This window comes from Pseudophryne corroboree, chromosome 7 (assembly GCF_028390025.1).
Source record: "Pseudophryne corroboree isolate aPseCor3 chromosome 7, aPseCor3.hap2, whole genome shotgun sequence".
Lineage (NCBI taxonomy): Eukaryota > Metazoa > Chordata > Amphibia > Anura > Myobatrachidae > Pseudophryne > Pseudophryne corroboree.
This window is the reverse complement of record NC_086450.1, coordinates 415,737,591-416,025,948: the sequence shown is the minus strand read 5'-3', so window position 1 is coordinate 416,025,948 and position 288,358 is coordinate 415,737,591. Positions and strand designations below refer to the sequence as shown.

At 46.1% G+C, this 288,358-nt stretch overlaps 1 protein-coding gene across 4 annotated transcripts; it reads right to left on the bottom strand.

Moving 5' to 3' along the window:
- Window positions 1-85,079: 85,079 nt before the first annotated feature.
- TNRC6A (trinucleotide repeat containing adaptor 6A) lies at window positions 85,080-203,412 on the bottom strand. 4 transcript variants are annotated; one of them, XM_063934751.1, is made up of 25 exons: window positions 203,207-203,412; window positions 202,727-202,780; window positions 189,741-189,831; window positions 175,732-175,753; window positions 168,209-168,526; window positions 141,686-141,733; window positions 127,236-129,749; window positions 121,076-121,243; window positions 120,732-120,895; window positions 120,514-120,597; window positions 120,376-120,427; window positions 119,343-119,476; window positions 117,958-118,089; window positions 114,913-115,041; window positions 113,818-113,955; window positions 113,342-113,491; window positions 106,749-106,947; window positions 106,467-106,598; window positions 104,986-105,144; window positions 103,564-103,704; window positions 103,360-103,467; window positions 102,235-102,456; window positions 90,968-91,038; window positions 90,749-90,888; window positions 85,080-89,799 (listed from the first exon to the last, which is right to left on the bottom strand). In XM_063934751.1, exons 1-25 carry the CDS (start codon window positions 203,209-203,211, stop codon window positions 89,433-89,435), a joined length of 5,742 nt encoding a protein of 1,913 aa, XP_063790821.1. In that variant the 5' UTR covers window positions 203,212-203,412; the 3' UTR covers window positions 85,080-89,432. The 4 variants fall into 4 exon arrangements, with proteins under 4 accessions (XP_063790821.1, XP_063790822.1, XP_063790823.1 ...); XM_063934752.1 differs by lacking the exon at window positions 141,686-141,733; XM_063934753.1 differs by lacking the exon at window positions 202,727-202,780.
- Window positions 203,413-288,358: the final 84,946 nt, after the last annotated feature.

Below are 288,358 nucleotides of genomic sequence, written 5' to 3'. Positions count from 1 at the left end.
TCCACACAGGAAAAGGCAGTCTGGAAGGCAAAGGGATATGGCCAGGAGTCCTCAGGACTCTGGACGGATGGACATGGTAAACCAGTGGCCCCCAGAGCATATCTTCCATGTTTGGCTGAAGCAGCTCACGGGCTGACTCATCTAGGCAAGGAAGGGATGTGCAAGTTGGTAAGAGCATATTGGTGCGCCCCAGGATTCTCCTCTCATGCGAGTAAAAGAGCAATGTCGTGCCTTACCTGTTTGAGAAAGAATATTGGAAAGGCAATACCTACAGAACCATCCCATATCCCACCTGCCGGCGGCCCTTTCCAGGTAATACAGATTGACTTCATTCAATTACCCCCTTGTCGAAATTTGAAATATGTACTTGTTTGTATAGATGTTTTCTCAAATTGGGTCGAAGCATTTCCGGCGGCCACAAATACCGCTATGTTTACTGCTAAGAAAATTGTGCAGGAATTTGTATGTAGATATGGTATCCCTAGAATAATCGAAAGTGATAGGGGTACCCATTTTACAGGTGATGTCTTTCAAGGAATGTGTAAGTTGATGGGAATTGATAGCAAGCTGCACACTCCGTACCGTCCACAGGCGAGTGCGAAGGTCGAAAGAGTGAACAGCACTATTAAAAATAAATTGAGTAAAGTGATGGCAGAGACAGGATTGACATGGCCAGAAGCTTTACCCATTGTATTGTACAGTATCAGAACCACTCCCAGGTCCCCTCTTAATCTGTCCCCTTTTGAAATCTTGTTTGGTCGACAACCGCATGTCATGATTAACCCTCAGGATGATTTGAAATGTAACAATGAAGTGACTGTAAAGTACTTGATTAACATGAGTAAACAGTTAAGGAATCAAAATGATAATCTGAAGTTGGTGATTCCTGATTTACCAGATAGTAATTGTCATGACATTGAACCTGGGGATTATGTAATGATACGGAATTTTCTACGCTCAGGTTGCCTTATTGACAGATGGGAAGGACCATACCAGGTCTTATTGACTAGCACTACAGCATTGAAGGTTGCTGAGAGAGAGACTTGGGTTCATTCGTCCCACTGTAAAAAGGTCGTTGATCCAGAGAAGTCCTGTGATAAGGAACAGACGGTAGAGGTTGTATCACTAGAGTGTCTGTTCCAGGAGGACTGAGGCGGCACCTGAGCATTGAAAATCACAAGACCAAAAGCAGTTGTCGATCCCCTGTTCCCTTTTATTGTTTTTCTCCAATTTCCCATCCCATCTCCCTCAATTATTTTTTCCCCCCTCTCATTTTTCTTCGTCTCCTCCTAAGATGGACTTGCCTCAAGAGACTGTGATCCGGATTTTCCTGTTGACCATGATGTTGACCAGAGCAGTCTGTTCCGGCGAGAGTACCATGGAGGTCGAGAGAGGTTCTGGAATGGGTTCTGATGATAAAGATGGAGGCGTAGTTTTCCGAGAACAACATAATCAACAAGCAAAGGCGAGTATCAGAAAACGATCCGATAGCATTGACCATAGAAGGAATTGTGAAGGATTGTTAGCTGAAGAAAACTGTATCTGTAGGCTCTGTAACAATGTCATTGAGGATGGGTGCATTAAGAAATGCCAATCCAGTTTTAATATCCATATGGACCGGCATCCATTGAGTGACTATCACTCCTTAGTGGGTAATGTGTTAAACAAAACAGATTGTTGGGTATGCTCTCAAGTACCTCAGGGTCATAGCAAATCAGGGCTAGTACCATTTCCTTTAACGATAGGGGAGGTACTTGAGTTAAATGGTGGGAGACCGGTGGACCGGAGGTTTAATATCTCCAGCCCTCCTAGTTTGAAGCTCCACCAATACCATGTGGATAGGTCCCTATTATGTTTCAACATCTCCAATCCCCGAAAACCGGGAAATTGGGAAGTGTCATGGAGTAACCACACCATGACCTTTTCGCATAGAGCAGATAGAATGCCTACAGATACAGAGCTTGTACGCCACATAGCCAGTAGAGGAAAATCTTTCCGGTATAGGTATACCTTAGGAAATAGGATTACTAAAGTTGGAGAGGTATCACCAGGATACTGTGCACATATCGTACAACCTGATACGTGTACTAAGCAGATGGAAGAATTAGGGCTAGGAGATTTCACATGGAAGGTGTGTAATATGGTTATGTCCTACTCCGTCCCATATGTTCTCCCCGATGATGCATATTTCATATGCGGGAGAAAGGCGTACAAGTGGCTTGCCCCAAACTCTGAAGGATTGTGTTATATTGGAAAAGTACTGCCTGAAGTAATGACTGTATCACATGACAAAATGAAAGACATACACCGTGGTGCCCAAGCTCCTTATACTCACACCCATTACGAGCACGTTGTTAAAAGGCACCTGATAGAGAAGACAGAGCATCCGGCCTCTGATCTGATAAGTGAATCCACCGGGATTCAATTCTTAATCGCGTTAGATTTCACCCGCACCGCTAGAGGAGTGCTGAATTATAAATACATATCGGCGCTCGCAAATTTGTTAGATAATATCACTGAAATGTATGATGACACGTTTAGGTATACTGGAAGAGAACTTCAGGCTTACAAAACAGAACTGGTACAGCATAGAATGGTTCTCAATTACCTCACAGCAGTGACAGGCGGATATTGTGTCACACTGGCAACACAATACGGCGTGAAATGTTGCACATATATTACGAATAGCACCGAGGATCCGGTCGAGCTCATAGACCAAAAGATGGACGATATTCTCCAATTGAAGTGGGAATTTCGCAGGAGACACAATCTCACTCTTGCTGCTGTAGGTGATGAGCTGACTGGTTGGGTGTCATGGTTGAACCCGCGAAATTGGTTTTCTGGTTTAGGAGACTGGGCTCAAGGAGTCATAATGGATGTTGGGAAGTTTCTCCTATGTATCTTAGGTGTTGTCATATCGATTGGATTGATATTTAGATGCGGTCAGGCTTTAATGAAGTGCAATCATCGTACTAGGGTAATGAGTTTAAGGAGTGAGGAAACTGTAATTAACCTGGACTTGATTTATGACCCAAATGTAGAAACAATGATGTGATGAAAATGCAATTTCTACGGTCCGTTTCTTTCACCTGTTTTTCTGTTTTTCTCCAAGATAAAAAGACCCCCTTGGACGAGGAAGTTGACAAGACACTATACAGACAACGGATTGACCAAAGAAGAAGTTTTGACCACTTTAGATACGGACATTTGATGAACTTTGCCATGGATCCCCAGTTTCCCTAGAATTCTTAAACTCACGCTAGCCCAACATTTTTGTAAATCTATTGGCATTGACAAAGCTTTTTGCTCGCACCTAATGGGCAAAACAGCGCAAAGAAGACGACTTTCAACTGATACCGAACAAAACCTCAATCGACGACTGTACATTTACCTGACATAGAATACCACCGCATTTACCGTAATTATGTCTTTTCTTCATTTCTACAACCCACAGGTAATGACACACATAGTCGATAGGGAATACAGGCACAGATATCAGCAATCACATATCTCCCCCATTCATGTATCATCAACTAAAATGTGCTTCCCCATTTTGTTACAACCAAAACCGAAAAGAGCTCGGTAAAGTTTGACAGCCCATCCACAGACCCGTACCACGGGATAAGAAGGAATTCAAATGTATACTTCGCAATACCTCGAAGCTTGATTTACAACACGTACGGCACGATGATACATGACCCCCCAAACATGGACTCATACACACATGCTTCTGCTATCTCACTAGGTCATACCCTCTTCCCACCTACTCCTCTCTCCTCCCTTACCCAACCATGGAAATGAATTAACCCCTGACATATATTTTTCTCCTTTTGAAATGTTTTAGAAGGTGGCAGTTATTATTGACTGCCAAAGGGTGGACTGTCAAAGTCAGAAAAATATCTCTACACACACTGCCATATTTGCACCTCATACTGGTCCGCGCTGCGCGTGCGTACGCTCTCCCGTACGTGCACATACTCACAGTCGCGGGCACCCGCAGGCGCACGGTATGCGTATTTACGGTAGAGTTTATGTAATCGTAGCGTGCGACTCATTCGTTACATATTTTCAGTAATAATGTATTTTGTAGATCATGGTCCCTTTGATAGATTCTGAAAGTTTGGTTAATATAGAATGTTCATGAACAGAGAAATCCCTCTTTGTTTGATACGAAGGGTCAGACAGGAGTAATACAGTGGTGTTTAGTATCCATCGGAAGAATATTTAATTAGAAATATTCCGGTGTTGGTTTGAAGCAGATCAATCGCTCGTGCGAATAGTTATGGACAAAAGAAGTTTATGAACATTTACTTTATTTGCACTTTATTACCCATGCGGCGGGAAACCCAGTTTCCCTCCCACCTGAGCTGTTGGAAATAGTCACAGCCCACCTGTATGAATCAACCTATGACCTTTTGTTATAATGCGAAGCCGAATTCCTGTGTCCAATGAACAATGAGATTGTAGGGACCATTGAATTGCATTGTGTGTGGGGCATAAATAGAAAGGCCGATCACATCCAGCTCTTACTCTTCAACGATTATCATTGCTGAAAATCGGGAGCTGGATGTCCAGAGGCGCATGCGATCGTTTCCTTTGTGCGTAAGTTTTTCTCCGTAATCATACTGTTTCTCTCTTGTTATTATGGGCCATATCTCTCTCTCTCTTCTCTTTCTCTCATTCTTCTCTTAAACTTAATTGTATTGTATTTACTGTGTAGTTACCTGGTTAGTTAGTCTATGTTATGTTGTAGTGTATGATTTGTATTTGTATTAATTCTTTTACAAGTATATCATTCAAAATTTATATATGTTAGGCGTTGGACCCTAAGCCCAGGTATCTGTGTGTTTCTTATAGTATTAAGTATTCTCAGAGCGTCGGTGACGCTCAAACAGCTTTTAAGGTAATAAGGTTATACTGTGTTGCATTTACTCTCTAATATTACACTAAGGTTTTACTGCACAATACACTGTTTATGGTTTAGATACAAAGGTTTAATATAGTGAGCGTCAGCTCCGCTGGTGATCTCCTCGTGGTCCCGAGCGTTCGCTACGCTATAGCGAATCATTACTTTAGTTAACAGCCAATAACGTGCCTGCCTGTGATCTCTTGGCCGTGAGTGAACGTGACGCTTGAGCGTCTCGATCACGGCAAAGCGATTGTTACGCAACTAGCGTACCCTTACGGTACTTCATACATAAATAGAGTACATTGTTCTTAGACCTCATAAAGGGTATTATATACGATAAATATTTAGCTTTATCAATATATATATATATATATATATATATAAAGCTCCACAAACGTAGAGGGTGCACTCTCACGGACGCTCAATCTTCACAAAAGATCTCATGTTTTATTGAAGTAAAAGATGTAGCCCAATAGTCATCTGACGTTTCAATTCCAACATGGAATCTTTTTCAAGGAAGGCCATACAGATTACACCATATATAATTACATCAAGTCATATACATCTAGGAAAGAAGAAAACAAAATTGGCTCAGTCTCCCAGGCCCCAAAGTGGTAATAACAACAGGTTTAAAGGTGCAACTAAGGTATGCCATTCCTGCTCACCACAGGTCGGCAAACATAAATAACTACATCATTAAGATTTCCAAACAGACAAAACTCCCATGCAGGCTATGAGAAAGCTTCAAACCACACAGAAACCATGGCAATGCATTATCCTCAGCCAGTGAGTATAACCAACTAAGGACAGTCACCACAATAGTGGGTAAAATATATACAATTTACCTAAATTACACTAATAATAAGTATGCTGCACCTTTAGACCTGTTGTTATTACCACTTTGTGGCCAGAGTGAAACTTAAGCCGGATACACGCGAGACTATATCATGAACAATTTACCATGGATCAGAAAGACAAATTGTTCAAATCATCCAGTGTGTATGCACTATTCGTGCCCCTGCGGCATCGTTTGTTGTATAATCAAATTGGCCATATATGCTGCTCAATCTGGCGTTGTCGTTTACGGCGCCATGCATAGTAATGAAGGATGGAACGTCGGATCATTCCGTCCTTCATTACATTGTTCAGTGTGTATGTGACGGCCGATGTATCGTTACATCGGTGATCGCATTGGCTGGGTGTACACACATGTAATGTGTACCCAGCATAACAGTAAATTTAATAATAATTGAAACGAGCTTTTGACTCCAAAGGGCCTATGGTACTTAATTAAAACAGCATGTTTTTCTCTCTACTGGAAACAAGTTTTATGCGCATTTAAATAGCAGATAGATAGATAGATAGATTATCTGATATTTGGCACTCCTGTTGGATCCATCTACCGTGGTGCCTTCCTTACAAACCATCAGGCCTGGCGACAGGAGAGGACAAAGGGGACACCTGTACAGGGTCCCAAGTTTCAGGGTGGCCCCAAGGATCAGGGACACAAAAAACAGGGCTACAGTGCCAATGTTGCTTTTTAAAGTGTATGCTCCAACTGCTCAATTTAAGTAAAACAAACAATGAACAGGCCCCCAAACCCCTCCACCCTCCTTTTACTCCGTCACTTTGTCCATTCCCTGTGATCCGTGTTGTATTGCCATCATTACGCATGTTGTTGCGCTAGCGCTTCCCTGTCTGTCCCTGCCACTGCCACCGAAGAGCCGGGTAGCCCAGCAGGAAAACGCGTGTGTGTGTGTGTGTGTGTGTGTGTGTGTGTGTGTGTGTGTGTGTGTAAATGTTTATACACTATGTTTTCTAAAGCAACCCTCTGCCGAGTTATGAGGGGTTGCGGGGGGCCCAGAGATATCACTGTTCCGGGGCCCAACATTTCTGTGGCTGACCCTAACCCAGACCTCTAAACTAACCCTAATGCCTTAACCCTAAAGGGCAGACTGGATTGGCCATGTGGTTCTTATCTGTCGTAAAATTGTGTGTTTCTATGTATATGGTGTATTATGGGAGAACTTCTCCCATAATTGAATTGAGCCCTATGAATAGAGGTTGTGTGATCCCTCTGCAGCAGTCACAGAAAGAGGGTAATCTCTGCATCTTGTCACTCAAATTTCTTTTTTTCTTTTTCTTTTTTGCAGACGCTGAGCTGGGAGCTGTAACCCACAGTCCAGCTGTAATAATTACTCTTATACAGAGCCGTAACTAGACATTTTGGTGACCTGTGCCAAAAAGATAATTGGTGCGCCTCCCTCCTCCCCTCCCCAAACAATACCTAAAATAGGTCCAGGGCCTATGCGCTGTGGGCCGAGCACACAGCTCTACAGCAGAGGAGCAATTGACAGGAGCCGCCCAACTGCCCCCTTCCCCCCCTTCCACGTGGAACACTGCGGTCCGTGGGTGGGACACCGGGACAGTCCCAAAAAAACGGAGCCGCCCCACAAAAATCGGGATGGTTGGAGATATATATGTGTGTGTGTGTGTGTGTGTGTGTGTGTGTGTGTGTGTGTACATCTGCACTCTCCTTAATATCAAAAAGCGGTGCTTCCCTTAAAGCTATTCCATATTGGTCCAGTACAAACAGAATTTTGGTAAAAAGGGCACTCAGTTATGAAAAACAATATACTTTTATTGTCACCCAGGTAGGGCACTGTAAAAACGTCTTTTAGAGTGAAAAAAGGCTAATTTACAAAACATTCAGGTTAACATAATTATCCTGTGGCACCATCCATGCCACAGATAAAGCATCAATGACACATCAAATGGAAAGGCATATTGGTCACTTATCAGTCCATCGACCTCGGTCAGTAGATGACCGTTTAAGACCCCAGCATCACGTCACAATCTCTTTCCACTCACGGGAGCCAGCTAAGGTAAGATCACCAGGCACCAGACTTAAATACACCTTCACTAAACACTTATTGCCCACAGCTGCACTGACCCGCCATCCATTTTGGTTGAGGCTAGATCCAAGTGGCCTAAGGGACCTTCTCCGTCAGGGGGAGGAGCCACGACACAAGGGGGAGGAGCTACACCAGCGGTACAGTTGCTCTAGTATCCACGCCACCAACTATTACCTTTAGTAATTAGGTGGCGAGGGTACTTTTCGGGTACCTTGTTCGGCCGTAGCTCCTCACCCTGGTGACGGATCTCCTCCCCTAGGTACATCAGAAGGTCCCTTCTCCCACTCCGATATAGAACCAACCCATCCATTACACTGCGGCGTGCGTTCCACCAAACTGCGCATGAGCACTGTTTCTACCACACTTGCTCTATATCCTGTTGCCTACAGGAAGTGGTGTGCGTTCCACTTAGAGACCAACTGTGGAAGTATGCGGTTCACCCAGTACACGTCACTGCCGATGACGCACAATGACCCCTAAATGTTAGCAATTTATAGCTTTTATTATTTACTGGTCAAATTTCTTTTCTGAAGGTTCCCACTTATTACTATAAGAAAGAACTTATCCCCCCAATGTGTGTATTGTATAAAAACAATGGGCCCTTTGGGGTAACTGTCCTTATTTTAGGCATTTTCCATGTCCTTAATAGTTACAGTAACATATTTCCATAGAGAGATTTTTCTCCCTACACAACCACATCACTGTCTGCAGTTTGTCTCTCTGCTTGTTCATCCACTACCAATGTTTTTTTTAATCTTTTCCTCTTAGTCTACACAGCAGTTGACCTTTGCCAAGTATAGGCAGGTATAGGTAAGTATAGTACCCCTCCCATTACCTATAGCTCCCGGGGAGGGGGGAGGGGGGGGTTAGATTTAGACTGCGGGTGGGGAGAGGTTAGGGTTTAGGCCACGGGTAGAGTGGGTTTGGGTTAGGCACCCCCGGGGGTGGTTAGGCTGCAGGGGAGGGAGGATTAGGTTTAGGCAGCGGAGACGGAGGTTAGGATTAGGCACTTCTGCGGTTAAAGTCAGGCACAAAGGGGGGAGGCTAGTGTTAGGCTGTGGACAGGGAGGGTTAAGGGGGTGGGGAGAGGGGAAAACACCCCTTTACTCACTCCCAGAGTTGACGGAATGGGTGGGGCAAGGGGGCAGATCGACCCCCAAATATGAGAGCACCGGCCAATGTACACAGGAGGTGCTATGTGCGGTCAGTTTAAAAACTGCACATCACAACCTCTGTGCAGCACAGGGACTAGGCAATGGCGCTCCCCCACCCCTAACTCCCAGCAGAGCAGTGCCAAACTGCCGAGAATCGTGGGTGCTTTGGAGGCGTGGCCTAATGCAGAGGAGTGCTGCTGTGTAATCCGGGCAGGTACAATAGTGTCTCTCTCACTCCATCTCCCCTCTCGCTCTCCCTAACACTCTCTTTCCCCCCTCTTTCTCTCTCTTTCTAACACTCTTTCCTCTCTCTCTTTCTCTCTCCCTAACACTCTCGCTCCTCTCTCCCTAACATTCTCATCTCTCTCTCTCTTCCCCCTCTCTCATCCCTAACACTCTCTCCCTAACACTCCCTCTTCCCCTCTCTCCTCTCTCTCCCTAACTCTCTCTCCCTAACATTCTCTCTACTTGACACTGTTTCTCTCTCTACCTGACACTGTCCCTTTCTATCCCTCACTCCCCCTGATACTTAGTCTCTCTCTCTCCCTCTCTCTTCCTACGTCCTCCCCACCATGGTGCTGCCTCCATTTTGTCCCCGTAGTATGGCCTCCTCCTCCTCAGTGGCTCCACCCCCAGGGGGCACCAAATGAGGATCTATCTTGCCCCCCCAGCCCATAGATGTTCTGATGCCCCTGCTCACCCCTGTTGGTCTTTTTTGCAGCGGGATCCCGGCATCAGTATTATGATCACCGGGATCCCATGCGCCGGGATATCATACTGATCCCCCTATTAGTACACCTCTTAATGCCCAGAGGGAAGGGCGATCCTGAGACCATGGTTCCCCAGAGGTTTCCCCCCAAGGGGGTTTTTCCTCTCCTGAGTGCTGAAGGATGACTCTTTGTGAGTCCAGAGGTGTAGCTTTTATGCCATAATCACTCTCATGCCCGTCCCTGCAATGTATAAGAATAAAAATAATCACTAATGCGATCACTTTACTTCTGGGTTTAGACCCCGGCTGCGCTACTTCACATGTCCATTTGTCAGACTGCATATGTGAGAACAGATGGTAATGCAGAGGGATCCCAAGTATCCCTCTCCAGGAAAGAACTGCATAATGTAGCCCACAGGCTACAAAAGCCACTTAGAAATGGCATTAGCTGCCGGGCCAAGCTCAGAAATGCTTTGCATTCTGGAACTTGGTGAGTTTTGCAGTTTACCAACTGCCATAGAATCTTTTGGTGGCTGCCTTTGTGATCACAATAGGAGGAATGCAATAAATAATCATCAATATCCATTGCAGTCCCCAATACATACATTCGGGGCCTATTTAATATTTGTGGGCAGTCTCCAAAACTGACTGTTTTCGGAGATGTCTCACAAATATTATTTGTTAAATATTCTTCATAATAAACTTTTTATATTTTAGCATAAACTAAAAAATGTTTTATGATAGGCTAATAGAATATTTCCTGTACACCACACACAGCGCAAAAATGTTAGATGTTAAAGGGCCGCCCCAAGACTAATTACCCCTGTATAGATGCGTCTCTCCAGACACCACAGATGCAAGTGAAAGAAAATGATAGGAGTAAGATATCACAAGGCGCCACAAATTCAGTATACAATACTACATTAAAAACATACGTCCCTTTTGTAGCTGAAATTCAACTTCATATATCCAGGCTTTCCACCTTATTCATTGGACGGATTTATCCGTAGATATGCAAAATTAGAGGGGAAATACCATCATGTGCAGACAACATACAATTTATTAAAACATCATGCAAGATGTAAACAAATGACAAGTAAAAATTTAACAAATGGCAGCCACAGTAGATCCACAGAATAATTACCAGATGGTCTGAGAACCCGGAAAAGTTCTCAAACAAGCTCTTAAATCACCAGCAACCACCCGGATCTGGAAACTGGGAACAAGGACCTGGGTCTTATTAGGCAGGATCTGCTGGATAGGGCTGGTATGGATAGTCGATAGTCAATAGCCAACGCGTTTCAACTCCCTCCTGGAGTCTTTTTCAAGGCATAATGAGCATGTTAGCACAATGTCCTTTTTAAATATGCTAATAGCCAATCACGATGTCCCTTTCCGCGGGATATCCGAAAGTCCTTACTCTCTGTAGTCATGGCGACCGCTCATAACATCGTCATTTCCGATGAGCCTCCTCGCGGGTCGTAACTTCCGGCGCGTCTGTGCGTCGCATCCTGTAGTCATGATTACAGGATGTTACTGCTAGTATGTCCAGCGCGTCGCGCATCACTTCCGGCTAATCATCACTTCCGCCATGTCCCCCGTACGTGGATGACGAAATTCAAAGTCCCGTACTGAATTATAATTATACCGGAAGTCCATTCCATATAGCGGAAACGAGAGAACATGTGAAAAAGTCCTTATAAGACACTATGTCAATAGTTAAATGCTGTAAAAAATATAAAACAAAAAACACACATTTAAAAACAGAGAATGGTGTTACACTTCACCATTTGATAATAAAAAAACACAATATAAATGACTTTTAAAACATCTTAAGTAAAATGACAATAAAATCTTTATGTATAAAATTTACAGGCAAGACAATCAGGAAAAAAAGGTAAAGACCCCACTGAATTTCTAAATGAACCACTTTAGTTCAAAGTCTTGCAGTAACATCCTGTAGTCATGACTACAGGATGCGACGCACAGACGCGCCGGAAGTGACGACCCGCGAGGAGGCTCATCGGAAATGACGATGTTATGAGCGGTCGCCATGACTACAGAGAGTAAGGACTTTCGGATATCCCGCCGGAAAGGGACATCGTGATTTAATGTAGTATTGTATACTGAATTTGTGGCGCCTTGTGATATCTTACTCCTATCATTTTCTTTCACTTAAAAAATGTTTTATGTATTCATTGACTGAGTCTCCGTTCTTTATTGTATGCTAATTTCAGGGTCTACAAATTATTACTGATATGACTGTTACTCTACTGTTCTGCTGGTGTTCCTGGCCTGCTGTATAGCAGCGAGACATATATATTATATACAGCACTCTTGGGGAGATGTATCAAGCCTTTGAAAGAGATAAAGTGGAGATGTCCAAAGCACCCAATCATCTTCTGTCACTTATCTAGCACAGTACATGAAATGATACCTGTAGTTAGAAGCATAATTTGCTTTAGGCAAATACCCAACTTTATCTCTCTCCAAGGCTTGATACATCTCCTGTAAAATATCATGTCTCTCTTTCACTTATTTAACAAGTTAAATTCATAAATTGACAATGTGTTTTTTTTGTTTTTTTTTGGAAACAGGGTAAGAAATTCCCAGTATAAGATAACGTTAAAAAGGGTTTCCATCTTCCGATAACTTTCTAATGGCTTGTCAATACCCTCCTGGTACATTTACTTTGATTTATCATTCACGTTTCTTCCATGCCAGTCAGGGGTGGATTGAGAACTTAACGTGGCACTGGAAATATATGAAAAGTGGCCTCATGTAGGTTGGAGTAAGTCAGCTATAAGCGGGGCCCAACACAAACTGGGGGTTAGCGAATTGTTAGCATTAGCCACAATGGTAGTAAGCAAGGCCAGTGCAGCATGGTAGGCAGTCACAGCACCAGCAGAAGGATCCTGTCACAGCAGGTGGAGATCACACCAGTGGGTGAGGTATTACACTGGTAGGCAGTCACAGCACCAGCAGAAGGATCCTGTCACAGGAGGTGGAGATCACACCAGTGGGTGAGGTATTACACTGGTAGGCAGTCACAGCACCAGCAGAAGGATCCTGTCACAGGAGGTGGAGATCACACCAGTGGGTGAGGTATTGCACTGGTAGGCAGTCACAGCACCAGCAGAAGGATCCTGTCACAGGAGGTGGAGATCACACCAGTGGGTGAGGTATTACACTGGTAGGCAGTCACAGCACCAGCAGAAGGATCCTGTCACAGGAGGTGGAGATCACACCAGTGGGTGAGGTATTACACTGGTAGGCAGTCACAGCACCAGCAGAAGGATCCTGTCACAGGAGGTGGAGATCACACCAGTGGGTGAGATTGGTATTGCACTGGTAGGCAGTCACAGCACCAGCAGAAGGATCCTGTCACAGTAGGTGGAGATCACACCAGTGGGTGAGGTATTGCACTGGTAGGCAGTCACAGCACCAGCAGAAGGATCCTGTCACAGGAGGTGGAGATCACACCAGTGGGTGAGGTATTACACTGGTAGGCAGTCACAGCACCAGCAGAAGAATCCTGTCACAGAAGGTGGAGGTCACACCAGTGGGTGAAGTATTACACTGGTAGGCAGTCACAGCACCAGCAGGAGGATCCTGTCACAGGAGGTGGAGATCACACCAGTGGGTGAGGTATTGCACTGGTAGGCAGTCACAGCACCAGCAGAAGGATCCTGTCACAGTAGGTGGAGGTCACACCAGTGGGTGAGGTATTGCACTGGTAGGCAGTCACAGCACCAGCAGAAGGATCCTGTCACAGTAGGTGGAGGTCACACCAGTGGGTGAGGTATTGCACTGGTAGGCAGTCACAGCACTAGCAGAAGGATCCTGTCACAGTAGGTGGAGGTCACACCAGTGGGTGAGGTATTGCACTGGAAGGCAGTACACCAGGGTGACAAGTACACACATTAAATGATTACTACTACTTAATCCAACAGCAGGGAATTCCAAAGATTAGCACTGACTTGGTAAAAGATAATTATAAAATAGATCATTTTTACTGGGGTCTCATCCATTGCTAAACACCCACTGGTCTCACATTTTCCCTTGTGGTGTAAAAGAAAAAATAAATCACAATGCCTCTGTCTACCATTCCAGTGAGAGCTATTCAATACGAGGAGCATCCCAGTGACCCACATACAATGCCCAAGGAGCATCCTAGTGACCCCCATACAATGCCCAAGGAGCATCCCAGTGACCCACATACAATGCCCATAGCAACCAACCAGGTTCTAGCTATCATTTTATATATGATAGCTAGAAGCTCATTGGTTGCTATGGACAACAAACTCTTTTAGAAGGTTTTCTACATCTCTTCCTTGGGTATTGCCGCAATGCCCAAAAACAGACCAACATAAAACATATAAAGATCCTGAGGAAGCCTGCTTAGACAGGCGAAACTAGTCGATGACAGCAGAGGCACAAACAATTGTCTGCCGGCAGACACCCGTTTTTTTTCCTGAACCTGTGGCATTAAAGTAAGTCACTTCTGATAAAGAACGTTATATCAGATCAGGTGATGTTTATGTCACAATAAGATTGAACATTGTGTGAAATGGAACCATCTGGCTTGGCCTGATACGGTTTTTCTCTGGATATATAGGAACTATACAGATTTTTTGCAGCAAAATCTCCCTTTCTTTCCTTGAAAGGAAGTAAGAGGATATATGGTGACTGTGGCTGTGGGTTTTGAGTGAAATAATCGCGAAATAAACATACCACCGATTTTTCTTTTTATATATTTTATAAAAAACTTTTATATGTTTTATGTTGGTCTGTTTTTGTGAAAGTATACCGGTATTAGGATTCACCTAAATTAAGATTTTAGAATATAAGTAGGGAAGATCCCTATATGATTTTATGATGTGTATGTAATATTATATGATGAATAAAGAGAATACTCATTCAAGTACTATTATTAGTGTTATTTATATTTTGACTATTCTAGTAGGAAATATACAATTATTCATAAAATTATTCACGTGATAAACCTAAGCGCTGGGAGAAACCCCCCCTTTTTTTCTTCTTCTTTTTTGTCTTTACGGAGAGGATAGTGGAGATCCTCTTTATTCTCCCTAGCAGCTTTTATCTATCAAGTGAAGCAAGCAGACAAGCGCAGTCCTCAAATCTGTTTTTTTCTGTGGTGGTGAAGTAACACCGGCCCGGCTCATGTGAGAAGAGCAACGAGAGCTGACAGGCATGTCACACATATATCTATAATATAATGAGCATGCATGAAACAAATAGAGGCTCAAGTTATATATAGATATATGTATATTCTTTTAATCACTAATAGACACCTTTTAGTAGAGCATTTGTTTGTTTAACCTGTTGAAGCTTGATATTGATTAGGTTCTGAGCAACACTTACACTTCCATGGTTCTTCCCTCTTTCACACAATCTAGTTTTATGGCACCAACTGCCTGTAATTTATCCAAGTGGCGACTATTATACCCCTATTTATATAGATACACTGTTTCATTTAGATTGTTTGCACGTAAAATATTTTATAAATATGGTACGTCATTTTATTTACATGAACGTTGCTTGGTGCTGCGGAAGAGGGGAGAGGGTGTGTTTGGAAAGGGGGGGTGGTTCTCCAGGAATCGATGGTGCATGGGGTGGCAACCCTAGCGGTGTCCCCTCTGCACACACCTAGTTACAGCCCTGGCCCCCGGGGATCTGTACTTGGACCAGTGCTTTTTAATATCTTTATTGGTGACATTGCAAATGGCATTAAAGGGAAAATATGCCTTTTTGCAGATGACACAAAGGTATGCAACAGGGTAGACACACCAGGAGGGGTAAAACAAATGATTGAGGATCTAGGTAGACTAGAGGAATGGTCAAGAGTGTGGCAATTAGTTTAATGCCAAAAAAAATGCAAAATCATGCACTTGGGTCTTAAAAATCCTAATGCTAAATATAGTATTAATGGCACTATACTGGAAACTACCGAGGAGGAAAGGGATCTGGGAGTCACTATTTCAGGTGATGTAAAGGCAGGTAAGCAATGTAACAAAGCAATGAGAAAGGCTAGTCAGATGCTTGGCTGCATTAGGAGAGGAATCAGCAGCAGAAAGATGTAATAATGCCACTGTATAGGTCAGGGGTGGGGAACCTTTTTTCTACCAAGGGCCATTTGGATATTTATAAAATCCTTTGGGGGCCATACAAAAATTATCAACTTAAAAATGAGCCTGCCCCCCAGTAGATATGCCCACAGTAGTTATGCCCCCATTCCGTAGTTATGCCCCCCGTAGATATACCCCCAGTCAGTTGTTATGCCCCATTAGATATGCCCCCAGTCACTTGTTATGCCCCATTATATATGCCACCAGTCAGTTGTTATGCCCCATCAGATATGCCCCCTAGTAGCGATACTTACACTTACACACACACACACACACACACACACACACACACACACACACACACACATTAAAAGAAATAAAAACCACAATACTCACCAGCCCCGCTCCTGCTTCTGGACCGTTGCCCTCTGTCTGGCCGCTCGCTCCCTTGAACTATGGGAGAGAAATCATGACATCTCTCCCATAACGCCGCACAGCAGCACACGCACACTGCCAGAGCCGGAAGCCGGAGCTCAGGAGTGAGCTCCTGCCTCCGGCTGCTACTGAGGGTAAGAAGCCAGGGGTCCACTAGTAACAAAATCTCAGCGGGCGCCCGGCTAGGTGAGCCTGGCCGGGCCGGATCAAGTGGCTTTGTGGGCCTTATACGGCCCTCAGGCCTGAGGTTCCCCACCCCTGGTATAGGTCATTGGTACGGCCTCATCTAGAATACTGTGCATACCTCCCAACTGTCCCGATTTTTGCGGGACAGTCCCATTTTTTGGGGTCTGTCCCGCTGTCCCTCCTGCGGGCCGTAGTGTCCCATGCTGAGGGGGGGGGGGGAGTTGAGAGGCTCCCTATCACTTGCTGTTCTGCTCAGTTCATAGCAGAGCAGCGGTGGATAGACGCTGTGCGCTTCTATTCCAGTGAAGCAGAGGGGCTGGGGGCATGGCCAGCAGCTCACAGAACGCTGGCCATGCCCCCACTGTGATGAAAATTGGAGGCGTGGCCCGCGATTGCGTAATACACGTGATGCCACACCCTCTTTCCAATAGGACACGTCCCTTTTTCTATGCCACGCCAGGAGTCCCTCCTTAGTGTATTGTCAAAGTCGAAAAATATTGTAATACATATGCCTTGTACTAACCCCATGCACATGCCCGCTGCTCGTGCACTCTGTCCTCCGTGAGTGCACATATCCGCAATTTGCGTAGGATCTCTCCGGCGATCATGCGTGTGATATGGGTATTTACGGCGGAGTTTTTGAGCGCGTAGAGGGTTATTAGAACATTACATATTTAACCCAAATAGTGCACATTGCACACATAGCCCCCTGCACCACATCAGAAATAAATAGCTGTTTAAAATGGTAACAGAACAAAGGGATTCACCTTTACAGGATAGGAGGGGACAGAACAAGGTTACAAGGTGGTGTTTGGTATCCAGCTGTAGGGTATTTTAAGGGAAACATTCTGATGTTGGTTTGAGGAAGATCGCATGTTCTTGAGAATAGTTAGATGCAGAAGCAGAATATAGGTTTAAACTTTATTTACTGTATATTATGTATGCGGGGGGAATCCAGAGGAGACCACCCACAAGAGCAGTTGAGAAAGATATAGCCCACCTTTTCAAATCCACCTATGACCTCTTCTGTAATGTAAAGACACATCCCTGTGTCCAATAGACAAAGGGATTACAGTGACCATTGTATTGTATATGGAAGTAGTGTATAAAAAAAGCCTGTTGCTGCCTGGCTGGTCAGAAGACTCTGAACGCTATCTGTATGACCAGCGGAGGACCGGCCGGGTTGCGCTTGCGAACATTCTCAAGTATGTACATTCTCTGTAGCTATTATTCTGTTTAGACTTATCTTGTTAGCCTGTAGTGTATGATTTGTACTGTTTACCTTTTTGAATAATCCACTGTGGCCTTAGAAACCCTGTGGTTCAACTACAAAACTGTGCTGTGTCTTCACTTTCCTGCAAGGGTCTTAGAGTGTATTTATCTGTATAAGGTGTATAGGCATTGATAAGGTGTACGCACTGCGGGTACTTTATACCGTCAGCGCTACTTAAGGTTTAAGGTATAACATTGTTGCAGTACTTTGCTGCTAAGGATTTAAAGTGTAATCATATCATTGCATTATATCATTAACAAGGTTTAAAGGTTATCAATTGTGTGTGCGCACGCTGTGTGTGCTTTGTACCCACAGTGTGGTGTTTGTACGCTGTGTCAAAGTCAGAAAAATATCACGCTACACATTGCCATATTTGCACCTCATGCGTGTCCCCGCTGCGAGTGCATGGGCTCTCCCGTGCGTGCGCATACTCGCTGTTGCGTGCACCCGCAGGCGCACGGTATGCGCATTTACGGTAAAGTTTATGTGCGTCTAGCGGGCGACTCAATCGTTACATATTTTAACCATATAATGTATTTTGAAGATTATGGTCCCTTTGATAGAATCTGAAAGTTTAGTTAATGTAGCATGTTCATAGACAAAGAGATCCCTCTTTGTTTGATACGAAGGGTCAGACAGGGGTTATACAGTGGTGTTTAGTATCCATCGGAAGAGTATTTAATTAGCAATATTCCGGTGTTGGTTTGAAGCGGATTAATCGCTCGTGCGAATAGTTATGGACATAAGAAGTTTATGGACATTTACTATTATTTGCACTTTATTATCCATGCGGCGGGAAACCTAGTTTCCCACCCACCTGAGCAGTTGGAAATAGTCACAGCCCACCTGTATGAATCAACCTATGACCTTTTGTTATAATGCGAAGACGAATTCCTGTGTCCAATGAACAATAAGAATATAGGGACCATTGTACTGTATTGTGTGTAGGGTATAAAAGGACAAGCCGATCTGATCCAGCTCTCTATTCTCTTCAACGGTTCTCATCGCTGATAATCGGGAGCTGGATATCCAGAGGCGCATGCGATTGTTTCCCTTGTGTGTAAGTTTCTCTGCAGCCATATAACCATATTGCCTTTATTGTTATTGTAAGCCACTCTCTCTCTCTCTCTCTCTCTCTCTCTCTCTCTCTCTCTCTCTCTCTCTCTCTCTCCTTCCCCTTTTAAAAGTAATTGTGTTTTTATTGTATTTTATGTGTAGTAACTTGGTTAGGTATTCTATGTTATTTTGGTAGTGTATAACTTGTATTGTATATTCTTTTGATAAGTGAACGTTCATTCTCTCCTTAAAGGTGTTAGAACCTTAGACCGGTATTTGATTGATTATTATATTGATAAAGGGTTCTCAGAGCATCACAGCCGCTCATACAGCTTTTAAGCTAACAAGGTTACACTGCATTACATCTACACATTATCACTGCACAAAGGTTTACATTATAAGTACATTGTTTATGGTATAGTTGTTAAGGTTTAACTCTGTGAGCGTCTGCGCCGCTGGTGATCTCCTCGCGGTCTCAAGCTTCCGCTACGCTGATAGCGTACCATTACGTTAGATGGCAGCCTATAGCGTGCTAGCCTGTACGCTTTTAGCCGTGAGCGAACGTGCCGCACGTGCGTCTCAACCACGGCTAAGCGTTTGTTACGCAACGTGCGTACTCTTACGGTATTCCATACGCCAATAACGTACTGTGTCTCTTAACCTTTTAAAGTGATTTAAAGTACGACATAATAGGCATTGTCAATTGGGGCTCATCCGGGATATCACGTTCTTAATGATGCACTGTACATTACAAACGCGGCTGTAATTGACCGGCTAATGATGGACGCATCGCAAAAATGCTGGAAAAAAAAAAAAAAAACATCCACGTTAATGTATTGTGGTATCAGTAAGACGCTGATAGGAAATTTTAAGGGACAAGGCGTTTCTCATAATATTTAAGATGCTAAAATGTATTTTTATAGTTGCAAAACAAGGTTCAAATGGATCATATCGTGTTTGATTAAGATTAGTTTGTTTATCTGTTTAAGTAGGTTTAAAAGTACATTTAAAAGTTGCTGCATAGCCTTGATATAGTGGTTTTTTTTTAACAAAGGCCTAAGTTACTTTGGGAGCTTGCATGGTGATTTTCTTTATAGCAGGAGAGGCCGCATGGTCTGTCCACCATTTTGTGTGACCCTCATGGAGGTGGAAGGGGGAGGAGCAGCGGCCATTTTGGGAAGGTAATTTTTTTTTTTTTTCCTAAGCGGCTGATTTTCAGTTGACTCAGGAAATAATCAGCCATCCATTGTCAAAACGAAATCATCATTTAATGAGTTTTTTTTTAATTATGCATTTATTTAATCTATATCATAGTCAATCATAAGTAATAGTGATTGGTACTTATATGTAATATCTATATGCGTGTGCTTACATTAATGTATGTTATTAGATTAAATTTAGAATTGCATGTTCATTTGTGTAATTTTCACATCTCACCTTCCTGTTTGCCATTTGCATTGATAACGTGCTAAGAAAGATTTGTTGCTATTGGTAGTTCAAAAGATAAAAAGTAATACATTAAGGGAGTAATTGTAAAAAAAAAAACAAGCACACAGCATAGAAGATACTGTGTGGTGTTTGGTAAGCGTTTATATAGTGAAATATCGCTTACATTTATAGTAAGGCGATACAGAAGCCACAAGACAATAGCACACATTTGTTCAGTTTCCAAAATTTAGTTTAAATACCTTACTTTACTGTAATGCCTCTGGGGAGAGCTATTAGATTACGGGAAATTATTTTTCTGATCAGAAAACTATAGAATGATAGTGGGTTGAAAACGGTATGAGTGTATTGAACTCCTCTTGGTGAAGTCTTGGTGAAAACTTGGTGAAGTAAATCTTGGTGAATCACGGTCTAGGTGAATACGTGATGAGCACGGTCTAGGTGAAAACGTGCGTGCACGGTCTTGGTGAACTAGTGCGACGGAGTGTGATAAAGTTTTCGTGGTATTACGCTCTGGCTGTTTTGGAGCACAGTAGGGAGACTCCAATGATCCTACCATTTATGGGCAACAAGTGTCTATAAGTGGTACGATTGGACCGCACGGTTGTATGTGTGACCAATAGCGCAACGTGATATGAGGTCGTTGCCCTCATACGTGTTGTAGGGAGCACATGCAAGCGTGATTTGTGTAAAGTAAGAAATTTTCGCTGGTAGGGCCTGCAACGATTACGTGGGTCTGCTAAAAAGGGGCGGATTCGTTGTACTCGGAGTAGAAGAAGCTGGTGGAAGAGCTTGGGTAACTTCCACCGTAGACTTCTGTGTTTGGTGCATTTTAGGCTGTGTTAAAAAGGTCCACAATGGAAGCCAAGTGCACAACACAGGGACGTTTAGCAGTCAGAGTTCAGGCTGCAGAGGCTTGCAGACCCCGAGGGTCTGCTCGGTTAGTAATGTGGGGAAGATATGGTCCCCACACTGAGACCTTTTGTGACGAATGGACACGAATGACTGTGGGGGATAAAGCACCATTTCCCGGGATAGGTAGTTTTGACTCAGAGGTACTGCATAATTTAAAGCGAAGGATCTGTCTCATAAAATCCTGGAAGCAACGAATTAGACATTATGATTGTTTACAGTTATGGCAACAGGAAAGTGAAATGCAAAGAAATTTAACTTACATATCTGACCCTCATCTTGGGAAGAGAGACATGGCAATGGAGAGGATTATGGTTGCAGAGAAATGGCACAATGTTGTACGATAAAAATGTACTTAGTAACTGTATTAAGAATGAAAGTAACAAATGTAATAATGTTTATAAAAATGAAAGTGTAAAAATTACAAATGTTAACCTGTGCAAGTCGCACCCCATGTCAAACTTCCCTCAGGACTACAAGCAAGAAAGTGAGCCCAGCACGATGTCGGCACCTTTTCCAGCAGCCATCACACAAGACATCCAGGTGGACGCGACCAAATCGGTAAAGGCAGTAATCAAACCCCCTAACGGAGGGTCAGGTGAGGTCGTGTCCACAGGTACGTACGGTGTTATATATCACGCACAAACAAATGTACCCCATATTGTAAGACCAACACAAGGTGATGTAATTGAATTTAATCCTGTCAGGGTGAACACAATATATTAAAACAAATGTACACTACAGGAAAGTAGCAGTTTAGGTGTTAATAAATGGTTTAAAGGAAGTATTAAGAACGAGTATACAAGCCTCTCTACCTAACTGGAGAAATAACTCAGTAACTGCATTAAAGAACTCCGCTGTTGGGCATGAGCAAAACATCATCAAGCACAGGGAAAACAAAGAAGCCTCAGATCCCTGTGGGTAAGTCAAAGGTGAAAAGGTATTATAATTGCCAGAAGGAAGGTCATTTTGCAAGAGATTGTAGATCAAGAAGTAGACCAAATTCATATAAACTCCCTAGACAAAGATATGAGCAGAGTTATGACACACCAAATTGTAATCAGAGATCACATAGGAAGGAGTTTGGGCCGCACCTGTAACATGCAATCAGGAAAGGTGATCATTAGGACTGATAGTAAGCCTGAGGTTACAGTTAATGAAATGGGAGGTCAGTTCCTTGCAGGCACAAGGACGGCCGGGTAGACGTTGTAATTCATCTGTAAATGTTCTTTTCCCCATCTCTGAAGTTCATCGGCAGGACCCAAATATCACATAGCTATTTGGTCCTTGCAGAAGTCTACCAAACCCCAGTATGACCTGCCAGCATCGATGTATCCTGGCCAGATACAGAGTATAGGTATGGAAATGCTGGTGGGAGAGACTATGCAAGGATACCATTGGACATGTAGATGTGACAGCCTAATGGTGAACGGAAGATCTGACAATGTTTTTTTCTGTTGTTGTTTATTGTTGATATATGTGATGCATATATATATGAACGGTTCTCTCTCTCTCGTTGTTTTTTTTCTCTCTCTCTCTTCTTTCTCATGTTCTCATAACGTTACAGATGGTATGTCACACATTAGTTGGACAAATGGTAATGCAAGATTTATTCTCCTTACAGAAAGAGCGCTGAGCTAGAAGAAATATTGTATCACCAGAATGTTTAGAAGACTGAGAGACAGCACCTTTGAGATGACAGCAGAACAAGATGAACAACAAGACTAGAGAACTAATTATCGTAACAAGTTTTTCTCCCCCTCAAACTGTTTTTCTGTACCCCCATTACAAATTTCTCCTTTTCTCCTCCTGTAAGATGGACTCGCCTCGAGAGACTGTGAGCCGTGTTTTCATGTTGACCCTGATGTTGACCAGAGCAGTCTGTTTCGGTGAGAGTACCAGTGAGGTCGAGAAAGGATCCAGAATGGGTTTCTGATGACTGAGACGGAGGTGTAAATTTCCAATAGCAACACAATCACCAAGCAAAGGCGAGTACCGGAAACGATCTAGCAGCCATGTTATTTGTAAACATTTTGAAGGATTGTTAGCTGAGAAAAGAACTGTATCTGTAGACACTGTGATAGTTGAGGATGGGTGCATCAAGAAATGTCAGTCCAGTTTTAATATCCACATGGACCGGCATCCATTGAGTGACTATCACTCCTTAGTGGGTAAAGTGTTAAATCAGACAGATTGTTGGGTATACTCTCAAGTACCTCAAGGCCACAGCAAGCCAGGACTAGTACCATTTCCTTTAACGATAGGGGAGGTACTTGAGTTAAGTGGTGGGAGACCGGTGGACAAGAGGTTTAATATCTCTAGTCCTCCTAGTTTGAAGCTCCACCAATACCATGTGGATAGGTCCCTAGTATGTTTTAACATTTCCAATCCCCGAAAGCCGGGAAATTGGGAAGTGTCATGGAATAACCAAACCATGACCTTTTCATACAGAGCCGATAGAATGCCAACAGATACAGAACTTATACGCCACATAGCCGGTAGTGGAAAATATTTCCGATATAGGTATACCCTAGGAAGTAGGACCATGAGAGTTGGAGAGGTATCACCAGGATACTGTGCACACATCGTACAAACCGATACGTGTACTAAACAGATGGGAGAATTAGGGTTAGGAAATTTCATATGGAAAATGTGTAATATGGTTATGTCCTACTCCGTCCCATATGTTCTCCCCGATGATGCATATTTCATATGCGGGAGGAAGGCGTATAAGTGGCTTGCCCCAAACTCAGAAGGGTTATGTTATATTGGAAAAGTACTACCTGAGGTAATGACTGTATCGCATACCAAAATGAAAGATATTCACCATGGTGCCCAAGCTCCTTATACTCACACTCATTACGAGCACATCGTTAAACGGCACCTGATAGAGAGAACAGAGCATCCGGCCTCTGACCTGATCAGTGAATCCACCGGGATTCAATTCCTAATCGCGTTAGATATCACTCGTACCGCCAGAGGAGTGATAAATTATAAATATATATCTGCGCTTGCAAATTTATTAGACAACATCACTGAAATGTATGATGACACATTCAGGTATACTGGAAGGGAGCTCCAAGCTTATAAAACAGAACTGGTTCAGCATAGGATGATTCTCAATTATCTCACAGCTGTGACGGGTGGGTATTGTGTCACCCTAGCAACTCAGTATGGAATAAAGTGCTGCACGTATATCACAAACAGCACCGAGGACCCGGTCGAGGTCATAGACCAAAAGATGGACGACATTCTCCAATTAAAATGGGAGTTCCGAAGGAAACACAATCTCACCCTTGCCGCTGTGGGTAATGAGCTGACCAGTTGGGTGTCATGAACCCGCGAAATTGGTTCTCTGGTTTAGGAGAATGGACCCAAGGTATTATCATGGATGTAGGGAAATTCCTTTTGTGTGTTCTGGGTGTCATCATATTAGTCGGTCTGATATTTAGATGCGTTCGGGTTTTAACAAAGTGTAAACGTAGCGCCCGAGTGATGAGTTTAAGGAGTGAAGATACGGTAATAACAACGACTGATGTGATTTATGACCCAACGATAGAGACAATGTTGTGATGAAAATGTGATTCCACGGTCCGTTTCTTTCACCCGTTTCTCCTTTTTTTTTCTCCAAGGTAAAAAGACCCGCTTGGAAGAGGAATTTGACGACCTTGTATGCAGACAACAGATGGACTAAAGAAGAAGTTTGACAACCTTTTACACAGACAACTGATGGACTATGCCATAGACCCCCCATGTCCCTAGTACTTTTAATTTTACGCTAGCCCAACACTTTTTGTAAGTCTATGGACATTGATAAAGCTTTGCTTGCGTTTATTGGCAAAAGCACAAAGAGACTACAGTCAACATGTACATCGAGACAAGACAAGACAAGACAAGACACAAGACAAGACCTCAATCGGCAAATGTATATTAAACTCACATAGTTTATCACTGCATTTACCATAATTGTTCTTTATCTTCATCACTACAACCTTCAGGTAATAACACACATAGTCGATAGGGAATATAGGCACAGATATCAGCATTCACATATTCCCCCATTCATGTATCATCAACTAAAATGTGTTCCCCCATTTTGTTGCAACCAAAAGCCGAAGAGAGCTCGGTAAAGTTTGACAGCCCATCCACAGACCCGTACCACGGGATAAGAAGGAATTCAAATGTATACTTCGCAATACCTCGAAGCTTGATTTAAGACACGTACGGCACGATGATACATGACCCCCCAAACATGGATTCATACACACATGCTTCTGCTATCTCACTAGGTCATACCCGTTTCCTACCTTCTCCTCTCCTCCCATACCCAATCATAGAAATGTATTTACACATGACATATATTTTTCTCTTTTTGAAATGTTTTAGAAAGTGGCAGTTATTGGTGACTGCCAAAGGGTGGACTGTCAAAGTCAGAAAAATATCACGCTACACATTGCCATATTTGCACCTCATGCGTGTCCCCGCTGCGAGTGCATGGGCTCTCCCGTGCGTGCGCATACTCGCTGTTGCGTGCACCCGCAGGCGCACGGTATGCGCATTTACGGTAAAGTTTATGTGCGTCTAGCGGGCGACTCAATCGTTACATATTTTAACCATATAATGTATTTTGAAGATTATGGTCCCTTTGATAGAATCTGAAAGTTTAGTTAATGTAGCATGTTCATAGACAAAGAGATCCCTCTTTGTTTGATACGAAGGGTCAGACAGGGGTTATACAGTGGTGTTTAGTATCCATCAGAAGAGTATTTAATTAGCAATATTCCGGTGTTGGTTTGAAGCGGATTAATCGCTCGTGCGAATAGTTATGGACATAAGAAGTTTATGGACATTTACTATTATTTGCACTTTATTATCCATGCGGCGGGAAACCTAGTTTCCCACCCACCTGAGCAGTTGGAAATAGTCACAGCCCACCTGTATGAATCAACCTATGACCTTTTGTTATAATGCGAAGACGAATTCCTGTGTCCAATGAACAATAAGAATATAGGGACCATTGTACTGTATTGTGTGTAGGGTATAAAAGGACAAGCCGATCTGATCCAGCTCTCTATTCTCTTCAACGGTTCTCATCGCTGATAATCGGGAGCTGGATATCCAGAGGCGCATGCGATTGTTTCCCTTGTGTGTAAGTTTCTCTGCAGCCATATAACCATATTGCCTTTATTGTTATTGTAAGCCACTCTCCCTCTCTCTCTCTCTCCTTCCCCTTTTAAAAGTAATTGTGTTTTTATTGTATTTTATGTGTAGTAACTTGGTTAGGTATTCTATGTTATTTTGGTAGTGTATAACTTGTATTGTATATTCTTTTGATAAGTGAACGTTCATTCTCTCCTTAAAGGCGTTAGAACCTTAGACCGGTATTTGATTGATTATTATATTGATAAAGGGTTCTCAGAGCATCACAGCCGCTCATACAGCTTTTAAGCTAACAAGGTTACACTGCATTATATCTACACATTATCACTGCACAAAGGTTTACATTATAAGTACATTGTTTATGGTATAGTTGTTAAGGTTTAACTCTGTGAGCGTCTGCGCCGCTGGTGATCTCCTCGCGGTCTCAAGCGTCCGCTACGCTGATAGCGTACCATTACGTTAGATGGCAGCCTATAGCGTGCTAGCCTGTACGCTTTTAGCCGTGAGCGAACGTGCCGCACGTGCGTCTCAACCACGGCTAAGCGTTTGTTATGCAACGTGCGTACTCTTACGGTATTTCATACGCCAATAACGTACTGTGTCTCTTAACCTTTTAAAGTGATTTAAAGTACGACATAATAGGCATTGTCAGCTGAGTGCGTACACGGTACGGGACTCTGTGTGCAAATAGCGTACGAAGTACGTAGCGTGAGCTAGCGACCGCAGCAGCTCCATGGTAAAGGTGTGTTTAAAGGTATAGCTTTACGGTCTAAGATAATATCGACATTATCAATTGGGGGCAACGTCCAGTTTTTCCTCATACCCACAGCCTAGCAGCATACAGCAGACTTTATCTATCAGCAAAGGGCGGGAAGGTATCCCACACAAACCTTCTCCTGGTTGGTGGATACACTAGTGCTGATAAGATAAGCGTCTGCTCTGCAAGGTTTGTTGGGATGCTGGTGGAATCCGGAAGGTAAGAACGCAAAGCTATTTTTAAAGTCTGTGAATTTCTGTTTGGCGCAAAATGCGCACACAATACACGCATACACCTATATTTTGTACTCTGCATATCTGATCATATTGTTGCAAAACAAGGTTCAAATGAGTCATATTGTGTTTGATTCAGATTGGATTGCTTATCTGTTAAGAAGGGTAAAAGTACATTTAAAAGTTGCTGAAATAGCCTTGATATAGTGTTTTTTTTTTAACTCAGGCCTAAAATAACTTCAGGGGCTTGCATGGTGTGTGATTTCTTTGTGACAAAGGAAGCCGCATGGTCTGTCCTCCATTTTGTGTAATCCTCATGGATGTGGAAGGGGGAGGAGCAGCGGCCATGTTGGGAAGGTCATTTTTCTAAATGGCTGATTTTCACTGCCAAGAATAATCAGCCCTCCCTGGTCAAAAAGAAATTACCATTTATGAGTTACCAATGCATTTATTTAACCCATGCCATAGTCAATTACAAATAGTTTGCAAATTAACCTGTGTAACTGCTTTTTCCTAACAGTGAAGAAAACCCCCCCCCCCACCTTTACAGGCAACCAATAGCACATGATGTCGATGAAATAATTAATTACCTGCGCTTGTTAAATGAATAAGCTGCTTTCTTAAGAAATGGTTTTATAATAAAAAATTGGAAAGCGCTAAATGGAGAATAAATAGTTAAATAAGAAGAAATAATTGTGTATGAAAAAATAAAATGAATTGTTAACAGAAATATGCGGTACCTGTAAATAAAATTATTTGGTTAGAGAATGTTTACACTCCTTGGAGTGAAGATGTAATGGAGTAGCCAGCACAATGAGTTTGGTTAACCTGGTTCACAGGTGATTGTCCTACCTTTCCCTGCGCTATGATGTTCGTAAGCCGCTGCGGCTCTGATGTCTGTTGCCGTGCGCTATGATGTCCGTAAGCTGCTGCGGCTCTGATGTCTGTTGCCGTGCGGCGGCCGGCGAGGCTGGCGGCTTTGATGTTCCTTGCCGTGCAGCGGCCGGCGGGGCTGGCAGCGTTTTCAAGTCCCGCTGCATCCAGCGGGACTGTGCGCTGCTGTAGTCTCTCTCCTGGCTCCAGGTGCAGCCGTTGTTTGTTGCTCGTGCTGTGGCCGTTTGCAAGGCCGTGCTGAAAGCTTCCTCCTTGTTAAAATAGGGACTCTCCAACGCGTTTCATGCTATAAAAAGCACTTTTTCGAGGAGTAGGAATGAATTTCTACTCCTCGAAAAAGTGCTTTTTATAGCATGAAACGCGTTGGAGAGTCCCTATTTTAACAAGGAGGAAGCTTTCAGCACGGCCTTGCAAATGGCCACAGCACGAGCAACAAACAACGGCTGCACCTGGAGCCAGGAGAGAGACTACAGCAGCGCACAGTCCCGCTGGACGCAGCGGGACTTGAAAACGCTGCCAGCCCCGCCGGCCGCTGCACGGCAAGGAACATCAAAGCCGCCAGCCTCGCCGGCCGCCGCACGGCAACAGACATCAGAGCCGCAGCAGCTTACGGACATCATAGCGCACGGCAACAGACATCAGAGCCGCAGCGGCTTACGAACATCATAGCGCAGGGAAAGGTAGGACAATCACCTGTGAACCAGGTTAACCAAACTCATTGTGCTGGCTACTCCATTACATCTTCACTCAAAGGAGTGTAAACATTCTCTAACCAAATAATTTTATTTACAGGTAACGCATATTTCTGTTAACAATTCATTTTATTTTTTCATACACAATTATTTCTTCTTATTTAACTATTTATTCTCCATTTAGCGTTTTCCAATTTTTTATTATAAAACCAATAGCACATAGCATTCATATGCAAATTAGAAGCACTTAATGGGTAAATGAGTCTCAGGAGACCAGTGAATGGTACATATATATAATATTATAATTATGTGTATATTTATATCAGTGTATGTTCTGCAAGATAGCTATCCAATCTGAATCATACCATTTGAATTATTGAGGATTATTAGATTCATTTTGACCTGTACTGAAAAAAAAAATTGATGATATTTAGTTTAAATATAGAGTCAATATTTAAGAAATAAGTGTAAGACGCACATGCAGCCTGGCCTAGTTGTAAAGGTTTATACAGAAGAAACTGTGTGTGTGTTAAGTAAGTGATTATAGTTCAATATCGCTTACATTTATAGAAGTGTGGGATTTGTAGTACTGCGGACGTACGGCCTTCGTACACGTGTCTCGGGCAGCGCGCGGGACTGCGTACGCAACGTAAAGGCATACACACGTGGCGTGTTCACGCAACGTGCGTAAAAGTACAACTGCTAAATACAAATCACACAATAGCATTGTTTTAGTTTAGGCGCGAGACGGTAGCCACGCGATAATAGCACAAATTGATCAGTTTCCAATATTTAGTTTAAATACCTTTCTTACTGTATCACCTCTGGAATTATTCTGTTTTATCTGAATGAAAGTTAATTTTCTGTACAGAAAAACAAAACCAAAGTGTATATGAGTGAACGAGCGTGAGTGTGCAAACAATAAAGGTTTTGTGGACCCAGGGAATTCGGGATCCCGTAGGAGACCACACCAGGTGAGTGGACACTTGGTGGCGTGAGAGTGGCTTGCTCACGTTAACATTGATTAAGGTATAAAGGAGCAATTAGTATAACAGCAGACCAAGAGGTCAGCAAAGTCAGAAAACCGCTGACAAAGTCAAGCGAAGCTCTGAATACCTCGGCCTAAAAGGTCAGCGAGGTTTTGTGTAGAGAGCGCAGCCCAGGGGGTGTTTTGATTCCCGTACTCCAGACCAGAGGAGATCTAATGGCAGAGGTCTGAGTACTGGGAAGATTTGCTGGTTGTGGGAGCAGGAGAGCCTAGTAACCCCTGGCGCCCTAACTCCGTTGTCTCGCCCGTGTTATCAGAAATCCCCTGCGAGACTATGGTTGCTTGAGCCCATGGCAGCCGCGTTCGAAGGGCGGATTATGTCTGCCCAACCCCGATGCCCCCTCAGGTCTTAATGGGAGACAAAGGGAAATCCGAGACAGGGTGATAACAAGGGGCCCTCTGACTAAGCAACCAGGCCAGGGGTTACAAGCTAACTAACTTAAACCAAGGTATGTGCGGACTAGCCGCCAGGGAAAAGGACAACCAAAGATCCACTGATCCGTTACTCCTATCCAGCACCGCTGGATACCAGAGTGGATCTGTGGGAGCGGAATCCTCCGCAAAAGCTCCAGAACACAAATATACAAAATAATAAACAGTAAGCGGACAAGCCGCAACACACGGCTGCGCCGCGACTCACGAACACCACAGGATGTTAAAGGTGCTCGGTCAGACTCCAGGAATAGATGACAAATATCCGAGTACAGGACCACTGAGGATAGGAACCACCGGATTGAGCAGGACTGGAAACTCTCTGCAACTGACAAAGGCAAACAGGAAGCTATCACCGGCGTCTGTGAGAAGTCCAAAGGGTGCTTATAAGTGTGAGCTCCCCAATCAGGAGCCAGACTGGGTCATCACAATTAATGCCGTGCAGCTTGCATGCTGCACGGCCAGCACACCATGATACAATCAGCACATCATGATACAATTAGAACAGACCCAGCAACGGGGAACGCGGCCCGAACGTGGCGTCCCCGTTGCTAGGGTCAGAGCGGCTCCGTGCGCCCGGCGTCTAGCGTTGCCAGGGAGCCGGTGGCTGTACGCGCACGGCGTCCCTGGTTGCTAGGCGCCGGGCCGCACCGACGAGCGGACCCCGGCGCCTAACAGTACCCCCCCCTTGAGAAGGGGTCAAGGAACCCCTAAAGCCAGGTTTCTGAGGAAATTCTCGAAAAAATGCCCTTTTGAGCCTCGGGGCATGAAGATCCTCATCCAGGACCCAAGACCTTTCCTCTGGCCCATAACCTCTCCAATGTACCAAAAAATAAAGCCGACCCCGGGACAACTTGGAATCGAGAACCTTCTCCACCAAGAACTCCTGCTGACCCTGTACATTTATAGGTGATCTCCCCTGAGATATTTTACGAGGAAATCTACTGGACGAAACATATGGTTTCAGCAATGAGCAATGGAAGGTATTTCCGATCCGTAAAGTTTTTGGTAAACGTAACCGGAAAGCAACTGGATTGACTTTTTTGATAATGTGAAATGGTCCAATAAATTTGGGGCCCAATCTGGCTGAGGTTTGTCGAAGTTTAATGTTGCGAGTCGACAACCACACCTTATCTCCTACTTTAAAAGTGCACGGCCGCCGGAGCCTGTCAGAAAATCTTTTTTCCCGGAATGCCGCTTTTCTGAGAGCCAGGTGCACTTTTCTCCAAATAAGTTTAAGATGAGAGGTCAGGGCCAGTGAGGAGACAGAGGAATGTTGAAAAAATGAATTAGCTCTGGGGTGAAAACCAAAAACTGCAAAAAATGGAGACACATTGGTGGAAGAATGACAGGCATTATTATAAGCAAACTCCGCCAATGGAAGAAACTCCGACCAGTCATTTTGGAGTTTGGCCGAGTACAAACGCAAATATTGTTTTAGAGATTGATTAACTCGCTCAGTCTGCCCATTGGATTGGGGATGATAGCCGGACGTTAAAGATAACTTCATCTTTAATGAAGCACAAAAAGACTTCCAAAATTGTGCAATGAATTGTGGACCCCGATCAGAAACAATATCAGTGGGTAAGCCATGGAGTCTGAAAACATGGCGGAGGAACAAGACTGCCAATCCCTGGGCAGATGGCAATCGGGGAAGAGCAATGAAATGGGCCATTTTGCTAAAACGGTCCACTACCACCCATATGACTCGGCATCCGGCTGACAGAGGGAGGTCCACCACAAAATCCATGGAGATATGCGACCATGGCCTAAGAGGAACATTCAAGGGCATAAGTTGACCGATGGGTAAAGAACGGGGAACTTTATGCTGTGCACAGACCTGACACGAAAAAACAAACTCTTTAATGTCTTTGGAAAGACCAGGCCACCATACTGAGCGGGAGACTAATTCCAAAGTCTTAGCGATTCCCGGATGCCCGGCAACTTTGCTATCATGAAACTCCGTCAAAACAGTTGCTCTCAAAAACTCAGGGACAAAAAGACGACCAGCAGGAGTATTTCCAGGAGCTTGATGTTGAAGCAGCTTTAACTGGGTAAATACATCCTGTGTGAGGCCTGCCCGAATGGTTGAAGACGGCAGTATGGGAGTAACAGGACTGTTGTCTTGAACTGGAAGAAAACTGCGTGACAGGGCATCTGCCTTAGTATTCTTGGAACCTGGCCTGAAGGTGATAATGAATTTGAAACGAGTAAAAAATAAAGCCCAACGAGCCTGCCGGGCATTCAGTCGCTTAGCTGATTCAATGTATTGAAGATTTTTGTGATCAGTCAAAACTGAAATAGAATGAGTCGCTCCTTCAAGCCAATGTCTCCACTCCTCGAAAGCCCATTTAATAGCCAGCAATTCCCGGTTACCAACATCGTAGTTGGATTCTGCAGATGAGAATTTCCTGGACATAAAGGCACAAGGATGTAATTCAAGGGAATCCGGATCCTTCTGAGATAGGATAGCCCCCACTCCAACCTCCGAGGCATCAACCTCAACAATGAAAGGCAATTCTGGGTTGGGATGTCTGAGGACAGGGGCTGAGACAAAGGCTTGTTTCAAGGCCTGAAAAGATAACTCAGCTTCACGTGACCAATTGGTAGGATCTGCTCCCTTCTTAGTTAGTGCCACAATGGGAGCAACTAGGTCAGAGAAAGAGTGAATAAATCTTCTATAGTAGTTCGCAAACCCTAAAAAGCGCTGAATTGCTTTTAAGTTGGTGGGTTGCGCCCAACTAAGGATGGCTTGGAGCTTCTTTGGTTCCATACAGAATCCCCGAGGGGAAATAATGTACCCTAAAAAGGATACCTCCGTAACATGAAATTCACACTTCTCCAGCTTGGCATACAGGTGATTTTCACGTAATTTTTTTAGAACTTGACGCACCTGGGTAACATGTTGTTCTACAGAATCAGAATATATCAAAATATCGTCTAAGTAGACTACAACGAACCTTCCAAGAAATTCACGGAGCACATCGTTAATGAGATCCTGGAAGACTGCCGGAGCGTTAGACAGGCCAAATGGCATGACCAGATACTCATAGTGGCCTGACTGAGTACTGAATGCCGTTTTCCACTCATCCCCTGACTTGATTCTGATGAGGTTATATGCTCCTCTCAGGTCAATCTTAGAAAAAAATCACAGCCGAACGTAGCTGATCAAAGAGGACAGAGATCAGCGGCAGAGGGTAAGTATTCTTTACTGAGATTTTATTCAAAGCTCTAAAATCAATGCAGGGTCTGAGAGAACCATCCTTCTTCTCTACGAAGAAGAAACCTGCACTTAAAGGGGATTTGGATGGCCTGATAAATCCTTTCCCAAGGCTTTCTTTCACATACTCATTCATGGCCACAGTTTCAGGACCAGACAACGCATATAACCTTCCTTTAGGCAACGTGGCACCAGGAATTAGCTCAATGGCACAATCAAAAGGCCTATGGGGAGGCAGAATATCCGCATTGCCCTTGGAAAATACATCAACAAAATCCTGGTATTCCACAGGAATGGGTGCGGGAACGGCGGCAGCTACTCGGATAGGAAGCGTAATACATTCTTTATTACAGATGGTACCCCATTGTAAGATCTCCCCCGACTGCCAATCAATGATGGGATTATGAAAGGCCAGCCAAGGGTGACCCAGAACCACAGGAACTGCTGGACAATGGGTAAGAAAAAACTTAATCTTTTCAGAATGCAGAGCTCCTACCGAAAGTAAAACAGGAGGTGTACAGAGAGAAATAACCCCATTGGACAAGGGACTCCCATCTAAACCATGCATGGAGACACACCTACCCAAGGTTAACTGAGGAATACCTAAGGCCTTGGCCCATGTTAAATCCATAAAGTTCCCTGCAGCTCCACTGTCCACAAAAGCAGAGACCGAGGAACAGAGGCTGCCAAAGGAAACTTTAGCAGGAACTAACAGTGAATTATTTGAGGAGATAAGCTGCAGACCAAAGTGAACCCCCTCACAACTCACTTGGTCGGGTAGTTTCCCGACTTGTTCGGACAACTACGGGCAAAATGTCCCTTACCTCCACAGTATAAACAAAGACCAGAATTTTGCCTCCTGGTTATTTCTTCAGGAGACAATTTGGAGAGACCTATCTGCATAGGCTCCTCCATGTCCACAGGAATGGAAAAAACACAAGGAGTAGATCCGACAGATGCTCCTTTTTCAGCCCTCCGCTCTCTGAGCCGACGATCTATCTTAATAGAGAGCTCCATGAGTTTATCGAGAGTCTCAGGAGCGGGATACTGAAGGAGACTGTCTTTTATAGATTCAGATAAGCCGAGGCGAAACTGACTGCGTAAGGCTGGGTCATTCCATCCACAGTCGTTCGACCAACGGCGAAACTCCGTACAATAAATCTCTGCGGGATTCCTACCCTGTCTGAGAGCACGCAACTGACTCTCAGCGGACGCCTCTCTATCAGGGTCGTCATACAATAGCCCTAAAGATTTTAAAAAGGCGTCTACAGACAATAAGGCCGGATCGTCTGTCTTTAAACCAAAAGCCCAGGTCTGAGGATCCCCCTGAAGCAGAGAAATAATAATTCCAACCCGCTGAGCCTCCGTACCTGAGGAGACTGGTCTTAAACGAAAATAAAGTTTACAAGACTCTTTAAAATTAAAAAACTGTTTTCTATCCCCAGAAAAACGGTCAGGCAGATGCATTTTTGGTTCAGGGATGACCCTCGGGGAAGTCCGTAACAGATCTTCCTGTGACCTCACCCGGAGGGACAGATCCTGAACCATCTGAGTAAGTTCTTGAATCTGACTAACTAGAAGTTGGCCAGGATTTGGCCCAACACCGGTGGGATTCATGAGGCCGACAAAATCTCCCAACTGAATAAGTGAAAAAAAATTAACTCCTTTTAATTTTCTTTTTTTTGTCTGGCCGGTGATAATGTTTTGATTCCCGTACTCCAGACCAGAGGAGATCTAATGGCAGAGGTCTGAGTACTGGGAAGATTTGCTGGTTGTGGGAGCAGGAGAGCCTAGTAACCCCTGGCGCCCTAACTCCGTTGTCTCGCCCGTGTTATCAGAAATCCCCTGCGAGACTATGGTTGCTTGAGCCCATGGCAGCCGCGTTCGAAGGGCGGATTATGTCTGCCCAACCCCGATGCCCCCTCAGGTCTTAATGGGAGACAAAGGGAAATCCGAGACAGGGTGATAACAAGGGGCCCTCTGACTAAGCAACCAGGCCAGGGGTTACAAGCTAACTAACTTAAACCAAGGTATGTGCGGACTAGCCGCCAGGGAAAAGGACAACCAAAGATCCACTGATCCGTTACTCCTATCCAGCACCGCTGGATACCAGAGTGGATCTGTGGGAGCGGAATCCTCCGCAAAAGCTCCAGAACACAAATATACAAAATAATAAACAGTAAGCGGACAAGCCGCAACACACGGCTGCGCCGCGACTCACGAACACCACAGGATGTTAAAGGTGCTCGGTCAGACTCCAGGAATAGATGACAAATATCCGAGTACAGGACCACTGAGGATAGGAACCACCGGATTGAGCAGGACTGGAAACTCTCTGCAACTGACAAAGGCAAACAGGAAGCTATCACCGGCGTCTGTGAGAAGTCCAAAGGGTGCTTATAAGTGTGAGCTCCCCAATCAGGAGCCAGACTGGGTCATCACAATTAATGCCGTGCAGCTTGCATGCTGCACGGCCAGCACACCATGATACAATCAGCACATCATGATACAATTAGAACAGACCCAGCAACGGGGAACGCGGCCCGAACGTGGCGTCCCCGTTGCTAGGGTCAGAGCGGCTCCGTGCGCCCGGCGTCTAGCGTTGCCAGGGAGCCGGCGGCTGTACGCGCACGGCGTCCCTGGTTGCTAGGCGCCGGGCCGCACCGACGAGCGGACCCCGGCGCCTAACAGGGGGTTGACGTAGTACCCATATAGGCCCGTTCAGATACGCTCCGGCTGAGGTTTCGCAGCCTGAAAAACGATTCCATTGGTCGCACGGCGGATAAGTAACAGTTATCTATATGCTGGGCGATTGTACCGTGCGTTCGTGAGTGCAATACTTAGCCCCCCGTGATACCCTTTTACGAAATGTGCATAAAAATCGCGGGACCATTGGCGCTAGGTGTAGTACACGCAACGTGATTTGTGTAACATTTTTTTTGTTTTAAGGGAGTTTCGCTGGTCACTCAGGAAATCTCCAACGACCAATATTTACTGGGAAGGGTAAGTCACTCCCACACACTCTCAGTAAATAGAGGTTACACAGGGCCCTAGGTTGGGTACGACCAGCGCTGACGACAGTGTTTAGGTGTATTGGCCAACGTGGGCGTGAGAGGGTGAGAGCGCTCGGAGAACTTTCACCGTTGCCTTATCACTGAGTATTTTGGTTTTGTTGTAGGAATTTGCTGAGAAGGCAATACCTGCAAAAGATGGGGGCCAGTTGCTCAAGTAAGGGACGATTAACCAAGGTTCAGGTTGATATTCTGCGGCCCAAGGAGTCGGCGAGGTACATAATGTGTGAGAAATATGGCTCACACACAGAGGTTTTATGCAATGAATGGGAACGTATGACTGCGGAAGATAGGGAACCATTCCCTAAGGTAGGCAGTTTTAGTACAGAGGTGTTGCAGAATTTAAGAATTAGGATATGTCTGTTAAAATCCCGAAAAGAAAGGATCAGACACTCAAACTGTTTACATTTATGGCAACGAGAGAGTGATATGCAAAGGGATCTAGCTCACGCAGCTGGTTCCAACCCTGGCAGGAAACTGATTGCAACTGCACCACCACCACCGTATATTACAGGGGAGAAAGTGGCTACAGACAATGACATACTGATATATGCTAAGAGTAAAATTGATAAATGTAGTAATGATAATAAGAATGAACTTAATAAATGTATTAATGCTAACCCGTGCAAGTTGTATCCCATCTTAAACTTCCCTCAGGAATACGAGCAAGAAGATGAACCCAGCATGATATCGGCACTTTCTCCAGCAGCCACCATACAGGATACCCAGGTGGGCACAGCCCAACCGGTAAGAGCAGTAGTAAAGCCCCCTAGCGGAGGGATAAGCGAGGTCGTGTCCACAGGTAAGTACGGTACAGTACATTATGCAGAGACAATTGCACCTCACATTGTAAAAGCAACCCAGAACGATGTAATTGAACTAAATCCTGTCAGGGTGATTGCAGTCCCCAATGGGAAGACTGACGCTCAGGGAATCACTCCCGTCAGGAACATTGCTATGCATTGTCCTTGGTCCCGGACAGAATTGAGGACAATTATGTCTGAATTTCCCGATCCCAGAAAGGATCTAGCCGCATGTCAGAGGTTTATTAGAGAACTAGGTAACGCCACCGAACCCACAAACAAAGATTGTCGGACAGTGCTACGGGCATGTTTGCCCTCCAATATTGACCCTGTGAAATTCATTGCTGATTGTAAATTAGACGCAGAAGTACCTCTCACTGATGAGTACACTCAGGAGAATGTAAAACAGATCAATCTGCAGTTAGGGGTATATTTCCCTACTGTTGTCAAGTGGAATAAAATCTTTTCCATAAGACAAAAAGAAGGTGAAACTGCTTCTGAATATTTCCATCGAGCACTGCAGGAAATGGCTAGATACACTGGGGTCGAGGACATTAAGGAAAATGTACATCATAGAGAGGTAGCTGTGTCCGTATTAATGGACGGCTTGAAAGAAACGTTGAGAACAAGGGTACAAACCACTCAACCTAACTGGAGAGGTATCTCGGTGGCTGCATTAAGAGAGTCCGCTATCGAGCACGATCGGAACATCATTAAGCACAGGGAGTCACAGGGGAATAAGCTGATGACCGTAAGTATCAAAGCCCTGACAACGAAGCCACATCAGCCAAAACCCCAGACCCCTGATGGTAAGTCGTTTGTAGTAAAATGTTATAACTGTCAAAGGGAAGGACATTACGCACGAAACTGTAATTATAAAAGCAACGTATATAGACCCCCTAGACAAGAACACGAGCAAAGTTATGATACACGTAATTGGGATCAGGGATCACATAGGAAAAATTTTGGGCCACACCTGAGTCTGCAGCCAGTGAAGTTGATTGCTAGCCTTGGTAGTAAACCTGAGGTCACAGTTGATGTAGCTGGTAGATCATTCCTTGTAGATGCAGGGGCGGCCAGGTAAACTCTGTGATCTATCTTTAAAGTTTCCTCTTCATCTCTGACGTTCACCGACAGATTTACAGCTCAAACGTCACATATCTACTCGGTCTTTTCAGAGGTCTGCCCAACCCCAGTATATCTCACCAGCATCATTGTGCCTGGCCATGCACAGAGGGTGGAGAGTGGAAATACTGGTGGAGGGAGACTGTGCAGAGATACCGATAGACATGTTGGTGTGACAGCCTGATGGTGAACGCAAATCTGACACATTTTCTTTTTTTATTATTTTCTCTCTCTCTTTTTCATTTTCCACGGATGGTTTATATTCACACAACAGTTAAACACATTGTAATACAGGATTTATGTTCCCTACAGAAAGGTCGCTGACTCGGAAAGAATAGCGTATCACTGGAGTGTCTGTTCCGGGAAGACTGAGAGGCAGCACTGTTGAGACGGCACCTGAGCACAGAGAACTAAAAGACCAGAGGCGGTTGTCGTACCAAATTTCTTTTTCCTTTTTATTATTTTCTCCATCTCCCATTACCCTCCTTTCCCCCCCTTCCTTGCTCCTTTTTCTCTCCCCTTAACAAGATGGACTTACCTCAAGAGACTGCATTCCGGGTTTTCCTGTTGACCCTGTTGTTGACAAGAGCAGTCTGTTTCGGTGAGAGTACCAGAGAGGTCGAGAAAGGATCTGGAATGGGTTCTGATGGCAAGGACGGATTTGTAGAATTCCAAGAGCAACACATCCACCGAGCAAAGGCGAGTATCAGAAAACGATCTGGTAGTCAAGAACCTAGGAGGCACTGTGAAGGGTTATTGGCTGAGGAAAATTGTATTTGTAGAAACTGTGAAAACATAGTTGAGGACGGGTGCATCCAGGGATGTCAGTCCAGCCTTAATATCAACATGGACCGTCATCCATTGAGTGATTATCACTCATTAGTGGGTAAGGTTTTAAACCAAACAGAATGTTGGGTGTGCTCACAAGTACCTCAAGGTCAGAGCAAGTCAGGACTAGTACCGTATCCTTTAACAATAGATGAGGTACTTGAATTAAGGGGTGGGAGACCGGTGGACAAGAAATTTAATATTTCTAAGCCCCCTAGTTTGAAGCTCCACCAATATCATGTGGATAGATCCTTAGTATGTTTCAACATTTCCAATTCCCGAAAGCCGGGAAATTGGGAAGTGACATGGAATAACCAAACCATGGCATTTTCACACAGAGCGTCAAAATACCCGTAGACACTGAACTTATACGCCAAATAGCCGACGGTGGAAGGTATTTTCGGTATAGGTATACTCTAGGAAGTAAGGCCATGCGGGTTGGAGAAGTATCACCAGGGTACTGTGCGCATATCATACAGCCTGATACGTGTCAAAAACAAGAAAATACCTTGGCGCACCAGGGGTTACAGAGAGAGTACCAGAAAGAATAGGTCAGACTGATTGAATCTAAATTTATTTATGTATAAAACATATTAAAACATATTAAAATCATGAAATTCCATTTAGAGAGTTAACATAATTTTTTCTTAGCATAATCTGATAAACACAGTGGTGTAGTAATTCTGTCAATTTACTGCCTTTCACAGATAATCATACATTGGTGTTAGTGTATCAATGCCTATTACTGACATAATTCAATAATCGCCCCAAAGGCGTAAGAATAAGTCCCGAGACCTGCTCATCCCACGTAGTTGACACTCAATGTCCTTTAGAAGAACAGTCTCTATTTGTGTGGACTTTTTTATATATATATATATATATATATATAGCCGTGTGCCGCCTTGTCCCCGCAGTTTAATTTGGTGGCTCACAAACCTTTTAAAACGGTTACGGGTCACTTCACCCTTCTACTGCAGCCGTTTTTAGTGTTCAGGTAATTCCCAGCACTCTCCTATATTGCCCACTATAAATGTATGAGCTGGCGCTTGTTAGGTGATGGTACCTGTAGATTACTGCATTTTGAGTCCTCCGTCCCCTCCTGCAGTAATCTACAGGTACCATCACCTAACAAGCGCCAGCTCATACATTTATAGTGGGCAATATAGGAGAGTGCTGGGAGTTACCTGTACACTAAAAACGGCTGCAGTAGAAGGGTGAAGTGACCCGTAACCATTTTAAAAGGTTTGTGAGCCACCAAATTAAACTGTGGGGACAAGGCGGCACACGGCTATATATATATATATATATAAAAAAGTCCACACAAATAGAGACTGTTCTTCTAAAGGACATTGAGTGTCAACTATGTGGGATGAGCAGGTCTCGGGACTTCTTCTTACGCCTTTGGGGCGATTATTGAATTATGTCAGTAATAGGCATTGATACACTAACACCAATGTATGATTATCTGTGAAAGGCAGTAAATTGACAGAATTACTACACCACTGTGTTTATCAGATTATGCTAAGAAAAAATTATGTTAACTCTCTAAATGGAATTTCATGATTTTAATATGTTTTAATATGTTTTATACATAAATAAATTTAGATTCAATCAGTCTGACCTATTATTTCTGGTACTCTCTCTGTAACCCCTGGTACGCCAAGGTATTTTCTTGTTTTTGACTCCAGTTTATGCTAGTAAGGGCACTAGTTTACCTGTCGGCTGCACCATTTCGGCAAACTATTGCACCTGACCACTATGGTCTCTCTCACTATCCATTCTTCATACTTTTCCAATTTCTCTGTCCTTCACACTATCCCCTTCCCCACTTTTTCCAAACCGACGTTCTCCTAAACAAAAGGGGTTTGCGCAGATAGTATTTGTCCCTATAAATTAGCCTGATACATGTACTGAACAGATGATAGGGATAGGATTTTCACTTGGAAAGTTTGCAATATGATAATGTCATATTCTGTCCCATATGTTCTCCCCGATGATGCTTATTTCATATGTGGGAGGAAGGCTTATAAGTGCCTTGCCCCAAACTCAGAGGGATTGTGTTACATTGGAAGAGTGTTGCCAGAAGTTATGACCATAACCCATAATAAGATGAAAGACGTTCACCGCAATGCTCAAGCTCCTTACACTCATACTCACTATGATCACATCGTTAAGAGACACCTTATAGATAGGACAGAGCACGCAGCCTCTGATTTGATCCACGAATCCACCGGGATTCAATTCCTACTCGCGTTAGATATCACCCGTACCGCCAGAGGAATTATAAATTATAGGTATATTCATGCGCTAGCGAACCTGATAGATAATATCACAGAGATGTATGATGACACCTTCAGGTATACAGGGAGGGAGTTGCAAGCTTACAAAACGGAACTGATCCAGCACAGGATGTTTCTAAATTATATCACAGCGGTGACAGGCGGGTACTATGTCACCTTAGCAACTCAGTATGGTGTGAAGTGCTGCACGTACATCACAAACAGCACTGATGACCCAACCGAGGTCATAGATCAAAAGAAGGACGATATCTTACAGTTGAAGTGGGAGTTTCGGAGGAGACACAACCTTACCCTTACTGCTGTGAGTAATGAACTGACCGGCTGGGTCTCATGGTTGAACCCACGAAATTGGTTCTCAGGTTTAGGAGAATGGGCTCAAAATGTTATCGTGAGTGTAGGAAAGTTCCTCCTTTGCATCCTGGGAGTTGTCATAATGATTGGTTTGATATTTAGGTGTGTTTGAATTTTAACGCGGCGCAAGCGCGGTACCAAAGTGATGAGTTTGAGGAGCGGGGGCATTGTTATAACAACTGATTTAATTTATGACCCATCAATCGAGACAATGTTGTGATAAGACGTGATTCCACGGTCCGTTTCTTTCACCCGTTTCTCCTTTGTTTTCCCTCGAGCAAAAATACATCCATTCGGAAAAGTCTTTTGATGAACAATACATCCATTCGGAAAAGACTTTGATGAACACTACATCCATTCGGAAAAGACTTTGATGAACACTACATCCATCCAGAAAAGACTTTGATTGACACTTTCAGCAAAGATACACCCATCCGGACAAGACTTCAACCAACACCCAAGAACGATTGCACAAATGTTATGTGAATGTATTTGTGATACGTGTCTTCTCTTCATCTCTACAACCTTCAGGTAGTGTCACACATAGTCGATAGGTAATACCCATATATTAGCATTCACATATGTTCCCCCTCCATGTATCATCATCTAAATGTGCACCCCATTTGTTGGAACAAGAAGCCGAAAAGAGCTTGGTAGTGTTTGTTGGCCCACTTACAGACCCTTAATACGGGATAAGAAGGATTTAATGTAAACTTCGCAATACCTCGAAGCTTATCTAGAACATATACGGCACGATGATACATGCCCCTCAGACATGGATTTCATACATACATGCTTTTACTATCCCACTAGGTCATACATTTCCCGCCTACACCTCTCCTCCTACCATCCAATTATTTTATGGATAATGTATTGTATATTTTTATCCAACCATCTGTGGATAATGTATTGTATATTTTTATCCAACCATCTGTAGATATTGTATTGTATATTTTTCTGTTTAATGTTTAGATAGTGGCAGTTGTTGTTGACTGCCAAAGTCGAAAAATATTGTAATACATATGCCTTGTACTAACCCCATGCACATGCCCGCTGCTCGTGCACTCAGTCCTCCGTGAGTGCACATATCCGCAATTTGCGTAGGATCTCTCCGGCGATCATGCGCGTGATATGGGTATTTATGGCAGAGTTTTTGAGCGCGTAGAGGGTTATTAGAACATTACATATTTAACCCAAATAGTGCACATTGCACACATAGCCCCCTGCACCACATCACAAATAAATAGCTGTTTAAAATGGTAACAGAACAAAGGGATTCACCTTTACAGGATAGGAGGGGACAGAACAAGGTTACAAGGTGGTGTTTGGTATCCAGCTGTAGGGTATTTTAAGGGAAACATTCTGGTGTTGGTTTGAGGAAGATCGCATGTTCTTGAGAATAGTTAGATGCAGAAGCAGAATATAGGTTTAAACTTTATTTACTGTATATTATGTATGCGGGGGGAATCCAGAGGAGACCACCCACAAGAGCAGTTGAGAAAGACATAGCCCACCTTTTCAAATCCACCTATGACCTCTTCTGTAATGTAAAGACACATCCCTGTGTCCAATAGACAAAGGGATTACAGTGACCATTGTATTGTATATGGAAGTAGTGTATAAAAAAAAAGCCTGTTGCTGCCTGGCTGGTCAGAAGACTCTGAACGCTATCTGTATGACCAGCGGAGGACCGGCCGGGTTGCGCTTGCGAACATTCTCAAGTATGTACATTCTCTGCAGCCATTATTCTGTTTAGACTTATCTAGTTAGCCTGTAGTGTATGATTTGTACTGTTTACCTTTTTGAATAATCCACTGTGGCCTTAGAAACCCTGTGGTTCAACTACAAAACTGTGCTGTGTCTTCACTTTCCTGCAAGGGTCTTAGAGTGTATTTATCTGTATAAGGTGTATAGGCATTGATAAGGTGTACGCACTGCGGGTACTTTATACCGTCAGCGCTACTTAAGGTTTAAGGTATAACATTGTTGCAGTACTTTGCTGCTAAGGGTTTAAAGTGTAATCATATCATTGCATTATATCATTAACAAGGTTTAAAGGTTATCAATTGTGTGTGCGCACGCTGTGTGTGCTTTGTACCCACAGTGCGGCGTTTGTACGCTGAGTGCGTACACAGTACGGGACTCTGTGCGCAAATAGCGTACGAAGTACGTAGCGTGAGCTAGTGACCGCAGCAGCTCCATGGTAAAGGTGTGTTTAAAGGTATAGCTTTACGGTCTAAGATAATATCGACATTATCAGTATCCAAATGTTGGACGGTATGTACTGTGTTAAATTCTGGAGGCCATATCTTTAGAAGGATATTAATACATTAGAGACTGCACAAAGAAGGGCAACTAACATGGTGCATGGCATACATCACACAACTTATCCAGAAAGACTAAAAAATCTCAAAATGTATAGTTTGGAGCAGAGAAAGGAAAGGGGGGACATGATAGAAACTTTCTATTATATCAATGGTTTTAACAAAGTCCAGGAGGGAAATTCTCCAAATGAAGAGAAGCAATAGGACACAAGGACATGCACTGAGACTGGAGGGAGGGAGGTTCAGGGGAAATTTGAGGAAAAATTACTTCACAGAAAGGGTAGTGGACAAGTGGAATAGCCTCCCATCAGAGGTGGTAGAGGCTAAGACAGTAGAGTAATTTAAACATGCATGGGATAGTCATATGAATATCCTTACAAAGAAATAAGTATCAAATAAGGTTTGAGATAAAAATATGGTAAAAAAAAAAAAAAGGGTCAGATTAGATGGGCCGAGAGGTTCTTATCTGCCATCACAGTCTATGGGCCAGATGCATCATCGCTTGGAAAGTGATAAAATGGAGAGTAAAAAAGTACCAGCCAATCAGCTCCTGACATTTTTCAAACACAGCCTGTGAGATGGCAGTTCGGAGCTGATTGGATGGTACTTTTTCACTCTCCATTTTATCACTTTCTAAGCGATGATGCATCTAGCCCTATGTTTCTATGTTAGGTTTCTATTTTTAAAAGAAAAGTGACTGATTGCGCTATTTCTCCAGGTGCGTATATGAATAAAAACACGTGTTTTTCACTTCTCTGGTGTTTATTTTAGTACAAACGTTATATCTCATACAACAATATAATAAAAAATTAAGTATGCATACTCATTAGGGGCACATTCTAAAAAATTATTTTATAATAATAAAAATGATGATATTTCTCTGTTTTAGACATCCACTGGATGTCTAAAACAGAGAAATATCATCATTTTTATTATTATAAAATAATTTTTTAGAATGTGCCCCTAATGAGTATGCATACTTAATTTTTTATTATATTGTTGTATGAGATATAACGTTTGTACTAAAATAAACACCAGAGAAGTGAAAAACACGTGTTTTTATTCATATACGCACCTGGAGAAATAGCGCAATCAGTCACTTTTCTTTTTTCTTGTGTAGCTTCTTGATCAGTGTTTTGATCAAGTTTTAGCTGTACGTACACAGGTACAGCTGGACAAAGATTGCAGCTCTAAATTTATAAATCTCAAATTAAGAGTAAATAATACAATTAACAAATTAGCGCCTGGATCAGGGTTGTTTTTTCTGGTTCTATTTTTAAAAGCCAAGAAAAAGGGGACAGAACATTAAAAGTTAAAAGAACGGTCACTGAACAGAAGGGTGTCTCCTGAGAATTCATTCCCTGGTAATAAGTTTGTGATCACAAGAGTACACCCCTCCACTGCATGCAGCAATATGAAGTCCAGGGATGAGGGCAATATCTCTTAGGGACACCTTTATTGGAAAGAGCAGAGTCCCTTCTTATGTGACCTATTAGTAGCTATTGTATGGTGTATCAACCTGAACTGCAAAAATACTCCAGTTGATGGGGGAGGGCACTTAATGTGCACACCATGATGCTCATATTGGCACTAATCACACTATGGGTCTCCCTTGTTTGAAAACAGAGTCCCCTCTTTCAATAGCTGAGCCCCCTTAGTAGGTATTCTCTGGTGATCACCAGACAGTAACACCCTATACTACAGAAACACGTTAGGAAATCCAGGTGTTCTGAAACCCAGATCTGCTCCATCCTGGCATCAATAAACACAGGAGGGTTCCCTTACTTAATGCAGTAGGTTGGCTATTTTTTAAAATGCTACATCTTGTTGAACTGCCATATTAATCCATAGGGATGGACTGGCACATCTGGCAAATACCAGAAGGGCAAGCCAGTCCGGCCACATATATATTTATTACCAGTTATTTATATAGCGCACACATATTCCGCAACGCTTTTACAGAGAATATTCACATCAGTCCCTGCCCCAGTGGAGCTTACAATCTATGGGGGTCATTCTGACCAGCTCGCAAGCTGCAGTTTTTTTTGCAGCATAGTGATCGGGTCAGAACTGCATATGCACCAGCACCGCAGTGCGCCAGTGCATGGCCGCACGTCGCTGCGCTACGATCACCTCTGCCTGATTGACAGGCAGAGGCGGTCGATGGGTGGGAGGGGGCGAAATGGCGGCGTTTGGCCGCCGTTTCGTGGGTACGGTCCGGCAGTGCTCCAGTGCATGGCCGCCGTTTTGTGGGCACGGTCCGGCCAACGCAGGCGTGGCCGGACCGTGTGGGGAGTGGCCCACAGCGGCTGTGTGATGTCACACGCAGCCACTGCGGGCCGGGAAGCGATGAGTAGCTCCCGGCCAGCACGCTAAAGCTGTGCTGGTCGGGAGCTACTCATGAAGTGCAAAGGCATCGCCGCTGTGTGATGCCTTTGCACTTATGCAGGGTGGGGGGGGCACTGACATGCAGGACAGGCTAGCCCTGTGCTGGGCGTCCCCCCGCATGTCTCAGTTCATCATCGTAGCTGTGCTAAATTTAGCACAGCTACGATCAACTCGGAATGACCCCCTATATTCCCTATCACATGTACACACAGACACATTCACGCTAGGGTTAATTTTGTAGTGAGCCAATTAACCTACCAGTATATTTTTGGATTGTGGGAGGAAACCGGAGCACCCAGGAGGAAACCCATGCAAGTACGGGGAGAATATACAAACTCCACACAGTTGAGAATCAAACCATGACCTCAGTGCTGTGAAGCAGTAAATGCTAACCATTACACCATCCGTACTGCCCACATAGAGAGTGGGGCTGGCTAAGCAGCGCAGCCTTCCAGCTCTCTGCCCATCCGCCCTACTTCCCACCTGCATCCGGTATAGATACACATGGCTAGGCCCCCCTAACTCATGGCACGCCCCCCTTGTCATGCACCTGCAGTGTGCGCCCATAGTCACATGCCAGGACTAATTCACAGCCAGAGTCTGTTCCTGTTAATCCTACACATTTTATGTTATTCAGTCAAACAGATACAAAAAAAAATAAACATTTTCAAATGCAGATAGTATTATTAAAACATACGTGTAGCATTCGGCCTATTAAAGTTTTGAAAAGGTTGATTAATGTCGAAGAAAGAACAACAAAGTATTTTTTGGTGGTAACCAAAAAAGAAAAATCTCATTTGCTGTTAACTTTCTTGCAGTTTCATTTTGGATATATTGTTTATTACTCCTCACATAGTAAAGAAACAATGCAATTTTCAGTCTTCTGAAGAAAGAACACAATTTGTATAAGTACCGCATTCATAATCGCGGATAATGATGTTGGATTTTGACCAGCCCAAAAAGTGCCAAAAAAAAAAGGCTCAGCAGCTAAGGGGTTACGATAGGCAAAAATACAAAGACAAAAAAGAAATAACTTCTGTGCTAAATTAAACTTTCATTTATTTTATTGTTTTTACCTAGCTATTTTTAGAATAGCATTCAGACCCAGAAGCTCTAACAGTAAATAATTTATAAAGCATATACAAAAGGTGCAGCCAGGGGCTGACCCTTATGGAAGCAGCAGAGAGAGTGAGAGAAATACACTGGGGGTCAGGGAAAGAGATGGTTTAATGGAAAAGGAATAGGAGAAGAATAGGGACGAAAGAGAGGATGTCAGAGAGAAAGGGATGATAGGGGGCATGAGAGAGAGAGAGAGAGAGAGAGAGAGAGAGAGAGAGAGAGAGAGGGGGTGTCAGAGAGAGAATGGGGAGGAAGAAGAGAGAGGGGAAGGGGAGGAGACAGTGTCAGGGAGAGAAAGAGAACATATTGGGGAGAGACCGTTTCAGGGAAAGATAGTGTCAGGGAGAGAGAGAGTATTTGTGGGACAGTGTTAGAGAGTGTCAGGGAGAGAGAGGCAGTGTCAGAGAGGGAGAGAATGTCAGAAAGAGTGTCAAGGAGAGAGAGGGGGACAGTATCAGGGAGGGAGAGAGCGTCAAGGAGAGAGAGGGGGACAGTATCAGGGAGAGAAAAACTTTCAGAGAGAAAGGGAGTGTGTCAGGGAGAGAGAAAGAAAGAGTAGAAAGTTTCAGGGAGGGGGAATGAGCAGGAGATACATTACCTGCTCTGATGACAGCAGAGGTCTCTGATGGTGAAAGGCACTACGCAGAATTAGGCCCTACCCCATAAATACCTACGAATCGCGGCACCGGCAGCCGGAACTTGGAGCTGGCCAGGAAGGGCCCAGCACCTCCCTCTACATCCTCCGCATGGCTGCGGGTGAGGGGGTGCTCTCAGCGGCAGGGCCGGCCTGAGCTTAAAATTTTTTTGTAAGCGAGATTAGACTTTGGTGCCCCTTGATGAGATCAAATTTTAAAAGGGGTGTGGTCTCACAAGAAATGGGTGTGGCCACACAATAGTACCCCCAAGGGTACAGGGAATTAGTGTGTGACTGGGGAGGCAGAGGTGACGGAGATAGTGGGTGACTGAGGAGGCTGGCATGACGGAGATAGTGGGTGACTGGGGTGGCTGGGGAGACAGTGTCAGGAAGCTCTGTCCCAGTGCTTTCCCTCCCCGGCTCCCAGGTGCACACTGACACACGTTACAGGGACACATACACACAGTGTACAGGGACCAGGGGCACACGGACACACACATACACTGTACAGGGAACCAGGGCCGTTTCTAGACAATTTGGCTCCCAGTGCGAGATTTCAAAATGCGCCCTCCTTTATTGCTCTAAAAAAAAAAAAAATGTGTGCCCCCCCCCCCCCCCCCCCCATATAGCCATAAAAAGAAAAAGCATGCGCGCGCCCCCGACAAGGGTGTGTGGCCTGATTAAAATGGGCATGGTCTCATTAAAGTGGGCATGGCCTCATCTGATATCATCACACCCACCACAGGGGGAAAAAAATAAAAATAAAAAAGTACCCTTTTTACACATTACAGCAGGCAAGTGTCCCCATATTACACAGCGCGGCAGGCAGGTATCCCCATTTTACACAGCGCGGCAGGCAGGTGCCCCCATTTTACACAGTGCGGCAGGCAGGTATCCCCATAGGCAGGTGTCCCCATTTTACACAGTGCGGCAGCGGAAGGCAGGTTTCAAGTTGAGGGGAAGGAAGGGGGAGAGAGAGAGAGAGAGAGAATATTTACGTCTTCCCGCTCTTCGGTCCCGCCGCCTCACATCCCTCGCGCCGGCCGCCTCCTCCTTCATGCTTATCTCCTTCTCGCCTCTCCCGAGCGCTCCTGCTCGGGGGGCGGGGCTTCGCGGAATGACGCGTTTGCGTCGTGACGTCACGACGCAACGCGTCATTCCGCGAAACTCCGCCCCCCGAGCAGGAGCGCTCGGGAGCGGCGAGAAGGAGTAACAAAGTGCCGCGGCACTGCAGGGAACCCCCCTCCCCAGGACGAAAAGTACCTCTGGTGTCTTGGAGTGAAGCTGAAGTGCTGGGGCCAGGGACTGCATGGAGGAAGCCTGGAGGCTGTCCCTGCTCTGGCAGCTAAAGGAAAGGCTGTCACTGGTGAGCACAAGCACCCCTCCTCTCCTTACCCACTGGGGAACGTCAGGGCTCTGGTGCACAATCAGATGTGGGTAACTTCCTGGAGGCAGGGACATCCTCTCCCTGCCCCCTGCTACATTCTGCACCAGGCCCCAATGCTGCCGTCTCCACCACAGACTGCCACGCCCCCCAGCTCTCTCTATGCACTGCAGAACGGCCACCGCTACAGACAACCCCAGGTGGCCTGCCATCTCCCGGGAGGACAAGCAGGGTTTGCGGGCATCGGGAAGCTGCACCTGGTTGCCGCACAGCACGTGCCCCGCAGTCAGAAGGGCAGGTGGCCGCATGCCTTCAATGAAGGGAAAGTGTGGCACCACCTCAGAGAGCAGCTCTCAGAGCTGTGGCGGACGAGCGGGTGAGTGAGTGCGGCGTGTCGTTATATCTCGCCGCAATGGAACTCAATTGGCTGGCAACACACGGGGGCGGTGCTGCATTGCAGGTATCGTCCTCCCATTCAGCAAATGCATTCCTGACCGGGAGGACAGTAATTAAACAGTTTAAGCTGGTGGTATAGGCTGGGGGTGTGATCCACTCCATGCTGCCGGCGCCCTCCTCACTGTGGCGCCTAACTCAGCCACGTACCCCGCATAACGGGCGGGATGGCCCTGATCGGTGGCCATTCTCACTGTGGGGGGGGGGGGGGAGCGGTGGCCCTTGCTAATTACTTGGTGCGGCGTACCCTGGAAGCAGCTTGGGCCCAATAGCAGCTGAGCACTCTGTAGTTACGCCACTGGGTGCAGCTGCAGTGCACCAATCGCCTATGGTAGAGCAGCCATCTTTAAAGTACAAATGGTAATAAAATTATAGTATCTCCCAGTGCACAAGTAAAGCTGCCAACGCACAACAATAGATAGCTACACCCTTGCTCAAAGGAAAAACAAACGTTAAAATGAAGAATTGTGCGCTAAACATGCACATAAAAATTAAACACTTCCATTGTATTTCACTTGCTTCAATTGTCTTTGTGTTCCAATGAGAACCTCAAAGATATAAAAAGCATAATAATGGCATATGTCAAATAATATATATTCCATAACATGTTTACACAGAAAAAGAGAAAATGCAGCAGCACACTCTATAGTACCAAGCACTGCTAATCAAAATAATTGTAATAAACTGTGCAATCTAATACCCCTTTTCCACTAGCTCAAAAAACACGGGTAAATGCACGGATGCGCGCATTTACCAGTGTTTTTTGCAAGTGGAAAAGGGTCCCCCCCCCCCCCGCAAAAAAACGGATCAAGTAACTCGTGAATCCTACCTAGGTGAATACCTGGGTAGGACACGGGAATGATCCGGGTAGGGTTGTATTGTAAACGGAAGCCGTGTCGATGCGACACGGCTCCCGTTTACACTGTATGGAAGGGCGGCGCTGGGAGATCATGTGATCTCCCAGCGCCGCCCCTACCACGTCACCAACCAGGCAATATGCCGGGTTGGTGAGTACAGTGGGAAAGGGGGCTGAGCACGGGCCGCAGCCGGGTAGCACCCGTGTCAGGCTCCCGGCTGCGACCCGTGCTCGTAGGTGGAAAAGGGGTATAACAAAGCAATATTAAGGTCCTTAGCATTTTGTTTTAGACAAAAATACGAGCCCAACAACCACGACCAGGTGACATCATCTGGTAGGTTCCTAACACTAAGGTTCAAGACCAGGGCATGAGGCCGCTAAAGCCAGCACAATCCAACCACACCAAGGCATCACACTAGTGAGAAATTAAAGTGTTAGTAGGAGTTACATAGGTGAGAAGTAATAATTAGAATTTTAAAGATGTTGCATTGGTAGAAAAATTCCCCACCCCGCATAATGTGTTTAGACAGTTTTCTAAACCCCTCTTCCTCTTTCAAACAACAGAGTCTTTCTCCAGTGTCAGGTTATGCCCGCACCAGTGTTGCACATTTGATATACAGTATATGACTAAAAAACGAGTTTTATGGTAAGAACTTACCTTTGTTAAAACTTTCTGCGAGGTACACTGGGCTCCACAAGGAATGGACAATATGGGGGGGGGGGGGTGTAGAGTAGGATCTTGATCCGAGGCACCAACAGGCTCAAAGCTTTGACTGTTCCCAGAATGCATAGCGCCGCCTCCTATATCACCCCGCCTCCCTGCACAGGATCTCAGTTTTTAGCTAACCAGTCCAATGCAGTAGCAGGAAAAGAGACGACAACGGTTAGTAGCCACAACACCGCATTCTCACGATAGGAGAAGTGTCAGCGGCTAATGCCATACCAACCAAAAGAAGCTAAGTCAGGGTGGGCGCCTTGTGGAGCCCAGTGTACCTCGCAGAAAGAGTTTTAACAAAGGTAAGTTCTTACCATAAAACTCGTTTTCTGCTGCGGGGTACACTGGGCTCCACAAAGAATGGACAATGGGGATGTCCTAAAGCAGTTCCTTTTGGGAGGGGACGCACTGTAGCGGGCACAAGAACCCGGCGTCCAAAGGAAGCATCCTGGGAAGTGGCAGTATGGAAGGCATAGAACCTTATGAACGTGTTCACAGAGGACCACGTAGCCGCCTTGCACAATTGTTCAAGGCTCGCACCACGTTGGGCAGCCCAAGAAGGTCCAACAGACCGAGTAGAATGGGCCTTAATGTGATCGGGAACAGAGAGACCAGCCTTCACATAAGCATGTGCAATCACCATTCTAATCCATCTGCCCAGAGTTTGCTTGTGAGCAGGCCAGCCCCATTTGTGAAACCCAAACACAACAAAAAGAGAATCAGATTTCCTAATAGGAGCAGTTCTCTTCACATAGATACGGAGAGCCCGTACCACATCCAAAGATCGCTCTTTGGGAGACAGATCAGGAGAAACGAGTGCCGGAACTACAATATCCTGATTAAGGTGGAACGAAGAAACCACCTTAGGTAGATAGCCGGGACAAATCCTAAGAACCGCCCGGTCACGGTGAAATATCAGATATGGGGAACTACAGGACGAGGCACCCAAATCCGACACTCTTCTAGCTGAAGCAATAGCCAGCAGAAACACCACCTTAAGGGAAAGCCTCTTAAGGTCAGCTGAACCAAGAGGTTCAAACGGAGACTCTTGTACCGCCTCCAAAACCACCGACAAGTCCCAAGGAGCCACAGGCGGGACATAGGGAGGTTGGATACGCAACACGCCCTGAGTAAAGGTATGCACATCAGGTAAGGTCGCAATTTTTCTCTGAAACCACACCGACAAGGCAGATATTTGAACCTTGAGGGAGGCCAGACGCAGGGATGTGGTTCGTTTTATCGACAGTATCTAGGTCGACAATGTTTAGGTCGACCACTATAGGTCGACAGTCACTAGGTCGACATGGATGGAAGGTCGACAGGGTTTCTAGATCGACATGTGCTAGGTCGACAGGTCTAAAGGTCGACATGAGGAGTTTTTTTTTTTTTGGTGTTGTTTTCTTCGTAGAGGGACCGGGATCCCAAATTAGTGCACCGCTTCGCTCGCCATGCTTCGGGCATGGTGCCTTCGCTCCGCTACCGCTTAGCTCGGCACACTTTACCGTTCCAATCGTAGTCCACGTGGATCGTTATGTATGAAAAAATCCAAAAAAAAAAAAAAATGTGAAAAAATAAGAATTTACTTACCGATAATTCTATTTCTCGTAGTCCGTAGTGGATGCTGGGAACTCCGTAAGGACCATGGGGAATAGCGGCTCCGCAGGAGACTGGGCACAAAAGTAAAGCTTTAGGACTACCTGGTGTGCACTGGCCCCTCCCCCTATGACCCTCCTCCAAGCCTCAGTTAGGATACTGTGCCCGGACGAGCGTACACAATAAGGAAGGATTTATGAATCCCGGGTAAGACTCATACCAGCCACACCAATCACACCGTACAACCTGTGATCTGAACCCAGTTAACAGCATGATAACAGAGGAGCCTCTGGATAGATGGCTCACAGCAACAATAACCCGATTTAGTTAACAATAACTATGTACAAGTATTGCAGACAATCCGCACTTGGGATGGGCGCCCAGCATCCACTACGGACTACGAGAAATAGAATTATCGGTAAGTAAATTCTTATTTTCTCTAACGTCCTAGTGGATGCTGGGAACTCCGTAAGGACCACGGGGATTATACCAAAGCTCCCAAAACGGGCGGGAGAGTGCGGATGACTCTGCAGCACCGAATGAGAGAACTCCAGGTCCTCCTCAGCCAGGGTATCAAATTTGTAGAATTTTTCAAACGTGTTTGCCCCTGACCAAGTAGCTGCTCGGCAAAGATTGTAAAGCCGAGACCCCTCGGGCAGCCGCCCAAGATGAGCCCACCTTCCTTGTGGAATGGGCTTTTACAGATTTTGGCTGTGGCAGGCCTGCCACAGAATGTGCAAGCTGAATTGTATTACAAATCCAACGAGCAATAGTCTGCTTAGAAAGCAGGAGCACCAAACTTGTTGGGTGCATACAGGATAAACAGCGAGTCAGATTTTCTGACTCCAGCCATCCTGGAAACATATATTTTCAGGGCCCTGACTATGTCCAACAACTTGGAGTCCTCCAAGTCACTAGTAGCCGCAGGTACCACAATAGGTTGGTTCAGATGAAACGCTGAAACCACCTTAGGAAGAAAATGAGGACGAGTCCTCAATTCCGCCCTGCCTGAATGGAAGATCAGATAAGGGCTTTTACAGGATAAAGCCGCCAATTCTGACACGCGCCTGGCCGAGGCCAGGGCCAACAGCATGACCACTTTCCATGTGAGATATTTTAACTCCACAGATTCAAGTAGTTCAAACCATTGTGACTTTAGGAACCCCAAAACTACATTGAGATCCCAAGGTGCCACTGGAGGCACAAAAAGGAGGCTGTATATGCAGTACCCCTTTTACAAACGTCTGAACTTCAGGAACTGAAGCTAGTTCTTTCTGGAAGAAAATTGACAGGGCCGAAATTTGAACCTTAATGGACCCCAATTTTAGGCCCATAGACACTCCTGTTTGCAGGAAATGCAGGAATCGACCCAGTTGAAATTCCTCCATCGGGGCCTTACTGGCCTCGCACCACGCAACATATTTTCGCCAAATGCGGTGATAATGCTTTGCGGTTACATCCTTCCTGGCTTTGATCAGGGTAGGGATGACTTCATCCGGAATGCCTTTTTCCTTCAGGATCCGGCGTTCAACCGCCCTGCCGTCAAACGCAGCCGCGGTAAGTCTTGGAATAGACAGGGTCCTTGATAGAGCAGGTCCCTTCTTAGAGGTAGAGGCCACGGGTCCTCCATGAGCATCTCTTGAAGTTCCGGGTACCAAGTCCTTCTTGGCCAATCCGGAGCCACGAGTATAGTTCTTACTCCCCTCCGTCTTATAATTCTCAGTACTTTTGGTAAGAGAGGAAGAGGAGGGAACACATACACTGACTGGTACACCACGGTGTTACCAGAGCTTCCACAGCTATTGCCTGAGGGTCCCTTGACCTGGCGCAATACCTGTCCAATTTTTTGTTTAGGCGGGACGCCATCATGTCCACCTTTGGTTTTTCCCAACGGTTTACAATCATGTGGAAGACTTCTGCTGAGGAAGTCTGTTTCCCAGTTGTCCACTCCTGGAATGAACACTGCTGACAATGCTATCACATGATTTTTCGCCCAGCGAAAAATCCTTGCAGCTTCTGCCATTGCCCTCCTGCTGCTTGTGCCGCCCTGTCTGTCTACGTGGGCGACTGCCGTGATGTTGTCCGACTGGATCAGCACCGGCTGACCTTGAAGCAGAGGTCTTGCTTGGCTTAGGGCATTGTAAATGGCCCTTAGCTCCAAGATATTTATGTGAAGTGATGTCTCCAGGCTTGACCACAAGCCCTGGAAATTTCTTCCCTGTGTGACTGCTCCCCCGCCTCGCAGGCTGGCATCCGTGGTCACCAGGACCCAGTCCTGAATGCCGAATCTGCGCCCTCTAGAAGATGAGCACTCTGCAACCACCACAGGAGAGACACCCTTGTCTTTGGTGACAGGGTTATCCGCTGATGCACCTGAAGATGCGATCCGAACCATTTTTCCAGCAGGTCCCACTGGAAAGTTCTTGCGTGGAATCTGCCGAATGGAATTGCTTCGTAGGAAGCCACCATTTTTCCCAGGACCCTTGTGCACTGATGCACTGACACTTGGCCTGGTTTTAGGAGGTTTCTGACTAGTTCGGATAACTCCCTGGCTTTCTCCTACTGGAGAAACACCTTTTTCTGGACTGTGTCCAGGATCATCCTTAGGAATAGAAGACGTGTCGTCGGGATCAGCTGCGATTTTGGAATATTAAGAATCCAACCGTGCTGCCGCAACACTACTTGAGATAGTGCTACCCCGACTACCAACTGTTCCCTGGATCTTGCCCTTATCCGGAGATCGTCCAAGTAAGGGATAATTAAAACTCTCTTCCTTCGAAGGAGTATCATCATTTCGGCCATTACTTTGGTAAAGACCCGGGGTGCCGTGGATAAACCAAACGGCAGCGTCTGAAACTGATAGTGACAGTTCTGCACCACAAACCTGAGGTACCCTTGGTGAGAAGGGTAAATTGGGACATGGAGATAAGCATCCTTGATGTCCAGAGACACCATATAATCCCCTTCTTCCAGGTTTGCAATCACCGCTCTGAGTGACTCCATCTTGAATTTGAACCTTTTTATGTAAGTGTTCAAGGATTTCAGATTTAAATTAGGTCTCACCGAGCCGTCTGGCTTCAGTACCACAAACAGCGTGGAATAATACCCCTTTCCCTGTTGTAGGAGGGGTACCTTGATTATCACCTGCTGGGAATACAGCTTGTGAATGGCTTCCCATACCGCCTCCCTGTCGGAGGGAGACGTCGGTAAAGCAGACTTTAGGAAACGGCGAAGGGGAGACGTCTCGAATTCCAATTTGTACCCCTGAGATACCACCTGAAGGATCCAGGGGTCCACCTGTGAGTGAGCCCACTGCACGCTGAAATTTTTGAGACGGGCCCCCACCGTGCCTGAGTCCGCTTGCAAAGCCCCAGCGTCATGCTGAGGACTTTGCAGAAAACGGGAGAGGGCTTCTGTTCCTGGGAACTGGCTGTTTGCTGTAGCCTTTTTCCTCTCCCTCTGCCACGGGGCAGAAATGAGGAGCCTTTTGCCCGCTTGCCCTTATGGGGCCCAAAGGACTTCTTATGTTGAGAGGCTACCTGGGGTAAAAATGTGGATTTCCCAGCCGTTGCCGTGGCCACCAGGTCTGTTAGACCTACCCCAAATAACTCCTTCCTTTTATAAGGCGATACCTCCATATGCCTTTTGGAATCAGCATCACCTGACCACTGTCTTGTCCATAACCCTCTTCTGGCAGAAATGGACAGCGCACTTACTCTTGATGCCAGTCGGCAAATATCCCTCTGTGCATCACGCATATATAGAAATGCATCTTTTAAATGCTCTATAGTCAGTAATATATTGTCCCTATCTAGGGTATCAATATTGTTAGTCAGGGAATCCGACCAAGCCACCCCAGCACTGCACATCCAGGCTTAGGCGATTGCTGGTCGCAGTATCACACCCGTGTGAGTGTATATACATTTTACTGCTTTCTATCAGCAGGTTCCTTAAGGGCGGCCGTATCCGGGGACGGTAGTGCCACCTGTTTAGACAAGCGTGTGAGCGCTTTATTCACCCTAGGGGGTGTTTCCCAACGTGCCCTATCCTCTGGCGGGAAGGGGTATGATGCTAATAACTTTTTAGGAATTAACAGTTTTTATCGGGGGAAACCCACGCATCATCACACACTTCATTTAATTTCTCAGATGCAGGAAAAACTACAGGCAGTTTTTTCTCACCCAACATAATACCCTTTTTAGTGGTACTGGTATTATCAGAAATGTGTAAAAACATTTTCCATAGCCTCAATCATGTAACGTGTGGCCCTACTGGAAGTCACATTCGTCTCTTAATCGTCGACACTGGAGTTAGTATCCGTGTCGGCGTCTGTATCTGCCATCTGCGGTAACGGGCGTTTTAGAGCCCCTGATGGCTTTTGAGACACCTGGACAGGCACAGGCTGAGTCGCCGGCTGTCTCATGTCATCAATCTTTTGTAAAGAGCTGACACTGTCACATATTCCTTCCATAAGCTCATCCACTCAGGTGTCGACTCCCTAGGGGGTGACATCTCTGTTAAAGGCAATTTCTCCGCCTCCACATCATTTTCCTCCTCATACATGTCGACACAACGTACCGACACACAGCACACACACAGGGAATGCTCTGATAGAGGACAGGACCCCACTAGCCCTTTGGGGAGACAGAGGGAGAGTATGCCAGCACACACCAGAGCGCTATATATATATACAGGGATAACCTTATATAAGTGTTTTTCCCCTTATAGCTGCTGTATTGTTATACTGCGCCTAATTAGTGCCCCCCTCTCTTTTTTAACCCCTTTCTGTAGTGTAGTAACTGCAGGGGAGAGCCAGGGAGCTTCCCTCCAACTGAGCTGTGAGAGAAAATGGCGCCAGTGTGCTGAGGAGATAGGCTCCGCCCCCTTCTCGGCGGCCTTTTCTCCCGTTTTTCTGTGGAATCTGACAGGGGTTAAAATTCATCCATATAGCCCTGGGGGCTATATGTGATGTATTTTCGCCAGCCAAGATGTTTTTATTGCTGCTCAGGGCGCCCCCCCCTAGCGCCCTGCACCCTCAGTGACCGGAGTGTGAAGTGTGCTGAGGAGCAATGGCGCACAGCTGCAGTGCTGTGCGCTACCTTGGTGAAGACAGGATGTCTTCTGCCGCCGATTTTCCGGACCTCTTCTTGCTTCTGGCTCTGTAAGGGGGCCGGCGGCGCGGCTCTGGGACCGGACTCCGAGGCTGGGCCTGTGTTCGGTCCCTCTGGAGCTAATGGTGTCCAGTAGCCTAAGAAGCCCAATCCACTCTGCACGCAGGTGAGTTCGCTTCTTCTCCCCTTAGTCCCTCGATGCAGTGAGCCTGTTGCCAGCAGGTCTCACTGAAAATAAAAAACCTAAAACTAAACTTTCACTAAGAGCTCAGGAGAGCCCCTAGTGTGCACCCTTCTCGGTCGGGCACAAAAATCTAACGGAGGCTTGGGGGAGGGTCATAGGGGGAGGGGCCAGTGCACACCAGGTAGTCCTAAAGCTTTACTTTTGTGCCCAGTCTCCTGCGGAGCCGCTATTCCCCATGGTCCTTACGGAGTTCCCAGCATCCACTAGGACGTCAGAGAAACTCATGTCGACCTTTAGACCTGTCGACCTAGCACGTCGACCTAGAAACCCTGTCGACCTTCCATCCATGTCAACCTAGTGACTGTCGACCTATAGTGGTCGACCTAAACATTGTCGACCTAGACACTGTCGATCTTCAGACCGGATCCCCAGACGCAGGCCTAAGTCCAGGCCCTGCTGAAGAAAAGCCAACAACTTGGCTATACTAAACTTGGAAGCGTCATAATCGTTAGATGCGCACCAAACAAAGTAAGAATGCCAGACCCTATAGTAAATCCGAGCCAAAGCCGGTTTCCGGGCCCGCAACATAGTTTGAGTGACCGCCTCAGAAAACCCTTTAGCCCTTAAGACGGAAGCTTCAAGAGCCACGCCGTCAAAGACAGCCGGGCTAGGTCCTGGTAGACACAGGGGCCCTGAACGCGTTTCGCGTTCCTGAGGAAGCTGGATCACTGTTGCCAGCGAAACGCGTTGAGCCTGCCTACCCACCTGGGCATCACTCCACGATACATTGGGACTTTGACATCTTCGGCACCCATTGGACACTGCTCCTATCACTGGGAAATTTATTCCAACTAAGATAAAAGACCGGATCCACAAACACAGCTAGCAATGGACTCTTCCTAAAGCTGATGCCATCATATATCTCCATTGTGGAACTGGTAACTATCTTCTGCTACAGTGAATGCCATCTGGAGACTGTCCTAGCCGCAACAATATATGTCCCAGAGGAGAGTGGATGCAAAAGTGAATATACCCAGGGGGAATTTATAATTTTAAGTTTTATTAAGAATAATAACAGGAATCTACTCCTGGTTTTTTAATGGTTTAATAAATTGTTATTTTATTCAGCAAACCGTCTTTATATAATTCTTACAGCCAGCGCTGGTACTTTGTACTTCTGGATGGAGGCCCACTCGCTGGCATGCATGTCCTGACGACTGAGAAAGTCCGCTTCCCAATTCAGGACTCCCGGAATGAATATTGCCGATATAGCCGGTAGATGGCATTCTGCCCACTGTAGAATCCGTGAGACTTCCTTCATTGCTAGACGGCTTCAAGTGCCGCCTTGATGATTTATGTAAGCCACTGTGGTGGCGTTGTCCGACTGTACTTGAACAGGACGGTTCTGAATTAAATGCTGGGCTAGGTTCAAGGCATTGAAGACCGCCCGCAACTCCAGAATATTGATAGAGAGGAAGGACTCCTCCTTGGTCGACCGCCCCTGAAGGGAGTGTTGCTCCAGCACCACGCCCCAACCTCGTAGACTGGCATCTGTCGTCAACAGGACCCAGACGGATATCCAGAAGGGACGGCCTCTGCACAGTTGTTGGTCCCGGAGCCACCAGAGCAGCGACAGACTGACCTCCGGAGTCAATAAGATCATTTGAGACCTGATCCGGTGAGGCAGGCCGTCCCATTTGGCTAGAATCAGCCTCTGGAGTTGGCGAGAGTGAAATTGAGCGTACTCCACCATGTCGAATGCTGACACCATGAGGCCCAGCACCTTCATCGCCGAATGTATCGACACTTGCGGACGAGATAGGAAGCAACGAATCCTGACCTGAAGTTTCAGGACTTTCTCCTGAGACAAGAACAACCGCTGGTTGTGAGTGTCCAATAGTGCTCCCAGATGCACCATACTCTGAGCAGGGATCAGGGATGACTTCTTCCGGTTGATGAGCCACCCGTGGGCTTGCAGAAACCGGACCGTCACATCTAGATGACGCAGGAGAAGTTCTGGGGAATTTGCCAGGATTAACAAGTCGTCCAAATACAGCAGTATCCTGACCCCTTGACGGCGGAGTACCACCGTCATCACCGCCATGACTTTTGTAAAGACTCGCGGAGCCGTTGTTAAACCAAAAGGTAGACGGGCTCCGCAGGAGACATGGGCACTATAAAGAACTTTAGATGGGTGTACACTGGCTCCTCCCTCTATGCCCCTCTTCCAGACCTCAGTTAGAGAAACTGTGCCCAGAGGAGACGGAGAGTACGAGGAAAGGATTTTTGTTAATCTAAGGGCAAGATTCATACCAGCCCACACCATATAACATGGAATATACGCAACCAGTTAACAGTATGAACAAAACCTTGCAGAAATATGTCCGCACTGGGACAGGCGCCCAGCATCCTCTACGGACTAGGAGAAAAAGATATACCGGTAGGTTTAAAATCTTATTTTCTCTTACGTCCTAGAGGATGTTGGGGGCTCCGTAAGGACCATGGGGATTATACCAAAGCTCCAGACCAGGCGGGAAAGTGCGGATGACTCTGCAGCACCGATTGAGCAAACATGAGGTCCTCCTCAGCCAAGGTATCAAATTTGTAGAATTTAGCAAAAGTATTTGAACCCGACCAAGTCACCGCTCTGCAAAGCTGTAATGCCGAGACGCCGCGGGCAGCTGCCCAAGAAGAGCCCACCTTCAAAGTGGAATGGGCCTTTACCGAATTTGGTAACGGCAATCCAGCCGTAGAATGAGCCTGCTGAATCGTGTTACAGATCCAGCGAGCAATAGTCTGCTTAGAAGCAGGAGCGACAACCTTGTTGGCTGCATACAGCACAAACAGTGCCTCTGTTTTCCTAACCCGAGCCGTCCTGGCTACATATATTTTTAAGGCCCTGAATACATCAAGGGACTTGGAATCCTCAAAGTCCTTCGTAGCCACAGGTACCACAATAGGTTGGTTCATATGAAACGATGAAACCACCTTAGGCAAAAATTGAGGACGAGTCCTTAATTCTGCTCTATCCACATGGAAAATCAGATAGGGGCTTTTGTGAGACAAAGCCGCCAATTCAGACACCCGCCTTGCAGATGCCAAGGTCAACAACATGACCACCTTCCAAGTGAGAAATTTAAATTCAACCGTTTGAAGAGGTTCAAACCAGTGAGATTTTAGGAACTGTAACACCACGTTAAGGTCCCATGGTGCCACTGGAGGCACAAAAGGAGGCTGTATGTGCAGCACTCCCTTTACAAAAGTCTGGACATCTGGGAGAGAAGCCAATTCCTTCTGAAAGAAAATTGATAGGGCCGAAATCTGTACCTTAATGGAGCCTAATTTTAGGCCCATATCCACTCCTGTCTGTAGAAAGTGGAGAAAACGGCCCAGATGGAAAACTTCCGTAGGAGCATTCTTGGCTTCACACCAAGATACATACTTTCTCCAGATACGGTGATAATGTTTCGCCGTCACCTCCTTTCTAGCCTTCATCAGAGTAGGGATGACTTCTTCCGGAATGCCTTTCCCAGCTAGGATTCGGTGTTCAACCGCCATGCCGTCAAACGTAACCGCGGTAAGTCTTGGAACACGCAGGGCCCCTGTTGCAACAGGTCCTCCCTGAGAGGAAGAGGCCACGGATCTTCTGTGAGCATTTCCTGAAGATCGGGATACCAGGCCCTTTGAGGCCAATCTAGAACAATGAGTATTGTCTGCACTCTTTTCCGTCTTATGATTTTCAATATCTTTGAGATGAGTGGAAGAGGAGGGAACACATAGACCGACTGAAACACCCATGGTGTCACCAAGGCGTCCACAGCTACTGCCTGAGGGTCCCTTGACCTGGCACCATACCTCCGAAGCTTCTTGTTGAGGCGTGACGCCATCATGTCTATTTGAGGAAGTCCCCACTGACTTGTTATCTCTGCAAAAACTTCTTGATGAAGTCCCCACTCAGATCGTGTCTGCTGAGGAAGTCTGCTTCCCAGTTGTCCACTCCCGGAATGAAGACTGCTGCCAAAGCGCTTATGTGATTATACGCCCAGCGCAGAATCCTGGTGGCTTCTGCCATTGCCACTCTGCTCCTTGTTCCGCCTTGGCGGTTTACATGAGCAACAGCTGTGACGTTGTCTGATTGAATCAGAACCGGTAGGTCGCGAAGAAGATTCTCCGCTTGACGTAGGCTGTTGTATATGGCCCTCAATTCCAGTACGTTGATGTGTAGACAAGCCTCCTGGCTTGACCATATCCCCTGAAAATTTCTTCCTTGTGTGACTGCTTCCCATCCTCGGAGGCTCGCGTCCGTGGTTACCAGAACCCAGTCTTGAATGCTGAACCTGCGACCCTCTAGAGGGTGAGCACTCTGCAGCCACCCTAGGAGAGGCACCCTGGCCCTGGGGGACAGGCTTATTTTCTGATGAATTTGAAGATGGGACCCGGACCACTTGTCCAGAAGGTCCCACTGAAACGTCCTCGCATGAAACCTGCCGAAGGGGATGGCCTCGTAGGTCGCCACCATATTTCCCAGTACTCGAGTGCATTGATGAACTGACACTCTTTTCGGTTTTAACAGGTCTCTGACCATGTTCTGGAGTTCCTGGGCTTTTTCCATAGGGAGAAAAACCCTCTTTTGTTCCGTGTCCAGAATCATGCCTAAGAACGATAGCCGAGTTGTTGGAACCAACTGTGACTTTGGTAGATTCAGAATCCATCTATGTTGCTGCAGCACTCTCAGGGAGAGCGCCACGCTTTTCAGCAACTGATCTCTCGATCTCGCGTTTATCAGGAGATCGTCCAAGTACGGGATAATTGTGACTCCCTGCCTGTGCAGGAGCACCATCATTTCCGCCATTACCTTGGTGAAAATCCTCGGGGCCATGGAAAGCCCAAACGGCAACGAATGAAACTGGTAATGACAGTCCTGTACAGCGAATCTCAGGTACGCCTGATGAGGGGGATATATGGGGACATGAAGGTATGCGTCCTTTATGTCCAGTGACACCATAAATTCCCCCCCTCCAGGCTGGAGATAACTGCCTGGAGCGATTCCATCTTGAATTTGAACTTTTCCAAGTACAGGTTTAGGGATTTAAATTTAGAATGGGTCTGACCGAGCCATCCGGTTTCGGGACCACAAATAGGGTTGATTAGTACCCCTTCCCCTGTTGAACTAGGGGAACCTCGACAACCACTTGTTGTTGACACAGTTTTTGAATTGCAGCTAAAACTATCTCCCTCTCTGGGGGCGAAGCCGGTAGAGCCGATTTGAAAAACCAACGAGGAGGCATGTCTTCGAAGTCTAGCTTGTAGCCTTGGGATACAATTTCCATTGCCCAAAGATCCACGTCTGACTGAACCCAGACGTGGCTGAAGAGTCGAAGACGTGCCCCCACCGGCGCGGACTCCCTCAGTGGAGCCCCAGCGTCATGCGGTGGATTTAGTAGAAGCCGGGGAGGACTTCTGCTCCTGGGAACTAGCCATAGCAGGCTGCTTTTTCCCTCTTCCCTTACCTCTGGCGAGGACGGAAGAGCCCCGACCTCTTCTGGACTTATGCGACCGAAAGGACTGCATCTGATATTGCGGCGTTTTCTTTTGCTGTGCGGAAACATAAGGTAAAAAAAGTAGATTTACCCGTGGTAGCTGTGGAAACCAGGTCCGCGAGACCTTCCCCAAATAAATCCTCACCTTTGTAAGGCAAAACTTCCATATGCTTCTTTGAGTTGGCATCACCCATCCATTGGCGGGTCCACAGGGCTCGCCTAGCAGAAATCGCCATGGCGTTAGCTCTCGAACCTAGCAGACCAACGTCTCTCTGAGCGTCTCTCATATATAAGACTGCGTCGTTAATGTGACCTAAGGTCAATAAAATGGTATCCCTATCCAGGGTATCAATGTCAGCTGACAAGGTATCCGTCCAAGCCGCAACAGCGCTACAAACCCAAGCCGACGCTATTGCCGGTCTACCTTAAAATCTGTATAAATAGATTTTAAGGTAGTTTCCTGTCTGCGATCAGCAGGATCCTTGAGGGCAGCAGTGTCTGGAGACGGCAGCGCCACCTTTTTGGACAAGCGCGTTAACGCCTTGCCCACCCTGGGTGAGGATTCCCACCGTAACCTGTCCTGCGCAGGGAAAGGATACGCCATAAGAAATCTTTTGGGAATCTGCAGTTTCTTGTCTGGAGTTTCCCAAGCCTTTTCAAATAACGCGTTCAGCTCATGAGATAGGGGAAAGGTTACCTCAGGTTTCTTTTCCTTAAACATGTGTACCCTCTTGTCAGGGACAGAGGGGTCATCAGTGATATGTAAAACATCCTTTATTGCAATAATCATATAATGAATACTTTTGGCCACCCTTGGGTGTAACCTCGCATCATCGTAGTCGACACTGGAATCGGAATCCGTTTCGGTATCAGTGTCTGCTACTTGGGACAGGGGACGTTTCTGAGACCCTGAAGAGCCCTGTGACACAGCCAAAGCCATGGATTGACGCCCTGTTCTATCCCTGGACTCTGCTTTGTCCAACCTCTGATGTAATAAAGACACATTTGCATTTAAAACATTCAGCATATCCATCCAATCAGGTGTCGGCGTTGCCGACGGAGACACCACAATCATCTGCTCCACCTCCTCCTTCCGCTTCAGACATGCCGACACACACGTACCGACACCCCCACACACTCAGGGATATATCCTTTCCCCAATAAGGCCCTTTGGAGAGACAGAGAGAGTATGCCAGCACACACCCAGCACCAACTGACACTGGAAACCAAATTCCCAGACAAAACAGCGCTTTTATATAAATATATAAATATACACTCACTGCGCCAATAAAAAGTGCCCCCCCCCCTTTTTTTGCCCTCTGTCACAGTGTTCAGCAGGGGAGAGTCCGGGGAGCCAGCTTCTCTGCAGTGTGCTGTGGAGAAAATGGCGCTGGTTAGTGCTGGAGGATCAAGCTCCGCCCCCTCAGCGGCGGGCTTCGGTCCCGCTCAAATTTTCTATACTGGCGGGGGATTCTATAATATAGTGCCTCCGCAGCCTCTATATATATATTATTAGCCAGTCCCAAGAGGTTTATAATTGCTGCCCAGGGTGCCCCCCCTGCACCCTTCAGTGCCCGCTGTGTGTGTTGTGTGTGGGAGCAATGGCGCGCAGCGTTACCTCAGAGAAGATCTGAAGTCTTCAGCCGCCTTTGAAGTCTTCTTTCTTCTTATACTCACCCGGCTTCTATCTTTCGGCTCTGTGAGGAGGACGGTGGCGCGGCTCCGGGACGAATGGCGAGGATGAGACCTGCGTTCCGACCCTCTGGAGCTAATGGTGTCCAGTAGCCTAAGAAGCAGAGCCTATCATTTAAGTAGGTCTGCTTCTCTCTCCTCAGTCCCACGATGCAGGGAGCCTGTTGCCAGCAGTGCTCCCTGAAAATAAAAAACCAAAACAAAATTATTTTTCAGAGAAACTCAGGAGAGCTCCCCTGTAGTGAACCCAGTCTCCTCTGGGCACAGGATCTAACTGAGGTCTGGAGGAGGGGCATAGAGGGAGGAGCCAGTGCACACCCATCTAAAGTTCTTTATAGTGCCCATGTCTCCTGCGGAGCCCGTCTATACCCCATGGTCCTTACGGAGTCACCAGCATCCTCTGGGACGTAAAAGAAATTAACTTAATAGCCTCCACAAGATCAGGAACATCAACATGTGAACCACCCTCCCCATCAGCCGTATCTGAGTCAGAACCTGTGGAATCAGTGTAAGTGCCGTCTTCATCCGACGAGGTGTCAGTGACAGCAGTGGATTGTGAGTAGACAAGCGCTCGGTTAGAGGACCCCTTGGACGTAGGCGAGCGACGGTCAGACTTTTTAGTAGTCAAGGACTGGTTCAACTTTTTTTATTTGAGCAGATAAATCGTCCGCCCATGGCGGGTTAGCTGCAGGGACCACAAACGGTTGCACCGGCATTGGGGGTCCCATAGGGGGTGCTAGTTTATGAACTAGCGTATGCAGAAGCGTGGAAAAAGCAGCCCACGGTGGGTCATTATTTGCCCCCGTTGCCACTGTCCCACTAGGGGGCAGAGAGCCCCCAGAGCCCAAAGCTGCTATATTCTCCTCATAGGTATCTGCGGCTTCAGCAACACCAGCAGTGTGTTCAGCCCCAGAACCGTTACCCTCAGAAGCAGACATGATATACCTTGCAGTATCAGGTAACAGTACAATTTGTCAGCAGTACAATACCTCTAGCCCAAACCCCTGTGCAGTGTAGTCAGCACCAGCAGAGATAAAGAAGAGCTAATGGTGACTAAATCACAGAGAAAAATACGTAATACAGTATATCTTTGTGAAAATCCTATATTAGATAAAACCTGACGCACCAAGCCCCCTCAGGTTATAGAATATAGGGATAGCAAGTTGAGTGAAAGACACGAAATGGACACCACTCAGCTATCAAATGCACACACAAGTAGTCACAATCTGTACAATGTAGAGGTTATTTACTAACAATAATACTGCACTGGACTAGCTTACACAGCTATATAACAATAGATATAACAGTACACAGTAAGAACTGGATGTATATCACAGGGTAATTGTACTAGAAAACCCTGACTAAGTGCACTCTTTCTTAACTAACACTGACTAAAAAAGGCAGGTAGAATACTTAAGTGTCTTGTAAAGTCACAGCACTGACAACCAGGCGCCTTTACATAAAAGGATTTGCCCAAGCATTCCCAGGAACAGTGAGCTGAGGGATAATGGCGCCGCAGACACTGCCAGGGAGTGAGGGAGAAACAGATATGCAGCTCCAGGGCGGGAACATTTGCAGAAAATGGCGCCCTGGGACTGGGGGAGGGGCTTCAGGTCCAAGCTCTATCCCCCTGCTGGCAAAACCACCGGGTACTGCGGGCTCTAATAAAACGGTTTATAGAGAAAACCTGACCTGTCCCATGCCCTGGTGATCTAATGGGATCACCTGTACTGCCACAGTGTCCACCGCCAGCGCGCGCGGCCCTCCTCCCAGTGACCGCGCCGGATCGCGATAAAGACCGGGTCCTGCAAGCGGGACCCACTTACCACCTCCCGAAGCGCAGCCACACGATCCCGGAGAGCCCCCGTCGTGTGTGCCTGACAAGAAGAAAACCGGAGCCTTCTGCTGTAGTTACCCGGCGACCAGGGCTGGGGAGTGTACAGCGCCGCTGGGGAGAGCCGGAGCTGCAGCCGTGAATGTCCACTGACATGTAACACTGCTGCTGTCCTTGAAGTCTCCACTTTTTTCCTCAGAAAAAAAGCTCTTCTTAGGGCTGCCTGGAGCAGCCCCTCTGTTAAGTGCCTGCTACTGCAGCACCAACTACAAAACTGGGATCCTGTGCAGGGAGGCGGGGTGATATACTCTACCCCCCCCCCCATTGTCCATTCCTTGTGGAGCCCAGTGTACCCCGCAGCAGAAAGTTTTATAGTGTGAAACCTTTTATTACAAATCACATTAAAAAGCAAAAAACACAATAAATCCTCCACATACAGCAGAAATGGACTCCTACCAGAATGTACATGATATACAGCAATACGATAACGATGGGGACCAAGTCCACTGCATGGAATCGCTTTGACTCTCCAGGTAAGCCACCATAAAGCTGTAGGAGTCTACAGATAAGAAGACCCACTAGGAAAAGCAAAAAGGGGTGGGGGAAGGGGGGGGTGGAGAGAAACCTCCAAGAAATCTAGAATATCATGAAAAGATATCGTAAGCATACCGCTCTAGAACAGGGATGGGGAACCTTCGGCCCTCCAGCTGTTGTTGAACTACACATACCAGCATGCCTTGCTACAGTTTTGCTATTTGGCCATGCTAAAATTGTTGCAGGGCATGCTGGAATGTGTAGTGCAACAACAGCTGGAGGGCCAGAGATACCCCATCCCTGCACTAGAATATCATGGAAGGAGTTTACTTGACAAAGATTTTTAAGCAAGCCAACTATAAGGGAAAAAAAAGTTCTTTCCCTAACAAGAGGGGACTACGGCGGATGGAAAAATGGAGGTAGCGACAGCTACCACATATAAACCTCAGTCAGTGTTTTTCCCTACACGCCTGAAGGGAAAACTACTTTGATATCATCAATGCACAGGTATGGGAGGATTGAAAAGATGTGAGATCAAAAAGAAATCTAATTTGCCCTATAAAGAAAGGTTAGCATTAGTCATCATCAAGTCAGTAGACAAAGGTGGAGGCTTGGTATTGATGGATACCATACCGCCCAACATGGCCCTTTGCAGGGAGGGACAAAATGCTCTGTTCCCGGACTTCTCTTAATGTATGACTGCAGTCATCGGTGTTGAACTAGTTAATTTATGAGAAAGGTGTCTCATCACAGGTGATGGCACTCATACAGTAAGAGGAAAGTTCAGGAACAGAATATTTTGCACCTTCTAGAAAGGGTCATGTTTGGAGGTACAGGATAACCATAATCATCAAAAAGAGGTAACAAGCAAGGTGACAAAGTTACTTACAGAAAGCTGAGGAATCACACAGAAAAAACATGTATGAGAAAAATGGCACTTTCGGTAAAACAATCTAAATTCCTTTTTAATGAAAGACCCATTTTTCCAACTTTATATACATTACCCAAGATCCACAAAGATGCTATAAATCCCCCAGGGCGGCCATTAGTGTAGGGGGTGGACTCTATCATGGCCAACCTTTCAAAATGTATAGATCTTTAGCCTATGACTTTGAAGAATAAAACTCATTTAAAACACTCCAGAGACATTTTAAATAAATTAACAAAATTGAATGGACTAATGACCATTTATTGGTGAATGCTAATGTGAATTTGCTCTACACCACAATAGAACATTCCAGTGAGTTGAAGTAGTTTCTAAATTTAAAATAATCTGGAATGAACATAGAATCAAAGGACTTTTTGACTAATTGCATTTCTTTTATCCTCCAGCTTAACTATTTTCTTTTTAAGATTACATTTTAATACAAAAAGCTGGCATGGCAATGGGCACTATGTTTGCCCCTAGCTACGCTAACATGTGTATGGGTCTTTTGGAAAATAAGAATATGCCAGAACCACCCATATGTGCCCTATTCACAATAACACTTTTTTATTTTTTTATTTGGAAGGGTAACCATGTAATGATGGAGGAGTTCTGTCTCTTTCTGATTGACAATTTTAATACCAAAATAACTTTTGATAGTGGAGAATAGTCATTTTTTTTATACATTATGACTTAGGCTAAGAATAATTAAATCTGCACTAAAACTTATCAAAAATGTATAGACTCTGTCATATATTGCTGCAAATAGCGACCATCATGCTAACTGGCTTAATTCTATATCCGGCTGCCAGTTTAAACCGTAACTGCACTGAATCATGTTTTTGAGAAGCAAGCAGGAGATTTAAAATAAGTGTTTTTGGCAGGTAGATATAAGAAAAATAAAATGTAAAAAAGCTTAGCGACAGCAAATACTATAGAGAAGCAGTTTACACTTGCCAAATAAGAAACCAGTGAAGGATCACAAATTCCAGTCGACCTTTGTAATAGATTACAATCCACAGTATAAAGAATAGGTCAATTATAAGTATTACAAGTATAAACATAGGTCAATTTTCAAAAAAGATCCAATCACTGGGAGCCTTATACAAAAAAAGTACATATTTATATAAAGATCTCCAATCTAAAAACCCAATTGGTAAGAACAGGGTTGTAACTAGGGTGGTGTGGACGCTGCTCAGTACACAGCACATTTGCCCTGTGTGCGCACAGTCCGTATCCACCTTTCTATGTATGCATTCTATACCCGCTGCTGCCCGCTGTAATGTAAAACAGTAGTGGTGAGCCCTGCTGCTCTGCCAGGTGCAATGTTACCAGTACACATTGCAGCGCTGCTTCCCCTTTCAAATTGCCCTCTCCTGTCTCCTGCTTTTGCTGGTCTCCACAAGCTCCAGCAGCAATGTGGTCCCCTCCCTTGTTCCCAGGTAGCTCGGCACCGCCACCTCTTCCCGTCACGCCACGGTATGCAGATAGGGTAACTGGGTTCCATGCCGCCTCTATGAGAGGCAAACAGGGCAGCTCATGTTGCCCTGGCTGACACTGGGCTCCCTTCATCAACTTTTCTGTCATCAGCTGGCTCTGTCTCCTGCCTGTACAAGGAGAGACTGGAGCTCACTGGCACTCAACATGCAGAGAGCAGTGCCTGCCCTGGAACTTACAATCTTGGAGAACCTGTCCCCAGCCAGCCAAAAAAGCAAGCTAATACAGTATGTGGGAATGGCAGTTTAAAATCTCTACTTGAAGCCATTTTGTACAGGGAAATGGGGTAAAAATTCATCCAAGCCGATGTTCAGGGCTAATCAACAATTAACAGAAACATTACCATTCAGTTATTGTTGTACAAGGGGGTCATACCACATACTGACAGCAACCATACTTTCGCCACTCACAGATGTTATTGGATCAATTTCCTCAAAAAAGAAATGAAAAAAATTAGCATGTCTGTCACATTTGGTTCTCTATCTACTTTTAGGACTTAATGTATGTGAAAATCTGAGGTAGTTTTAGCCCAAATTTTAGCAGAAAATAGGATTTTGGTACTTACCAGGTAAATCCTTTTCTTTGAATCCATAGGGGGCACTGGTGTACTCTTGGGATATGGACGGCTTCCGTAGGAAACAGGGCACTGAATATTTAAATTTAGAACACTCCACCCCTCCATATCCCAGAGTACCTTAGTGTTTTTTACTGAGCCGAACAGGAGCTATAGAGAGGTTGACAATGGAGTATTACATATAACATAACAGACAACAATGAAGTTGACACATAACGTTACTGACAACTAAACAGTTGACACCATAACCAGCACTTGATAATTTGAACCAGTCGGTGAGAGTGTGTTACCATAAGATCCCCTGAACTTACCACAAACCAGGTAAAACTGCTCTGGGTGGGAGTCCAGTGCCCCCTATGGATTCAAAGAAAAGGATTTACCTGGTAAGTACCAAAATCCTATTTTCTTTTTCATCCACTAGGGGTCACTGGAGTACTCTTGGGACGTACCAAAGCTTCCCCCGTGGGCGGGAGAGCTGTTTGGCACCTGTAACACTAGGCGGCCAAAGCTAGATGCTGATGCCGCAAACGTATCAAACTTGTAAAAGCGCACAAACGTGTGCACTGAAGACCATGTAGCCGCACGGCAAAGCTGCGTCGTAGAAGCTCCACGACCAGCTGCCCATGAAGTTCCCACAGAACGTGTGGAATGAGCTGTTACTGATGTAGGCGGCTGTAACCTAGCATTAAGGTAAGCCTGACGTATGGTCAGTTTTATCCATCTGGATAAGGTCTGCTTAGACGCTGGCCAACCCATCTTGGCAGCATCATAGAGAACAAACAACGTATCCGTCTTACGAACTGTAGACGTCCGGGATACATAAACGCGTAAAGCGCGTACCACATCCAGAGTTCCAGAATGTGCTGTTAACACAGGAACTACTATTGGTTGATTGATGTGAAAAGATGACACTACCTTTGGTAAGAAAGCGGGATTCGTCCGAAGTTCCGCTCTGTCATCATGAAACACCAAATACGGTGGCTTGCATGACAAGGCACCCAAATCTGAAACACGCCTTGCTGGAGCTAAGGCTAGAAGAAAAATTGTTTTCCAAGTGAGAAACTTTATATCCACTTGCTGTAAGGGTTCAAAATATGAAGACTGTAAGAAATCTAAAACCAGATTCAAGTCCCATGGCGCTGTAGGTGGAATGAATGGAGGCTGTACTCTGAGGACACCTTGCAGAAAAGTGTGTACCGACGGCAATAGAGCCAATCGTCTTTGAAAGTAAATTGACAACGCAGATACCTGCACCTTTAGTGTAGATAAATGCAGTCCTCCATCTAACCTCGTCTGGAGAAATAACAAAAGATGGGATAACTTGAAAGCTGATGTCGGAAACTTCCGAGCTTCACACCAACCTATATAGGCACGCCAAATTCTGTAATAATGAGCTGCCGTAACTGGCTTCATAGCACGTAACATGGTTGCTATAACAGATTCCGGAATGCCCTCTCTTCTCAAGAGGGCGGTCTCAACAGCCACCCCATCAAACGCAGCCGCGCTAAATCGGGGTAAAGGAACGGACCCTGTTGTAACAAGTCCGGACGTAGAGGGAGCGGCCAAGGATCGTCTGCGAGTAGTCCGTGGAGATCAGAGAACCAAGCTCTTCGAGGCCAATGAGGCGCCACTAGTATGACTGTGACGGACTCTCTTTTGAGCCGTTTTAGCACTAGAGGGAGCAGCGGAAACGGTGGAAACAGATACACTAGGCTGTATGGCCACGCGATTGTGAGAGCATCCACCGCCACTGCCTTTGGATCTCTCGTTCTGGACACATACTGGAGTGTTTGGTGATTGTGGCGAGACGCCATCAGGTCCACCTGAGGGTAACCCACCTCTGAACAAACATGTGAAACACCTCTGGATTTAATGCCCATTCTCCTGGATGAAAATCCCGACGGCTGAGATAATCCGCCTCCCAGTTGTCCACTCCCGGAATGAACACTGCCGACAATATCACCTGGTGATATTCTGCCCAATTGAGGATTCGAGCTACTTCCCGCATTGCCATGCGGCTTCTTGTTCCTGCTTGTTTGTTGATGTATGCGACTGCCGTTGCGTTGTCTGACTGCACTTGGACAGTCTGAGAGCGAAGCATGTGTACTGCTTGTCGTAGTGCATTGTAAATTGCGCGGAGTTCCAGGACAATTATAGACCGCAATCTTTCGTGATCCGCCCAGAGACCCTGGAGTTGACAATTTTGAACTACAGCTCCCCAACCTCTGAGACTCGCGTCCGTCGTTAGAATTATCCAATTCCAGCCGCCGAATAGTTTCCCTGCGGTTAAATTGTGTTCCTTGAGCCACTAGAGTAGACACACCCTTGCCCTTGGCGACAACCTCACCCTGTGGTGAATCTGCAGATGCGAGCCCGACCACTGTGCGAGCACATCCAGTTGAAAAGGACGTGAGTGAAATCTTCCGAACTGAAGCGCTTCGAAAGCCGCCACCATTGTTCCTAAGAGGCGAATGCACAAATGTACCGAGACTGTGCGTGGCTTGAGCACTAATTGTACTAGATGGCGAATAATCTGTACTTTCTGTTGTGGTAGGTAAATTCTTTGATTTACCGTATCGAGAATCATACCTAGGAATTGAAGGCGTTGAGACGGAATGAGATGTGATTTTTTGAAGTTGACAATCCAACCGTGGTGAACTAGTACATTGTACGTTAGCAGCGCATGTTGGAGAAGCATCTGTTGAGACAGGGCTTTGATGAGCAGATCGTCTAAATACGGAACTATTGTCACTCCCAGGGATCTGAGATGAGCTATCATCACAGACATCACTTTGGTGAATACCCGAGGCGCTGACGATAGGCCAAACGGTAGAGCCTAAAACTGGTAATGGTTTTGGCGTATTGCAAACCGCAAGAACCTCTGATGAGGCTGCCAAATCGGAATGTGTAAGTACGCATCCTTGAGATCTAGCGCAATCATGAATTCCTTTGGCTCTAAACTTGCAATCACTGAGCGCAGAGATTCCATCTTGAATCTGTAGTAAGTTACGTACCGATTGAGACCCTTTAAGTTCAATATTGGCCTGACTGAGCCATCCGGCTTCGGTACCACAAACAGACTGGAATAATAACCCTGACCCTGTTGGTGTACAGGGACCGGTATCAAAACTGCTGAATCCAGTAGGGACTGAATGGCAATTTGCAGAACCACCCTCTTGTCGTCCGACAGAGGCAGTCCTGTCTTGAAAAACCGCAGTGGCGGAAGACAGTCGAACTCTATTTTGTAACCTCTTAACACTAAATTGCGGATCCACCCATCCGCGGATGTCTGGAACCACGCCAAATGGAACGTCTGAAGGCGTGCTCCCACAATCGGAGAACCGAGATGGGCTGGTAGCCCGTCATGCCACTGGCTTGTCGGTAACCTTAGCGTCCTGACGACTTGTGTTGGTTTGTTGGAAACCACGTCCTAGTCTACCAGGCGTGGCTGTTCCTCTGCCACGTCCGCGAAAGGACTGAGGTCTAAAGCATTTGAATGAAGGTCCAGAGTACCTCCTTCTTGGTACCGGTGGAGGCAATGGTAAGAAAACTGACTTTCCTCCCGTAGCCTCAGAAATCCATGTGTCCAATTCAGGACAAAACAACTTCTTGCCATTGTAAGGTAACGCCTCTATACCTCGTTTCACCTCTGCCTCCGCTTGCCAAGAACGCAGCCAGAGTGCTCGTCGTGCCGTAACTAGAGACGATGAAATACGAGAAGTGAGCTGACAGACGTCAGTAGAAGCTGTACAGAGATACTCAGCAGCCTCACACATTTGATCAGCAAGAAGTATAAGGTATTCGTCATGTAGGGCAGACTTGAGTTCCGTTATCCATACTATGAGCGCCTTAGTGACCCAGATACCAACCAAGCCAGGTCTCAGCAGCACTCCTGCTGCTAAATACATGGACTTTAGCATAGTTTCTATTTTGCGATCTGAAGGGTCTTTAAGCGTAGTAGCCGCTGGCACTGGTATGGTTAATTTCTTTGTAAGCTTCGACACTGACGAATCAACTATTGGTGGATTCTCCCATGTACATGTCACCGAGTCTGGAAGCGGGTAACTAGACTTAAATCTGCGAGGTATAGAAAACCGTTTATCTGGAGTCTGTCGTGTTTCTACTAACATCTTATTAAGAGACTCCGAAACAGGAAAACACATTGGAGTTCTCTGTCGTTTAGTAAATACGACCTGATCATTTGTCAGGGGCTCCTCAGTTTCTGTAAACTTGAGAAACTGACGCACCGCTCTGATGAGATTATCAATGCCTGAGCTGTTAAAATCCTCACTATCTGACTCCACTTCGCCCTCCTCACCCTCATCTTGTGCCGTGAGGTCTGGCATGGAATCGTCAGAATGCAACATAGCAGAAACTGGTAAATCATAAGACATATGAAATTTATCCCGTCTACCCAAAATGGATTTGGACCTTTCGCAAGGCTGAGACGCCTCCGGTAGTTCTGGCGGTCTCACCCTAGACTCAGATCTAGCCGCTTCCCGCTCTTGTCGAGCGGCGGTCAATTCTGATTGCAACCCAGCCAGTACAGTGGCTAGCATTTCCCATGGAGGGTCCGGGGATGAAACTGGCTTTAACACCGGAGCAGAAATTGTATTTGTAACTGAATCCACAAAACATACTGTACATGTGGTAGATCCATCCGGTAACACACTGCTACAGACTTTGGAGTGATGCTTTTTAATTTTTGCTGGTGCCTTACTCATTATGGCGACAGACAATACAATACACAAAAAACAGACACTTGGCCGACTCCGTAAAATAGTACGAAGGTGTCTCTCTCTCTCTATATAATATATATATATATATATATATATATATATGGCCAAGTGCAGTACACGTGGCCAGTACTATGAAATGTGATCCCAAATTCCCACTAACACCCCTGCGCCTCTGGTGGAGTAGAGATGTAGTACTGGAACGTTCTGGAATCACAGCAGGAAGACACAGGAAGCATGGTTAAAATGGCTGCCATGCTTACACTTATAATCACAGTGCAGGTTACAAGCATATAAACTGACATCTATATGAAAATCCTGTGTAATTAACCCTGCAGCCTAGCATACTGCTGTTGCTGCAGGTTATCCCCCCTCCTGCCGCTGATTGCACCCTCTGCTAGCAGTTCTAAATGCCCCCCCCCCCTATATGCTCCGTTGCGGGTGCGGGGCGGGCAGCGAGCAGCGTGTGGGGCCGCCAGCGGGACGCGCTGGGACCGACAGCGGGGAGCGCGTCTTGAAGCACTCTGAGCAGCGGCCGAAGCAGCGGCGGCGGGCGGTCTATAGAGGGATCCCGGCACCATCAGCGTAAAGAAAACAATGTCCCCACACAGCGGGGCGGCAGCGGGAGCTGACCGCCCCGTTCAACATACCGTGACTCCTGCTGCTGTGGTGAGGCTCCGACGGGGCTTCTCTGCAAGTGCCGGCCAGCCTGTGCAGGAGGTCTGTATGGCTGTGAGGGTGCTCATTCAGTGAGGACCGACACGCCACAGCTGCTAGTAGCAGCTTGCACTATCCCTGACCCTGCCTTATGGAAGGGGGAAAGGGATGTGTATGAAAAAAGAAAAATATTCACTAAAAAAAAAAAAATATTCAAAAGAATTGTGGACCAAGTCACAGACCTGTTGATACTTCGAGCACAGAAAAAACACTGAGCTACTCTGGGATATGGAGGGGTGGAGTGTTCTAAATTTAAATATTCAGTGCCCCGTTTCCTACGGAAGCCGTTCATATCCCAAGAGTACTCCAGTGACCCCTAGTGGATGAAAAAGAAATATGGAAAATTCTGAAGGGTTCACAAACTTTCAAGCACCACTGTACCTAAAGAGACAGGGATTCCATGCAGTGGACCTTTTCTGAGGAATACCATCTACTTTCTGGTAGTAGTCCATTTCTGCTGTATGTGGAGGATTCATTGTACTCTTGCTTTTTAATGAGATTTGTAATAATAAGAATTTACTTACCGATAATTCTATTTCTCGGAGTCCGTAGTGGATGCTGGGGTTCCTGAAAGGACCATGGGGAATAGCGGCTCCGCAGGAGACAGGGCACAAAAAGTAAAGCTTTAGGATCAGGTGGTGTGCACTGGCTCCTCCCCCTATGACCCTCCTCCAAGCCTCAGTTAGGTACTGTGCCCGGACGAGCGTACACAATAAGGAAGGATTTATGAATCCCGGGTAAGACTCATACCAGCCACACCAATCACACTGTACAACCTGTGATCTGAACCCAGTTAACAGTATGATAACAGCGGAGCCTCTGAAAGGATGGCTCACAACAATAATAACCCGATTTTTGTAACTATGTACAAGTAATGCAGATAATCCGCACTTGGGATGGGCGCCCAGCATCCACTACGGACTCCGAGAAATAGAATTATCGGTAAGTAAATTCTTATTTTCTCTATCGTCCTAGTGGATGCTGGGGTTCCTGAAAGGACCATGGGGATTATACCAAAGCTCCCAAACGGGCGGGAGAGTGCGGATGACTCTGCAGCACCGAATGAGAGAACTCCAGGTCCTCCTTAGCCAGGGTATCAAATTTGTAGGATTTTACAAACGTGTTTGCCCCTGACTAAATAGCCGCTCGGCAAAGTTGTAAAGCCGAGACCCCTCGGGCAGTCGCCCAAGATGAGCCCACCTTCCTTGTGGAATGGGCATTTACATATTTTGGCTGTGACAGGCCTGCCACAGAATGTGCAAGCTGAATTGTATTACACATCCAACTAGCAAAAGTCTGCTTAAAAGCAAGAGCACCCAGTTTGTTGGGTGCATACAGGATAACAGCAAGTCAGTTTTCCTGACTCCAGCCGTCCTGGAACCTATATTTTCAGGGCCCTGACCACATCTAGCAACTTGGAGTCCTCCAAGTCCCTAGTAGGCGCAAGACACCACAATAAGCTGGTTCAGGTGAAACACTGACACCACCTTAGGGAGAGAACTGGGGACGAGTCCGCAGCTCTGCCCTGTCCGAATGGACAAACAGATATGGGCTTTTTTGAGAAAAAAACCACCAATTTGACACTCGCCTGGTCCAGGCCAGGTCCAAGAGCATGTTCACTTTTCATGCGAGATGCTTCAAATCCACAGATTTGACTGGTTTTAAACCAATGTGTTTTGAGGAATCCCAGAACTACGTTGAGATCCCACAGTGCCACTGGAGGCACAAAAGGGGGTTGTATATGCAATACTCCCTTGACAAACTTCTGGACTTCAGGAACTGAAGCCAATTCTTTCTGGAAGAAAAATCGACAGGGCCGAAATTTGAACCTTAATGGACCCCAATTTGAGGCCCATAGACACTCCTGTTTGCAAGAAATGCAGGAATCGACCGAGTTGAAATTTCTTCGTGGGGCCTTCCTGGCCTCACACCACGCAACATATTTTCGCCACATGTGGTGATAATGTTGTGCGGTCACCTCCTTTCTGGCTTTGACCAGGGTAGGAATGACCTCTTCCTGAATGCCTTTTCCCTTAGGATCCGGCGTTCCACCGCCATGCCGTCAAACGCAGCTGCGGTAAGTCTTGGAACAGACATGGTACTTGCTGAAACAAGTCCCTTCTTAGCGGCAGAGGCCATAAGTCCTCTGTGAGCATCTCTTGAAGTTCCGGGTACCAAGTCCTTCTTGGCCAATCCGGAGCCATGAGTATAGTTCTTACTCCTCTACGTCTTATAATTCTCAGTACCTTAGGTATGAAAAGCAGAGGATGGAACACATACACCGACTGGTACACCCACGGTGTTACCAGAACGTCCACAGCTATTGCCTGAGGGTCTCTTAACCTGGCGCAATACCTGTCCCGTTTTTTGTTCAGACGGGACGCCATCATGTCCACCTTTGGTAATTCCCAACGGTTTACAATTATGTGGAAAACTTCCCCATGAAGTTCCCACTCTGCCGGGTGGAGGTCGTGCCTACTGAGGAAGTCTGCTTCCCAGTTTCCATTCCCGGAATGAAACACTGCTGACAGTGCTATCACATGATTTTCCGCCCAGCGAAAAGTCCTTGCAGTTTTTGCCACTGCCCTCCTGCTTCTTGTGCCGCCCTGTCTATTTACGTGGGTGACTGCCGTGATGTTTTATCCCACTGGATCAATACCGGCTGACCTTGAAGCAGAGGTCTTGCTAAGCTTAGAGCATTATAAATTTACCTTTAGCTATATTTATGTGGAGAAAAATCTCCAGACTTGATCACACTCCCTGGAAATTTTTTCCTTGTGTGACTGCTCCCCAGCCTCTCGGGCTGGCCTCCGTGGTCACCAACATCCAAAACTGAATGCCGAATCTGCGGCCCTCTAGAAGATGAGCACTCTGTAACCACCACAGGAGAGACACCCTTGTCCTTGGATATAGGGTTATCCGCTGATGCATCTGAAGATGCGATCCGGACCATTTGTCCAGCAGATCCCACTGAAAAGTTCTTGCATGAAATCTGCCGACTGGAATTGCTTCGAAGGAAGTCACCATTTTTTTACCATGGCCCTTGTGCAATGATGCACTGATTTTAGGAGGTTCCTGACTAGCTCGGATAACTCCCTGGCTTTCTCTTCCGGGAGAAACACCTTTTTCTGGGCTGTGTCCAGAATCATCCCTAAGCACAGGAGACTTGTTGTCGGGATCAGCTGCGATTTTGGAATATTTAGAATCCACCCCTGCTGTTGTAACAGTATCCGAGATAGTGCTACTCCGACCTCCAACTGTTCCCTGGACTTTGCCCTTATCAGGAGATCGTCCAAGTAAGGGATAATTAAGACGCCTTTTCTTCGAAGAAGAACCATCATTTCGGCCATTACCTTGGTAAAGACCCGGGGTGCCGTAGACAATCCAAACGGCAGCGTCTGAAACTGATAGTGACAGTTCTGTACCACGAACCTGAGGTACCCTTAGTGATAAGGGCAAATTTGGGACATGGCCCGGTTCGTTATCACTGCTCTGAGTGACTCCATCTTGATTTGAACCTTTGTAAGTGTTCAAATTTTTTTAGATTTAGAATAGGTCTCACCTAGCCTTCTGGCTTCAGTACCACAATATAGTGTGGCATAATACCCCTTTTCTTGTTGTAGGAGGGGTAATTTAATTATCACCTGCTGGGAATACAGCTCGTGAATTTTTTCCCATACTGCCTCCTTGTCGGAGGGAGACCTTGGTAAAGCAGACTTCAGGAGCCTGCGCAGGGGAAACGTCTCGACATTCCAAACTGTACCCCTGGGATACTACTTGTAGGATCCAGGGGTCCTGTACGGTCTCAGCGTCATGCTGAGAGCTTGTCAGAAGCGGTGGAACGCTTCTGTTCCTGGGAATGGGCTGCCTGCTGCAGTCTTCTTCCCTTTCCTCTATCCCTGGGCAGATATGACTCTTATAGGGACGAAAGGACTGAAGCTGAAAAGACGGTGTCTTTTTCTGCAGAGATGTGACTTAGGGTAAAAACGGTGGATTTTCCAGCAGTTGCCGTGGCCACCAGGTCCGATGGACCGACCCCAAATAACTCCTCTTCCTTTATACGGCAATACACCTTTGTGCCGTTTGGAATCTGCATCACCTGACCACTGTCGTGTCCATAAACATCTTCTGGCAGATATGGACATCGCACTTACTCTTGATGCCAGAGTGCAAATATCCCTCTGTGCATCTCGCATATATAGAAATACATCCTTTAAATGCTCTATAGTCAATAAAATACTGTCCCTGTCAAGGGTATCAATATTTTTAGTCAGGGAATCCGACCAAGCCACCCCAGCTCTGCACATCCAGGCTGAGGCGATCGCTGGTCGCAGTATAACACCAGTATGTGTGTATATACTTTTTATGATATTTTTCCAGCCTCCTGTCAGCTGGCTCCTTGAGGACGGCCCTATCTATAGACGGTACCGCCACTTGTTCTGATAAGCGTGTGAGCGCCTTATCCACCCTAAGGGGTGTTTCCCAACGCGCCCTAACTTCTGGCGGGAAAGGGTATACCGCCCATATTTTCTATCGGGGGGAACCCACGCATCATCACACACTTCATTTAATTTATCTGATTCAGGAAAAACTACGGTAGTTTTTTCACATCCCACATAATACCCTCTTTTGTGGTACTTGTAGTATCAGAAATATGTAACACCTCCTTCATTGCCCTTAACGTGTGGCCCTAATAAGGAATACGTTTGTTTATTCACCGTCGACACTGGATTCAGTGTCCCTGTCTGTGTCGACCGACTAAAGTAAACGGGCGTTTTAAAACCCCTGACGGTGTTTTTGAGACGTCTGGACCGGTACTAATTGTTTGTCGGCCGTCTCATGTCGTCAACCGACCTTGGCGCGTGTTGACATTATCACGTAATTCCCTAAATAAGCCATCCATTCCGGTGTCGACTCCCTAGAGAGTGACATCACCATTACAGGCAATTGCTCCGCCTCCTCACCAACATCGTCCTCATACATGTCGACACACGTACCGACACACAGCACACACACAGGGAATGCTCTGATAGAGGACAGGACCTACTAGCCCTTTGGAGAGACAGAGGGAGAGTTTGCCAGCACACACCAAAAACGCTATAATTATATAGGGACAACCTTATATAAGTGTTTTCCCTTATAGCATCTTTTTTATATATTTCTAACGCCAAATTAGTGCCCCCCCTCTCTGTTTTAACCCTGTTTCTGTAGTGCAGTGCAGGGGAGAGCCTGGGAGCCTTCCCTCCAGCCTTTCTGTGAGGGAAAATGGCGCTGTGTGCTGAGGAGATAGGCCCCGCCCCTTTTTCGGCGGCCTCGTCTCCCGCTCTTAACGGATTCTGGCAGGGGTTAAATATCTCCATATAGCCCCCGGAGGCTATATGTGAGGTATTTTTAGCCAAAAAAGGTTTTCATTTGCCTCCCAGGGCGCCCCCCTCCCAGCGCCCTGCACCCTAGTGACTGCCGTGTGAAGTGTGCTGAGAGGAAAATGGCGCACAGCTGCAGTGCTGTGCGCTACCTTAAGAAGACTGAGGAGTCTTCTGCCGCCGATTCTGGACCTCTTCTCGTTTCAGCATCTGCAAGGGGGCCGGCGGCGAGGCTCCGGTGACCATCCAGGCTGTACCTGTGATCGTCCCTCTGGAGCTAATGTCCAGTAGCCAAGAAGCCAATCCATCCTGCACGCAGGTGAGTTCACTTCTTCTTCTCCCCTAAGTCCCTCGTTGCAGTGATCCTGTTGCCAGCAGGACTCACTGTAAAATAAAAAACCTAAGCTAAACTTTTCTAAGCAGCTCTTTAGGAGAGCCACCTAGATTGCACCCTTCTCGGCCGGGCACAAAAATCTAACTGAGGCTTGGAGGAGGGTCATAGGGGGAGGAGCCAGTGCACACCACCTGATCCTAAAGCTTTACTTTTTGTGCCCTGTCTCCTGCGGAGCCGCTATTCCCCATGGTCCTTTCAGGAACCCCAGCATCCACTAGGACGATAGAGAAAAAAGGTTTTACATTGTAAAACGCTTATTTCAGATATGCAACACTGATGACAGTATAACCGGACATTGGAGAAAGAGTAGAGGTTTTAGCTCCACCGTTTGTACGCATTTCTACATATGCATAATTTATTCAGCCAGAGACTGTGGGGTAAATTTAATAAGATGGGAGTTCTATTTAAGATGGGATGTTGACCATAACAACCAAATCAAATTCCAGGTATTATCTTCTAGAAGGTGCTAGATAAGTGAGAAGTAAAATCTGATTGGTTGCTATGGGCAACATCCCATGTTAAATAGAACTCCCATCTTAGTAAATTTACCCGTGTTATGGGTACTGGGTGTCTCCGTTGTATCTGATCAATGGTGATGGTGTTTGCTGGCTACTTTGCTTCAAGAAAACAGGCTAAAGACATTATGGGCTAAATTTTATTTACCATTTTTATACTCTTTATATCTTTGCATTCAACTCACCAGAACACAGACAATTTAAGCAAGTGAAATATGAGTGAAGTGTTGTTTCGTTTTTATATACATGTTTAGCACCAATGCACAATTCTTTGCTTTAATATACTGAAAGTGCACCCCATCAATTCACTTGGAGCCAGTGGCAGTTATCAATATTCAAAATGGTTGTCTCCATTGTATGGGAACATGTTCAATGTCATGCTAGGTACAGTTACACATGCCAGATGGAAAGGCCTGTCTGCTCTTTTAAAAATATTTGCCTCATAGCATAGGATCTCCACCATCGATGGTCAATGGCCATGCCTAAAAGGGTGTTCTGTAAGAGTAGTGGCAGAGCAGCTTTAGGGACCAGTTTATTGTGAATGATTAGATGCTTGCTTGGGGGACACCAATCTGCAAATTATGAAAAACACAAACACTAGTAGACACAAACATTCCTGGTGTCGTCCCCCCACCCCCAAGATACATGATATTGGAGGATTTAAATCACATTTTGGGTGATACTGCCTCAAAGGCACAACGTTGTTGCGTACCCACATGCCCCAAGGTCAACATAACCCCCCCCCCCCCAATAAAAAAAGTGGCAGATGATGGAAATGGGAGTCACTGTGCTCATGGCAGTGAATGTGGTATCCGTGGCTCAACAGGAGCCAGACCACCCAGTTCTGTGAACTACCCTTTGTTGAAAAAGGTGTCCATGACCAATGGAGATGAGCTGTGGTACTGACTGGGGGTCCACCCTGGTTCACGGTAAGATGCAAGGGTAGATACCCTCCCCCCTTACTAGGGAGACACAGATGTACTTGACGTTCATCAATCCTTTTGTGATATTCAAGCACACTTATATGCTCTTTAGAAAGAATGACATGGATATCATCCATTGCACGGTGAGTCCCATTCTGGAAGGGTGACCAGGTTTTTGCTCAGGCATACCTGGATGATAGCCATATTCAGTGAGACCTGAGAAAAGCATCTTCTCTCAAATGCATTAATGAGGCAGACCACCAGACTAATGCTACACTGAGATGGCAGAGGCACTGTAACAGAGACACAGGGATGGAGGGAAACATTTTGGACAGAGCAAACTATTAATATGCCTCAGCGCTCAAATCAGAAAGTGGTCTGAGCCTTTCCAGCGAAAGCTGGGAAAATATAAGAAAATTGTGCCACATTTTGCACAACTGCCAAGCCGATGACTTAGAAATCCAAGTAGTATACTAAGCAGAAGATTAAATCCTCAGAATGCAAGCAGACAATGACACAGCACTAATGCTAGTCTATTGTAGCCACCCCTGACTTCTAACTGCTGTTCATTTTTCAAGACTGATGTCATGTGTTGCAGATGGGTAGACATTGAAGCCAGGTTGAAGCAGGTGGGCGGTAGCACCCAATGACATTCCTCTGCCAGAAACTAGTGGACCAGCGGATTGCTTAGGCTAATATCAGAAAGGAGTGTCTTCATCAGGGCACCCAATAAGCTCCAACTGTACAGATGGGAGCCCTTGCCAGTGGCTGTCCATAACCATCTAAGTTGGCTACACAGGTCTGCAGGAGACAACGTATTGTGTTGATCCTGGAGCCCTACAGTCGTGTCACAGACAGAATAGCAGACTTCACACCGACCTCAGCAAGAGGAGCTGGACCCCTACACAGAACCTACTTGGCCAGGCTGTACATCCTCAAGTTGCCAAATCATTCTGAACTGATGAAAGTAACTGCTACCCTCAGGTGGCACATAATGGTTCTGGTAACTAGCCAGTGTGGAAAAGGTAAGAGCTCAACATGAATTAAAACAACCACTCAAAAGCACAGGAGGCAAATTGTAAGAGCAAACATACTTTATTTATTACATAACAAGCTTCATAAAACAAAAATAAAACAGGAAGCATTCAAGCATTTGAACAATACAATAAGATGCTGTAAAAGAAAAACGCTCCATTCAAGTGTTTGGAGGGCAGCTAAACATTGAGATACTTTATACCTTCGCCTGGGAAGTGTCACAAAGCTAGCTTTGGTTTTTTTTTTTTGCTTTTGTTTTTTTGTCACTTGTAATCAGGCCCCACAAAGTGTTAGAGAAACCTGAATACGACTTATCATAAGCCTCCCTACACACATTAGTCCTTTTTTTTTTTCCTTATTAGGGTAGTGGTCCTGCAACACATTGTGTAGTAATACCATGCAGGATACACCCCCCCCTGCCACCTTCAATAGCATCAGGGCCGGGATTCACTACAGTACTGTTTGAAATAAGTTACAGATAAAGTGTTTATTTTATTGAAATACAGAAGGCTGACTTGAAATGACCTTACAAGGAACACAGCACACTCATTGGCAGATCAGACCTCTTTGTCTAGCTACACAATAAAAACACTATGGTGCTGGTAAGCACCGGGAGGGAAAAGCAGGACAAATGTGCTAAATATAAACAAAATAAAATGCTATTTAGTCACTGCTGGGTTGTTCTTTAACTGAGGTATAAAGGCGGTAAAAGCGTACTCAAGTGTTAATATCAAATATCATTTTCCAAGCGGCTGTGTCCTGTATATTTTTCAAGTTACAAGTTTAGTGCAGGATAGTACAGTTAGGAACATATTCTGGCAGAGTCCTTTTAGTGTAACCGTCACTTACAAGATGCGGTGGCGGCAGACATTCTATGGCCGGCCCTTCAATCCAACGAGAACTGAAGGTATCGCCTAAAGCCCCTCATTGGGCTCGATTCAATTCAACGTGAACTGAATCGAGCCCATTGTGAGTCCAGCCCACAAAACAGCTGCCACTACCACATGAAGGAGACAGACCTCTTAAAAGGATTTCCCAGATAGTCTAAGGCTATATTGTTTATATACCAGGAACAAACGCTGAACTGTTTGCCTCATACAACATTACAAATATTACACTTCTCCTCTGATTATTCAACACATTTCACACCATGAAATACAGTCCAAGCATATTTAAGGTTTATATTTTTTCAGACTGCATTAAAACAAACACAAAAAAAGCTTCCAAATTAAGTCACAAGGAGAAAAACTAGTGAAGGCTAAGCAGCGAAAAATACATGGTTTACTAATCTCTTAAACTTCATCAATCAAAAAAAAAAAATTGTAAAATGTACAATCATTTTCTATTTGTAAACAGTTAAAAAGCCACAAGTTGATTTGTATCGGCTGACACAAAGCAATCAGAATCAAGGCAATGAGTAAATGTCAGTGTGCAGAACTTAACGGGGTCACAGGCTTAGCAAATTCATATTTGGGAAACCTCGTTGCACCAGCGTATGTGGGTTTAACCCTGGAATTGATAGAAATATTAATGCACCGTGTGTTAGATTATTTTGCTATGTAATTAAATTATATATAAAAAAAAATTAACTGGCATGGTTATCCCAAATATCAATCTGTAACAGCCCTAGTTTATTGCGCTCCTGCCGTCCCCATCATTAGTGGCTGGATCATGCATGAACCTATCCTAGGAGGAGTTGCAATGTGAACATATGTTTTTGTGATTTAAAAAACAGTGGATCCTATTGTTGGTAGATGCATGACTTAAAGTGCATAAATACAGAGGCGGCAGCCATTGTGCTAGCAGATCCAATGGTCACACGACTAAGACCCATCCATTCACTTCGTAATGGCACAAGTTGAGGGAAAACGGATAGGAAGGCAGTCTCCATAATATAGCTGCTTCCTAATGGTCTGATACAATGGGTTCTCTAATGTTACTGCTTCCTAGTAACTGGATAGGCTGCATTCTCAGTGATGTCACGCATCCTAATAAATGGATAGGCTGCATTCTCAGTGATGTCACCAAACCCTACTTAAATGAACTGATTGGCTGCATTCGTGGATAAAAGTGCAGCCTACAAAACAGCTCCCTCCCGTGTTCAGATATCAAAAGCCCTTATTAAAGACTTGAGGACTTTTCTAACCTGTAGGCATTGATATCATGGAGGGGTCTTATAGCGCACACCTCACAATGAAATCAACAGGAAACTACAGGGTAAAAATAAATGACTGTCATTTTTAACAGAAAAATGAATGTTTAAAAGCTGCACCACCGATAATGAGACCTACCACATATGTTCACCTCACACTCCTCCTGCTGCGGATAAGCCCTGCAATGCATTACTGCTCAATCTGTTCCTTGGCCCCTTGGGGAGGGTAAGTGAGGGGACATAACAGGAGCTGTACCCCTCCTGGAAGGGAAAACAAAATAAAATAGAAACAAAAGGGAGTAGAGGCAGGAGAGTAACTGCTGGTAACCCCTATTGTCCTCCCCCCAGAAGAATGTGCAGTGGAAGGGTTAAAGGTCAGGAATTACACCAATATTTTTTTTTTTTTACCCTTGTTCAGTTTTTGAATTCTTTGACCAAACAAGCAGAATACCATTTATGGCAACAACAACAAAATAATATGTAACTTGTTCCTTTGCAATTAAGTATTTGCAATCATTTACTTCTAAACATAAAAACACTTTTTCTTTCTCTTTTTTTCACTTTGTTGTACAACACACAATAAATCGATCAGCCCAGTACTCTGTTACAATGTGCATAAATGTGCATAGTTACTAAATAATTGGCTTTTTTTTAATAAAAAAAAAAACACACATAAAAAACACAGACATTGCAGTACATTAATAAAACACTGTCACAAAGCGAAGACACAGCCACATAAGAAAGAAAAAAAAAAAAAATCAACTATATCAGCAAATCTCAAGACTACTCACTAAAAAGACAGCATCAAAGCAAAATGTTCTCTTTTCTTGGCTTTAGAAAGCTTTAGAGAGCGGGTGGGGGGATTTTTTTTGGCAGAGAAGAAAAGTCTTTGAGAAATAAGCACTGTTAGTGCGAAAATAAAAACTTGCATTTTTTTTTTCTAGTGATTTTTTTTATTTTTTTATATACTGGGGAGAAGGGAAGTGTTACCTATTCTTATTATTATTCCTGAGAGCCATGGTGTTTCCCCATTTTCATTAAGAACTCAGAATCACACACAAAAATGAAAAAAAGAAAAAAGAAAAAAAAAAAAGGACGCACTCAACCAAACACAGTTTGACTCCCAGAGATAAAAGCATCCTCAGCACATTTTTTTATTTTTATTTTTTTTTACACATTTTTAAACTGATGGAAGAGTAAACATTTATTTTGGAGGGGAAAAAAAAAATCCCTTCCTCCCAAACAACAACCCTCCCATAAAGGAACAAAAATTGTAAACAAGAAGGCCCTAGTAAGGTGCCTCATTAAAAAAAAAAAAAAAAAAAAACGTAAAAAGAAAATGCAAAGCCTCTGAAAGTGCTGCCCCCTACTGGCACATGTAGGGCGTATGTCACAGCTGTGGCCACTATTGTTTGTTTGTTTATTTTCTTTTTATATATATATATTTTTTTTTTTTTTTTTTAATGTATATAATTTTTTATTTTTTATTATTAAAACCATAGAGCGAAATTCTATTAGGCTTTAGTCATGAAAACCTGGTGCAACACTTTTTTCTATTTTTGTTTCTTTATTTTAAAACTAAGTTTTAACCGTCAGTTCACTTTAACCCCTTTCAGCTTTGAAGTAGTCAGTAGACGCATTGCACTGCAAGGGGTTACTGAGCTTCATTCTGAAGCTGGAAGGCCGTTAACACTTTGTAATACCATAATAAGGTAGGTATAATCAAGGCATCTTAGAAATAACAAGCATTAAATCACTTATGTTTTGTTTGTTTTAAGTACACACTAGAGTAAACAGTTACACTTTAGCTGTATCGGGTAATTACGAAAATAACAAAAACAAAATCCAAAACCAAAAACGTGTGACGCACCGTTCAGTGCAACAAGGACAAACAAAAGGGGCTAAGGGGTTACACGCTAGCTCAGACATACAGAGCAGGGTGGGGACATGGAAAATTATAAAACTGGAATTTAAATACAACTAACAGCTCATTTTACGCAGTTATAATATGAATAGCACTAATGTGGAAGTGTAAATATAGACTTTTTTTCTATTTCACATTATATATTGGCCTGCATGATTCAAGTATTTCAAAATGATATGTTTTGGGATAAAAGATTAAAAAAATAAAAATAAAAATAAAAAAAAAGGATAGGGGAGAAGTGTGCAGAAGAGAGTTTTACACAAAAAGTCCAGCCAGGTTCTGACCAGTAACAATCATCAGAGGTCATATGCGACTAGGCTAAATAGGCTCTCCATTTAAGTGATCGACAGAAAGGAAAGCGCCGACAGGTGAAGTACTGTTATAGCCCCGGCTCTCACTGCTTGGGTTCCCCCACAGGCTTGTCGAATAGTTTGGGGTGCCCCAGAGAGAAGTGCCATGTAGATCTCCAGTGCCGGAGCCAGAAGAGCCAGGGCTGTTCCATTGATTGATATCTCCACGGTTAGAGATGCTATGGGGGCTATCCAAGGATCCTAGCCGGTTGTGCCCGGAGCCCAGGGACTGCCAGCCAGGGGAAGGGGTCATTGACTGGCCTTGTGCAAAGAAACGACTTATCTCCTCTTCACTGGCAAACTCGGCAAGGATAGTAGTGTTCCCTAAAACACACCTGTGAAGAGAGACAACACGGTAATGAAGACTAAAACATTTGAAGTAATGTCAAACGGGCACGTACTGAGATTTTCAGCAATTTTTCAGTAATTTTTGTTTATTAAGCTGCATTGTTATTAAAAAGACAAAGCCTGGAATGTTTTGCATTGAATAACACTGATCTTTTAAAGACTGTGAATACCCTATATGCTAGTAACACTGCTGAGTGTGTGTGGTGGGCATTAATATCCTCCTTTATTTATATGGCGACACAAGGGTTCCACAGCGCCTGACAAGGTACATAAACAAATGAACAAGACAGTGACTTCCAGTACAAGACAATGTAGGACAAGTACATGGTATATAAAACATTTCTGCATCAATGGACAGGACGCTGAAATAAGCATCTGGGTGGCCAAAAATGGAGAGCTAGGTGCCATTGTAAGGAGTATGGTGTATGAGATAGTCTAAAAGAAGGAAAAGCATATGAGGGAAGAGGGCCCTGCTCGCGAGAGCTTACATTCTGAAGGGGAGGGATCGACAGACAGGTGGTGACACAGATGGGGTAGAAGTGAGCATGGAACAGAGGCTTAGGATGAGAGAAAGCTGGGTTTGATGAAGAGGTGGGTCTTGAGACCCTGTTTGATGCTTTGTAGAGAGGTGGAAAGTCTGGGGAGAGGCAGAGAGTTCCAGATAGGTAGCAGCATGGGCAAAATCTTGGGAGGCATGAAGACGTGAGGGGGCGTGACCTAGGGTCTACATGGGAAATATTTGTATACCAGCACTGCACCAATGCAGAAAATATTCTTGATATGTTCAGTTGGCAGCAGGCTACAGGAACACATCTGTGGAGATCAATATGGCTCAGTCTCATGTGTCCTGCCTTACAGAACCCGTGAAAGCAATTTGCCACTTAAGACCTAGAGTAATGAAGCAATGCAGACAAAGCCAGAGAGACCACCACTTACATGTGCAGAGACTTTTGTGCCTTTACTACCTCTTCCTTGGAACTGTAACGGACCAGGGCAGTACCATGGGGCAGGTTCAGGTGGAATGTAATCAGAGGCCCATGCTGCATGCACAGAGTACGCAGGGTGGAGCCATCAATCTGGAGACAGATAACGGGGAGGTGAGTACAAGAATCTTACAACACATTATGCTACATAACCATAAGAACCCCCACTCACTTGAGGTGTTAGGTTTTTCAAAACTAGCCAATTCGTTATTCTCCCTGAGCTGTTTTCACTCCAAGTGGAACCTGAAAAACAAAAAACAAAACAAAAACAGAACTGTATTAAAAATGGAACTGACCAGCCAATAGCCATCGGGTGTAAATACCTCCTTTACAATTCAACAGCACAGATACCCATGTATAGAAACAGAGGTGCATATTCCGCACAATGGGCCTTATACAGGGTTTGGAGTAACGGCAAAAACAGGAAAAACCATGTTGCACTGCAGGTAGGGCAGATCTAAAAGGTGCAGAGATTTATAGTAGGGAAGGGCGGAATCCTAGCCAGTGTGAACTAAAGCCGCCCAGTTTCTTTTCATGACATACAAAAGCAGACAGTATTTTCCCTGCACGCAAAGATGCTTTTACACCTAACTCTGAATAAGGCCCACTACCAATGCGAACTAGTATGGCTAGTTACATACACCACACCATCATGTACAAAGGATAAGAAAAGATGTGTCAAAATATTTTCCACTACATAAAATACAGTAATAACCATATTAAGCTGAACTTTCCTTTCTTAGCTATAAAATAGCAATATCGTGCAAAACCTAGAGAGATATTTAATCCTTCCTTAACCCCTTGCCTGGCATGGTCGCATCAGATGTGACCAGTCACAAAGCTCACTGTGCAGCAGCAGGAAGCAAAGCTTCCTGCAATTGCTGCTCTCAGAGGGAACTCCGTTCCCTCTGCTTACTGGTTCCCTCCCCTCCAGTGTCTGCCGTGCTGCCGAACACTGCTGATTGGTCAGCACCCCCCATAACCCCCCCCCACAGCCCCTCATCTTCCTGAAGGGCTCCGGGGGCTGCTGAGAGGGCCACATGCCTAAAATGGGAGGTTGCGATGTCCCAATCATTGATGGTCGAGATGTTTCGATCATCAATGTTTTTCCGGATTTTATTTTATTTTTTTAATTTTTTTTTAAAGAAATTCATTTTGGAAAATGTATTTAACTATACTTTCTATACTTTACCTAAATCAATCTTAAAAAAACTCGACAATTTCAGAGCGTTTTTTGCAGGAAAAATTTGTGTCAGTTAAGTGGTTAAATGTCAATCACTCCTTATGTACTATGAGGCGCAGAAATAGCAATACGTATGAAGTCGGAGGTGTGGAGCCATAAATTTAGCACTATCGATATTAGATAGTGTGGTACACGTTTACATGATCAGAAAGTCAACACTCAGTTTGTTTTTACATTTTCAGAATGTCAGCAGTGCGAGTGTCGACCATGAAAATGTCAACAGCCTTATTTTAGCCTACAACTGACCCTAACTCTAATGGTAGCGTAACCCTATCCGCATGTGCTAGCATTCGCAATGTTGACAGTTCAAATATATCAACATTGTGACTGGAACTTGGTGGTACCATATAAATGAAATCATTTATCTTGCAACCATTGCTCAATATCCTAAAGGTTATGACAACTATTCATCTTTAGACTGCAAGCAGGCAAGAATGAATATTGTCTGCGTCTCTGTACTGAACCCCTTCCACACCTCTTCTCAGCAGTCAAAACCAGGATTTGCCTGAAGGGGTGCGTACAAGCCCTATTAGCTGTATTCAGCTTCCTGTGCACACATAACTGGCTGTCTGCCACTGAATGCTCTGAAAGCACGGGCACGTGTCTTAACAAATAATGCAGAAAATGAACATGTAATCAAAAGGGAGTTGTGGGGAGGACGGTTCTGGAAAGGTTTTCCTATATGTGTGCAGTGTACACTGTACATGATGAGGAATATCTATGCAGTCTGGATTTCTTGCAGGGAAACAAATAAATAAAAACCCAGACTGATAGTTAAAACAGAAAGAAGAATGAAACCGGCAGTAAAGTAGAACACCTGTATGTTAGAAATGAAGGTAAAAGTGGTTACAAAAAATAAATTTGGATTTTTTACTCACAGCAAAATCTTTCTCTGAGTCCATCTGGGGGACGCTGCATACTTACTGCCGGGTTAGAGAGTGCGAGTATGGAGTTTGGCACAAGCTATGAAAAGAACCAACTCCTCCCCCTCTAACCCCTCCCATCAACCCCCTGGTCACAGAATGGAACCCTCAAGTTTAACAAAGCCGAGAGAAAAAAACAGAACCAACAACCAATAAACCAGACAAAAAAGGAAAGGGATCGCAGCGTCCCCCAGATGGACTCAGAGAAAAATCCTAATTTCTCCATCATCCATCTGTGGGACGCTACGCACTTACCACCGGGATATCCCAAAGCAAGCTGAGAGGGGGTATCAGACAGCAGAGCCCATAAGATCCGACACCCAACAGAAACATCCCCCATACCAAATATACGGAGTCTGCAGAATTTTGTGAAGGTATGCACAGACGACCAGGTTGCCGCCCTACACAGCTGCTCAGAGGAATCCATGCGAACCGCCCAGTAGGCTTTAACAGCCCAAGTCGAATGAGCCCTCAGAGGGTCAGGAACTGGAACATCCGAAGACATGTAGGCCTGACGGAAGCTGAAGTGAGCCAACGAGCTAGAGAGTTCTTAGAAATTGCCCAACCTCCCTTTGGTGCGTTGATGAGAACCAATAAAGAATCCGCACGGCGAATAGACTCTGTACGAGATCAGTAAATGTGTAAAGCTCTGACAACATTCAATAAAACCAACTGACTGTCCTCTGAAGATGATAAATCCGGTGTAAAACGCATGAAGTACAACGGGGCAGATGTATTAAACTGGAGAAGGCATAAGGAAGTGATAAACCAGTGATAAGTGCAAGGTGATAAACACACCAGCCAATCAGCTCTAATATGTAAAATAACAGTTAGGAGCTGATTGGCTGGTGCGTTTATCACCTTGCACTTATAACTGGTTTATCACTTCCTTTTGCAGTCTCCAGGTTAATACATCTGCCCCAAAGTCCTGATTTATATGGATGGCCGAAACAACCTTCGGAAGAAAAGAAAGGCTTCGTATGTAGAACAACTCTGTCGTCGTGAAAAACCAACAAGAGTGGCTTGCATGAAAGCGCTGCCAACTCTGACACATGTCGAGTGGACGCAATAGCCAACAGAAACACCACCTTAAGAGTAAGGACTCGTAATGCTACAGAAACAAAAAAAAAAAAAATACTCAAAAAGGAGGATACTGAAGAGCCGTAAGGACCAAATTCAGATCCCAAGGAGGGACAGGAGGAATGTATGGAGGCGGAATCCTCAGGACTTCTTGTAGAAAAGTATGAACCTCCAGGAGAACAGTTAATTTCTTATGAAACAGAATAGTTAAGGCAACCTGACCCTTTAGGGAAGACAGGCGAAGAAGACCTGTCGTCAGCCCATACTGAATGAAAGACAAAAGACATGGTAAGCGGAAAACACCAGCTGGAATCAAATGTCTTCTACACCAGGAGATATATATACACGCCAATCCATGTGACAGATCCTAGAAGTCACGGGTTTCCTAGTCTGAAGCATAGTCTTCACCACAGTCTTCTTGTCGAAAGCGCTGAAGCAGACATGGAATGAGAGGAAGGCGGAAACACGTATATGAGACGAAATGTCCATGGAGCAGTCATGGCATCTATCAGTACTGCCTGGTAATCCTGAGATAGGAATCTGTATCGCGGAAGTTTCTTTTTCAATCGGGACGCCATGAGATCTGTGTATGGTGTGCCCCAAAGAGACACCAGGGATAGAAAGACCACTCTCCTGATTGAAATCCGCTTCCCAGTTCTCCAACCCCAGAATGTGAAACACGGAGATGGCTGGAATCCAATGTTCCGCCCAAGTGAGAATATGGGATACTTCTCTCACGGCTCTCCAGCTGCGAGTTCCGCCTTGCTTGTTGATATAGGCTACTGCTGTTGCATTGAACGACTGAATGCACACTGTGTATCCTCTCAATTCTAGAATATTGATCTAAAGCGAACACTCCCATCTGTCCCAGAAACCTTGGAAATGGTGAGATTGAAAAACAGCTCCCTAGCCCATACAGCTGGTGTCCATTGTGACAATCATTCAGGTCCAAATGTTGAGCAGAGCCCCCCTGGTCAGATTAGGGGCCTTAAGCCACTAGAGTAGAGACTGTCGGGTTTCAACAGACAGGCGAATCAACGGTTTGTCCAGATGTGGTCCCGTTCATGACCAACAACTTAGGATCTGCGACTGAGGAGCTTGAGCATGAAACCGGGAGTAATGTACATCCTCGAAAGCCGCCACTATATTGCCCAAGACCTGCATGCATCGGAGGACTGAGACCAGTAACTACTGCGACAGAGATCTGACCCTGGCTAGTAGATCCTGAATCTTGTCCCGTGGAAGAAAAACCCTCCAACAGTTGTGTCGAAAAGTAGGCCTAGAAATACCATACTTTGAGAGGGAAATGTGGATTTTGGAAAATTCACTATCCACACCAAATTTCTGAAGAGTCTATCGTGATCTGCAACTGTAGTTGAAGGGTCGACTTTGAAGGAGCATTCAGCAACAGGTCATCTAAGTAAGTGGTTATATTCACTCCCTGACATCTCAGCATTGCAATGCGAGACAATAACCTTCGTGAACACCCGAGGGGCCGTTGAAAAGCTGAATGGGAGAGCTTGAAATTGGAAATGCCACGGACACACTGCAAACTTCAGAAGAGGATGACCCCACCAAATGGGAATGTGAAGGTAGGTGTCCTTTATGATGATGGAAGCCAAAAACTCCTGCTTTCATGGCGCAGATGATTCAACAAATTGATTCCATCTTCAATTCTTCCACACAGAGATAAGCATTTCGGGTTGAGAATTGGTCGAAACTAACAGTCTGGTATGTTTACGAGAAAAAGATTGGAGTAAAAGCCCTGACCTTGCCAGTGTTTGGGAACTGCAATGATTACTCCTTGTTCTGAAAAGAGTTTGATGCTTGGAAGAATCCTGATGAAGGGGTGTAGTGAAAAACCAGCTGGGAGCCGGACCGTTGAGGTCTAAAATGTAACTCCGTGAAATGACCCTGCTCACGCAACGGTCCAGGTTGATTGAAGCCAAACGTCCCTGAACCGTACCACCAGGGACTTCTGAGCAAGCGTCAGTAATGATGTCTGTTGGTTTGGTAGCTGGTTTACGGACTCCTTGAATTCCTCTGCCTCGAAAGGCTCCCGTGCTTGGTGGTCTTGAAAACCTGCAAAAGGACTAAAAACTGCCCCTGCCATGTGTCCGAAAGGTGCGAAACCGGGTAGGATTTGGCTTTGGAGCAGCCACCGGAAGAAAGGGGCTCTTACCAAAATGATCTCAAATACCATTGGGTTAAGTGCCAAACCAAAGAGAAATTCTCCTTCGAAAGGGACTGCCGTTAACGTGTATTTGGAATCGGAGTCAGCATTCCAAGAACGAAGTTACAGAGACCTCATTGCCGTAACAGTCAATGCAGAGACTCGTAAGGAGGCATAATTCAGTAAAGCTTCCCCTACACATGTGAGCGCCTCTGAAATCTGTTCCAACAACTGAATAACCTCAGGTGGATCATCGGACTGCATTCCTGTCACCACCTGTGTCAACCATGTGTCCACTGCCTTAAGGACCCAAACACTCGCAAGGATAGGAGGCAGAGATATTCCTGACAAAGCAAACATGGATTTGAGAACTGCATCTGTCTTTCTAACCGTAGGATCCTTTAACATCACTGATTGTACAGAAGGGATAACGGTCGCCTTTGAGAGACGAGAAATTGGAGCATCCACTCTCAGAGGTACTTCCCAAGGTTTTGTATCCTCCTCTGTGAAAGAATATAGATATCTAAATTTCTTGGGAGCTTGAAATTTGGAATCTGGCTTGAGTCAAGCCTAATTTAAGGTATCTAGTTAGTGGGTTGCAGAACTGGACAATTGTCACAGATCTGCTATTCCGGCGCTAATTCTAGAAATCAAAAAATTATGTATATATATATATATATATATAAATATATCAAACTATTTTTTAAAAAAAGGATTAAGAGATATGTGAATAGGCAGCTGAGTAAAAGCAACTTGCTAGGTCGCTTAAGATTATGTAGAACAAACAAAGAAAAAGTATACTCTGCGCCAAAAAACTATATAATACCAGTGTGCAGTCTGTCATGTATAATGATTGACTCAGTACAACTTCAATTATAAATAACCATTTTTATATTTTGGTTTGTTTAAAAGTTAGCAGCATAAGACACATACATATATAAACTTTGTAGCAATATTGCTCTCCAAATAAATAATATAAACAATAAAGAATATATTATATTCTAAAAATAACTTATTGGCTCTGTTTGGTAAAGATTATATTATTAGGCACTGGCGTCCCAGTGTCAGAAAACCTGATAGTAATGAAAAAGTCCCGCAAATAGGATAATGCAGTCTCTCTGTGGATAATATATATTTTAGTTGTAATGGGTAATTATCAATGTGCTGGTTCCTGGATTGTATAGATACAGGGTCCGTTTTAAAGTAAATTGCACGTATAGAGATTGATCAAATGATATTACCGTTCCATTAGCAGAGCAGCTTCACTGATTGGTGATCTTATCAGATGATTGCTCTGGTTGTTTCCATACCACGGGTAATTGACCCCACTGCGGAGGACATAGGCAGACACCCGGTAAAGATGAATAGAAAGTCGGGCCAACTTAAAGCCGCTGCGGACAGCTGTGTGCGGCACCCGCTGACACTCGCCGACTTCTGTGATGTTAAAGGCTGACGAGACGTGATGCAGAACACTGCCGGCTTTGAGCTCCGGACCGCCGCCTCTCGGATAGCAATCTGCGGCTGGCAGTCGGCTGGAGCACCCGGTGCACAACGTGCAGATGACCGCTGTGGCTGTGTGCAGCAGTAGGTCCGTTCCACAAACAGCTGAGACCAAACAGAGACCAATGTGGAGTGGGCGTCAACGCGTTTCGTCTCCTAGGCAACCGGAGACTTCCTCAAGACGAAAAGTCTCCGGTTGCCTAGGAGACTAAACGCGTTGACGCCCACTCCACATTGGTCTCTGTTTGGTCTCAGCTGTTTGTGGAACGGACCTACTGCTGCACACAGCCACAGCGGTCATCTGCACGTTGTGCACCGGGTGCTCCAGCCGACTGCCAGCCGCAGATTGCTATCCGAGAGGCGGCGGTCCGGAGCTCAAAGCCGGCAGTGTTCTGCATCACGTCTCGTCAGCCTTTAACATCACAGAAGCCGGCGAGTGTCAGCGGGTGCCGCACACAGCTGTCCGCAGCGGCTTTAAGTTGGCCCGACTTTCTATTCATCTTTACCGGGTGTCTGCCTATGTCCTCCGCAGTGGGGTCAATTACCCGTGGTATGGAAACAACCAGAGCAATCATCTGATAAGATCACCAATCAGTGAAGCTGCTCTGCTAATGGAACGGTAATATCATTTGATCAATCTCTATACGTGCAATTTACTTTAAAACGGACCCTGTATCTATACAATCCAGGAACCAGCACATTGATAATTACCCATTACAACTAAAATATATATTATCCACAGAGAGACTGCATTATCCTATTTGCGGGACTTTTTCATTACTATCAGGTTTTCTGACACTGGGACGCCAGTGCCTAATAATATAATCTTTACCAAACAGAGCCAATAAGTTATTTTTAGAATATAATATATTGTTTATTGTTTATATTATTTATTTGGAGAGCAATATTGCTACAAAGTTTATATATGTATGTGTTTTATGCTGCTAACTTTTAAACAAACCAAAATATAAAAATGGTTATTTATAATTGAAGTTGTACTGAGTCAATCATTATACATGACAGACTGCACACTGGTATTATATAGTTTTTTGGCGCAGAGTATACTTTTTCTTTGTTTGTTCTACATAATTTAAGGTATCGTCAAAATACGAAAAAGAAGGAAAAACTGAGCCCTGTTTCTTCTGTCGCTTCAACAGAGAGGATGAACTTGTCTCTACCACTGTCTCCTGTAGATTAAGAGTCTGGCATATAGCATCTATCAACAGCCTGACTCCAGAACCTGTAGTCACCTCTTCATCATCCTAGGCAGATGTGCCCTCCCACTATAGGTCTTATTCACCTTCCTCCTGAGAAGAAGCAGCTGTGTCCAGTTCCTTACCAGTAAAGGTTATAGGAGGAGGTGGCCGACGTCTCTTAGTAGTGTTACCAGCAAAAGCCAGTATTTTGTTTAAAGACTGTGCCTAATCTGATTGGCATTTTCCCATATTTTTAGCCCAAGGAGGTTCCTCAGTAGACTCTGCTGAGGCATAGCTTGACTGGGACTGACGTAGATCTGGTATGGTGTCCTCTTCTGACAGTGTGTTAACAAGAGTAACTACAAATAAAGCTGATACAGAAAGAACACTGAACAAGCCCTACTATAGTAACATTAAAATTAAATAGAAGAGGAGACAGAGAGAAGGTCTGATCTAGTCCTGTGGTACTTGCTGTGAGCCCCGCCTGTGAAGTGTTAGGGTGAGCCAGCAAATGAACTCCTTTAAGCGTCCCCCAGTGTGCTGCAATTGGTATAGCATCCGCTCCAGTGATCGCGCTGAGCCGGAAAAAAAAGTGGGTCCCAGGGACCCCTCACTTTTAAAAATTGGGGTCCTACCGGTCCTTTTCTGGGTCCCATTGGAGTGAAGGTTCAAATTAATCTCATTACCGATTCAAACATAAAAACACAGACTTGATTTGGACACTACAAAAGTGTAGCAGGAGGGGGAAGTGACAAAGCTGCTGGGCTGTGTAGCATACAGACACTGCACCAGAGCTGTAACTAGACATTTTGGTGCCCTTGTGGCAGAAAGTGAATTGGTGCTCCCCACCCTACACTGCAAGGAACAGACAATGCGCGCCGAAGGCGCGCCGCAAAAATTTAGGGGCGTGGCCACATAATAGTGCCAATCCACATTACACCGCACAGTAGTGCCGCTTATGCACATTGCACCGGGTACAGCACGTTATACACTTTGCACCGGGTACAGCACTTTATACACTTTGCACCGGGTACAGCACGTTATACACTTTGCACCGGGTACAGCACGTTATACACTTTGCACCGGGTACAGCACGTTATACACTTTGCACCGGGTACAGCACGTTATACACACTGCACCGGGTACAGCACGTTACACACTTTGCGGCGGGTACAGCACGTTACACACTTTGCGGCGGGTACAGCACGTTACACACTTTGCGGCGGGTACAGCACGTTACACACTTTGCGGCGGGTACAGCAAGTTACACACTTTGCGGCGGGTACAGCAAGTTACACACTTTGCACCGGGTACAGCACGTTATACACTTTGCACCGGGTACAGCACGTTATACACTTTGCACCGGGTACAGCACGTTATACACTTTGCACCGGGTACAGCACGTTATACACTTTGCACCGGGTACAGCACGTTATACACTTTGCACCGGGTACAGCACGTTATACACTTTGCACCGGGTACAGCACTTTATACACTTTGCAGCGGGTACAGCACTTTATACACTTTGCAGCGGGTACAGCACTTTATACACTTTGCACCGGGTACAGCACTTTATACACTTTGCAGCGGGTACAGCACTTTATACACTTTGCAGCGGGTACAGCACTTTACACACTTTGCAGCCACCACCTCAGACCCCCCAGACACAGCGATCACGGGTGTCAGTGAGGGAGGGTGGTGTCCACAGTGATTGTGCGGGAAAGGGGGGGGGGGGATTGTGCAGGAAGGGGGTGCCCAGTCATTGCAGGTGTCACTGGAAGGGGTGTCCTGCCTGTGACGAGTACTCACAACACCATATCAATATTAACTTATCCAGGCTGTAGCAATGCCCCCCAGCAGCCGCATCACCCTCCCTCCCTATGTAATGAGCCAGGCGAGGAGCGGACAGAGCAGCAGAGTAGCCGCTGCCCCGCTCACTGTCCCGTCTGCCAGGCTGTGTGGTCAGCGCCTCTCACTCGCTGCGTCAGCCCCGTATCCCGCGGCAGCGCAGACGGGTGAGGACAGGGAGGAGGACGGATCACACACTGACAGCGCATTGCCGTGCAGTGCAGCGCGTCCTCACCTATAAAGTCAAACCTGGAATCCGCCCTGCGGCCGGCACAGAGAGCGCTGCTAAATCCATGAGTCTCAGCCCCAGGATTCGATTGCCGTCACCCGGAGCCCAAGGAGGAGGATTCAAGCTGCAGAGCGGGAAGAGAAGTCAGGACGGAGGCTGCCGCGGTGATTGGATGAGAGGAAACGCTGCCAGCAGTGATTGGTTGAAGAGACGTGTGATGCTGCCTGCAGTGACTGGTAGGGGAGTCACAGCGCGTCCCGCAGGACCCCCTCCTTTTTCAAAACCGAGTCCCCCACTGCCTATAACGCGTAAAATACGCGTTATAGCGCGTTTTTGCGATCACTGCGCTCCACAGCCTGGGAAGCAGCTAACTAAATGGTGCCAGCCCCTTCCAGTGCGCTCCCAACACAAACAGATGTGTGTCACTGTTGATCGGAGAGTGGTAACAAGATGCGCGGAGGAAAGGGTCGCTGTTGTCCATCACACTGCCTCGGCGCTTCCTTAAGCAGTGCGACATTCAGTAAAAGGAGTGTGGCAGTCGCTAAGAGACTGGTCCGCCGCACTCCCCCACCGCCATACACTGAGGTAATAAAAGCGGCAGCAGTTTACAACAAAAGCGCGCCAGTAGCAGATTGAGGGACACGCACTGTGGGAGTACCATAACATAACAACGTGGGTCCAGCCCAACACTATGCATAAGGTTATGGCTGTCCTACCTGACCCCCAACGCCTCCTCAGTGCTGTGTCTGGAAGGAAGAGTCCCAGTGGCCTAGCAGTATGGTGACTCCTCAGAGGCTAGATGGAGTGAGGATCGGACTCACAGGAGTCTATCTAACTAAACCGCTCCCCCTATATGCTTGTCGCCTGTACACAGGGACTAAGCACAGTTTTAAAAAACAAAGTAAAATAAACCTAGCTAAAAGCTGCAGATAAAAGAAAAACTGGGCCTGCACTCCAAGGCACAAAACTAAAACAGAGGATTCCTTCCTGTGACCTGGGGGTTGAGGGGAGGGGTTAGAGGGGGAGGGGTAAGTCCTTTTCATAGCTTGTGCCAAACAGCGTCCCCCAGACGCATAAGAGAGAAAGATATATAAAAAAAGAAAAGCAAAGAATACACATGGGAAGCAATGTTGATGCAAGCTGGAGTTTTACAATACAGTCATATCAAAATTCACCACCAGGAGGCAGCAAAGGGCAATAAATCTGCTTAAGGTCAGAGTGGTATTAAAACCTAGTGTTGTTCTTACCTGGCGTGTATCTGGAGTCGGAAGATCCCCACCCACTACCTAGACGCAGGGAGCTGTTATCCCAGGAGGATAAAGGTGGCTTCTGACCGGTAAGCCCTGGGGGAGGCCTGGACGGAGCACTGATACTTTTAGATGGCAACGGGACTTTCCACAGCTCATGAGCCAGGGAGGTGTTATTGACAGAACCAGCAGACCATGTTGGTTTGGGATCACTGTTTCTAACTGCAAAGAATAAAGTTAATGCTTTAGTGAAAATCGTATAAGTGTGGCCAGCACATCATACACTCACCCATTCAGAAACAAGGTAGAGGTCAGCACTAGACACAATTATCGAGTACCTAGCAAATGATTACAGACCAGGTAAGGTTTTACTTTTGCAGAAGAGTAAAAGAATAAGAGGACAAAAGTAATTAAAAAGAATAGTTCAGGAATATTGTGCATCTTTTATCATATAAATGTCACCCGCAGACAGGAAGAAGCCATTATAAGGGCTAAACTACTGCTCATTAAGAATGCAACCTATGGACTTGCTGGTGATATCATTGGGGTCGATTCAATTCACCGACAGTTGAATAGCGCCGGGAATTAGCTCCCGTCGCTATACAATTCAGCTCAAGTTAAGTCGGCGAAGGCCCGTTCTCCCGGATTTAACAGATTGAATTGTCAGGAGAACAGGCATTCTCCGACTTAACTCCCCGCTGCGATGCTGATTCCCGACAGAATCAGCCTCGCGCCAGCCGCGCGGCAGCACTTTTGTTGGATTTCTTCTCTCATCCCCCGGGGGTGAAAGAAGAATTCCCGACAATTGAGGGTCACTTGTCGCTGTATTCAAATGTCGGTGAATTGAATCGACCCCATTGAGGTGAAAACTGCCAATCCGCTCATTAGAAACCAGTGACAACAATGAGGCACCACTAATGTAGCCAATCTGGCCATGAGAAACTGGTTACATTACTGAGAATCAAAAGTGGCCAATCAGGTGACAAAACTTGTGATGCAGTTACTAGTAAGCTCCAACTCAAAGCCCACAGTCTCCTGAATACTTATGCAGCCACAGGCTGATCAATCACATAGTTTTCCCATCAGATACCCATGTCCCTGGTGCTACGGCTCAAAGCAGTATACCTGAAGTGCTTTGTGCGGTACTGCTGTGGGAGACATTATAGTTGGAGGCACGAATGGATGACCAGGCACTATTTGAAGGCAGCGTGGTGTTCAGAGATGAGGATGACCCTGAGAAATAAGGAGCAGTATTTCAGTGAAGGCCACCAACATAACCTTCTGGAGCTCCCACAGGGAGGATCGGGAAGGGGGGAAACTGGTACTCACCACTGTTTCTGTCCCTGAGGTGGTCCACACCCCGCACAGTATTAATTGACATATTATTGATGACACTGCCAGGAGTAACATATGGGTCAGTTTCTGGGTCAATGTTTGGATATCCTTTCCATGGCTCACCAGGACGAAATTCTGCAACAAAACATTGGAGCTTTTACTATATAATCCAGCAGGGGGGATGGGGAAATGTCCACTACATAAGCAGTATTGCAATTATCCAGCATTAGAACCCTACCCCTCCGTGCCACAGATGTACCGGGAATAACAGGCTAAGTCAGGCCATGTACGCACTGAATGTGGTTAGCACACAAGTATAAAACTGCACTGTGCATGTCAGTGACTGATAGGGATTTAGATGCTCTTGTATTAACAAAGCTAAAATACAGTCACCTTTATTGCAATGATTTCTGTATTCATACCAGTTTCAAATCACCTAACTAGCAATGGAAGCACGTGTTTGTTGGGCCTACTATTCACTGGTCCAATGGGCGATAGCTGTAGCTCAAATCAGAGTTCTCTCATCTTTACCATTACAGTCCAGATTGTTAATTCAAATTGTCTGAGGTACCTGTGCTCAAGCATGGATATCCTTAAAACATGGACTGTAATGGCGGAGTTTGGGAAACTCTGATTCAAAGTTTTCAGCACACAGAGCTACCTAAAAGTGTTCAACCACTAAAATATATTTCATTATACCCAAGGAGCTGAAATCAGGAATATTAATAAAACATAAAATATTCATAATAATTAAAAAAAGAAAAACTCACAACATGCATACCCTCCAAATGTACCTTTTTGGACGGTATACACTACTGTTTATATATGGTCTGTACCAGCCAAAAGGGGCTATGTACCGGTTTTCAGCGTCTCCCATCCCTATTAAATCCTATGGGAGCGCCACTTAGCCACGCCCCCTTTACCCATTACCCCTTCCCTTATTTGTACCGATTTTCAGCTCGGCAGTGTTGGAGGGTATGCAGCATGTAACAATTGTATAATCCTGTCCATAAGCTTTATACAGACAAGGCCCGAGTGACAGGTGTACAATACAAGACTATTACTTCTGCGTAGGGACGGGGCACAGCGCTCACATACACTGCAGTAACACAGTAATGATGCTCCCCCCCCCCCCCCCCCCCCACTAACACAAAAGCGCTGCATTGCTCCTGATGGCTTGAAACTTCACATTTACAATAGAAGGTATTTAGGGGCATATTTATTTATAGATGTGGCCAGCCCCAATAGAAAGGATTTCTTTTTTGCCTAAATGTATTACCGAGTCACCAGACAGACTAGTTAGAAGCCTCAGTCAAAGTCTACAGTGAACATGCCCACTGTGTCACAACACTTGAAGACCGACTTGAGAAAAAGAAAAAAAGGCTTTAAAGCAAGTACATGGGGAAGATTTCTCACCTGGTGGCCAGTTGACACTGCTGGAGCCATTTGGCGATTTGGCACTAGGCCAGCCGTCCCCAATAGATCCCGGAGGGCTGGGTGGAGAGTTACTGCTGTTCATGAAGTCGTAAGAGCCAAATGGAGAGTCTTCAGGCCTAAAGCCACTTGAAATAGCACCTGTGCAAACATTAAGATCCCCCATCAGATTGTAGCAAGATCGGCTCACCATAACCCACATTAGCAGAGACGATTAGATATCTGTATATATAAACCGGGACGTATATACCAATGTAATTGGAATTTTACCTGTTCATTTCCAAAGTGCATGGGTTACAGTCGAACCAGATATTACATTAAAAAATATATATATTAACCTTTAGAAATTAATTTTAGAAACATAATATTAAAAATTATATTGTTTTGCTCCTCCATGAGTATTCTGAGGGTGTGCAAGAGTTAAACTGCGGTGAGAAGCATCGTATCAAATCGATGAATCGTAAAGTTATTGAGTGGGTTGTCAGTGAAACCTATTGGAGGCAGCCCCAATCTTTACACCTGTGCAGCGGTTTGTAGAAAAGTTATCTTTAGTCACTATATTGCACTAATATCTGCAGACTATGACTTTAGAAAATAGGACTGGATAAATACCGGCTGCCAGATTACCAATTTTGTTTGGTTTTTGTTTGCTCTGTTGTTGCTTGCTGGAGAGAAAAGCAACATCCACGACACAACCTGCCTTGAAAAGACCACCACTTGTTTGATAAAGGTAGACTAGCTGCTAGAGACCAATCACTGCTGAGTTTTGTTCCTGCCTGTCACCGAGGTAACCAATTAAGAGCATAGAGGAATAGAGGAGGCAAATAACAGCCAAGTTAGGCTGTCATTTGGGTCTATCTTGCTATGGACACATGGCAGCTAACTCTTGGGAGGAAAACTCAATGAAAGTTATAAAAAAATAAAGTAATGGAAGATAATCTTCCAGCAGCTGCCACTCTCATTGGGTCCTCCCGGTCCTTCTGCTTCCTTGTTGTATCCGCCAGTGCCTGCCGTGGGTCTGATATGTGAATGAAACAGGTCTTACATTCCCTGTGTACAACCAGCGGCTGCAGAAAGGAGCAGCTGCCGTGGAAAAACAAAGATGCAATGATTGATGGCCAGTTACAGAAATTCAAAAATTATTTTCTTTTTTTTTTTTATAAAATTGTGTTGAGTAAGTTTTAAATATATGTTCTTCCTAACTCAATCATAAAAACACAAGAAAAACAAAACGACAATTTCAGGAAAATTGATAAACGTATTAGCCAGTTAATTGGTTCAAGTAATGGGTGACTTTACATCCAACCGTGTGCAGAACGCAACAAATTCATCGGACCTAGTTGCCCACATCCATTATACACAGCCAATCCTACTTGTTCTAAAGAGACTTAACTTTCAACCTGTGACACAAAACAAAACACCACCTCCAACAGGTGTTCTGATATCAGCTGGATGGACATTACCATGTTTACTGGAATTCTGGTCCAGTGAAGTATTAGGAGACATGCTGTCAACTGTAGTCCATTTCCTCAGACGGGATTGTGGTTCCTTCATACCACCGAGTTCCATATTTACATTCAAGTTTGAGTTCAAGCCTAGAAACAAAACAGAAGAACATTTAGCAAAAATCAGGAAAAAATGGCGGAGTACAGAATGAAACATAACACAACAAACACTACAGCAGAAGACAAGTAAGTCCATCATCAATGCAATAGTACAAGCACATAGAAAACAGAATAACCCACCTAATGAAAAGCTGTTGAAAGCATTGATGGGTGAAGGAACTTTTGGAAGTTCTGGGGTTGAATGAGGCATAACATTATCTAGGTAAGACTTCATAGGAGGCTGGTGAAGCATCCCTTGTTGGGAAGGAGGGAGAGATTGCTTCATCAGAAGACTGGGATCGAGCTGGCGGGACTGTTGCTGCATACCGAGGGACCGGGCCTTAAACAGAGTAGAAAGATGCATCAATGACGACATGTAGACAGAATCCAGCCATGATGAAATGTGACACAATCAAAGCAGTTCAGCCATCTCAGTCATGATCCAATGGGGTCTAACTTCAGAGGCAGACACCCATACTAGGTAAAATCCAGACGTCCTGGCCAAATTGCCTATTTAACACATTTCTATCTAAAAATAAGTTGAAATGATCGTTACAAGGAACCTAAGCAGATGTTATTATCAGATCTTTGTAAAATGACTTAATAGAAACCGCTTCCAAATATTATGTATTCACCTTTCTATGCTGTACTGGTGGTACAAGCTGGGCTGCTATACATGAGAAATATTCTGGCAGCATGCACTGCACATCTGAGATGTGCCCCTACCCCACCCCACCCACACACGTACATGCATGTAAAAATGGGATTTTTTTACTCACCGTAAAATCTCTTGCTCGGAATCCATCTGGGGGACGCTGCGTCATGACATCTGGGTTAGAGGTGTGGTTTATGGAGCTTAGGCACAAAAAATGAACTCCACCTCCCTCTAACCCCTCCCACCTCCAACAGAGCCTCAGTCTACATTTAGCTAAGCAGCATGGAGGAATAACTACAGAACAAAGTCAAACAAACCAATCAAGTGGGGGATCGCAGCGTCCCCCAGATGGATTCCAAGGAAGAGATTTTACGGTGAGTAAACAGCGCGAGTCGAATGAGCCCTCAGAGGAGCCGGAACAGGCATATTCGAGGAGACATAAGGCTGACGGATAGCCGACATGACCTAACGGGCAATGGTGTTCCTTGAGGCCGGCCAGCCCCGTTTTAGGTGCATCAACAAGAACCAAAAGACTATCCGTACGACAAATCAACGCAGTGCGAGACAAGTAGATCTTTAAGGCCCAAACAACATCCAACAAGGCCAAGGAATCAGGCAAAGACAAAGAATCCGAATTGAAAGCCGGAAGAATATCCTGGTTGAGATGGAAAGCAGAAACCACCTTTGGCAGAAAAAAATGGTATCGTCCTCAAAACCACGCGGTCAGAGTGACAGGATAGAAGAGGTGCTCTGGAAAATAAGGCAGCCAACTCGGAGAACCGTCTGGCTGAAGCAACTGCCAAGAGAAACACCACCTTTAAAGATAAAAACCTGAAATCCACCAAATCGAGGAGGTTTAAATGGTGGCTTTTGCATAGCTGTAAGGACCAAATTTACATTCCAAGAAGGAACAGGAGGTACATATGGTGGCTGGATACGCAAAACGTCCTGAAGGAATCAACGGACATCCGGAAGGTTAGCAGATTTCTTCTGAAAAATAACTGACAAGGCAGAGAACTGACCTTTGAGAGAGGAAAGTCGGAGACCCTTGGCCAAGCCATCTTGGAGAAAGGCCAAAAGTTACGGTAGACGAAACTGGGAGTCCGAGACCTTCCGGCGCTCGCACCACGGTGTACACATGACAAATCCAGTAATAAATTCGTGAAGTTACTGTCTTCCTTGCCCAAAGCATTGTTTCGACAACAGGAGACAAACCCTTCGACCTTAAGATGGTGGTCTCAAGAGCCATGCCCGTCAAATCTGGATGACGACACGGTCCTTGAAGAGGGAGATCTGGACGGAGTGGAAGGCGGTACGGGGGTGCAGCCATCATGGCCTGAATCTGGGCATACCAGTGTCGCCAAGGCCAATCCGGAACGATCAGTATAACTGGCAGAGCCTCACTCCGGACTCTCTGAAGGTCTCGAGGGATCATAGCCAGAGGCGGGAAACAGGTATCTGAGAAGAAAGCTAGAAGGCGCTGTCATGAAGTCCACGAATACAGCCTGAGGATCCCCTGCGTGAGCCCCGTACGATGGGGAAGCTTTTTGTTGAGAAGAGATGCCATCAATCGATGTCGGGTAGCCCACACCTGAGAGAGAAAACTTCTTGATTGAGCTCCCATTCCCCGTGATGGACCGTATGACAAATGAGGAATTCGGCTTCCCAGTGGTCGACCCCGGGAATGAAGACCGCTTATATCATCGGAACCCAGCGTTCAGACCACAGAAGAATGTGGCTACCTCCCTCATGGATCTCCAAGTGTGGGTCCTGCCTTATTAGTTTATGTAAGTGACGCCCGTCGCATTGCCCGAATGTTTGCGGATGGGATGACCTCAGAGAAGTCCCTGAAACCGCTGTAATGGATCGGAGTTTGAGGATGTTGATTGGAAGGGTTGCTTCTACCCCGGACCACCGACCCTGAAGATGGTGATGACGAAATACAGTGCCCCAACCCTTGAGACTGGCGTCCGTCATCATTACCTGCCAAATCCAGACAGAAAAGGGAGTTCCCTTAGTCAGATGAGGTGTGTGAAGCCACCACTGGAGAGAGTAACAAGTTTGGAGTGACAGGCGAAGAATCTGAGTGTCCAACCGGAGATCCAACGACACAGTAATCTGAGACTGCAAGGTCCGGGCATGGAAGCGGGAAAAGGGGACCACGTCGAAGGCTGCTACCCATCTTCACGAGTAACTGCATGCATCGGAGCACCGACACTCGTGGCAAACGAAGTAGAGTGCGTATTCTGGACTGGAGGTCTGCTATCTTGTCTGGAGGAAGGAACACCCTTTGAACGACAGCGTCTAGGAGTAGGCCCAGAAACACCATCTACTGAGATGGTAGAAGTCTGGACTTGGGAAAGTTGATCAGCCAACTGAGGGATTGGAGTATTTCCAACGTTAGTTCCACATGTGTTCTGAGTAGAGCCTCAGACAGGGCTTTGAGAAGTAAGTCATTGAGGTAAGGAGTGATGCTGATACCCTGCTGAGTATGACGATCACATGAGCCATTATCTTCATAAACACCCTGGAAGCCGTTGAGAGACCGAAAAGAAGGGCCTGGAATTGGTACTGGTAAGTACCCACTGCAAAGCAGGTGATGGTGCCCCTGCCAAATGGGTAAATGTTGGTATGCATCCTTTATGTCGATAGAAGCCAAAATTTGGTTTGCTCACAAGGCCAATATGACATAGCGAACAGACTCCATCTTGAATTTGTCGAGGTGGAGGTACAGGTTCAACAAATTTAAGGTGAGGTTCAGGCGAAATGAGCCGTCCGGCTTGTCCACCAGGAATAGAGTTGAGTAGAACCCGAGACCCCGTTGCTGTTCCGGAACTGGCACATGACTCCTACCTCTGAAAAAGAAGAAACATCCTGAAACAAGGCCTGCGGTCCTGAGGTAGAGGGGTCACAAAAAATCTGTGCGGTACATGTTCCTGAAGTTCCAGAATATAACCCCTGGAAACGACACCACTTACCCAGTGATCCGGTTTGGAATCCAACCAAACGTCCTGGAACAAGAGCAAGGGAGTGCCTACCACCTGGTGCACGATGGCAGGACTGGGATAGTCATGCCGTGGTTTTGTCAACCGGTCTGCGGGTACCTTGGAAACCCTTACCTCGAAAGGTACATCTGCGGGAGAAACGGGAATTACCCCGAGAGGACTGGAAAGAGTTAAAGGATCTCCTGCCCTGAGGCTGAAAGGACTGAAACCTGACAGGTCTCCACTTGGGTTTTCAAAATCGGTAGATAATTCCAGCTTAGGTCCAAACAAGAATTCCCCTTCAAAGGGAAATGCCTCCAAGGTGCGCTTAGATTCCGAATCGGCATTCCAGAAGCATAACCAGAGGGAGCGACGTGCAGCAATGGACAGGGCAGAGATGCATGCCTGCAGGGAAACTGAATCCAATAGAGCAGTAGTAACATATGACAAAGCCTCTGTGACCTGAGAGGTCAGTGTAAGGATCAGAGTAGGGTCGCTAGACTGGACCCCCCGAAACGATCTGAGAAACCCACTCCTTGACGGCCCGAACTACCCATGCACTGGCCAGGAGGGGACGGAGGGATACTCCCCATCAGAGTGAATATGGACTTTAAGACCGCTTCGCTCTTTCGATCCGCTGGATCCTGTAAGCAGGCAGTCTGGACTGTAGGAATCACCGTGGCTTTAGCAAATCCAGTGATGGGTGCGTCTACCTAAGGGGGTGTCTCCCAGAATTTGGTGTCCTCGTCCCTAAAGGGGTATAAAGCCTTGAGCTTCTTGGGGACCTGTACCTTAGTATCGGGTCGTAACCATGCCTCCTTCAACTCCTCTTCAAAATGAGAAAATGGAAGAAAAACTGCCACCTGAGCTTTCTTACGCTTGAATAAAGAAGAGGAAGACGAATCAGGAACAGAGGACTCCTCAATCTGTAACGTCAGACGGATGGCATCAATCAGAAGGTTCACCCCAGAATCTGATGAGGAATCCTCCACCCACACAGAAGATTCTTCCCAATCCGGGTCAACCTCTCCTCCTTCCTGCGAGAAGGCATCATAATCATGATCACCACCCGGAAAAATAACGGAAAGATGCAGGTCTGCACATGGTAGTGGTAGTAGACCCTGAGGAGGATACAAACTTATTCAGAGGTCGCCATACCGGATAAGGACTTATCCATATTTCGTGTCCATAAAGGCTCCTCAGCCGCAGCCAAGGACTCATCAGCACTCTTGGTCTGTAAGGAGGTCAGCTATAGCCTCCGCCATGCTGAGGCATCTCCGACTGCTCCACCGACGCGCCAGGGGCCAGACACCGCGGGCGTCGCATCGCAAGATGAGCAGAGAGTACCCGGGACTGTGCACCCTTTAGGTCATTTCTTGGCACATTATGCACAAGCGAAATAAACAGCTTTGATCTTAGACCCCTTGTTTGGCTTATCTGACATAGTAAAGGCAGCCTAAGCAGCAAGTTAGCAAACAAATTTAACTAAGGGTGTCTATAAACCCAGTAGGAAAATAAACAGAGAAGCTATGTAGCTGTTACGATATTGCAGGTGGGCTAAATACAATGTAGTGTAAAACTCCCACAATAAGATAGGTGTGTGTGGGTGTAGTAGTAGTAGTAATAATAATAATAATAATAATAATAATATCAGTGGGCTAAGTACTGTATCAGTAAAAGTCCCACACTACTTGCTGTGTCTAAGTCCCTGCAGAGGTGACAGGCAGCGTCCTCACCAGCGTGCTGTGGCAGCTCAGGAAAGGGTGAAGTGAGAAACGGCGCCAAGCTGCAAGACCCAGAAAGGTGGAGCTAATAGAACCTTGCTCTGGATGGCTGAACATCACAGACAGCCGCCCGCGGGAGCAGGCGGGGGTCAAAGTTAGGAGGCAGGGAGAGAAGCTCCCAAAATGGCAGAGAGCCGTTGCAGGGGCGGGGCTAAGTGGCAGCCACAGCAGGAGCAGCTGCAGTGAGCGCCAGCCGCAGCGGTACTCAGTAGCAGCCGCAGTGGAATCGGGCGACCAACCCAGACTCCACAAACTCCGGTCACACCAAGCAGTGCCACACGCGCGCCCCCCTTCTCCCCTCACAGTGCAATCTTAACGGCCACAGAAAGAACACACACTGTAAGGTGGCGGGCTGTAGCTGTGATTACCTTTCCCAGCACCTCCTCAAACAACTGTGATCGGGGGGGGGGGGGGGGTACCCAGGGACCACAATGGTTTAGTGACTCCCCAGAGGCAAAATCAGAGTGAGAAGAGAGCTGACAGAAGCTCCTAAACAGTCTAACTCTGTAACAGGGGCTATGCATCATAATAAAAGAAAAAAGAAAGAAATTAAAACTAGCTAAAAACTAAGGAGAAGAAAAAAAAAGGAGAAAAAAAAGAAGTGCGTCTTCCTCCAAGGCACAAAAAAGAAGACTGAGGGGTTAGAGGAGGGAGGAGTTAGTTTTTAGTGTTTTTTGTGCCTAACCTCCATAACCCACATTCCAACACAGAGGTTATGACGCAGCATCCCCCAGATGGATGAGAGAGGAAATAATGTACACACTAGACACTAGAGTAAAATGTACTGGTAGCCAGGATAGTAGACAGTCTAAATTCTCTGGTCTGTCAAAGCATGATCTAGAGGAAGTTGGGGTCAGACTGCTAGTGGGTAGTAGGGATGAGAATGATAGTGGGGGTGATGCGGTCAGGATCCTGGCAGTCGGGATCCACAATACCCCTAAGGTAAGTACTGGCCATAGGCACTAGGATGAGGGTTAGGCTGCTGGGAGTGGGTGTGGTTAGGCTGGGGTAGGTTAGGGTGAGAGAGGGGTGGTTTAGAAAAAATACTTACTGCCTGCGATCCATCAAGATTCTTACAGTCGGGATCCCGTTGACTGTTGGGATCCCACTGAAGGTGTTTCTGACTGTCGGAATCTTGACTGCAGAGATTTATTACCAAACCTCTAGTGGGTAGTAGGGGTGATAGACTGCTTGTAGGTACCAGTAAACATTTAATAGAGTTGACAACTATGAAGTTATCCACAGTAATGACTGACTCGCACGACTTATCGCACAAATTGTGAATCCAGTATTTAATCATGTTAATCATACCTGCTGTTCCTGCTGCTGGCGCCCCCCTGGAGGCATTCCTCCCCTTTGGTTCTGCACCTTCTGCTGCTGCTGCTGCTGTTGTTGTTGTTGCTGCTGCTGTTGCTGCTGCTGTTGTTGTTGTTGTTGCTGCTGCTGCTGGGCCAACAACCGCTGTAAGAGAGGACTTTATTAAAAAAAATACACAGAAGCAAAATTAATTGTAACAGCTCCCTACAGAATGTATATTAAATATACTAAACATGTTTGCATGAAATAAAAAGAAGCGGCCAATTTATGACCCGAGGCAAAATTCAAGGTGGCTTATCTAGTGACTCCTAACCCTTCACCATCAATAGACTTGTACTCACTGGTGAACTTCAATTCCTTTTTTCAAGAAGGTGGACAGTCAACACAAGTCCCATGGCTGCCCATGAGATTAACATGATGCACAGGACCAATAAGCCATTCCTAAGTGTTGCCAGAGCTAGAAGACTTACTTGTAGCTGGGAGATTTGAGAAAGCTGAGAGAGCTGGGAGAGTTGCGAGAGCTGACTCAACATGGCTACTTGCTGGGGACCAAATAGTGAATTCAGGCCCGCGTTATTAGGCGGATACTTCAGCAAAGAAGGAGGGACCTGATGGAGAATCACACACAGAATAAACGTCTGCGAGGAAGACATGATACCAGCACACACACGTCACAATCCAAGTCACATGACACCATTAGTTCTTGTCTTGGGTTCCATCTTACCACAATAGGTGAATGATAAATGGGATAAAGAATTTGATTTGCTTTTACATATACACGTGGAAGCTATAATAGGTCCTTAGTGTTTAGTGAAATACTGACATTATTAGGTAGTCTTTAGGAACATCTGTGGGTAAAATGATTACCAAACATTAATCAAGTTTCAGCTTTGGTTGTGGTTAATATAAACGCAACAACTGAACCCACCAGTTTCTCTGCTGCATATTAACCAGCCAGTTATGATATATACAGAGGTAGTATTTCCTATCAGTCAGAAACTGCAGAGTTTAACGGGCTCAAATAGAATTTTACCACAGATCAATATCTGATCAGGAGCATTCCGATAAATGAGGATGAAAGCCTCTGACCGTATGTGGGGCAAGTGCCTGTACTAAACATGTCCCATATGATGCAGCCATACAACCAGAGCATAGAACAGACAAGCTCTCTCTGATTGGGCCACAAGCATATGTACATGGACTGTCAGCCCTAACAGAGATCTGGCCATGGTTCGCTTACACCAGGGATGGGAAACCTTCGGCCCTCCAGCTGTTGTTGAACTACACATCCAATCAAGCCCTGCAACAGTTTTAGCACGGCCACATAGCAAACCTGTAGCAAGGCATGCTGGTATGTGTAGTTCAACAATAGCTAGAGGGCCAAAGGTTCCCCACCCCTGGTTTACAGCACATCAGTGTGGATACCGTGTCATCAGCCAACAAGAAAGCTTTGATGCCTGCCCATAACACATGTCCAACAAGGTAACTCTGCAGCAGTTAAAGACAAAGCTCTACTAAGCAATATGTAAAGGAAGCAATCTAGTGCCTGCAGTAGTAACACTTACCTGAGGGGGCATTATATTAGGAGGCACTTGCGCACGGAGATTAGGCTGAGATGAGTTGAGTGCTTGAGGATGCTGTGCGGCCCGAGCTTGTGCTGCGTTGCCAACGCCATACATGTTGGGATTGCCATTCTGTGCACAGAAATGATAACCGATGAGCAGATGGCACATATCTGCAATACAGCCGGTGCATTTGCAGCATTCGCATAATCATTAATGGGATACTTCCACTGTAAATAACTCCTGTACTGTGTCTCACGCCATCGCGTGATTGAAAGGGCAGGGACTGAATCCCAAACATAATCAAAAACTGCCTTCACTATATAGCAATATGCAATACTATATTTCGTTCGACAGTCATTAATTGGTTCTCATTATAAAGTACAAAATTATGCCAACGCTATGCACACCAGGGACACCATATAAAAACACACAAATATATATATATATATATATATATATATATATAGATATATATAGATATATATATAGATATATATTTATTTTTTAAATCCTTACTGATACTTCATCTGCAGATTGCGACTGAGAACAGACGTGGGTTTTGCCACTGCCAGAAGAAGTGAACCCAGGACCTGAGCATACTGCTGTCCTCCCCCTTCTGGTGCCAGTCAGCAGAAAATGTACACAGCCTCTAGTTAGGGCGTAGGACCTGCACTGTGCACATAGATAAGGAAGGCGTGGCAACACAGTAGCCTATGAAAAGGCGGAGCACAGGCTAACTGGAAAAGGGGGCCATTCCTTCCAGGACAGTCAGTCGTATGCTCGACCTTGGGACAGGTGCAATACCAAAACAGCATAGCGCCTGCTTCCCGACTGGTCGCATGCAGAGCTAAGGAATCTGGGTGTTTTGGCCAGGACTCTGCAAGATGGCATGGAGGTGGAGGATGTAATGCCTGGTCAGCAACAGGTCAGTGAAGCCTGACAATAAGCTGCTTAAAGAGGAATAAGCAGTTGCTTAGCTTAACAGGCCAATTGCTATCCTTTACCTAAGGCACACATGAATAGGGCATTGCCTGAAGTCACCACCAATCCGATCACGAACGCAGCAGCATTTAAGAGAAAAACTGAAAAGCTATTTATACTGTGGCCGTTGCTTTCTGCCTCAGCTTGGGTCAAAAAGGCTGCAGAAAAATAGTTGGAACAACTCTTCAGGGATGCTTAAAGGCCTGAATTAGAGGCCTTGGCTGAACATTTCTAGAAGGTGTCCATTTATCTCAGAGACGCGGTTCTGAATGGAGTGATCAGGGTCAGAATTTCAGATTAATTGATCTCGGCTGGCCAAACTCTCTGGCGCGAGGTTAGGGAGATGTTTGCGGAGTTAGTGGTTTTTTTTTTTTCTAGCTTGGTCTGGGTAAGATTATTAGCCACCCTTTGGGCTGTTAGAGCAAATTCATGCTTGTAAATTTATTAAGAGCATGGGGAGCTCTAGCGTTCAGACCATGAACACTGCCACGAACTGAAAGAGTGACGTGGAAATGGCATCATAGAGAGACAGGTTTGGTCTTCAAAGGAAGAGATGACCAAGCAATCTTATGAGCAGTAAACGTGACCAGCAATTTGCCCACCAAGTAAAGACATGGCATGCCATGCCACCGTTCTGCTATCAGGGCATGCTAAAACTATGGCAGTGCATGCTGGGATGTGTAGCTCGACAGCAGCTGAAGGCTCATTGCCCACCCCTGCTCTAGTAGCCGATTACTTTACCTCTTTTTGCTACAGAGAATTTGATAATTGTGACAAATGAGTTTGTTTGGCAGATCTGCCTAGGAATGGCTGGCAACTAAACATCGGCTGGGTTGTAGGAATTTGGTAACTTCACCACAGATTGTGAATGGTGGCACCAATGTGGACGTACACCTGGGTATCCGAGCATGGATTTAAAGGTAAGATTTTCAGTTTATGTTATCCCTAAAGAAAATTTTCACATAAAACTGAAATGTCAGAATTTAAGATAAAACAATTATACATTATGTAGAAACTGACGTAAATAATGTTATGGTTTGCGGCTATGTACCAATAGCATAATGCAGGATATTTTAATGGAACAACGACCTGATGCCTACTTAATAAACCGTGAAAAGCAAAGCTTTTCATAGTTTGGCCACATTAGTTTACACCACCTTCAGATCGTGTAAACCGGTTTAAGCCTAAATGGAGGCATTGTAGCAGGAGAGATCTTTCTATCCCCGGCCGGAACCAGCCTTGTTTCAGACAACAGACACGGAGCATGCAGTGTCATGATTCCCCAGAGAAGTTTTTCACAAACAAAGTAACTCGCGGTGACATTATTATAATATTAGCATTTAAAGACTGTGTAATGCCTACAAAGGATTAGGTTGTAGGTCATATTACAATATGGCACCAATGCTCATTAACGTCATAGGGTACTTAGAGCACCAGCAGCCGTATATAATTACACAATCATGAACACGCAAATACCTTAGTTCAACTTTAACCTGGATGGAATTGGCTGTATCTAGGGGAGACCTCAACCGTAGACACTAATGGTATCTACACCCCCCCCCCCCCCCCAAAAAAAAAATACTAAAAAACATTTAAGCAGCAGCTTTAGGGTAACCAGCTTATGAGAAAAAGACGACAAAGTCTAAGGTTAGAAATAAACTTAAGTAAATAAAAACATTTGTAAAAGAAAAACAAACCATTCACGGAACAAACATTTGGCCACCTTAAAACTAACCAAATCGATGAATAGGTGACTAGAGGAGACGATGCAGGACAAAAGCTTTGCTCTAATACCGAGTAACCACAGAGAAGGCAAATGCTATGGCATTGGACACCCAAGTACACTAAAGTGACTGCCTTCCATGGAAAGATTTTTCCTTACTTGTATGTTGCCATAAGTGGTTAAGCCAAGTTTACTGCAACACTCCAGTTATAACACTATCTAGCCAAGCTGTAGATATCACAAGGACCACCACACCCCCTCATACTGTAAGTTCTCGTGGACAGGTCCCACTGCACTTAGTCTATCGTGTGTGTCCCCATCCTCGGTAAACGCAGACTCACCTGTCTGACAGAACTGACGTTAGGCGCTGCCTGCCCTGTGAAAGATTGAGTAGGTAGTGCACTATTATGAGGGGGAAGCTTCATATTTTGATTGGCAATGTACTGCAGATTTTGTGTCTCTTCTGCTACATCCTGATGAGGGGTGCATTAGGTAATAGGTGTGCAGATCAGAAGGGAAGGATGCGGAAACAAAAGGAGATAATCAGGTTCCCAGGGAAAAGCGGAAGAAATCACCATGACGACAGCAGGGAAAGAGGCAGAAAACAGTGCTGGTTAGTGCAATTTGTAAAGCAAAAAGATCAAAATTAAAACAGTGACATCTACTGTAAGTGCTGGTAAATAAACTAAAGCGCAAACTTTGAATAGACAATGCCAGTGACCAGCCCACAGAATACAGGCACCATTCAATCCCAAACACATCTGAAGCTAACATTTTCCTTTATGTACAATGAAAACAGTCATTCTTGAATATATTCTGCTCTATAAGGTCTCATAAAATTCTATCAACAGGGGACTACAAGAGCATTTCTAATAGTCTAATTATATATATATATTAAAATCAATCATCCTGAAAGAGAAGTTATAGTAACACAATATCCCACTTTTACCTGCAGTGCAAGTAATCTATACAGAGGAAATCGTTACACTGTAAGGAGAACCCCATGTAATGACTAAAGCAGCCTATTCACTGTAAAACCTATCTTTGAAAAGGTGCAAAAAAACAGCATAAAACCACCTTTTATAGAGGATGTCAATCTTTATTTAATAAATAGTAGGTGATTTAATGCAGCATATTAAAGGTTTCTGAAAACAAATTAGCTTACTGGCTCCATTTGTTTGATACTGCAGCATTATACACCGCTGGGCTGGGTAATTCTAAGCATTTGGTTCATATGTTTTGCCCTGAGGCAAAGTGCTAGAGCACCTTTTTCCTGGCAACTGTACCCAGCCAAGGGTATACAAACAAACTTTACATAGAATAACCTATTAACTAAAGAAATAGGACAACCTCTATAGACACTGCAATTCTAATATTGAGAAACAGTAAAGTATACAATACATATTTCAGAGGTTAAGAATCTATTCAGACATTGTTGGTAATGAACAGAAGCCAAAGGATGGAACCACCCCAGTGCACAGGAGTGCTGCCCCCTGGTAGTGGTATACATTTTAGTTATACAGGGGCAGATGTATTAAGCCTGAAGAAGTGATAGAGCAATGATAAGTGCAAGGTGATAACGCACCAGACAATCAGCTCCAATATGTAAATTAACAGTTAGGAGCTGATTGGTTGGTGCGTTATCACCTTCCACTTTTCTCTGCTTTATCACTTCTCTAGGCTTAATACATCTGCCCCACAGATCTTAACACACACAAGCACTCACCTTATCGTAGTAAGGATTGTGATCCAAGGAAGACTCTTTGGAAAGGTATCGAGGCCCAGGGCCTTTCCCGACTATCCGGCTGTAGTCCCCAATGCTGGATTTCTCCAGATCCATTCGCTTGTCTTGTAATAACCCTGTAGACGCATCCAATGAATAAAAGTTTAACTTCTCATCATTGGTTAGAAACCAAAACTGTTACAATCATCTTGTTGCACGGAGTAGTTGTAGAGCCTCCTCTGCCATTTCCCTCATAACAGTTTGTCTAAAACACCTATTGCTTGCCCTTTATACTACAAATGTGAAGAACACTGGGAGTGTATTGTAGTAACCGAGACATACATTTTTTTTTTTTTTTTTGCAAGGAACATGCATGGGAGATGGCATTATGAAGACACATTTACACATAGGATATTGTGTTATGAAAAGCGAGTTAAAAGATTGCTATACATCATTTGCATACTGGGATCATAGGTTGTCTGCAATTATGATAATAATGGTATTGTACTGGATAATAAATGCATGTCCACAATTCACTCTGCAGGGCATTAGGATTTAGGGTTTATACTGACCCTTCATCCATTTCTGATTACAATGGTAAAGACTTAGGCTGGGTTCATACCTGACCGTCCTGCCAATCAATTTGGTAAGCATAGACACTTTCCAATCAGCTGCTCAACATGTGTGGCCAGACATCACAACTAAGCAGCCATTTAAAACTGCCCGCCCAGTTGTGTTGTCATTGTCGGTGGTTCCTGCAGCCAGCACACTGGTTAATCACACATACACACAGGCAGATGTACTAATATGTACCATACTGCAGGGCTGACGTGGTATGCTTGGACTATGCCGTCCACAGACATGTTGGCTGTACATGAGCTGATGCACTTAGCGATGTATATGGTTGGTGAGCTGAATGAACGATATATTGCATGCTGTGTACCCAGCCTTGGGCATGTATTTGAGTGATGGTATCTCTTCAGAACGCTAGCGATGTCAATAAAACACTCAGCCGTCCCAACCGACTCATACGTACCTCCAGAAAGATCCATTTTATTGCTCTGCAAGGCATCATCTGGTGACTCTCGCTGCAAAAAAGTTAAGACAAAAGTGACTACCAATAGAGAAAAAAAGGATAAAGAAAAAATAACGAGTGAGTTTGTAGAGGACTTACTGAAAATGCCATGTTATTAAATTGCTTTACAAATGGGTTCATCCAGCTGCTCTCTTCCGGTTTATTCCCATTTTTCAGATTTCCCTGGCGAAAAGGAAAAAAATAAATAAATAAACTCCCTAAATTGCACTTTATAAAAAAATAAAAAAAGAAAAGAAAAGAAAAAGTACTGCCGAGACATAGATGAGGCATTAGGAAAGTAGTTTTTTCCTGCTAACCTTTGGAGGCATTTTCTTCATGTATGGCGGCCAGTTGGTGTCCTGTGATGAACTTCCATTCCATGTTCCTATTTCTACATCGTCTTCATCCCATCCACCGATATGGCCACCAGTCCCAGTCATTTCATCTCCACACCAGCCGCCGTCTTGCATAGATTTGGGACCTGATTTGGCACAAACAAATGTATAGAACTGTAAAACATTTGTCCAGAAGCAGAGATCTTTCAGTAATTGGAAATGACTGATGCTTTGGGGGAAGACAAGCGTCTATGTATAAGTAGGGACATCAGCCATGCTCAAGAGGGTGGAACAAAAGGAATGCATAATAAAGTAGGAGTACATACCGGGTTTGCCTGAAGCCTGGTGACCAACAGGAGTCTGTTTCCAACCAGACGATGCCACCTCCGTATGTTTCTCTCCCCAGCCACCACCGGTCTCCATGGGTTTACCCCATGCAGAGGTGCCATTATCCACAGTTGGAGCTGGTGTCTCCGACCAAGTCTCCCCCCAACCTAGAAGACAAAAATCAATTAGAAAGACAGCATTTTCAGCACACAGGTAGAGCTGTAAAATGAAACTAAACACTAAACAAAGAAAAAAAGGAGGGGGCTTTAATAAATTCTTAAAGGCAAAAGTACACCGCCTTTACAAAATATCCCTTGCCCAAATATTGTTACCATCTTAATTTTCTTTGAATTAAGGAAAGAAAGGTAACACTAGACAATGTGCCCAATAAATTGGTCTAATCCACCAGATCGGACATATTGTCTAGTGTGTACCCAGCTTAACAGCCACAGTTAAAACACAAACATCTTTAAAAAAAAACAAAAAAATAAGAATTTACTTACCGATAATTCTATTTCTCGTAGTCCGTAGTGGATGCTGGGGACTCCGTCAGGACCATGGGGAATAGCGGGCTCCGCAGGAGACAGGGCACATCTAAAAAGCTTTTTAGGTCACATGGTGTGTACTGGCTCCTCCCCCTATGACCCTCCTCCAAGCCTCAGTTAGGTACTGTGCCCGGACGAGCGTACACAATAAGGAAGGATCTTGAATCCCGGGTAAGACTCATACCAGCCACACCGTACAACTTGTGATCTGAACCCAGTTAACAGTATGATAACAAAACGAAGTAGCCTCCGAAAAGATGGCTCACAACAATAGTAATAACCCGATTTTTGTAACAATAACTATGTACAAGCATTGCAGACAATCCGCACTTGGGATGGGCGCCCAGCATCCACTACGGACTACGAGAAATAGAATTATCGGTAAGTAAATTCTTATTTTCTCTAACGTCCTAGTGGATGCTGGGGACTCCGTCAGGACCATGGGGATTATACCAAAGCTCCCAAACGGGCGGGAGAGTGCGGATGACTCTGCAGCACCGAATGAGAGAACTCCAGGTCCTCCTTAGCCAGAGTATCAAAATTTGTAAAATTTTACAAACGTGTTCTCCCCTGACCACGTAGCTGCTCGGCAAAGTTGTAATGCCGAGACTCCTCGGGCAGCCGCCCAGGATGAGCCCACCTTCCTTGTGGAATGGGCATCTACATATTTCGTCTGTGGCAGGCCTGCTACAGAATGTGCAAGCTGAATTGTACTACAAATCCAGCGTGCAATAGACTGCTTAGAAGCATGAGCACCCAGCTTGTTGGGTGTATACAGTATAAACAGCAAGTCAGACTTTCTGACTCCAGCCGTCCTAACTATATATATATATATATATATATTTTTAGGGCCCTGACCACGTCTAGTAACTTGTAGTCCTCCAAGTCCCTAGTAGCCGCAGGCACCACAAGAGGTTGTTTCAGGTGAAAACGCTGACACCCCTTCATGAAGAAACTGGAGACGAGTCCCAGTTCTGTCCTGTTCAAATGGAAAATTTTAATATGGGCTTTTGTAAGACAAAGCCGCCCATTCTGACAATAGCCTGGCCGAGGCCAGGGCTAACAACATGGTCACTTCCCATGTGAGATATTTGTCAACAGCATGGTCACTTTCCATGTGAGATATTTCAAATCCACAGATTTGAGCGGTTCAAACCAATATGATTTTAAGAAATCCCAACACTATGTTGAGATCTCACGGTGCCCCTAGGGGCACAAAAAAGCTGTATATGCAATACATCCTTTACAATCTGGACTTCAGGAACAGAAGTCAATTCTTTCTGGAAGAAAATCTACAGGGCCGAAATTTAAATGTTAATGAACCCCAATTTGAGGTCCAAAACACTCCTGTTTTCAGGAAGTGTAGAAATCGACCTAGTTGAATTTCCGTCGTGGAGCCTTCCTGGCCTCACCCACGCAACATATTTTCACCACATGTGGTGATGACGTTGTGCGGTCACCTCCTTCCTGGCTTTGACCAGGGTAGGTATGACCTCTTATGGAATGCCTTTTCCCCTCAGGATCCGGCATTCAACCGCCATGCCGTCAAACGCAGCCGCGGTAAGTCTTGGAATAGACATGGTACTTGCTGAATCAAGTCCCTTCTTAGCTCCCCAGGCCCTTAGTCCTCTGTGAGCATTTCTTGAAGTTCCGGGTACCAAGTCCCTCTTGGCCAATCCGGAGCCACTAGTATAGTTCATACTCCTCTATGTCTTATAATTCTCAATACCCTGGTTATGAGAAACAGAGGAGGGAACACATACACAGACTGGTACACCCACGGTGTTACCAGAACATCCACAGCTATCGCCTGAAGGTCTCATGACCTGGCGGAATACCTGTCCCGTTTTTGTTCGGGCGGGACGCCATCATGTCCACCTTTGGTCTTTGCCAACGGTCCACAATCATGTTGAAAAACTTCCCTATGAAGTTTCCACTCTCCCGGGTGGAGGTCATGCCTGCTGAGGAAGTCTGCTTCCCAGTCGTCCACTCCCGGAAAGAACACTGCTGACAGTGCTATCACATGATTTTCCGCCTAGCGAAAAATCCTTGCAGTTTTCACTGCCCTCCTGCTTCTTGTGCCGCCCTTCTGTTTACGTGGGCGACTGCCGTGATGTTATCCCACTGGATCAATACCGGCTGACCTTGAAGCAGAGGTCTAGCTAAGTTTAGAGCATTATAAATTTGCTCTAAGCTTATTTATGCGGAGAGAATTCTCCAGACTTAATCACACTTCCCTGGAAATTTTTTCCCTGTGTGACTGTTCCCCAGCCTCTCAGGCTGGCCTCCGTGGTCACCGGCATCCAATCCTGAATGCCGAATCTGCGGCCCTCTAGAAGATGAGCACTCTGTAATCACCACAGGAGAGACACCCTTTTCCTTGGATATAGGGCTATCCGCTGATGCATCTGAGGATGCGATCCGGACCATTTGTCCAGCAGATCCCACTGAAGAGTTCTTGCGGGAAATCTGCCGAATGGAATTGCTTCGTAATAAGCCACCATTTTTACCAGGACTCTTGTGCAATGATGCACTGACACTTTTCCTGGTTTTAGGAGGATCCCGATTAGCTCGGATAACTCCCTGGTTTTCTCCACTGGGAGAAACACGTTTTTCTGGACTGTGTCCAGAATCTTCCCTAGGAACAGTAGACGTGTCGTCGGAAAAAGCTGCGATTTTGGAATATTTAGAATCCACTCGTGCTGTCGTAGAACTACTTAAGATAGTGCTACTCCGACCTCCAACTGTTCTCTGGACCTTGCCCTTATCAGGAAAGCGTCCATGTTTCTTTTAAGAAAAATTATCATTCCGGCCATTACCTTGGTAAAGACCCGGGGCGCCGTGGACCATCCAAACGGCAGCGTCTGAACTGATAGTGACAGTTCTGTACCAGGAACCTGAAGTACCCTTGGTGAGAAGGGCAAATTTGGACCTGTAGGTAAACGTCCCTGATATCCAGTGACATCATATCGTCCCCTTCTTCCTGGTTCGCTATCACTGCTCCGAGTGACTCCATCTTGATTTGAACGCTTGTATGTAAGTGTTCAAATATTTCAGATCTCACCGAGCCGGTTGGCTTCAGTACCACAATATAGTGTGGAATACTACCCCCTTCCTTGTTGTAAGAAGGGTACTTTGATTATCACCTGCTGGGAATACAGCCTGTGAATTGTGTGAGGGGGAGACGTCTCGAATTTCCAATGTACACCTGGGATATTACATGTAGGATCCCGGAGTTCCCTTGCGAGTGTTGCTGAAACTCTTGAGATGACCCCCTACCGCACCTGAGTCCGCTTGTACGGCCCCAGCGTTATGCTGCGGACTTGGCAGAAGCCGTGAGGAGCTTCTGTTCCTGGGAATGAGCTGCTTGCTGCAGTCTTCTTCCCTTTCCTCTCCCCCTGGGCAGATATGACTGGCCTTCGCCCGCCTGCCCGTATGGGGACGAAAGGACTGAGACTGAAAAGACTGTCCTTTTCTGCCAATATGTGACTCGGGGTAACAAAAGGTGGATTTTTCAGCTGTTGCCATGGCCACCAGGTCCAATGGACCGCCCCTTTATACGGCAATACTTCCATATGCCGTCTGGAATCTGCCTCACCTGACCACTGTCGTGTCTTCGTCTGGCAGATATGTACATCACATTTACTCTTGATGCCAGAATGCAAATATGCCTCTGCGCATCACACATATATAGAAATGCATCCTTAAAATGCTCTATAGACAATAAAATCCTGTCCCTGTCAAGGGTAACAAAATTTTCAGTCAGGAAATCCGACCAAGCCCCCTCAGCGCTGCACATCCAGGCTGAGGCGATTGCTGGTCGTAGTATAACACCAGTATGTGTGTATATACTGTTATGATATTTTCCAGCTTCCTATCAGCTGGCTCCTTGAGGGCGGCCGTATCTGGAAACGGTAACGCCATGTTTTTTATAAGCGTGTGAGCGCCTTGTCCACCCTAAGGTGTGTTTTCCAACTCGCCCTTACTACTGGCGGGAAAAAAGGGTATACCGCCCATAACTTTCTGTCGGAGGAACCCCACGTATCATCACACACTTCATTTAATTTATCTGATTTAGGCAAAACTACAAGTAGTTTTTTTCCACCCTACAAAATACCCTTATTTGTGGTACTTGTGGTATCAGAAATACGTAACACCTCCTTCATTGCCCTTAACATGTAACTTGTGGCCCTAAAGGAAAAATACGTTTGTTTCTTCACCGTCGACACTGGGGTCAGTGTCCGTGTCAGTGTCTGTCGACCGACTGAGGTAAATGGGCGTTTTTACAAGCCCCTGACGGTGTCTGAGACGCCTGGACCGATACTAATTTGTCCGCCGGCTGTCTCATGTCGTCAACCGGCTTGCAGCGTGTTGACATTATCACGTAATTCCATAAGTAAGCCATCCATTCTGGTGTCGACTCCCTAGAGAGTGACATCACCATTACAGGCAATTTTCTCCGTCTCCTCACCAACATTTTCCTCATACATGTCGACACACACGTACCGACCTACAGCACACACATACAGGGAATGCTCTGATAGAGGACAGGACCCACTAGCCCTTTGGGGAGACAGAGGGAGAGTTTGCCAGCACACACCAAAAGCGCCATAATGTATATAACAACCCTAGAAGGTGTTGTTTCTATATATGGGCTCTTAATATATAATTATATCGCCAATTTATGCCCCCCTTCTCTTTAACCCTGTTTCTGTAGTGCAGGGGAGAGTGGGAGCCTTCCTCACCAGCGGAGCTGGTAAGGAAAATGGCGCTGAGTGCTGAGGAGAATAAGCTCCGCCCCTTTCACGGCGGGCTTTTCTCCCGGTTATTAGGAAAACTGGCCTGGGTTAAATACATACATATAGCCTTAATGGCTATATGTGATGTATTTATTTGCCAAATAGGTATTTATATTGCTGCCCAGGGCGCCCCCAGCAGCGCCCTGCACCCTCCGTGACCGTGTCAGTGAGCCGTGTAGCAACAATGGCGCACAGCTGCAGTGCTGTGCGCTACCTCTCTGAAGACTGTGAAGTCTTCTGCCGCCTGTTTCCGGACCTCCGTTCCGCCGTCTTTCTTCAGCGTCTGTAAGGGGGATCGGCGGCGCGGCTCCGGGACGAACCCCAGGCTGACCTGTGTTCCGACTCCCTCTGGAGCTCAGTGTCCAGTAGCCTAAAACTTCAATCCTCCTGCACGCAGGTGAGTTGCAAGTCTCTCCCCTAAGTCCCTCGTTGCAGTGATCCTGTCGCCAGCAGGAATCACTGATTAGAAACCTAAAAAAAAACTTTACTAAACAGCTCCTTAAGAGAGCCATCCAGTTTGCACCCTTCTCGGACGGGCACAAAAACCTAACTGAGGCTTGGAGGAGGGTCATAGGGGGAGGAGCCAGTACACACCATGTGACCTAAAAAGCTTTTTAGATGTGCCCTGTCTCCTGCGGAGCCCGCTATTCCCCATGGTCCTGACGGAGTCCCCAGCATCCACTAGGACGTTAGAGAAACTAACATTATAAGCGTTGACAGTACTTCTATTACAGTACAATTTAGTACAGCATTGGAGCTATTGTCCCTCATCTACACCTCAGAGAACCTTAGTGTCAGTGAGATTAGATACTTACCAGAGCCACTACTGCTGTTCTCCTTGTTTGGCACAGCACTTTGGGGTGGGGGTAGATGATGCACTTGGGTCTGGGTTGGATTTGGATGTTCTGCCCCACTGGTGGCCGTATTAGATGTGTTTTTATCCCACATGTTCACATTTTTGTATCTGTATTGAACAGGATCGCCCCAAACTGCAGTTCCATCATCTATTTCCATTTTGCGCCTAATGGACTCTGGAGAAGGCTCCTCCCAACCAGTTGGTTCCTCTTCTTTCGATGGGGTTGATTGTGGTCCACCTAACCAACCAGATGGTTTGTTGGTGGATGGCTTTTCTCCCCACGACCCATTCTCTGCTTTCTTGCCCCACTCTGATGGATTATTTGATTGTACATGTTCACTCTCCATTTGAGTTGGGCCACATTTGGGGGCCTCTCCTCCTCGCTGGTTCAACTTTGTTGGCTCTACCCATCCTTGGCTTGCGTTTGCTTTAGGTGGCTCAATCCAGCCAGATCTCGTATCACCCCACCCAGACCCAGATTTGTCGCTGTCACTGCCAGAGCTTGACTTTGTTGCGCCCCAATGATTACTCTTGGAATTTTCTCCCCAACCATCACTATTGTGGCCCACCCATCCTTGTTTGACCTTTTGTGCATCGTTCCAAGTGGATTTCTCCTCTTTAACATTCCCCCATGTTTGATTGCTCTTGACCGTTCCAGAAGTAGCAGCAAATTGATCCCCCCAATCCCCTTGGCTTACCGAGCCTTTGGCATCACCCCAACCTGTAGCAGGCTTTGGATCTCCCCACCCAGATACTGATGAGGTATCATTGCTTTTAGGGTTGGGTTTCTCCACCCATCCCCCTGAGTTAGAAGTCTTTGACACAGAGCCACCCCAAGCATCTGTTCCATTGTCAGTCTCTCTGTTTCTCCGAGCTGAAGCAGCTTCAGTATCCCAGGCAGTGTTCTGTTTTATTGGAGTCTGTCCCCAGCCAGTGTTGCACAATACCCGAGGGTCCAGGTCACCTCTGTTTACAATACTTTGGAGTAACGTTTGTTGGTCCATTTTCCTTCTCTCTACAGGCCTGAGCTCACTCTGGCTTCCAGTGCTGCCTACACTACCCTCGCTTTCCCCTGTACCTGTACTTTTGGCCCATACATTACTTGCCTCATTGGCCTTAGACCCTGTTGGATTTTGCCCTGCATTCTCTTCCTCGGCAGAATTCCAGGTATTAGATGCTTTTCTGCCACTTTCCGTGTTTTCACCATCATTGGAATGCTGATTACTAGAAAGTTTGTTCCAATCTCCATTTGATATATTAGTGCCAGTGCTTTGTGCTGGGTTTCCCCATCCTCTGTGATTTCCACCATTAGTCCCTCCGTTTCCACCTCCCCAATGCATATTTTGGGAGTTTACAGTCCCTGACTCCCATAATCCTCCTTTATTCCCATTGATTTTAACGTTTGAGCCGTTTGGCCCATTCACACACGGCTGCATTATTGTCGCATTCACAGTGTCGCCATTAGCTTGCCCTTTAGGGACTGAACTTTTGTCTCCGGAGTAATTTGAGCCGGAGGTACCCCATGTAGTACCATATGATCCGCCATTTGTTTCCTCGCCATTGCTAATGTGAGGAATGGAAGTGCCATTTGTAAATGAAGAGCTGTGAAGTGGAGAATGATTCATGCTCACACTCCAGGCCCCATGCCCTGTAGAATTAGGCAGTTCATTTGTCTGCATTAAACCAGCAGAGTTTGGTAAACTAGAGGTCATAAAGTTAGTAGTGTTATTTGGTCCAGTCATTTCAGTGTTAAGGTTTTGAGGTTGTCCACTATAAGAAGCCTTCCGTGTACCGTTGACTTCAGAATCTCCGTTCTCCTGAATGTTTCCCCAGGAGCCAGGCGTAGAGTTGCCCGCTTTGGGGTTAATACTCCGATTGTTAGACACCTGACCTATTGTATTACTTGGAACATTTGTGCCAGAATTATTAGACCCTTTAAAGGTTTGTCCATTGCTGTCCAAAACAGGCCAAGTTCCGTGGTTGCCGTTCATGTTCAAAGTGCTTGGATTTAGAACTCCGTTCACTGAAGTATTAGCAGTGCCCCAAGCATTGATTCTGTTGTGCCTAGTGTCTGATTTGCTATCAGGGCCATCTTGACATGTGCTTATCATGGGCCCATGTGATACTCCCCATGGCCCATTAATACTTCCATTGCCTGCATTATTGCTGTTGCTGCCGACCGAAACTTTGCTTTGAGAACCATGCCCAATGCCATTTCTAATGTTATCCATTTCCCCTCCGGTGTTCCCGAATGGCACTACGTGGCTCTTTTCCAGCCCAGAGTTCAGGGTAGAGTCAAAATCCATACATTCTGATGCCAGTTCTGGGCTGCTTCCCGTGATAGATGGCCACGCTTCCTTATCGGTGCCGTCTACGATAACTTTATCCCAGCTAGTGCCCGAGTCACCGTTGGAAGATACCGGTCCCCAGTGTGAGCTTTCATAGTGAGATCCTAAACTACCGTGATTGAGATCTGCTCAGGAAAAGGAGACAAAAAAGAAATAGAGAAAACCGTAAAATGAGTTACACAGGAGCGATGACACTGCAAACACATTAAATCTGTTGCATTCGCAATGTGTACAAGCATAAGAATACATGCACACTTATCCCATTATGCCAAATATTTACAGTTACCATTAGCATACAGTTAAAGTGGACCCCAATAATATCAGGTTGAATTTAAAAAAATTTTTTTTTTTTTTTACTTGGGTCAGTGCAGAGTATGTATTGGAACCAGTCCGGGCTGCCTGATGATCAGTTTTAAATGCACAGGCCTCAGAAAATGGCTGACGCTGCCAACATTTCTGGGCCACAGAGACTCCTACTAATCTTAGACGAATACAATTATGTGGAAAGAAAAACAGTTTTCCCTCAGTCTTATTTGCATTCCATACAAATTGCAGAGACCCAAAATAAAAAAAAAACAGTTCAAAAAAAATAAAAATATAAAAATTGTGAGGTTTCCAATGCAACTAATTGTATATTGTCATGTATATACGTTACACATAGCAAGCGATCCACTTTAAATCTATTTTTCCTGTTACACTACACTTTAAAATGGTTAGTGCACAATATCAAATGAGAAAAAAAAAAAATTCAGCGTAAAAAGTAAAAGAAAACGCTTTGTTGCTTACTACGGTCATAAGGATAGATAGCATACAAGACCAGTCTGGTGCACAGCAACTGTAAGAACAGGCGCACAGCTGGTTTTGACGCTGGAGTGAAATTGCTAAAGATTATCAGGCAGTGCGGAGTGAAATTGCTGAAGATTATCAGGCAGTGCGGCAGCGGGAGGAAGAAAAACCCCTTGTGCTCGGAGGAACACTGCGCATAAAAAAAACCCTGAAATCAGTGGTCGTTGATAGGGTGACCACATTTTTACACCAGTCTTTGATTTCTGATTAGGAGCAGGAAGTTATGACACTGCATGATGTATTTAAATGGCCAGTCCAGACCTTTCGGTCAACCAAAATAGCAGACACTTATCTTAGAAGCAGCTCTTAATAAATTGCTTCGGCATCTATGAGAGTCAGAGGACCAGGAACATAAAACATGGCACTTAATGAAGGGAACTATTTTATTTCCTATCTATCCTCTATCAATCCATAAGAGAGAGAGAAAAAAGGGGGGAGGGTTGAAGTGAGGGGAGGGGTTGCTGAGATTTCACTTCCCTGGAACAATCCTGAAAGTCTGAATGCATACCTAAAAAAACATCCAAAAAGCTCCTAGCAACAGGTCTTAAATTGCAGTCGCCAGCTATTCATGTAACAAAACACGGATTCCAGCAGCACTAAATCATAGAGTAAAAATAAACCCATATTGTAAACAGCAGCAGTGACGCAGGCCAGAGTGGATAGGAGGGGAAGGTGGATGGGAAGACTTCAGGCCAATGATTAATCCAGCACTTGGGCTTTCACATTTTGTAACTCAGAAGCACAGCAAATGAAGCAGTTCTAAACAATTCTACTTGTGTATATCTTCCTGTGCCCGCCAGTCTAGTGACTGATGTCTAACAGCAGCTCGGCACAGTGTCTGTACTGTACATCTAAACATCTCTATTTACATACACAAGGGCATTGCAACAGAACGGCGAGCTTTTCAAATTGCCTTAAAACTATAACCAGTTCTAGTTTGCTGCTGCTGCACCATCAAATCATGATTGACTCGAGTCATGCCATGTCTATTAGAGAATGTGTGAAAGGAGTTTCCTGATGTCATATGTCTACTTCAGTTTACACATGTCCTCCTGCAACTCTTACCAGTACACATTGCTGTAAAGGGCCCTACACATTGGCCGATCCACCGCCGAGCTGACCAACGGCGGATACGACTGACGGGCGACCTGGCGGCGGGTGGGAGTGAAGTTTCTTCACTCCCCCCGTCACCCGGCTCCATTGAAGTGCAGGCAAATATGGATGAGATCGTCCATATTGGCCTGCATGTACAGCCGACGGGCACCAGTGATGAACGAGCGCGGGGCCACGCATCGTTCATCACTGGTGCCTCCACACTCAAAGATATGAACGTTATCTCGTTCAATAATGAACGAGATCGTTCATATCTTTGAGAAATATTGGCCAGTGTGTTGGGCCTATAACATTTTAGCTTCCTCCTGTGCTTTTCAGCCTTGCTATTAAACAACCAGAAGACTATGTTGCAGAGCCTGCGAAAGGAACCAGCTCTAATTCTGTAACGGATACAGTTATATATGGGGAGTATATTTTAAATGCGCTAACAACTTTTAAAAATATAAATACATGACTGAAAAGTGCAGGAGAGAGTCAGGAAAAGCCAAGTGTTCAGTAAAAATTGCAGAAGGGCAAAATGATTGGAGCTGTAAACACGATTAATGCTTTGGGAGCTTGTTCCTCTTAGGAACAGGGGTGAGGTTCAGTCTTTTTACAATGCACAGCATCACAAAAACTACTGCAGTAGAATGACGATTATCAGTGGGAACCATGACCAAGAGAAGTTCCGATAACCGGTTTAATCAGATAATTGGATAGGTCACTTTTGTTCTTGTAATGTTATGACACAATTTAGTCTTTATGGACTAAGGGGGTAATTCAGACCTGATTGTGCGAAAAAAAGACCACATCTACGATCAATTTCTCTGAAATGCAGGGGATGCCCAGCACAGGGTAAGTCCGCCCCGCATGCTGGGAGCGATGCTTTCGCATGGTTCGAGTTGCCCTCTGGCTACGCAGCCTAGCTGCGAAAGCAGATGGCTACTCGCAATGTGTTGGGTCACATCGGCCGAGTGCGACGTCACACAGCCGCTGCAACCCGCTCCAGCAATGGTCCGGACACAGCTGCGTTGTCCTGACTGCACCCCTTAAATGGAGGGTCGATGCCCAAAAAACTTGGCGTCATCGCCCTGTTCCCGGCCCCCTCCAGGTCTTAAACTGCGTTCCGGTATACGCGCATGCGCAGATGAGCAAAAATCGATTCATAGCAATTTACGCTCATCAGCGACAGGGTCTGAATTAGGCCCTAATATACCAACAATACTATTGGATTGTACTCGGAAAACTGGTGTAACAAGGTTTTACTTCATAGGGGTCAATTCTATTCGGCAACTTAAGAATAGCGCCGGGAATTAGCTCCCGACGCTATTCAATTCAGCTGCTAGTGACCCGCAATTGTCGGGGGATGAGAGAAGAAACCCGACAAAAGTGCTGCCTCGCGGCCGGCGCGAGGCTGATTCTGTCGGGAATCAGCCTCGCGCCGGGGAGTTAAGTCGGAGAATGCCCGTTCTCCCGACAATTCAACCTGTTTAGTCGTCGAGAACGGGACATCGCCGACTTAACTGGAGCTGAATTGAATAGCGTCTGGAGCTAATTCCCGGCGCTATTCTTAAGTTGCCGAATAGAATTGACCCCATAGTCTGAGTAGCAGAGCAGAGATTGGGCACTATGTAGAACATCTCTGCCTGAAACAAAGCTGAAGGTGTTTAAAAGTTGTCTACTAGATAAAGCACTTTAGAATGGGGTGTGCTGAGGATTAAATACCAGTTTATAGATATCAAAATAATTATTAGCTTTTATATATAAAGGCACCACATGGTTTCTGTAGTGTCGAAACAAGGGGAACACAACCGACATTAAGTCATGTACATAATGCACAGCACCCTTATGCCATGTGAGGAGAGGGCACGCGAAAGGGTTGGAGTAGCCCACAAGTCACCCACAATGGGTACTTCATTCATTAGGCCGGCTGATGGACGGTCACTGTCTAAATAACCAATAACCACTGAAGAGGAAATGTACGGCCATAAAATGCAGGCAGCAGCAAGAATGAGAAAGGATACTGTGCACAGCACACACAGGACAGGTCAGACCTCACAAAGCAAACATCCTCTGTAAACATTGAATCTGCATGGTTCAAACGATCCTAAAAAAGTGACAGAAGGCGACCTGATGCCAAACCTATATGTATGTCTGTTATGATGCAATCACAAAACGGGACCAATCCCCAAATCACTTTTTTTTTGTATTTTTCAACTTAGGAAAAGTAATAAATGTAGATTTTTTTCTTTCAGGGCTTGTAATAAATGTAGATTTTTTTCTTTCAGGGCTTTGCAGAAGCATACAGAAGGATACACGCTGACTCAGCTGAAGCATACACTCAGCAGAAGATTAAACACATCTTTATTGATGACTGCTGGACAATTTGGGAGCTATAAAGAAACTGCGGTGTATGTGACTTGGCTACAGGATGCCCTATGTACACACCCACTGTAAAACGGAGGTAATCATAGAGGTGGATACTGAATACAATATGGTGCTTAGGGGGGGTATCCAATTAGTCACTACATCGCGATAAATTATCACAAATGCAAAAATGCGCTAGCCTATTAGCGGTGATAAGTTATCGGTGATAAATCTCAACAGGGTTTATCGCAGATTTCTCTTCACCATCTCCAAGCAGGTGATAAGTAGTGCAGGATCCCTATTTTAAGTAAAAAAATATTCGGATTTAGTTCTGAACCACTAGGCATCTCCATGGTAACCCCTTTGTATCATTTGGCACATGTAAGCCAGATCTCTCTCTATCCCATCAGCCTTCACCAAACATCGTACAGCAACACAAATAAAAAGGCATCTAGTCACAGCAGGTATGTGACCTATACACAAATTATAGTCATGTCATTTTGGCATGACAACTACTACTGGCAAATTACCGAATAGTACAGGAGGTGGGGCATATGAGTCATGTAACTGTAATGCAATGATGTACTGTACATCTACATTATATCCCCTCTACACAGCATTTCCAAGAAGGATTTCTACATTTCCCTTAAGCAGGCCAAACACTTGATTTTCTGTCCAACTAACCAATTTGCTGGTTGCAACAAAAAAAAACTAGCAACACCGGAATACTGACAAAAATGGCCAGACAAAGGAGGGAATTAAATAGTTTTTTCGTCGGCAGCCAGCAGATTGCGCCCAACGGAGCTATTTAATTGTAGCTCCGTTCAGACACAATCAGCTTATACACCCCCCAGGGTGGTGAGCTGAAATGCTCGAAAAGTGACCCGTCTGACCGCGCAAACTACTTTTTCGTGTAGCACCCATTAATCTTAATCGGGCTTAGCCGCTTTATGTGTGATCTGTGTGGATTGAATATTGCCGGGAATTAGCTCTCAGTGCTATTCAATTCTGCATGATGTGAAGCCAGACGAGAGAATTTCTTCTTGCACCCTTCAAGGGGTGTGAGCAGAAATCTGACAAAAGTGCTGGCGCAATGCTAATTTCTGCCCTTAACAAGCCAGAAAAAGCAGCACAGGCGGCACGTAAATCAGAGAATGCTGGTTCTCGCGACAAAACACCCTGTTTAGTCCACAAGAACCGGCCATCTCCGACATAACAGCGTGCTAAATGGAACAGCACCGGGAGCTAATTCCCGGCACTAATCAATCCACACTGAATTGAATTTACCCCTTAGACGGTATTAATTCTGAATTGTTCGCGTGTCACACACAGAGGTATAATGAATCAGGTTTTCATTGAAGATAATTGCTCCCCTGCCCTTGCTGCTGTGTCCCCCCCCTCCCCCTGTCTTCCATTCACCACTAAACTGCTATAGATTTTTTATTGATAAGGATAATAAGAATTTACTTACCGATAATTCTATTTCTCGGAGTCCGTAGTGGATGCTGGGGTTCCTGAAAGGACCATGGGGAATAGCGGCTCCGCAGGAGACAGGGCACAAAAGTAAAGCTTTCCGATCAGGTGGTGTGCACTGGCTCCTCCCCCTATGACCCTCCTCCAAGCCAGTTAGGTACTGTGCCCGGACGAGCGTACACAATAAGGGAGGAATTTTGAATCCCGGGTAAGACTCATACCAGCCACACCAATCACACCGTACAACTTGTGATCAAAACCAGTTAACAGTATGATAACAGAGGAGCCTCTGAAAGATGGCTTCTTAACAATAACCCGAATTAGTTAACAATAACTATGTACAATTATTGCAGATAATCCGCACTTGGGATGGGCGCCCAGCATCCACTACGGACTCCGAGAAATAGAATTATCGGTAAGTAAATTCTTATTTTCTCTATCGTCCTAGTGGATGCTGGGGTTCCTGAAAGGACCATGGGGATTATACCAAAGCTCCCAAACGGGCGGGAGAGTGCGGATGACTCTGCAGCACCGAATGAGAGAACTCCAGGTCCTCCTTAGCCAGAGTATCAAATTTGTAAAATTTTACAAACGTGTTCTCCCCTGACCACGTAGCTGCTCGGCAAAGTTGTAATGCCGAGACCCCTCGGGCAGCCGCCCAAGATGAGCCCACCTTCCTTGTGGAGTGGGCCTTTACAGATTTAGGCTGTGGCAGGCCTGCCACAGAATGTGCAAGTTGGATTGTGCTACAGATCCAACGAGCAATCGTCTGCTTAGACGCAGGAGCACCCATCTTGTTGGGTGCATACAATATAAACAACGAGTCAGATTTTCTGACTCCAGCTGTCCTTGCAATATATATTTTTAATGCTCTGACAACGTCCAGTAACTTGGAGTCCTCCAAGTCACTTGTAGCCGCAGGCACTACAATAGGCTGGTTCAGATGAAATGCTGACACCACCTTAGGGAGAAAATGCGGACGAGTCCGCAGTTCTGCCCTGTCCGAATGGAAAATCAGATATGGGCTTTTGTAAGATAAAGCTGCCAGTTCTGACACTCTCCTGGCCGAAGCCAGGGCTAGTAACATGGTCACTTTCCATGTGAGATATTTTAAATCCACCTTTTTTAGTGGTTCAAACCAATGAGATTTTAGAAATTCCAAAACCACATTGAGATCCCACGGTGCCACTGGAGGCACCACAGGAGGCTGTATATGCAGCACTCCCTTAACAAAAGTCTGGACTTCAGGAACTGAAGCCAATTCTTTTTGAAAGAAAATCGACAGGGCCGAAATTTGAACCTTAATAGATCCCAATTTGAGACCCATAGACAATCCTGATTGCAGGAAATGTAGGAATCGACCCAGTTGAAATTCCTCCGTCGGAGCACTCCGATCCTCGCACCACGCAACATATCTTCGCCAAATGCGGTGATAGTGTTGCACGGTTACTTCCTTCCTTGCTTTAATCAAAGTAGGAATGACTTCTTCCGGCATGCCTTTTTCCTTTAGGATCCGGCGTTCAACCGCCATGCCGTCAAACGCAGCCGCGGTAAGTCTTGAAACAGACAGGGACCCTGCTGAAACAAGTCCCTCCTTAGAGGTAGAGGCCACGGATCTTCCGTGATCATCTCTTGAAGTTCCGGGTACCAAGTCCTTCTTGGCCAATCCGGAACCACTAGTATCGTTCTTACGCCTCTTTGCCGTATAATTCTCAATACTTTTGGTATGAGAGGCAGAGGAGGAAACACATACACCGACTGGTACACCCAAGGCGTTACCAGCGCGTCCACAGCTATTGCCTGCGGATCTCTTGACCTGGCGCAATACCTGTCCAGTTTTTTGTTGAGGCGAGACGCCATCATGTCCACCATTGGTCTTTCCCAACGGGTTACCAGCATGTGGAAGACTTCCGGATGAAGTCCCCACTCTCCCGGGTGAAGGTCGTGTCTGCTGAGGAAGTCTGCTTCCCAGTTGTCCACTCCCGGGATGAACACTGCTGACAGTGCTATCACATGATTCTCTGCCCAGCGAAGAATCCTTGCAGCTTCTGCCATTGCACTCCTGCTTCTTGTGCCGCCCTGTCTGTTCACATGGGCGACTGCCGTGATGTTGTCCGACTGGATCAACACCGGTTTTCCCTGAAGCAGAGGTTCTGCCTGGCTTAGAGCATTGTAGATTGCTCTTAGTTCCAGAATGTTTATGTGAAGAGACGTTTCCAGGCTCGTCCACACTCCCTGGAAGTTTCTTCCTTGTGTGACTGCTCCCCAGCCTCTCAGGCTGGCGTCCGTGGTCACCAGGATCCAATCCTGTATGCCGAATCTGCGGCCCTCCAATAGATGAGCACTCTGCAACCACCACAGAAGAGATACCCTTGTCCTTGGAGACAGGGTTATCCGCTGGTGCATCTGAAGATGCGACCCTGACCATTTGTCTAACAGATCCCTCTGGAAAATTCGTGCATGGAATCTGCCGAATGGAATTGCTTCGTAAGAAGCCACCATTTTTCCCAGGACTCTTGTGCATTGATGTACAGACACCTTTCCTGGTTTTAGGAGGTTCCTGACAAGCTCGGACAACTCCTTGGCTTTTTCCTCCGGGAGAAAAACATTTTTCTGAACCGTGTCCAGAATCATCCCTAGGAACAGCAGACGAGTTGTCGGCATTAACTGGGATTTTGGAATATTCAGAATCCAGCCGTGTTGTTTTAGCACTTCTTGAGACAGTGCTAATCCCCTCTCTAGCTGTTCTCTGGACCTTGCCCTTATTAGGAGATCGTCCAAGTATGGGATAATTAATACGCCTTTTCTTCGAAGAAGAATCATCATCTCGGCCATTACCTTTGTAAAGACCCGAGGTGCCGTGGACAATCCGAACGGCAGCGTCTGAAACTGATAGTGACAGTTTTGTACAACGAACCTGAGGTACCCCTGGTGTGAGGGGTAAATTGGAACGTGGAGGTACGCATCCTTGATGTCCAAGGACACCATAAAGTCCCCTTCTTCCAGGTTCGCTATCACTGCTCTGAGTGACTCCATTTTGAACTTGAACTTCTTTATGTACAGGTTCAAGGACTTCAGATTTAGAATAGGTCTTACCGAGCCGTCCGGCTTCGGTACCACAAATAGAGTGGAATAATACCCCTTTCCCTGTTGTAGAAGAGGTACCTTGACTATCACCTGCTGAGAGTACAGCTTGTGAATGGCTTCCAAAACCGTCTCCCTTTCGGAGGGGGACGTTGGTAAAGCAGACTTCAGGAAACGGCGAGGCGGATCTGTCTCTAGTTCCAACCTGTACCCCTGAGATATTATCTGCAGGATCCAGGGATCTACCTGCGAGTGAGCCCACTGCGCGCTGAAATGCTTGAGACGACCGCCCACCGCCCCCGAGTCCGCTTGAGAAGCCCCAGCGTCATGCTGAGGCTTTTGTAGAAGCGGGGGAGGGCTTCTGTTCCTGGGAAGGAGCTGCCTGTTGGTGTCTCTTCCCCCTTCCTCTGCCTCGTGGCAGATATGAATATCCCTTTGCTCTCTTGTTTTTAAAGGAACGAAAGGACTGCGGTTGAAAAGTCGGTGTCTTTTTCTGTTGGGGAGTAGCTTGAGGTAAAAAGGTGGATTTCCCGGCTGTAGCCGTGGCCACCAAATCTGATAGACCGACTCCAAATAACTCCTCCCCTTTATACGGCAAAACTTCCATATGCCGTTTTGAGTCCGCATCGCCTGACCACTGTCGCGTCCATAAACTTCTTCTGGCCGAAATGGACATAGCACTTACCCGTGATGCCAGTGTGCAGATATCCCTCTGTGCATCACGCATATAAAGAAATGCATCCTTTATTTGCTCTAAAGACAGTAAAACATTGTCCCTATCCAGGGTATCAATATTTTCAATCAGGGACTCTGACCAAACTACTCCAGCACTGCACATCCAGGCTGACGCTATAGCTGGTCGTAGTATAACACCTGTATGTGTGTATATACTTTTTTGGATATTTTCCATCCTCCTATCTGTTGGATCTTTAAGTGCGGCCGTCTCAGGAGAGGGTAACGCCACTTGTTTAGATAAGCGTGTGAGCGCCTTATCCACCCTAGGAGGTGTTTCCCAGCGCGCCCTAACCTCTGACGGGAAAGGGTATAAAGCTAATAACTTCTTTGAAATTAGCATCTTTTTATCGGGGGCAACCCACGCTTCATCACATACATCATTTAGTTCTTCTGATTCAGGAAAAACTATAGGTAGTTTTTTCACACCCCACATAATACCCTGTTTAGTGGTACCAGTAGTATCAGCTAAATGTAACGCCTCCTTCATTGCCAAAATCATATAACGTGTGGCCCTACTGGAAAATACGGTTGATTCGTCACCGTCGCCACTGGAATCAGTGCCTGTGTCTGGGTCTGTGTCGACCGACTGAGGCAAAGGGCGTTTTACAGCCCCTGACGGTGTTTGAGGCGCCTGGACAGGCACTAACTGATTGTCCGGCCGTCTCATGTCGACAAACGACTGCTTTAGCGTGTTGACACTATCCCGTAATTCCATAAATAAAGGCATCCATTCTGGTGTCGACCCCCTAGGAGGTGACATCCCCATATTTGGCAATTGCTCCGCCTCCACACCAATATCGTCCTCATACATGTCGACACACACGTACCGACACACAGCAGACACACAGGGAATGCTCTTAACGAAGACAGGACCCCACTAGCCCTTTGGGGAGACAGAGGGAGAGTTTGCCAGCACACACCAAAAGCGCTATATATGACAGGGATAGCCTTATAATAAGTGCTCCCTGTATAGCTGCTTTTATAATATAATTTTTGCCACTATTTTGCCCCCCCTCTCTTGTTTTACCCTGTTTCTGTAGTGCAGTGCAGGGGAGAGACCTGGGAGCCGTCCTGACTAGCGGAGCTGTGTAAGGAAAATGGCGCTGTGTGCTGAGGAGATAGGCCCCGCCCCTTTTCCGGCGGGCTCGTCTCCCGCTCTTTAGTGTATTCTGGCAGGGGTTAAATATCTCCATATAGCCCCGGAGGCTATATGTGAGGTATTTTTTAGCCAAATAGGTTTTCATTTGCCTCCCAGGGCGCTCCCCTCCCAGCGCCCTGCACCCTCAGTGACTGCCGTGTGAAGTGTGCTGAGAGGAAAATGGCGCACAGCTGCAGTGCTGTGCGCTACCTTTAGAAGACTGAGGAGTCTTCTGCCGCCGATTCTGGACCTCTTCATGTTTCAGCATCTGCAAGGGGGCCGGCGGCGAGGCTCCGGTGACCATCCAGGCTGTACCTGTGATCGTCCCTCTGGAGCTGATGTCCAGTAGCCAAGAAGCCAATCCATCCTGCACGCAGGTGAGTTCACTTCTTCTCCCCTAAGTCCCTCGTTGCAGTGATCCTGTTGCCAGCAGGATTCACTGTAAAATAAAAAACCTAAGCTAAACTTTCTCTAAGCAGCTCTTTAGGAGAGCCACCTAGATTGCACCCTTCTCGGCCGGGCACAAAAATCTAACTGGCTTGGAGGAGGGTCATAGGGGGAGGAGCCAGTGCACACCACCTGATCGGAAAGCTTTACTTTTGTGCCCTGTCTCCTGCGGAGCCGCTATTCCCCATGGTCCTTTCAGGAACCCCAGCATCCACTAGGACGATAGAGAAAATAATATTATTATAGTAAAAAGAACAGACCCAGCAACCGCCCAGGTGATTACAACTAAGTGACCGAATGACAGCCCCAATTTTAAATCAACAATTGCAGCTGCTCGCCCAGAAGGCTGCAGCAACAGCCGTGACAGCCCAACAGAGCACAGACTAGCGCCAAGTTTCAAAGTAACTTTATAGAGGAGTATAGTATGTATTAAATGTTTGCCTCCCTGTCACTATTCCAAACAGAGCTCGTAGAATAAATAGGCCCAGGACTTCACTGCAACAGGTGCTCTGAATCAGTACAGAATGCAGAGCGTGTTCCAGTTTCGCCACCATCTTAGTTTTTTTTTTTTTTTGGGGGGGGGGGGGGGGGGGGGGGGCGGGGGGAGGGTTGAGATTACAAATCTGGGAGAGGTATGCTACAGAGGGGCACAAATAAGCCAAGCTGGAATAGTCGATGTACCATTGCTTAGTGTACATATGGCAATAACATGCAGATCGGTAGCAACACACAAGCCTCAGGCAGTACATGTAAGAAGCTCCCACATGACAAGTGCAAACAGCCAAACACCAAGTCACCCATCCAGCCGGAAAAAAATAAATAAAAAAAATATATATAACATAAGCGCACAAACTGAAGAGGCTTACAAACAAAATTCACCTAGCTGATTAGGGGAGTGGCTGACCAGATCCCGAATGGGAGGCATGCCTATGGAAAAGTGAGAAATTAAAACATTATTTCTATAGCCATTTAATGCAAATAGCACAAGCACCATAAAATTAAGATTGATAGAAAATATCTATGCTGTACTAAATTACAGCAGTAGCGGTCAATATAATTGTCAAAATAACAAAAAAGGCGGAGAAAAAACCAGCAGCAAAGGATAGGTGAATAGAACAAGGTTGTCTATATTAGGATTATAAATATATCTTTTTTTTTTTTTTAATTCACAGGTTTTTACATTTCTCTGCGACATTTAAAAGGCCAACTTTACTTCTATCCCATAAAATACAGACATAACAGTGCACAAGAGATTAAGGGGTATTCATTAAGTGCTGTTTTTTTCGGCTAGCCGGAAAAAAAAAAATAGGATTTTAATACCTACCGGTAAATCCTTTTCTCTTAGTCCGTAAAGGATGCTGGGGTAACATTCAGAACCATGGGGTATAGACGGGATCCGCAGGAGACATGGGCACTTTAAGACTTTCAAAGGGAGTGAACTGGCTCCTCCCTCTATGCCCCTTCTGCAGACTCCAGTTATATGAACTGTGCCCAGGGAGATGGACATTTCGAGGAAAGGATTTATTGTTACTCCACGGTGAGCCTCTTACCAGCTCACACCTCAAGCATGCCGCAGAACGTGGCATTCAACAGAATAAAAGCCAATGGCATGAACAATAGCAGCACCATGCTGACAAGAAACGTAACACAACATGTGTGTAACAACAAGTAACAACTGCAGATACAGTACGCACTGGGACGGGCGCCCAGCATCCTCTACGGACTAAGAGAAAAGGATTTACCGGTAGGTATTAAAATCCTATTTTCTCATACGTCCTAGAGGATGCCGGGGTCACATTCAGAACCATGGGGTTATACCAAAGCTCTAGAACGGGCGGGAGAGTGCGATGACTCTGCAGCACCGAATGACCAAACGTGAGGTCATCCTCGTCCAAAGTACCAAACTTGTAAAACTCAGCCAAAGTGTTTGAACCCGACCAAGTAGTTGCTCGGCGAAGTTGCAACGCCGAGACCCCCTGGGCAGCCGCCCAGGACGAGCCCACCTTTCAAGTAGAATGGGCCTTCACCAATTTCGGAAACGGCAATCCAGCCGTGGAATGAGCATACTGAATCATAGAACAGATCCAGCGTGCAATGGTCTGCTTGGAAGCAGGACACCCAATCTTGTTGGGAGCATACAGGACAAACAGAGCCTCCGTTTTCCTAACCTGAGCCGTTCTAGCGACATAAAATTTCAAAGCTCTGACCACCTCCAGAGACTTTGACCCAACTAAGGCGACAGTATCCACTGGCACTACAATAGGCTGGTTCATGTGGAAAGATGAAACCACCTCCGGCAGAAATTTCTGACGAGTCCTCAACTCTGCTCTATCTTCATGGAAGATCAAATAAGGGCTCTTGTAAGACAAGGCCGCTAACTCAGACACCCGCCTTGCGGATGCCAAGGCCAACAGAATGACCACTGTCCAAGTGATGAATTTCAACTCCTCCTTCTGTAAAGGTTCAAACCAATGTGACTGAAGGAACTGCAACACCACGTTAAGATCCCATGGTGCCCCTGGAGGCACAAATGGAGGCTGGATGTGCAACACGCCGTTCACGAAAGTCTGAACTTCTGGAATGGAGGTCAATTGTTTTTGAAAGAAAACCGATAAGGCTGAAATCTGTACCTCAATTGAGCCCAACTGTAGGCCCGCATCCACACCTGCTCGTAGAAAATGGAGAAAACGTCCTTGAAATCCTCCCGTAGGAGCCTTCTTGGATCCAACCAAGAATCATATGTTCACCAAATACGGTGGTAATGTTTAGATGTTACTCCTGTCCTGGCCTGAAGAAGTGTGGAAATAACTTACCTGGGAATACCCTTTTTGGCTAGGATTTGGCGTTCAACCGCCATGCCGTCAAACGTAGCAGCGGTAAGTCGTGATACATGCACGGCCCCTACTGTAATAGGTCCTCGCGTAGAGGAAGAGGCCAGGTATCTCCTATGAGTAATTCCTGAAGATCTGGATACCAAGCCCTCCTTGGCCAGTCTGGGACAATGAGGATTGCTTGAACCTTTGTTCTTCTTAGGAGCTTTAGAACTTTTGGAATGAGAGGAAGTGGAGGGAATACATACACCGACTGAAACACCCATGGTGCCACCAGTGCATCCACTGCTAGTGCTTGAGGGTCCCTCGACCTGGAACAATATCTCTGAAGCTTCTTGTTTTGACGACAGGCCATCTTGACTACTTGAGGAATTCCCCAATGACTTGTCACTTCTGTGAAGACCTCTTGATGGAGGCCCCACTCTCCTGGATGGAGATCGTGACTACTGAGGAAGTCTGCTTCCCAGTTGTCCACTCCTGGAATGAAGATCGCTGACATAGCGCTTGTATGCTTTTCCCCCCAGCGGAGAACCTTTGTGGCTTCTGCCATTGCCGCTCTGCTTTATGTTCCGCCCTGGTGGTTTATGTACGCTACTGCTGTTACATTGTCCGACTGGATCAGTACGGGCAGATTGCGAAGATGTTCCGCTTGTAGAAGGCCGTTGTAAATGGCCCTTAACTCCAGAACGTTTATGTGGAGACAAGTTTCCTTGGAAGTTTTCCCCCTGTGGGACTGCTCCCCAGCCTCAGAGGCTTGCATCCGTGTTCACTAGGATCCATTCCCGACCCCAGAACCTGCGTCCCTCCAGGAGGTGAGAACTGCGCAGCCACCACAGGAATGAGATTCTGGTCGTGGAAGACCGGAATATCCTCCGGCGTATGTGTAGGTGGGATCCGGACCACTTGTCCAACAGGTTCCACTGGAACACTCTGGCATGGAACCCGCCAACTGAATGGCCTCGCAGGCCGCAAGCATCTTTTCCAGCAACCGAATGCATTGATGAATTGACATTCTTGCTGTTCTCAAAATTTGTTGGCCCAGACTCTGGATCTCCAGAGCCTTTTCCACTGGTAGAAAAAACTCTGTAGTTCTGTGTCCAGTATTATTCCCAAAAACGACAACCGCGTCGTTGGGATCCACTATGATTTTAGCAAGTGCAGGAGCCAACCATGTTGTTGAAGAACTGTCAGGGAGAGTGCAATGTTTTGCACCAACTGGAACCTGGATCTCGCCGTTATCAGGAGATCGTCCAAGTACGGGATAATTGTGACTCCATGCTAGCGAAGGAGAACCATCATTATCCCTTTTTTTTTTTAGACTGGAGATCATTGCCCTGAGAGATTCCATCTTGGATATTAATTTTTTTTTTAAGTAGAAATTGGGGGGTTTCAGATTTAGGGTTGGTCTGACCGAGCCGTCTGGCTTCGGGACCACGAAGAGGCTTGAATAAAAGCCTTCTCCCTGTTGTGACAGGGGAAACCAGGACAATGACCCGATTCTGACACAATCTTTGTACTGCGTCGCATACTACCTCCCTGTCCGGAGAATTGGTAAGGCCGATTAGAAAAATTGGTGAGGGGGAACGTCTTGAAACTCCAGATTGTACCCTTGGGACATTTTTAAAACTCACGGGTCCCGGCCCGAACGTATTCAGGACTAACTGAAGAGTTTTAGACGTGGCCCCACCGGTGTGGGCTCCCTCAAGAGAGCTCCAGCGTCATGCGGTGGATGTGGCAGAAGCAGAGGATGATTTCTGCTCCTGTGATCTTGAAGAGGCTGCGGACCTCTTCCCTCTTCTCCTTCCTCTACCTGCAAAGAAAGAGGGATCTGTACCTATTGGGCTGAAATGACTGCATCCGACAATGTGTCATCCTCCGTTGTGAGGGAACATAGGGCAAGAAGGTAGACTTCACTGCGGCAGCTGCCGAGATCAACTTAACTAGGCCGTCACCAAACCAGGCTTCACCTTCATAGGGAAGAGACTCCATTTCTTCTCGGAGTCCGCATCAGCATTCCATTGGTGAATCCACAACGCCCTCCTAGCCAAGACCACCATGGAATTGGCCCGTGAACCCGAGAGTCCTATATCCCTTGCAATCTCACGTAAGTATGCTGCAGTGTCCTTGATATGACCCAACGTAAGGAGTATCCCATCTCTCCCCAGGGTATCTATATCAGATGACAAGGTATCCGACCATTTTTGAATACAACTACTCACCCATGACATGCAATGGCAGGTCTAAATAACGTATGCGTGGACACCTAACTAGAATGTAACGTAGCTTCCTGCATACGATCCGCTGGATTAGTGACAGGGCCCCGTGCAAACCAGGGGGTGACTCCCACTTTATTCTGTCCGCGGCGGGAAAGGAATAAACAATTGGAATCCACTTGGGGATTTGAAACCCTCTTGTCAGGGCTAACCCAGACTTTCTCAAACAGAGCGTTCAGCACATGAGATGGGGGAATGTTACCACAGCCTACATTATAAAAAAATAAAAAATAAAAAAATAAGAATAAAGAAATTATATATATATATATATATATATATATATATATATATATATATATATATATATATAGATATATAGATAGATAGATAGATAGATATATAGATATATAGATAGATAGATATATAGATAGATATAGATCCCTTTGTCGGGAACAGCAGGGTTCCTCAGTGATGTTAATACGTCCTTAATATGCACTAATCATGTTTGTTTGTTTTTGGGATCTAATCAGGAAACATTCTGGTCGACATAGGAATCAGTATCCGTGTCGGTATCAGGGAGTAGGCAACTGGGTAAAAGAACATTTATACGACCCCGAGGGGTCTGAGGGAAAAAATAAGAATTTACTTACCGATAATTCTATTTCTCGTAGTCCGTAGTGGATGCTGGGGACTCCGTCAGGACCATGGGAATAGCGGCTCCGCAGGAGACAGGGCACAAAAGTAAAAGCTTTAGGATCAGGTGGTGTGCACTGGCTCCTCCCCCTATGACCCTCCTCCAAGCCTCAGTTAGGATACTGTGCCCGGACGAGCGTACACAATAAGGAAGGATTTTGAATCCCGGGTAAGACTCATACCAGCCACACCAATCACACTGTACAACCTGTGATCTGAACCCAGTTAACAGCATGATAACAGCGGAGCCTCTGAAAAGATGGCTCACAACAATAATAACCCGATTTTTGTAACAATAACTATGTACAAGTATTGCAGACAATCCGCACTTGGGATGGGCGCCCAGCATCCACTACGGACTACGAGAAATAGAATTATCGGTAAGTAAATTCTTATTTTCTCTGACGTCCTAAGTGGATGCTGGGGACTCCGTCAGGACCATGGGGATTATACCAAAGCTCCCAAACGGGCGGGAGAGTGCGGATGACTCTGCAGCACCGAATGAGAGAACTCCAGGTCCTCCTCAGCCAGGGTATCAAATTTGTAGAATTTTTCAAACGTGTTTGCCCCTGACCAAGTAGCAGCTCGGCAAAGTTGTAAAGCAGAGACCCCTCGGGCAGCCGCCCAAGATGAGCCCACCTCCCTTGTGGAATGGGCATTTACATATTTTGGCTGTGGCAGGCCTGCCACAGAATGTGCAAGCTGAATTGTACTACACATCCAACTAGCAATCGTCTGCTTAGAAGCAAGAGCACCCAGTTTGTTGGGTGCATACAGGATAACAGCAAGTCAGTTTTCCTGACTCCAGCCGTCCTGGAAACCTATATTTTCAGGGCCCTGACAACATCTAGCAACTTGGAGTCCTCCAAGTCCCTAGTAGCCGCAGGTACCACAATAAGCTGGTTCAGGTGAAACGCTGACACCACCTTAGGGAGAAACTGGGGACGAGTCCGCAGCTCTGCCCTGTCCGAATGGACAATCAGATATGGGCTTTTGTGAGACAAAGCCGCCAATTCTGACACTCGCCTGGCCGAGGCCAGGGCCAACAGCATGGTCACTTTCCATGTGAGATATTTCAAATCCACAGATTTGAGCGGTTTAAACCAATGTGATTTGAGGAATCCCAGAACTACGTTGAGATCCCACAGTGCCACTGGAGGCACAAAAGGGGGTTGTATATGCAGTACTCCCTTGACAAACTTCTGGACTTCAGGAACTGAAGCCAATTCTTTCTGGAAGAAAATCGACAGGGCCGAAATTTGAACCTTAATGGACCCCAATCTGAGGCCCATAGACACTCCTGTTTGCAGGAAATGCAGGAATCGACCGTGTTGAAATTTCTCCATGGGGGCCTTCCTGGCCTCACACCAAGCAACATATTTTCGCCAAATGCGGTGATAATGTTGTGCGGTCACCTCCTTCCTGGCTCTGACCAGGGTAGGGATGACCTCTTCCGGAATGCCTTTTTCCCTTAGGATCCGGTGTTCAACCGCCATGCCGTCAAACGCAGCCGCGGTAAGTCTTGGAACAGACATGATCCTTGCTGAAGCAAGTCCCTTCTTAGTATCTCTTGAAGTTCCGGGTACCAAGTCCTTCTTGGCCAATCCGGAGCCACGAGTATAGTTCTTACTCCTCTCCGTCTTATAATTCTCAGTACCTTGGGTATGAGAGGCAGAGGAGGGAACACATACACCGACTGGTACACCCACGGTGTTACCAGAGCGTCCCAGCTATTGCCTGAGGGTCTCTTGACCTGGCGCAATACCTGTCCAGTTTTTTGTTCAGACGGGACGCCATCATGTCCACCTTTGGTCTTTCCCAACGGTTCACAATCATGTGGAAGACTTCCAGATGAAGTCCCCACTCTCCCGGGTGGAGGTCGTTCCTGCTGAGGAAGTCTGCTTCCCAGTTGTCCACTCCCGGAATGAACACCGCTGACAGTGTTATCACATGATTTTTCGCCCAGCGAAGAATCCTTGCTGCCATTGCCCTCCTGCTTCTTGTGCCGCCCTGTCTGTTTACGTGGGCGACTGCCGTGATGTTGTCCGACTGGATCAGCACCGGTTGACTTTGAAGCAGAGGTCTTCCTAGGCTCAGAGCATTGTAAATTGCCCTTAGCTCCAGTATATTTATGTGGAGAGAAGTCTCCAGACTTGACCACACTCCTTGGAAATTTCTTCCCTGTGTGACTGCTCCCCAGCCTCTCAGGCTGGCATCCGTGGTCACCAGAACCCAGTCCTGAATGCCGAATGTGCTGCCCTCTAGTAGATGAGCACTCTGCAGCCACCACAGAAGAGACACCCTTGTCCTTGGAGACAGGATTATCCGCTGATGCATCTGAAGATGCGATCCGGACCATTCGTCCAGCAGATCCCACTGAAAAATTCTTGCGTGAAATCTGCCGAATGGAATCGCTTCGTAAGAAGCCACCATTTTTCCCAGGACTCTTGTGCCTTGATGCACTGACACTTGGCCTGGTTTTAGGAGGTTTCTGACTAGCTCGGATAACTCCCTGGCTTTCTCCTCCGGGAGAAACACCTTTTTCTGGACTGTGTCCAGAATCATCCCTAGGAACAGCAGACGTGTCGTCGGAAACAGCTGCGATTTTGGAATATTTAGAATCCACCCGTGCTGTCGTAGAACTACTTGAGATAGTGCTACTCCGACCTCCAACTGTTCTCTGGACCTTGCCCTTATCAGGAGATCGTCCAAGTAAGGGATAATTAAGACGCCTTTTCTTTGAAGAAGGATCATCATTTCGGCCATTACCTTGGAAAAGACCCGGGGTGCCGTGGACAATCCAAACGGCAGCGTCTGAAACTGATAGTGACAGTTCTGTACCACGAACCTGAGGTACCCTTGGTGAGAAGGGCAAATTGGGACATGGAGATAAGCATCCTTGATGTCCAGGGACACCATATAGTCCCCTTCTTCCTGGTTCGCTATCACTGCTCTGAGTGACTCCATCTTGATTTGAACCTTTGTATGTAAGTGTTCAAAGATTTCAGATTTAGAATAGGTCTCACCGAGCCGTCTGGCTTCAGTACCACAATATAGTGTGGAATAATACCCCTTTCCTTGTTGTAGGAGGGGTACTTTGATTATCACCTGCTGGGAATACAGCTTGTGAATTGTTTCCAATACTGCCTCCCTGTCGGAGGGAGACGTTGGTAAAGCAGACTTCAGGAACCTGCGAGGGGGAGACGTCTCGAATTTCCAATCTGTACCCCTGGGATACTACTTGTAGGATCCAGTGGTCCACTTGCGAGTGAGCCCACTGCGCGCTGAAACTCTTGAGACGACCCCCCACCGCACCTGAGTCCGCTTGTACGGCCCCAGCGTCATGCTGAGGACTTGGCAGAAGCGGTGGAGGGCTTCTGTTCCTGGGTAGGGGCTGCCTGCTGCAGTCTTCTTCCCTTTCCTCTATCCCTGGGCAGATATGACTGGCCTTTTGCCCGCTTGCCCTTATGGGGACGAAAGGACTGAGGCTGAAAAGACGGTGTCTTTTTCTGCTGAGATGTGACTTGGGGTAAAAAAGGTGGATTTTCCAGCTGTTGCCGTGGCCACCAGGTCCGATGGACCGACCCCAAATAACTCCTCCCCTTTATACGGCAATACTTCCATGTGCCGTTTGGAATCTGCATCACCTGACCACTGTCGTGTCCATAAACATCTTCTGGCAGATATGGACATCGCACTTACTCTTGATGCCAGAGTGCAAATATCCCTCTGTGCATCTCGCATATATAGAAATGCATCCTTTAAATGCTCTATAGTCAATAAAATACTGTCCCTGTCAAGGGTATCAATATTTTCAGTCAGGGAATCCGACCAAGCCACCCCAGCGCTGCACATCCAGGCTGAGGCGATCGCTGGTCGCAGTATAACACCAGTATGTGTGTATATACTTTTTAGGATATTTTCCAGCCTCCTATCAGCTGGCTCCTTGAGGGCGGCCGTATCTGGAGACGGTAACGCCACTTGTTTTGATAAGCGTGTGAGCGCCTTATCCACCCTAAGGGGTGTTTCCCAACGCGCCCTAACTTCTGGCGGGAAAGGGTATAACGCCAATAATTTTCTATCGGGGGAAACCCACGCATCATCACACACTTCATTTAATTTATCTGATTCAGGAAAAACTACAGGTAGTTTTTTCACACCCCACATAATACCCTTTTTTTGTGGTACTTGTAGTATCAGAAATATGTAACACCTCCTTCATTGCCCTTAACATGTAACGTGTGGCCCTAATGGAAAATACGTTTGTTTCTTCACCGTCGACACTGGAGTCAATGTCCGTGTCTGTGTCGACCGACTGAGGTAAATGGGCGTTTTAAAGCCCCTGACGGTGTTTGAGACGCCTGGACAGGTACTAATTGGTTTGCCGGCCGTCTCATGTCGTCAACCGACCTTGCAGCGTGTTGACATTATCACGTAATTCCCTAAATAAGCCATCCATTCCGGTGTCGACTCCCTAGAGAGTGACATCACCATTACAGGCAATTGCTCCGCCTCCTCACCAACATCGTCCTCATACATGTCGACACACACGTACCGACACACAGCACACACACAGGGAATGCTCTTATAGAGGACAGGACCCCACTAGCCCTTTGGGGAGACAGAGGGAGAGTTTGCCAGCACACACCAAAACGCTATAATTATAAAGGGACAACTTTATATAAGTGTTTTCCCTTATAGCATCTTAATATATAATAATATCGCCAAATAAGTGCCCCCCCTCTCTGTTTTAACCCTGTTTCTGTAGTGCAGTGCAGGGGAGAGCCTGGGAGCCTTCCTAGCAGCGGAGCTGTGTAGGAAAAATAAGATTTTACTTACCGATAAATCTATTTCTCGTAGTCCGTAGTGGATGCTGGGACTCCGTAAGGACCATGGGGATATAGCGGCTCCGCAGGAGACAGGGCACAATAATAAAAGCTTTAGGATCAGGTGGTGTGCACTGGCTCCTCCCCCTATGACCCTCCTCCAAGCCTCAGTTAGGATACTGTGCCCGGACGAGCGTGCATAATAAGGAAGGATATTGAATCCCGGGTAAGACTCATACCAGCCACACCAATCACACCGTACAACCTGTGATCTGAACCCAGTTAACAGTATGATAACAACGAAGGAGCCTCTGAAAAGACGGCTCACAACAAGAATAACCCGATTTTTGTAACAATAACTATGTACAAGTATTGCAGACAATCCGCACTTGGGATGGGCGCCCAGCATCCACTACGGACTACGAGAAATAGATTTATCGGTAAGTAAAATCTTATTTTCTCTGACGTCCTAGTGGATGCTGGGACTCCGTCAGGACCATGGGGATTATACCAAAGCTCCCAAACGGGCGGGAGAGTGCGGATGACCCTGCAGCACCGAATGAGAGAACTCCATGTCCTCCTCAGCCAGGGTATCAAATTTGTAGAATTTAGCAAACGTGTTTGCCCCTGACCAAGTAACTGCTCGGCAAAGTTGTAAAGCCGAGACCCCTCGGGCAGTCGCCCAAGATGAGCCCCCTTCCTTTTGGAATGGGCTTTTACAGATTTTGGCTGTGGCAGGCCTGCCACAGAATGTGTAAACTGAATTGTATTACAAATCCAGCGAGCAATCGTCTGCTTAGAAGCAGGAGCACCCATCTTGATGGGTGCATACAGGCTAAACAGCGAGTCAGATTTTCTGACTCCAGCCGTCCTGGAAACATATTTTTCAGGGCCCTGACAACGTCAAGTAACTTGGAGTCCTCCAAGTCCCTAGTACCCGCAGGTACCACAATAGGTTGGTTCATGTGAAAAACAGAAAACACCTTAAGGAGAAATTGAGGACGAGTCCTCAATTCTGCCCTGTCAGAATGAAAAATTAAGTAAGGGCTTTATATATGATAAAGCCGCCAATTCTGACACACGCCTGGCTGAAGCCAGGGCTAAAAGCATCGTCACCTTCCATGTGAGATATTTTAAGTCCACAGTGGTGAGTGGTTCAAACCAATGTGACTTTAGGAAACTCAAAACAACATTGAGATCCCAAGGTGCCACTGGGGCACAAAAGGAGGCTGTATATGCAGTACCCCTTTTACCAACATCTGAACGTCAGGCACTAAAGCCAGTTCTTTCTGGAAGAAATTCGACAGGGCCGAAATTTGAACCTTAATGGACCCTAATTTTAGGCCCATAGACAGTCCTGTTTTCAGGAAATGTAGGAAAACGACCCAGTTGGAATTCCTCTGTAGGGGCCTTCTTGGCCTCACACCACGCAACATATCTTCACCAAATGCGGTGAAAATGTTTTGCGGTTACATCCTTCCTGTCTTCGACCAGGGTAGGGATGACTTCATCTGGAATGCCCTTTCAGGATCCGGCGTTCAACCGCCATGCCGTCAAACGCGGCCGCGGTAAGTCTTGGAACAGACAAGGCCCCTGCTGGAGCAGGTCCTTTCTTAAAGGTAGAGGCCACGGGTCTTCCGTGAACATCTCTTGAAGTTTCGGGTACCAAGTCCTTCTTGGCCAATCCGGAACCACGAGTATCGTTCTTACTCATCTCCCTCTTATGATTCTCAGTACTTTTGGTATGAGAGGCATAGGAGGGAACACATACTCTGACTGGTACACCCACAGTGTTACCAGAGCGTCCACCGCTATTGCCTGAGGGTCCCTTGACCTGGCGCAATATCTGTCTAGTTTTTTGTTCAGGCGGGACGCCATCATGTCCACCTTTGGTTTTTCCCAACGGTTTACAATCATGTGGAAGACTTCCCGATGAAGTCCCCACTCTCCCGGGTGGAGGTCATGCCTGCTGAGGAAGTCTGCTTCCCAGTTTTCCACTCCCGGAATGAACACTGCTGAGAGTGTTATCACATGATTTTTCGCCCAGCGAAGAATCCTTGTAGTTTCTGCCATTTCCCTCCTGCTTCTTGTGCCGCCCTGTCTGTTTACGTGGGCGACTGCCGTGATGTTGTCCCACTGGATCAATACCGGCTGACCTTGAAGCAGAGGTCTTGCTAAGCTTAGAGCATTGTAAATTGCCCTTAGCTCCAGTATATTTATGTGGAGAGAAGTCTCCAGACTTGATCACACTCTCTGGAAATTTTTTCCTTGTGTGACTGCTCCCCAGCCACTCAGGCTGGCATCCGTGGTCACCAGGACCCAGTCCTGAATGCCGAATCTGCGGCCCTTTCATAGATGAGCACTCTGCAGCCACCGCAGAAGAAACACCCTTGTCCTTGGAGACAGGGTTATCCGCTGATGCATCTGAAGATGCGATCCGGACCATTTTTCCAGCAGATCCCACGGAAAGGTTCTTGCGTGAAATCTACCGAATGGGATCACTTTGTAAGAAACCACCATTTTTCACAGGATCCTTGTGCAATGATGCACTGATACTTTTCCTGGTTTTAGGAGGTTCCTGACTAGCTCGGATAACTCCCTGGCTTTCTTCTCCGGGAGAAAACATCCTTTTCTGGACTGTGTCCAGAATCATCCCTAGGAACAGTAGACGTGTCGTCGGAAAAAACTGCGATTTTGGAATATTTAGAATCCACTCGTGCTGTCGTAGAACTACTTAAGATAGTGCTACTCCGACCTCCAACTGTTCTCTGGACCTTGCCCTTATCAGGAAAGCGTCCATATTTCTTTTAAGAAGAATCATCATTTCGGCCATTACCTTGGTAAAGACCCGGGGTGCCGTGGACAATCCAAACGGCAGCGTCTGAACTGATAGTGACAGTTCTGTACCACGAACCTGAGGTACCCTTGGTGAGAAGGCAAATTTGGACATGTAGGTAAGCGTCCCTGATATCCAGTGACCCCATATCGTCCCCTTCTTCCTGGTTCGCTATCACTACTCTGAGTGACTCCATCTTGATTTGAACGCTTGTATGTAAGTGTTCAAATATTTCAGATCTCACCGAGCCGTCTGGCTTCAGTACCACAATATAGTGTGGAATAATACCCCTTCCCTTGTTGTAGAAGGGGTACTTTGATTATCACCTGCTGGGAATACAGCCTGTGAATTGTTCCCAATACTGCCTCCCTGTCGGAGGGAGACGTTGGTAAAGCAGACTTCAGGAACTTGTGAGGGGGAGACGTCTCGAATTTCCAATGTACACCTGGGATACTACGTGTAGGATCCAGGAGTCCACTTGTGAGTGAGCCCCCTGCGTGCTGAAACTCTTGAGATGACCCCCTACCGCACCTGAGTCCGCTTGTACGGCCCCAGCGTCATGCTGCGGACTTGGCAGAAGCTGTGGAGGGCTTCTGTTCCTGGGAATGGGCTGCCTGCTGCAGTCTTCTTCCCTTTCCTCTACCCCTGGGCAGATATGACTGGCCCTTTTGCCCACCTGCCCTTATGGGGACGAAAGGACTGAGACTGAAAAGACTGTGTCCTTTTCTGCTGAGATGTGACTTGGGGTAACAAAAGGTGGATTTTTCAGCTGTTGCCATGGCCACCAGGTCCGATGGACCGCCCCTTTATACGGCAATATTTCCATGTGCCGTCTGGAATCTGCATCACCTGACCACTGTCGTGTCTTCGTCTGGCAGATATGGACATCACATTTACTCTTGATGCCAGAATGCAAATATCCCTCTGCGCATCTCGCATATATAGAAATGCATCTATAGTCAATAAAATCTTGTCCCTGTCAAGGGTATCAATATTTTCAGTCAGGAAATCCGACCAAGCCCCCTCAGCGCTGCACATCCAGGCTGAGGCGATTGCTGGTCGTAGTATAACACCAGTATGTGTGTATATACTTTTAGGATATTTTTCAGCTTCCTATCAGCTGGCTCCTTGAGGGCTGCCGTATCTGGAGACGGTAACGCCCCTTGTTTTTATAAGCGTGTGAGCGCCTTATCCACCCTAAGGTGTGTTTCCCAACTCGCCCTAACTTCTGGCGGGAAAGGGTATACCGCCAATAATTTTCTATCGGAGGAAACCCACGTATCATCACACACTTCATTTAATTTATCTGATTCAGGAAAAACTACAAGTAGTTTATTCACACCCTACATAATACCCTTATTTGTGGTACTTGTAGTATCAGAAATATGTAACACCTCCTTCATTGCCCTTAACATGAAACGTGTGGCCCTAAAGGAAAATACGTTTGTTTCTTCACCGTCGACACTGGAGTCAGTGTCCGTGTCTGTGTCGACCGACTGAGGTAAATGGGCGTTTTTACAAGCCCCTGACGGTGTCTGAGACGCCTGGACAGGTACTAATTTGTTTGCCAGCCGTCTCATGTCGTCAACCGACCTTGCAGCGTGTTGACATTATCACGTAATTCCTAAATAAGCCATCCATTCCAGTGTCGACTCCCTAGAGAGTGACATCACCAATACAGGCAATTTGCTCCGCCTCCTCACCAACATCGTCCTCCTACATGTCGACACACACGTACCGACACACATCACACACACAGGGAATGCTCTGATAGAGGACAGGACCCCACTAGCCCTTTGGGGAGACAGAGGGAGAGTTTGCCAGCACACACCAAAAACGCTATAATTATACAGGGACAACCCCTTATACAAGTGTTTTCCCTTATAGCATTTTTATATATGTAATCATATCGCCAAATAAGTGCCCCCCCTCTCTGTTTTAACCCTGTTTCTGTAGTGCAGTGCAGGGGAGAGCCTGGGAGCCTTCCTCACAGCAGAGCGGAGCAGGAAAATGGCGCCGTGTGCTGAGGAGAATAGGCCCCGCCCCCTTTTCGGCGGGCTCTTCTCCCGGAGTTTGTGAGATCTGGCAGGGGTTAAATACATCCATATAGCCTCAAGGGCTATATGTGATGTATTTTAGCCATAAAAAGGTATTATACATTGCTGCCCAGGGCGCCCCCCCCAGCGCCCTGCACCCTCAGTGACAGTTGGTGACTGTTGGTGAAGTGTGCTGACAACAATGGCGCACAGCTGCAGTGCTGTGCGCTACCTTATGAAGACTGAAAGTCTTCTGCCGCCTGTTTCTGGACCTCTTCAACTTCGGCATCTGCAAGGGGGGTCGGCGGCACGGCTCCGGGACCGGACTCCATGGCTGGGCCTGTGTTCGATCCCTCTGGAGCTAATGGTGTCCAGTAGCCTAAGAAGCAAATCCATCCTGCACGCAGGTGAGTTTACTTCTCTCCCCTAAGTCCCTCGTAGCAGTGAGCCTGTTGCCAGCAGGACTCACTGAAAATAAAAAACCTAACTTAAACTTTTATTCTAAGCAGCTCAGGAGAGCCACCTAGATTGCACCCTTCTCGTCGGGCACAAAAATCTAACTGAGGCTTGGAGGAGGGTCATAGGGGGAGGAGCCAGTGCACACCACCTGATCCTAAAGCTTTTATTATTGTGCCCTGTCTCCTGCGGAGCCGCTATATCCCCATGGTCCTTACGGAGTCCCAGCATCCACTAGGACGTCAGAGAAATGGCGCTGTGTGCTGAGGAGAATAGGCCCCGCCCCCTTTTCGGCGGGCTTCTTCTCCCGTTTTTCTGACAACCTGGCAGGGGTTAAATACATCCATATAGCCCCAGAGGCTATATGTGATGTATTTTTAGCCAGCATAGGTACTTTCATTGCTGCCCAGGGCGCCCCCCCCAGCGCCCTGCACCCTCAGTGACCGTTGGTGTGAAGTGTGCTGAGAGCAATGGCGCACAGCTGCAGTGCTGTGCGCTACCTCATGAAGACTGAGAAGTCTTCAGCCGCCGATTTCTGGACCTCTTCTCTCTTCAGCATCTGCAAGGGGGTCGGCGGCGCGGCTCCGGTGACCCATCCAGGCTGTACCTGTGATCGTCCCTCTGGAGCTAGTGTCCAGTAGCCTAAGAAGCCAATCCATCCTGCACGCAGGTGAGTTCACTTCTTCTCCCCTAAGTCCCTCGTTGCAGTGAGCCTGTTGCCAGCAGGACTCACTGAAAATAAAAAACCTAACAAAACTTTTACTCTAAGCAGCTCTTTAGGAGAGCCACCTAGATTGCACCCTTCTCGGCCGGGCACAAAAACCTAACTAAGGCTTGGAGGAGGGTCATAGGGGGAGGAGCCAGTGCACACCACCTGATCCTAAAGCTTTTACTTTTGTGCCCTGTCTCCCGCGGAGCCGCTATTCCCATGGTCCTGACGGAGTCCCCAGCATCCACTTAGGACGTCAGAGAAATAGCTATGAACAACACATCCTCCATATATATTTCTACGTCTGTGTGTGTGGGACACAGAGTTATGAATCACATCACCCAGTCAGTTATTGGTGGTGCCGACAGGGCCACCTACACACGTCTCTGTCCCTAATATAGTTTCCTCTCAGGAAAAAACATTCAGCCATCGACATGTCGACACATATGTGCCAAGTATCCACAGACACACCGGCTTATAGGAGTAAATCTGACAGAGGGACACAGAGGATTTTTCAGTACATAAACCAGCGCCAAATATACACAGTCTGTACAAAAATAAACATATATGCCAGACTTGTAACTCAAGCGCTATATACCACGCCCACCCCCACTTTTTGCACTCTGACACATGTCAGTAGTGAAGGGAGAACCAGAGTTTCTCTTGAGAAAATGGCGCTGAATAGTGTACTGGCTTAGTGAGGAAGAAGCCCCGCCCCTGTAATGGCGCACTTCTCCCACTCTTAAATAAATAAATAATTATACTGGCGGGGGTAGGAGAATGCCCGTACACAAATGTTCCCTGTTTTTCAGGTGTAAATGAGGCTATGAGGCTATCATGCTGCCCCCCCCCCCCCCCCCCCGCACCCTTCCCCTGTCAGCAGTGAGAGGAAGGACCAGCGTTGTTGAGCTCCGCCCCCTTAATGGGGCGCTTCTCCCGCAATTTTCAATAAATATTTATACTGGCGGGGGTTAGGACAGTGCCTTGGCACTAATGTCCCCTCTTGCCAGTAATAAATTGAAGATTTATTAGCTGCCCAGGGCGCCGCCGCCCCGCCCCCCCCCCGCACCCTGTAGTGCTGCTGTGTGCGGGAGCATGGCGCGCAGCGCTCGCTGTGCGGTACCTCAAACGCCGTCACTGAAGTCTTCTTTTCTTCTGCTACTCGCCTGTCTTCTGACTTCTGGCTCTGTAAGGGGGGTGACGGCCGGCTGTGGGAGCGAGCATCTGGGCGTACCCAGCGATCAAACCCTCAGGCGCTAATGGTGTCCTGTAGCCAGGAGCAGAGCCATTAAACTCACTAGAAGTTGGTCATACTTCTCTCCCCTAAGTCCCACGAAGCAGGGAGACTGTTGCCAGCAGCCTCCCTGAAAATAAAAAACCTAACATAAGTCTTTTCAGTGAAACTCAGTAGAGCTCCCATGTAGTGCATCCAGTCTCACTGGGCACAATTCTATAACTGGAGTCTGGAGGTGGGGCATAGAGGGAGGAGCCAGTTCACACCCTTTGAAAGTCTTAAAGTGCCCATGTCTCCTGCGGATCCCGTCTATACACCATGGTTCTGAATGTGACCCCAGCATCCTCTAGGACGTATGAGAAAAATGGCACTAATTCGACCTTGTATATTCAACTGCAGGCTTTTTGCCTGCTTTTTAATCACTTTTCACCCATGCCTTTTCGCTTTTTTATTTTTCTAAACGGCATGGGCGAAAATGGGCACAAAAATGGGGAAAAACACGTGGATCGGCGCCATATTCGCCAATCCACGTGGTTACCGCCTGTGACGGATTTTTCGACCATTCTAAAAACGTCATGGGCATTGAATAGGTCAAATGTAAATTCTACCTAGGGAACAGGCGAAAAGTGCAGTTTTCTTGACTGGTCGAAAAAACAGCACTAATAGAATACCCCCCTAAGGGTCTGGATAGCATATAAAGCAGAGTTGGGGGATAGGGGGGAGAATACATTTTTTTTATTTTTGTTTAAACCAGTTCTGTTTTGCATTAATGTTTTAATTGAAAAAAAAAAAAAAAAATCCTGCTTATTATATGAATACTGTGAAGCATTGCTATGTATTGGAAGACTTAATCAACCACGTTTCAATGCTGTCTAACATTACCAATCCAAAGTTTAGGCTTTGATATGATTTATTTTACGTCTTTCAATAAAACCAATTTTTGACTGCTTAATATTCCTATAACATCTGAATATAAAGATAGACTAAACACATTAAAACATACAAAGTACACTCAAAAACATCTCAATAAGACTAAAGATTTTAAATTAAAATAGAACATGAAGATAAAACTATGGAGGTGTTTCTCTGTGTATTGCCTCTAATGAGTTGTAGTTATTTACCCTTTAAGGATTGAGAATGTTAGTAGTAGTTTTCTCCTGTCCTATAGGATTGTGGAGGAGTTTCGGGGGTCTTAGCTGATGCTAAGCAGATATAGTACCTCTCTGATCTGGTTCACCCTTTCTGTATCTCTGGGGTGTGTATCAATTGAATTGGTTCAGCTCACTTAAACGAAGACCACATACAAGAATGTGGAATACCAAGGGGACTTACTTATATAGTATACTTTTATATCAGGGTTGGCTGGTTTAAACCACCTTGGTTTAAAAAAACAAAACAAAAATATCCACACGATGCCGTGACTTGTTAAAAAAAATGCCAATTTTAGCAAGAATTCCAAATAATTAGTGAGTAGGCAGTAGTAAGTCCCCTGCCTACAGATGGTGCTCTCAGCCATGTAGGACATATACAAAAGCTGGATACACATTATAAGACTATATCTGTCCAATCTGGCTGGTTGGAATGAAAATCTCGAAATGTATGGGAGCAAGTGACAACTGACCATTTGCTCCCAAACATCGGAAAACAGAGAAAAATGGACTTTCAGACAAATTGGTTAAAGCCATTTGATTTAACCAATTTATCCAAACTACCATTTTTGTCCATTTTCTGGCTTTTGGGATAAAATGGTTCATTGTCATATGCTCCCATAAATTACCAGATTTTTGCTCAAACCAGAAAGATTGGACAGATAATCTTATAGTAAATATCCATTTTAAATGTTTCTAAACAGCAATCTGATGACATCAGGCTCTTGACACAGTGGTGGTTGTCAGCTATAAACAGGGAACTCCATAAAAGTAAGGGCTACATGCTAACAGGGTGGAAAACACATACAAACAAAATAGGCATTCTATTTGTACATTGCCGGGGAAAGGCAGTCATGGAAGTGTTTCTGTGTGTAGCATAATCCTGTACAGCACTAATACATTGGAGTAGCATGTTACTATTACAATACTTCATAACATGCAGGCATCTCCTGTTACCTGGACACTAAAGGACGCAGATTGTAGGCTGCATAACTGTCAAGATCCATCCATTCCGGTCTTAGGGGGTAATTCAGAGTTGATCACAACAACAAAGTTGTTAGCAGTTGGGCAAAACCATGTGCACTAAAGGGGGGGGGGGGGGGGGGCAGTTATAACATTTGCAGAGTGAGTTCTATTTGGGTGGGTTATTTTGTTTCTGTGCAGGGTAAATACTGTCTGCCTTATTTTTACACTGCAATTTAGATTTCAGTTTGCACACACCCCACCCAAATCTAACTCTCTCTGCACGTGTTACATCTGTCCCCCCTGCAGTGCACATGGTTTGCCCAACTACTAACAAATTTGCTGCTGCGATCAACTCTGAATTAGGACCTCAGACAGAACAACAGATTCTAGATTACAATAAACTCAATGTGACTAGAGCCACAAGGCAGAGATCATAGCCAAATATCCTGATCAGACTCTAAAGAGTTTGGCATTGCCAATCTTTTTGGACCGATATACTAAGATATGCATACAATTAGATCTGAATGACCTTACAGACCAGAACAATCAAGGTGCATGTATTTCTAGAGGTACACACACCCATGAAAACATGCACACAATAAAACAATCAGGTTTAACAGTGCCAAACTTATGTTAAATGCAACAACAATGACACATGCACACTTTGTCCGGTAGTCAAAGAACCACACTAAACAGGTACCACCAATTGCTTATAGCTCCAGTGTAAACTGCACAGGAGCTATTTAATGGTCTGCATGATCAGCCTCGACCAGGGGTGCAAGAAGGAATCCGCGAAGAGTGCAGCCTCAGAGTTGGTTGCACAAAAAAACAATTGAATATCTTTAGATGGGAGTTAAACTCCCACAAACAGCTGAACTGCCCCCTTAAGAGTGTAAAAAAATAAGATTTTACTTACCGATAAATCTATTTCTCGTAGTCCGTAGTGGATGCTGGGACTCCGTCAGGACCATGGGGATTAGCGGCTCCGCAGGAGACAGGGCACAAAAATAAAAGCTTTAGGACTAGGTGGTGTGCACTGGCTCCTCCCCCTATGACCCTCCTCCAAGCCTCAGTTAGGATACTGTGCCCGGACGAGCGTACACAATAAGGAAGGATTTTGAATCCCGGGTAAGACTCATACCAGCCACACCAATCACACCGTACAACTTGTGATCTGAACCCAGTTAACAGTATGACAAACGAAGGAGCCTCTGAACAGACGGCTCACAACAATAACAACCCGATTTTTTTGTAACAATAACTATGTACAAGTATTGCAGACAATCCGCACTTGGGATGGGCGCCCATCATCCACTACGGACTACGAGAAATAGATTTATCGGTAAGTAAAATCTTATTTTCTCTGACGTCCTAGTGGATGCTGGGACTCCGTCAGGACCATGGGGATTATACCAAAGCTCCCAAACGGGCGGGAGAGTGCGGATGACTCTGCAGCACCGAATGAGAGAACTCCAGGTCCTCTTTAGCCAGGGTATCAAATTTGTAGAATTTTACAAACGTGTTCTCCCCCGACCACGTAGCTGCTCGGCAGAGTTGTAATGCCGAGACCCCTCGGGCAGCCGCCCAAGAGGAGCCCACCTTCCTTGTGGAATGGGCCTTGATAGATTTAGGCTGTGGCAGGCCTGCCACAGAATGTGCAAGTTGAATTGTGCTACAAATCCAACTAGCAATCGTCTGCTTAGAAGCAGGAGCACCCAGCTTGTTGGGTGCATACAGTATAAACAGCGAGTCAGATTTTCTGACTCCAGCCGTCCTTGAAATATATATTTTCAATGCCCTGACAACGTCCAGCAACTTGGAATCCTCCAAATCGCTAGTAGCCGCAGGCACCACAATAGGCTGGTTCAGGTGAAACGCTGAAACCACCTTAGGCAGAAACTGAGGACGCGTCCGCAGTTCTGCCCTGTCCGAATGGAAAATCAGATATGGGCTTTTATATGATAAAGCCGCCAATTCTGACACTCTCCTGGCTGAAGCCAGGGCCAGTAGCATGGTTACTTTCCATGTGAGATATTTCAAATCCACCGATTTGAGTGGCTCAAACCAATGGGATTTGAGAAAATCCAAAACTACATTAAGATCCGACGGAGCCACTGGGGGCACAACCGGGGGCTGTATATGTAGTACTCCTTTTACAAAAGTCTGGACTTCAGGAACTGAAGCCAATTCTTTCTGGAAGAAAATCGACAGGGCCGAAATTTGAACCTTAATGGACCCTAATTTGAGGCCCATAGACAATCCTGTTTGCAGGAAATGTAGGAATCGACACAGTTGAAATTCCTCCGTCGGGGCCTTCCTGGCCTCACACCACGCAACATATTTTCTCCAAATGCGGTGATAATGTTGTGCAGTCACCTCCTTCCTAGCTTTTACCAGGGTAGGGATGACCTCTTCCGGAATGCCTCTTTCCCTTAGAATTCGGCGTTCAACCGCCATGCCGTCAAACGCAGCCGCGGTAAGTCTTGGAATAGACACGGTCCCTGCTGAAGCAGGTCCCGTCTTAGAGATAGAGGCCACGGATCTTCCGTGAGCATCTCCTGAAGTTCCGGGTACCAAGTTCTTCTTGGCCAATCCGGAGCCACGAGTATCGTTCTTACTCCCCTTTGCCGTATAATTCTCAGTACTTTTGGTATGAGAGGCAGAGGAGGAAACACATACACTGACTGGAACACCCACGGTGTTACCAGAGCGTCCACAGCTATTGCCTGAGGGTCTCTTGACCTGGCGCAATACCTGTTCAGTTTTTTGTTGAGGCGGGACGCCATCATATCCACCTTTGGTTTTTCCCAACGGTTCACAATCATGTGGAAGACTTCTGGATGAAGTCCCCACTCTCCCGGGTGTAGATCGTGTCTGCTGAGGAAGTCCGCTTCCCAGTTGTCCACTCCCGGAATGAACACTGCTGACAGTGCTATCACATGATCCTCCGCCCAGCGAAGAATCCTTGTAGCTTCCGCCATTGCCCTCCTGCTTCTTGTGCCGCCCTGTCTGTTTACGTGGGCGACTGCCGTGATGTTGTCCGACTGGATCAACACCGGCTGACCCTGAAGCAGGGGTTTTGCCAGGCTTAGAGCATTGTAAATCGCTCTTAGCTCCAGTATATTTATGTGAAGAGACATCTCCAGGCTTGACCACACTCCCTGGAAGTTTCTTCCCTGTGTGACCGCTCCCCAGCCTCTCAGACTGGCATCCGTGGTCACCAGGACCCAGTCCTGTATGCCGAATCTGCGGCCCTCTAACAGATGAGCACTCTGCAACCACCACAGAAGAGACACCCTTGTCCGTGGAGACAAAGTTATCCGCTGATGCATCTGCAGATGCGATCCGGACCATTTGTCCAGCAGATCCCACTGAAAAGTTCGTGCGTGGAATCTGCCGAATGGAATCGCTTCGTAAGAAGCCACCATTTTTCCCAGGACTCTTGTGCATTGATGCACAGACACTTTTCCTGGTTTTAGGAGGTTCCTGACAAGTTCGGATAACTCCCTGGCTTTCTCCTCCGGAAGAAACACCTTTTTCTGAACCGTGTCCAGAATCATTCCCAGGAACAGCAGACGTGTCGTCGGGGTCAATTGAGATTTTGGAAAATTCAGAATCCACCCGTGCTGTTGCAGCACTACTTGGGTTAGTGCTACTACGTCCCCCAGCTGTTCTCTGGAACTTGCCCTTATCAGGAGATCGTCCAAGTAAGGAATAATTAATACGCCTTTTCTTCGCAGAAGAAACATCATTTCGGCCATTACCTTGGTAAAGACCCGAGGTGCCGTGGACAATCCAAACGGCAGCGTCTGAAACTGATAATGACAGTTTTGCACCACGAACCTGAGGTACCCTTGATGTGAAGGGCAAATTGGGACATGCAGGTAAGCATCCTTGATGTCCAGGGACACCATAAAGTCCCCTTCTTCCAGATTCGCTATCACTGCTCTGAGTGACTCCATCTTGAACTTGAATTTTTGTATGTACAGGTTCAAAGATTTCAGATTTAGAATAGGTCTTACCGAGCCGTCCGGCTTCGGTACCACAAATAGTGTGGAATAATACCCCTTTCCCTGTTGTAGGAGGGGTACCTTGACTATCACCTGCTGAGAATACAGCTTGTGAATGGCTTCCAATACCGTCGCCCTGTCTGAGGGAGACGTTGGCAGAGCAGACTTTAGGAACCGGCGAGGGGGAGACTTCTCGAATTCCAACCTGTAACCCTGAGATACTACCTGCAGGATCCAGGGGTCCACCTGTGAGTGAGCCCACTGTGCGCTGAAATTCTTGAGTCGACCCCCCACCGCCCCTGAGTCCGCTTGTAAAGCCCCAACGTCATGCTGAGGGCTTTGCAGAAGCCGGGGAGGGCTTCTGCTCCTGGGAGGGAGCTGCTTGGTGCACTCTCTTACCCTTTCCTTTTGCCCGCTTGTTCTTATAGGAACGAAAGGACTGCGGCTGAAAAGACGGTGTCTTTTTCTGTTGGGAGGGGACCTGAGGTAAAAAGGTGGATTTCCCGGCTGTTGCCGTGGCCACCAAATCCGATAGACCGACCCCAAATAATTCCTCCCCTTTATACGGCAATACTTCCATATGCCGTTTGGAATCCGCATCACCTGACCACTGTCGCGTCCATAAACTTCTTCTGGCAGATATGGACATCGCACTTACTCTCGATGCCAGAGTGCAAATATCCCTCTGAGCATCTCGCATATAAAGAAAAGCATCCTTTAATTGCTCTATAGTCAATAAAATACTGTCCCTATCCAGGGTATCAATATTTTCAGTCAGGGAATCCGACCAAACCACCCCAGCACTGCACATCCATGCAGAGGCGATGGCTGGTCGCAGTATAACACCAGTATGAGTGTATATACTTTTTAGGGTAGTTTCCAGCCTCCTATCAGCTGGATCCTTGAGGGCGGCCGTTTCAGGAGACGGTAACGCCACTTGTTTTGATAAGCGTGTGAGTGCCTTATCCACCCTAGGGGGTGTTTCCCAGCGCGCCCTAACCTCTGGCGGGAAAGGATATAATGCCAATAACTTCTTTGAAATTAGCAGTTTTCTATCGGGGTTAACCCACGCTTCATCACACACTTCATTCAATTCCTCTGATTCAGGAAAAACTACAGGTAGTTTTTTCAGACCCCACATAATACCCCTTTTTGTGGTACTTGCAGTATCAGAGATATGCAAAGCCTCCTTCATTGCCGTGATCATATAACGTGTGGCCCTACTGGAAAATACGTTTGTTTCTTCACCGTCGACACTAGATTTGGTGTCCGTGTCTGTGTCGACCGACTGAGGTAAAGGGCGTTTTACAGCCCCTGACGGTGTCTGAGACGCCTGGACAGGTACTAACTGGTTTGCCGGCCGTCTCATGTCGTCAACTGATTTTTGTAACGTGCTGACATTATCACGTAATTCCATAAACAAAGCCATCCATTCCGGTGTCGACTCCCTAGGGGGTGACATCACCATTACCGGCAATTGCTCCGCCTCCACACCAACATCATCCTCATACATGTCGACACACACGTACCGACACACAGCAGACACACAGGGAATGCTCTTATCGAAGACAGGACCCCACTAGCCCTTTGGGGAGACAGAGGGAGAGTTTGCCAGCACACACCCAAGCGCTATAAATATATAGGAACAACCCTACAGAAGTGTTGTTTCCTTTATAGCAGCTTAATATATCAATATCGCCAAAAAAGTGCCCCCCCTCTCTGTTTTTTTACCCTCTTTCTGTAGTGCAGTGCAGGGGAGAGTCCTGGGAGCCTTCCTCGCAGCGGAGCTGTGCAGGAAAATGGCGCTGTGTGCCGAGGAGATAGGCCCCGCCCCCTATTTCGGCGGGCTCTTCTCCCGGTGTTTGTGAGACCTGGCAGGGGTTAAATACATCCATATAGCCCCAGGGGCTATATGTGATGTATTTTTAGCCAGAACAAGGTATTATCATTGCTGCCCAGGGCGCCCCCCCCCCAGCGCCCAGCACCCTCAGTGACCGCTGGTGTGAAGTGTTCTGACAACAATGGCGCACAGCTGCAGTGCTGTGCGCTACCTCATGAAGACTGAAAAGTCTTCTGCCGCCGGTTTCTGGACCTCTTCACTTTTCGGCATCTGCAAGGGGGTCGGCGGCGCGGCTCCGGGACCGGACTCCATGGCTGGGCCTGTGTTCGATCCCTCTGGAGCTAATGGTGTCCAGTAGCCTAAGAAGCCAATCCATCCTGCACGCAGGTGAGTTCACTTCTTCTCCCCTAAGTCCCTCGTTGCAGTGAGCCTGTTGCCAGCAGGACTCACTGAAAATAAAAAACCTAATAACTTTTTCTAAGCAGCTCTTTAGGAGAGCCACCTAGATTGCACCCTGCTCGGACGGGCACAAAAACCTAACTGAGGCTTGGAGGAGGGTCATAGGGGGAGGAGCCAATGCACACCACCTAGTCCTAAAGCTTTTATTTTTGTGCCCTGTCTCCTGCGGAGCCGCTAATCCCCATGGTCCTGACGGAGTCCCAGCATCCACTAGGACGTCAGAGAAAATGAAATAGAAGAATCTATTAACAAAAAAAAAAGAAAAAAGAAATCAGTTTTAAAAAATAAATAAAATGATGCAATGAGGAAATGTCTGTCACTGCACCCGTCTACAAACCACCTACCCACAATGGGAGGCTCTGGTTTTATGGACTGCACAAATATTCATGATGATGCAAAGCCTAGCAGATTATGGCGCAACTACCACTGCAGCTCACAAAACACAGCCAATGTCCTTATGCTACAGTCACTGCAGTGAGGCCTGTTCTGTCACACCCTGCCAGGACCATTTTGATAGAACGGGATGAATAGTTGACAATTACTTAGAAGCTAAGCGATACCAATTGGCAAACAAGCAAAAATCTCAGCTTGGACAAAAAGGGCAGATATTAGCAAGCCATGAAAAGGTACAGCTACAAAACAGAGCTGCAGAGGCGATATAACTGCATACCACAGCATATGCACAGAGGAAAAGTATTTGGATAGGAGTTCAGCGAGAGGTAAATCCTGTCTTAGGGCACAACCACTCTATCAGTAAGAATAAGGTTCCTGTTCCATATACTAATGATGGCCTTTGCAGTTCCCAGCTTGTGTATAACCGTAAGGCGCTACACACATTGCCTGGCCACATAAAAACAATAGAGGGGGAGGAGCTAGTCACACTTCTAAAATTCTTAAAGTGCCAGCTCCCGGTTAGCACACACTATACCCCATTGTGAAGAGCACTCCAGTGTCCCCTAGTGGTTGAAGGAGAAACAAACATTATGCATGCAAACAAGTACCATTGTTTTTCACAGGAATGTTTACAATGTTATAATGTAACATAATATTATATATATATATATATATATATATATATATATATATATATATATAGATGGTATAACTGATAAGCTCACAGACTACTGTACTCGTGCTTGCTTTACCTGGCTGACTTTCAGTCACAGCGTGCTCCTGACACACTACAGTGCTGCTTTCGGACTCTTGGTTTAATACTTTAGTGGCTAAACCCAGACTGGCTGCTATGCTGGGAAACTGCTGCCCGCGCTTCACAGGAGGCTTCTGCTGTTCCTGGTGCCGGAATCGCGGTGGTACTTCACGGGGAGGGTAACGAGACGCCAGTTGCTGCTGTTGTGGACTGAGTGCTGGGGGCCGCTTGGCATTATTATTCTGAATGCTGGTTACGGTGAAAATACCAATGTTTCCGTTGACAGGCTGAGGCTGGCTTAGGATTTGATCTGGCACTGCATGGTAAGCAAAGGCAGAAGAGGAAAGTCAAGGTTTGCAAGGTTAAGTACATTTATACAACTGATAAGAGTGCAAGCACTTTCTTTTCGCATCTCTAAAACATCTCTAACATTGGAGTCATCAGGCTTTATTTACCTAGTGGTGGCTTTTGTAACCCTCCACTTCCCGGCACAAATTTAAAACGGCACTCAACGTTTTAGCAAGGCCTGCTTTACGCAGACTTCGAGTGTGGTTTTAAATTCTCGCCTCCAACAGTTGGATTATAAAAGCCGCCACTACATAAAGCTCAGAGTCTGGTTACAGCCTACTATACCTGTGTATAATAGTCTGCACATACACAATCAGAAATACAACATGCAGTAATGGAGAAAGATTGTGAATGTCAACATGGGTAGATGAAGAAAAAAAAATTAAGTTTTAAAAAATCTCCAATCTGCGTCGTGTGACGGTCCCCATTTCCTTAGATGCATGATCACAAATATTTGGTTCAGTCAACAAAATGTGCACTTTAAAATTGGCTTTCCACATCTCCCACTAACGTCACCTAGCTAGTGTCCCGGGTTGATCGAATTAAATAGTGTGCCACATCAGATTCAATCCACTTGGTTTTCTTCCTTCAGAGACAAAATGCTGAACCTTAATAGATCATTAAATGGCCATATTTAATCATTATCGAGAGTTGAAGAACCACGGGATTTCAAGACTTTAAAAAAAACAGGAAAAAAAATAAAAACCTGTTTACAAACTGGTGTAGGCTGAGCATCGTTCGTCAATTGAAGTATGAATTCCAGAGAACACTGCACCACTGCAGCAGTCACAGGCTAGCCCCTGCCATACGAGTGAGGAAAACATCATACAGACAGAAAACAATAGGGCAGCGGCACGCACACACAATGGTAGGCTGTAGACGGGCCCCCGGGCAGAGCTACCCAGAATTCTGCAGAGTGAGAGCCTGTAGCCCCTGTGCTCCCCTAATCAGCCTTATACCAGTCGGCGCTGTGCACCGTAGCCATTTCACAGCTCAGTACAGATTACAAAACATGAGTGTCTGTAAGGTGAAGGCAATGACAAGTGTATACAAGCACTACAATTCAGAAAAAAACGTATGGCAGGCAGTGACTGGTAGAGAAAATGCCTAACAAAAAGATCCATTTCCAGGTAAATTGTACAAAAGGAAAGCTAGTAACAAATAAGGATCCTCATTCCTTAGAAGTGGCAAAAATTAGATTTGTTATATACTAGGGCTTCAACGAAACCCCATATATTTAGCATGGATTCCTAGGCTTTCATAACACTATAAACCGATGCCGCACACATTACAATCCTCTGCATATTGACAAGTATTAACAAGAGAGCCTGGCAGCTTATCAGGAAAATGATAATGGGATATTTGCATAGCATTACCCTGTAAGGTCTAGACATTTCTCGGGAATGTGTCTAGAACCCACTTTTTGTAGAAGTTCCTCAAAGCAATGATTTTTAGGTTACAGTGGCAAAAACAAAAATACACTACAAAAAAAACAAAAACAGTTTAAGGCTTCATCTACCCTGGCGCATGCAATTTGTTTATGGCCCATAAAAAGCACAAGTACAGAGGAATGGGAGAGCATGTACGCGTCTAGACGCAATTCAGCCTACGTTCCTTTTAAACGTGCATCTGTGACAGCGCAGGAATCCTCCTGTTCAAGCCAAACGCATGTGAAACGCTGCCCAACTGCACCTTGCTGTCTTTTACAATGAGCTCAAGGGATCAAATTATATTGCCCTGCAGCGTAGGCTTAATGTTTATGTTTAAAAGTGCCATCATTTCCTACAGCAAGTGTGACTTTCCAACGTCCGTGTGTACAGACAAGTCATCTGACAGCTCATCTACAAAGGGATGAGCACTGCAATCCAAACAGCACAATGGAGAGTGTGTGGCGGGACAGTTTTATGATGCCATTCTGAGAAAAAAACTGAGGCGGTAAGCTCTTTTACATCCCCCTAGACCACAGGTTCTCAAACTCGGTCCTCATTACCCCACACAGTGCATGTTTTGCAGGTCTCCTCACAAAATCACAAGTGAAATAATTAGCTCCACCTGTGGACCTTTTAAAATGTGTCAGTGAGTAATTAATACACCTGTGCACCTGCTGGGTTACCTGCAAAACATGCACTGTGTGGGGTGCTGAGGACCGAGTTTAAGAACCTATGCCTTAGACATTAGGAACATGATCCCTCTATTAAAGACACCACATACACCCAAATTTGGCAAATTAACAATGGGTCACACGTTACATCCTAAACAAACAAACACGGATAACATGACGAGTGATGGACAAGGCTGATAGATATACCCAATATCAGATAAGTTAGAGTGCTTATATTTAACACAGAGGATTTACTTTTGGTGCAGGACGATCTGTAAACACCATACGCTTGTATATACTGAAGGACTTGCAGCTAATTTAAGCCATATCACAGTTTCCATTTCCAGCCAATTATGAGTCACCAGACAGGCATGTAGATGGCAAACTTATCTTACGAAAACGTTCTGCAGCACTAAGTTCTCCAGAAGCCATTTATCTGCGTAAAGCAAAACGTACAAACACTTCCCTATTGAATGTGGATACACAAATCTAATGCACAGACATATCCATCAGATCCGTGTGTCTAACAGCAGGAAAATCCCTTTTAACACGGTAGGAGCACAACAAACAGGATGTTCTCTGGAGATTCCAAAGTTGCAGGAACACGCAACACCAGCAGCGCTTCACTGTAAGGCGATGAGGGAAAAGTCCCACATTACTGTCTGTACGCTGCAAAGACCATCCTCTGTACACAATCACAGCTGCACGATTCCATAGCATAACACTGGAAAGGACACCCTTATTACAGCTGCACATATAGAAACGGATGTCACTCTACCCCCCCACCCCCCAATGCAAATGGCTAGCAGAGTCTGTCTGCCATCATTCTAACATTTTGTTTGAATCCCTTTCATGGATTTTCTACGTGAACAGCATTCATGCATTACTCCAGTCCGGAGGGCAGCGCACGCACAGCCACATTAAAAAGCTGTACAAGGAGAGGCTGGAGACAGGCACAAGAGCGGCTTGCACAGACACAAACCTGACGGAAATCCAAAAAGGAAGCCTCTAGACACCAGCGAAGCAGCGATGATCCAAAGACAGACGTTTCCAACTCCTGTTGCTTTCCCACTCTGCAGATTTCATGAGAAAATGGAGGAGAAGCATGGTGTCATTTTACTGCTGTGAAAGCCTTGTTTGCCAACTCCTCCTGACGGAGGGGCCCGTTTGGACAAATTCTCCCTCCCTTCTAATAAATAACGGCAGCTGTCTGAGCATTAATACACAGTCAGGAATATGTAGACTATATTAAAAACGAGAGCACAAACTGCGGATATCAAGCTGCAACAGACTTTGTGCCCTGTAATGTGACGCTCCGCAATTCTGCCTCAGAGCCTGGAGGGCTGGACAGTTTAGGAATGCTGAAGTGAGCACAGAGGAAGTCTGGCTTTAAAGCTGCTATACGTAATCTGCAGCACTAGAAATTTCATTGCACATTCTTTATTTATAAAAAACGTCTGCAGCCGCGAGTTCTGGAAAATCTCTCCACAGTGTGCCAACCAATTAACCCACTGAGGCCACAGCTGCAGCGCCTGTTTACAAGCGTTTACTGACAGCGATGACTGTTTAACCCTTCTGCAGCCAAAGGTAACCATGTCACAACAAAATCTCCACTAACTGCACAAAACGTGCTACCAACAGTGTAAGATGTAATGTAAAAACAGCTTCAGCTTATTTAACCAATTCAATGGGCACGATTCAATTCAATGACAGTCGAATAGTGCCGGGAATTAGCTCTCGTGGCTATTCAATACACCCAACGACGGGATTTCTTCAAAACACCCTGTGCGGGATGTACTAAAGGAAAAATGCGGTAAAACCCTGAAAATGGGGGTTTTACTGCATTTTCAAATTTACTAAGACCCTACCGCCAGTTTTTCGCCGTCAAGGGTATCACCATCTTTGGATGGCGATACCCTATAGAAGCCTATGGGCTTATCGCCTCCGCCGCAACCCGTCGCCCCCTCCCCCCGGCATACCTTCGTCCAGGCTGCCCTGGACCCGGAAGGTAATCTCCTCCTCCCCCTAGCAACGCAGCCGGAGGTCCTTCCGGCTGCAGGGGGGAGGAGGCAGTGCCGGGGGGCAGCATGCTGCTGCTGCTTCCCCGCGTCCAGGCAGTGTGCAGACCCCTGGGAGGTGACAGAGACCCCCCCGCAGACTACCTCACAGGTATTGCGGAGGCCTCCGTCACCGCATTGCAATATTGATCGCAGATGTTAGCACATATGCAATCAACATCGCTGCGGTAAGTGGCGATGTATCTTAATACATCCCGCCCCTTGTTTAGTCCGGGAGAAAGGGCATTCTCCGATTTACCACTGCGCTGTATTGAATAGCACCGGAAGCTAATTCACGGCGCTATTCAACTGTCATTAAATTGAACTGAGCCCAATGCCTTACAGTATATCAAATGCAAATACGAAAGTCAAACATAGGAACTTTATCTCACACATGTAGTAGTTTTAATCTTGGCTTCAGTATTGTTTTTACCAATTAGACAGCATTAATGCCTTGTAAATATATGTGGTTTGCTAAATCACATCTAAAAGGCACACGGTCATCAAAATGGTGTAATTAAATTTAGGGCTAAAAATAACCTCCAGCTAGATGTATGTGCGGGTCAAATATTTCATAAACACTTATGTAATTGTTGGAGCCTCGTGTTCTTGTTTACAATCACTTCCCTTTCTCAGAAACAGCCGCATGAAACTTCTAGCTGTATTGTACTGTATTGTCTAATTAACTTATCTGATTGACTTCATAACAAGGGCAGATTCAATTACGCTTAGGGGCCCTACTCACTGGCCGACCCTCCGCCGAGCTGCCCGACGGCGGATACGGCCGACGAGCGACCCGGCGGCGGGGGGGCAGTGACGGGGGGAGTGAATTTTCTTCACTCCCCCCGTCACGCGGCTGCATTGAAGTGCAGGCAAATATGGACGAGATCGTCCATATTGGCCTGCATGCACAGCCGACGGGAGACCAGCGATGAACGAGCGCGGGGCCGCGCATCGTTCATCGCAGGAGTCTCCACACTGAAAGATATGAACGAGTTCTCGTTCATTTATGAACGAGATCGTTCATATCTTTCAAAAAATCGGCCAGTGTGTAGGGCCCTTTAGTCCCCGGCTGTATGTTGCACTTACGGTAGCTCTACACTAGCTGATTTTTGTTTACTGCCTACAAAAATCTGCATGACTGGGGCAGACAGAGCCACAGTGGACAGAGATAAGGCGACAGACAAAAGCTGTAATAGTGAATCGCACAGCTAGCACTTGTTTGTGTCCATAAAACAGGAACATTCTGGGACATTGGAACCAATTTACTCTATTGCCCTGCATTTTCTTGGCACAAAATAGGGTTAAAATTTAAAAATTTGAAGCCAGTGAACGAAGAATTTATGGGGCACACTTATCACAAAGAAGGCTGCTTCTCTCGGACTAAACAGGGTATTTTGTCGCGAGAACTAGCATTCTCTGTCTAAAGTGCCCGGCGTGATGCTGTTTCCAACAAGCTAAGGGCAGGAAAACAGCATCACGCCTGCACTTTTGTCGGATTTCTGCTCGCAACCTTTCCTGGGGTGCGAGAAGAAATTCTCTCGCCAGACATCACATTGCGCTGAATTGAATAGCACCGGAAGCTAATTCCCGGTGCTATTCAATCCGCGTTAAGTTGAATCGAGCCTATTAAGTACATACAAACATACGCTTTAGATATTCAAGATCAAAGGTCACATCATCATGTGACCTTGAAATCTAGATATCAATATTTAAATAGAAAATTTTTTTTTTTTTTTAAACGATTGTCCCTTAGCTTCAAAACAAGACCAACATGAAAGTTCTACAATAATTAGATGCAAAGTTATGATTCGTTTTAGCGGACCTTCAAAGCATAAACTTTATATTTTCTCGTCATGTTTGCAACCGTGTTGCATGAACACCGTGCATCACTGAGGGCTAAAATTTTGTATATGAAAGTACCTTTATGTCGTCTATCATCCTACCAAATTTCATGAAAATCTGAGATGGTCAGGATGGAAAGCTGTGATGATTTGGCATGGAATGACTCAACAATTGAATTGCTCCACTGAGCACCATCTAGTTCCAGGAAGGGTGAACAACAATTTAATTCCTCTCCATGTGTCTTCTGTGGAGCGATTTTAGCCAGGAGGCATTTGATATGGCAGCTGTCGGGATCCTGGCGCTCACCATACCGACAACTATTCTCCCTCTTGGGGTGTCCATGACACCTCTGGAGGGAGAATAAGTAGTGCGGCCCTATTAGCGCGCCACCTTGCCCGTAGCGAGCCCGCAAGGAGCTCTTTTGCGCTCACCCCACTGCCTGCATGCTAGTGGTCGGGATCCCGGCGCCAGGATCCCAAGCGCCGGCATAACATACTACACCCATTCAGCCACATGCTAAACCTCTACATACAAAGTCAAACTATCAGATATAATGTGTAAAAAAAAAAAAACTTCCCCCACCAAAAAACCCCCAGAAACAATAACCTAGGTTTGCCCCAGGGTCTTTTTGAAGGGCGATCCACCCAGTATTTTTCTTGCACCACAGGGTATCCAAAGCCGGACTTACTAACAGAGTGAATGGCGCCATGAGCAACTGAATTGCCCAATGCATAGAGCTGCCCTCGCCAGAAGGGCGACCCCATCTGTCCCCTCCACCTAGACCACATCCAACCCTGCGCTGCAAGCAATCATTGCTCACTCACAACCTTTCCCTCTCCTATATGGAGCCCACCAATCAGTAGGCAAGATGCCAGGTGGGAGGGTTAAGATGATGTTTACCTTGTACGATAGGGTTCACTAGAGAGGTACAAGCAGAAATCCACTAGCTGCAAGATTACCATACAAACAACTGAATAGCTCTGGCCACTTAACCCGGAAGCTACATCCCCGCAAAGAGAATTGAATTCCCTTCTATGAAATCAAATAGTTTCAAAGAAAGCCAAGTGGAAGAACCCAGTAATGGCGAAGGCGCCAGATAAACAACCCAACAACCTGCACAAATCGCCAGCATCAACAAATTGTAATTGGCTGTTTGAAAAAGGAACTTACCTTTGTTTTTTTGTTCAGTGGCCTGAAATAAAAGAGAAAAGTAAACCTGTTAATGTACACGCAACATAACATGCCAGGTTACAAAGTTAATCCATAATTAAACCAACGGGGTCAATTCAATTCTGCGCGGATTGAATAGCGCCGGGAGGGAGCTCCCAAAGGGGTCAATTCAATTCAGTGACAGTTTGTCTTCAAATTCCTGACTTTACAAACTCCCGTGCATCACGGGAATTTAATTGTCAGGAATGTGTTTTTTAGTCGGCAATTCAATTCAGAGAGAGATATTGTAATTAGTCTGACTTAAATATGATTGTCGGGAATTTGCAAACTCCCGGGAATTTTCAAATTAGCGGGAGTTTGCAAACTCCCGGGAATTCAATTGTCAGGAATGTGTTGTTGTTTTTTGTTTTTTTTAGTCAGAAATTCACTTCAGGGAGGGATATTGTATTTAGTCTGACTTAAATATGCAAGTCGGGGGAAGGGACAGGGAGGAGACTTATTTTCCCTCCTTTTACTCACAGAAATGTAATGTTAAGGCAAGACTTTGGAGTAGAAGCCATAATCATTTTGGTACTGACATGAAAGGAATGGTAGCAGCAGTGGGAAGTAGTATATTGTTCTGTGGAAGTGTGGAAAAACATCAATCATCGCCTTATAATGTGAGTTGTCGGCACCAGTAGGGTAAGCTTGCTGGCACTGTGACAGCCAAAGGCAGGGAATCTCTAATCAAACGTAACTGGGATTGGTTTAGGGTGGCTTGCTTGACATCATCAATATGGAAGTGTAATGGTTGAAGATCTTGGGCAATCGACTTTAGCCATGTTTTCTTTGGCGTATCACTTATCTTCCATTCCTCCGGAATGTGTTACAGTATTTAGGCACTGGTATGGTATTCTTTTAGGCTCCATTCTGCAGACATGTCCAAACCACTTTAAACGCTGTCTTTTAATATAGGATTCAACTGTGGGTTGGTCTTTGAATAGTTTTTGGATGTTTTAATTTCTCCGGTCCAGTGCAGGGGATGGTGTGTACAGTGAGAAGTAGTGTGTGCGTGGAGAGGGTGCAGGGTAGCTGCAGTATTGTTTGCGGGGAGGGGTATGCAGGGTGAGAGGTAGTGTACTGAGAGTGGGGCAGGGGGTGTTGGGGGGATGTATTCATGTGACTGGCGAAGACGGACAATCACATGACCTCCCCCTACATCCCGCACCCTCACTATCCTGACGGTCGGCATGCCAACCAACAGGGACTATTCCCATTCGTGGGTGTCCACGACACCCAGAGAGTGGGAATAGAAGACATGGCGAGCGCAGGGCACTACCGAGCCCTCAGCGCAGAGAGCCCGCAAGGGGCTCGCTGCACTCGCCTCCCGCCGGGATTCCGCTGCCGGTATGCTTACCACCGGTCAGCCATTCCACACCCGAGTGTTGGTTGAGATGTAGGCATGCACAGGTCAAATGTGGATATTTCACTATGCAAATGGGTATGTACCCAACTCCAAATTACTTCCAAAGTTACAAAAATACTGACCTGCAGTACATTTGTCCATGCATATGTGTTTGCCCTTTTCACTTTGGGAATTGCCCCTGTGCAAATGTCTTATGTTCTCATATAGTAAATACTCAGGGGTCGATGTACACTAAGAGTAGGTTACTAATATGGTAGCATGAACTGCCGATCAACCGATTGTCCGGCCTAGTGTACTAGGTGTGGGGAGTGGGGTGCAGGGTAGTGGCTGTAGTATAGCATTTGTGGGGATGGGGGTGCAAGATAGTGTGTGCGGGGAGGGTGGTGCAGTGCAGGGTAGTGACGGATTATGCAGGGAAGGGAGTTAACTAGTGTATTGGGTGAGAGGTAAAGGGGGGTACACACAGAGATCAGTGCTTAAATTCTAAGCAATCTGACTAGATTGCTTAGAAGTTAAGCACAGATCTCTCCGCGTGTACCCCCCACAGCGATAGCAATGCGCGGCCCCGCGCTTCACTGTCGCTGGTGCTAGATTGAGCCTGCATGCAGGCTCAATCCAGCACATCATTCATTTCACCGCTGGGTGACATGAGCGACCCCCTCCTCCTCACTCAGCACACATCTCTGGGGAAATCTACCTGTGTGTATGGGGCTATAGTGTACTGTAGGTGGGGCCGGGAATAGAGATTAGCAGCAGTACTGTAGTGTGTGCAGGGTGAGCGGTGTAGAGTTGCAGCAGTAGTAAAGTGTTTTTTTTAATTATTTTATTTAGTAGTGTAGTGCAGTGGTTTTCCAAACATTTTTGTATCACCACCTGAGTATCAGAATTTTTTTCACGGCACCGCAAGTCCAAAAGTTTATTTAAAAATTCTGAAAATAATATTAAATTAAGTAAAATGTTTTTCGAAGGGGTAAATTCAGTTTCAGCACGGATTGAATAGTGCCAGTAGGGGGCTCCCGCAGTTAGTCAATTTAGCGCTCCATAAATCAGAGAATGCCGGTTCTCGCAACGTAAACCTGTCGTTTTGTAGGGAGAACCAGCGTTCTCTGACATAAGTGCCCCGCTGCAATGATTGCGGTGCGTTGCGGCACAAAACACATCGCTGTCCTAGTTGTGTAATCATGTACTATACGATAAGATTTGATTGGCGTCCTCTTAAAACTCCAATTAGGTGCATGGTGTCCTTCCTCCTTCAGATGAAATCCTCTACTGCAGCAAGATATGTTAGTTGAAACAACTAAGAAGGGAGAGGGACAAACCACTTGCTAAACTAGCCAGTGGGAATATAAATGTGTTGGATTGAAAAATTAGACCTATTTACAGCATTTCTAATAGCTTAGTATTAAATTCAAAACAAAAATTTGTAAACTCTCACCCCTTGGGGGATGAGAGAAAAAAAGGGAGAGTTTAAGTCTAAAATTGTCAGGAATTCGAAATCTCTCCCCACCCGCGAGTTCATTGAATTGCTCTGACCATTATAACCTATAGGGAGAACAAATTGTCAGGAATTGTATATACATCGCCGACTAAACTGTCAAATTGTCGACAATTGAATTGGTGGGAATTCCAATTGTCGACAAAACTTAAGTAAACTAGTGGAATTGGCAACTAGTCATCGAATTGAATTGACCCCAAAGCTATCTAATTCAGCACGATCCTAAAATCGGAGAATGCCCGTACTCCCGGACTAAACAGGATGCTTAGCCGCGAGAACGGGCATTTCCCGTTGAAACGGCCTCATCACAATGCTGTTCACTAGGTCACAAAACAGCATTGTGGACCTATTTTGTCAGATTTCTGCACACACCAAGAAATTCTCTAGTCCCCTGAGAGCATAGCATAGCATTGAATTGAATAACTCCTAAATTAGTGCAGACAGAGTGTATCCTGCTAATTGTCCCGCTGAACAATCACCTAGAACGGCATGTACATAATCACAGGCCTGATCTTCAGTTGGGAATAAAGTAACTGTACACCTGGACAAACCATGTTGTGTGCAAATGCATACATATTTTAGCATGCTGCTTTTGCATGTAGCCCAAAATGCTGGGCAGCTTTATTTTAACACTGCAATTTAGATTTCAGGTTGGACACTCCTTTCACACATCTAAATCTACCTGCTTATTTTATATCTGCCCCACCTGCCGTGCAGCATGGTTTGCCCAGATGCAAAACTTAGTTTATTCCCAACTATGAGGGAAATTCAATTGTTTCTCCCCGAGGCTGCCCCTGGATGGTGCTCAACGGAGCAATTCAATTGTTGTTCCTTTAGGGGTTTGCCGAGGACACATTTCAGCTCCCAGACCCATGCGCTGGAGGGCTGAAATGTGTGAAAGGGACCTGTTTGGGTGCCAAAAGGCCACTTTTCGCAATCGCACACATTACTTTAGTTGAATTTAGCTGCTTTACGCGGCTTAACCAGACATTAATGGGCGCGATAAACGGCATTAACTGAATATTGCCCCTGCGATCGGGCGGCAATATCAATTCAATTCCTCCCTAAGAATCAAGTGCTACAGGCGAAGCAGACTCCTGCACATGTCGATCACATTTACGACTGAAGTGGAGTAACTGGGCTCTAGCTCTCTTCTCAAGTATGCAAAATTCAGTGAGGGTGTGTTGGTGCAACTTTGGGCTATGCAGATTTGGACTGAAGTGTAAGCCTGTATAAACATGCACTCACTAATAATAACACAGAGTAATAAAGACGATATACAAACAGGGAGCTAGACCACCGCAAGTTGTGTCCAATACTGCACATGGGGGGGGGGCTAAAATACACATTTCTTTCTCGGCAACATATATCAAATTTCCCACTCAATATGAGGCCGATTCAATTGCTTTTCCCCGCAGCTACCACTAGGAGCGCAAAAATAAGAATTTACTTACCGATAATTCTATTTCTCATAGTCCGTAGTGGATGCTGGGGACTCCGTCAGGACCATGGGGAATAGCGGCTCCGCAGGAGACAGGGCACATCTAAAGAAAGCTTTTAGGATCACATGGTGTGTACTGGCTCCTCCCCCTATGACCCTCCTCCAAGCCTCAGTTAGGTACTGTGCCCGGACGAGCGTACACAATAAGGAAGGATCTTGAATCCCGGGTAAGACTCATACCAGCCACACCAATCACACTGTACAACTTGTGATCTGAACCCAGTTAACAGTATGATAACAAACGAAGTAGCCTCTGAAAAGATGGCTCACAACAATAATAATAACCCGATTTTTGTAACAATAACTATGTACAAGTATTGCAGACAATCCGCACTTGGGATGGGCGCCCAGCATCCACTACGGACTATGAGAAATAGAATTATCGGTAAGTAAATTCTTATTTTCTCTAACGTCCTAGTGGATGCTGGGGACTCCGTCAGGACCATGGGGATTATACCAAAGCTCCCAAACGGGCGGGAGAGTGCGGATGACTCTGCAGCACCGAATGAGAGAACTCCAGGTCCTCCTTAGCCAGAGTATCAAATTTGTAAAATTTTACAAACGTGTTCTCCCCTGACCACGTAGCTGCTCGGCAAAGTTGTAATGCCGAGACCCCTCGGGCAGCCGCCCAAGATGAGCCCACCTTCCTTGTGGAGTGGGCCTTTACAGATTTAGGCTGTGGCAGGCCTGCCACAGAATGTGCAAGTTGGATTGTGCTACAGATCCAACGCGCAATCGTCTGCTTAGACGCAGGAGCACCCATCTTGTTGGGTGCATACAATATAAACAACGAGTCAGATTTTCTGACTCCAGCTGTCCTTGAAATATATATTTTTAATGCTCTGACAACGTCCAGTAACTTGGAGTCCTCCAAGTCGCTAGTAGCCGCAGGCACCACAATAGGCTGGTTCAAGTGAAAAGCCGAAACCACCTTAGGGAGAAAATGAGGACGTGTCCGCAGTTCTGCCCTGTCCGAATGGAAAATCAGATATGGGCTTTTGTACGATAAAGCCGCCAACTCTGAAACTCTCCTGGCTGAAGCCAGGGCCAGTAGCATGGTTACTTTCCATGTAAGATACTTCAAATCTACAGATTTGAGAGGCTCAAACCAATGAGATTTGAGAAAATCCAAAACTACGTTTAGATCCCACGGTGCCACTGGGGGCACAATCGGGGGCTGTATATGTAGTACACCCTTGACAAAAGTTTGTACTTCAGGCACTGAAGCCAATTCCTTCTGGAAGAAGATTGATAAGGCCGAAATTTGAACTTTAATAGACCCCAATTTGAGGCCCATAGACAATCCTGCCTGCAGGAAATGTAAGAATCGACCCAATTGAAATTCTTCCGTTGGGGCCTTCTTGGCTTCACACCACGCAACATATTTTCTCCAAATGCGGTGATAATGTTGTGCGGTCACTTCCTTCCTAGCCTTAATCAAGGTAGGAATAACTTCCTCTGGAATGCCCTTTTCTTTTAGAATCCGGCGTTCAACCGCCATGCCGTCAAACGCAGTCGCGGTAAGTCTTGGAACATACAAGGTCCCTGCTGAAGCAGATCCCTTCTTAGAGGTAGAGGCCACGGATCCTCCGTGAGCATCTCTTGAAGTTCCGGATACCAAGTTCTTCTTGGCCAATCCGGAGCCACTAGTATTGTTCTTACTCCCCTTTTCCGAATAATTCTCAGTACCTTTGGTATGAGAGGCAGAGGAGGAAACACATACACTGACTGGTACACCCATGGTGTTACCAGAGCGTCCACAGCTATTGCCTGAGGGTCTCTTGACCTGGCGCAATATCTGTCCAGTTTTTTGTTGAGGCGAGACGCCATCATATCCACCTTTGGTTTTTCCCAACGGTTCACAATCATGTGGAAAACTTCCGGATGAAGTCCCCACTCTCCCGGGTGAAGGTCGTGTCTGCTGAGGAAGTCTGCTTCCCAGTTGTCCACTCCCGGGATGAACACTGCTGACAGTGCTATGACATGATTTTCCGCCCAGCGAAGAATCCTTGCAGCTTCTGTCATTGCTCTTCTGCTTCTCGTGCCGCCTTGTCTGTTTACGTGGGCGACTGCCGTGATGTTGTCCGACTGGATCAACACCGGCTGACCCTGAAGCAGCGGTTTTGCCAAGCTTATAGCATTGTATATCGCTCTTAGCTCCAGTATATTTATGTGAAGAGACGTCTCCAGGTCTGACCATACACCCTGGAAGTTTCTTCCCTGTGTGACTGCTCCCCAGCCCCGTAGGCTGGCATCCGTAGTCACCAGGACCCAGTCCTGTATGCCGAACCTGCGGCCCTCTAACAGATGGGCACTCTGCAACCACCACAGGAGAGACAACCTTGTTCTTGGTGACAGTGTTATCCGCTGATGCATGTGCAGATGCGATCCGGACCATTTGTCCAGCAGATCCCACTGAAATGTTCGTGCATGGAATCTGCCGAAAGGAATTGCTTCGTAAGAAGCCACCATCTTTCCCAGGACTCTTGTGCATTGATGTACTGACACAGTTCCTGGTTTTAGGAGGTTCCTGACGAGTTCGGATAACTCCCTTGCTTTCTCCTCCGGGAGAAACACCTTTTTCTGAACCGTGTCCAGAATCATTCCCAGGAACAGCAGACGTGTTGTCGGGGTCAATTGAGATTTTGGAAGATTCAGAATCCACCCGTGTTGCTGAAGCACTACTTGGGTTAGTGCTACACCGACTTCCAGCTGTTCTCTGGACTTTGCCCTTATCAGGAGATCGTCCAAGTAAGGGATAATTAATACGCCTTTTCTTCGTAGAAGAACCATCAATTCGGTCATTACCTTGGTAAAGACCCGAGGGGCCGTGGACAAACCAAACGGCAGCGTTTGAAACTGATAATGACAGTCTTGTATCACGAACCTGAGATACCCTTGGTGTGAGGGGTAAATTGGGACATGCAGATAAGCATCTTTTATGTCCAGGGACACCATGAAGTCCCCTTCTTCCAGATTCGCTATCACTGCTCTGAGTGACTCCATCTTGAACTTGAATTTCTGTATGTACAGGTTCAAGGATTTCAGATTTAGAATAGGTCTTACCGAACCGTCCGGCTTCGGTACCACAAATAGTGTGGAATAATACCCCTTTCCCTGTTGTAGGAGGGGTACCTTGACTATCACCTGCTGAGAATACAGCTTGTGAATGGCTTCCAATACCGTCGTCCTTTCTGAGGGAGACGTTGGTAAAGCAGACTTTAGGAACCGGCGAGGGGGAGACCTTTCGAACTCCAACATGTAACCCTGAGATACTATCTGCAGGATCCACGGGTCCACCTGTGAGCGAGCCCACTGATTGCTGAAAATCTTTAGTCGACCCCCCACCGCTCCTGAGTCCGCTTGTAAAGCCCCAGCGTCATGCTGATGGCTTTGTAGAACCCGGGGCGGGCTTCTGGTCCTGGGCAGGGGCTGCTTGCTGCCCTCTCTTACCCTTTCCTCTGCCTCGCGGCAGATAAGACTGTCCTTTTGCTCGCTTGTTTTTATAGGAGCGAAAGGACTGCGGCTGAAAAGACGGTGTCTTTTTCTGTTGGGAGGGGGTCTGAGGTAAAAAAGTGGATTTGCCGGCAGTTGCCGTGGCCACCAGATCCGATAGACAGACCCCAAATAATTCCTCTCCTTTATATGGCAATACTTCCATATGCCTTTTGGAATCCGCATCACCTGACCACTGTCGCGTCCATAAACTTCTTCTGGCAGATATGGACATCGCACTTACTCTTGATGCTAGAGTACAAATATCCCTCTGAGCATCTCGCATATAAAGAAACGCATCCTTTAATTGCTCTAGAGTCAATAAAATACTGTCCCTATCCAGGGTATCAATATTTTCAGTCAGGGAATCCAACCACACTACCCCAGCACTGCACATCCAGGCTGAGGCTATTGCCGGTCGCAGTATAACACCAGTATGAGTGTATATACTTTTCAGGGTAGTTTCCAGCCTCCTATCCGCTGGATCCTTGAGGGCGGCCGTATCAGGAGACGGCAACGCCACTTGCTTTGATAAACGTGTGAGCGCCTTATCCACCCTAGGGGGTGTTTCCCAGCGCGTCCTAACCTCTGGTGGGAAAGGGTATAATGCCAATAACTTCTTAGAAATTAGCAGTTTTCTATCTGGGTTAACCCACGCTTCATCACACACGTCATTCAATTCCTCTGATTCTGGAAAAGCTACAGGTAGTTTTTTCACCCCCCACATAATACCCCTTTTTGAGGTACCAGCAGTATCAGAGATCTGCAAAGCCTCCTTCATTGCCGTGATCATATAACGTGTGGCCCTGTTGGAAAATACGTTTGTTTCTTCACCGTCGACACTAGATTCATCTGTGTCGGTACCTGTGTCGACTGACTGAGGTAAGGGACGTTTTACAGCCCCTGACGGTGTCTGAGACGCCTGAGCCGGTACTGACTGGTTTTCCGGCCGTCTCATTTCGTCTACTGACTTTTGTAATGTACTAACATTATCACGTAATTCCATAACTAAAGCCATCCATTCCGGTGTCGACTCCCTAGGGGGTGACATCACCATTACCGGCAATTGCTCTGCCTCCACACCAACATCGTCCTCATACATGTCGACACACACGTACCGACACACAGCAGCCACACAGGGAATGCTCTAATCGAAGACAGGACCCCCTTAGCCCTTTGGGGAGACAGAGGGAGAGTTTGCCAGCACACACCAAAAGCGCTATAAATGTATATAAACAACCCTAAAAGGTGTTGTTTTTGTTATAAGCGCTTTTAATATATAAATATCGCCAATTTATGCCCCCCTTCTCTTTGTTACCCTGTTTCTGTAGTGCAGTGCAGGGGAGAGTCCTGGGAGCCTTCCTCACAGCGGAGCTGAGCAGGAAAATGGCGCTGAGTGCTGAGGAGAATAAGCTCCGCCCCCTTTTCGGCGGGCTTTTCTCCCGGGTTTTGAGAAATCTGGCCTGGGTTAAATACATACATATAGCCTTAATGGCTATATGTGATGTATTCTTTGCCACTAAAGGTATTTAATATTGCTGCCCAGGGCGCCCCCAGCAGCGCCCTGCACCCTCCGTGACTGGTCAGTGAGAAGTGTGTAGCAACAATGGCGCACAGCTGCCGTGCTGTGCGCTACCTTCATGAAGACTGAAGAGTCTTCTGCCGCCTGTTTCCGGACCTCCGATCTTCAGCATCTGTAAGGGGGGTCGGCGGCGCGGCTCCGGGACGAACCCCAGGATGACCTGTGTTCCGACTCCCTCTGAAGCTATGTCCAGTAGCCTAAGACTCCAATCCATCCTGCACGCAGGTGAGTTGAAAATCTCTCCCCTAAGTCCCTCGATGCAGTGAGCCTGTTGCCAGCAGGACTCACTGAGATTTAAAACCTAAAAAAAACTTTTTCTAAGCAGCTCTTTAGGAGAGCCACCTAGATTGCACCCTGCTCGGACGGGCACAAAAACCTAACTGAGGCTTGGAGGAGGGTCATAGGGGGAGGAGCCAGTACACACCATGTGATCCTAAAAGCTTTCTTTAGATGTGCCCTGTCTCCTGCGGAGCCGCTATTCCCCATGGTCCTGACGGAGTCCCCAGCATCCACTAGGACGTTAGAGAAATTCAATTGTTGCTCCGTTTAGACGGATGGGAGCCATTTGAAGTTTCTTCTCACAGCCTCCTGAGGTGCGAGTAGAAATGTGCGCTAAGTCGTGATTTTGGTCCAAAGCTGGACTTTAGATGAGTTTAGCTGTTTTACGCTGCTAAACATGGTCTGTTTGGGCGGATCCAAAACAAATGAACTGCAACAATTGTTTGGGTGTCTAAACTTTCCCGTTTATAGACAGGAAAATGAGATGCCCCAAACAACTGAATGTGTGTCCCACTCCACCAATGGAGGGTGGTCCACGTACAGTAGATACAACTGTTAATTAAAGTTGTTCCATTAGTCTGATTGCAGATGGACAACCAACTGAATAAAGTAAATTATTTGTCCCATCTTTCCTTGTATAAACTCAGTCAGCTAGACAATAGCCTGTCCATGAGCTACAAGCACAGCTGAATGAGAAATGCAGAAATGAGAAATGCAGACTTGTGACAACTGTGGATGTTAGAGATGGCAGTAATTCCCAGTAGGTACAGACAACCACCTGTGTCACAGTGCTGCGGGGACTATCAGCTAGGCATACAACCCATAGTATTACCATACAACCACCTGTGTCACAGTGCTATGGTGACTATCAGCTAGGCATACAACCACCTGTGTCACAGTGCTATGGTGACTATCAGCTAGGCATACAACCCGTAGCATTACCATACAACCACCTGTGTCACAGTGCTATGGTGACTATCAGCTAGGCATACAACCCGTAGCATTACCATACAACCACCTGTGTCATAGTGCTATGGTGACTATCAGCTAGGCATACAACCCGTAGCATTACCATACAACCACCTGTGTCACAGTGCTATGGGGACTATCAGCTAGGCATACAACCGTAGCATTACCATACAACCACCTGTGTCACAGTACTATGGGGACTATCAGCTAGGCATACAACCCGTAGCATTACCATACAACCAGCTGTGTCATAGTGCTATGGTAACTATCAGCTAGGCATACAACCCGTAGCATTACCATACAACCACCTGTGTCACAGTACTATGGGGACTATCAGCTAGGCATACAACCCGTAGCATTACCATACAACCAGCTGTGTCATAGTGCTATGGTAACTATCAGCTAGGCATACAACCCGTAGCATTACCATACAACCACCTGTGTCACAGTGCTATGGTAACTATCAGCTAGGCATACAACCCGTAGCATTACCATACAACCACCTGTGTCACAGTGCTATGGGGACTATCAGCTAGGCATACAACCGTAGCATTACCATACAACCACCTGTGTCACAGTGCTATGGTAACTATCAGCTAGGCATACAACCCGTAGCATTACCATACAACCACCTGTGTCACAGTGCTATGGGGACTATCAGCTAGGCATACAACCGTAGCATTACCATACAACCACCTGTGTCACAGTGCTATGGGGACCATCAGCTAGGCATACAACCCGTAGCATTACCATACAACCAGCTGTGTCACAGTGTTATGGGGATTATCAGCTAGGCATACAACCCATAGCATTACCATACAACCACCTGTGTCACAGTGCTATGGGGACCATCAGCTAGGCATACAACCCGTAGCATTACCATACAACCACCTGTGCCACAGTGCTGCGGGGACTATCAGCTAGGCATACAACCCGTAGCATTACCATACAACCACCTGTGTCACAGTGCTATGGTGTCTACCAGCTAGGCATACAACCCGTAGCATTACCATACAACCACCTGTGTCATAGTGCTATGGTGACTATCAGCTAGGCATACAACCCGTAGCATTACCATACAATCACCTGTGTCACAGTGCTATGGGGACTATCAGCTAGGCATACAACCCGTAGTATTACCATACAACCACCTGTGTCACAGTGCTATGGGGATTATCAACTAGGCATACAACCCGTAGTATTACCAAACAACCACCTGTGTCACAGTGCTATGGGGATTATCAGCTAGGCATACAACCCGTAGCATTACCATACAACCACCTGTGTCACAGTGCTATGGGGACTATCAACTAGGCATACAACCCGTAGCATTACCATACAACCACCTGTGCCACAGTGCTGCGGGGACTATCAGCTAGGCATACAACCCGTAGCATTACCATACAATCACCTGTGTCACAGAGCTATGGGGATTATCAGCTAGGCATACAAACCGTAGCATTACCATACAACCACCTGTGCCACAGTGCTGCGGGGACTATCAGCTAGGCATACAACCCGTAGCATTACCATACAACCACCTGTGTCACAGTGCTATGGGGATTATTAGCTAGGCATACAACCCGTAGCATTACCATACAATCACCTGTGTCACAGTGCTATGGGGACTATCGGCTAGGCATACAACCGTAGCATTACCATACAACCACCTGTGTCACAGTGCTATGGGGATTATCAGATAGGCATACAACCCGTAGTATTACCATACAACCACCTGTGTCACAGTGCTATGGGGACTATCAGCTAGGCATACAACCCGTAGTATTACCATACAACCACCTGTGTCACAGTGCTATGAGGATTATCAGCTAGGCATACAACCCGTAGTATTACCATACAACCACCTGTGTCACAGTGCTATGGGGACTATCAGCTAGGCATACAACCGTAGCATTACCATACAACCACCTGTGTCACAGTGCTATGGGGATTATCAGCTAGGCATACAACCCGTAGCATTATTATACAATCACCTGTGTCACAGTGCTATGGGGATTATCAACTAGGCATACAACCCGTAGCATTACCATACAACCAGCTGTGTCACTGTGCTATGGGGATTATCAGCTAGGCATACAACCCGTAGCATTACCATACAATGACCTGTGTCACAGTGCTATGGGGATTATTAGCTAGGCATGCAACCCGTAGCATTACCATACAACCAGCTGTGTCACAGTGCTATGGGGACTATCAGCTAGGCATACAACCGTAGCATTACCATACAACCACCTGTGTCACAGTGCTATGGGGATTATCAACTAGGCATACAACCCGTAGCATTACCATACAACCAGCTGTGTCACTGTGCTATGGGGATTATCAGCTAGGCATACAACCCGTAGCATTACCATATAATGACCTGTGTCACAGTGCTATGGGGATTATTAGCTAGGCATACAACCCGTAGCATTACCATACAACCACCTGTGTCACAGTGCTATGGGGACTATCAGCTAGGCATACAACCGTAGCATTACCATACAACCACCTGTGTCACAGTGCTATGGGGATTATCAACTAGGCATACAACCCATAGCATTACCATACAACCACCTGTGTCACAGTGCTATGGGGACTATCAGCTAGGCATACAACCGTAGCATTACCATACAACCACCTGTGTCACAGTGCTATGGGGATTATCAACTAGGCATACAACCCATAGCATTACCATACAACCACCTGTGTCACAGTGCTATGGGGACTATCAGCTAGGCATACAACCCGTAGCATTATTATACAACCACCTGTGTCACAGTGCTATGGGGACTATCAGCTAGGCATACAACCCATAGCATTACCATACAACCACCTGTGTCACAGTGCTATGGGGACTATCAGCTAGGCATACAACCCGTAGCATTATTATACAACCACCTGTGTCACAGTGCTATGGGGACTATCAGCTAGGCATACAACCGTAGCATTACCATACAATCACCTGTGTCACAGTGCTATGGGGATTATCAACTAGGCATACAACCCGTAGCATTATTATACAACCACCTGTGTCACAGTGCTGTGGGGACTATCAGCTAGGCATACAACCCGTATTATTACCATACAACCACCTGTGTCACAGTGCTATGGGGACTATCAGCTAGGCATACAACCGTAGCATTACCATACAATCACCTGTGTCACAGTGCTGCAGAGACTATCAGCTAGGCATACAACCCATAGCGTTACTATACAACCACCTGTGTCACAGTGCTGCGGGGACTATCAGCTAGGCATACAACCCATAGAATTTCCATACCTTTTTAGAGGCAGCTTCCTTCTTTTTCTTATCGTTCTTTCGGTTTTTCCTTTCTTCCATTAACTGTACTCCCTCCTCCTGATCTGTACCCCTGGAACACATATTACAAACATTACACTCACATCACAGTATAGAAAATCCTGATATAAAGGGGAATTCAATTGCAGTGGGCACCTATTATTTCTGCTCGCACCCTCCTGAGGTGGCACGAAGAAAACCATCAAATTTGGGCTTTTAGATCCTCAAACTGCCGTTTCAGCAGCGCTCCCAATACTTTGCACAGATTTAGCCGCATTATTATTTTATTTATTAACAGTTTCTTATATAGCGCAGCAAATTAGGTTGCACTTTACAACTGGACACAATTAGAAGACAAAACTGGGTAAAAACAGTTAGAGGTAGGAGGGCCCTGCTCGCAAGCTTACACTCTATATAGCGTAACCTGATGCATTTGGGTGCTAAATGTGCAATATGCAATTGGTGGCTCTGGCACCCATCAGCTAAACAAATCTAATATTATCCACCGTGCACCCATTACTTAAGGGCACCCAAAAACAATAGAATTCCCCACAGACATAGCACTATAAAGCATGAAACAACATTGTACCCACTTTAGCTAGAGCACAAGTCAGATTTAATCAGTTTGTCAATTGCGAAATCTAACTTTAGTCCATTAGAGTCCTATCGATTCAACTCAGCCCGGAAGGAATAGCGCCGGGAGGGAGCTTCCGAAGCTATTTAATTCAGCTGGATTTCTTCTGGCACCCCTCCGGCATGCAGTGAAATAGTCAACTTGGGGGGGGGGGGGTGGGGGGTTTGCACACTTATCGCACGTAGACAGGTCAGGTGTAGTCACGTAAAATGGCTAAACCTGAACAAAGTGCTGGGCACGACCCAAAAACACAGTTCAGCTCGCCAGCACGGTGGGCTGCGAGCTGAAATATATCTCATCACACCCGAACTGAACAACTATTGAATTGTTCCATTGGGCACCATCTAGTACCAGCCGCGGGGATAAACAATTGAATTGACCCCATTACTTGTTAAATTGCTTTGCCAATATGCGCCCATTACTTATCGTGCTAAACTTGTACAAAGTATTGGGCGTATTGCCAAAATGGCAATCTGGGCACCCAAAAACCCAACTCCGGATGGATTTCAGCTAGCCACCTTGGGTGGGTGTAAGCAGAAATGGGCACTGTGGCACTCGTGACCATCGTCAAAACAATAGAATAGCTCCTCGGGCACACATTGCTTATGGGCACACAAAACCATTAAATTCCTCCTATAGAACAATATAAAATCCCCCACAAAACCTGGGCAAAATTTATCATAAATAAACTCACTGTCACTCTCTCATTGCAAATCCACCGCTCATGTGCCCTATAAATCCCATCTCTGCTACCTAAGCCACTATAATGTGCTTCCATTACTACTAAGACCCTCTCCATAAAAATATTACTGGGAAACAAATGCAATCGTAATGCCCTGAAATACACTCCCAGGCTGGGGTGCTGCAAGGATAACACACACAGCATTTGCATACTGTATGTCAGTTGGGACTTGGGGGCAAATGTACTAACCAGGAGAAGGCATAAGGAAGTGACAAGTGCAAGGTGATAAACGCACCAGCCAATCAGCTCCTGTTAATTTACATATTGCAGCTGATTGGCTGGTGCATTTATCCCCTTGCACTTATCATGGTTTATCACTTCCTTAAGCCTTCTACAGGTTAATACATCTGCCCCTTGGTTATTCATACACTGGGGCAGATGTATTAAGCTTGGAGAAGTAATAAAGCAGTGATAAGTGCAAGGTGAAAAAGCACCAGCCAATCAACTCCAATATGTAAATTGTTAGTTAGAAGCTGATTGGCTGGTGCATTATCACCTTGCACTTATCACTGCTTTATCACTTCTTCAGGCTTAATACATCTGCCCCATTAATAGACCCCAGCAAAGACAGTCTGGCCATCTTTATTAGGGTTTCAAATTGTTAGAAGCAACAGCAGAAGTATTAATGTATCTGTGTACTGAAAATAAATCGGTTTAAATAAATATTTCACATCCCTCAAAACAATCAAAACATATGGACCTATTTGGTGAATAAAACAAGGGCTAGACATCCTTCAGTTTACAGAAATCAATGAAAGCAACAATTGTTGCTGCTGTGGAAAACATAACCATTGTGTATTATTCTGCAGGTTTTACACAGACTGCTAAACAGAGATCACACAAAACAAAACCAGACAAACATCAGCACAAGATCCACAGAAATTAGCATTTCCCTCCTGCAAAAACATCTCGGGAGAGAAATACACACGGGGCTGTTTGCAACGAGACACTCCATAACAAGGAAAGAAAAAAAATATACAAGACTGAAATAATGACAGGGAACGTGATGCTCACAACCATTGAGGGAACATGCACAAAAATTGTAGCCAATTAAACAATTCTATAAATGTTCACGGCTACACTAGAGTATGCAGTTAATAAAGAAAAACATTAATTACAGAGATGAAAGTACTCATTGGAGAGCGTTCCTCTTTAATTAGGAGAGCCTTTAAATTGTGGAGCTTCATAAACCCAAATGTAACCAGATTAAGCGTGCCCTTTGATAATTCCCTCCCCTTGATTACTAGTCGGCCTCTGGACCACAACAATATAACAATTGTTCACTGTAAACACAGACATTTAACCACTTGCAGCAGACATTCTTCAGATAAGCACCTAGCTCCACACTCAGAAGGTGACTTAGGTGGAGTCTTCGGACTCTAGGAAACAGCTTTACTGAGGAGGAGGAGGAGGAGGAGGAAGGGGGCAAATTCTGTGAGATGGGCGCATTGTGCCAATCCACAACGGGACATCACAACTAGGAAATGTTTTTCCTTGATCCCAATAAAGGTGCACAGAAAACATGATGTCAGTTATACTGTAAGTGGCTCATAGGGGTCGATTCAATTCTCCGACAGTTGAATAGCGCCGGGAATTAGCTACCGTTGCTATTCAATTCAGCTCAAGTTAAGTAGGCAAATGCCCATTCTCCCGGACTTAACAGGTTGATTTGTCGGGAACACAGGTATTCTCCGACTTAACTCCCCACCGCGATGCTGATTCCCGACAGAATCAGCCTCACGCCCGCCGCGCAGCAGCACTTTTGTCGGATTTCCTCTCGCATCCCCCGGGGGTGAGAGAACAATTCCCGACAATTGACTTGGCGCTGTATTGAATAGCACCGAGAGCTAATTCCCAGCGCTATTCAACTGTCGGAGAATTGAATCGACCCCATAGGTATTTAACGCCAGTAATTGAATCATCCCCCCATAAAGTACTGTATAAATATGAAATTAGTGATTTTGCTGTAATATGGTCAGTGGAGGAGTAAATAGGTAACAAACTACAGGAGTGTAACAAGTACACATTATGCTATAACTACACTCACAAGATAATGTGGTTTTTAAATGAACCATCTAAATACAGAAATCCAGTTATTTTGCTCGCAAACGAGACGTCTCCCTTGTCCAATCACACTAGACTATGAATGGCTTCCTTCAACATCCGTATAGCTGACTGCTCAGAGTGGGACATAAAACACTGGATCTACTAGAATTTACCATCTTTGGCAGGAATCAGTGGTTATGGAGTTACTTATTACCCTCAGAGGTTTCCTCTACTGCTCTGCTTTGTTTGTGGTGTAATCACAGGTCTATGGCAGGTTCAGATAAAAAGAGTCCAAGGGTCAGGGTACAGCATAAAATAATGACTTCTAGTAGCAGAATAAATGTGGTGTGGAGGCAGCAACTCTGTATACCCATGCAGTAACTGTGGTGTCAGTACTAACAGGTGCAACACGAGGAGCTCCAGGTATTGTATAACTAGCCTCAAAACATACTGGAATCTAGGAGCAAAGCAATTTTTTCAACTTTATATTTTAATAAGGTATGAACTAAAACATGCACATAACCACCATCTACAAGAGATCAGGGGGCATTATTACATTTTTTTCTTTAATTGTGCAGGTTGCACCCAAACAGACCGGTTTAGCTGCGTAAAGCAGCTAAAACCCGTCTAAAGAAATGGGCGCAACGGCTAAAAGTGCGGTTTGGGCACGAAGCACCCAACTCTTCACACATTTCAGCTACCCATCTCAGGGGCAGCGAGCTGGGCTCATGTGATCTGGTCTGGGCTGCAGAATGATCAGATATGTTTGACGACCATCATAAAATTGGTCAATACAAGCATATACTTTATTGTGGGAATATTGGTTTTCTTTTACTTTTTTAAATTAAAAAAAATGCTGGAGGGTAGGTTACATACAGTTTTAAATCTACAATCTGCTGATGGTATCCTGGCCAGAGACTTCTATACATATCTGCAAGTCAGACATTGGCCGAGTAGTGCACTGCCCGCTCCTATTAGTATACAAGTGTTCCCTGCATATGTGCTAGCCCAATTCACTTCCTCTTCCCACAAAGGGGGCATAACCTGGTGGCATCGCTCCCAAATATTAACTGCTAAAAAGGGGAAAACTACCTTGCCAAACTAAATGGAAGTGCGACCTCTCAGAAAATGTAAGAGGAGGTTTGGACAACAATCTTCCACACTTGTTTTAAAGTTTCTCGCTGTATGGGGGAAATTCAATTGCTTCTCCCCGTGGCCACCACTAGATGGTGCCCAACAGAGCAATTCAATTGTCGCTGAGCCATTTCAGCTAACCCCCCCCATGCCGGCTCGCTGAAACATGCGAAAAGTGACCCGTTTGGGTGCCTCAGAGAAGAACCCCTACAGGACCCGAGAGATGACTGGCCTTTATCTCCTTAACTCTCCTCATTCTAGCCAGTGACTTATCCTGCTGCTAGTGTCTCGTACTTGAGCTCTTGTATAACCTATTACTATTGCCTATGCTGTTCAGAGTATTTCTATGTACTTTTGCTATTTGCTAGTTTATGTAATCTGTAGTAGCTCCATTACCCTGGGGGCAATTTAGGAAAACAAACAGTACCATATTCCTTTCCAGAATGATTAGTGTGTTATGCAGACTCACGGTCTAAAATGAGATACACTTGCTCACCACTTGGTGCTCTTACTGTATCAAACAATGGGGGTCATTCCGACCCGATCGCTCGCTGCAGTTTATCGCAGCGCAGCGACCTGGTTGGAACTGCGCATGCACCGGTGCCACAGTGCGCCGGCGCATGCCAGCCGTCGTTGCCTAGCAATCGCCTCTGAGGCAGAGGCAGTCGCTGGGTGCAGCGTTAAGCCGCCGTTTAGGGGGCGCGGTCCAGCCAACGCAGGCGTGGCCGGACCGTTGGGAGGAGTGCGGGCCGCGACGGCTGCGTGACGTCACACGCAGACGCTGCGACCCGGGGCAGCGAAGAGGTTCTCCCGGACAGCCGCAGTAGCTGCGCTAGCTGGGAGAAACTCCTGAGATGCAAAAGCATCGCCGCTGTGCAATGCTTTTACATTTCTGCTGGGGTGGGGTCACTGACATGCGGGGCTGACTAGCCCTGTGCTGGGCGTCCCCCCGCATGTCTGAGTGCCTGATCGTAGCTGTGGTAAATTTAGCACAGCTACGATCAACTCGGAATGACCCCCAATAACACTAACCCCAAAGAGAGATATTAGGATGATTCGTGCAGAGACCTTTTACTAAGCACTTCTGAAAACAGAAGAAACAAAGTACATACGATCAGATACAGCTAAGAATACAGGGCTAGACAAACGCGACCATAGCTAAAGACAATTATACACACAAAAAATACAAAATAAAACACCCATGAGGGAAAATCACAAAAAAACAAAACAAAAAAAAAAGGCCAACACACAGTAAATGCTGACAGCAGATGAAAGCACAGCTTGTACATGACAGATACTGTCTGTTCAACGTTTGTCAGTTCTACTCAGGGATAAAAGTGCCAGATCACGTGTGTTTTGGAAATCGCCATGTGTTAACACTAGAGTGAAAGGACTCTTCACTGACTCGATAGAACACACTTTATGACCCCCCCAAAGTATAGGGGGGGGGGGTACACACGGAGCGACGTTCACTTAATTTCTAAGCTGCTTAGAAATTAGGAACACATCGCTCCGTGTGTAGGCGCCGGCGACAGCGATGCGTGGGTGGGGAAGGGGTAGATGTGTGCTGAGCGGTTCGCTCAGCACACATCTCCCTCCACATCTGTACGGCCCTTTAGTCCACAAGAGCAAACAAGTGCTATTCAATGGCTATAGATAAGGACAGGACATGCACTTCATCATGTCCGACATACAGCTGCTTTGGCATGCTCTCTTCTATCCTCTAGGCAGTTCATTCAAGTTTCAAGCACCTAAACTCCTTCCAAACGTTTATGTCTATGGGTCAAGTTTTAGCCACCAATTGAAAGATCACTTGCAAAATGAGCAGACAGCGAGCTCCATTACATGAAGCCTTCAAACATATGTACACTGAAAAGGTCACCAGTATTAGGGAGGGGTTGTCATCCTGTGACATCATCAAGACACCAGCTTCCAACACATTGGCTCTTAACAATCACGAGAATTCTGTCACAGGCATGACTGCTCAATCCTACAGCTAATTTCAAGGACCACTAAATCCTGTTTCTGCAAATCTCAGCTGTCTAGCTGTCAGTCACTGTCTGCACGTCCTTCTAACATATCAGCCTGCTGCAGAAGAGTGAAGTGCCTGGTAGATATACTTCGTGAAGGGTAAACACTCCAGTTACTTCATACATATTATTCCACTCCGTAATAGACAGCATTTGCCATCAAACAATGGCTTTACTTACTCTTTAAAGAACGCCTAAGGCACTGATGACATAGAGGGAGCACCGTTTTACAGCTGGATTCTCCAGAGGAGTCTGTGTTAATAACTGTACATTGCAATTCGAGTTTTACCCAAGCTCTGCTGTTACTGGTAGATTTTGCAAGACTGCACTTTAATCAACATCTCCGCTCGCCTCAGTCAAGCAATCAAAAGAGGAGATACACAGATAAGATCTAATCGCATATTTTTCATCTATATGGCATTAATCAAACATCAGGTTTTTCTTTACAACGCTGGTTGTGTCACTAGACACCAGGTTATTTTTCACTTCAGATACCAAAGTGTTTTCTCTCTGCAGGGATGGGGAAAATGTATATCAATGCCCTTGAGTCTCTTCTTTGAGATACAACCATTAGAGAAAAGATTACAGCTATTAACCTCAAGGAATCAATGGCAGCAAATATTACAGTAAATTAACGACAGGTGAACTTCATAGACTTTAGAAATGCAGGTAAAACTGCACATGCCATTTCCTATATGTGAGGATCTCTCAAAGGGTGGCCTGGAATTTATGTTGCATCTGTCAAATCCGAATGGCCAACTATTCTGAAGCAGCAGAAATCACTTCTTACAGGAACAGCTTCCGGCAGTCACCTATTTTTATGAATGAGTAACATGTATTCCTAAAGGTCACCACTAACATTCACACAAAGCATCTCTCAATGTTGTACTTTTATTTTTTTTCCTATTTCACAAAGATTTATGGTCAAGAAAATGAAATCTGTCTGCATTCGGTCTATTTTAGGATCATGTAAACCACATATTAGACAGTTATTGCAGGGCTAAATGATATATGAATAAACAGAAGTGTTTCTTGGATGATTAACCGTTCATTCAGCAAGCCGCTTTTATATGTCTTCTCGTGTGGCTTTCCTAGCTGACATTACAGCGACAGGATTCAAATGCAGAAAAATGGTGTATGCGCCATTTCCCAAAATTTCAATCTGATCCGTAATAAATATGACAGAGGTCCAGTTGCCTTTAATATTTCATAACCCTTTACAAAAATCACAATTCAACAGGAAAGCATCATAAAATTAAACCACAATCTCTGCATCTTCGCCACCCAAACCAACCCGTCACATGATTGATTGATAGGGGAGGGGCTTCTCTGCATCACAACAACTCCCCCTTCAAAAAAAGGAAGGTAAGTAGATTAGAATGCCATACATACATCTTACCAGCTGATCAACTAATGCATCTTATATGCTATTCCCGCAGTCATATCATGTGGGGGGGTTCTCCTAGAGCTTTAGAGCTCATTTTACTCTTTTTTTAGGTGTATAATAGCGTATGCCCGCGGTTTCGCTCACATGAATGTCTGTTATTGCTCAGCGAAACTAATTTTACAAAGACCGTAGTGCCATATAAATATAGTGTGTTGTTTATTTTATATTGTACACAATGGGGCTGATTCAATTGTTTAGGCAGTCTAAAAATTCCGTCTAAATGGGGCGTTTTAGACGCCCAAACAATTGTCACAATTCAATTGTGTTTGGGCACCCATGGCCATCGGGCATGTCGTGCCCAAACAGACTGGGTTTAGCCGGCTTACTCCACACATTTTTTCTCGCACCTCAGGAGGCTGCGAGAACAAATGTGTCCTCCACGGAAAATGGGTGCCCAAATGGTAGAACAAGTAAATTGCTCCTGCTGGGCATTTGAAATGTCACTAAGATATACAACAGTGAAAACACGATCCAAATGTATCCAGTAGTTAATGCGTGATGCCAGAACAAACAAAAATGAAAAAGGACATTTCCATAGTTCATAAACGGTCCCTAGAAGTGTATTTCTCAAAAACAAATTGTTACGTGCAGACAAAATCCAAACAGTTTTATATGTATAGATACAAAAAGTAAAATGAATAAATATGGAAGTGGCCAGCCAAAAATCATTAATGGGTTGATACCCCTTTTCCACTGCTGCAACCACAACCCGGGTTATTGCTGGGTCTCTCCGGGTAGCTGCTTGGTGGAAAAGGGTCCTCGAAAAATAATCTGCGTTTAGTGATCCGTGATCCTGACCTGGGTAACTAACAATGGGGTCGATTCAATTCAGCAACAGTTGAATAGCGCCGGGAATTAGCTCCCGGCGCTATTCAATACAGCGACTAGCTACCCTCAATTGTCGGGAATTCTCTCAGCCCCGGGGGGTGAGAGAAGAAAACCGACAAAAGAGCCTCCGTGCTGCCGGCGCGAGGCTGATTCTGACGGGAATCAGCATCGCCGCTGGTAGTTAAGTCGGAGAATGCTCGTTCTCCCGACAAAACTACCTGTTAAGTCGGCGAGAACGGGCATTCTCCGACTTAACTTTATCTGAATTGAATAGCGTCGGGAGCTAATTCCCGGCACTATTCAACTGTTGCCGAATTGAATCGACCCCTATGTGTCCTCATACATCAAGTCTCAATGCGAGATGCCTAGCGCGAGTGAGCCGCCAGGTCCCGTGCAGTTCTGCCAACGTCAGACGTACTTTTTTTGCCGAATATGTGTCTTAGATTAATAAGGACATATCTGTACCAGGGTTGGACCTGGGTAACAGTGCAGTGTAATTGGTGAGACCAGGGTCATGCTAAAAGCATAGAAAGATCTGGATCACTAGCGCTTGGAGGTCATCTTTAAGCCCCAGCAGAAAAGAAAGATTGCACATGGTTGCAGTGTGAAAGTGGTCTACCTGCCAAGTCCAGTCTGTGGTGTCAACCTGGTCTGACCCGGCTGTGACACGGGTTTGACCAGTATTCGCAAACCCAGGTCGTATCTGGCATTTTGTTGGAAAATGGTCTTGGGTTCAACCCCACTTACATGCATTGAAAACTCAAAAACAAAACATATTTAACACCTGCAGTAGGAAGGTCAGTGTATATACAGAATATTACTCTCTGATTAGTTAATGCTTTACAGACCAGCCTGATATGTGAGACCTATACACACTGCACCTGTACTGGAAACATTCTCAAGGCAACACTGGTACGCGGGAGATAAGGGCACGCATGAACAAACACAGCGAAATACTAAAACTGTGATAAGGCTAAAATACACCAACAATCTAAAACAAGGTCACAAGCTCTGGATACAGAAGACGTTCCTGCTCCAATAATGTGGATAACAAGTCAAACGCCTTCGCTAATAATTTCTTACACAAATGCAAGAGATGAGACAACTGGCTTGGATACAACAGCAACATTCATATTGGAAATACCATTCACCTGATTACAGAAACAGCCAGTTCTGCACTGAATCTGTGAGCATACATTCAAATAATAGCAAATGCCATGTGAAGAGGCCAGTTAAACAGGAGGACACAGGTCATTCATATATTGTGTGGTCTATTAAAAGACACCTGGACACTGAAGGACGGTATTTCTACCACAATAACCCGAACAACATCAAAGGGATCATTAGCAGTCATGTTGGTAAATAGTCAATGGGCACGATTCAATTCAGTGACAGCTGAATAGCGCCAGGAATTAGCTCCCGGCGCTATTCAATACAGCGCCACGTGAAACTTAATGACGGGAGCAGAAATCCAACAAAAGTGCTGGCGCGATGCAGATTTCTGCCCTTAGCGTGGCGAAAACAGCGTCGCACTAAGGGCACTTAAGTTGCAGAATGCCTGTTCTCCCGATAAATCACCCTGTTTAGTCCGGGAGAATGGACATTCTCTGACTTAACACTGTGCTGTATTGAATAGCGCCAGTAGCTAATTCCCGGCGCTATTCAACTGTCAATTAATTGAATTATGCCCAATGGGGTTTATTTTTGCATAGTCTGGTTGTAAAACTTGTCATTTTGGATCGTGTTTAAAATGGAATGGCTTTTACAAGCTAGACATGGCTAGTAGATGCATTGCCCTTTCAAATATCGGGCAGAAACACAATCCCAAAGGACAGGTTCAACAACCAGACTCTTCGTAAATAAACCTAAATGAACTAGAAAAGTGAAATTGAAATAAAGCCCGTGCTTGTATTAAAATGAATCATCCCCTTGTACAAACCTCCTACAACTTCTACTAAACCAGAGGGCAACAAAAACAATCTGCCCATATGAGATATGACTGAAGTTCACAGCGAGACAACAGAATAATGCAATACATTTACTAAAAGCAGTAGGAGGGCATTCCACAAACAAACCAGTAAATATCATTTGAAGGTGAAAATAATCCATAAGTAACAGTTACAGCAATAGGTTTAATATGTATATTTCTAAACCTCCTTCATTTGCTTGGTCATGTACAATGGAATCCAGAAACAGTTGAAGATTTTTTTCAACTGATCCACAAAACACGCAATTTGAATTAGAGATTAGCGGGTTCGGATTTACTTAGTTCTTTACGCCAGAATTATCGCCATTTCTTATTGGCTATCAAAACACGTGACGTCCGATATCCAATAAGGAGATTCGAGTAAATCCGAGTAAAACCGAACACGCTCATCTCTAATTTGAATACTGTGTGAACACACACTGCAAATACTATAATCTCAAATGAGCTGCAATACACTAATGTATTTTTAAAGCTCCAGTCCAACGCTACTGCCATCTTGGACAATATTATTCAGGGGTAGGCAACTTGTGGCACGCTAGCAGCTGTGAAACTACACATCCCAGCATGCCTTGCTACAGTTTAAGCATGCCTTAGCACAGCAAAGCCACGGCACGGCATGATGGGATATGTAGCTCCGCAGCAGCTGGAGTTCTGCAGGTTGCCTATCCCTGACATAATGCATGAAATAAGTAGAATTCCATCCATCCAGAAGGCAATTAATGCACTCACTGTATATGATACAACCAGACCATCCAGAACAAGTTGGAGCAGGGATTACTCTGGAAGAATTGGCAGTAACAATTAACATGGTTTCTGCTGGTATAAAACTCAGTTCCATTGTAACAGACAACAGTATTAACATACTGTATGCTACAAAATTTGCATTTTTACACCAAAAATGAATGTCACACTCCGGATGAACACTTATAGATGCTTAATAGTGCCATATTAGCAGCACATGTGTGTGAGAATAATAATTTTATTCTCCTATCTTCATTAGGCTGAAGGCTATAACGGAGGCGATAGAACAATGGCTTGATTCTGCTACATAAACATTATGACAAACAGTGCTGCCACGATCAGAGAGCCACTTAATGCACATGTGATTATGCAATGCATTTTCATATCGAATCAACTTTCACTTTCCTTTTTCATTGCCCTAATTGATGTTTAATATTTTATACTGGTGCCTGTGATTGCTCAGGAAGCAAACAACCAGCTTAGCCCTGGGGGTGGGGGTCTGACCTAATGTATACAGGTACATCCCTCTCATTTCCATATATTTACAATGTAGCAGGGTGGAGGGCCGCTGAGGACTGTATCAATATGCAAATACATTTTGCCAGCATCACAGACTATATCACACGCTATAACATTACAGACAAGGTAATTAAATCAAGATAATGATGTGACAAACCATTTTCTGTAACAAATTTACCCAACACCCAACCCTCCCCACCCCCCCCCAATTAAAAAAAAAAAAAAATCTTGAAAAGATATGGCTTGTTTATCTATTGTGCAAATGCAAAACAGCGCTTACAAGCACTATCCACCCTGTAGTTACGTAGCTTCAAGTACAATAGGCACCTAAATTGACTTCATGACCTACATAGGCCAATTTCATTAACAGCTCTTTCACACAGCAACTTGTAGGCAAATCGGTCTGCAGGGGCCAGACCTTGCTCACATAGTTACAGACCAGTAGTTAACATCAAGCTCATTGTGAAATGTTACTTTGTATTGAGACAACCCTGTATAAACATCCACTGGAAACATAAACGGCTTCCAATATGCTTCACAGACACACACACTGTTACCACACATTTCTCTGGGGCAGGAGTCTGCAAAGGACCTTCATAAACAATTAGATTCTAAAAACTGTCAGTCTACTTTGTTTCCAATGATCTCTTGATTCAAATGCTACTAAATAACCATACACAAAAAAACACACACATATATACATACGCACAGCATACCAAACATCTAAACATGGCTGATTACCCATCCCCAGAGTTTGGAGGTCACACCTATGCTGCAGCAGCCAGTTTAAGAGTACATGATCTTAGCCAGACGTATTATTATACATCATGCCTGAGTATATTCTGAAAATCAGAACTTACCTACTCAGATCTCCAACAGTGTCTTTGGTAGCTGCAGCCTCCAGTTCTCTGTAACTGAAATCTGCATTAGTCCAATGGTGACAAGAAGCAGCAAGAGCAATGCAACCCCTAGGATAACAGAACCCCTAAGGTGCACTGTGCAATGCACACAAACACACTGTACAGGGGAACAAGGGATACCACCCAGAAACCAGATCAATGAGGGAGGGGTGTCTGTCTCCTATTAACCCTTTGCACCCCACTAAATATATATATATATATATATATATATATATATATATATATATATATATATATATAAAACACTCAGAAGAGCAAGACATCCGTATGCATGGCATGCTGGGACTTGCAGTGCACCCAGGCGTTGGGAGGGCAGTCTGTCCGGTGCTGCACGCAATGCATCCTGCAGGCACCGTCTCGTACACTGTGCAATACGCGGGGTGCAGGAGGGATAATGGCGCGCCCAGCGCCGGGACTCACCTCATGTATATAAAGTGCACTGCAGTGACATTAGGGGTGCGGCCGGCGGGAGCAGCGGCCTCTGGGCGCCCCTCAGTCCGCTAGAGGATTTCCTGGAAACACAGTCAACACATCCACCGGCGCCATTTCCTCCACCAAAAAATCTCATTCCGGAAGAGGAGGCCGCGCTGTGCCGGCACTTCCGGTCTGCGGTCTCCTTACCCCTTTCCAAAATGGCGGCCCTAGCGACCGCCGCTTAGCAACCAAGTCTTCCCCGTAGTGCTAGACTCCCACCAGTGACTGATTATATCTGCACTGCTGGAGATTCCAGTTCCTGGGTGACCGTTATTATGGGATCTGAGTAATGAGGATCTGGAGGAGAAAGTGGAAGTATCTGAGTATTACTATTTCCTCCTGGCTCTCACATAATAACTCCACTTTCTACCTCACCTTCATCACTCTTATCCCACTCCTTTTTTCTGTGAGTTCAATAAAAACCAGTGCAGTCATTTATTTCCCCTACATAACTACAAATAATCTAATTGTTCAATTATTTCCTTTTTCATATTTTTTTTTACAAACCAAAGTATTAGTTTAAAAAAAAAAACATCTGAAATATATTTCAACGTAAAATATAAATTAATGAAATAAACTATTTAATTCCTCCCCCTCAGAGGTTCTGCACCTTGTGCTGCTGAAAGACCCATTACCAATGAATACGACGCAAATGCACCTGAAACATTTCTAGGATGGCGCCTGATGTCAGGATGTAGGGTGGCTATTTCTACTTTGACGACATTGGGATCGCAATTTTTATTTATTCATAGAAATCTCTATGGATATTTCTCTAACGTCCTAGTGGATGCTGGGAACTCCGTAAGGACCATGGGGAATAGCGGGCTCCGAAGGAGGCTGGGCACTCTAGAAAGATCTTAGACTACCTGGTGTGCACTGGCTCCTCCCACTATGACCCCCCTCCAAGCCTCAGTTAGATTTCGTGCCCGGCCGAGGTTGGATGCACACTAGGGGCTCTCCTGAGCTCTTAGAAAGTTATAGTCTTAGAATTTGTTCTTTTCAGTGAGACCTGCTGGCAACAGGCTCACTGCAGCGAGGGACTAAGGGGAGAAGAAGCGAACTCGCCTGCTTGCAGCCGGATTGGGCTTCTTAGGCTACTGGACACCATTAGCTCCAGAGGGATCGACCGCAGGCCCAGCCTTGATGTTCGGTCCCGGAGCCGCGCCGCCGTCCCCCTTACAGAGCCAGAAGCAAGAAGATGGTCCGGAAAATCGGCGGCATGAAGACTCAGTCTTCACCAAGGTAGCGCACAGCACTGCAGCTGTGCGCCATTGCTCCTCTCACACACTTCATACTCCGGTCACTGAGGGTGCAGGGCGCTGGGGGGGGGCGCCCTGAGGCAGCAATAAAAACACCTTGGCTGGCAAAAATACCTCAATATATAGCCCCAGGGGCTATATAGGAGGTAAATACCCCTGCCAGAAGTCCATAAAAAACGGGAGAATAGGCCGCGAAAAAGGGGCGGAGCCTATCTCCTCAGCACACTGGCGCCATTTTCCCTCACAGCTCCGTTGGAGGGAAGCTCCCTGGCTCTCCCCTGCAGTCTACAAGGGTTAAAAAAAGAGAGAGGGGGCACTAAATTTAGGCGCAGTATACATTATATATATATAGATATAAAGCTATAGGGGACATAACTCAGTTAGTCCCTGCAGTATATAGCGCTCTGGTGTGTGCTGGCATACTCTCACTCTGTCCCCCCAAAGAGCTTTTGTGGGTCCTGTCCTCGTTTAGAGCATTCCCTGTGTGTCTGCGGTGTGTCGGTACGGCTGTGTCGACATGTTGAATGAGGAGGCTTATATGGTGACGGAACAGAGGCCGATATATGTGATGTCGCCCCCTGTGGGGCCGACACCAGAGTGGATAGAGAGGTAAAAGGTATTAACCGACAGTGTCAACTCCTTACATAAAAGGGTGGATGACGTAACAGCTGTGGGACAGCCGGCTTCGCAGCCCGCGCCTGCCCAGGCGTCTCAAAGGCCATCAGGGGCTCAAAAACGCCCGCTCTCTCAGATGGCAGACACAGATGTCGACACGGAGTCTGACTCCAGTGTCGACAAGGTGGAGACATATACACAATCCAATCCGTGACTTGATCCCGGCAATAAAAAATGTGTTATACATTTCTGACTTTAACCTCTATAAATGGGTTTTAGGTTTGGGGAGAAAAAACAGGCAGTGTTTTGTTCCCCCATCAGATGAATAAATGAAGTGTGTGAAAAGCGTGGGTTCCCCCGATAAGAAACTGGTAATTTATAAAAAGTTACTGATGGCGTACCCTTTCCCGCCAGGAGGATAAGTTACGCTGGGAGATATCCCCTAGGGTGGATAAGGCGCTCACACGTTTGTCAAAAAAGGTGGCACTACCGTCTTAGGATACGGCCACTTTAATAGGTACCTGTTGATAAAAAAAAAAAAAAAAAAAAAACAGGAGGCTATCCTGAAGTCTGTATTTACACACTCAGGTACTAGACTGAGACCTGCAGATAGTGCTGCTGCAGCGTGGTTGGTGACCCTGTCAAACAGGGATAATAGTTGGCAAACATAAAAACATATTAAAGACGTTGTCTTATATATGGGGGATGCACAGAGGGATATTTTGCCGGCTGGCATCCAAAATAAATGTAATGTCCATTCTGTCAGGAGGGTATTAGAGACCTGTCACTGGACAGGTGATGCTGACTTAAAAAGCGCATAGAGAGCCTTATAAGAGTGAGGAATTATTTGGGGATGGTCTCTGGGACCTCGTATCCACAGCAACTGCTGGGAAGAAATAATTTTACCTCAGGTTTCCTCACAGAAAAAGGTACAGTCCTTTCGGCTTCAGAAAAGCAAGCGGGTCAAATGGCGCTTCCTTTCTGTACAGAGACAAGGGTAGAGGGAAAAAGCTGCACCAGTCAGCCTGTTCCCAGAATCAAGATTCTTCCCCCGCCTCCTGTGAGTACACACCATGACGCGGGTGCTCCACAGGTGTAGCCAGGTACGGTGGGGAGCCGCCTCAAAAATTTCAGCAATTAGTGGGCTCGCTCACAGGTGGATCCCTGTTTCTTCCAAGTAGTATTTCAGGGGTACAAGCTGGAATTAGAGATGTCTCCCCCCAGCCGTTTCCTAAAATATGCCTTGCTGACAACTCCCTCAAGCAGGGAGGCTGTGCTAGAGGCAATTAATAAGCGGTATTCCCAGCAGGTAATACTCAAGGTGCCCCTACTTCAACAAGGACGGGGTTACTATTCCACACGGGTTGGGGTACCGAAACCGCATGGTTCGGTGTGACCCATTTTATATTTAAAATCCTTGAACATAAAAAAATTCAAGTTCAAGATGGAATCGCTCAGGGCGGTTATTGCAAGCCTGGACGAGGGGGATTACATGGTATCCCGGGACATCAAGGATGCTTACCTGCATGTCCCCATTTACCATCCTCGCCAGGAGTACCTCAGATTTGTGGTACAGGATTACCATTACCAAGTCCAGACACTGCCGTTTGGACTGTACATGGCACCGAGGGTGTTTTATCAAGGTAATGGCCGAATGATGATACTCCTTCAAAAAAAAGGGAGTTGTAATTATCCCGTAATTGGACAATCTCGTTATAACGGCGAGGTCCAAGGAGCAGTTGGTAGTCGGGGTAGCACTATTTTGGAAAGTGCTACAACAGCATAGGTGGATTCTAAACAGTCCAAAGTCACAGCTGGTTCCTATGACACGTCTACTGTTCCTGGGGATGGTTCTGGACATAAACCAGAAATAGTGTTTCTCCCGGAGGAGAAAGCCAAGGAGTTGTCATCTCTAGTCAGAGACCTCCTGAAACCAAAATAGGTAGCGGTGCATCATTGCACGCGAGTCCTGGGAAAAATGGTAGCTTCTTACGAAGCAATCCCATTAGGCAGGTTCCATACAAGAACTTTTCAGAGGGACCTGTTGGACAAGTGGTCCGGATCGCATCTTCCGATGCATAGGCTGATAACCCTGTCTCCAAGGACCAGGGTATCTCTACTGTGGTGGCTGCAGAGTGCCCATCTTCAAGAGGGCCGCAGGTTCGGCATACAGGACTAGGTCCTAGTGACCATGGATTCCAGCCTTTGAGGCTGGGGGGCAGTCGCATAGGGAAGAAACTTCCAGGGACTTTGGTCAAGTCAGGTTATTTCCCTACACATAAATATTCTGGATCTGAGGGCCATTTACAATGCCCTGAGGCCAGCAAGGCCTCTGCTTCAAAACCAGCCGGTACTGATCCAATCAGACAACATCACGGCAGTCGCCCATGTAATCAACAGGGCGGCACAAAAAGCAGGATGGCGATGGCAGAAGCCACAAGGATTCTCCGATAGGCGGAAAATCATGTGTTAGCACTGTCAGCAGTGTTCATTCCCGGAGTGGACAACTGGGAAGCAGATCTTCTCAACAGACACGACCTCCACCCGGGAGAATGGGGACTTCCTCCAGAAGTCTTCCAATAGGATTGTACACCATTGGGAAAGGCCACAGGTGGACATGATGGCGTCCCGCCTTAACAAAAAGCTATAAAAGATATTGCTCCAGGTCAAGGGACCCTCAGGCGATAGCTATGGACGCTCTGGTAACACCGTGGGTGTACCAGTTGGTTTAGGTGTTCTCCCCTCTGCCTCTCATACCAAAGGTACTGAGAATAATAAGAAGGCGAGGAGTAAGAACGATACTCGTGGATGGCCAAGAAGAGCTTGGTACCCAGAACTTCAAGAATTTATATCAGAGGACCAATGGCCTCTGCCACTCAGTCAGGACCTGCGGCAGCAGGGGCCCTGTCTGTTCCAAGACTTAGCGCGGCTGCGTTTGACGGCATGGCGGTTGAACGCCGGATCCTGAAGGAAAAGGGTATTCCGGAGGAAGTAATTCCTACGCTTACTAAAGCTAGGAAAGAGGTTACAGCAACTCATTATCACCGCATATGGCGAAAATATGTTGCATGGTGTGAGGCCGAAAGGGCCCCAACAGAGGAATTTCAACTAGGTCGATTTCTGCATTTCCTGCAAGCAGGAGTGACTATGGGCCTTAAATTGGGTTCCATTAAGGTACAGATCTCGGCTCTGTCGATTTTCTTTCAAAAAAGAACTAGCTTCAGTACCTGAAGTTCAGACATTTATAAAAGGAGTGCTGCATAGTCAGCCCCCGTTTGTGCCTCCTGTGGCACCTTGGGATCTCAACGTGGTGTTGAGTTTTCTTAAAATCACTTTGGTTTGAACCACTAAAAACCGTGTATCTGAAATATCTCACATGGAAGGTGGTTATGTTATTGGCCTTGGCTTCTGCCAAGCGAGTATCAGAATTGGCGGCTTTGTCTTGTAAAAGCCCTTATTTGATTTTCCATATGGATAGGGCAGAATTGAGGACTCGTCCCCAGTTTCTCCCTAAGGTGGTGTCAGCGTTTCACCTGATCCAGCCTATTGTGGTGCCTGCGGCTACTAAGGATTTGGAGGACTCCAAGTTGCTAGACGTTGTCAGGGCCCTGAAAATATATGTTTCCAGGACGGCTGGAGTCAGAAAATCTGACTCGCTGTTTATCCTATATGCACCCAACAAGCTGGGTGCTCCTGCTTCTAAGCAGACTATTGCTCGTTGGATTTGTAGTACAATTCAACTTGCACATACTGTGGCAGGCCTGCCACAGCCAAAATCTGTCAATGCCCATTCCACAAGGAAGGTGGGCTCATCTTGGGCGGCTGCCCGAGGGGTCTCGGCTTTACAACTTTGCCGAGCAGCTACTTGGTCAGGGGCAAACACGTTTGCAAAATTCTACAAATTTGATACCCTGGCTGAGGAGGACCTGGAGTTCTCTCATTCGGTGCTGCAGAGTCATCCGCACTCTCCCGCCCGTTTGGGAGCTTTGGTATAATCCCCATGGTCCTTACGGAGTTCCCAGCATCCACTAGGACGTTAGAGAAAATAAGAATTTACTCACCGGTAATTCTATTTCTCGTAGTCCGTAGTGGATGCTGGGCGCCCATCCCAAGTGCGGTTTATCTGCATTACTTGTACATAGTTATTGTTAACTAAATCGGGTTATTGTTGAGCCATCTGTTGAGAGGCTCTATTGTTTCATACTGTTAACTGTGTTTCATATCACGAGTTGTACGGTGTGATTGGTGTGGCTGGTATGAGTCTTACCCGGGATTCAAAATCCTTCCTTATTGTGTACGCTCGTCCGGGCACAGTACCTAACTGAGGCTTGGAGGGGGGTCATAGTGGGAGGAGCCAGTGCACACCAGGTAGTCTAAGATCTTTCTAGAGTGCCCAGCCTCCTTCGGAGCCCGCTATTCCCCATGGTCCTTACGGAGTTCCCAGCATCCACTACGGACTACGAGAAATAGAATTACCGGTGAGTAAATTCTTATTATACAGTACTTGGTCATGTCACCCCAAATAAGATGGTTCTCTTTCTGGTGTGACTTAAATATTGCCGAAACCTTGTGCAACCATTCCCAGTTGGGTGACATGAGGGCGACATTAGGTAGTGGGTGATATAAAGTGGTAATATTCCACAGCAAAAAGGGCATAAGTGAAATTTTTTGAAACACTGGGGTTATAGGAGAAAATGTGCTTAGCATAGCCAGATCATCTATTGAGCAACCTAGGCTGCAGCTCAGGGGAAGTGGGCACTGAGGGGCCTAGTTTACCCAGTAACACATATATTTCTCTGACGTCCTAGTGGATGCTGGGGACTCCGTAAGGACCATGGGGAATAGCGGCTCCGCAGGAGACTGGGCACAACTAAGAAAGATTTAGGACTACCTGGTGTGCACTGGCTCCTCCCTCTATGCCCCTCCTCCAGACCTCAGTTAGAATTTTGTGCCGGGCCGAGCTGGTTGCACACTAGGGGCTCTCCTGAGCTCTTAGAAAAAAAAGTCGCAGCTGGTTCCTACAACGCGTCTACTGTTCCTGGGGATGGTTCTGGACACAGAACAGAAAAAAGTGTTTCTCCCGGAGGAGAAGGCCAAGGAGTTGTCGTCTCTAGTCAGAGACCTCCTAAAACCAAAACAGGTGTCGGTGCACCACTGCACGCGAGTCCTGGGAAAGATGGTGGCTTCTTACGAAGCAATTCCATTCGGAAGGTTCCATGCAAGGATCTTTCAGTGGGATCTGTTGGACAAGTGGTCCGGATCGCATCTTCAGATGCATCGGCTGATAACCCTGTCTCCAAGGGCCAGGGTGTCGCTGCTGTGGTGGCTGCAGAGTGCTCATCTTCTAGAGGGCCGCAGATTCGGCATACAGGACTGGATCCTGGTGACCACGGATGCCAGCCTTCGAGGTTGGGGGGCAGTCACACAGGGAAGAAACTTCCAGGGACAATGGTCGAGTCAGGAGACTTCCCTACACATAAATATTCTGGAACTAAGGGCCATTTACAATGCCCTAAGTCAGGCAAGACCCCTGCTTCAACACCAGCCGGTGCTGATCCAGTCAGACAACATCACGGCGGTCGCCCATGTAAACCGACAGGGCGGCACAAGAAGCAGGATGGCGATGGCAGAAGCCACAAGGATTCTCCGATGGGCGGAAAATCATGTGTTAGCACTGTCAGCAGTGTTCATTCCCGGAGTGGACAACTGGGAAGCAGACTTTCTCAGCAGACACGACCTCCACCCGGGAGAGTGGGGACTTCATCCAGAAGTCTTCCAAATGGTTGTACACCGGTGGGAAAGGCCACAGGTGGACATGATGGCGTCCCGCCTCAACAAAAAGCTAAAAAGATATTGTGCCAGGTCAAGGGACCCTCAGGCGATAGCTGTGGACGCTTTAGTGACACCGTGGGTGTACCAGTCGGTTTATGTGTTCCCTCCTCTTCCTCTCATACCCAAGGTACTGAGAATAATAAGAAGGAGAGGAGTAAGAACTATACTTGTGGTTCCGGATTGGCCAAGAAGAGCTTGGTACCCAGAACTTCAAGAAATTATATCAGAGGAACCATGGCCTCTGCCGCTCAGACAGGACCTGCTGCAGCAGGGACCCTGTCTGTTCCAAGACTTACCGCGACTGCGTTTGACGGCATGGCGGTTGAACGCCGGATCCTGAAGGAAAAGGGCATTCCGGAGGAAGTCATCCCTACGCTGATTAAAGCTAGGAAGGAGGTGACCGCAAACCATTATCACCGCATATGGCGAAAATATGTTGCGTGGTGTGAGGCCAGAAGGGCCCCAACGGAGGAATTTCAGCTGGGTCGATTTCTGCACTTCCTACAGTCAGGGGTGACTATGGGCCTCAAATTAGGTTCCATTAAGGTCCAGATTTCGGCTCTGTCGATTTTCTTCCAAAAAGAACTGGCTTCACTGCCTGAAGTTCAGACGTTTGTTAAAGGTGTGCTGCATATTCAGCCCCCTTTTGTGCCTCCAGTGGCACCTTGGGATCTCAACGTGGTGTTGGATTTCCTTAAGTCACATTGGTTTGAGCCACTTAAAACCGTGGAACTAAAATATCTCACGTGGAAAGTGGTCATGCTGTTGGCCTTGGCTTCGGCCAGTCGTGTGTCAGAATTGGCGGCTTTGTCATGTAAAAGCCCTTATCTGATTTTCCATATGGATAGGGCGGAATTGAGGACTCGTCTCCAATTTCTTCCTAAGGTGGTATCAGCTTTTCATTTGAACCAACCTATTGTGGTGCCTGCGGCTACTAAGGACTTGGAGGATTCCAAGTTGCTGGACGTAGTCAGGGCCCTGAAAATCTATGTTTCCAGGACGGCTGGAGTCAGGAAAACTCGCTATTTATCCTGTATGCACCCAACAAGCTGGGTGCTCCTGCTTCAAAGCAGTCTATTGCTCGCTGGATCTGTAGTACGATTCAACTTGCACATTCTGCGGCTGGACTGCCGCATCCTAAATCTGTAAAAGCCCATTCCACGAGGAAAGTGGGCTCTTCTTGGGCGGCTGCCCGAGGGGTCTCGGCTTTACAACTTTGCCGAGCTGCTACTTGGTCGGGTTCAAACACATTTGCTAAATTCTACAAGTTTGATACCCTGGCTGAGGAGGACCTTGCTTTTGCTCATTCGGTGCTGCAGAGTCATCCGCACTCTCCCGCCCGTTTGGGAGCTTTGGTATAATCCCCATGGTCCTTACGGAGTCCCCAGCATCCACTAGGACGTCAGAGAAAATAAGAATTTACTCACCGGTAATTCTATTTCTCGTAGTCCCTAGTGGATGCTGGGCGCCCATCCCAAGTGCGGATTGTCTGCAATACTTGTATATAGTTATTGCCTTACTAAAGGGTTATTGTTTGGAGCCATCTGTTTGAGAGGCTCAGTTGTTATTCATACTGTTCACTGGGTATAGTATCACGAGTTGTACGGTGTGATTGGTGTGGCTGGTATGAGTCTTACCCGGGATTCCAAATCCTTTCCTTATTGTGTCAGCTCTTCCGGGCACAGTTTCCTAACTGAGGTCTGGAGGAGGGGCATAGAGGGAGGAGCCAGTGCACACCAGGTAGTCCTAAATCTTTCTTAGTTGTGCCTAGTCTCCTGCGGAGCCGCTATTCCCCATGGTCCTTACGGAGTCCCCAGCATCCACTACGGACTACGAGAAATAGAATTACTGGTGAGTAAATTCTTATTTTATTCACTTCTGCAAATGTGAATGGAAAGTAGGCCCACACCAGAATGTTGCCTTTGGATATATGGGGTCTTACTCTGCATTTGGGGGGAAATTCAGATGTGGATGGAGGTGCTTTGTCCATCGCAAAGTACAGATTACCGGTACTTTGCAAATGTGCATGAGCCGGTCTGCCCATGTGCAAATGGGTCCTGCAACGACAGACGCACTATGGCATCAGACTCTCAGTGATTGACAGTCTGATACCGTTTGGGGGCTGGGAGGGGAGCGGCGACAGCCTCCATTTCTCCAAATGGAGGTGTGTCTCCGCCATTGCAGGGGAGGAAAGAGGCCAGGATCTTCGTCAGAGGATGGATATTTCCTGACCTCCAGGTAGAAGCTTGGTGGCCGGCTTGTGCAACCCAATGGCCGATGGTGTTGCAGATAATTCGGCACTGCGTCCTAGATTGGGTTCTCAGGCATAGCTTCACTGGCTTCAGCTGCTTGAATATCCCGGCCATCCTGAGTAACCCAAGGGTAGTGGCGTATCTATACTGGGTGCGGTGTGTGCAGTGCACACGGGCCTCTCAGGTCCAGGGAGGGCCACACCACACAAGTTGCACCCATTTCTACAGCACTCACCTCTCCTGAGTTCGGCATCTGCTGGGGCAGCCGTGCAAAGTCACTGGCGCTGCGGGCATTTTCCCGGTGTTTTGCGCATGTGCAGTAGGGAAATCACCAGCAAAATGGCTGCGGCAGCATTTCCCCGGAGTCCTACGCATGTGCAGTAGACAATAGTACAGCGCTAGAGTCTACTAGCGCCATCACTAGAGAGACTGTGCAGCAAAAAGAGAAGAGGGGGCCCGGGCAGAGACTACACACTTGCCCCTTCTTCTCTTAAAACACTCCTGCTCGAGAGTTACTCAGTTGACTGATGTTCGCACAGATGATCTGATACTGCGTCATGTCTTTAAACATTTAGAATTTTACTTATGGGACACAGTCACAGATGTATGCAGTTGCAGAAGTGATGCAAATGTTGCAGGAAAGGCCTTGTGTAAACAGACGCCTCCTGCCGGCTTCTGTGATCCAATGCGGAAACAGCACTCAGATTTGCGATGCTGACAGAAGGCTTCTTTTTTCTTCAGACGCCTCCTGCGACATAGTTTAGCAGCAGTGACTGCGGCAACAGTGGCAGCTGCTACTGTTTACCATGATACTGTAAATCAGGCCCAAAGTCCAGAGTAGGCAAACACGGATATATCTGAACTGGACAGATCTGATGACCCACTCCTCAGGTGAAGCAGCTACATCACATGGGGTACAACAGCGAAGAGACCAATAATCACTCAAACAGCAGTCTTCCTCATTTTCTACCAGTATCAGAACGTACTCCATCAAATTATGGATCAACAAACATTTTATTACCTCTGCAAATGAAAGACAATTATGTCTATAACAACCTAACGGACCATCAAAAATGTAGCGTGTTGGGATATCCTACATCTATTACATTAAGATATTTGGGTACATTGGCCCTCATTCCGAGTTGAACGCTCGCTAGCTACTTTTAGCAGCCGTGCAAACGCATAGTCGCCTCCCACGGAGGAGTGTATTTTCGCTTTGCAAGTGTGCGAACGCCTGTGCAGCCGAGCGGTACAAAAACATTTTGTGCAGAACAAGACCAGCCCTGTAGTTACTTATTCTGTGCGATGATTGCAGCGACGAAGGTCCCAGAATTGACGTCAGATACCCGCCCTGCAAACGCCTGGACACGCCTGCGTTTTTCCAAACACTCCCAGAAAACGGTCAGTTGACACCCATAAACTCCCACTTCCTGTCAATCACCTTGCGATCGGCTGTGCAAATGGAATCGTCGCTAGAAGCAGTGCAAAACAGCGATGCTCTTTGTACCTGTACGACGCGCGTGCGCATTGCGGCTCATACGTATGTGCAGTTTTGCCATTTTTTTAAATGATCGCTACGCAGCGAACAACAACAGCTAGCGATAACTCGGAATAAGGGACATTATAGGAAAGAAAAGCTCATTTGTGGCTGGATGGGACACCCATAAAAGGTCTGTAAAGCAATACGTTTTACGCAGGCTACATGCCAGTTACTGACACTCTTTCCTAACGAGCCGCTCTTGGCAGGGTCCGTGTTCAGTTGTGGAACTAAAGTCATTAATATTTTAATATGAATGATCACAGTGTGAGCATCTAAATGTTCTAGCGGGGAATCATTACAGTTTCATATTAACGCAGACCTGAGGAAATGCTGAGATAATATTTCAGAAATTATACACAGCGTGTTTTATGTAAACACAAATAGAGTGTTCATTTGAAGTTATGCAAATAAGTCATGGCTGTATTCCAGGCTGCCAGTTGCCCATGCTAATTGTCTGCAGTGTTTACAGAAGATAAATCTTTGAATACAATCCCTTTGTGTAGCCAGGACTTTGCTGATCAAGGAGCTAAGTGCCTCAAATTTATCTCCTGTTAATATAGTGGGCAGGGGTCAAGTCTACAACAATAGCCACTCAATTGAAAAGCAGGTGAGAAAGCTACACAAGCGTTTGCTCAACGTCAGAGTTCAAACACTAATTAAACTGGTCCAATTTTTAGATTTTTCAAGCAATCAGTAAAAATACAGCACAATGGGACTGATACGGAGTCAGATGCGATGCGGATGCATTTATTGGTACTGCGCACGCATGCGTGTAAATCTCGAAAACGTTGCAATGCGCATGCATCCCACTGAGTGTGCTTACTGAGACGCAAGAACGGATTGAACCACGCGGACTCTGGAATGCATTGGGTGTACCTGGGTGGTGACTGGGAGGTGGCTAAACAGATGAACAAAGATTTTCCATCTGATGGCGTGTTATGGCAGGGGAGGTTGCGAACTTAGTCGCCTAATCGCGTATGTTGGAGGCCATACTCTGGCGGAGAAATTTCACTTCGCATGTGGCAGGTGTGGTATAATAGATCTACAATGTCTACGTAGACAGTCAATAGATTGACAACAAATGGCCGACATGTATTAGGTCGACAAGTACAAAAGGTCGACGGGGTGAAAATGTCTACATGACACTTGTCGGAGAGAAATTTATATATATATATATATATATATATAGGCGGCACAAGTTTTTAAGGGTTTAAGGACAAATCTTGTATATTCCATATTATGTGACTACCATTAGTACAGATGTGTACCCTCGCAGGCTCACTTGCTTTGGACAAGTGGTTCGCTCTGCTCCACTTCGTACTCCCAATAGATATCCACGTGGATAGTAAATCAAGCAAATGTTAGGAAAACATGTGAGAAATCCAAAAAACGTGTTGACAATTTGTGTGTTGACCATTGCCATGTTGACCTTTTGAACCTGTCGACCTTCAGCAATACTACTGTGGGCATTATGTGTGGCACCTTACGTGGATGTTATATGTAAGGGACACTACTACTGTCAGTGTTATGCTTATGTGTAAAGGGCCCTACTACTGTGGACAATATGTATAGCACTACTACTGTGGGCGTTATGTGTAAGGGGCACTATTTGGACATTATGTGTGGCACTACTACTGTGGGGATTATATGTAAGGGGCACTACTACTTTGGGCATTATGTGTGGCACTACTACTGTGGACATTTTGTGTATGGGGCACTACTACTTTGGACAATATGTATAGCACTACTACTGTGGGCGTTATGTGTAAGGGGCACTATTTGGACATTATGTGTGGCACTACTACTGTGGGGATTATATGTAAGGGGCACTACTACTTTGGGCATTATGTGTGGCACTACTACTGTGGACATTTTGTGTATGGGGCACTACTACTGTGGACAATATGTATAGCACTACTACTGTGGGCGTTATGTGTAAGGGGCACTATTTGGACATTATGTGTGGCACTACTACTGTGGGGATTATATGTAAGGGGCACTACTACTTTGGGCATTATGTGTGGCACTACTACTTTGGGCATTATGTGTGGCACTACTACTGTGGACATTTTGTGTATGGGGCACTACTACTGTGGGTATTATGTGTGGCATTACTACTGTGGGCGTTATGTCTAAGGAGTACTACTACTGTGGGCATTATCTGTGACACTACTACTGTGGCGTTATGTGTAAGGGGCACTATTTGGACATTATGTGTGGCACTACTACTGTGGGGATTATATGTAAGGAGCACTACTACTTTGGGCATTATGTGTGGCACTACTACTTTGGGCATTATGTGTGGCACTACTACTGTGGACATTTTGTGTATGGGGCACTACTACTGTGGGTATTATGTGTGGCATTACTACTGTGGGCGTTATGTCTAAGGAGTACTACTACTGTGGGCATTATCTGTGACACTACTACTGTGGCGTTATGTGTAAGGGGCACTAGTACTATGAACATTATCTGTATAAGGGACTCTACTGTGAGCATTGTGTATAAGAGGCACTACTGTGTAGCATGATGTGTAAAAGGGGTACTACTGTGTAGCGTAAATTTACAAGGGGTCACTACTGTGTGACTATTGTGTGGCCACACCTGTTCCTTGTGAGACCACACCCCTTTTGTGCAACACACACTCTCCATTTATTACGTATGGGAGGGAGGGTGCAAATTTATCGTTTGCAGGGGGCGCCGAACACCCTAGCACCGGCACTGCATGTCGGGATCCCAGCGCCAGTATTGTCACGTTGACGGGATGTTGTTATGATCCCAGACTCACTGTTTACATAGTAAAGACCTTCTGATCACATCTCCCCTGACTGCATATTTAATTGTATGAAAAAGAATAGTCACATTTTTGCCTGTTGGGATTAGTGTACGCACACGTTACAGACTTTTATATAAAGTGCAAAATTACAGGCAACTTACTATAGGCCTGATGGTTTACGTAGAGCTCTGATGGTTATTGCTCTATGCATGCACAAGATTAGCACTGCGCATGTACAAATCAGATGTACACAGTGCCCCCTAAACCATAGCATGATTGACATGGGGCGGGGCAAAACGTTGCATGTCTGCCTCATTTTGTAGGCGTGCCAAGGCCAGAGCATGTGTTTTCCAATGCAGATTTCCTGGCCTATGCAGCGTGATTTCATCAGGCATTCTGAGAAACCTGAGGGATACCCAGATGTCCTATGTTCTCGCAGATGATCTGATGCTGTGTCTGTGGAGTGGACGCAGCAGCTGATCAGAGAACCGGCTATTTACACAAGACACCTCCTGCGCATTAGCATAAGTCTGCAAAGATACAGCTGCTACTTGAACTGCGTTTACATCTGAATCAGACGTCTATATCTATAAAGAACTACAATTACGTAATAACCAGTGTACAATGTATTAAATGCAAATCAGGAACTGATGAAACACTGTTTTGCAGAAAATGGAGTTGTTTATCGTGAAGAGACAATTTGGAAGGGAAGGAGAATAAGAAGATTTGGGTGCATAAAGGGAGGTGCAGTTTGGACGTGTACATAGGAAGCAAATCTATATTAGGATTACAGTACAATGAAACGGTTTGAGTGATTTGCTGCACAGCACGGCTGCTGGAAGGGTATTAGCCATTAGGTAAGCTGAAAGCAGCAGGAATATAGTGACGGGGTCAGGTAGCGACTTCGTTAGGAGCTGTAGGTCAGGCGATATCTTTGTCTCCTTTCGTTACCACAGGCTTTTCCTTTCTTTCTACATGCAAATGTTTAATAATAAGATTGTCTTGCCATACATGGAAAGTTCCACTAACATAGTACAAACAGTGTGTGTTGAAATTCTTTCATACTAGATTAGCATTTAGCCTCAGTTTCCTGGAGGATGAAGCCCGGCGGTGAGGCTGCAAGGCTAGGCGCTAGCGTGCTGCAAGCTTTCTCTTCTAGACCTTATTTGGGAAAGCTGCCAGCTGTAAAATGGAATCCTTGTGTCTGGAGCGGTGCCGAGGTCTGCTCTCCCTGCTGTCAGGAGACAGCTCACTCAGTAATACCTTACCCTCAGAATAACGGCTTTCCACTTCCATGCACCGTGTATGACAACATTCCAGTATGTGAGCGGAGAAAAGGAAAATGATGTAATAAGTTTAAACATTTGAAGGGAATGTCAACCTTCAGGTGACTTTGATGCAGTACCCTGTGACACCACCCTGCAACTTTTGCTATATGCATATCTTTGCTTTGCTTTATTTTCTGCTAGCTATCCTACCAAACATTTTTTATCCAAGTCATGCAGAATGGCCTGGGATACAACACAGGCAGGCATATTCAATTTGGCCCGAAGAGACATCGGGAGTAAAACCCCCCGATGTTTCTTCGGGTGCTGCGGCCGGTAACAAGTCCTTTTACACCTGTAAACACACAGGTTCCTGTGTGTTTTCAGGTGAAATAGCCCCGTTTTATCCTGTTACCGGGCATTTTGTAGGCGAAGCAAAACCCCCGATAAGCCGCGGCACGCGCCGGCTTATCGGGGCCAATTAAATAGCCCCCGGCGGCGATACTTATCACCCGCCAGCTTCGTGCCAAATTGAATATCCCCCAGGGTGTGGTATGGAAGATATACACTGTCTACATAGACAGTCATTAGGTCGACCCCATACGGTCGATATGCATTAGATTGAAAGGGTCAAAAGGTCAACAGGTGAAAGGTAGGCAGTAGGTAAGGTTGACAGGTACACAAGGTCAACAGGGTGAAAAGGTCAATGACAATGGTCTATATAAAAAAAAAAGTCGACTCAAGGTTTTTTTTTCGTTTTCGGGGTATAACGTTTTTCGTTTTTGCGTGTTTAACCATATCTAAGCACAAATAGTGGCAATGTGTACCTTCTTGGGCTTGTGTCGCTCTCCATGCTTCGGGCAAGGTGCCTCGCTCCGCTATCACTGCACTCACCGCAGGTTACTATTCCCAATCATAGTCCACGTGGATAGTAAATCTAGCAAACGTTGTAAAACATGAAAAAAACAACTTATGTTGACCACTTGTGTGTTGAGCGTTGTCATGTCAGCTTTTTTTTTCTACCATGTCGACCTTTTGTACCCGTTGACATTGAGAACTATTTACCTTTTACCTGTCAACCTTTTGATCATGTCGACCTGTTGACCATGTCGATCTAATGCCCGACGACCATATGGAGTCGACCTAGACACTGCGGAACTATACATTGGAACCCTACAACGCTAAGATGCTTGCTGAATCATTATCTAACAGTGGGCCTGGTTCAGAGGTGGACAAGGCTGCATTTGCAACTGAGCTTTCATGCGCAGCTGATCCGTAAACAGGGGCGTATCTAGAAAGGAGGAGGCCCGTGTGCAGACTCCGTCCGGGCCCCCTCTTCTCTAGAAAGCAGTGCTGTAGTTCTCGGCACTAGGGTCCCTAGGGGACCCTAGCACTGTCCCAGAGCCTAGTGCGCATGCGCCGCCATTTTCCCAGTGATTTTCTTACTGTGCAAGCACAAAACATTGGGAAAATAGCGCTGCATCATTTTCCCAGTGATTTCTGCAACGCTGCTGCTGTGCCACAGGACTCTGCAGAGTAGGTATTTAATAATGGGTGCAGGGTGTGTGGTGTGGGCCCCCCTGGACCCTGGGCGCCCGTGTGCACCGCAGACACTGCACCCATTATAAATACGCCAGTGTCTGCGGAAATATGCCAACGATGCTGTGGCAGGGATTTGTACAGAGATACCCCCTGACATTGTCTTTGATCTGCCGCCTGCGTACAAAGACAGACCATCGGCTGCACCATTGGACCTCTGGGCGACCCTATGCTCAGTATGTCCGTCACAAGTGAGCCGCTTGAGCCTTTACAGCTGCATATGAATTCGCAGTCGCAAGCTCATTTTAAATTCACACCCGTCTGGTGACCTCCCACAGATCATCATTACCTGTCACTCATTTTGAAAATAAGTCCTCACTGTGTCTGCCGTCGTAATAAGTTGCCAGGAGCATTTAAGATAGGAGAGGGCCCACGTGCTGGCTCCATTCTCTCTGATAACGAGTAGACTCTGCTTTATGCCAAAGTCTTGTTCCCAGGGACATCTCTATGGCACATGACCAAATCACCACGGCCACGGCAACCATTTTCCCAGTGATCTATTTCTGCAACACTGACCTCAGCCGCAGTACTCTGGAGGGATAAGTATAATTATATGGGTACGGTGTGGGCCCCGCTGGACTCAGGGACCTATGTGCACCACACACCATGCACCCATTATATATAGGCCTATGGCTCAACTGCACAAACATGGGTATTGCGTCCAACTGTGGATCAGGCCTGGTACTCAATGAAAAAAGCACCGCATACATCCTAGAGCAATAGATATAAGCTGCAGTGGTGTATCTATAATGGGTGCAGTGTGTGCTGGACACGGGCCCCTGGGGTCAGACTTTATTGCACCGACGGGCGCCGTCTATAGAGGAGGGGGCCCCGACCGAGGAGGATGAACACAGGCTTCCTCCTCTGTTAATACGCCCCTGATAAGCTGCACAGTAAACTGATTATACTGATACATATAAAGCAATCAAGGACTGAAACAGCATCACGTTGCACAAATACATCAGCAAGTTAATCAGTTATCTGAAACTGGTAAACTATTGTCCTGTCTGACATACTTGTGCATTCATCAATGAGTAACTACCATCAGTCCAGGATTATATTATCCTTGTTCATGGTAGCAAGCTACATCCAGTATTTCAAAAGGTATGCAGTCATTATGTAGACATTCAGAATGTCGACACGAGAATGTCAAAATAGGCTGAACACATGGTCATTATGTCAACATTATTAATGCAGACAGTACGTCAGTGTTATGGTGCCCATACACTTGTGCGATGCCCCGCGACGTGACATTGCGGGGCATCGCATCGGCATCGCACCTGAACTGCCAAAGTGATTACCATGCGATAGATGGCATGGTAATCACGTGATGGGAACGTCACCGCCGAGTGGGAGCATCCTCCGTCCGCTCCCGGCAGGTGCCCATCACACATCACAGTGCGATATATAGCATGTGTTTTTGAAAATACATGCGATCGCCCTGCGATTCGATAAATATTCAGGTGGTCATTCCAAGTTGATCGCTCGCTAGCAGTTTTTTGCAGTCGTGCAAACGCTATGCCGCCTCCCACTGGGAAGTGCGAACGAAAGGATCACAGAGAGGCTACAAAATAATTTTGTGCAGTTTCAGAGTAGCTCCAGACCTACTCAGTGCTTGCGATCACTTCAAATTTATCAGTTCCTGTTTTGACGTCACGAACACGCCCTGCGTTCGCCCAGCCACGTCTGCGTTTTTTTCTGGCACGCCTGCGTTTTTCCGAACACTCCCTGAAAACGGTAATTTGACACTCAGAAACGCCCACTTCATGTCAATCACTCTGCGGCCAACAGTGCGATTGAAAAGCTTTGTTAGACCCTGTGTGAAACTACATAGTTCGTTGTAATAGCCATAGTACGCATGAGTAGAAGTGCCTTTTTTTGCCTAATTGCTGCACAGCGAACGAATGCAGCTAGTGATCAACTCATAATGACCCCCTAAGTGCAGCACATACTATCTTGAGACGCGAGATTCAATCGGCGTGTCCGCACATTGCATCGAAAGGTACCTAAAATGTGCATACAATCCTTCAATTTCTCTCACAGATGCGGTTGAAATCGAAGGATAGCACCGATTATCTCGCAAGTGTGTGGGCACCATTAGGGTTAGGCTGCAGCTGCAGTTGCATTTAGGGCTTACATGCTGTAAAAACACTATGTTGACGTGCCAACTGCTGACATGCAAAATGTCTACATGAAGACCATACTGACAAAACATCCATGTCATTATTCTGAATGTCGACATTTTCATTTGAAAGTATCTCTCATGTCTACCAAGCAGAGACTGAAGAGATTCCCTGCAGGACATAGGGGTCCATTTATCAATAATCGTATTTGCAATGCAATCTGGGCTCAATATTAGCACCCAAAATCGCATTGCAGTATGCGAATATACAGCTGGAATGAATGAAAGGGCACACACTGGGACAGTGTGCAATGTGTTCACTCCTATGTCAGGACTCCCTTACATGTGCAGTCCACTGACCATGCATGCACGACGGCCGTTGCCGGGGATACAACGCTTTCCCGGTGATTTTTGCTAATTGTACCTCATAGGCAACAGCAGCACAACGCCATCTTCAGATAGTGGGCTTCCTTCAGCACGGATTATAATTGCGACCAGAGCCATAACTAGACTTTTTGGTGCCCTGTGCCAGAGAGAGAATTGGTGCCCTCCCTCCCCATTTTTCCAGTAGGGACATAAGGTGCATGGAAGGGGTATGACAAGATTGATTCCAGAGAAAGCCCATGCTATGAATGCCCCTTCCCACATTTTTATATTTGTATAATATGATACACACACATTTATAGAGCACTGCAAGAAAATGGATTTGGACACAAATCCTCTTTATACCACAGTCATGCACTTTACCTGAGAGCTTGTTGTTATTCAGTTACAATACCCTTTATTACATTACATATTTCAATATACTGACCCACCCAGGATTCAAACCTATAACTTGTTGAATTCTTATTAAACACCTTACTCAGAAGAAATCTTTAGTGGAGTTCATGAATGTTGTATAGGTATTAGCGACAGAAGGGGTGGGGGTAGGAGACAGGGGCGGTCAGGAGATGCTGGGATTCAAAAAGGGGGGAAGACTGCAAGTGAAAGTAATTAAAACAGGTAATTGAGAAGTGCCGCCAACAGCGCCCCCTACCTTGCAGCGCTATGTGCGGTGCCCCTCCTCACACACCTAGTTATGGCCCTGATTGCGACTGAACACACACTGATTGTGAAGACCTCTAGCCAAACCCACAATCTCATCTGTGATTATACAACCCCATCACAAATCTAGCTCACTCCCATAGCTGCATAGCTACAAACACAACATTGCGTACATTCACTAAAAATGACAAGAAAAAACGCAGCTCTTATACATCGAAGTTAGCACCAAACTGGTTTGTTTCTTGTTCTATTCTGTCAGAATAATGTTAGGCAGGCATTAAGGGTCATGGTGTAAACACAATACATACATGTAAAATGTTAAAGTAACTTGTGTTGCTTACAATAGTAATAACCACACTGTGATAAAATTAACATACACATGACAATTTCTGCAATCTGTTTCGCATATATTGTGATTGCAACGCCCACGACACAGACACTACATGCCCGCATCGCAGAAATTGAGTACCCATCCCACCAGGGGCGTATCTAGAGAGGAGGGGACCCGTGTGCAGTCTCCGGGTATGGGTCCCATCCTCTCCTGTAGCCGGCAGCAGCGCTGTAAGCGCTGAAACACACTGCCCGGCTGGCGCCACCCGTCAAAAACCCGGCCGGCTTTTAACCGCTGCCGTGATGCAAAGACACATTGGGGGTCATTCCGAGTTGGTCGCTCGTTATTTTTCTCTCGCAACGGAGCGATTAGTCGCTAATGCGCATGCGCAATGTCCGCAGTGCGACTGCGCCAAGTAAATTTGCTATTAAGTTAGGTATTTTACTCACGGCATTACGAGGTTTTTTCTTCGTTCTGGTGATCGGAGTGTGATTGACAGGAAGTCGGTGTTTCTGGGCGGAAACTGGCCGTTTTATGGGTGTGTGCGAAAAAACGCTGCCGTTTCTGGGAAAAACGCGGGAGTGTCTGAAGAAACGGAGGAGTGTCTGGGCGAACGCTGGGTGTGTTTGTGACGTCAAACCAGGAACGACAAGCACTGAACTGATCGCACTGGAAGAGTAAGTCTCGAGCTACTCAGAAACTGCACAGAGAAGTCTTTTCGCAATATTGCGAATCTTTCGTTCGCAATTTTGATAAGCTAAGATTCACTCCCAGTAGGCGGCGGCTTAGCGTGTGCAAAGCTGCTAAAAGCAGCTTGCGAGCGAACAACTCGGAATGAGGGCCATTGAGCGCAATGTGTCCTTACACACGGCACGGTCCCGGCACGGCTGCCGGGTTGCATCCGGAACTATCCACTGGAAGGTCCGGCTGCCGGCGCCGGGCCGTCTTTGCAGCCAGTAAACTGTGTGTGTGAAGGGGAGCTTTCACACACAATGTTTTTTTCCCAAGCCGTGTCTAATGCTGCGCATGCGCACAGCATCACACACGGCTCAAAGCCGTCCTGTGTGAGAGACTCTGCCGGTTTCTCCCGGATGGCAAAAAGCCGGACAAAGTTTGTCCGTCTTTTTGCCATCCGGGAGAATCCGGCGCGTGTGTTACAGCCCTTAGCACTCTCTCTGAGCGTTAGAGACTCTGGCGCTGCGGCCATTTTTTCGGAGACCAGCACATGCGCTGTAGACTCTGGCACTGTGCCACAGTCTCTAGTGTTCAGACAGAGCACTAACAGCGCTGCTGCGGCTGCCGCCTCCAGGACTCTGGAGAGGAGGGGACCCACACCCAGACACCAGAAAGGTAAGTATATAGAAGAAATGGGTGAGAGACTTCCGGTGGGCGGGGCATCAAGTATGGCCGCATTTTACTGATGCTCCAAATAGCGGCTTCTTAATCTGTCCCCATCCTCCTTTTAACATTGACTGTCCTACGGGATATTGCCCTCTCTGGATAGTGCATGCTGTGTGGAGGGGATTGATGCCGAATCCATTGTGGAGCGACCACCCTACACCGGAGTCTGGCCACCGTGACTGATGGCCTCACCCAAGCTGCTGCCGGCAGCGTGTCTCAGACTGTAGGGGATAAGACTTCATGGCCGCAAGTGTCTCTCGGACCCCCGTGCCCCTGCTTTATAATGTGCCTTCCCTAGCCTTGTCCCGCGTAAGGACCGTGACCCCGGCTGAGTGAGGCGGCGCTGCGTTTATCTTGGCAGCGGTCCGTTACCTCGTGATTGTGGCACTTTGCTTTGGCACCCGCCGGCACTATCTATTACGTCCCTCTGAAGCTGGCCTTACCCCTGTCTGCCTCTGCATCACTGCTTAAGTGACCGCGTGGATGGGCTCACCGGCTCTCTCGGCTGGGCTAATTCGGATCAGCAGACTACCCACCTTGTGACGGGGGAACACAGCGGCTCCTGCACGCAATACTTTGAGCTGGGGAGAGCGGGCGGCGGGGGGACCTGCAGCAGCGGAGTACGCACGAATATGTGGTCCCGCTTGCTGTGCAGCTTTCCTCCCTGCCTATCCTGACGGAAGCCACCCATCTGGACCTGGGGGGACACAGCCCGTCTGCTTTTCTCCTGGATCTCTGTCAGTGTCACCACTGCCAGGCTTCTCTGGACAGGGGAACTCTGAAGGATCTCTGGTACATGTTTTGTCAGTGAACGCGGGAGAGCTGCTGCCTGGATACTAGGGGTCTGCGGAACTCTTGCCACATAATCTTCCCTCCCCTCCAGGTACTGATATTGTTTGTCTATCCCCACTATTCTTTTGACTAACAATCCCCCTCTGCATTTCAGTCAACCCTACTCTTTGTGCCTCCCCACCTTGTGTGTTACCCATGCCCTCCTACACCCTCTTCCCCACCGTATATACTCTTTTTACCCCTGCTGCTTTCCCTACTTTCTCCCTCTTTATATACAACTGAGCACTTGGAGAGTGAATCCGGAAGCTACATATTGACTTTCGTTTGTACTGCAGCAACCTTTTCCATTCTGCTACCTACAGAGAAGACGGAATGCCCTTCCACATTGTGGTTCTTTATCTGGCTCGCTTATGTGGACTGTTGTGACTCACTGCTACGATTGAAAGCGATCAGACATTTGCACTACTATATTGTTATTATTATTTTTCTTCAGACATTTCTATTCTATATTTCTCAATTCTGGATGTACCTTTACTGTTTATATGCAGGCTGCATGTGATGTTTGTTATTTTTCTTCTATTGAAGGCCATATGTGAAGTTTATTATTTTTTCTTCAGACATTTCTATTTCATGTTGCTCAATTCTGGATGTACCTTCCCTGTTTATACGCAGGCTGCATGTGACGTTTTTTATTTTTTTTTCCATAGAAGATCATATGTGACGTTTATTATTTTTCTTCAGACGCTTCTATTCTATATTGCTTGACACCTCCGATTGTTCCATAGCGTCCATTTATCCATTGTTGATATTGATGTAATTTCAATGTTCTTTTTTGCTTACATATGTTGGCGGGGATGCTGCCCAATTAGACTATGTCCTAAATAACTTGGTTTAGTCTCACACTGCCGCCCGAGCCCCACGTATATCCTTTGCATTTTGTTACTGCTGTCAGTGATTGTTAGACTTTTGGTCTCAGAAAACACCAATTCTTCTTTGCCATATCCCTTAGGGTATGGACACATACCTTGACAAAAACATGCCTCCAAAACAATCAAACACCTCCTATAAGGCGGGGAAGGGGAAAGAAGCACCCCCTAAGTCGGGTCCACCCTCTCTGGCTGGTCCTGGGGTGGAAACATCTAGCTTAGCTGGGGATAAAGTTTTTCCCCTGACGGCTAGAGAAATCTCGGATTTCCTTATGCCCCTACTGGACAAACGTTTTGATGACCTCCAAGCCCGCTTAGATGTGGGGCTAGCTTGCATAGACTCACATACGACACATCTCTCCACATTAGAGTCAAGAGTGAGTGATGTCGAGGACCTTACCAACTCTTGCCAGGAGGAGGTCTCTGTCCAGGGTACATTCATACAACAACTACAGAACAAAATAGAGGACCTTGGAAATAGGTCCCGTAGGAATAACCTTAGATTTATTGGTATACCAGAATCCTTGACAGGTCCAGCCCTTGCCTCTTATCTCAGTGTGGACCTCCCCACTTTGCTAGGTATTATAGATGACATCGAGGTCCCTTATATTGAGAGAGCTCACAGGTTAGGAGCACCCCGAGATGGGGCACAGAAACGCTCTCGTCCAGTTATTGCCCGATACCTAGACTATAGGGCCAAGGACCAAATTCTGGCAGTGTACCATAAAAACAAGGAATTGCTTGTCAAGGGCCACAAAATCTTGTTGTTTCAAGATTTTTCAGTTGCTGTGGCTCAGAAGAGAAAAGAATTCTCTGAGGTTTGTTCCTACTTGCATAATAAAAACATACGCTTTGCCTTATTGTACCCGGCTAAACTACGGGTCCTAGAAAATGGAAACCAAGTTTTCTTTACAGACCCAGAGGTGGCGAAGGCGCATTTTTTGACGCACGGGTCGCCACCAAGGTCGTCAAATAACTAGTCTAACATTCATGGGTCCGTCATGGTTACGGAAGCTTATGTACCCTCACCTCGGGCGGAGGTGTGTTGATTTTTCCTTATTGTTTTTTTTGCTTTTCTCTGTTGGTATAACATCCATCTTTTGCCGGATTTATAGATATTAGTAATAGTGTTCAGTGTGCGCACCGCTAGTCCTAGATGGTGCCCACCATGGTTATGGTTGATAGGAAAAGATTAGAAAAAGGAGTAATGAGTCATCGTGGATTATCGATAACATCTCACACAGTGTTGTTATGCTATGTATTTTATGTCACCGTGTTGTTCATGCTTTTAAAATTTTCTTTGATGTGGAAGCCTTGGGTTAAGGGGGGAGCCACCTTTACTTACCTAGAGAAGTTGATTTTTGGTCAGACGTTTCTCTGCCCCTTTGGGGTTGAGTAGCCATGTCGTTCCGTTATTACTTCTTCATCTGAGACACTGCCTCCGAAACCCATACAATTAATTTCCTGGAATGTTGATGGTCTGAACTCCCCAGTCAAACGACGACGTGTAGCCACACACCTCAAATGTTTTCACCCTGATGTGATTTTTTTACAGGAGACTCACTGGCAGACGGGTGCAAAAAATATATTAAAAGCTCCTTGGCTTGGCCCCTGTATATCTGCTCCTTTTCATACGAAAGCCAGAGGAGTAGCCACACTTTTCCGAAGAAACCTCCCTGTAACGGTTTTGGAAGAAATTATTGATCCTGAAGGCAGATACATAATATTGGATATCGAGCTCTTCCATAATAAATTTACTCTGGTCAATCTGTATGCCCCGAATATTAATACGCATTTATTTATTCAGGACCTTGGTCATATTCTCCAAAGTAGGATAAATTTCCCCTTGATAGTGGGAGGAGATTACAACATGGTGGATGATCCTAGAGTCGATAGATCAACAGTTCTACCAAGGACCACTGACCCTTATAGCAAGCACTTAATGGCTTTTCAAGACTCTAGACCTTTCTGATCCATGGAGACTGTTGCATCCTGGCGACAGAACACACACCCATTTATCACTGGCCCATGGAACTTTATCTCGTATAGACAAGTTCCTAATTGCAGATGAATTAATCTCTAATGTTAGTAGGGTGGATATACTTGACATATTGATTTCTGACCATGCCCCCGTAACTCTGGATCTAACTCATCCTCACATGTACCCAACGGATTATATTTGGCGTTCCCGCAATACTTGACTAACTCTGAGGATTTTAAATTATATCTTACATACCACTGGACTAATTATGTTGATGAAAACATAGAATATTGGGATCGACCCGACATTTTTTGGAATGCCTCTAAGGCAGTAATGAGGGGTCATATAGTTATGTTTCCCGGAAAAAAAAGGAAGCTAAAAAGGAATATTCTGCATTAAAAGCAGCACTGTCTATGGCTTTCCAAAAATACACTTCTGCCCCCACAGATGCCGCTCTTACCGACTACAGGCGAGACGCTTGCTTGAAACTTATTTAGCAACTCAGGCGAAACACTCCCTAGAATACACCAAAAACAAATTCTATAGATGGGGTAATAAGGCAGGTAGGTTACTAGCGGTTATTTCCCGACCTCCTATAAAGAGACATACTATAACCGCTCTTCGTCATCCCACATCGGGTCACATCGTTACCAAATCTCAAGAAATAGTAGCGCAGTTTCAGACTTATTTTCAATCCCTATTTAGCTCTACACCGGTGGATGCCGAGGTACAAGCACAATTGCTTATAGACAACGTGCTACCTCCGTTAACTACGGATCAAAAAGAGGCCCTAGTGGGCAAAATAACAGAGGAGGAAATTAACTCTGCCATCCTAAACCTGCCCCACGGTAAATCTCCTGGTCCTGATGGTCTGTCAGGGGACTACTATCGTATGTTACAGACTCACATCGTACCAGCTTTATTAGAGCTGTTCCAGGCTATACATGAACGAAGCTGTCCCTCTCCTTTATTTAATGAAGCGTTCATCACCCTCATACCCAAACCTGGTAGGGACACGACCCTCCTTTCCTCTTATAGGCCGATCAGTTTACTGAATGTCGACTATAAATTATTAACAAAAATAATGGCGACACGGCTTCAGTCTATTCTCCCAGATATCCTCACCACGACACAAATGGGGTTTGTGACTGGCAGACATGCGGTTAAGGCAATTCGCACTGCACTGGCCGCTGTGGCAGCATCCCAATCTCCATGTATAGATTCAAATATGCTTCTTAGCCTCGACGCCAATAAGGCTTTTGACATGGTCCTGTGGCCACACTTGTTTACTGTGTTGGAAAAAAGGGGTTTTGATCCTGGATTTATTGACTATATTCATTTTATTTACAATAAACCATCTGCCTCTCTTTTGATTAATGGGATCAGGGGTCAACGCTTCTTTTTGGAGAGGGGCACCCGTCAGGGATGCCCTCTATCACCATTATTATTTAATCTAGCTCTTGATCCTTTGCTTCGAACGTTGCAGAATTGGTCAGCCTTTCGGGGTATAAGAGTGGGCAGACAGGAAATTAAGATATCGGCCTTTGCCGACGATATTCTTCTTTATATATCCGACCCCGAGCACTCTCTTCATCTTATTTTAGAGAAAATTCAATTATTTGGCAGAATTTCAGGCTTTAGTATTGACATGGACAAATCAAAAGCACTACTGCTGTATGGCAATACTACGTGCCCGCACTGGACTACACATTTCCCGCTACGCTGGGTATCTACGTATATATCTCGTACCTAGGCATTATAGTGCCAAGGCACATTTCGGAATTTTATAAACTCAATGTGGGCAAAGCCATACGCACTCTGACTGACGATATTAAGGGATGGGAACGTTTGCCGTTGTCGTACTTGGGTAGGGCCAATTTACTTAAAATGGTGGCTATCCCGCACCTATTATACCCCCTGCAAACACTACCTGTCTTACTGATGAAAACGGACACACAACTAATCAATAAACTTATCAGAACTTTTATATGGAAGGGGGGCCGTGCACGCATAGCATTACGTAAACTTGCCCAGCCTAAATCCAATGGAGGGATCAATTTCCCCGATGTGGTAGTTTACAACCAGGCTGCGCTTCTGAGACATTTGAGGGATTGGCTACAAAACAGCTCTGTTTACACGAATACGTCTTTGGAACAGAACTTCTTGACAAACGTTGGCTTGACGTGTTTTCTCCATCAACATGATCAGGAAATCTCAGACCATATTAAATCGAATCCGCTTTTATGGTCTACCAGGAGAATATGGCACATCTTGCGTCATAACGCGGGGTTGTGTCAATATCATTCCCTACATCTACCTTTAACCCAAAATCCTGAATTTTTGGATGGCATGGCTGCTCACCCCTTTGCTATGTGGGGGGAGGCTGGGGTAACGTCGATTCGATCATTAGCTTCCACAGATGAACACCGCATGCTGAGCTTTTCTGAGGTATCCGCAAAGCATACTGTGGTTGCTCAGTCTCCTCTGCCATTTCTGCAAACACGATTTTATGTCAGACATGTTCTCACGCACTTTTCGGAAGGGGACCGGATAAACTCGTTGGACAGTCTTTTATTACACCCCGTACCAAGTCATAAAGCCATATCTATACACTATACATTTTTAAGAACTATATTGGATCATGCTACTATAACAGGTGGCATGTCCAAGTGGTTGACACATTTCCCTAAACTGACTATACCCATACTGGAAAAGACCCTACTCTATTCCCGAAAGGTCTTGCCTGCGAGTATGTATACCGAATTATTTTTAAATGTATACCATAACATTTATTTATCCCCATTGCAACGTTTTCATATGGGAACATCAGAGACACACGCATGCCCAAAATGCCATCAGAGTGAGGCAGACACTTATCATTGTTTATGGGCATGTCCTATTGTACAGTACATCTGGCATCTCATTAGAAGATACGCAGAAGCTAAATTGATACATTTTGTGCCATTTACTCCTGAATGGGCGATACTGGGTATCATTGACCCTGATCTTCGGATGCCATCAGAATGTAAGAAACTATTATTGGCCCTTAGTGCTGCGGGGAAAAAGACGATACTTCAGGGGTGGATAGATAGTACGCCTCCACAGATACCATTGTTTCTGACTAAATTGCACCACCTATTCCGGATGGACTGGGTGGAAGCTATTGTGGATAAGGGTGTTCAAGTAGGTTGTTTTTTCACTCTATGGGATTCCTATATTTCCAGTTTGCCCCTCACCACGCGATTACAAATCCATAATAGTTTAAAAAACACTACGTGGTACCTAACTAGATTGGCAGCACAAGACCAACCTATATCTTTAATTTGAGGATTGGCGGCAGGGGTGTATCTACCCATTGGCCAGGATGGCACTCGCCAGGGGCGCCAGCCAAGGAGGGGGCGCCACCCGGCAGTGCCACCCTCGGCCAATGGGAGGAATCAGTAGTGGCATTTCTTGTGCTGGAGGATCGCACAGTATTCAGGAACAGGCACCGCAATGCACTAGTGAAGAAAGTGAAAATAAACTACAGTTACCAGCAGCCCTTGCTGTCAGGAGTTCCTGCAAGCAAGGGTAGCTTGTTCAGAAAGTGTGGTGTGGTGTGGTGCGTAAGTGTGGTGTTCCTGCCTACTGTGCCATCCTTCAGCCCAGGTGATGCCCAGCTCATCACACTAGGTATATGTATTACAGATATGTTCTTTGAGGGGAGAGGACTATATGCATGGAGGGGGAAGACATTGTGCAGGGAGGGGGGAGACTATGTCTATGTGCAGGGAGGGGGGAGACTATGCCTATGTGCAGGGAGGGGGGACTATGGCTATGTGCAGGGAGGGGGGGGGGAGACTATGGCTATGTGCAGGGAGGGGGGGGGAGACTATGGCTATGTGCAGGGAGGGGGGGGGAGACTATGGCTATGTGCAGGGAGGGGGGAGGGGGGGAGACTATGGCTATGTGCAGGGGGGGGAGACTATGGCTATGTGCAGGGAGGGGGAGGAGACTATGGCTATGTGCAGGGAGGGGGGGAGACTATGGCTATGTGCAGGGAGAGGGGGAGACTATGGCTATGTGCAGGGAGGGGGATGGTCGCTATGGCTATGTTCTGGAATGGGGGCTATGGCTATGTGCTGGGGGGAGACTATGGCTATGTGCTGAGAGAGGGATGAGACTACGGCTATGTGCTGGAAGGGGGATGGGGACTACTTCTGTGTGCTGGGAACAGAATGGAGACTACGGACATGTGCTGGGAGGGGAATGGGGACTACTTCTATGCTGGAAGGATGTGGGGACTACGGCTATGTGCTCGGGACAGTAGGTTATCTACAGTACCCATGACCAGGATGGCACTCACCAGGTGCACTGGCCGAGGAGGGGGCGCTTCCTGGTGTTGTCTTGGCCAGGGGGTGGAATCACTTAGTAGTGGCAGTACCAGGGCAGGTGGTTCACACAGCAGCCAGGAGCTGGCAGCGGTGTTCGGCACTGCAATGCACCACAGTGAAAAAACTAAAAATAAACTAATAGAATACTATCCTTATTATATCACTACATCACCACTACTAGGTAGTGAGCAGAGATACCTTTTCATTGCCATTAATATTTGATTACACCCCCTGGCTTCGGGTTGCATTGCCGGGCAGTGCCCCTCCTTGGCCGCGCCAGCCACTGCTGATTTCTCCACATTGTGACAAGGATTAATACTGTACTACTGTGAAACGTAATTTTAATTGGGAGTACTATTGTGTGGTCATGTCCCTTTCCCACAAGATCATGCCCCTTTTTTGCACATGCGCCTTCCCTATTTCAAATATGGGGGTGCCAGTCTCTTACTTTGCCAGGGGCGCCCGGACCCCTAGATACACCTCTGATTGGCGGTTATGGTGGTTTCCCCCAAGGCTCCTTGTAATATTCACAACCACATGCGTGACTTTAGTGTATGACTACATACTGTGTGTTATCTCATCTTGATTTTATGTTTTAATGTGATAATTTGAGAATTCATTGTACGACCTCTATGTTTATATTCTTCATTTGTACATGTCATTGTACCTAAATTGTACTTCCATGAACAATCCATGATGTCTCAATACAAAATTGTTTATAAAAAAATAAAAGAAGAAGAAGAAATGGGTGCAGTGGGTGCAGTGGGTGCGGTGTGTGCCCCCCCCCCCCCCCCCCCCCGGACCCAGGGGCCCATGTGCACAGCACACACTGCACCCCACTGACAGGCCTCTACCACTCCTTTTTATCATTGCTAAATGTGTTCGCAGATACCTAGGTACGATCACGGAGACCACACTTGCCACGTGCGCACTGTCCTCTGGTTCTGTATGCATGCGCAGTGTGCCGATAATCACTCGTTGCACGATTATTCGCATTTCCAACTGATGCTGAATGAGGCCCAGTGTTAGCTGCAGGGGCCAAACTCCGGAATTTTGGAGCATGGTAAGAGAGATACAACGTAGGTTTTAAATCTAGGATCGAGCACGGTGGCCAAAATGTAGTGCTCTGATTTCAACAGATTGACCACCCGTGAATCCTGGTTAAGCGAATTAAGGGCTCCATCCACAAGTCCCACATGCCTAGTGGAATCGCTCTGTTTTAGCTCCTCCTTCAATGTCTCCAGCTTCTTCTGCAAAAGCCTGATGAGGGGAATGACCTGACTCAGGCTGGCAGTGTCTGAACTGACTTCACGTGTGGCAAGTTTAAAGGGTTGCAGAACCTTGCACAACGTTGAAATCATTCTCGACTGCGCTTGAGTCAGGTGCATTCCCCCTCCTTTGCCTATATCATGGGCAGATGTATAGGCTTGAATGGCCTATACATGAAGCATATAGAGGGTTGAATTCCAGCTCGTTACCACCTCTTGCTTCAGATGATGGCAGGGCAGGTTCAGGAATGTTTGGTGGTGCTCCAGTCTTCTGTATGCGGTGCCTGAATGCCGAAAGTGGCCCGCAATTCTTCGGGCCACCGACAGCATCTCTTGCACGCCCCTGTCGTTTTTTAAATAATTCTGCACCACCAAATTCAATGTATGTGCAAAACATGGGACGTGCTGGAATTTGCCCAGATGTAATGCACGCACAATATTGCTGGCATTGTCCGATGTCACAAATCCCCAGGAGAGTCCAATTGGGGTAAGCCATTCTGCGATGATCTTCCTCAGTTGCCGTAAGAGGTTGTCAGCTGTGTGCCTATTCTGGAAAGCGGTGATACAAAGCGTAGCCTGCCTAGGAACGAGTTGGCGTTTGCGAGATGCTGCTACTGGTGCCCCCGCTGCTGTTCTTGCTGCGGGAGGCAATACATCTACCCAGTGGGCTGTCACAGTCATATAGTCCTGAGTCTGCCCTGCTCCACTTGTCCACATGTCCGTGGTTAAGTGGACATTGGGTACAACTGCATTTTTTAGGACACTGGTGAGTCTTTTTCTGAGGTCTGTGTACATTTTCGGTATCGCCTGCCTAGAGAAATGGAACCTAGATGGTATTTGGTACCGGGGACACAGTACCTCAATCAAGTCTATAGTTGCCTCTGAATTAACGATGGATACCGGAACCACGTTTCTCACCGCCCAGGCTGCCAAGGCCTGAGTTATCTGCTTTGCAGCAGGATGACTGCTGTGATATTTCATCTTCCTCGCAAAGGACTGTTGGACAGTCAATTGCTTACTGGAAGTAGTACAAGTGGTCTTCCGACTTCCCCTCTTGGATGACGATCGACTCCCAGCAGCAACAACAGCAGCGCCAGCAGCAGTAGGCGTTACACTCAAGGATGCATCGGAGGAATCCCAGGCAGGAGAGGACTCGTCAGACTTGCCAGTGACATGGCCTGCAGGACTATTGGCTTTCCTGGTGTCAAAGTCGGAAAAATATCATGCTACACGTTGCCATATATTCACCTCATGCGCGTGCCTGCTGCACGTGCACATTCTCTCCCGTGCGTGCGGATACTCGCAGCTGCGTGATGGCGCCTCCTCGGCCATGCGCTCGAGCGCGTGGTATGTGCATTTACGGTAGAGTTTGTGTGCGTCTAGCGGGCGACTCAAACGTTAAATAATAAAACCAAATAGTATGTTTTATAGATAATGTTCCCCTTAATAATGACTGTAAGTTTGTTTAATGTAACTGGTCGTTGGACAGAGAAATTCCTCTTTGCATGATATGAAGGGTCAGACAGGGTTTAAGCAGTGGTGTTTGGTACCTAACTAAAGAACATTTTATTAGAAACAATCCGGTGCTGGTTGGGTAAAGATTAATCGCTCCTGCGTATAGTTATGTCTATTAGTAGTTTCTGGACATTTACTATATTTGCAGTTCATTATCCATGCGGCGGGAATTCTCAGATTCCCTCCCACCTGAGCAGTTTGATATAGTCACAGCCCACCTGTTCAAACTAACCTATGACCTTTTGTTATGATGCGAGGAGACATTCCTGTGTCCAATGAACAATGAGATTGTAGGTCCCTTTGTAGTATACTGTACGCAGTGTATATAAGGACAGCCAGCCTGGCCAGCTCAGGCTTCTCTCCACAAACGGTTTTCAACTTGACTAACTCGGAGCTGGTACCAGAGCTGCGCAGCGATCATTCCCCAGTGTGTGTAAGTTATTCTCTGTAACCATTCTAAATCTCTGTTTGTATTTGCCATATTCTCTCTCTCTGTTATTGTATAAGATTGTGACGATATTGTATATTTATGTGTAGTTAGCCTGCTTAGATATTGATGTTAGCCTGTAGTGTATGAACTGTTAACTGTTTTAACTTTTACATAGCTAGATATTGTTAGTAAAGGTGTTGGAACCTTAGCAAGGTATTGTGTGTTTATTACATTGCTGAGAGTATTCAGAGTGTCTCAATCGCTCAAGAGGCTTTCATACAATAGAGGTTAATTAGCATTGCATTGTGCTCACATTACAAAACCAAGGTTTACAGTACAAACTCAATCTTTCACTGTGTTGCATACAAGGTTTACTGAGTGTCATCCCGTGAGCGTCTGCGCCGCTCGTGTTCTCCTCGTGGTCACGAGCGTACGCTACGCTAGTAGCGTAGCATTACGGTAGTCGGCCGCCTATAGCGTGCTCGACACCACACGTTAAGTTGTGAGCGAGCGTGTCGCATGTGCGTCTCGACCACGACTAAGCGTCTGCTACGCTAAGTGCGTACCCTTACGGTACCCCATACACCAATTGCGTACTGAGTCTCTTACCCATTTTATAGTGAATGTAATAAGATAAATAGTTAGCTTTATCAATTGGCGGCTCGTCCGTCCTCCACATATCCGCACCAGCGAACACAGACTTTATCTGTCAGCAAGGGCGGGAAGGCAGTATCCCTTCGTATCGGGATACAGTAGTGCTGGCTAGATAAGCGTCTGTTTCGCTACGCTGTAGGAGTGCTGGTGGAATCCGGAACCGGAAGGTAAGAACAGTACGCTATTGTCTTTTAAAACTGTTTATTTCTGTTTTGCGTACGCACACACGCATGCACGCACACACCTGTATTTCTTTTCATTTGTGTATTTTCACACCTCACCTTCCTGTTTGCCATTTCACAATTGATAACGTGCTGAGAAAGATTTGTTGCTATTGGTAGTTAAAAGTAATATTAATACGTTAAGGAATAATTTGTAAAACACGCACACGGCTTGCCTAAGATACAAGGAAGTTCTGTGTGGTGTTCAGTAAATGATTGCAGTTAAAGATCATCTACATTGATATAAACGTGTTAATTGTATTTCTGTGGATATACCTGGCTTGCGTACATGTGTCTCTAACAAAGGGCGGGACTAGCGTACGCGACGCAAGGGCCGACGCACGGAGCGTATATTACGCAATGGAGCGTCTGGGTACGCCCACATAATACAAATAACACGATAGTATTGTTTTAGTTAGGCGATAAGGAGGCAAACGCGATAATAGCGCAAACCAATCTCAGTGTCCAAAATTTTAAGCTAATAGATCCTTCCCTAGTTGCAACTCCTCGGGATTAGCCTGCGATACTGAATGAAAGGGATTTCTGCGCAGAAACGAAAGTAAAGAGTATATGAGGTGAAAGAGTGTGTATACATATATATAAGTTTCTAAAATTTTGGGGTTAAACCACAGGAAATCATCGAGTTCTCGTGAGGTACATACGTGTAAGTGACGGCACGGTGGCTTGGGAGGCATCCCTTGTTAAACATTTAAAAAAAGAGCATTAGAGTATAGCAGACCAGGAGGTCTACTGTAGCACAGACCAGGAGGTCCAGACAGACCAGGAGGTCTAGGTACAGCAGACTAGGAAGTCCGCTATAGATAAAGAGATAAAGAAGCACAACACCAGGAAGGGTTGGTGCGGTACCCATATAGGCCATTAAGCTCTGGCTGAAGGAATTCGCAGCCACAATTTTCGATTCCACTGGTCGCTCCGCACATAAGATTAGTTGCTTATGTGCAGAACGATTGTACCGCACGTAATTGTGTGCATTAGTTAGTAACTTGACCCAGTACCATTTGCGTACACTAGAGGGGTCATAAACGCTATTTGTACATTCTAACGTGATTTGTGTATTTTTTTTTTATTTTAAGGGAGGTTCGCTGGTCACTCGGGAATTCTCTAACAACCAATAGTTACTGGGAAGGGTTAAGTGCTCTTCGGATCACACCCACATGTTCCAGTAAATAGAGGTTCAGGTCGCAGGGGCCCTAGGTCGAGTACGCCAGCGCTAGGGCAGTGTGTGGGCGTATTGGTCGACGTGGGCGAGTGAGTGGAGGTACTCGGTAAACTTCCGCCGCCGGCCTACCCCGGACATCTTGGTTTTTGTAAGGGTTCGCTGAAGACCCTGATTTGAAGGTCAGAGGTAGTGAAAGCAACACCTGCAAAGATGGGGGCCAGTTGTTCAGGTAGGGGGCGATCAACCTCGGTTCGGGTTGACTTAGTAAACCGACCAATCGGGTCGGCAAGGTATGTCATGTGTGAGAAATACGGTTCACACACAGAGGTTTTGTGCGATGAATGGGAAAGAATGACTGTGCATGATGGGGAAAAGTTCCCACGGGTAGGCAGTTTTAGTCCCGAGGTGTTACAAAATCTAAGGAGAAGGATATGTCTCATTAAATCTGCAAAGAGACGGATCAAACATTATGATTATTTACAGTTATGGCAACAGGAAGGTGAAATACAAAGAGGATTGGCTCAAGCGGCTGGATCTAACCCTATCAGAAAACTGATAGCCACCGCGCCACCACCACCATACATAACGGGAGAGAAGGTGGTTACAGAGAATGGCACACTGGTGAATGATAAACATGCACTTAGTAACTGTATAAATGTTAAGAATAATGTAACCAAGATTGTTGATGCTAATATTAACCCGTGCAAGCTGTACCCTGTTTTAAACTTTCCCCAGGATTGTGACCAAGAGGATGAGCCAACAACAATATCAGTACTCTCTCTAGCAGCCACCATAGCAGAAACAACAGTGGGCAAGTCCCAACCAGTAAGAGCAGTATCAAAGGCCCCTAGTGGAGGGACAGGTGAGGTCGTATCAACTGGTAAGTACGGCACCATACACTATGCTGAAACCATTACACCACATGTTGTAGAATCTATTCAGAATTATGTTATTGAACTTAATCCCGTTAGGGTAATTGCAGTGCCAAATGGGAAAACTGACACTTCAGGAGTCACTCCTGTCAGACACATCGCCATGCACTGCCCCTTTTCCCGAATGGAATTAAGATCAATGGTGTCTGAATTCCCTGATCCTTGGAAAGATCTAGTTGCAAGCCAGGAATACATTAGAGAGCTAGGAAATACTGTGGAGCCCAATAACAAAGACTGGCAGATATTGCTGAGGGCATGTTTACCCTCCAATGTCGACTCAGCGAGATTTATAGCTGACTGTAAATTAGATGAAGAGGTACCCCTTACGGATGTGTACAACCAAGATAATGTAAAGAGAATAAATTTACAGTTAAAAGAGTATTTTCCAGCTGTTGTCAAATGGAACAAAATTTTCTCCATCAAACAAAAAGAGGGAGAAACAGCTGCTGATTATTTTCATCGGGCACTACAGGATATGGCTAAGTATACAGGCATAGAAGACATTAAGACAAATGTGAATCATAGAGAAGTAGCAGTATCTGTGTTAATGGATGGTTTAAAGGAAGTATTGAGGACGAGGGTACAGACCACCCAACCTTGTTGGCGAGGTCTGTCGGTGGCTACTTTGAGAGAGGCCGCTATTGATCATGATCGGAATATCACCAGACACAGGGAGTCACAAAGTGATAAGTTAATGGCCGTAAGTATACAGGCCCTGACCACAAGGCCACCTCTGTATAAATCTCCGACCCCTGTGGGTAAGTCAAATGTGGTAACTTGTTATTACTGTCATAAAGAGGGACATTTTGTACGAGACTGTAGATCGAAAAATGCACCAAAATCATATCAACCCCCTAGACAACGACATGACACACGAAATTGGGATCAAGGACCGCAGAGACGGAGTTATGAGCCACACGCAGGGGAAACAAAAAGGTATCCCCCAAAAAGAGACTGGCAAGTCACTGATAGTTCCCATTTACCCCCTTCACAGGTAATAGCTGCCAGCGCAATGCAGGGAGGTCACCACGCACCATAGGGGCGGGGCCACACCTGTAATCTGCAGCCAGTAAAATTAATTGCGAGCCTTGGAAGTGAACCCGAGGTCACAATTGATGTAGCTGGTAAATCTCTAAATTTCCTTGTAGATACGGGGGCGGCCAAGTCAGTGATAAATTCGACCGTGGGCATGAGAACCGCTGGTAAAACAATTCCAGCCATGGGAGTAACAGGGCCTTTGCATACCAAGCATTCTTTTCGGCTGGCTGCATCGGCTCCGACTAATCTCCTAGGGAGAGATTTACTGTGCAAAATGGGATGCGTCATATACTGTACTCCTGAAGGTGTGTTCTTGGACATACCCGAAAACCACGCTCAGGAAGCACAGGATATGCTAGACTCCCCAACAAGATTAATGTCACACACTGTTGTTGTAAATAGGTGTCCGTCCAAGGTAGAGGAAATGATTTCCCAGATACCGGAATCACTTTGGACCAAGGATGGACAAGACACTGGATTGATGGCAAACGTAGCCCCAGTAGTTGTGCAAGTAAAAGATGGTAGGATAGCTCCAAAAATCCCACAATACCCTCTGAAGCCAGAGGTGGAGTTAGGAGTTTACCCTGTAATAGAGCGCTTGCTACAACAGGGCATTCTGGTAAGAACGTCCAGCACTGCCAATAGTCCCATCTTCCCTGTTAAAAAGAGTGGGGGGAGGGGTTACAGATTAGTGCAGGATCTAAGAGGGATCAACAAAATAGTTGAGAGTCAATTCCCCGTAGTGCCAAATCCAGCTGTCATCCTTATGCAAATCCCTCCCACTGCCAAATTTTTCACTGTGATTGACCTCTGCTCCGCCTTCTTCTCGGTACCTCTGCACCCTGACAGTCAATACTTATTCGCATTCACATACAGAGGAGTTCAGTACACTTGGACTCGATTACCACAAGGTTTCATAGACAGTCCAAGTATTTTCTCACAGGCCCTGCATGATTGTTTACAGTCTTTCCAACCAGAGAGTGGATCAATATTGATACAGTATGTGGATGATTTACTGCTGTGTTCAGATTCACTGGAAGCGTCCCTGAGAGATACGAAACAACTCCTGTTTCATCTTTCAGACACAGGACACAAGGTTTCCAAGGACAAGTTACAATTATGCCAGACCCGTGTGAAGTATTTGGGACACTGTCTAACACAAGGACTGAGACACCTTACCGCTGATAGAATTCAAGCAATTCGTGACATGACCCTGCCACAAACCCAGCAACAGATTAGAACGTTTTTAGGATTGTGTGGGTATTGCCGTAACTGGATCCCAGGTTTTTCCATACTAGCCCTACCTTTGCAGGAGATGGTCTCCTCAAACAAACCTGATCGGATTTCGCACACAGACGAATCTGAGATGGCATTTGAGAGACTTAAACAGTGCCTAACGCAGGCACCAGCATTAGGTATGCCTGACTATGGGAAACCCTTTGAGCTGTACGGAACAGAGAGTGCTGGGTGCGCAGCAGGTGTCTTAACCCAGAAGCATGGTGATGCCAGCAGGCCGGTAGCCTACTATAGCGCTCAGCTAGATACGGTAGCGCGATCCCTCCCCACATGCTTGCGCAGCGTTGCAGCAATAGCATTGCTAGTCACAAAGAGCGAAGATGTAGTGCTAGGACACAACCTCACAATTCATACACCACATGCAGTGTCAGCCTTACTGAATTCGGCCCAAACCAGACACGTCTCATCAGCGCGGTTTACAAGATGGGAATTGGCATTGATGGCCCCCGTAAACATCACCATAAGGAGATGCAGCGCATTAAATCCTGCAACGTATATCCCAGGTGTGCCTGGACAGGCACAAAGGGTGGAGGATGAGAGTGATGGTGAAGGAGGATTTAATACAGGGTATGACACGCATGATTGTATGGAATATTTTACCCAAAATTTCACGGCAAGGCCTGACATCAGTGACAACCCACTGGAAGATGTAGATTTTACTTTCTACACTGACGGTAGTTGTCACAGATAGACGGACTCGGGAGACTTGTGTACTGGATACGCAGTCGTAGATGACCAAGGTACCATAGAAGCGGAACCGCTAGGCCCACCACACTCAGCTCAAGTTGCTGAACTGGTTGCCCTAACCAGAGCATGTGAATTGGCTAAGGGCAAATCAGCCAATATTTACACAGATTCTAGGTACGCCTTCGGAGTAGTCCATGATTTCGGGGCCCTATGGCACCTCAGAAATTTCATGACGGCAGCTGGCACACCCGTAGCGCATGCAGCCCACATCAAAAGACTTCTAACAGCGATACAGGAACCCGACAGAGTGGCTGTTATCAAGTGTAAAGCTCACACATATAGCCAAGACCCGGTATCACTTGGTAACAGCCGAGCAGACGAAGCTGCTAAATCAGCAGCTAGTAACCCCATACAAACAGATAGTACACGACTGATGGTATTTAATACTGTAGACACACAGAAATTGTGTGAAATGCAAAATTTGTGTTCCCCACAGGAAAGGGCAGTTTGGAGGTCAAAAGGATATGGCCAGGAGTCCTCAGGACTCTGGACAGATGGACAGGGTAAGCCAGTGGCACCCAGAGCATACCTTCCAAGTCTAGCGGAAGCGGCACATGGGCTGACTCATCTAGGCAAAGAAGGAATGTGTAAGTTGGTAAGAGCTTATTGGTGCGCCCCAGGATTTTCTTCCCATGCGGGTAAAAGAGCGATGACATGTCTCACCTGCTTGAGGAAGAATATCGGAAAGGCAATACCGACAGAGCCATCCCATATCCCTCCGACAGATGGTCCTTTCCAGGTAATACAAATTGATTTCATACAATTGCCACCTTGAAGAAATTTAAAATATGTATTGGTCTGTATTGATGTGTTCTCAAATTGGGTTGAAGTATTTCCCGCGGCCACAAATGCCGCTGTATTTACTGCAAAGAAAATTGTGCAGGAATTTGTGTGTAGGTATGGTATCCCTAGAATCATTGAAAGTGATAGGGGTACCCATTTTACAGGTGAAGTCTTTCAAACAATGTGTAAGTTGATGGGAATTAATAGTAAGCTGCACACTCCGTACCGCCCCCAGGCGAGTGCGAAGGTGGAAAGAGTAAACAGCACTATTAAAAATAAATTGAGCAAGGTAATGACTGAAACAGGACTGTTATGGCCTGAAGCTTTGCCAATCGTATTATACAGCATCAGAACCACTCCCAGGTCCCCTCTTAATCTGTCTCCTTTTGAAATTCTGTTTGGTCGACAACCCCATGTTATGATTAACCCCCAGGATGATTTGAAATGTAACAATGGAGTAACCGTAAAGTACTTGGTTAAGATGAGTAAGCAATTGAGGAATCAGAATGATAATCTAAAGTTGGTGATTCCTGATCTGCCAGACAGGTATTGTCATGACATTGAACCTGGGGATTATGTAATGATACGGAATTTTCTACGCTCAGGTTGCCTTATTGACAGATGGGAAGGACCATATCAAGTCTTATTGACCAGCACAACAGCATTGAAGGTTGCCGAGAGAGAGACTTCGGTCCATTCATCGCATTGTAAAAAGGTCACTGACCCAGAGAGGTCCCGTGATAAAGAACAGACGGTAGAGGTTGTATCACTAGAGTGTCTGTTCAGGGAGGATTGAGACGACACCTGAGCGCTGAGAATAATAAGACCAGAAGCTTGTCGAGTCAGATTTCTTTTTCCCATTTGTTATTTTCTCCAGTTCCCACCTCGCTCCTATTTCCTTTCCCCCTTCTTATTTTTCTCCTTTTACTCCTCTAAGATGGACTTGCCCCAAGAGACTGTGATCCGGATTTTCCTGTTGACCATGATGTTGACCAGAGCAGTCTGTTTCGGTGAGAGTACCATGGAGGTCGAGAAAGGATCGGGAATGGGTTCTGATGACCAGGATGCAGGCGTAAATTTCCAAGAGCAACATAATCACCGAGTAAAGGCGAGTATCAGAAAACGATCTGGTAGCATTGACAATAGAAGGAATTGTGAAGGATTGTTAGCTGAAGAGAACTGCATCTGTAGGCATTGTGACAATATAGTTGAGGATGGGTGCATCAAGAAATGTCAGTCCAGTTTTAATGTCCACATGGACCGGCATCCATTGAGTGACTATCACTCCTTAGTGGGTAAAGTGTTAAATCAGACAGACTGTTGGGTATGCTCTCAAGTACCTCAAGGTCATAGCAAATCAGGACTAGTACCATTCCCTTTAACTGTAGGAGAGGTACTTGAGCTAAGTGGTGGGAGGCCGGTGGACAAGAGGTTTAATATCTCTAGTCCTCCTAGTTTGAAGCTCCACCAATATCATGTGGATAGGTCCTTAGTGTGCTTTAACATTTCCAATCCCCGAAAGCCGGGAAATTGGGAAGTGTCATGGAGTAATCAAACCATGACCTTTTCATACAGACCCGACAGAATGCGCATAGACACAGAACTTGTACGCCAGATAGCCGACCATGGAAAATATTTCCGGTATAGGTACACTCTAGGAAGTAGGACCATGCGAGTTGGAGAAGTATCACCAGGATACTGTGCACATATCATACAACCTGATACGTGTACTAAACAGATGGGAGAATTAGGGTTAGGAGATTTCACATGGAAAATTTGTAACATGATAATGTCATACTCCGTCCCATATGTTCTCCCCGATGATGCATATTTCATATGCGGGAGGAAGGCGTATAAGTGGCTTGCCCCAAACTCAGAGGGATTGTGCTATATTGGAAAAGTACTGCCTGAAGTAATGACTGTAACCCATAACAAAATTAAAGATATTCACTGCAGTGCCCAAGCTCCTTATACTCACACTCATTACGAGCACGTCGTTAAACGGCATCTGATAGAGAGGACAGAGCATTCAGCCTCTGATCTGATCCATGAATCCACCGGGATTCAATTCCTACTCGCGTTAGATATCACTCGTACCGCCAGAGGAGTGATAAATTATAAATATATATCTGCGCTTGCAAATTTATTAGACAATATCACCGAAATGTATGACGACACATTCAGGTATACTGGGAAAGAGTTACAAGCCTACAAAACAGAACTGGTTCAGCATAGGATGATTCTCAATTACCTCACAGCTGTGACAGGCGGGTATTGTGTTACCCTAGCAACTCAATATGGAATAAAGTGCTGCACGTACATTACATACAGCACGGAGGACCCAGCCGAGGTCATAGACCAAAATATGGATGACAGTTTACAATTAAAGTGGGAGTTTCGAAGGAAACACAATCTCACACTCGCTGCTGTGGGTAACGAGCTGACCAGTTGGGTGTCATGGTTGAACCCACGAAATTGGTTCTCGGGCTTAGGAGAATAGGCCCAAGGTATTATTATGGATGTAGGGAAATTTCTTTTGTGTATTCTGGGAGTCGTCATATTGGTTGGCTTGATATTTAGATGCGTTCGGGTTTTAACGAAGTGTAAAGGTAGTACCAGGGTGATGAGTCTAAGGAGCGAGGACACTGTACTAACAACAACTAATCTGATTTATGACCCAACGATAGAGACAATGTTGTGATGAAAATGTGATTCCACGGTCCGTTTCTTTCACCCGTTTCTCCTTTGTTTTCCTCCAAGGTACAAAGATATCCGCTTGGAAGAAGAATTTGACAACCTCTTTTATACAGACCATTGATGAACTATGCTACAAGCCCCCAATTTCCCTAGTGACTTTAACTTTTACGATAGCCCAATACTTTAGAGACTGTAACTTTATGGACAATGGAACAACTTTCTCTAACGTCCTAGTGGATGCTGGGAACTCCGTAAGGACCATGGGGAATAGCGGGCTCCGAAGGAGGCTGGGCACTCTAGAAAGATCTTAGACTACCTGGTGTGCACTGGCTCCTCCCACTATGACCCTCCTCCAAGCCTCAGTTAGATTTCGTGCCCGGCCGAGGTTGGATGCACACTAGGGGCTCTCCTGAGCTCTTAGAAAGTTATAGTCTTAGAATTTGTTCTTTTCAGTGAGACCTGCTGGCAACAGGCTCACTGCAGCGAGGGACTAAGGGGAGAAGAAGCGAACTCGCCTGCTTGCAGCCGGATTGGGCTTCTTAGGCTACTGGACACCATTAGCTCCAGAGGGATCGACCGCAGGCCCAGCCTTGATGTTCGGTCCCGGAGCCGCGCCGCCGTCCCCCTTACAGAGCCAGAAGCAAGAAGATGGTCCGGAAAATCGGCGGCATGAAGACTCAGTCTTCACCAAGGTAGCGCACAGCACTGCAGCTGTGCGCCATTGCTCCTCTCACACACTTCATACTCCGGTCACTGAGGGTGCAGGGCGCTGGGGGGGGGCGCCCTGAGGCAGCAATAAAAACACCTTGGCTGGCAAAAATACCTCAATATATAGCCCCAGGGGCTATATATGAGGTAAATACCCCTGCCAGAAGTCCATAAAAAACGGGAGAATAGGCCGCGAAAAAGGGGCGGAGCCTATCTCCTCAGCACACTGGCGCCATTTTCCCTCACAGCTCCGTTGGAGGGAAGCTCCCTGGCTCTCCCCTGCAGTCTACAAGGGTTAAAAAAAGAGAGAGGGGGCACTAAATTTGGGCGCAGTATACATTATATATATAGATATAAAGCTATAGGGGACATAACTCAGTTAGTCCCTGCAGTATATAGCGCTCTGGTGTGTGCTGGCATACTCTCACTCTGTCCCCCCAAAGGGCTTTTGTGGGTCCTGTCCTCGTTTAGAGCATTCCCTGTGTGTCTGCAGTGTGTCGGTATGGCTGTGTCGACATGTTGAATGAGGAGGCTTATATGGTGACGGAACAGAGGCCGATATATGTGATGTCGCCCCCTGTGGGGCCGACACCAGAGTGGATAGAGAGGTAAAAGGTATTAACCGACAGTGTCAACTCCTTACATAAAAGGGTGGATGACGTAACAGCAGTGGGACAGCCGGCTTCGCAGCCCGCGCCTGCCCAGGCGTCTCAAAGGCCATCAGGGGCTCAAAAACGCCCGCTCTCTCAGATGGCAGACACAGATGTCGACACGGAGTCTGACTCCAGTGTCGACAAGGTGGAGACATATACACAATCCAATCCGTGACTTGATCCCGGCAATAAAAAATGTGTTATACATTTCTGACTTTAACCTCTATAAATGGGTTTTAGGTTTGGGGAGAAAAAACAGGCAGTGTTTTGTTCCCCCATCAGATGAATAAATGAAGTGTGTGAAAAGCGTGGGTTCCCCCGTTAAGAAACTGGTAATTTATAAAAAGTTACTGATGGCGTACTCTTTCCCGCCAGGAGGATAAGTTACGCTGGGAGATATCCCCTAGGGTGGATAAGGCGGTCACACGTTTGTCAAAAAAGGTGGCACTGCCGTCTTAGGATACGGCCACTTTAATAGGTACCTGTTGATAAAAAAAAAAAAAAAAAAAAAAAACAGGAGGCTATCCTGAAGTCTGTATTTACACACTCAGGTACTAGACTGAGACCTGCAGATAGTGCTGCTGCAGCGTGGTCGGTGACCCTGTCAAACAGGGATACTAGTTGGCAAACATAAAAACATATTAAAGACGTTGTCTTATATATGGGGGATGCACAGAGGGATATTTTGCCGGCTGGCATCCAAAATAAATGTAATGTCCATTCTGTCAGGAGGGTATTAGAGACCTGTCACTGGACAGGTGATGCTGACTTAAAAAGCACATAGAGAGCCTTATAAGAGTGAGGAATTATTTGGGGATGGTCTCTGGGACCTCGTATCCACAGCAACTGCTGGGAAGAAATAATTTTACCTCAGGTTTCCTCACAGAAAAAGGTACAGTCCTTTCGGCTTCAGAAAAGCAAGCGGGTCAAATGGCGCTTCCTTTCTGTACAGAGACAAGGGTAGAGGGAAAAAGCTGCACCAGTCAGCCTGTTCCCAGAATCAAGATTCTTCCCCCGCCTCCTGTGAGTACACACCATGACGCGGGTGCTCCACAGGTGTAGCCAGGTACGGTGGGGGGCCGCCTCAAAAATTTCAGCAATTAGTGGGCTCGCTCACAGGTGGATCCCTGTTTCTTCCAAGTAGTATTTCAGGGGTACAAGCTGGAATTAGAGATGTCTCCCCCCAGCCGTTTCCTAAAATATGCCTTGCTGACAACTCCCTCAAGCAGGGAGGCTGTGCTAGAGGCAATTAATAAGCGGTATTCCCAGCAGGTAATACTCAAGGTGCCCCTACTTCAACAAGGACGGGGTTACTATTCCACACGGGTTGGGGTACCGAAACCGCATGGTTCGGTGTGACCCATTTTATATTTAAAATCCTTGAACATAAAAAAATTCAAGTTCAAGATGGAATCGCTCAGGGCGGTTATTGCAAGCCTGGACGAGGGGGATTACATGGTATCCCGGGACATCAAGGATGCTTACCTGCATGTCCCCATTTACCATCCTCGCCAGGAGTACCTCAGATTTGTGGTACAGGATTACCATTACCAAGTCCAGACACTGCCGTTTGGACTGTACATGGCACCGAGGGTGTTTTATCAAGGTAATGGCCGAAATGATGATACTCCTTCAAAAAAAAGGGAGTTGTAATTATCCCGTAATTGGACAATCTCGTTATAAGGGCGAGGTCCAAGGAGCAGTTGGTAGTCGGGGTAGCACTATTTTGGAAAGTGCTACAACAGCATAGGTGGATTCTAAACAGTCCAAAGTCACAGCTGGTTCCTATGACACGTCTACTGTTCCTGGGGATGGTTCTGGACATAAACCAGAAATAGTGTTTCTCCCGGAGGAGAAAGCCAAGGAGTTGTCATCTCTAGTCAGAGACCTCCTGAAAACCAAAATAGGTAGCGGTGCATCATTGCACGCGAGTCCTGGGAAAAATGGTAGCTTCTTACGAAGCAATCCCATTAGGCAGGTTCCATACAAGAACTTTTCAGAGGGACCTGTTGGACAAGTGGCCTGGATCTCATCTTCCGATGCATAGGCTGATAACCCTGTCTCCAAGGACCAGGGTATCTCTACTGTGGTGGCTGCAGAGTGCCCATCTTCAAGAGGGCCGCAGGTTCGGCATACAGGACTAGGTCCTAGTGACCATGGATTCCAGTCTTTGAGGCTGGGGGGCAGTCGCATAGGGAAGAAACTTCCAGGGACTTTGGTCAAGTCAGGTTATTTCCCTACACATAAATATTCTGGATCTGAGGGCCATTTACAATGCCCTGAGGCCAGCAAGGCCTCTGCTTCAAAACCAGCCGGTACTGATCCAATCAGACAACATCACGGCAGTCGCTCATGTAATCAACAGGGCGGCACAAAAAGCAGGATGGCGATGGCAGAAGCCACAAGGATTCTCCGATAGGCGGAAAATCATGTGTTAGCACTGTCAGCAGTGTTCATTCCGGGAGTGGACAACTGGGAAGCAGATCTTCTCAACAGACACGACCTCCACCCGGGAGAATGGGGACTTCCTCCAGAAGTCTTCCAATAGGATTGTACACCATTGGGAAAGGCCACAGGTGGACATGATGGCGTCCCGCCTTAACAAAAAGCTAAAAAAGATATTGCTCCAGGTCAAGGGACCCTCAGGCGATAGCTATGGACGCTCTGGTAACACCGTGGGTGTACCAGTCGGTTTAGGTGTTCTCCCCTCTGCCTCTCATACCAAAGGTACTGAGAATAATAAGAAGGCGAGGAGTAAGAACGATACTCGTGGATGGCCAAGAAGAGCTTGGTACCCAGAACTTCAAGAATTTATATCAGAGGACCAATGGCCTCTGCCACTCAGTCAGGACCTGCGGCAGCAGGGGCCCTGTCTGTTCCAAGACTTACCGCGGCTGCGTTTGACGGCATGGCGGTTGAACGCCGGATCCTGAAGGAAAAGGGTATTCCGGAGGAAGTAATTCCTACGCTTACTAAAGCCAGGAAAGTGGTTACAGCAACTCATTATCAACGCATATGGCGAAAATATGTTGCATGGTGTGAGGCCGAAAGGGCCCCAACAGAGGAATTTCAACTAGGTCGATTTCTGCATTTCCTGCAAGCAGGAGTGACTATGGGCCTTAAATTGGGTTCCATTAAGGTACAGATCTCGGCTCTGTCGATTTTCTTTCAAAAAAGAACTAGCTTCAGTACCTGAAGTTCAGACATTTATAAAAGGAGTGCTGCATAGTCAGCCCCCGTTTGTGCCTCCTGTGGCACCTTGGGATCTCAACGTGGTGTTGAGTTTTCTTAAAATCACTTTGGTTTGAACCACTAAAAACCGTGGATCTGAAATATCTCACATGGAAGGTGGTTATGTTATTGGCCTTGGCTTCTGCCAGGCGAGTATCAGAATTGGCGGCTTTGTGTTGTAAAAGCCCTTATTTGATTTTCCATATGGATAGGGCAGAATTGAGGACTCGTCCCCAATTTCTCCCTAAGGTGGTGTCAGCGTTTCACCTGAACCAGCCTATTGTGGTGCCTGCGGCTACTAAGGATTTGGAGGACTCCAAGTTGCTAGACGTTGTCAGGGCCCTGAAAATATATGTTTCCAGGACGGCTGGAGTCAGAAAATCTGACTCGCTGTTTATCCTATATGCACCCAACAAGCTGGGTGCTCCTGCTTCTAAGCAGACTATTGCTCGTTGGATTTGTAGTACAATTCAGCTTGCACATACTGTGGCAGGCCTGCCACAGCCAAAATCTGTCAATGCCCATTCCACAAGGAAGGTGGGCTCATCTTGGGCGGCTGCCCGAGGGGTCTCGGCTTTACAACTTTGCCGAGCAGCTACTTGGTCAGGGGCAAACACGTTTGCAAAATTCTACAAATTTGATACCCTGGCTGAGGAGGACCTGGAGTTCTCTCATTCGGTGCTGCAGAGTCATCCGCACTCTCCCGCCCGTTTGGGAGCTTTGGTATAATCCCCATGGTCCTTACGGAGTTCCCAGCATCCACTAGGACGTTAGAGAAAATAAGAATTTACTCACCGGTAATTCTATTTCTCGTAGTCCGTAGTGGATGCTGGGCGCCCATCCCAAGTGCGGTTTATCTGCATTACTTGTACATAGTTATTGTTAACTAAATCGGGTTATTGTTGAGCCATCTGTTGAGAGGCTCTATTGTTTCATACTGTTAACTGTGTTTCATATCACGAGTTGTACGGTGTGATTGGTGTGGCTGGTATGAGTCTTACCCGGGATTCAAAATCCTTCCTTATTGTGTACGCTCGTCCGGGCACAGTACCTAACTGAGGCTTGGAGGAGGGTCATAGTGGGAGGAGCCAGTGCACACCAGGTAGTCTAAGATCTTTCTAGAGTGCCCAGCCTCCTTCGGAGCCCGCTATTCCCCATGGTCCTTACGGAGTTCCCAGCATCCACTACGGACTACGAGAAATAGAATTACCGGTGAGTAAATTCTTATTTTTGCTCGTTATTTATAGCAAAAGCACCGAGAGACATCAGACAACATGTACATCAAGACAAGACTTCAGACAAGACCTCAATCGGCGAATGCATATTAAACTCACATAGTTTACGACTGCATTTATAACAATGGCTTCTTATCTTCATTTCTACAACCTTCAGGTAATGACACACATAGTCGATAGGGAATATAGACACAGATATCAGCACTCACATATCCCCCCATTCATGTATCATCAACTAAATGTGCTCCCCCATTTGTTGCAACCAAAAGCCGAAAAGAGCTCGGTAAAGTTTGACAGCCCATCCACAGACCCGTAATACGGGATAAGAAGGAATTCAAATGTATACTTCGCAATACCTCGAAGCTTGATCTAAAACACGTACGGCACGATGATACATGACCCCTCAAACATGGATTCATACACACATGCTTCTACTATCTCACTAGGTCATACCTTTTTCCCACCTGCTCCTCTCCTCCCTTTACCCAATCATAAAATTGTATTTACATTATGACATATATTTTTCTTTGTGAACTGTTTTAGGAAGTGGCAGTTATTGATGACTGCCAAAGGGTGGACTGTCAAAGACGGAAAAATATCATGCTACACGTTGCCATATATTCACCTCATGCGCGTGCCTGCTGCACGTGCACATTCTCTCCCGTGCGTGCGGATACTCGCAGCTGCGTGATGGCGCCTCCTCGGCCATGTGCTCGAGCGCGTGGTATGTGCATTTACGGTAGAGTTTGTGTGCGTCTAGCGGGCGACTCAAACGTTAAATAATAAAACCAAATAGTATGTTTTATAGATAATATTCCCCTTAATAATGACTGTAAGTTTGTTTAATGTAACTGGTCGCTGGACAGAGAAATTCCTCTTTGCATGATATGAAGGGTCAGACAGGGTTTGAGCAGTGGTGTTTGGTACCTAACTAAAGAACATTTTATTAGAAACAATCCGGTGCTGGTTGGGTAAAGATTAATCGCTCCTGCGTATAGTTATGTCTATTAGTAGTTTCTGGACATTTACTATATTTGCGGTTCATTATCCATGCGGTGGGAATTCTCAGATTCCCTCCCACCTGAGCAGTTTGATATAGTCACAGCCCACCTGTTCAAACTAACCTATGACCTTTTGTTATGATGCGAGGAGACATTCCTGTGTCCAATGAACAATGAGATTGTAGGTCCCTTTGTAGTATACTGTACGCAGTGTATATAAGGACAGCCAGCCTGGCCAGCTCAGGCTTCTCTCCACAAACGGTTTTCAACTTGACTAACTCGGAGCTGGTACCAGAGCTGCGCAGCGATCATTCCCCAGTGTGTGTAAGTTATTCTCTGTAACCATTCTAAATCTCTGTTTGTATTTGCCATATTCTCTCTCTCTGTTATTGTATAAGATTGTGACGATATTGTATATTTATGTGTAGTTAGCCTGCTTAGATATTGATGTTAGCCTGTAGTGTATGAACTGTTAACTGTTTTAACTTTTACATAGCTAGATATTGTTAGTAAAGGTGTTGGAACCTTAGCAAGGTATTGTGTGTTTATTACATTGCTGAGAGTATTCAGAGTGTCTCAATCGCTCAAGAGGCTTTCATACAATAGAGGTTAATTAATAGCATTGCATTGTGCTCACATTACAAAACCAAGGTTTACAGTACAAACTCAATCTTTCACTGTGTTGCATACAAGGTTTACTGAGTGTCATCCCGTGAGCGTCTGCGCCGCTCGTGTTCTCCTCGTGGTCACGAGCGTACGCTACGCTAGTAGCGTAGCATTACGGTAGTCGGCCGCCTATAGCGTGCTCGACACCACGCGTTAAGTTGTGAGCGAGCGTGTCGCATGTGCGTCTCGACCACGACTAAGCGTCTGCTACGCTAAGTGCGTACCCTTACGGTACCCCATACGCCAATTGCGTACTGAGTCTCTTATCCATTTTATAGTGAACGTAATAAGATAAATAGTTAGCTTTATCACTGGGTAAGGAGGAAATTGACACCGAGGGAGTTGGTGGTGTGGTTTGCAGGAGCTTTGTTACAAGAGGAAGGGATTTAGTGGTCAGTGGACTGCTTCCGCTGTCACCCAAAGTTTTTGAACTTGTCACTGACTTATGATGAATGCGCTGCAGGTGACGTATAAGGGAGGATGTTCCGAGGTGGTTAACGTCCTTACCCCTACTTATTACAGCTTGACAAAGGCAACACACGGCTTGACACCTGTTGTCCGCATTTGTGTTGAAATAATTCCACACCGAAGAGCTGATTTTTTTTGTATTTTGACCAGGCATGTCAATGGCCATATTCCTCCCACGGACAACAGGTGTCTCCCCGGGTGCCTGACTTAAACAAACCACCTCACCATCAGAATCCTCCTTGTCAATTTCCTCCCCAGCGCCAGCAACACCCATATCCTCATCCTGGTGTACTTCAACAGTGACATCTTCAATTTGACTATCAGGAACTGGACTGCGGGTGCTCCTTCCAGCACTTGCAGGGGGCGTGCAAATGGTGGAAGGCGCAAGCTCTTCCCGTCCAGTGTTGGGAAGGTCAGGCATCGCAACCGACACAATTGGACTCTCCTTGGGGATTTGTGATTTAGAAGAACGCACAGTTCTTTGCTGTGCTTTTGCCAGCTTAAGTCTTTTCTTTTTTTCTAGCGAGAGGATGAGTGCTTCCATCCTCATGTGAAGCTGAACCACTAGCCATGAACATAGGCCAGGGCCTCAGCCGTTCCTTGCCACTCCATGTCGTAAATGGCATATTGGCAAGTTTACGCTTCTCCTCAGACGCTTTTAATTTTGATTTTTGGGTCATTTTACGGAACTTTTGTGTTTTGGATTTTACATGCTCTCTACTATGACATTGGGCATCAGCCTTGGCAGACGACGTTGATGGCATTTCATCGTCTCGGCCATGACTAGTGGCAGCAGCTTCAGCACGAGGTGGAAGTGGATCTTGATCTTTCCCTATTTTAACCTCCACATTTTTGTTCTCCATTTTTTAATGTGTGGAATTATATGCCAGTATCAATAGCAATGGCCTACTACTATATTTACTGCGCACAACTAAAATGCACCACAGGTATAGAATGTAGATGGATAGTATACTTAATGGATGACGAGTGACGACACAGAGGTAGGTACAGCAGTGGCCTACCATACTGCTATAAGTATATATATAGTATACTGGTGGACACTGTCAGCATACTGCAAAAATAAAATGCACCACAGGTAGATGGATAGTATACTTAATGGATGACGAGTGACGACACAGAGGTAGGTACAGCAGTGGCCTACCGTACTGCTATAAGTATATATATAGTATACTGGTGGACACTGTCAGCAAACTGCAAAAATAAAATGCACCACAGGTAGATGGATAGTATACTTAATGGATGACGAGTGACGACACAGAGGTAGGTACAGCAGTGGCCTACCGTACTGCTATAAGTATATAAATAGTATACTGGTGGACACTGTCAGCAAACTGCAAAACTAAAATGCACCACAGGTATAGAATGTAGATGGATAGTATACTTAATGGATGACGAGTGACGACACAGAGGTAGGTACAGCAGTGGCCTACCGTACTGCTATAAGTATATATATAGTATACTGGTGGACACTGTCTGCAAACTGCAAAACTAAAATGCACCACAGGTAGATGGATAGTATACTTAATGGATGATGAGTGACGACACAGAGGTAGGTACAGCAGTGGCCTACCGTACTGCTATAAGTATATATATAGTATACTGGTGGACACTGTCAGCAAACTGCAAAACTAAAATGCACCACAGGTAGATGGATAGTATACTTAATGGATGACGAGTGACGACACAGAGGTAGGTACAGCAGTGGCCTACCGTACTGCTATAAGTATATATATAGTATACTGGTGGACACTGTCAGCAAACTGCAAAACTAAAATGCACCCCAGGTAGATGGATAGTATACTTAATGGATGATGAGTGACAACACAGAGGTAGGTACAGCAGTGGCCTACCGTACTGCTATAAGTATATATATAGTATACTGGTGGACACTGTCAGCAAACTGCAAAACTAAAATGCACCACAGGTATAGAATGTAGATGGATAGTATACTTAATGGATGACGAGTGACGACACAGAGGTAGGTACAGCAGTGGCCTACCGTACTGCTATAAGTATATATATAGTATACTGGTGGACACTGTCAGCAAACTGCAAAACTAAAATGCACCCCAGGTAGATGGATAGTATACTTAATGGATGACGAGTGACGACACAGAGGTAGGTACAGCAGTGGCCTACCGTACTGCTATTAGTATATATATAGTATACTGGTGGACACTGTCAGCAAACTGCAAAACTAAAATGCACCACAGGTAGATGGATAGTATGCTTAATGGATGACGAGTGACGACACAGAGGTAGGTACAGCAGTGGCCTACCGTACTGCTATAAGTATATATATATATATATATATATAGTATACTGGTGGACACTGTCAGCAAACTGCAAAACTAAAATGCACCACAGGTATAGAATGTAGATGGATAGTATACTTAATGGATGACGAGTGACGACACAGAGGTAGGTACAGCAGTGGCCTACCGTACTGCTATAAGTATATATATAGTATACTGGTGGACACTGTCAGCAAACTGCAAAACTAAAATGCACCACAGGTAGATGGATAGTATACTTAATAGATGACGAGTGACGACACAGAGGTAGGTACAGCAGTGGCCTACCGTACTGCTATAAGTATATATATATATATATATATATATATAGTATACTGGTGGACACTGTCAGCAAACTGCAAAACTAAAATGCACCACAGGTATAGAATGTAGATGGATAGTATACTTAATGGATGACGAGTGACGACACAGAGGTAGGTACAGCAGTGGCCTACCGTACTGCTATAAGTATATATATAGTATACTGGTGGACACTGTCAGCAAACTGCAAAACTAAAATGCACCACAGGTAGATGGATAGTATACTTAATAGATGACGAGTGACGACACAGAGGTAGGTACAGCAGTGGCCTACCGTACTGCTATATATAGTATACTGGTGGACACTGTCAGCAAACTGCAAAACTAAAATGCACCACAGGTATAGAATGTAGATGGATAGTATACTTAATGGATGACGAGTGACGACACAGAGGTAGGTACAGCAGTGGCCTACCGTACTGCTATAGTATATATAGTATACTGGTGGACACTGTGTCAGCAAACTGCAAAACTAAAATGCACCACAGGTATAGAATGTAGATGGATAGTATACTTAATGGATGACGACACAGAGGTAGGTACAGCAGTGCACTCTGCACTGTACTCCTCCTATATAATATTAATTATACTGGTGGTCCCCAGTCCCCACAATAAAGCAGCACACTGAGCACAGATATGGAGTGTTTTTCAGGCAGACAACGTATACTGGTGGTCACTGTCAGCAAAACTCTGCACTGTACTCCTGCTATAGCTGCTCCCCAGTCCCCACAATTAAGCAGTGTGAGCACTCAGCACAGATATATTATGCAGCACACTGAGCACAGATATGGTATGGAGCGTTTTTTTCAGGCAGAGAACGGATAAAAAAACTGGTGGTCACTTATCAGCAAAACTCTGCACTGTACTCCTCCTAACAGCTGCTCCCCAATCCTCCCCACAAATAAGAAATAAACCAATCAACTTCTACAATAAACGGAGAGGACGCCAGCCACGTCCTCTCCCTATCATCTCCAATGCACGAGTGAAAATGACGGCGACGCGCGGCTGCTTATATAGAATCCGAATCTCGCGAGAATCCGACAGCGGGATGATGACGTTCGGGCGCGCTTGGGTTAGCCGAGCAAGGCGAGAAGGTTCTAACCTGCCTCGGACCCGTGTAAAAAAGGTGAAGTTCGGGGGGGTTCGGTTTCCGAGAAACCGAACCCGCTCATCACTAATAAATAGGATGCATTTATCATGTTTAAGAGTATGAACACATAGGGCCTGTTTGGGAACTGCAGGCAAATTGACTGTATTCGTGGATTCTTTGTGTGCTTGAAAATAGCTGCAATTTCCGTTCGTATTCTGAGTTGCTGCATGTGTGCAGCTGCATCGCCTCTATACATCCACCTTGAAAGCAGTGTCATTCATTATCAACATGGGTTTGCACTGCCCTGGGTCTGATATTGCTGAATCGATGTGTATGCTGCAATTCTGCCCACACGCCCATGGCATGCTTATGTTTCTTGATTGCTGCGCAGCTACGCCCTTGTCGCCACAAGGGGAGGTCCAGCAGACGTCTGTGCAACTCTGAATAGCTCCTCAGATTCACAAAGATGCAAATGTTCCTCTTCGACACATGCGCAGTGCAAAAAATCACAGATGCGACAGCTTTGCGATTGGCACTGAGTCAGATCGATAGTTTGGGCGCAGCCATCTTTACCATCTTTTTCATGTTGCTGTATGCCATTTGTATGTGCCATATAGTCTATCCCATAGCATTATCTACTTTTTAAAAGCGACCTATAGGAGAACACGAAGGGGACTTTCAGGAAGTAGGTGTGGAAGACATGGTGCCACAAACCACATAATCTTAATATTGTACAGTGTGGTCGGGGCTGGTATGACACAATTCACCACAAATCACCTCATCAAGCCCCCTGACTGCCCATTTCACTGGTAAAATGGGTCAAATCACTCAAATCTCGGCGAGACTCCAGTATGTTCTGGGAAAGTAGACAAAATAAAGTACAATGCTACGTAATAATATTGTTGGTGCTTTGTAAATAAAACATAATAATAAACAACTGGTAATAGTCCTTGCTTTGCGGCGCATGTGCTGGTCCCACGCATGTTCATGAGAGCAGAACACGGGTCTTTTAGGGCTAGAGAGGCATTGCTGAGCCCTTACCCATGCTATGGGATAGACTATAAAGCTGTTTCAGGGATGCAGTGGGCATTTTAATGCTTCTGACCGCTGCCAGAATCCTGATAGTCAGCATCCTGAATGGAAGTATGCCGGCAGGCACGCCAGAATGTTTTGAGGTTGCGGGCACAGAAAAAATTACATATTGGTGCTCCCCTAACCCCCACCCGCAGTGCGGGGAAGCGCTTACCTGTGGATCTCCGCGGTGACTTGTACTTTACAAAGTCAGCAGCCGCAGCGTGCTATGCCATGCGCTGTCCTAGCCGGCTCTTCACAGATGCATTACTGGGAGGAGGCGTGGCCATGCTGAGCCTGCTGGACATCCTCGCCTTGTCCCTGTAATGCATCAGTGAAGAGCTAGTTAGGACAGCACATGGCATAGCACGCTAGGGATGTCCATCAGTTTGCTTGCCATCGATGGTTGCCATTGATGGCAATATGGCAAGTAACCATCAATGGCAGCCAACTATGCAGTGGATGACCATCGATGGTTCCCATTATCGATGGTCATCTCGTCCCTGTTTTTTTCACAGACTAGTCCATGAGCTAATCATAATATGGGGGCGGGGCTTAATGTGTGTTGGGGCGGAGCTACGCTCAGTGTCCCGACATCTCATTAAAAAAAATCTGGTTCTCCCCCATCGATGGCAAAAGTATTCTACATTGGCCATAAACCATCGATTATTTTGAATCATCGATGGTCGATGGCCATCCGTACTGCATGCTGTGGCAGCTGACTTTGTAAAGTACAAATCACCGCACGGATCTGGGGGTAAGGGCTCCCCCTCCACAGCACCTGCGTCTCTGTCATATTTGGGGTGGGCATGCTGCTCCCTTGCCCCCTCCCCTGTTCTGACACAACTGTATGCCAGGGAGGGTTAGGGTAGGCTGTGTGGGTGGTTGAGGGTAAGGCACTAGGGTAAATGTTAGGCTGCGGGATGGGAGGGTTAGGCTACAAAAAGGTAGGGTTAGGTTGTGGGAATGGAGGGATTGGGTGGTTAGCATAGTTACCCACAAGGTGTCAGAATTCTGAGCACTGGGTCTTGTGACCGCTGGCATCCTAAGCGCCAGTTTCCTGTACCCAACCCGATCTTCTACCATAAATATTTGCCAATAAGAAAGCTAGAATGATACCTGTCACATGATGTGCATAAACACTACATACAACATTTCTACAGCATAAACACTCATAAATATAAACAGGCAGGTATTTAGCATTTCAACATTTTTCTTCAGTCATTATATCCTGCCTTAGGAAATGAGGCACCCAATATATCTAACTCCTAGTCATGGCTAGAGGAGGAAACGTGGCTGTGGGTGTAGGCTGGGCCTGGAGGGTACAGTCTTTAAACCCATGGTATTAATTTAGTATTTTTGAGATCCTACAATGATTAGTCTCTGAAATATGTTTGACCTTCCTTGGCGGCGACTGGATGGTAACAGAGAGGGCTGGGGGCGCTAAACGGACGCGGGGAGATGTTGTGACTTATCGGAGTGTCGCAGGAGTGTCGCTGAAGGTGATTGTGTACAGAGACACTCAACAGCTTACATAGGAGGCTGTAGAGCTGGTGCAAGTTTCACGATGCACGAGATGGTAATGCAGCATCTATAGACGCTGCGAGTGGACAACTCACCTCTTGCACATTCGGACACACTGATGTATACCAGGGAATGGCTGTGTAGCAGCAATTAGCATACAGCTGCAGATACGACTGCAGCAAAAGACACAAAGACTATTTTTTCCTTTAATATTTATTTCCATTTTATTTTTTAATTTTTAACGGTTAATAAATCTGCTCCTGGAATCCTGAGACCATAACCTAGGTACAAAGCAAATGTCCCATGTCAGCTGGGTCACGCATGTGCAGCAGGACCCCCTACTGCTGCTGTCCAACTACTGCTGATGTCGACAGCATTTTATCTATAAATAATGTCCATTGGGGTTGGTCACCATACCGATGCCGGGATACCGGCTTTTAGATGCCCGGCGAGGGGGGAAGCGAGCGCAACGAAGCCCCTTGCGGACTCGGTGGCGAGCTGTTCTATTCCCTCTCTATGGGTGTCGTGGACACCCACAAGTGGGAACAGTCCCTGTTACTCGGCATGCCGACTGTCGGGATTGTGAGGGGGCGGGATCCCGGCGTCGGTATTGTGACCGCCGGTCACATTACTGCATCCCGTCCATTGCAGTGATAGGAAATAGGACTTTTCGGGGCTATTTGATAGACAGACCCTCTAGACAGACCCTATGGCTCGTATTTAACAAAATGATGCAATGTTTATGAATGTGCTGTAGCCCATAGCAACCAATCAGATTTCAGAACACTGCCTTTTGTTATTAAATGAGCTTCCCTATGAATTTACTTATGCACTAATACCAATTCATCCAGCACTTGTGCATGTAAAAGCTCTGGCTGGACTTGGTGCAATATAATAAAACAAGGCGGCAATCGGGAGTAGAGGCCTTTTAAAATGCCTCATCCATATTTATTACCAGCAAAGAACTGGCACCATTACAGAGAGAGTAGTTAGAGTGAAGAAACATCACAAATACAGATTTCAGTCCTCGCACTTGCCTCCGCTATCAGTCCTGGCGGCGGGATTCAGGCAGGGAATTAGTCTGTCAGTAGTGTGAATGTGTATTCCAGTCAGGCGCGCAGCTAGTGACAATAGGCCTTAAGCCCACAGGATGCCTCTGCTTAGGGCTGACCGTGCACAGATATTTTCCAGCACATATTTTGCTTCTAATGACATTTCCCTCCCTCCACACAGTGAGTCAGCCAGCCAGCCAGCCCCATGATATTTACTTTTCTAAAGAAATTCACTTTCACTTCATGGAATATATGTTCTCTCAGCCTATCGCTGCAGATGGATTGTGCGACTGCAGTCGGTGATTCTGCCCTACATAAAATAATTCATCTTCCCTGGCATTTCCTGTGATAAGATGGGAGGTAAAGAGCAGCACTCTGCGACGCTGCAGCCCTGGGCACTCCTGTTACACTGTCACATTATATGCAGATACTGCATTTTCTCGCTGATTACTTTGAGTACCTGCCAAGGGAGAAACTCCATTCGCTTCATATTCTGAACACATTGTGGTTTGTTCTGTCCTTGAAGTCTGCTCCTTTATTTCCTTTACAGTTTGAAGATAGAGCTACTTAAATTCCCATTGCCTATAGAAGGGGGCATTGGTACTGTTAATATTTAACACCGTAGTCCTAAAAAAAAACAAGATTTTACTCACCGGTAAATCTATTTCTCGTAGTCCGTAGTGGATGCTGGGAACTCCGTAAGGACCATGGGGAATAGACGGGCTCCGCAGGAGACTGGGCACTCTAAAAGAAAGATTAGGTACTATCTGGTGTGCACTGGCTCCTCCCTCTATGCCCCTCCTCCAGACCTCAGTTAAGGATACTGTGCCCGGAAGAGCTGACACAATAAGGAAGGATTTTGAATCCCGGGTAAGACTCATACCAGCCACACCAATCACACCGTATAACTCGTGATACTATACCCAGTTAACAGTATGAAATATAACTGAGCCTCTCAACAGATGGCTCAACAATAACCCTTTAGTTAGGCAATAACTATATACAAGTATTGCAGACAATCCGCACTTGGGATGGGCGCCCAGCATCCACTACGGACTACGAGAAATAGATTTACCGGTGAGTAAAATCTTATTTTCTCTGACGTCCTAGTGGATGCTGGGAACTCCGTAAGGACCATGGGGATTATACCAAAGCTCCCAAACGGGCGGGAGAGTGCGGATGACTCTGCAGCACCGAATGAGAGAACTCAAGGTCCTCCTCAGCCAGGGTATCAAATTTGTAGAATTTAGCAAACGTGTTTGCCCCTGACCAAGTTGCAGCTCGGCAAAGTTGTAAAGCCGAGACCCCTCGGGCAGCCACCCAAGATGAGCCCACTTTCCTCGTGGAATGGGCTGTTACTGATTTAGGATGCGGCAATCCAGCCGCAGAATGCTCCAGCTGAATTGTGCTACAAATTCAGCGAGCAATAGTCTGCTTAGAAGCAGGAGCACCTATTTTGTTGGGTGCCTACAGGATAAAAAACGAGTCAGTTTTCCTGACTCCAGCCGTCCTGGAAATATAAATTTTTAAGGCCCTGACTACGTCCAGTAACTTGGAATCTTCCAAGTCCCTAGTAGCCGCAGGCACTACAATAGGTTGGTTCAAGTGAAAAGCTGATACCACCTTAGGGAGAAACTGGGGACGAGTCCTCAATTCTGCCCTATCCATATGGAAAATCAGATAAGGGCTTTTACATGACAAAGCCGCCAATTCTGACACACGCCTTGCCGAAGCCAAGGCCAATAACATGACCACTTTCCACGTGAGATATTTCAAATCCACAGTTTTAAGTGGCTCAAACCAATGTGATTTTAAGAAACTCAACACCACGTTGAGATCCCAAGGTGCCACAGAAGGCACAAAAAAGGGGCTGAATATGTAGCCCTCCCTTTACAAATGTCTGAACTCCAGGCAGTGAAGCCAGTTCTTTCTGGAAGAAAATCGACAGAGCCGAAATCTGGACCTTAATGGAACCCAAATTTAGGCCCATAGTCACTCCTGACTGTAGGAAGTGCAGAAAACGACCCAGCTGAAATTCCTCTGTTGGGGCCTTCCTGGCCTCACACCACGCAACATATTTTCGCCAAATACGGTGATAATGGTTTGCGGTTACTTCTTTCCTGGCTTTTATCAGCGTAGGAATGACTTCCTCCGGAATGCCCTTTTGCTTTAGGATCCGGAATTCAACCGCCATGCCGTCCAACGCAGCCGCGGTAAGTCTTGGAACAGACAGGGCCCCTGCTGTAGCAGATCCTGTCTGAGCGGTAGAGGCCATGGGTCCTCTGATATTATTTCTTGAAGTTCTGGGTACCAAGCTCTTCTTGGCCCATCCGGAACCACGAGTATCGTTCTTACTCCTCGTTTTCTTATTATTCTCAGTACCTTTGGTATGAGAGGCAGAGGAGGGAATACATAAACCGACTGGTACACCCACGGTGTCACTAGAGCGTCCACAGCTATTGCCTGAGGGTCCCTTGACCTGGCGCAATATCTAGTTTTTTGTTTAGGCGGGACGCCATCATGTCCACCTGTGGCCTTTCCCAACGGTTTACCAACAGTTGGAAGACTTCTGGATGAAGTCCCCACTCTCCCGGGTGTCAGTCGTGTCTGCTGAGGAAGTCTGCTTCCCAGTTGTCCACTCCCGGAATGAACACTGCTGACAGTGCTAAGACGTGATTTTCCGCCCATCGGAGAATCCTTGTGGCTTCTGCCATCGCCATCCTGCTTCTTGTGCCGCCCTGTCGGTTTACATGGGCGACTGCCGTGATGTTGTCTGATTGGATCAGTACCGGCTGGTTTTGAAGCAGAGGCCTTGCCAGACTTAGGGCATTGTAAATGGCCCTCAGTTCCAGAATATTTATGTGTAGGGACGACTCCTGACTTGACCAAAGTCCTTAGAAATTTCTTCCCTGTGTGACTGCCCCCCAGCCTCGAAGGCTGGCATCCGTGGTTACCAGGACCCAGTCCTGTATGCCGAATCTGCGGCCCTCTTGAAGATGAGTACTCTGCAGCCACCACAGTAGAGATACCCTGGTCCTTGGAGACAGGGTTATCAGCCGATGCATCTGAAGATGCGATTCCGACCACTTGTCCAAGAGGTCCCACTGAAAGGTTCTTGCATGGAACCTGCCGAATGGAATTTTGCTTCGTAAGAAGCTACCATTTTTCCCAGGACTCGTGTGCAGTGATGCACCGATACCTGTTTTGGTTTCAGGAGGTCTCTGACTAGAGATGACAGCTCCTTGGCTTTCTCCTGCGGGAGAAACACTTTTTTCTGTTCTGTGTCCAGAACCATCCCCAGGAACAGCAGGCGTGTGGTAGGAACCAGCTGTGACTTTGGAATGTATAGAATCCATCCGTGCTGTTGTAGCACTTCCCGAGATAGTGCTACTCCGACCAACAACTGCTCCATGGACCTCGCCTTTATAAGGAGATCGTCCAAGTACGGGATAATTAAAAACTCCCTTTTTTCGAAGGAGTATCATCATTTCTGCCATTACCTTGTTAAAGACCCTCGGTGCCGTGGACAGTCCAAACGGCAGTGTTTGGAATTGGTAATGGCAATCCTGTACCACAAATCTGAGGTACTCCTGGTGAGGATGGTAAATGGGGACATGTAGGTAAGCATCCTTGATGTCCAGGGATACCATGTAATCCCCCTCCTCCAGGCTTGCAATAACCGCCCTGAGCGATTCCATCTTGAACTTGAATTTTTTTATGTATGTGTTCAAGGACTTCAAATTTAAAATGGGTCTCACCGAACCGTCCGGTTTCGGCACCACAAACAGTGTGGAATAGTAACCCCGTCCTTGTTGAAGTAGGGGCACCTTGACTATCACCTGCTGGGAATACAGCTTGTGAATTGCCTCTAGCGCAGCCTCCCTGCCTGAGGGAGTTGTCGGCAAGGCAGATTTGAGGAAACGGCGGGGGGGAGACGCCTCGAATTCCAGCCTGTACCCCTGAGATACTACTTGAAGGATCCAGGGATCCACCTGTGAGTGAGCCCACTGATCACTGAAATTTTTGAGGCGGCCCCCCCACCGTACCTGGCTACGCCTGTGGAGCCCCCCGCGTCATGCGGTGGACTCAGAGGAAGCGGGGGAAGAATTTTGATTCTGGGAACTGGCTGACTGGTGCAGCTTTTTCCCTCTTCCCTCGTCTCTGTGCAGAAAGGAAGCGCCTTTGACCCGCTTGCTTTTCTGAAGCCGAAAGGACTGTACCTGATAATACAGTGCTTTCTTAGGCTGTGAGGAAACCTGAGGTAAAAATTTTTCTTCCCAGCTGTTGCTGTGGATACGAGGTCCCAGAGACCATCCCCAAACAATTCCTCACCCTTATAAGGCTCTATGTGCCTTTTAAAGTCAGCATCACCTGTCCAGTGTCGGGTCTCTAATACCCTCCTGACAGAATGGACATTGCATTAATTCTGGATGCCAGCCGGCAAAATATCCCTCTGTGCATCCCTCATATATAAGACGACGTCTTATGTTCGCAAAATAGTATCCCTGTTTGACAGGGTTACAGACCACGCTGCAGCAGCACTATCTGCAGGTCTCAGTCTAGTACCTGAGTGTGTAAATACAGACTTCAGGATAGCCTCCTGCTTTTTATCAGCAGGTACCTTCAAAATGGCCGTATCCTAAGACGGCAGTGCCACCTTTTTTGACAAACGTGTGAGCGCCTTATCCACCCTAGGGGATATCTCCCAGCGTAACTTATCCTCTGGCGGGAAAAGGTACGCCATCAGTAACTTTTTAGAAATTACCAGTTTCTTATCGGGGGAACCCACGCTTTTTCACACTTCATTCACTCATTTGATGGGGGAACAAAACACTGCCTGCTTTTTCTCCCCAAACATAAAACCCTTTTTTAGTGGTACTTGGGTTAATGTCAGAATGTGTAACACATTTTTTATTGCCGGGATCATGTAACGGATGTTCCTAGTGGATTGTGTATATGTCTCAACCTCGTCGACACTGGAGTCAGACTCCGTGTCGACATCTGTGTCTGCCATCTGAGGGAGCGGGCGTTTTTGAGCCCCTGATGGCCTTTGAGATGCCTGGGCAGGCGCGGGCTGAGAAGCCGGCTGTCCCATAGCTGTTACGTCATCCAGCCTTTTATGTAAGGAGTTGACACTGTCGGTTAATACCTTCCACCTATCCATCCACTCTGGTGTCGGCCCACAGGGGGCGACATCCCATTTATCGGCATCTGCTCCGCCTCCACATAAGCCTCCTCATCGAACATGTCGACACAGCCGTACCGACACACCGCACACACACAGGGAATGCTCTGACTGAGGACAGGACCCCACACAGCCCTTTGGGGAGACAGAGAGAGAGTATGCCAGCACACACCAGAGCGCTATATAATGTAGGGATAAACATTATCACTGAGTGAATTTTCCCCAATAGCTGCTTGTATAAACAATATTGCGCCTAAATTTAGTGCCCCCCCTCTCTTTTTAACCCTTTGAGCCTGAAAACTACAGGGGAGAGCCTGGGGAGCTGTCTTCCAGCTACACTGTGAAGAGAAAATGGCGCCAGTGTGCCGAGGGAGATAGCTCCGCCCCTTTTTTGCGGACTTTTCTCCCGCTTTTTTATGGATTCTGGCAGGGGTAATTATCACATATATAGCCTCTGGGGCTATATATTGTGATTATTTTGCCAGCCAAGGTGTTTTTATTGCTGCTCAGGGCGCCCCCCCCCCCCAGCGCCCTGCACCCTCAGTGACCGGAGTGTGAAGTGTGTATGAGGAGCAATGGCGCACAGCTGCAGTGCTGTGCGCTACCTTGGTGAAGACTGAAGTCTTCTGCCGCCGATTTTCCGGACCATCTTCATGCTTCTGGCTCTGTAAGGGGGACGGCGGCGCGGCTCCGGGAACGAACACCAAGGACGGGTCCTGCGGTCGATCCCTCTGGAGCTAATGGTGTCCAGTAGCCTAAGAAGCCCAAGCTAGCTGCAAGCAGGTAGGTTCGCTTCTTCTCCCCTTAGTCCCTCGTTGCAGTGAGCCTGTTGCCAGCAGGTCTCACTGTAAAATAAAAAACCTAACATATACTTTCTTTCTAGGAGCTCAGGAGAGCCCCTAGTGTGCATCCAGCTCGGCCGGGCACAGAAATCTAACTGAGGTCTGGAGGAGGGGCATAGAGGGAGGAGCCAGTGCACACCAGATAGTACCTAATCTTTCTTTTAGAGTGCCCAGTCTCCTGCGGAGCCCGTCTATTCCCCATGGTCCTTACGGAGTTCCCAGCATCCACTAGGACGTCAGAGAAACATACTTTATGACTGTGACTGTGACATTTAGCGAGTGTGACTGGCAAACCCATTGTGTATAATAAAAGGGTTGCACAGAGCACACACACTGTTGTTAATTGGGGAATGTTGAGACAAGACTACATCTGATTGGCTGTGAATAGCAAACAACCAATCAGAGGCTGCCCTTCAAAGCACTAAATTCTACACGTTCCACCTATCTCCTGGCTCTTTCACTATAATGAGTTTTTAATCATATATTAATGTTATATTAGGATGAAAGGATTTTATACAGTACAACCAGCGAATGTTCAATGGGCAAATGTGCTTTGCCCACGTACATGCCCCCTCTATCTCCCTGCTCCATCTCTCTATATTGGATAATAATGGGTGCAGGGTATACGCAACACAGGGATGCCTGGGTCAATGGGGGGATGGGGGGGGGGGGGCTACTCAGCACACCCTGAATCCCAGAACAATGCCTGATTACACGGAGGCTAAGGGAGGAAGTAAATTACTGCGAGTGAAAAAGGGAGGTAGCTCCGGGCTTTAACACCCCGTGGCCATTCAATTGCACTCCCTTTTTCACCCAACAGCCTTGTTAACAACCTTCAAATTAGCGTGTTAATGGGCATTAACACGGGTTAATGGGCGTAAACACACAGAATTCATGAAAAGTTGACGTATTTGCATATTAACAGGGTCGCGGCACTTGTTCATCATAGGCATAAAAAATCCCCAATAAGGACTGCCAGTGGTGCCTAATTGAATAGCCACTGGGAATCAATTAGCCTGCGGTAAATTACCACGGCTAACTGAAATCCCCCTAAATGCTTGCATAAATGAATGGATGGGTTGAGGCTGAAATGCTGGCGGTCAGAATACCGACTGCAGCATCCCGGCGGTTAGAATCCTGACAGGGGTTGGGTAAGTATACTAACCCTTTCCCCTAACCCCCCCTTACTGCAGCCTAAACCTAACCCTCCCCCTGCAGGCTAACCATCCCCCATGATCCCATTTGGGATGCCAGCGCCGGCATTCCGAGCAGTGTCGGGATTCCGGCGTCTGTATTTTGACTGCAGGGATCCAGAATAGATACATAGTGCATGCACAGACGATAGCAATAACTCAGGGCCCGATTCAGACCTGATCGCTGCTGTGCCTATGCACCGCAATGTGCACGCGCGTCACCAAACAGCGACAGGATGGTAAGAATAGTGGTGGTAACTGACCGTTTTCTGGAAGTGTCAGTAAAAACGCAGGCGTGCCCAAGTGTTTTCAGGGCGAGTATGTGACGTCAGCTCCGGACCCGATCAGCCTGTTTGGATCGCACTGGCGGAGTAAGTATTGGGCGCTGCACACACTGCACAGTATGAAAAAATAATTCGATGGTGAGTGTGATGCGATCGGATTTGCAGCTGTCCGCTGACTGAGGGGAATTTTTGCATAGCGTACACACGCAATCGCACACTTGCACAGGGAACATTTTTGCTCCCCCTGGGCGGCGACTAACTGATCGCAGGACAGTGTGATTTGCAGCACAGCGATCAGGTTTGAATTAGGCCCTCAGTCTTCTGCAGGCCAAAAAAACCCTGCACGCTGGCCTCATCATTTGTTAAAATATCACTGGTCATAAGCGGAAAATGCGTCACAGTTGCTACAGCGACGGATGCTTAAGAATTTTATGTGTAACTGTACAGTAAGAAAAAAATGCAGTTTGCACTGAGCAAAGTTTGCAAATTGAATTTGTTTCCAAATCTACATGAGCTCCAGTGCCTACTTATCTACTCTCCTGGAACTTGCGGGAGACTCAAAATGTTTAAGGTAGATCTCCGCACCCCTGGAGTGGGTACCCCCCCCCCCCACACCCCCCCCCCCCCCCCCCCCCCCGCACCCCCAACATCCCACCCACTTCCAGGCTGCTAAGAATAATACCTGGAAATCAGTGATGTGTGGTGAGGTAAATGGCTGGGGAGGTACTGGCCAGATTTACACACAATAATAAGAATTTACTCACCGGTAATTCTATTTCTCGTAGTCCGTAGTGGATGCTGGGAACTCCGTAAGGACCATGGGGAATAGACGGGCTCCGCAGGAGACTGGGCACTCTAAAAGAAAGATTAGGTACTATCTGGTGTGCACTGGCTCCTCCCTCTATGCCCCTCCTCCAGACCTCAGTTAAGGAAACTGTGCCCGGAAGAGCTGACACAACAAGGAAAGGATTTGGAATCCCGGGTAAGACTCATACCAGCCACACCAATCACACCGTACAACTTGTGATAACCATACCCAGTTAACAGTATGAACAACAACTGAGCCTCAGTAACAGATGGCTCATAACAATAACCCTTTAGTTAAGCAATAACTATATACATGTATTGCAGAGAGTCCGCACTTGGGACGGGCGCCCAGCATCCACTACGGACTACGAGAAATAGAATTACCGGTGAGTAAATTCTTATTTTCTCTGACGTCCTAGTGGATGCTGGGAACTCCGTAAGGACCATGGGGATTATACCAAAGCTCCCAAACGGGCGGGAGAGTGCGGATGACTCTGCAGCACCGCATGAGCAAACTCAAGGTCCTCCTCAGCCAGGGTATCAAACTTGTAGAACTTAGCAAACTTGTTTGACCCCGACTAAGTAGCAGCTCGGCAAAGCTGTAAAGCCGAGACCCCTCGGGCAGCCGCCCAAGCAGAGCCCACCTTCCTTGTGGAATGGGCTTTCACCATTTTGGATGCGGCAATCCAGCCGCAGAGTGAACCAGCTGAATCGTGCTATAGATCCAGCGAACAATAGTCTGCTTCGAAGCAGGAGCGCCAACCTTGTTGGCTGCATACAGAATAAACAGCGAGTCAGACTTTCTGACTCCCGCCTTTCTGGAAACATAAATTTTCAAAGCCCGGACTACGTCCAGCAACTTGGAATCCTCCAAGTCCCTAGTAGCCGCAGGCACCACAATATGCTGGTTCAAATGAAACGATGATACCACCCTAGGAAGAAATTGGGGACGAGTCCTCAATTCTGCCCTGTCCATATGGAAGATCAGATAAGGGTTTTTACATGACAAAACCGCCAATACTGACACACGCCTAGCTGAAGCTAAGGCCAATAGCATGACCACTTTCCACGTGAGATATTGTAGCTCCATGGTCTTAAGTGGCTCAAACCAGTGGGATTTCAGGAAATCCAACACAACGTTAAGATCCCAAGGTGCCACCGGTGGCACAAAAGGAGGCTGAATATGCAGCACCCCCGGAACAACGTCTGAACTTCAGGCAGTGAAGCCAGTTCATTTTTAGAGAAAATGTATAGGGCCGAAATCTTGACCTTTATGGATCCTAATTTTAGGCCCATAGTCACTCCTGACTGTAGGAAGTGCAGGAATCGACCCCGCTGGAATTCCTCTGTAGGGCCTTCCCGGCCTCACACCAAGCAACCTATTTTCGCCATATACAGTGAAAAAGTCTTGCTGTCACGTCTTTCCTAGCCTTTATCAGCGTAGGAATAAGTGCATCTGGAATGCCCTTTTCCGCTAGGATCCGGCGTTCAACCGCCATGCCGTCAAATGCAGCCGTGGTAAATTTTGGAACAGACAGGGCCCCTGTTGCAACATGTCCTGTCTGAGAGGCAGAAGCCCTGAGTCCTCTGAGAGCATTTCCTGCAGCTCCAGGTACCGAGTCCTTCTTGGCCAATTCGGAGCAAAGAATATTGTTTTCACTCCTCCTTTTATTACAATTCTCAGCCCTTGGGTATGAGAGGAAGAGGAGGGAATACAGAGACGACTGGAACACCCACGGTGTTACTAGTGCGACCACAGCTATCACCTGAGGGTCCCTTGACCCGGCGTAAAACCTTTTTTAGCTTTTTATTGAGGTGGGACGCCATCTAGTCCACCTTAGGCAGTTCCCATCAATTTGCAAATTGCGTGAAGACTTCCTGATGAAGTCCCCACTTTCCCGGGTGGAGGTCGTGCCTGCTAAGGAAGTCTGCTTCCCAGATGTCCCCTCCCGGAACGAACACTGCTGACAGTGCGCTTACTTGATTCTCCGCCCAGCGAAGAATTCTAGTGGCTTCTACCCTCGCCACCCTGCTCCTTGTGCCGCCTTGGCGGTTTACATGAACCCCTGCGGTCTGACTGGATCAGAACCGGTTGGTCGCGAAGCAGGATCTCCGCTTGACTTAGGGCGTTGTATATGGCCCTTAGTTCCAGGATATTGATGTGAAGGCAAGTCAGTTGACTTGACCACAGACCTTGGAAATTTCTTTCCTGTGTAACTGCCCCCCACCCTCGGAGGCTTGCATCCGTGGTCACCAGGATCCAGTCCTGAATGCCGAATCTGCGGCCCTCGAGAAGGTGAGCACTCTGCAGCCACCACAGGAGAGACACCCTGGCCCTGGGGGATAGGGTGATTAACCGATGCATCTGAAGAGGTGATCCGGACCACTTGTCCAGTAAGTCCCATTGGAAGGTCCTCGCATGGAACCTGCCTAAGGGGATGGCCTCGTATGATGCCACCATCCTTCCCAGGACTCGAGTGCAGTGATGCACTGACACCTGTTTTGGTTTTAATAGATTCCTGACCAGTGTCATGAGCTCCTGAGCTCTCTCTATCGGGAGATAACCCTTTTCTGGTCTGTGTCTAGGATCGTGCCTAGGAGAGGCAGATGAGCTGTAGGAAACAACTGCGACTTTGGAATATATAGAATCCAGCCGTGTTGCCGTTACACTTCCAGAGAAAGTGATACGCTGTTCAGCAACTGCTCTCTTGATCTCGCTTTTATGAGGAGATCGTCCAAGTACGTGATAATAGTGACACCTTGCTTCCGCAGGAGCACAATCATATCCGCCATTACCATGGTGAATATTCTCGGGGCCGTGGAGAGACCAAACGGCAACATCTGAAATTGGTAATGACAATTCTGAGGTACGCCTAATGAGGTGGATAAATGGGGACCTGAAGGTATGCATCCCTTATGTCCCGATTCACAATAAAGTCTCCCCCTTTTTAGGCTTGCACTGACCGCTCTTAGCGATTCCATCTTGAACTTGAACCTTCTCAGGTATATGTTCAGGGATTTTTAATTCAATATGGGTCTGACCGAACCGTCTGGTTTCGGGATTACAACATGGTCTAATAATATCACCCTCTTGTTGAAGGAGGGGACCCTTGACCACCACCTGTTAAAGATACAATTTGTGAATTGCAGATAACACTCGCTCCCTCTCTTGGGGGGAAGCCCGCAGGGCCGTCAGTGAGGGGGCCTCTTCTCACAGTCCAGCTTGTATCCCTGAGACACAATATCTATTGCCCAGGGATCGAACAGGGAGTGAACCCACTTGTGGCTGAACTTACGAAGGCGTGTCCCCACCGAACCTAGCTCCGTCCGTGGAGCCCCAGCGACATTGGTGGATTTTTGTAGGGGCTGGGGAGGACTTCTGTTCCTGGGAACTAGCTGTGTTGTGCAGTTTCTTTCCTCTGCCCCTGCCTCTGGCAAGAAAGGACGCACCTCAGACTTTCTTGTTTCTTTATACGAAAGGCTGCATTTAATAATGTCATGCTTTCTTAGGCTGTGCAGGAATATAAGGCAAACTAGCAGAATTACCAGCTATAGCTGTGGAGACCAGGCCCGAGAACCCTTCTCCACACAATCCTCAGCCTTCCATATGCCTCTTAAGTCGGCATCATCTGTCCAATGCATATTCTACAGGACACGTCAAGCAGAGATCGACATAGCTTTGACTCTAGGACCCAGTATACTCATGTCTCTTTGGGCATGCTTTATAACTATATTGCATACTAGGGTCTCATCTCTGCTGATAAGGTACCTGTCCACGCTACCACAGCGCTATAAACCCATGCCGACACAATCGCCGGTCTGCGTAGTATACTAGAATGTGCACGCTATCTGCAGGATCCCTGAGAATAGCAAGTGCTACCGTCTGTGCAAACAGGACACCCCAGGGGAAGATTCTCAACATATCCTGGCCCTAGTAGGGAAAGGATACAGCCTGAGAATTCTCTTGTGGGAAGCTGCCATCTCTTGTCTGGAGATTCCCGCTCTTTTTCCTCATGAGAGGAGGGAAATTTACCTCAGCATTCTTCCCCTTAAACATGTGTACTCTCGTGTCAGGGACAGATGAGTCATCAGTGATATGCAAATCATCTATTATTTCAATAATCATATATTGAATACCTTATAGCCATCTTGGCTGTAACTTTGCATTATCGTAGTCCACAGTGGAGTTAAACTCCATGTCGATACCAGTGTTTGTTATTATGGATAGTGAGCATTGAGAGACTCTGAAGGTCTCTGTGACATAGGGACAGACATGGGTAGATTTCCTGTCTGTTCCCTAACCTTTTGTGCAATAAATTCACCTCAGCACTTACACATATCCAAACAGGTGTCGGCGTTGTCGACGGAGACACCCTCTCACACACATATCCGCTCTATCACCTCCTTAGAGGAGCCTTTTACCTCAGACATGTCGACACACGCGTACCGACACACCACACACACAGGGGATGCTCTATTTGAGGACAGTTCCCCCACAAGGCCCTTTGGAGAGACAGAGAGAGAGTATGCCAGCACACACCCCAGCGCTATATAACCCAGGGATTACACTACAACTCAGTGTTTACCCAGTAGCTGCTGTATATACAAATTTTGCGCCTAAATTTATGTGCCCCCCCTCTCTTTTCACCCTTTGTGTACCAGGATACTGCCGGGGAGAGCCTGGGGAGCTTCCTTCCAGCGGAGCTGTGAAGAGAAAATGGCGCTGGTGTGCTGAGGAAGAAGGCCCGGCCCCCTCAGCGGCGGGCTTCTGTCCTGTTTCTGGTAAAAATGGCGTGGGTTTTACACATATACAGTTTTCCAGACTGTATTATGTGTATATATTGCCAAAAGGTATACTTATTGCTGCCCAGGGCGCCCCCCCCCAGCGCCCTGCACACTACAGTGACCGGAGTGTGTGGTGTGCAGTGGGAGCAATGGCGCACAGCTGCAGTGCTGTGCGCTACCTTAGTGAAGACCGGAGTCTTCTGCCGCCGATTTTATCTCCTTCTTCTGTCTTCTGGCTCTGCAAGGGGGACGGCAGCGCAGCACCGGGAACGGACGATCGAGGTCAGGCCCTGTGTTCGAACCCTCTGGAGCTAATGGTGTCCAGTAGCCTAAGAAGCACAAGCTAGCTGCACGCAGGTAGGTTTGCTTCTCTCCCCTCAGTCCCACGTAGCAGTGAATCTGTTGCCAGCAGATCTCACTGAAAATAAAAAACCTAACAAATACTTTCTTTCTAGCAAGCTCAGGAGAGCCCACTAGGTGCATCCAGCTCTGGCCGGGCACAGATTCTAACTGAGGTCTGGAGGAGGGGCATAGAGGGAGGAGCCAGTGCACACCAGATAGTACCTAATCTTTCTTTTAGAGTGCCCAGTCTCCTGCGGAGCCCGTCTATTCCCCATGGTCCTTACGGAGTTCCCAGCATCCACTTGGACGTCAGAGAAATATATCACAGTATCCACAGTATCCCTATACATTTTCAGGAGAAACATAATGCGAATCCACATGTGTTGCAATTTATAGGTTTGAAGAAAATCACCACATCATGGAGGGGAGGTAAATTAGAAGAATACCTCATAAAAGAAGAAACAAAATTAATTTATCATATGGGGACATTGATACTCAAAGGTTTAAACATCGATTTTGACCTTAACCCTTTTTTAACATAAATTTAAATAAACAGTAAATGAGACCTTCTGAACTATATTTCTTTCAGACTTATTTTATAATGATCCACCAAAATAGATACCAGTTGAAATAAGCTGATCCTTTTATGATATATTTTTTATAAGAATTTTTTAATTACCGTATTTGCCGGCGTATAAGACGACTGGGCGTATAAGACGACCCCCAACATTTCCACTCAAAATATAGAGTTTGTTATATACTTGCCGTATAAGACTACCCCCTTCCACACACCAAATAAAACGTAAAAGAACATCAGATTTGTGACATACTGTATATTATGACCTGATAAGAGATTTGGATAGGGAGTATTTATCAAGGTATGCATAAGAAGGGGGGAGGGGGCGAGGAGAAAGTTGTAAAATGTATAAAAGTATACCCCTGTGTGCATTTAGTGTTACCGGTTTCACATGAGTGCCATTAGTATTAGTATTAGTGCCATTACAGTACCTGTAATTGTCACCATTGTACGGCCACAACGCGACTGCAGCACCTCCGGCCAGTCCCTGCATCTCCCTGTAATTGGCACTAGTGACCCGCCGCGGCCGCACTGGATATCGCGCGATACTGGATGGTGAGTAGAATGAGGTGGGTGGGCATCGGGAGGCCACTATGGGCACCGGGCGAGTATCGGAAGGCCACTATGGCAGCTATGTCTATCCCAACTGAAGTGCACCCGGCGTATAAGACGACCCCCCCACTTGGAGGCATGTTTTTCAGGGCAAAAAAGTAGTCTTATACGCCAGCAAATACTGTATATGTGGGGAAAAATATATCATAATATTTTTTCAAGATTAGTTTGCTTAGTTTTCCCAACAAAAACATACCAGATACCAATTGCATTTGCAATTTTAACATAAACTCTAAGAATTGGTACTATATAGTTTGGAACGTTTGTCATATGTGTTGTATTGTCCTTTGTGTATAAAGAATCAAACGGTAATACCTGCTAAAAAGAAAACTGAATTGGGTATACAATTTTTAAGAATAAGTATATCACTATTGGAACGTTAACTAAAGGAAAAACCCTATGTCCGTGCATTATACACGATACCGGAAGTCGAATACCGGCACTGGAACGCAAATCCAGGAAATAGAACGACTGTGGAACGCACATCATACCGGAAGTTCGACACAATCTCATCATGTGACCTAACCTCCTTAAATAGACGGGAAGATGCCGGGTGGATTTATCTGCTATCCTGAGGAAGCCTTACCGTAGGCGAAACGCGTCGATCTCAGATCAAATCGATCCTGCACACTGCCGCTCAGCGCTGAGAACGGCCCACGCAGGATCTCCGCCGGCGGACTCCGGGCTCACCCGTCATAGGGGGACAACACGCCATTGGACCCCAACTCCATCGGCAAAGGACTCTAGCCACAAGGAGTGTCGAGGTATTTCATTTCACTGATGCTAGTAATGCACGCAGCTTTTCGGATTACAACTGGACACACATGCACTAATAGACTGGCTGAGTTAAGCATGAACTTGTGATCACCTTTCTCATCCTTCATCCAATCACTGCTATTTGGGAGTTGCTTTTACAAAAACTTTATGTTACAAAGACAGAGAGGATAAGCCGCTAAACAGTGCACCTCCTGTGACTGCCCATACGTTCCACCAGCCTTTTATACGTTTGGTATACGATAATGGACGGTGCACTTATGGACTCCATGCACCTTATGTGTTCTATGTAGTCTGTCTTTTGTTTACCGGTAATAGGTGTCTTATTTATTATTACAACTTTTTAGAATAAACAGAGTATTTCTTATATATGGTTTTTTGTTGAACATTGCCTACATACAACTATAGGGAAATTTTTTTCATGTAATGAATCATATGATATACCTTTTATGAATTTTTTTTCTTTCAGATTAAAGTAATTAACTTTTATTGTGTACATTTGTCACTCATTTATACTAATTTTTGCGCTGGAAAAAAAACAATTTGTGTATACCGTTTGAACAGCGGAATTGGGTAGTGATTCCGCATTTTCCAATAGCAGCATCTATAGTAAAGTGAGTGTACCCTTCTGTTAGCGCAGTGCCATTACTTTTTGTTTGGACACAATATATATGAATCTGAGGGTGCATGTGGGCTTTATACACTGGTGCAGCAGTATATACTGCCAGAAATTTGATCAGAGATGTGCGGACAAGGTAGGCAGGGGAGGAAGAGCCTCACTTGTTACAGACCAATATACGCTAGAGTTTTGACTATAAAAATTATTAGAATAATGCAAAGAATACATTTATAATAACGTCTTTATATTTTTCTTATAATATTTATAGCCACAACTCTGAGCGCTGCCTCACCTGACCATACTCTCTCTGCACATGTTACATCTGCCCCACCTGCAATACAGCATGGTTTTGACCAATTGTGTGCTTTTTTGCTTTACTTACATAAATTATTCTTGTGTGCAAAGAAGGAAACATAGGCGGTCATTCCGAGTTGATCGCTAGCTGAATTTGTTCGCAGCGCAGCGAACAGGCTAAAAAACAGTAGTTCTGCGCATGCAGCGCAATGCGCGCGCGCAAAGTACGGGCACAATGAACGATGTAGTTTTGCACAGGGTCATAGCGATGCATTTCAGTCGCACTGTTTGCCGCAGAGTGATTGACATGAAGTGGGCGTTTCTGGTTGGCAACTGACCGTTTTCATGGAGTGTGTGAAAAAACACAGGTGTGCCAGGAAAAATGCAGGCGTGGCTGGGTGAACGCTGGGTGGGTTTGTTACGTCAAATCCGGAACTGAACAGTCTGAAGTGATCGCAAACGCGGAGTAGGTTTTGAGCTACTCTGAAACTGCACAAAATGTTTTTGCAGGCGCTCTGCGATACAACCGTTCGCACTTCTGCTAAGCTAAAATACACTCCCAGTGGGCGGCGGCATAGTGTTTGCACGGCTGCTAAAAACTGCTAGCGAACGATCAATTCGGAATGACCCCCCATAGCTTGAGAGCAATAGACACTAGCACCCGTAGCGGATCTTGCCACGGGCAAGCAGTACTTTTGCCCGGGGCGCCGCCTTCCGGAGGGCGCCGGCGCCATCCAGAGGGCGCCGCACCATGGCAAGATCCGCCACTGTGCCCTCCGCTGTGCCCGCCGCTGGTCCCCCGCTTTGAAGGGAAACAGACGCTAAGCGTCTAGTTTCCCTTCATGGAGAGGACTGTGCTGTGCGGTACGCGATGACGTCTTCGCGCACCGCACAGCAAAGGTCCTCTCCATGAAGGGAAACTAGACGCTAAGCATCTAGTTTCTCTTCATGGAGAGGACCTTTGCTGTGCGGTGCGCGATGACGTCATCGCACAACGCACAGCATAGTGGCACAGACACTAGGGGTCATAATTGACCTCTAGTGTCTATGCTGTGCTATGGGAGAGACGTAATGACGTCTCTCCCATAGATCCGAGGACAGACACAACCATCCGAGGACAGGAGAAGAGCGGCGCCGGCGGAGGAGGAGGTCTGGAATCAGGAGCGGGGATTGTAAGTATACTTTTATTTTTTTTATTTTTTTTTCCAGCTGCGCTACAGGGGGCACAAATGGGGGCGTAAATGACCACGCCCCCATATGAACCCACGCCCCTATTTTTGCCCGGGGCGCCACAAGGGCAAGATCCGGCCCTGACTAGCACAAAATGGTACAATTTGGGGGCAGTCACACAGTTCTGCTCACATATTGTACAGATTTCCACTAAACACAAACGACTTTGTGAAAAAGGAAATAGAGTATAGTCAGTGACAAGAGTTACAACTACAAGTGTTGGGAAACGCAAAAATCTCTGGGGCCCTTAGCAGAACATGTGTTCCCTCAGTGGGCCAGCGGTGCAGTATTGGGATGTTCACTGTTCAGGCCAGGCACCAGCACTGCACTTGGAGCTTGTGATGTCCAAGTTGCTTAGAACTTAGTAACATTACATCCCAAATGCTCCTGCCAAACTGGCCACAATCTTTTTTCCATTCATTTTTTTGTTTTATTGGAATGAATGTTATTCAGATAAAATAAATATAAAGACAATTACTTGTAATAAAAATAAACCTAAAACATTTCCCTCCAGAGTCCTGCTCTAGGCCAGTACCTTCCGAGCCCTATGTGATAAATATAGTGTTGTACTGTAACGTCAGCCCATATTATGGGAATATTTGCGCTGAGACATTGCGCGGTCAGTAAGTTCATGCACCTCTGACCCACGATTGCCAAGGTCACTAGGCATGGCCCCCCAACCATTCATTACGCTGCTGTTTAGCTGTTATGGCATTTCATGCTGCATAATTCAGCCGTCTGTAGTTTTTTTGTGAAAATTTCCTCTCCTGTCCTAGGAGGTGCCTCAGATGTGCGTCCTGTGTGGTGTTGGGATCTGGTCGGGATCCCGGCAGTCAGAATACCGACGTCAGAATACCAACACTGTTTGGGCTGTCAGCTCCAGCATCCCAAATAGGTTCACCATCCCGGAGCTGGAATCCCATCAGCTGGGATGCTGAACTGAACCGACACCGGACCGCAGGGCCATACCTGGTGGTAGTGTGTGTAGGAGGGGGGGGGGGGGGGGGGGGGGGGTAAAGGGTAGGTTATGGGGAGGAAGGATGTTAGGTTTAGGTAACCCCCAGGGAGGGTTAGGGTTAGGCTGCAGGGGGAAGATTAGGCTTAGGCTGCGGGGAGGGGGGGTTAGGTTAAGGCACCACTGGCGAGGGTTAGGGTTAGGCTGCGGGGAGGGGAAGGTTATGTTTATGCAGCGGGAAGGGTGGTTTAGAGTTTGATGTCAGGAATCCGCATTCTCCATTGCATCACTTCCAGTGAACAGGCGTCTCCTGGCTTCAGTCCTCTGTTTTCAGAGTATTCCCTGTGAATTGGACCTGTGGAACTACAGGTCCCAGCAGTTCCAGTCTTCAGTCTCCTGCAGCCCACAGCTCACTGTGCTCCACCTAACCAGTTCTATCTTTTGGTAACCACTGGTTTCAGACAACAGCCTGGAGTACACAGTGCTTCTAGCTATACAGCATTAACTCCCGGTGCACTACTGATCCCAGCCAGCAACCAGCAGTGCATTGCATTAACTGTCTATAGAATTATTCTCCCGGTTAATCACCAGCTCCAGTTAACACTCAGCTGATCCCGGCATCCAATCCAGCGCTGTGTTTCCAGCCAGGGCCCTGTGACCAATCACTGCAGAGCAAGGGGTATAAGTTCCTGTGCGGGGCTCACTCACATTGCCTTGGACAACGAGTCACATATGGTGTGTCTAGTTCTCCTGGGTCCTGTGTTCCTGTCTCCAGTTATTCACCGTGGTTACTCTTATCATTCATCACTCTGTAATTCTCCTGTTTACTCTGGACTTCAAACCACAGCTACAAGCTCATCAGCAGTAAGAGACTCTCCTCAGGTGTTCATTCCATTTCCTTACCTGTGCACTTCGTTATCAGTATATCAACCTGTGCATCTCAGCAGTAATACCAACTAATTGCATTGAGACTGTCTCCTGCTTGGGCCTAGTGAGGCCATAAGGACTTATGCTATATAGAGACTGTGTGTTTTCAAATAATACCAGAGTTCTGCCTTTTCCATCTGCATTTCAGTTTTCAGTTCATTTCATATTGTGTTATACAGAGACTGCGTGTTTCTAAATAATAGCGGAGTTCTGCTTTTCAATCCATCTGCATTCAGTTATCCGTTCATTTCATATTATGCAGAGACTGTGCTTTCAAGAATTACCGGAGTTTTGTTTATTCATCTGCATTAAGCCACTTAAGTTCTTTCATATTTTGTTGCAAGAGACTTTCAGTTACTTTTGGTTTCAGTTATCAATCATTGTTTGCTACATTGCCGGTCTTCAGTTATTATTCATTATTATACCATCTGCTTTGTTACCTCTGCGCTAATAAACATCAGCGCATATGTGCAGGACTTTCATATTGCCTCCACGCTTTGTACATTGCACCAACACTGACCCACTAGTGCCCCCTCCGGGGACAGACAAAACCTGAGACCTGACATTTTGGGGGCCGAGGGGGAAGGTAAGTATACTAACCTTTTCCTGTCGGGATTCTGAACACCGGGATGCCGCGGTTGGTATTCTGACTGCCGGCATCCCAAACGCCGGCAAATCAAACCCTACCCATGGTGTTAAGTCACCTCTACTTCTCATGCCAGAGTAGTACATGAGATAAGTCCTTGGTTGGAGTGTGTGTTGGGTGCCAGACCAGGGCATAACTGCCAGTTCAATGGTCTCCAGACTGCCACTCTCTATCGCTGAAGAGTCAGCTCTATGGGAATAGGAAGGTCCAAAGCAGCAACTTCAGCTATCCTAGCGGTCCCAGACCCCCAGCTTTGGAATATGCACATTGCTTCTTAAACCTTGCCCTGTCTGTCTAAATATATATAACCACCGTAAGATACAATACATACTCTATGAGTCATGTGTGCCCTGATACTTAAGCCATGCACAAATGGGTGATGAGATGAGGACATATGATATACTTATGGGAGTGCTGCCTCACGGAACACACACATGCACTGTGTTTAGTTTGCCTTGGAGAAAAACAAGTGACAGGTGCACCCTGGATGATTTCATACAAGGCAGAAAAAAAAATCCAAACAACCTGCTAAAAACATAAAAACAAAAAACAAAATTGGGAACACCATTATAAAAAAACATAATTCCCCCACCTCACGTACAGAGGTCTGTCTGCTCTGCTGCTACATGAACACATAGGGCGGACTATTGTAAGTTAACTTTGGTCTGCTCAAATTAATAGGAAATTGACTGTTCCTTCAGTTGTAAAATTCCAGTGGGGTTCCCAACAGTCCGTGCAAGATTGCAATAACACTATCTTGTTCACCAAAGTCCCAGTGCTACGGCTATCTCCTCTTACATAATATACAAGTATAGAAGTGTGCGTCACCCTGCAGTACAGTTACCCTTTATAATAGATCAGACTCCTCTGAGACAGAAGGAAAGAATGCTAAGCAGTCACCTACTGCGGTCTCTCAAGGCAGGATTCTCCTTCACCCAATCACGATTAAGTCCTTGGCTCAGCAGTTCCAGACTGGGAAAGACAGATCTGTCTTAGCAGGTGCACATACTCAAGCAGGGCCTGTCTATTTATACTGTGTTGCCTCCAAACACAGCAAGTCACAAGCCCTAATCTTCTGTCTGCCATCGACAGTCTGCAGGTCATGATCATACAGACAAATACAGTCTGTTTACTAGGAAGGAGGGCACTTCAAATGACACTTTGAGCCCAAATAAAAAAAATAACGTCATGGTAGTGAATGACTTTTTCGCTGGCACTAGATATAGGGAGCGACCTGTTGTTATTTACTTTTAGTAAAGATTGTGCATTTTGTATAAAAAAATAATTTTATATATATATATATATATATATATATATATATATATGGAACAATGTGTCCGGCACTCCTATAATGTAGGTTACCTTCACCCGGTGCCCTCGCAATTAACAGGATGCAGGCAGGCGACGGCGCGGCACTCAGGGCTTGAGGAAGAACGCAATAGGCGACAACCAAGTCTGCAACAACGTTTCAATCTTAATGGATTTTCATCAGGTTACAATCAACAATACAAAACATCCTACCTTATATCCACCACCAGCACCATGTGGACATGATGTCCGTGCCGGCGTCCCACACATGCCGCCGCGGTCCGATGCTGTCATCACGCACCTCTCCGTCAGTCAGCACGGGAACCCCCGGCCGCAGCGTCGCGTCATGACGTCATCGCGCATATGCGCGTTGCACGCCCCCATCACCATAACAACCGGACAGTGACAAATGCAGCTATGTAGAAAAGAAAAACAAATACATAATACCAATGCGACTGTGAGGGAATATCATATCAAGATACATAGAAAAACCTATGTATAACAATAAATCCAAAGAGAACAGTAATGCCATATCACCATTTATGGGTGACGCTCTTATAAAGTTCAACACTTATTATTAATCGACAGTGAGGCATTACACTTATCGAGTAGCAAGTTAAAATTGATCACATGATTCTTTACAACATTGCTCCTAAAGTTAATTTGTCATTAAGCCCATTGGGTGCCATGACACCCTACCGGATAATCCACTCAGTTTCCTTCTTAATCAACAGTGCCCCTCTATCCCCGCCTCTCTTAGATACCGGGACATGATCAATCATCCGGTATCTGAGGCTGGCTAAAGTATGACGTGCCTCCAAAAAATGCCTCGCGACCGGTTGGTCGCTGCTGCCACTTTCTAACGCTAATTTGATGCTGGAGCGGTGTACCGCCATCCGTTCTTTAAATTTTCGTTGTGTCTTTCCAATATATGAGAGTCCACAAGGACATATGATCTGGTACACAACGTAGCTACTATTGCACGTCAGATGATCCCTGATGTTATACCTCTTACCACTATTAGGGTGCAAGAAAGTGTCACCCGGAATTAAATACTTACACGTAGTGCATGGGCATCTAGTACACCCTCTGGCTACCATTATGGAGTCGTCAATGACCTCTGGGCGCGTTCTAGAGATATCGTTTTTTACTAAGATATCTTTCAGATTTTTGGAACGAGTATAGCATGGCATTAGATCTTTATCATTAAATGGAAGTTCCTTGTCAGATTTAACGATCCCCCAAAGATTTTAGGAGATCCTATTGATGTTGCGTGAGCAGGTATTAAACTTGCTAACCCAAGGTATTTTCTGGGGCTTTTTATCTTTATCTGTCTTAATCAGTAACTTCTTTCTATCAATATCCAACACTTTATTCTTAATGCCAAGCAACTGGTCACGATCATAACCACGCTGTTAAAATTTCTCTACAAGAGAATCTAGCTGCAGAATTGCAGCAGCCCGACTGCTATTAATTCTCCAAATTCTTAGCATTTGGGAATAGGGTAAACCCAACTTCAGACTCACAGGGTGACAACTATTGTAATGGAGTAACGTGTTTCTGTCGGTGGGTTTGGAATAAACAGTGGTACTTAACTCTCCATCGTGCAATGTAATCAATACATCTAAAAACGATAGTGACATTTGACTCATAGTCACTGTGAATTTTACCACTGAATCAGAAGAATTGTGTTTCTCGATGTAATCCATCAGTTCATCTTTACTGCCTGTCCATTGTGGACTCTCATATATTGGAAAGACACAACGAAAATTTAAAGAACGGATGGCGGTACACCGCTCCAGCATCAAATTAGCGTTAGAAAGTGGCAGCAGCGACCAACCGGTCGCGAGGCATTTTTTGGAGGCACGTCATACTTTAGCCAGCCTCAGATACCGGATGATTGATCATGTCCCGGTATCTAAGAGAGGCGGGGATAGAGGGGCACTGTTGATTAAGAAGGAAACTGAGTGGATTATCCGGTTGGGTGTCATGGCACCCAATGGGCTTAATGACAAATTAACTTTAGGAGCAATGTTGTAAAGAATCATGTGATCAATTTTAACTTGCTACTCGATAAGTGTAATGCCTCACTGTCGATTAATAATAAGTGTTGAACTTTATAAGAGCGTCACCCATTAATGGTGATATGGCATTACTGTTCTCTTTGGATTTATTGTTATACATAGGTTTTTCTATGTATCTTGATATGATATTCCCTCACAGTCGCATTGGTATTATGTATTTGTTTTTCTTTTCTACATAGCTGCATTTGTCACTGTCCGGTTGTTATGGTGATGGGGGCGTGCAACGCGCATATGTGCGATGACGTCATGACGCGACGCTGCGGCCGGGGGTTCCCGTGCTGACTGACGGAGAGGTGCGTGGTGACGGCATCGGACCGCGGCGGCATGTGTGGGACACCGGCACGGACGTCATGTCCACATGGTGCTGGTGGTGGATATAAGGTAGGATGTTTTGTATTGTTGATTGTAACCTGATGAAAATCCATTTAGATTGAAACGTTGTTGCAGACTTGGTTGTCGCCTATTGCGTTCTTCCTCAAGCCCTGAGGGCCGCGCCGTCGCCTGCCTATATATATATATATATATATATATATATATATAATAATGCAACCTCGCACATCTCAGTTAACACAAGCCAAGAGCTGCCCCGCTGCCCTCCACCCAGCCTCCCAATTGTGAGTGAAGTGGGTGGATCCGGCAGCCGATGACAATTTGTGGAAGTCCAGGTAGAGAGCATTTTGTCCCTCCTGGAATGGTTCATGGTGGGAGATACAGACTGTGTATATTAAATTTAAACCAATGGTGTATATTTGTTTTAACTAATAGTTTAATAATGCCTGGGTACTGTTTATAGTTCCACCTAATTGAAAAACAACTATTATAAACTTTTCTTGTAGTGGAACAAACTTAACCTTAAAATACACATTGAAAAATAAAATAGTTTATCTTGTCACATGCAAGAATAGCAGCAGCCTCTGTACTACTTACACACTGGGACAGGACTCAGGAGGACTCTCTGTGTGTGTCTATCTCTATACCCAAATGGATTAGTTGCATAAGAGTTTACACAGGACTCAGACACCCTGGCGGGGAGGAGGAGAAGTTGGGATCCCTGTGTCACTTATAGCTCTCTCCACCCTCCTATCTCTCCTCTGGTTAGAAAGCTCCGTCGGTAGCTCATGAAACATGATATTCCTGTGTCTCTGCCTGCACTGCATATTGTCCTGCTCGCATTCTGGTTGCTGGTTCTGCTGCTGCTTAAGAGGGAAAGCTAGTGATGTCAGTGTGCTCTGACCATGGGGCCCCTGACAAAGGGGGTGTTAAGTTCGATTAAATTACAAGGGAAAGCAATAAATAAGCACACTGTGGTTTGAGCCGCTTCAGTCGTTAATCATATACATATAACCGCTAAGTTGTATATATAAATTGCGTATACACGCCGACACGTTATGTGCACAATATAGCGATGCGTGTGACTGTTTACACTTTACCCCTAACAGGAATGGAATGCGACACCTGTAGTTAGATGTAATGTTGTGGTCCAACGCATCAACAGTATTTACTTGAAAAACAGTTGAAAGGTAAAACAATATACAGAGAAGAGCTACAACCAATAATACATACGTTTACGCGAGCGCTCTGGGATCCAGGTCTCAGTCAGCCTTGGCAAGATGACCTCAGAGAATAGGGACTGCAGCCTGGATCAGGAGACCTCTCTTTTATACAGTGTGTCCAAATACAGTACAATGAGAAATGTAAGCTCTTCTTTCATAGGTCAGAGGGCAAGCTATTTACAGTACATGACGGGTCATAGGTTGGTTTGAATCAGTGGGCGATGCTTGGTCCAGGGTGCACTTGCAGGTGTTCGCCACTGGTTTCCCGCCGAATATCAAGAGTACAGTATAATAGCAATTTGTGAATTTTCCCTTTCTGCGTATATCTACATGCAGAAATATGTGATATACTTGAAATAGCCAGCGGAATGCAGATCGTAAAATACTGCACATCTGAGTACCAAACACTAAGTCCTAATACTGCCCCATCTCCTCACACCACATAGAGCTGACTAGCTCCGTGTTTTACCTCTAAAGTGTATGCAAGTCACTGACAATGTGTATGGGGACTATGTGTAAATTATGCACTATATGAATAAGGTATTATATATGTCTTTGTGGCTTTTCTGTGCGAATGCGTATGCTACCGTATACACTCTTGCCATGCGTTAATGCGCAGGGCTCGTGGGCCTGTGTACGTAATGTGTGTGTATGCGTATGCATGGTGGTAGCGCGCACGAACAGAAGCCACTCTGTTTGGAGTTTGCATGTTGTGTGTATGTATTATTTTTGGCTTTGACAGTCCACCCTTTGATAGTCAACTAAAACTAAACAATTCATTATTCATATTTCATTTTTTGTATGCACAACATTTGAGTATGTACCTTTAGAAGAGGAGAAAGAATTGTAGGTGGGAATATATCTAATTTTGTACAACCTAGTGAGATAAGTAAAGCGTGTGTGTATGTATGGGTGTGTGTTTGAGGGGAATGTATCTTTCTGCTGTAAAAGTCTTGGTTCTACAAAAGCTTCAAGGTCATGCGAAGTATTCATTTAATCCTTCTCATCCCATATTAAGGGTCTGTAAATGGTCCAACAAACATTTACCGAGCTCATTTTTGACAAGGGCTTTTCTAGCTGCCCCCATCTTGTTTGGCTTATTAATAAATGGGTAGCACATTTACCTGAAGATACATTTGGGGAGATGTATGTGTATGCCATTATGTATGGATAATGTTTCTGCATCGGCTATGTGTATTATTAACTGGGGATTACAGAAATGAGGGTAAGACAACATTTATAAAGACCTATACATATACCTATCAGGGTACACTGATGTCATATCCGGTTGAAGATTTCTGGGTTGAGGGGAAAACACAAACAAATGGTGAAAGAAACAGACCATGAAATTAATTTACATTCTTATCACAGTACTGTTTCTATCGTTGGATCGTATACCAGATCTGCCGCATTTACAACGCACCCGCTCCTTAGACTCATCAAATTTGCATGGTGATTTGTCCTTTTTCACCGGGTCAAAATCTGAACACATTTAAATATCAGACCGATAATTATGACAACACCCAGGATACAGAGAAGAAACTTTCCCACATTTGCGATCATCCCTTGTGCCTATTCTCCTAACCCAGAGAACCACTTGAGTGGGTTCAACCATGAGGCCCATCCGGTCAATTCATTACCCACAGCCGCTAAAGTGAGATTGTGTTTCTTTCTAAACTCCCATTTTAACTGCAATATCTCATCCATCTTTTGACCAATGGTATCTTTTGGATCCTCAGTATTGTTCGTAATATACGTTTAGTGCTTCACACCATGTTGAGTTGCTAAAGTAACACAATACCCGCCCGTCACGGCCGTGATGTCATTCAAGACCATTCTGTGTTGTACCAGTTCCTTTTTGTAGGCCTGTAGTTCTC

Coding starts and splice junctions, on each gene's coding strand:
- TNRC6A (XM_063934751.1), bottom strand. Junction 129,750..141,685: donor CCACTCCCCTAATCAGCTAG/GTGAATTTTGTT, acceptor TTTCCTGAGCAG/ATCTCAATCACGGTAGTTTA. Junction 103,705..104,985: donor CAGTGTCAACTGGCCACCAG/GTGAGAAATCTT, acceptor GTTTTGTTGCAG/AATTTCGTCCTGGTGAGCCA.